Genomic DNA, 230685 nt, shown 5'->3' on the forward strand with positions numbered 1-230685 from the left:
CGATAAAGGCTTCTATTATGCAAGGACAGAATGGAGGCAAAGCTATATGGATGCTTCAATTGGAAATGTACCATTGATCTGATCTTTTAATTAATCTATGATGGGCTTAGGCCAGAACTGATGATAGAGCTGAATGTGTATTTTTATGTGTAGTTATTGAAATTATAAGAACGGACAAAATATTGCCATCACCTGCTGACTAATGTACTTTCATTGAGAAAAGCAGTCATCTTTGGCATTTGTTCCCCTGTGGAAATTTTGCTCTCGTCAGCAATGCCTTCTGGTTGTACCTCTAGTATAGGATTGTCAACTCCAGGTTAGGAAATTTCTGGAGATTTGAGGTTGAAGCAAGGCGGGGGGGGGGGGGAGTACAGCAGGGCAGAGTTTGGGAAAAGCAGCCATTTTCTCCAAGGAAATAGATTTCTGTTGCTTGAAGGTCAATTGTAATTCAAACCCAATTTGGACGTTGGTAACCCAAGTCTACAGTGTTCCCTGTAACAGTCTGATTTGGGCCTTTTTCAGTGGCAGCCCATGCCTGTGGAACTAGAAAAAAGAGGATATGTGTTCAGGTTATATTTGATACTGTTTTAAATAAATATTTAATATTCATATCAAAGAAAATGATACAGAAGGCTATACATCATCCAAAAATTTCATAATCCAATATGCAATGAATCATATCCAGTTTTTAACCAATCTATTATTTTGATTGCTGTTTCTCTCTTTTAATAAATTAGTTTTATTAATAACACAGTGATCCAAACTCGTCTATTCTATTCTATCATTGAGGGAAAGGTTTCTATTAGGAAGTGATCCCGATTCTTGCAGCTACTACTAAGGCTTTGACTGGTTCTATTGCACAAATGTCCAATAGGGCATACAGAAAATGAGGGGGGGACATCTAGACTGACTCCCTGGGAAGGCATCCTTCTAGAGGAGTATTAGAACAATAACAAAGTGACAGGGAAGAAACCCTGAAAAGCACCTTATGATAAACTATGTAGCATTGTGTGATCTAGCTTGTAGGGAAAAGATTCAGAGAAACATCCCCCCAAAAATATGCTAAGTGAAATAAATAAAATTATTTATAATAAAAGGTTTACTATAAAAAACAGGGATAAAAGGAAATGGGTGGTTGGGTTAAAAAAGGGAGGGAAATGGGGCAAAACAAAATGTGGGGAACCACAGAAGAACACAGCACATAGAATCCCAAAATAAAAACCAATCCAGTCAAATTAACTTAGTAAAGCACATTGTATCTAGGCTGTACCAGGGATGTCTGAGCATGTTGTGACCAATGAAGACCCTTTATTGGAGGGCTGAAGGGGCAGTGGAGCTGAGAGAACTAAAGATACCTCGGTATCATCTTTGGTGAAATGGGCTCAACTCTTCAAGGGCTGGAGAACCAATAGGGGCACAGAGCGGCATATGATTGGCACCTTCCAAGGGCAGGCTTGTTCTATGGCCAGGTTCATTGCCACATTGTGGGGGTGAGGGAAGGTCTCCACTTGCAGAATAGAAAAACACAGACATGTGCATCCACAAGAGAGAAAGAGCTCCTTGGTGGGCACTGACAGCTCCCTCAGGGGTCACCAAAGAGCCTTCTCAGCAGGGGCCAGAGTCTGCCACAAGCACGAGCCCTGGCCAAAGGCTCATACCATCCCAACCACTCTCACCTGTGGGCAGTGGTGGGATTCAAATAATTTAACAACCAGTTCCAGTGGTGGGATTCAAATAATTTAACAACTGTGCCTCATCACATGCTCTAAATCCACCCAGCAGGGTCCTGTCAGATAGCATTCTATGCTACTCGCCCTACCTGCTGAGTTGTGGGGTAATCTGGCTGGGATTTTTGTAGGGCCATGGGGGTTGCACCATAAATTGGCATTCTGAACTCCTTGGGGCCTCATGGGCATGGCCATGACAGTGGGTAGGGCATTTTTTTTTACTTTAATGATCTGTGCCACCATTTTCCTCAGCATAATTTTGTGCCTCCCAGAAATGCCACTGTGTAAAATCTACTATCAGAGGTCTGAGGCTCTCAGACCTCACATTGCCTGTATCTGACTATGACTGCCAGCACAATAAAGAATTGAGAAAGGTTACTTTGGCCTGGACTTTGCTAGTTCGTTACAATCAGGATAGTCCAATGTGGAATGGAAATGTGTGGTTTATTTAATGTAAATCTCAGGGGTCCAAGATCCAGATGCTCTAGAGCCGGGGTGGCAAACCTATGGCACTCCAGGTGTTCATGGACTACAATCCCCATCAGCCCCTGCCAGCATGGCCAATTGCTGGCAGGGGCTGATGGGAATTGTAGTCCATGAACATCTGGAATGCCATAGGTTCGCCACCACTGCTCTAGAGTCTAGACAACACTCTTGAGCCTCAATAAGATTTTAGAGTTTGTGTCACAGAAAGCTCTTTAAGTTGGGGAAGGCTTCAATCTTTGCTGAGTGGAGTGGTAGGATGCATGCCACTAGCTTTTGTAGATTAGAGCCTACTTTGTCAGTTGTGAAGTATGGTGCAGTCCTTGGTGTGTGAGTGTAAAGTGGCGCCAAGCCGACCCCAGTAAGAAACTTTCAGGCAAGTGAGAAGCAGAGGTGGTTCGCCATTGCTTTCCTCTGCAAAGCTCTCTGTGGTAGTCTCTCGTCCAGGTACCGAAATTGCTTAGTTTCCAAGATCTGATGAGATCAGGCTGTACCATGCAGCTTTCCCTCCCAGTGCAATCCTAAGCAGAGTTATATCCTTCTAAGACCTTTGACTGATAGGCACCTAAATTTCAGTACAGAAGGAAGAGAAAAAAAGAGACTAAAAGGTGGTACAAACTAAGCCAGTAATTTCAAGAATGTATCAGGTTGATAGATCTGAATTAGTCTAGCACATTAATGATTAAATCCACAGCTGTGCTTGAAAGCTCTAGAAAATCAGCCAGGGGAACCTCTGGTCTAGCTGCTATACTCTTTCCTGGTATAATGGATGCAAAAGATTCCATTCCAGAGCTTGTAGCTTCTGGCTGGTGAATTTTTAAACCTCTGATATAAGCCACAGGAACCAGAAGAAGAACAGCAGAAAACTGTAGAAACTTCTGGACCCAAGACAGGGGTGGCGTTTACAAGACCAGCAGAATGGGGCAGTCACTGTCAGCCTAATGGCCTAATCTGCTTTATGTTGGAGAATAGGTAAGGCCTGAGCCGTGAAATAATTAATTAATTAATTAAATTAAAAACCCTAAGGATGGAACATCAATTAAAAAATTCAAAGCACTACAAAGCATACTGTGATTTTAAAGTATCTCAACCAATTGCTTTAAAAAATGAGTATAGGATTCTTATTTGTATGATTGATTCGAACTGCTTCATTGATATACAGAAGCATTTCCCTAATAAACCAAGAGGTTAGCACTATTGTTTTCAGTGCAGCTGACCCTTGGCTTTGCTGTAAAACCAGGATCATTAGAAATGGTCCATTGGTTATATTGGAGCATTTCTAATGAACCGGAGGGTCAGCTCTATGGAAATAATGTAAAATATCAGGATTCATGATGAAAAACTCCATTGAAATGCATGAAACGTTCCTAATAAATCCAGATTTTAGTAGAGCTCAACTCCAAGTCCATTAAAACATTATGAAAAAATAGTCACTGAGCATGCATCTTAAGTACTTCTTCCTACGTTAATCTCTCATTTATTTTAAAATGTGCTGTAAAAATAGCAAAAGGCAGTCATGAAAATTTGTTGAAGTTTGCTCATTTGTTCACAAAAGCAGCAGATCATTTGGAATTCTATCCCTTCTATTCCTAACCCTAAAATCTGGCATTATAGAAGCAAATTTTAAGGAAATATTTTCTTTGCTGGGTATCATGGTCTATACTAAAAGTGGATTTATATAGTCCATAAACCTCGATGGTGTAAGCATCTACTTTGAATACTCCATTGTCACAGTCAGTATCTTGAGCTAATTGGACAGTGGATTAGATTTGCATGGGGATGTTTGGAGACTCATTTCGTCAGAAAGAATACTAACACAACTTGTTGGAATAGAAATCGGCCGCAGCCCAAAATTTATTTAACACATAACCAAGAAACCTTGAAGCTGGGCGAGCATACCAGAGCACATCCTGGCCCCCAGGTAGCAAACCGCTTTCGCTGAACCTGGTTATAGGGCAGTCTGCTGACCCTTTAGGCCTCTTCGGACAGAACTCCCTGTCCGGCCACATCCCCTCGAGGGAACGTGAAATATAGTGAAGTTACCAGGTTACAAGGACGCAAATCTAATTTGTGACAATCTTCCCTGTCAAGGCAGCGCAGCTCTCAGCTAGCCTCCAGGCTTGTATTTCGAGAGCTCTATCGCCACTAATGACCTCAAGGCATGAGGCTCCTCGGCGTGGGAAGGTCCGGCATGCAAGCTTCTTGCCTTCCCCTAAATAGGATGCCTCTTACGTCCTACCGCATTAATCGAGCTGTCAATCTAACAGCTCTCGCCCCAGCTTCAGAAGCCTGTTCAGAAAGTCCTTACCAGCTCAGCGCGTGCAGCAAAGTCACTGCAATGAGATATAGAACGGATTTCGGCTAGGCCTTAATGCGGGCAGCGAAGCTTTACTCCAGTAGAGCATGATGGACATGACGTGCAATCCAGATGTCCTGGCCCTAATCTGATAAGTGGACTCCGGCTGGCGTTCTATGCTGGTAGAGTATGAGACAAATCAACATGGGGAATAACATATCCTCCCATGCTCCAAAGTACCGTACGGAGCCATGATCCGACAACCTTTTGATTCGACTTCGTTAACTTCCGGTCGGAGTTTAATGCATGCCTTCCAAGTCCTCCTCGCGACCAGCAAGCTAACGACTGTGAACAGCTTGGATTTCGGCATCCGGCGCACGGTTAAACCGTAAAGTCTTCCCTCATGCATGCGTTCTGCAACGCTATTCCCTTGAAAGTCGGAATCGCCATTTTCCCCCAGTTGAAGAACTATTATGGCCTTGAAGCCAAACTGAAGCAATCGAAGTTCCGCGAACCTCGAAGAGCAGAGAAGACCACCGCATGCTCCTCGCCTTCGTTTCAGCGAGTGAATCGTCCAGGGAGGTGTCAAGTTCATCTGCTGCGTTGTCCCCAGCCCGACTTCTTTCTCGGAACGCCCAGCCCAGTAAATGAATGCTGTGGCCAACCATCCAAACAAGGCAGGTAACGAGAAAAATAACGGAACTATAAAGGAAGATAAACAAAGTTACGCTGAAGGAAAGGAAATGCCGGATATAAACACTATAAGCTTAAAGATCTCCAGCGGCCTAAAGCCTGAATTCCTCAAGCAGATTGTCCCTCTTGAGATACCGTGGTTTCTGCCCTAATCCGAAAGGAGTGGGAACCGAACTGAATCCGTTTGGAGTCCTAAAAATTGTAAACACAGCCAGAATTATCGCGTGAATTGAAATCTGGACACTGATGCTCCATCGCTGTGGATAAACAGGGGACTCCTGCCCTGCAGGGCTTTACTGGCTAAAAAACGCAGCTATCCCAGCTTATCGGACAGGGTGCTCCCTGGCGGAAGGGGGCCATCGTCACTCTCGCTCCTCGACGCCGCTGGTCAGTCTTTGACCCCGCCAACCATATGAGTAAGTTCCCATCGGCCATGGACACATCAGCCCTTTGCAGAGCCTTTAGGTTAGCCAATGATGTGGTGGACGGGGCCACCAGCCTCACCATTAATCGAAAGGCCCCATAGTTGGCAGTCAAGGTTGCCTGGAACAGTGTAGACCGCTAGGCAGAGTCAGCCACCGATTCTGCATGGCGGCAAGTAAAGCTCCCGGTATTCCCTTTGGTGATGGGACGCTTCACTATCTGGCGGTCTGGGGGAAGCGCGCCACATCTCGGCCATCACCGCTCTTCTAGCTTCGAAGCTACGGGAGTGGCCTCAGCGATCCCTGGTGGCCTGGCTGAAAAAGGAAATGGCCGCTAAAATGGACCTTTTAATCATCCTGGCAGCCAAATTGATTAGTCCCCGTCAAGTAATCCAAATGACCGGAGCACTAAAACCCATAGCAAACCCTGGCCTAACAGGCTCACCGGCTGAAGCCGCAAAAGCAAAGAAGGTGCTCAGGGCCCCTTCATATCGCCACAGACGGGTAGCTGGAGCCAGTGACCGCAAGACACCTTCGGCTATTGACTGCCTCCTGAAGATTTCACAGATACCGGACACACCTCCTCCTCGAAAGCGGCTGGCTTCGGGAGCTAGTGAGATGAAAAGCCGCCATCCTGACTACTGACAGAAAGCCGCCAGCTATACGGTTAGTTATACCTGGCAATTAAAACAGCTTTAAAGCGAGATGTTGATATTAATCAGGCAAACCATTACAAATTCCTTTACTTCAGTCATGCATCACCCGCTCTGACCGGCTGGATCAGCCGATCACCACCCTCGACCACAGCCTGGTTGTCACACCAGAACTTAACTGCATGTATCGTAAAACAAATCCTTCCAGATGTGGAACCGCCGCCACCAGAGGGAACAACTCCAGGAAAGCTCAGCATGTCCCCTCAAAATCTCGGGTCTGAGACCACGCTGGTGGCCACTCCCCTGCACACCCACCGGGCCCCTGAAATAAATACCAAAGCCTATCGAGCCAGCTGCATCGATGTGAACTTGAAAACTATCCTGCAGCTCCCAAGGAACTTGCCAAAAGGAAACTCCGTTATAACGCTCCAGAAAACGTAACCATACCCCTAAGTCTTGGCGAAGACCAGAAGTAACCCTGACGTGATGATGGGGAACTGAATAGCCCGCCAAGGACCTTGCGAGGCGGAAACAAAAAGCCCTTCCCGGGGAGACAACCCTGCAGGCAAAGTTAAGGTGCCCAAGCAGGGACTGTATTTCCCGCAACCTGCATTTCTTTTTTGCACAGGTGTCTGCGATCAGTGCACGTAATGTTGTCAGCTTGTCGAGGGGCAGGGAAGATGTTCCTGCCACCGTGTCCAATTGAATTCCTAAGTAGGTTAAACAAGACACAGGCCCTTCAGTCTTGTCGGCCGCCAAAGGAACCCCAAGCTCCGCCGCCAAGACCTGAAATGCTGACAACATCATCGCACATTCGTCAGAGCCAGCTGCACCTACAAACAAAAAATCATCCAGATAATGAGTGACTTTCGCTGATGGCATGCGATCCTTGATTGCCCATTCCAAAAAGGTGCTAAATTTTTCAAAGGCTGCACAAGCTATAGAGCAACCCATGGGCATGCATTTATCGACATACCAATGTCCTTCAAATTGAAAACCTAACAGTTCGAAGTCCTTGGGGTGTATGGGCAGCAGACGAAAGGCTGACTGTATGTCACATTTTGCCATCATCGAGGCAGTTCCCACCTCCCGGATGAGACTCACTGCTTCATCCACAGTGGCATACCGAACAGAGCAGATGCCTGGGTCGATGAAGTCGTTCACCGACCCCCCTGCGGGGTAGGACAAATGTTGTATCATCCTATACTCCCCGGGGGCCTTTTTGGGTACTACCCCAATGGGGGAAACCCGGAGGTTGGGTAACGGAGGCTGTGCAAAGGGACCTGCAATTCTGCCCGCCAAGCATTCTTTTGCAATTTTGGCAGCCACTACCGCAGGCAATTCCCTGGCTGATTTTAAGTTGGGAGCTGAGGTTGCCACCCTACACCCTAAAAATGGGATGTGAAAACCAAATTGAAATCCCTCCTTTAAGTACAATGCGTCTTCCCGACACGGATACCTGTCCAGCCATTGGCATAAAGGTTGCACACGCACCGGGGAAGGGGCGAGACTCTGCAGAACCTCCGGGACTTCAGGCCTTCTGGACGGGGAATGATCCTCCCTGGCCGCCACCGTCCTTCTTAGAGTTGCCGGAGCCAGGGTTCCGGCCACGTCGAAAGGGAGGCCGAGCCAGTTGCGGGCATTGTACTCTGGTGTGGGCCCCAAAGCAACGGGAACAGCTGTGCTCGAACCTACATTTATCCCTCTTACAGGAGCCTTGGTTAAAGGCCCAGCAAGCTAAGCGGGGCGGGTCCCGCTGACTAAACCCTTTTTTCCTCGGCCCATCAGCCCCAGTTGACACAGTAGCACCAGATGACGCAGTTTTAATTACATTTGTCATCCACGTCTGATCGTGTATTAGATCCCACCTGCGTCCCGGACGATGTGAGGCACTCTTGCGGAATGCCTCATCGTACTTGATAGCAGCCGCATCCCCTGATAGGGATCGTGCCCTCAAAACATTAGCCCAGTGAGCAGACAGATGCCAAGCCCTTAGTGGGTAAGCAGCTCCTATCAGAGCCATATATTCAGCGAACCCTTTCAGCCAGTTGTCGAAGGAACGCTCAGCTCTTTCTGGGCGTTCTCTTCTCTTCTTAGCTGACCGGGAACCTGTCTCTTCTGGATCCTCTTCCGGCCGCAGAACCGTGAAGATATCTACATAGTACCCATCCAGGGCATGTTCTCTTAACTTCCTCGGCAAATGGGAGCCTGGGGGGTCCCCAGGGTCCCATGCCGAGCAAAAGGCTGAAGCCCCTAAGTTCCCGTCACCGTCCTCCACTGCCAGCTCCCCTTTTCTCCTCTGAGTAATCCAGAGGGGAAGAGCTGGCACCTTCTCCCCTCTTTCCCAGTAATCTCCAGCTGCTTGGGCGGAATCCTCATCTGTAGACTCACCAGACGAGGATGAGCTAGGAGACCGCCGAGAAGATCTAGCGCGACGAGAGGCCTTTTTTCCCCTCCGTCTGGTTTTGGCTCTGGCCCCGGCAGACTGGCTGGCAGAGCCTGCTGCAGCTTCAACACTGCCCGTTGGTCCAGGCAGAGTACAATCCCCAGTCGTCGGCTCTGGACCACGAACTATTGGGACAGCGGGTCCCGAAGGAACCCACGCTCCGGGGGGTGCCTGGCAACCCAAGCTCTGATGGACCTGAGTCCCCCCAAAATTGGTGGCAGAGGAACCCAAGCTCTGTTGGACCTGCGTTCCCCTAAACTGACTACCAGAAGAACTTTGAACTTGAGAAGGCCAAAAATAAGGGGGCTGGTTCCCCATGAAACCTCCTGGCCATTGCCCAACACCAGGGGAGGGGTTGAATTGGCCTGGCCATCCCATACCAGGGTTAACATTCATGCCCATATACGGAGAATATGGATAAGTATATGGCATAAAAACAGAGTTTCCAGATATGGGCAGCCCACTTTGGCCATGAGGAGGCATGAGCACAGAGGGACTATTCATCCCGGTCCGAATAGAGGGAGGCCGAGACGGGCCTGGAGTTCCCGGCCCAGGCTGCCCCAGCACCTCTATGCCGGACCCCTGCTCCAATCTTACGGCCTCTGGCCGGATTACTGTAGGTGCTCCAGGCATGGCAGGCGCCCCTGCGCTGGAAGAGGAGGGGATTGCACCTGTTGGAGTAAAAGAAACGGCCAACTCCCTGTCAGGGTGTGGCATGGCTGACTCAAATTCCGGAAGGGGGGGAGGAGTGGGCCCCACCTGCCCCTGTTCTGAAGGCCTGAGTGGCATGGTTTGGCCACCCTTCCTTGCTCTCTTCTTTGTGCCTTTAGGCTTCAATGCCATGGCCCTGACTAACTCCACCAATAAAATTGCTTTTGTTAATTCAAACCGCTCTCTGCCCTTGTTTGCTGTTTGTCCCTTTTTATATATATATATCTATGACTATATATATGTATATTCCAGTTTGACACAAGTGCAGAGTTCTTGCAGCATTAAAGTGCCTAAAAGAAATCACACCCGCGATTGGACTTTGTAGCAGCCTGTAAAGCAGCCCAAAAGTTTTCCAAAAATGGCCGCTGCCTTGCGGGGCCTTAAGCTATCTGAAGAATATCAAAGAAAATGGCTGCTCCTTCCAGTCCCTCCCACCAGGAAGGGGACAAAATGGCCGCCGCACTGCCTCGTGCGATGCTGGCCTAAAGATTGTCCCTATGAGCTCACCAAACTGCCGGTCAGCAGGCAGCCCCCAGAGTAGTCCCAAGGGAAGGACAATGTCGCCCGACCCCCTCGTTCTTAAAACAGATGCCCAGGTCCCTCCGGGAGCGTTTTCTAATTAACGCCGGGAGACTCACGAGCAGCAAAAGGAAGGCAAAACTGGCCGCCGCGCTTCTCGCGCGCGGGCAACCTCAGGGGGGGGGGAGGCCGCGCCTTGAAAGGCAATGCCGCGGGCTCGCCTAGCGGCCGAAGCCCTTGATATCCCTGCAAGCCTCACGGCCGGGCAGCCAAACGGCCGCACGATCGTCGGGCGGACGGACGGGCTCCGATGAAAGCCCTCCGATGAAAGCCCTGCGCCGCCCAATATCTCCCCCGCCTGCCTGAGAAGCCGAAGGAAGATCGCCCAGTCACACGCACGCACCGCCGCACCAGCCAAAGGCCGGCGCAGCAGCCGCGCGCCCTACAAACGCCTGTCCCGGTGAGTGGGGAGGGGGTGAAAAGCCCTACGAGTCTCGGCGAGGCCGATCCTCCTCTCACAAGGCCGCAAGGAAGCTCCGAAAACAGTCTCCCTTAAAACGATCTGGCCTTGAAAGAGGCCCAACCCCCGCCGACGCAGCCTTTTAAGGCTGCCAGAGGCCCCTGTCACGTGCCGGCACCCGGCCACGTGACCGCCTCATCCGGCCGGCGGGAGGAGGTAGAAGCCTCCAATCGTCCCTCCCCCCTTGCAACGGCGCCTCCAGGCTGAAGCCTGGGGCGCGATTTACCTTCATGTCCTGCTAAAGGAAGCCTTTACTAAGACCCTGCCAAATGTTTCCAAAGGGAACATTTTACAGTAAAAGGAAGGATGGTGTGTTTATATGTGGAAAGGTCCACATTTTTGTGCGCTTTTTTTGCACCTGGTTGCTATTCTGTCAGTGCAATTTTGTGTTTACAAATATTATATTGTTGGCAATGTGATTTTAAACTGTCAGGGACAGATTTGCCAGCACGACTGTAACAAAAAAGCAGTCAGATTGAACTCCATGACTTCATTAAGACAATTCCAAAGGAAGGCATGCACCTGACCTCATTCGCTCTTTGTGAGAGTCAGGAAGGCCTGCTGCACTGTGACTATTTTCACCTTTGCTGGCAGCCCTGCTACCATCATCAAAAGATCTATGATTCATAGGTAAGTGTTTTTCTTTGTGAAAAATTATTCCTACTTTTAAAATTGTGACACGGATATTGTTTGAATTAAAACATTAGTGGTTGCTGTTGCCCACTGCATACACGCCGTGCTAATGTTTCAAATGGTATCTACATGACCCACCGAATTCCTTCATCCCAAGATTTCCCTTATCCTGGGTGAATTTTTCAATAGTAACATCGCCCTTACCTGCTGTAGATCCATACAGATACTGTAAACCCATACCCACACAGACCCATACACTGAATTCTAAGACATCATACAGGGGGATAGCCTGTTGCTGCAGCACAACGCTGCTGGTAAGCATAGAACCTTGTTCTTATTTCAAGAAGAAGAAGAAGAAGAAGAAGAAGAAGAGGAGGAGGAGGAGGAGGAGGAGGAGGAGGAGTTTGGATTTATATCCCCCCTTTCTCTCCTGTAGGAGACTCAAAGGGGCTAACAATCTCCTTGCCCTTCCCCCCTCACAACAAACATCCTGTGAGGTGGGTGGGGCTGAGAGAGCTCCGAAAAGCTGCGACTAGCCCAAGGTCACCCAGCTGGTGTGTGTGGGAGTACACAGGCTAATCTGAATTCCCCAGATAAGCCTCCACAGCTCAAGCGGCAGAGCGGGGAATCAAACCCAGTTCCTCCAGATTAGAATGCACCTGCTCTTAACCACTACGCCACTGCTGCTCCTATTTTCTTAAGAGAGTAAATGCTGCGTTTTCACTTTCGGGTAGTTTTGGGTTTGACTGTGCCGTGGTCTCATCAAGCTGAAGTCCTACTGAGGAGATCTCATCTGGAAGCAAACAGTGTGACCTTGACCCATGGGGCTATTGTAGAGATCACAGCGATTTGGAGAACTATGCATACCTCCTGGGTTCCTTAGAAAAAGACAGGGATTTTTTGAAAATGTAATAAACAAATTTCATGCCCACCATATTGGGCATAACTGGCCTTCCATTGGTTTACTGTTGCAGTTTCTTTGGGGCTTTTCTTTTTTGTTTTTCATAAACTGACTGTCATAATAACAAAAGCCATGGATATTAGCAGAGTTGCCAAAAAAAAAAAGCCCCCATAGTAATGTCTCCTGAATAACAGATTTAAATAAGAATTCAAACATAATGTGTTAGTCAATACCCATTGGAAATCCATTTCTTCTTAAGAAGAGAGAAAGCTTTCATTTTATATTGAACCTCATAGGAACTGGATTTCACAAAGTAAAAAGTAAAGTTGATCTTAATGGAATGTCAACTCCTTGTCCAAGCATGGAGTTTCAAAATGAGATCCATTCTAACTATTTCTTGTTTGGAAAAATCTACCTTAGTGCTGCACGTTAAGACACTGAGAATACTATGCTGAATTCTTTTGAACCTTCTTGCCTATAGCAGAACTCTGCTTCATTTTCTACCATCCAGAATTTTTTAGAAGGGCCATAGATGGATGAGGTTCACGAGAATTCAACATGGAAGATGTTTATGGTCCATTATATCCTTTCTTTTAAAAGCAGATTTTAATAATCTATGTTAAGTTTGACTTAACTCTTTATAACTATATTATTGTAACTATTATATTTTTAACAAATGTTTGCCTATCTACCTTGATTGCTAAATAGAAATAGAAATTACTACAGCAATGAGGATAACCAATACATATCAATTTACAGCAGAAACCTCATCCATTCTATTCATTTAATTTGGACATGTACACCCCCTTGAATACATGAAAAAATAAAGCTACAACAGGAACGATGAGACTGAACTGAAATAACTGAAAGGGAAGATAATCACCTTGACCAGGAAGCACCCTACTGATGAAATAAAATAGTAGAAAATACCATACGTTGAACTAGAATTTGCCCACTGAAATGATTTTTAATTTATCTCCATTGATAGCAGAATGGGAATTTCAACTCTAGTTTCACTTTTTTCTGATTGCTCTAATTGGTGGTGGTGGAAAGTGCTGTCAAGTTGCAGATCTTGTGGGGTTTTCAAGGCGAAAGGCATTCAGAGATGGCATGCCTTTGCCTGCCTCTGCGTGGCATCCCTGGAGGTCAGGCTAGCCTGGGCCATCCAGATCAAGGCTTCAGATTAGAAATGCCCATTTAGATGAAGAATAAGAAGAGTTTGGATTTAAACACCAGCAAACCCCCCCCCCCCCCGGTTTTGTCATGTAAGGAGACTCAAACAGGCTTACAGACTCCTTTCCCTTCCTTTCCCCACAACAGACACTTTGTGAGGTAGGTGGGGCTGAGACAGTTCCAAAGAACTGCGACTAGCCCAAGGTCACCCAGCAGGAATGTAGGAGTGGGGAGCCAAATTTGGTTCACCAGATAAGACTCCGCCACTTATGTGGAGGAGTGGGGAATCAAACCTGGTTCTCCAGATTAGAGTCCACCTCTTCTTAACCATTGGACCCCACTGGCACTGGCTCTCTGAAAATGATGCAACTACCAATATCCACTTCAGAAATTCAACAGTTCCAAATTCAACTCATGAAGAAGGGTCCAGAGCAAATGAATTATCCCAAAAGACCAGGAGCTGGTGTGTTACTGCTCTCAACCATTTCTTCCCAGCAAGGAAAACTGGTTGATGATTGATCACATCATTTTTTCTGTAGGCATTTTAAAAGTAATAAATGGATAACTGCCTCTTTGAATGGGCAAGAGATGGCGCCATCAGTTAATGATTGATCAATGATGGACATCAAGAGCTCCTTAATATGGTCTTTACATGATTTTAGAAGCCCAGATAAGCAAGAATTCAGGGAATAAGTAGTGTCTTTCATAGATACCAAGATCCTGTCAAGATCCCTCCCAATAACTGGGTCAAAAAAGATTCATTAGTAGACTAAAGCATTAGGCAGAAGAAATCCTTAATCTTTGCCTTGTCCTGATGAGGAACAGCCTGAATGCTGATGTCACCAAGAACAATCAGTCTAGGTGTCTCCAGTATCACATCCAGAGAATCTCTGCCAACTCAGAAAGAGGTCTCACTGGGGAACTGGACAGACAGAAAATAAGCAGAATGCTCAATCAATCCTTCCTCCCTAACTTAATGAGCATAAAATTTAGGCTATGGTTTGTACTGAGGATTTGCAGAAGTTTAAGGATTCACAAGCCTCCATCTCCCAATTCCTGAACCTTCAATGATTCCCTCCCCCTCACACACCACATTCAACATGCTAGAATCCAGGGCTACAGTCATAATGTTTAGGGTTTTTATTTGTTTATTTACATTTTTATAGTGTGCTTTTTTTGCTGAGACTGAAGTCAGATAACACATTGTACATAAAGTACAATTAACAGACTGGGACATCCAATGAATGGTGAAATAGGTTTGGCCTTCAGAAATCTGAAAACCTAACAGAAATCTAAACCTGATCTGAACCTAACAGAAATCTAAACCTTCAACAAAACATAAACATCTCACTGTAATTATGCTCTAAGTAGTTTCTATACATTAAATAGTGTAGAAACTACCTAGTCAGAGCATATTTACAGTGAGAGGCAATACAGTAGTATAGGCCATAATCCCTATCCCTTTGCCAATGCAAACCCATTTCATTACAGTACAATACAGTCTGATTTACATGTCCATAGAGTTTGAGGTGGATGCATAGAGTGTCACTCCCAACATGATGGTGTCCATTCTGGTTACACTGGAAGTGACATCATCTTGCTGAGGATGCCAAGAGATCCCTTCCCCCAGTGAAGTCCCTCCTTCTTCCATCTCCCACTGGTTGCCCACACTATGCCTGACATCCCTAACCCGCCTCCCTTCAAGATAAGTAGACATGGCGCCCTGGGATCGGCAAAAACGCCAAATCCCCAGGGAGCCATTCGCGACAGGCGGTGCAGCTGCTTCAAGCAGCCGCGCCGCCCTCTCTCAGCGGTCAGCTGTTTTTTCCTCGACCTCGCTTTGGGAAGCTGCAGGTTTTCGGAAAATCCGCGGCTTGGAGCAGCAGCTCCAAGGGTGCCCCTCCCCCATCTCCACTTCTACTCACCTGTCCTATGGCCCTCCCGCACGTCGCCGGGGCCCCCTCTGCCCCCCAGACTCCTCCGGAGCGGTCGCGCAGGGCAGGGGGCGTGTCCCCTGGCCTCGGCGACGTGCCAGAGGGCCGCAGGACAGGAGGGTCACCCTGACGACGGCGCAGCTCTGCGCCGTCGTCCCAGCCGGTTCTGGGACTGTTCATGCAAACGGTCCCAGAGGGGTCGGGTTGGCGTGGAATACGCCGACCCGACCCCTTCCGCCTTCGTGCGGAAACGGCCTAATGCTCTATACTTCACCATGGGGTGGGGGAGGGGCAAAAGGACAGGAGCTTTGCTAATAAGATTGACTATCCATACCTAATATATAATATTTCTGGGTCCACAGGAAAGATTTTACAGAATGAGTAGATTAAAACACATTCAATATAAACAAATATTATATCATCTCAAGGTTATTAAAGCCAATGGGGTAGGAAGGGAGTAACTGTTCAGGATTCCACTATGAAACTTCCTGGACAGCAATCTCTAAGTCTTACTGTAGAAGTAAAGTCATGTGATCAAAATCATATGCGATTTGGGTTCAACACTCCTGAAGGACTGCCTACTCCCTTATGAACTTGTCTGACCATTATAGTCATCTTTGGAAGCTTCTTTGGGTCAGTTGGGTGGTAACCCAGTAGAGGACCTTCTTGGCCAAGATACCAAAGCTCTGAAACTCTCTGTTCTATTCTGTTCCATCTTCCAAGAGTGGGCAAACACCATTTTGTTTCATTTGGCATTCCCTCAATAATCCTTTCTTCCTAACCAATGTTTTGTTGTTTTTCTGATTTGCATGTTTCTTAATTCTGCTTTTTAAATTGTTCTAAAGATGTTTGTTTGGCGATTGCGATTTTAGTGATTTGAGCTGTGAGGTAATGATGTGTGTTTTAAGTTGTTAGCCACCTTAAGGCAGGATATAAATTTTGTAAATAAATAAGACAATAAACGAGGGAAGTCTTCAAAGTTTCAGTTTGCTCACACTGCTAAATATAAGGAAACGTCTCTATATTATGAATTCCATTGCTATACATTATGTATGTGTGTGTAAAATTATATTAATAGAATTCTATCTCAACAGATTTAATTCTTAAATGCTATACATACTTGTTTAATCTCTCATTTTGAAAGTAGAAAAGGTTAGATTATAACATCAGTTTAGCTCTCTTTGAAGCAGGTAATAATTAAGTTGATTCACTGTTGCAATTACTGTCAAATCCCCCTTAATTACCAGAGATTTTATAGCAGCTTCATTATATGTCTGCTGTAATGCATTGTGGCCCTAAGGAGAAGGGGTTGCAGGAAATTCTGCATAGCATGTATAATTCTAAGCTGCAGTTAAAGCCTCCTGTGAATGCCTCTGCACTAAATTTATCTTTTTTTTTACATTTTGCCCCATTATTTCAAGTAGTTTAACTGAAGTAACACCACTAAAATATCTACCTAACTTTCTAAGTGAGAATTGATCTTTTCACAGATATTAGAAATAAAAATGGAGAATGAGCAATTGAGCAGTGAGTTATTTCCTTTGAAAGGCTCAAACCAAATAAAAAAATTAGGCACAATACTGATTGAAAATTCAGAAGTCAGTAATCAGTGCCTTTAATCACATCTGTAATAAAAGTATTTCTCTGCCATTCTAATTAGCTTCTCATTCTAGCAGCAATGTTTTAGAAGAATTTCAGCTTTACATATGTATTTGTTTACATGAATACATATAGCATGACTGCTAGCACATTGTGATTAGACTGTTAAACTAAGATTTCCACTTGTTCATGAAACTTGAGTGATGCAGGGCTACTTGCTCACTTTCAGCCTAACTTACCTGACAGGGCTGTTGTGAGGACGAACTACGTATTTCCCTGAGCTTTTGGGAGGAAGGGCATCTTAAAAAATGCTTACCAGTAATTTAATCCAAGGCTAAATAGTGCTTTTCTGCTTGGAAGCTGTTTCCTGTGATTCCGATCAACTGTGGAATTTATTAAATAATATTAAAGGAGTGCCTCTGAACATGTACAAGGTGTGTAATTGGAGTCTCTGAGCTAAAATAGATTTCCTGCCTGTCTCTTAAATGAGTGATAAAGGCTGTCTAGTAATCTCAGGGACTTTATTAAAGGCCACAATCCTGTATACACTTTCACAGCAGCCAGGGGTGGAGCGAGGGGGAACTGCTCCCAGGGCAAGCGTGCACCCTGCGCCTCTGCCACACCCCCGCCTGCCCCCACAATGCCCCCGGAATGCCCATGCCCCAGCACATGCCCAGGGTGTCATGCGCCCCCCCTGTTGGCACTATGCCAATGCCAGCAGCTAGTCTCACTGAACCCAACAGCCCTTGCAGGTTAACCTGCAGGCTATTTACCTATCATGTGAAAAAGACATGCCATCTAACTTACACACCAGTTGAGCTTGATTATGGAAAATAAGTCCAGACTGTTTCAGGACTCTGTTAGTGAAAAGGTTCTTTCAGTACTTTAAAAAAATGTGCACATGTGGTTTACTCTAATCAGGGTTAATGTTCAAACAAATGATAATAATTCTATCCTGGGTACTGGGCAAGAAACATAATGACCTCCTTGGGTGCAATCCATAACATTTCCCCACACATTTTCCTGTACCAGTTCCAACAGATGAGCCCATGCAAACTCCAGCCACAATGAGGGTTGGGAAACAGTTTAGCACAGCTGCTGTGCACCAAATCAGAACAGACCTCTAAACAAAGGCCGTTTCCGCACGGCCAAAAGCAGCGACGCGATGACGTCGCAAATTGCGACGCCTCCGAAAAAAAGCGTTCGCACAGTATTGTAGGCGAACTGGCGCCGGCTGTCGCGCGTGAGCCCTCAAGCGCAGATAAATGCGTCGGTTCGCGACGGAAGCGCCGGGAAAGCTGCTGCATGACCTCACCTTCATCATGGCCGCTGGAGCAGTTCATCCCTCCCACGAATGGCCGCTCGGCTACTGCGGGAGATCAGCTTTGGCAGTATTTCGCCGCTTGAGGATCTTGCTCCGTATGGGCATGCAGTTCGTTTCAGACGAAAGTGCGGCGGGCCGATGCGCCACATGGGGAAAAAGAGTGGTTTAAAGCAGTTTGCTGAATACGGGCGCTTTCGCTGCCGGTTTAGCTAAGTGCTGCTGACAAGGCGCGAATGCGCAAGACTTCGCTGCGCTGCAAGGCGAACGCTCTCGCTATGGCGTGTTCTTTTCCGCTGCCACTGACGCTCATATTTCAGCTCGGGCCTGCAAGTATGAAAACGGCCAAAGAGTTTGTTCCTGTTCTTATCTGGAATCATTGTGATCATGTAGGGCTACTGGGCCATGCACTTTCCCAATTTCAAATATGGTTGAGGTTTGGGCGAATGCAACACTGTTGTTGATCAAGCCTATATTTTCCAGTCCAGTCGTTCTACAGATTTTTTTTTTGTTGTGGTTGGAACGTCCTACATCATTCAACAGTGTTCCAATTGCAGCCTTGTTTGTTCACCACGTGTTCCAACTGAACCTATTTTCCCCCTTTTTGAAATTATTTTTCTAAATGGTTAATTACTCAGATGCAGAGGCATTAATTAGCTCTCCTTTCATTTGTTTCTAGAATTTAAGTCTCTCTAAATTGTTATCAACCATGTACCTAGAAGTAAATCCCATTACATTCTGTGTGACTTACTGATAAATACACTGATGAGATCTGAAGAGCTGGGAAAAACACATCCAATAAAGTGCATGCCTGAACATTAAGGCACTATCTAGTGCACAGTCTCCTATTTCAAGTGCTAAATTCATTTTAAATTATTTAGTATTCATAATAATAATTAAGTACTGCCAAGTTGCAATCAATGCATGGCGATCTTTCATTCTCAAGGCAAAATATGGTTCTCAAGGCAAAAGATGAATAAAGTTGGTTTGCCATTGCGTTCCTCCACATAACAACTGCTGTCTTGCTTGGTGGACTACCATCCAAAGAACTAAGCATAGCTGGCTCTGCTTCGCGAACAAGCTCAGGCTAGTCTGGAGTATACAGCCCGCTTTTGTATTCACATGACATGTTTTTTCATAGCACATATTTAAAAACAACAAACGTGCTTAAGCTTTGCAGTGAGCATAGGGGTCTTACAAAAACACAAAGGTGATTCTATTATCAATTGCAACTTCTACAACTCACATGTCACAACTTCTTTCCACAGGAAAAGTCTTTACAAATCAGGGAGGGTAAAGTGAGCTTGCAAAGTTCAGAACTGGGGAGTGAATAATGTCCTCCCTTGTAATGAAGGAATTTACTTCCCAGCATTCATTAGATCCAGGAAGGGCTTTCGTGTCAGAGATTCCCTTGGCAGCTATGTTAACAGTAAAGGAGCTGGCTTTGTATTGCAGTGTAGTTATTAAATTTCTCCAGAGACCATGACTCATTAATCAAATATTCATACATCTCTGTAAATACATGCTAAATAGAGAGTAGCTGAAGAGCCGAGCATCCCAACACAAGCACTCTTTCATGTAGTGCTGACAAAAATCCAGAGAACAAGAGGTCATGTTGTGCATTTCAAATGCTCCATGTACTCTGATTCCTAAAAACAGAGCACAAGAGATCTTACTGATGGTAGTGCTACAGTTACAACAATTAACATTACTCTTGTATTGCTTCATACATCTTTCCTTTTAAAAATGGAGGGGGGGGGTGGATAGTGAATCAGTTCTTCTGTTCTTTGTTTAGAATCAGACAAGTAACTTTTTCCCAGATGGAAGGAGAAATCAAGGCCATGCTCCTATTTGTATAAAAATTCGTATTACCATGAAAAACAACTTTTTCCTGCTTAAGCAGTGCAGTCCTGACAACTTTACGTAAGTGAAAAGAAACAGGCTCAGTTACTTCCTGCAGATCTACCTTGGTTCTCCATCTAATATTGAACAAGTAAAGGTTTTTTTGCCGTCATGTTGGGTGTGGAATTGACTAGAACGAGGGTTGCCAATCTCCAGTTGAGACTTGCAGAGCTCCCAGAATTAAAACCGATCTCCAGGCAACAATGGTCAGTTCTTCTGGAGTAAACAGCGGCTTCAAAGAATGGACTCCACGGCATCACATCTCTGCCAAGCACCATCCCCAGCCTCTATCCCCAGATCTCCAGGAATTTCCCAACTTGGAGTTGACAGTCCTTACTGGAACACATTTCACATGGAACAATAAACCCAGTCTGCCTACTGGCACCACTTTGGACATCACCAGTTTAGCATATGGATTATCCAAAATTTCCCAGGTCAGGAAATTCTCCTTATCACAGAATATTACAGATTAAGAACTCAGATTCAAAGGTGACACTTTCAAGTTCAGAAATTGAAAGATTATATTAATCATTGATAAAGAACTACACTCATGTGTTTCAAACCACTGGAGTACCTATGGCTTTCTTCTAATAATCGTTTTTGTTTGTTAATTTGTTTTTTAAGGGGAAGTGGGCTGAATTCACTATTGCCAGTGAAATACTCCTGGTCTTTGGAACATTCCATTTCATTTTTAAATTTTAGAAGGATATGAGTCACACGCACAGGCAGAATTTTGTTTTTTACATGGCATTTTATGAGATCCCAGCCCCTTTAGGTACCTCCTACTTTCAGTTCAGTATAGCATCTTTGAAATGGCATATGTAGGCCAGTGTGCTGTGCTGTAAAAGTTCCAGAGAATTCTTTTGAATATGACATTACAACAGCCATAGCAATAACAAGGTGCAGGTGCATGCATGGTTAACTCAATAGAGGAGGTCCATCCATAGACATATTGGCAACTCACAATTTTCTGTTCCATCTCCACTTGTCCAACTCCCACTGTATATCAAAAATGTATGCATAAACCAGTATTTGGAAAACAAAGGAATAAACTAGGCTCACAATTAGGCTTGAGTTTTGGCATTCAAAGGATGATGTTCTTTAGCCACATAAAGCAACCCCCCCCCCCCCTATTATTGTTAGGTTGGCTCTTACTCAATGCTAGGCCCTGGTTACCTGAAAGGGGCCTCTGTGCTCTATGCTATTTCCCTTCTGTCTGCTTGATACTTAGATAACAGAGGCATCTCTGGCCATTTCGACCAGATGGCTAGCTATCTCCCGTCTGGCCTTGGGCATTGCTTCATACACATTCACTTTCCCACACTTTTCCCACTTTCATATTACGTGGGAAGGGGGCAGGTTGGATTCAGAGAGGTTATACTGTGGGGTTTTGAATGCTGGATCAGAACTGGCTTCTGCAAAGCCAGGCACATGATGTTCAATTCAATAAAGGCTCCCGATTCATTAAATCCAGGGCTGGTGAGTGGATTCATAGGTCTGACAATTATGACCTTAGGGAACTCCACCCTACCAGATTATACAGTTAGAATTAAATATAGCATAAACTGATAAACCTGATGTGGCCAGGTTTGAGCACATTTTGCAACAGCTTGGATTATTGGTAGACAGAAAGTGATATGGTTAGAATCTTTATTCAACAAAAGACTGCCATTACTAAATGTTGTGAAATTCAGGATTAAACTTTGAGTGTTCCTTAACACAGGCAATACAGCCCCTTAGGTGGTACTCTACAAAATATGCGTGGCCTTCAGAACCTCTGTAGGCAAATGAGGGGGCACTGAATATTTCTGCTGCCTCTTTTTTTCTATTAGCAATGGCTTCTAGCAGTTAGTGAAGAAGAGCTGTTTTACACTGCTCATCCTGCTCAAAGGATAGAATTCAGGATTTCTCCCCAAGACAAGACAAGCAAACAAGAATCAAGTCAATCAATTTGCCTAACCGGTTTCCATTTCTGTGACTTTCCAAAATTGGTAACTCTGCCATAAAACAGCTGGTTGATAGCCATCATGCATAAAAATCTACTTGAATGAATACCTGAGAGCCATACATCATAGACATGTATGTGAAATGTCAGACCCCTTCCTTGTGTTAAAAGAGGATGAAATGGAACATGGCATACACGTTATTCAGCTTGGAAGTCAATAAGCGTAGAAAAGTATAACTCTTCTCAGGACCACACTACTGGATTGTTCATGACCATAACTGTGGTCCTGGCAACACAGAGATGATAATTACTAGGTACTCCTTGCTGCTAAAATAAAGACAGGCACTGTCTCATACTTTTTTCCTTCTGAGGTTTCTATGAGGAAGGACTACATAGAATGTAAGAGATGCACTTTGGCTGTGGTCCAGTCTTCAACCCAGTGCAGGCAGACCGATTATGCAGGTGGTAGGCAGGAACCTGAGTAGACTCCAGATGTTCATGAGATTCAGGTTCTATGACAGCCCCTGCCAGCATGGCCAATTAGCCATTCTGGCAGGGGCTGATGGGAATTGTGTCTATGAACATCTGGAGTGCCATAGGTTCGCCACCATGGCACTAGGGGGATAACTGAGAGATCTCCTCTGGAGTTTAGGCTCCTACAGTTAAGGTACATTATCACCCACCACAACGAAAATGACCTGGTCATTTTATCCCTATCTGATTCTAGACACCATAAATGATAAAAGTGTGCAAGCACTGACCTAGGGGATGACATTACATCACTCCTTCTATTGTGTTTACAGAGTGGTTTGCCTTTGCCTTTCCCAGTCATCAACACTTTACACCTAGAAAGCTAGGTACATACCATGGAAAGTAACTAAAGCTGGGTGTTGGTTTGTAAGATGCCTTTAAGAAATAGGCCCCTGCTGGGGGTGTGATAACTAATGAGAGGATGGTTTGTGTTTGAAAGAAGCAGCAGCAACAACAGTAATGACACAAATTAATTGCACAGGTTTCAGGGAGATAATGCAGCACAGGTAACGAGAATCACCATGTAATTAATGTTGTTTCAAATTAAAGTCCCCTGTAGTTACTGAAAAACATTAATTTATAGTAACTTAGTAATTTAACTTGTCACCACTGTAACACAGAACTTTAGGGATAAGGACAACCTCTGAATATGCTAGAACAAACTAGAAGACAGACTGAACAGTGATCTTATCCTTAACAGATAATTCTGTGTTAGTGAAACTGATACCCTAAGTGTCACAATGGTTTTCATACAAAAAGAAAGACCAGATTAAATATTCACACAAAAATATAATGTTCACACAAAACAGGGTCTCATCTGTGTTATATGAGCAATTATTCCAAAATGGAAGCTTAATATCCACCACTGGATCGTGGATACCATTTGGGGTGTTGGCGTGCATGCAGATACAACAGAATTAATAGCACTTGCGGCTCAGATTCAAATTGTGTGTGGTGGCTATGTGTGTACCTGTCTGTGCCACATGATCACTTAAATGAAAAGGGGATATACAGGCCTGAGATCATATGATGGATACATCCTACAAATATGTGAAATTAATTACAATACCTTGAATATTTCAACAAATGTCACTTCTTCGTTTTTACCAGGACCTGTAAATGACAAACGTTTTTGCCACAAAATCTCAAAACTGGCCTTAATCTCTTAACTTGCTTTATGAAAGATAATAACATAAGAGTTATTTTTGCCCAAGGGTTTTACCTAATCTTCATAGGATTGTTGCTCTGGCCCCGACTATTCTGGTTGCTCTTTTTTTGTACTTTTAAAAGTACCCTTTTCAGACACTGTTAACATGTTTTACATAGTAATACCTGAGGCACGCAGGTAATTCATGAAAAAATATTCCATTATATTTTTCATATACCGATACACAAATTTAAAATAAAGTATTTCAACCCATTTGTTTTAGAAAGTCAAAAGTAACTGAACAATCAAATGTAACTGAACAATTAGTTGAATCCAGCACAAAAAGGAGACACTCAAGAAAAAGATAACAGTATCAGCTTGTGCCTGGTCAAACTGTTTGTAACACCACTTGCTTTTCCGCTTGTGCAAGATATTGTGCAAGCAATGTAAGGGTTTCAGTAAGAAAATCCAGCAACTTCTTCAGGGCAGGGGAAAAGACTGTTGAATGCCAGTAGGTGAGTGTGTGTGTGTTTGCACATGCATGCACAATTGGGTATTTGAGCAAAGTAAGATGGGAGCAGGAACTGCTGCACAAGATATCATGCAATTTCTTCTGGAAGCAGAACAACATGAAACTAGTTTCCTTATTCTATTTACATATTTCTGGATTCAGCCAGTTCAATTAGTATTTTAAATTTCTTACAAAATCCCACTTTCCACTTAATAGGTTTTCAGGCACAATTTCAGGTAGGCTGCTTTGCTGTCTCCATAAACTGTCCTTTTCTATCTTCATGGTTTTGTGAAAAGCAGGAATACAGAATGTTTATTATTCAGATTGACAGTAGCAATTGAGTAAGTTCACATTGATCAACAAACAGAACAAATAACCAGGTCACTTTACACAGCTTGCTACTTTAAGGGGCAGAATAAAGTCAGTCTTATGGGGAAAATACATCTTTTTAAGGAAGACATGTACATCCAATATTTTCACCTTTTTATTAAAGCAATAGTTATCTTTTCCGTACTGTTCAGGTGCTGCTTGTTGTTTCTGCTGTTAGACATTTACATATTAGTAATACAATGAAAATTTGATTATTGGCATTTCTAAATGAAAAGGAACTATTAATATCACAAAGCTGTGGACTCTCAACCATGTAGTGATGTAGGTTGATTTTAAAACTACACTGTTAATAATATAGACATCCAAATTATATTTGGAGGCAGAAAACAAAACTCAGCTCACACCTAATAATTGTTTTTGTCCATTATAACTGGTTGCAGTTTAATATTAATAACATACCTTTTAAGATTGTGGGGGGAGGGGGGGAAGCCAATACATTATTACTTCCTCCTATTAAAGTTCAACTACAATCTTAATGAGTAGTCATTATAAGATCATACTGCTAAGCAGCATCATAACTCGCTACTTCGCTTACATAATTGCATCAGCATTGCCATTAAAAATACTACTGATACAGATGCATCCCTGAGCAAAATGCATTTTGAGCTTGGCATTTAATGATTATATTATTAAACAATATCAGGGCTCAGGCAGAAAAATGAGCTAAACACTAATTTTCTTTTCATTCACAGCCCCTTGCTTCAAATTATACTGAAATTACAAATAAGAAGGTATCCTCAGCACTTGCTCTCAACTGAATTGGTTGTATATGGCAGATGTGCTGAACGAGTTACATTGGACCACTTCTTGTGGGCCCTCAAGGTTGACTGATGGCCGGCTGGATTAAAGTTCCCTATGACATTTACAGAAACGATTTACTACACACCTTCCCAAATGATCAAAAATTAACCTAAATGAAATTAATCAACAGTTGTGTGTTCAGACTGTTGTCAAGAACTGAAATGAACCTGGAATTGCTAGAAGCTACACAGAACAGTGCAAAGCAGTTAGCAAGCCTGGCACACTTTACCATACCTGGATTGGTACAATAACATGGGTCTTTGCCAAAAAGTTTCATAATATTAATCTACCAAAGAAAATAATTAATTTTATACGTTTACAAAGCGTTCTTCAAGTCTACAGTCACATAACAAACTTTAAAACTTCAAAAAAAAATACCATGTTCAGTGTTGTTTGTCCATGTTTGTTCAAAGGGTAAATGTTCTCCTGGAAAGCTGCCAATACTCTAGTTTAAAACATCCTCACAACAAGACAAAATCTTCACTACTAAAATGTTTCAGTTTTTTATTTTCATCCTCAGAGAAAAAGGTTCTCTCTTCCCGGACTGGACTCATCACAAAATCATAGTCTCTAGAATGTCCATTTACAAAGGTAAACAACGGATATTTCTCCTTAGAACAGGATTTCAGAATCTACAGTAAAAGACAATATCAGAAAGAAAACGCTGATTGGGAGACTTGAATTGCTGTAATCTTGTGAACAGAGGATTCATTTTTAACATTAAATGGAAAATGTTGCACGTCAGATACATGAATCATCCAAAGGCACCTCTTTTCAGGCTTCCAGTGCACTTCTCAGTACTGCAACTCAGACTTCTACCCAGAAGAGAGGTGCTTATGCACCTCTGACATGTTCCACCCTCACATTTCTGCACAGTGACAACATGCAGTTTACTACTTCACACATTGCACCAGAAGCATTCCTACATACTATCTAACTCGTTCTTCATAACCCCGATAGCCAATTGAGTTTTCAATGTGGGACTCACTATCTGACATACTCTTAGCAGCATTAGATTGAGCCTTTTTATCGTTTGGCTACTGGATCAATTCAACCCACATCAATAACAGAAGTTCACAGTATTCTGATGGCTGTTTGGTAGCCTGTGAAATTAGCTGGCAAGCCTACTCCTCCTGCTAATTGACAGGTGTCTTGCAAAATGACAGCCACCACCATTGATCAGTAAAAAATGGTTTACCACTTCCTCATGAGTTTGATACATTCTTTTCAGTTGTAGATGATTATATACATGGAAGTTTGCAAGGACAATAGATATGACTGTAGCAGTTGCTGTGCTACACTTGATCTAAAGGCAGTAGACCCAGGGCACAAGACTGAGAAATGTGGTTATATCAACTTTTCTTCTTTTCAAGTGTAGATTACTCAAGAGCTAGTATACCAAAATGTGATTTGAAATATGTGCAGGGTGCTGAAAGTTCGAATAAGAGCCCTGCTTAACTGTTGTCTGATTGGGAGCTTTCTGCAGACACTTTTCATAAAGTTTCAGTTCTTTTTCCCTACCAACCATGAGAGCTAAAAATTTCAGACTGGATCAAATAGTCTGCTTGCAGAGCTTGGTCCACAGAATACAACTTCCCCCACCTTCCCCATCTTGCTGTAATTTCTACCCTATACCCTAAAATGCTACCTTTGTGTTCAAAAACCCCCAGGAACAGCACCAAGTTTACATGAGAATTGACAAAAACTGCCAGCCCTTACACCTGTGAAATAAACTGCAGGCTCCAACCTGTTTCTAAAAATGAAACTGATACCACACTGTACACAACTGCCACCATTTCACAGGATATGAAATTCTTTTCACTATTTTCTGTTTTAAAATTATTATAAATCTAAACAGAACAGAGGAGAGAGAAAAAGATTCATAATAATTATATTAGAAAAAAGGAAATTGCACATATGATATTATATACAATAATTTCTAAACAGACAATTAGATAGCTCTTATTGCAAAAATTGAATGACATAATAAACATGAAATAATGCTTATCATAAAAATCTAGGAGAGCCGGATATGGTTAGGTGTCACCCGCATATTGGTGACACCCCAGCCTAGAACTCCAAATCAGCTGGGTGAGAGGGCACAGATAGTTATTAAAGAGTCTTGGGAAGAGGATCATCCTCTACACACCAAAGGGTATCATGTTGAGATCCTCTCCACAAGTCCTCTGTCCCTAATCCTGGAGAAATGAGATCAACAATTGGAGAGCTGTCCCGCATATCCCTATACTTATGAGGCAGTGGGTCAGTAGATCATGATCGACCTTGTCAAACACGACTGACAGATCTAACAAGATCTAACAACAGCAATGCTGACCCACCTCAATCCAGCTGCCTCTGGAGCTCATCCATGAGGCCAACTAGCATGGACTTGGTCCTATAGCCAAATTGGAAGCCAGACTGAAATGGGTCCAAGACCAATGCATTCTTCGGGAAGATGAGCAACTGCTCAGCAACCACTCTCTCAACTACCTCACCCAAAAATGGAAGATTCGATGCTGGATTCTAGTTGGCTACATCCAAAGGGTCTAGCCTGGTCCACATTGCATTCACTCAAGAGTTCTTAAAGAGCTCAAGCATGAAATTGCTGATCTTCTCACTTTAATATGCAACTTATCCCTGAAATCAGCCTCCATCCCTGAAGACTGGAAGATGGCCAATGTCACACCAATCTTTAAGAAAGGATCTAGGAAGAACCCAGGAAATTACAGGCCAGTCAGTTTGACATCTGTTCCTGGTAAATTACTAGAATCTATAATTAAAGATAAAATTATAAAACATGTAGAAAAGCAAGACCTGCTGAGGAAGAGTCAGCATGGCTTTTGCAGAGGCAAGTCCTGTCTTACAAACTTACTAGAGTTCTTTGAGGGTGTAAACAGGCATGTGGATAAGGGGGAACCAGTGGACATTGTCTACTTGGATTTCCAAAAGGCTTTTGACAAAGTTCCTCACCAGAGACCATTGAGAAAACTCAGCAATCAAGGAATAAGAGGGGAAGTCCTCCTATGGATTAAAAACTGGTTGAGAAACAGGAAGCAAAGGGTGAGTGTAAATGGGAAGTTCTCACAATGGAGAGATGTAGAAAGTGGTGTCCCCAAGGATCCATTTTGGGACCAGTGCTCTTTAACCCCTGGAAGTAGGTGTGGGCTAAGAAATGGCAAATGCAGTTCAATGTAACAAAATGTAAAGTGATGCACATAAGGGCAAAGAATCCAAACTTCACATACACAGGGGTCAGTGCTATCAGTCACAGACCAGGAAAGGGATTTGGGTATCTTAATTAATCCAAACGTCACATACACAGGGGTCAGTGCTTTGGGTGTCTTAATTGATAGTTCCATGGGAATGTCAACTCAATGCATGGCAGCTGTGAAAAAGGCAAACTCTATGCTGGGGATCATTAGGAAAGGAATTGAGAATAAAACTGCAAAGATTGTCATGCCTCTATGAGAGAAAAGCAAGCAAGGCAGTGGTGCATCAAGACTTGGGAGTACTGTATAATTGTGTCCAGTTCTGGTCAGCCACATCTCAAAAAAAGGATATCGAAGAGATAGAAAAGTGCAGAGAAGGGCAACGAGGATGATTGAGGGACTGGAGCAGTCTTCCCATGAGGAAAGGCTGGCATGCTTGGGACTCCTTTTTTTTTAGTTTGGAGAGGAGACGTCTGAGGGGGGATATGATTGAAGTCTATAAAATTATGCATGGGGTAGAAAATGTTGACAGAGAGAACTTTTTCTCTCTTTCTCACAATACTAGAACCAGGGGGCATCCATTGAAAATGCTGGGAGGAATAATTAGGACTAATAAAAGGAAACATTTCTTAACGCAACACATGATTGGTTTTTGGAATATGCTGCCACTGGAGGTGGTGATGGCCACTAACCTGGATAGCTTTAAAAGGGATTGATTTATGGAGGAGAAGTCGATCTATGGCTACCAATCTTGATCCTCATTGTTCTGAGATTGCAAATGCCTTAGCAGACCAGGTGCTCGGGAGCAGCAGCAGCAGAAGGCCATTGCTTTCTCCTCCTGCATGTGAGCTCCCAAAGGCACCTGGTGGGGCACTGCGAGTAGCAGAGTGCTGGACTAGATGGACGCTGGTCTGATCCAGCAGGCTTGTTCTTATATGGTCTAAAGATGTTTTTTTCAAAAATGGTTTCACTATTGCTTCCTTCAAGTTACTCAGGAAAGCACACAAACTCAGGAACAGATTGATAATGTCCCACAGGGGGGTCCAACCCTCCCCCCTTCCGCAAGCTTTAATCAGCCAGGACAGTCTCAGTCCAGGAGGCAAGTGGGTGGCTTCACAGCAAGCAGAATCCTGTCAATGTTGGATCAGCAAGCAGGCTGAATTGTTCCATTGTAAGATCAGAAGATAATCAAGGGGCCTTCAGTTCTCTTACTATATGAACATTGGTGGGGAGGTCATGGCAGACAGACAAAACTTTATCTGCAAAGCAGCTTGCAAAAGCCTCACAGCCAAGGTGCCTGAAATTGCAGGTTAATTTTACCGTAATACCCTCTGTTTGCATATTAGGGACAAGTTCTGTCAGTGGTCTCCGTTTTCCAGAGCTACCATGGACTACTCCCAGTCAGTCTCCCCTGCCAGCATTGGCCAATTTGCCATGCTGGCAGGGGCTGATGGGAATTGTAGTCCATGAACATCTGGAGAGCCACAGGTTGCAGACCCCTGCTCTAAACAATTGAGCCAGGAATGAGCTGACAGACACAATACAGGATGCATAGTAATTCTTCTTTCCACGCTTCACTGCCTTCTTATGGGATCTCATAGCCATTCTGCAAGATGCACTTGTAGATTGGTTGCAAGTGTGCCACCAAACTCACTCCAGTCACCTAAACTCCTGCATCTTCAACCTGAGCCCCTCAGAATACCAAGGGTTCAGTTTGGAACAGAGGTGAAGAAGATGTTGAGGGATGATCTCATCGATGGCTTCAGAGAGACTGTGATGCCAGTCATCTATCAGCTCATCCAATGAGTCAGTGAAGGGTATTGGATCCAGCAGAGCCTTCTGGAACCCAACTGGATCCATGAGTCTCCATGGACAAGCACAACTAAGTCTAAAACCAGTATTCCCTATCACAGATGAAAGGCTAGTTTCCAGTGCTATGAGTCTCCAAAAGGATGCATTTGGAACGATTCTTGTGAAAATGAAACACAGCAGACAGAATAAACTTTGTCTTTAGGAAAATCACATTCGATGACCACTGTATTCTGCAGACTTTTCCCTTGTATGACCATGGGAACTAATGTTTAATGGCTGAGTATGAACAACAGATCAGGAAGGTCCTCAAGTCTAAACTCATCCATGTACCATATGGTCTTAGGTAAGCCACTCCCCTCAGCCTCAGTACCTCCACCAAGCATTATATCAGCACTAAGTATTACTACTACTACTACTATATCTGCAGCAGAATCCACATTCTGTTTCATTGGGAAATGTGTATTGCAGCTAAAGTCCCCAATTTTCCTAAATTATTTAAAATTATGAAACTATATTAAAAATATTACTTAAGCTGGGATGGACACCAATTCATTAGATATTCTTGGTCCTGTTATAAGTGGCAGCTACCGGTATCACTCAGATTTATACAATGTATGTCTTCTGCCTGTATGACATCAGAGAGATGCCATTCCTAGATAAAAGTTAGATGCTTATAATGCTTTCAAGAAAGGTAAATCTTTAGTTTGAATTGGTTAAAAAAGAAAAGATGGGGGAAAACAAAAACAAAGAAGGGGAAATGAAGGATGAAGAAAATGAGTAGAGCTGCTATTCAGTTTCCATGCATTAAACGTTACTGTTTCATTTCTCTTTCCTTTATCCAGTTTAGATTAAGCGCCATAAACTAACCTGTTTACTTGGATCTAGCAGGCATTTTCTTAGTGATTTTAAATGGTGCTAAAACATAGTAATAATATTTTATCTGTAAATTTAACAAATACACACTTATGCTAACAAGTAATAATGCACAATTTAGTTTGATTTAATATTACCATTTAAAATCATCCCCAAAGAATTGATTGACTTTTAAGCACTCTTCTGGAGGTTGTGCCTGGAAAGGGGACTTTTTCTACAGAAATATTTTTGTTTAAATGCTGCCACCTACTGGGGATAATCCGTCGGTTGGTTGATTGGTGCACACCTAACATACTAAAAACAGTACATCTGCTCTCATACAATTTAATTTCGATACACTTAGATAAGATCTTTTACTTTAGTGTAAGCTAAATAAAAACTGGCCAGTCACTTTCATTTCCTACATAAACATTTAGTTACAGCTTGGTGACAAATGAAAGAGGCAATTTTCTCCAATAATATATGTATTTGCATATTTGCAGCATAAACTGTGTTTCTTTTGTTATCAAGCTAGCAACTTAAAATGTTTTTTTCTCTATACATATTTTACCATTTATTTGATGGAATGAGAAAAAACTGCAGAGCAACTGGCATATTTGGCCCAAACCAAAACAGGTATTAAAGGTTAGCGTGGTCTCTCTTCATAAAAAGGTTATGCCAAAAGGTTGTTTCCTGTTTCACTATGCAGATGCTTACCTTGGTTATTTCTTCAGAAGCCTTCTCAAAGTCTTGCACATTTTGACAATATAAACCTATTGTGCAGCTAGGATCCATTTTCTTAAAAGACATCTTTTTGGGAGAAGGACAGTGAAATGACTAAAGTTTGCAAGAAACAAACAAAACAGGCAATTAATAGACAAACACATCCATATCTTGCCTTTCTTTATTCCTTTTAACAGACAATGTAATCAAAGGTTCCAAGTCAATTCAAAAAACTATTTTGGGTGATAAAATCTATTTCGCCAAAGTCAGCAACTAAAAGTATTACTTTCAAATCAATCCTAAAAACAAAGTAAAAAAGCTAGTATAATAAATCTATAGATCCTCATAGTTTCAGTCAATCCTAAGTAAATAGTTATAATCAGATATTCAAATGACCCTAAGGTAACATAATACTGGCATTGTGAGGACCTGCTTAATATGTTGGTGGGTCAGAGTCAAAGTAAGCTTTCCACAAGGAGAAAAAGAGTGGAAATGCAGTTTTAATTCAACAGCCACTCACTACTCCTAAGAAACCCATCCCAACAGAGCAACGTTTTGGGAGCTCAGTGGAAGGGGGGTGGGGTTTGGGGAAAAAAAGTTCCTTACAAAGAAGATAGCCAGAGTTTTTACTCAATTATTTCATCATCATAATTCTAAGCAATGTTTTCTTTTCCTGAGCTAGCAATGAAGCTAGATATTTCTGGTGCAATACATTCAATGACTACCTTTCCCCTCTATAGGAACAAAAAGGACAGGTGAGGGTTTTAAGACCCAGCTCCTTCTTTGGAAGCAGCAGCCAATATCAAAGATTCCCTGGCAAAGCAAGCTCTCTTCCCCACGCCACCTTATTGCTTGGCAATTTTTTAAAAGCTTTTGAAAATGACATATTATTCATTTTGTACTATGCAACATTGACGTGTGGATACCTTTCCATGTAACAAAGATTGACTATAACAGCAACATTTATTAGCCATTAAGCGGCTCACAGCAGTTTATAAAAAAATAAGTAAAACAATTAAAGCAATAGAGACATTAAAATGTTGGTAAAGCAGAAAGAATATGGTAAAAACAGAATTACACATTTTGTGAACAATAAAAAGATATATACAAACAGAAGAGAGAACCATTAAGCCATTCCTCTTTCTTTAAAAGGGCCCTTATAAAGCACACTAAAAACACCCAGGCAAATAAAATTATTGTCACCCAGCACATAAAGATAACAAGCTAGGCACTAGGTAGCCTCTACTAGGAGAATACACTTGATCTGACTTGCTAAAGCTCTGTGCCATGCATTTCACCTGGCAATTGTGGCTGGTGTACAGGCTTACATTGCAGGCAGTAAGTGGCCCTGTAAGTTAAGAACTTGAAACAGTAAAAACTAGTATTTGCTATTCTACCCAGGAACAAATTGGTAGCCCCCACAGATTTCTTTTAGAATATTCACATTAAGTTAGTTGCAAAAAAATGTGAATACCTGTTAAGAATCATCTAGCATCTTGTTTTGCTAACCCGCATATTATTTTATATGGAAACTAATCACCAGACCATGTATTTCTTAAAATCATCTCTTAATATTTTATTGCATTACATGGGATGCCAGGTGAGCCTGTAGTTACTCATAGCTTTTTAACTGCACAATTCTGGCTCCGTGCCTATTAGTGGAAATCAGCACATTATTGCAAGGATCTCTGTACCTTCAGTAACTAGACTGGGAACTAGCCCGAGTCATAGCCAGCCCAGGACTCAGAGGCCTTACCTGGGGTGCTGGGGAGGGCTCCAGAGGCCATGACACTTGACAACCATGGCTTTGCCATGCCAACAAAGCAGGGCAGCATGGTGGGGAGCTCCAGAGGCTGCGCTGTAAATGCCACCCTGCCACACTACCCAACAAATGCAACCCTGACAAGCCAGTAGTGTGGAGAAATGTGGCAGAGGTCTCAGCCAGCACTGGCAGAGCACCATGGGTGGCAAGGTCTGGAGGCAGAGGGAGCACCAGTACAGCACTGCCCTGACATCTCCTGACAGCCACAGAAGTTGCCAGAAGAGCACAAAGAGAGAAAGGCAGCAAAGGTGAAGATCCTGGGCAGGAAGTGAACGGGGGGAGGGGCAAAGGAGAGAGCATGGGGTGGGCCATGGCCTGCCAGTAGTCAATGACTGGGCCCAGGGGAGAGCCCAGCCTCCCCTGGAGAGAAAAGGGAAGGGATGGCGCATGAATAGAATTTATTATTACGGCCTTTCGGCCAGCCATGGAAGGGATGGAGAATGGACCGGAATTCCAGGATGGGGACTGGGAAGGCTGCAAAGTTAGAAGGGTGGAACAATCCATTCATAAGGGCAGAAACAGGGATTGTCAAGCACAAGGTGGGCTGGGAGTGTTCCTAGAGAGCTAGGGAACCTTGCAGCTGGGGGAAGCAAGGAGGCCGATGCACCCTCCAGCTCCCATTCTGAGGTCAGCGATGCCAAGGAGGAAAGCATCAAGAGGCCAACTCCTGCTGCAGAGGGCGAGGCACCAGACTCTCGCACAAGGACAGAGTATTGTTCACATGGCAAGACATGCTGCCCCAACACGCACATACTTGACCAAACTCTCATACAACAGAATTGTTAGATATTTAAAGCCTGAAAAACCTTACATGTAAGTACTATTTATGCAGTGGTTGAGAAATATTCATGGTCTGGTATTTCTGTGGTGGAAGCCTCACTTAAGCCAGGCTTTAGCTCCCTCAAGGAAAAAATTAAATGCACAAAGTAGATCTTTGGATATACATTCCATTGCAAGTAAAACTATCAACATCCAACAAAAAGTATTTTAAGTGGATTCATTTCATTTTTCTAACACCAAGAAAAACAAAAGAAGATCTAAATAATTAGAGTTTGGCTCATACATGAAGCAAATACTGCTCATTCTTTATCCATCCTACCTCAAGGGGGAAATCCTTTACGCTGACATCTACAAAAGACTGGCAATAATGAGGATCCATGTAAATCAAACTGTCATCTACAAGGACAAAACAAAAGACAAGTAATTCAAAAAACATCTTATTATTACACAGCTTACAATCCAATTTCTATGCAGAACAGTTGGGGGAGGGAGGGGAGAAGCCCCTAGCAAGTAACTGCCTGCCAAGCTGATATTCATTGACTGAAGCATACATTTTTGCAGGACAGATTAACTTTTGCATAATCAAATATGCTTGTAGAAGCAGAATTTTGATAAAGTGATGAAACTGTCATTTAATTTTTGGAGATAAAATTACTTTTACAAACATGCAATTATATTCCTGGAGTTTGCATATGAAAAATGCATTGCACTTCCTCATCATGACAGGAAGAACGTATTTGCTTGTCATTTGGTCATCAACTTGCACCACTTAAAACTACTAAAGTGTAAATATATAACTAAGAACTGCCAGGTTGAAAACAGCAAAAGGCTCTCAGAGGTTGATGAAACAGATAAATGATGCCTTGTTTGCGCAACAAAGAAAATTAAATGTACGTTTTACAGAATCCAATTACCATATGGGGCTAGTGAAAAATGACTGGACTTCAGAGAGTCTGATAAATTAATAAAGTACTCATTTTACTATTTTAATCATTCTATTTCCTACTGATCTTATATTAACTCCCAAATTTGATGGGGGTGGGGGAAGAAGGAGGGAGATCGTGCACTGAAAGAGACATACCTTATTAAAACACTAACCTTGAAATCCAGCAAAGTAGTATGACTGCTTAGGTTTGCCTCCAATAATACCGATGCAGTACTCAAGACTCAAAATTCCCTGTCATCACAATAATAAATAATTCAGATTTAAGACTCCATAGGAAATAACTGCAAGACTACAGACCTTTATGGACCAAGTTGAGAACTGTAAATGCTACATTCATGGGTTTCTTGATCACAGTCACTGAGGAAAAGTGGGAGGACATTCTTGACTCAAAAACAGCTTTCAGGTGTACTTCACTCAAAGAACAATGTAAGTTTGCTGGTGCCGGGATCGATGAACTTAACAATACTATCCTGAGTTTCCATTAACTTTTTGAAGAAAGGGGATGTTCATATATATTGCATATGGGTCACAAATCTAACATTTGTTTTTGATTTCTTGATGTTCCTTTTCTTGCCCTTTGTTTTCTGCTGTTATCTCACACAGGGAAAAGTATGCAAGTATATTGTTTTTGCAATTGTTATACTGCTACCTTACACCAACCTATTAATTGCTATTTGCTTATGAAGCACTAGCAGCTTCTTACAGACAGCATATGCTCTCTGTTTTATGGGCACTGAACATAACACAATTGTTACAAAAATTTCAATGTTAAAAACAGTAATGCTGGCATTTCAGTTGGAATATTTCACTACTTCCAAGTAACAAGTTCCGATAAACAACTGGAATTGAAAAAGGAAATAGTATTAGAGATTGCATGATGCATGATTACTAAAGATTCAAGTGTAACCAGGGGACATTAATTTTAAACTAGATTTTTTCCAAAAGAGAGAACACAATGAGATTTAAAATACCTATGTAGGTACCATAAACTGTACCATCATTGGTTCTGGTGGGTTTTCCGGGCTGTGTGGCCGTGGTCCTAACATTTCGCCTGCATCTGTGGCTGGCATCTTCAGAGGTGTATCACAGAGGGAAGTCTGTTACACACTGTGTCCAGAGAGAAGGGAATGTTTGGGGTATATATTGTCCATGACCCAGGGTGAGGAACCAATCAGTAAGTGTTTGGGTGCAACTTGTTATGAAAAATATGTGGTTGATAGTATTGTATTGCGGGTGGGGCTTATCAGTCCAGGGAGTGATTCACCTTTTCATGCCCTGCAGCAGCAGCAGTATTGGTGAATGCAAATCTTGTGTTTGGGTGGAGTCCATTGTTCATGAATTTAGCATGCCCTTGGGGTTTGCTTTTGGTGTTTTTAAGTACTGGTAGCCAAGCTTTGTTAATTCTCAGAGTCTCTTCTTGGTGTTTGTGAATTTCAATGGCCTCCCTGTGCAGTCTGACAAAGTAACCTTCTTAATTGTCCATTCAGACTCTTGAACTCTTGAACAGTGTAATACCAAATAACAGAAACATGCCGTTAGAAGGGACCTCCAGGGTCCCTTGCCAATCTGGCATGGAGGAAAATTGCTTCCTGACCCCAAAGTGGTGATCAGCATTACTCTGGCCATGTAAGAAAGGGCCTCTAGAGCCAACACTGACGCAACCTTTTCTCCCCTCAGTCTCATGATCTGCCTAAGTCCATTGCTGTCAGATGGCCATCTAGCTGATGCTTAAAACTTTCAAGGAAGGAGAGCCGATCACCTGAGGAAACCTGTTCCACTAAGGAACTGTTCTGTCAGGAAGCTCTTCCTAATGTTTCGCCAAAAACATGTTTGATTTCATTTCAACCTTTTGTTTCTGGTCTGACCTTCTCTGGCAACATGTGAAAACAACTCTGCACCATCCTCTATGTGATAGCCCTTCAAGTCTATATACCAAGCCTTTCAAATACATACCAAGGGTCAACAATGCTTAAAATGATAGCATCTTTAAAATGTGTTGAATGTTTCTACAGTATATGCAGGAATTACATTTCTCTAAACCCCATTACCATAACTACAAAGAAGCTATATAGTGAGAAAATGACAACATGGGTATAAAAAATAGCAACATTTTTTTTTAAAAACAAGCAATATACTGAGGCATGATCCCAAAAGTAACCACCAGTGACACTCCAACAGAAAAGGGGCAGGCTTTGTTAAGCAGCTGATTAGTGTCATTTATGTGTCATTTATGTTTCAAAAACAAAGTCACATGGGGAATCTGTAAAGAAAACACCATTACAGGTGAAGCAAGATCAATCCTTATCATCTGGAATTACTGCCTTACTGCCTCAGAGACCTCACTGGCAGCCACTTGGGACAGGAATAGTTACAACTGCTTTAACACCGAGTATCAGTATTCAGATATAATGGCAGAAATTTCAAATTTCTGAAGTCAAATTTTATGATCTACATCTGTAAAGTCATAAATACATTTAATATATTAATAGAGTGAAGATTACATTCTTTAAGTGTCCTTTGCTACGACCGAGTATAACTTTCTGAAAAGTGACTGAACTTATTTCATACCTTCACAAACTCTAGATATTCCATGTTGGTTCTTTCACCACCAAGTCTAACAGGAATTAATATAATCACAGCTTTGGTATCTGTTTTTTGAGGATCCACAAAAGAGCACTGTTTATCAATAACATCAGACTTGTAAACTTGAAAGACAGACAAGAATAATCAAAATTATTGCCAGCAGAAGTGCATCAAACACAAACTGAACAATATCAATGAAAGATAAATCATCTGTTAATTTTAAGTAAAGTACATAAAATTTGTTAAGATCATGCTCTACTGATTCCTATGCCTTCCTGCTGCAGACAGCAAGTTGCTCATGTCTGCATATGCAATGCATTTATTTGTCTGAGGTTAGCATGGCACACAGAGATCCTGAAACCCATGAAGGCATTATCTGTGACCACAGGCATTACCAATAACTGCAGGCCTGCAGGACAATAGTTGCACTGTCATCAAGTGGACAAACAAGGTGTTAGTTCCTTGATTTGCAAGACCAGGAACATTCCATGCACAGCTGTGGCACTGTGGGATGTGGTCCACTTATGTGATGCTTTCAAAGGATGAATTACAGACCTGGGCTGATTGACAAAACAGTTCCATTGAGCCAATCATGCCTCAATCTATGCTTCTTGCACTCACTAGACCATCATGCATCAAAGCAAGAAGCTGACCTATGGCCAACTGCAGAGATACCTGGGAGCAGAATAATACTCAGCCATGAAGTTAAACTATATTGCATTCTCTCTTTATCAAGTGTCCTTGTTATATACTAACAAAGCAGTAATATCTAGGACTGTCTGAAAGCAACAGATGATCAACACAATTTATGTTGCCATTTATATAAAAACAGATTCAATGATACAGCTTTATTGTCTGATATATGTGGAATATTTTATGTAAAGTGACCATATACATTACTATTCAAAGGCAAAAATAATTTTTCCATAATTTTTCTACATAAATGGATAATATTTTCTTAATGAGTATACCTTTAATTACTAAATCTTTTGAACAAAAAATTAATGCATCACAAAATGGTTTGTGTTTGGAAGCCGAGAATAAAGAATCTAAGGCATTTAGTCATGTAGATAGTACAAAAGCAAAACTCACACTGGGCAAATTAGAGATTAAAAGACATCCATGATGATCTTTTAGATATATTTCCCAAATATTATACAAATAAAGTCCATGCAGTTCCTCTGATAAATAATATTTGCTATATTCCAGGTTATGATCTATACAGCATTATCAGTGTAGTCTGGCACTCAGCATAAAATGACAAAAAAGGCACATTTTGGCCTCGTTGGTCTAACAATTTAAAATGAATCCCTCATCACCATTTTTAAAAATTTTCTTAGCTACAAAACTTTAGCTTATGTGCTTTGAAGAGGAGTCCAGAATGCTGTACTTTTTAATCTTACCTACTTACCTGTGCAGTCTTGAGCAACATACACGGTAATTCCTTGTAACTCAGGGTCCCTTGATTCCTCAACAGCTTTTCTGTACATAAACAAAACAGCAGTATTTTAGGTTAAACATTGCATAGAACTGTAGCTCTCTAGGACACAGTAGTCAAGTGAGTCATTGTAAAGCAATGGGCTATCCAAGAAACAGGGTTTGAAAAGCACAACTTCAACATCTCTGTCAAAATGTTGAACAAGAAAAGCTACCATAAGCAGCAGAACGGATTAACAAATTTACTCTCAAGTAGGAAAATAACCAAACTATTAAATTTGAAAGGTTAGCTAACACCATCAATTAAACAGCCTTTATTTTATTAACAAGAGAGACATATCAAAAAAAGTATGAGTGTGAGCAAGAGAGAATGAACAGTTTTATAGAACACATTTGCACATTGTAAACAAACATGCCATGTGTCCCAGAACATGCTGTCAATGATAACGACGGGCAAAATAGATACATGCACATCCACAGAAATGTAACCTATGCAGAAATTGTATTGTAGGAAGAAGGCATTAACCTAAGACTTAGACACAAACCAACAATGAACTTTTAATCAGAGGCTGCTATCTTTTAATGAACAGTCTGATGAATGAACAGTCTGATGAATCATAAACAATGTTTATAAAGCTATATTTTTAGATACTGTAAAAGAATAGCTAGATTGTTTTGAGGACTATATTCACTTCCATGTTTGTAACAGGAATTTGTTAGTATTGGAGAATGAGGAGAGGAAGGATATAATATTAAAAACCAGCAAGAGTCAAGTTGTTGATTAAATCTCTTCACAAAAACATGTAAAGTGAGTCTCCGTATCCTGAAATCAACCCTCTGTTCCGAATAAAAAAGCAAAATTGTACAAAAATGTTCACAAATTTCACATGATAATTTCAGTAATAGTTTCAATTATGTACTACTAGATAACATAAATAACCTTCACCTCTCAAACAGTATATTATTTCCCTGAAGTCCCATTCAAGGTGAATATTCTTGCTATACAAGTCCCACACAAATCCTGCATCTATATAAATGTAAAAAAAATTACATCTGCACTTTGGCCTCTTGTGCTTAGAAGGCTTAATGATTCAATTTATGACCATATTGGGACCCACCTAGAACATAAGACTGTAAAAATAAAAAATCAATGGTGTCCAAAGAAATGGCATATAAAGGCACACTGTTCAGGGAAATCTGACTTTGAGTTTCTTTTTTAAAAAAATCTAGACTGAATGTCACAGACCCTTTACTTTTACTATGATGTAATTATAATATTAATAGTCCCATACACTTATACTTTCACAAGAATTTGATGCGTGCAAAGAAATGCTGAAAACATCAATTTTAAACTCTGACAGTTCATTACACTATCAGTACATTACAGCCCCCAGGTTACTGTATTAAAAAAGGCCTATAATGTTATGCATGTTTCAAGGTTAAAAGAGTTGTTAGTTTTTAGAACATTTTATTAGGTCTAGAATGGATCTTCACACATTTACTGCCCAGAGTGGCCAATATCTAAAAAATAAAGAAACTTGAGTACAACTTACACAGTAGATCTCTCCTGCTATTGTCTGCTTGTACAACACACACTAATGACAAGGATATACTAACAGCATAAGAACAGCCTTGATGGATCAGAGCAATGGACTATCTAGTCCACTATCTAGACTCACATAGTGACCAATCAGTTATTCTGGAGGGCCAACAATGCATTCAGGCTAAGGTCTACACCTGATGTTGTCGCCTGGCACTGGTGAATGAGGATTCTGTTTAGTCACCATGGCTAGTAACCACTGGTAGATTTATTCTCTATTAATCTATCTTTAAAAGTACCCTTTTAAAGCTGTCTATGCCAGTGACCATCACTACATCCACTGGGGATGGGTTCCAGATTTTAATTACTCATTGAGTAAAGAAGTATTTCCTTTTGTCCACCTTGAATCTACTGCCCCTCAATTTCATTTGATGCCCTTGAGTTCTAATATTTTGGGAAAGGGAGAAAAAGTTGTCTCTATCCACCTTTTATAAACCTCCATAATGTTACCCCTCCCACTTTAGCTGAAAAGTCCCAGACCCTCCAGCCTTTCCTCATAGGAAGAAACCCTTTAAACATCTTGATTGCTCTCTTCTGTACTTTTTCCAGCTCAGCAATGTCCATTTTGAAATATGATGTCCGGAATTACACATTATAGACCAAATCAGGCTGCATCATCTACACAACGGCAATATAATATCGGCTGTTTTAGTTTCAACCCTTTTCCTTTTTAAAAGATTTTTTCCTGTTTTTTTCCTTCAAAAAAATCAGAAAGAAGAAAACAACCCTTAAGATAAAGATATGTACCGTATATACTCGTGTATAAGTTGACCCGCATATAAGTCAAGGCACCTAATTTTACCACAAAAAACTGGGAAAACTTATTGACTCACGTATAAGTTGAGGGTGGGAAATGCAGCAGCTACTGGTAAATTTCACAAATAAAAATAGATACCAATACAATTACATTAATTGAGGCATCAGTAGGTTAAATGTTTTTGAATATTTATTTCAAAGAAAAACAGTAAACTAGCTCTGTAAGTGGAAAAGAGGGTCAACAAAACCAATATGGTCTCAACAATAACTTTAAAAGTACAAAAACCTTAGCTCAACCAGCAACCAAGCTAAAATACAAGAGTTAAAATCCTTCAAAACTGGATTTTTGGTCAGGGGAGAAATGTTTATGTTAGCAGTACCAACATTTCAGAGTATCTTTAGGAGACCCTCCTGATGATACCACCCAGGTTTGGTGAAGTTTGGTTCAGGGGGTCCAAAGTTATGGACTCCCAAAGGGAGTGCCCCATCCCCTATTGTTTTCAATGGGAGCTAATAGTAGATGGGGCTACATTTTGAGGGTCCATAACTTTGAACTCCCTAAACCAAACATCACCAAACCTGGCTGGTATCAGCAAGAGATTATCCTGATGATACCACCCAGGTTTGGTGAAGTTTGGTTCAAGGGGTCCAAAGTTATGGACCCTCAAAATGTAGCCCCATCTACTATTAGCTCCCATTGAAAACAATAGGGGATGGGGCACTCCCTTTGGGGGTCCATAACTTTGGACCCCCTGAACCAAACTTTACCAAACTTGGGTGGTATCATCAGGAGAGTCTCTTGAAAAATCCCTGAAATTTTGGTGCCACTAGCCTAAAAACTACGTCTCCTGGCGGCCGACAAAATAAAAACCCTAAAATATTTTTTAAAATTCACCTGACTCGCGTATTCGACTTATATGCGAGTATATACGGTATATAAGATAAAAACAAGGTTTCTATAAATGGATTCCAAATATCTAAAAACAAGTCCATTTGCAATCACCATCTATAAACCATATATTCAAATATCGACAGAGTTCCAAGATCCTCAGCCCACTGATTTACCAGGGATAAGCTTTTATCTTTTCAGTGCTGTAATATAAAACTTTTAGCTGTAGGGCATGGAGGGTCCATTTTTGCTGACCATCAGTTAGCCTCCAAGAGACAGACAAAAGTGATATGAATAATAACTTCTTCCCAGTAAAACTAAATGACTGGACATGCCCTAGAAATATGTCTAAGGCATGCATCTATGATTCACAATGTCAACGATTAGACACTTCCCCATTCCTTTGCGAAAGAATTGTTGTGGTACACTGATTATCTTGAACATAATCCTTTTTCTAATCTCCACCACAGTTTGCCTTTTTCACTGGAGCAATGCATTTGGTTGATGTTTTCACTGAGCCATCACTACAACCCCAAGATCTCTTTCCCTCTTACTCTCATCAAGTTCAGGTTCCATTTGTGCATACAAAGTTGGTAATGGGGGGTGGGGGGGGTGGGGTGACTGTGAAAGGTTACATAGTTACTTTGTAATTAACTTCAAACTTCAAGACAGCCCTAAAATGCCATTCTGATAAAATGGTGAAGGTTACCTTAGTGCTTTTTACCTTAAAAGATGTGCTACAACAGCTGGCCCATACCAATCTCCTGCTATTTTTCCAGATTTGTTTCCATATTCTATCAGCCGATGCAAGCCAAAATTTGCACATGGGGAATCACCAAACCAAGAGATTATTTTTCGGTGGCAGTGTTCATCTGTCATTTCTCTGTGCCCCCAAACCTCTTTAGGAACTTTTTTTTGATGGATCACCAGATTCTTGCATTCTCTCTCCCTTGTAAATGATGCTTCAAGTGATGAAGTGAACTTTTTTACTGTATGGCTGGTCCATGATTCAGCATCTAAATTGTCAGAGATCAATGCATCTGGCCAGGTCCAGTCTGTAACAGCATTTTCAAACATATTACACATCTCTTTCTGCTCAGAGGTTTCTCTCATGATGAAAATATAAATGCAAAGAATCATACTTTAAAATAATCCATAACTAGCACTGGTTAAAGTTGAAGTTTAAAAAAAGTAAAAGTTTATAAGTTTCTCAGCTAAATACTTCCATCTAAGCCAATTTGTGTTAGAAAGTGTACTACAGATAATCTGGATCAGAAATTGTGCATTAATGATTTTATAGCAAAGCAATTACTGCCGGAAACATTCTTTTACTGGAAACAGAATCTATGAATTATGCCAATTAAGCATTACTTTTACCAAGTAATTTGGCAATTATCACCTAGTTAGAATTTAAATGGGCGTTTCTCCATAACTTATGTGGCTGTAATGCACTACAACTACTGCCACATTTTTAGAAGAATGCAGAAGAAACATCTTGTGATTCTTCCAAAGTACTCCAGCCCAAAAGCTAAATAAATCTGACCCACAGACAAACTTGGGAACTTGCCTCTGCTTAGAAAGTGAACAATAAGTCCTTGCGCTAGAAGCATCTGACCAGTCCTCAGGGTACAACCCCAGCCACAGTCTGTTGTTAATGCTGAGCCCTTGATTTGAGGAAATTCTTCTCTGTATGTCAGCCATATTCTAGAAATAAAGTCTTTGCGGAACTCCTCAACATTTCTAGATACTATTTCATCATTAATATCGTAACTTGATCCATTTGGAGACAGTTCACTTGGCTCTACAAGGAAGCATAACAACTTATTATTACAGCTAATTAGGATAATATTTGCTGTAAAATACATGGAAAACACAACAATACTTTGCACCAAGAAAAACCAAGACTAAGTCCTATGAAGAAAGATTGAAGGAGCTATGTATGCTTAGCTTAAAGAGAAGATAACTGAGAGCTGATATCGTAGCCATCTTCATATATCTGGAGGGTTTTAATGTGGAGGATGGTGCAGAGTTGTTTTCTAGGGTTGGCAATTTGGATAAAATGAATCACCTATTCAGCCAAATAGCGGCGTATTCGGGCCATATTCAGCCTGAATATATTATGCCTGAACACAAGCAGATCTGAATAGAGAGTATTCGGATGGGCTTGTATGTATTTGGGGGCATTTGGGGATCATTTAAATGATCCTCGAATGCTGCCGCTTCCCCCCTTCCCCACCAAGTGCCTGCAAGCCATGGATCCTTAAAAGATTCCCGGCATGCAGGCACTTTCCGGGAAAAGGAGGGTAGAGTCCACACACCCCTTTTGCCAGCAAGTGCGTGCATGCTACGGATCTTTAAAGATCCCCGGTGTGCAGGCGCTTGCCAGGGAAGGTGAATGAACTCTTTCTCAAACCAAAGAGAGTCCACCCCCTTCCCCCTCCAACAAGGGAGGCTTGGGGTTGGGGTTTCTCTCTCTTTCTCCCAAGGGTTTCTCTCACATTGGCATGGCACAGAAGCGAGATAAGCGCTTGGGAGAAACAGAGAGGAGAACTTGAAAGGGAGAGAATGGGAGGTGGATTCTTTAGGTTTTTTTCTTTCCTTAAACATTGTTTGAAGGGAGTTTAAGTGGCTTGAACTCCCTTTAAACAATGTTTAAAGAAAGAAAAAACCCTAAAGAATCCACACACACCCCGAGAATCCCACCAATACTTACCTTGGGTTGCCTGTCAGGGGCGCATGTTTTAATCTGGAGGCACCAAAATTGCAGGGCATCTTCAGTAAATTCTCCTGATGATACCACCCATGTTTGGAGAAGTTTAGTTCAGGGGTGCAATTTTATGGACCCTCAAAGGGTAGCCCCCATCTCCTGTTGGCTCCCACTGGAAACAATGAGGGATGGGGGCACCCCATTTGGGGGTCCATAACTGTGGAATAAGCCCAAATCTGAATTTTACTGAATATTTTTGGTACTGCTCAACCCTATTGTTTTCTATTGCCCTAGAACAGGGGCACTGAACTAATTCGTTTCAAAAGCCAGACATGACATAAATGTGACTTAGTGAAACAGGCTTCCTCAGGAGGCTGTGGACTCTCCTGATTTGAACTTCAGGCTGATTCTGTGAACTTAAGCAGATCATGATAGTGAGCAGGAAGGGTTGTGTCAGTGCTCAGCTTTCAAGGCCCTTTTTTAGATGCCCAGGGTAACGCTGATCAACACTTTGGAGTCAGGAAGCAATTTTCCTCCATGCCAGATTAGCCAGGGGTACCAGAGGGGTTTTTTTTTTGTCTTTCTCTGAGCGTAGAGCAAGGGTTACTGGGGCAGGGAAAGTAAGGCAGCTGTGGATTTCTTGTGCCGTGCAGGGGTTAGACTAGATGAACCTTGGGTTTCTCTTCAGTTCTAATATTTCTATGAATTATTTTTTAAAATTGAGGAATCTGCAATGTTGTGAACAAAACATTAGCTTCAATCCAGACTAAATGGGCAATTTCCATTGATTCCCTCCTACTACTGCATGTACCCCTTCCCATCATTCCCTCAGAATCCCCAGTCTCCCAGGAAAGCTCCGTTAGCTAGGAGAAGCAGGAAAGTTACATACCACTGTGGGAAAATTTAATCTAAACCCAATACACTGCCCGGAGTAGGAATGCATAGGTATTTGCTACATGAAAACAAAATAATGCTAGTAACTATCAATTGGAAAGTAGTGCACTTTTGGTAGCATAAATTAAGGCACTGACATTTTGTATAAAATCCTACTTACAGAAAACAAACTTACGAGCTGGAACAGCCAGACTTTGGGATTCTATTAACTCACAAAACAGAATGTAAGTTTTATTTCCCTTCTCCAAGTGTAATATATATTAGAGACTATCATCCTGAATTATGACATTCTTTCCCCAATTTGTTTTGTAATGCAAAAACATTATGCCAGGAGGCATTTATGTCCTACTGGTACAAGTCCTGCCTGCAGGCAGAGGCATCTGACAGAGTATTATAAGATCTTGCTCCTTCACATCCCAACAATATTCCAAGCTGTTGTGGGAATGCAAAGTTATCTGCACTTCTCGATTGCCCCACCCCCATTCCTGTCGAATTCCTAGACTGAGGGGTGGGTTGTATAGGGAAACATGAGGCATGCACAGGCTTCCCATTTCCTGACCTGATTCAGTGCCTATGAGAGTGGGAAAAACTGGACTTTTATGCCACCTACCATCAGTCTTGAAGTGGTAACATTTTCCCAGCAAAAAGACAGGAGAATTTCTGCTAAAGTAAGTTTTTGTTTTTAACACCCAGCCTAAAAAGACAGAAAAAGACATAAAAATCAACTGGAGATCTTTCAGAAACCTGGCTAAATGTATTAACAAAATTTTAAAGAAAATAAAAAGTGAAAGTGAAACAAATTCACTGCTATAAAAAATGCAGACATGAATTAAGTTCTTTCTGCATTAAAGCTACTGAATATTTTTGGTATATCTATAACAGTGGTGGCGAACCTATGGCACGGGTGCCAGAGGTGGCACTCAGAGCCTTCTCTGTGGGCACGTGCAAACAGAGTCCCCCCACACACACACATTTAGGCTGGCCTGGGGTGCTGGGCTCGATTATTAGCATTAAACCTAAGACCTAGTTTGGGGGAAGCAGTGTAGGTAACCCTGTTAAACCACACTGATTTTCATGCGAAGAACTAAAGCGCGATCCTTTACCTGGGAGTAAGCTCGGTTGCTGGCAATGGGGCTTGCTTCTGAGTAAACCCTCCTAGGGTTGTGATTCACCCATTGGAAGAGTTGCACGGTTGCTTCAAAGCAAAGCCACCGACTACCACCAAGCTTACTCCCGAGTACCGCACGCCTTGGAGCCAACCGTTTTTTCTAAACTAAAACCTCAGTGTTCAGGTTAAATTGCTGTGTTGGCACTTTGCGATAAATAAGTGGATTTGGAGTTGCAACTTGGGCACTCGGTCTCGAAAAGGTTCGCCATCACTGATCTATAACGAAGACATTTTGTAATTTCAAGGTACCATAACTATGCAATTAAAACATCAGGGAAAAAATAATTTGTTTCATTTCCAGCAAGAATAACAGCAATGCAATAGAGCGTAGACAGTGAAAAACCATTCTGAAGAAACACTGGAAAATGCTTTTAAAAACTAATAGTAACAAAAGTTCAAAAACATGCTGGGAACATTACTCTAATAAAAAAAAATTCTCCAATTTTTTACCCATTAAGAACTGACTACCCATTAAGAACTTTTTTACTCATTAAGTTACTGGTTTCCTTTAAAACATAATATGATAATCCTGAATATAACTTTTTAAAAATCTTCTCAAAAGTACCTCACCTTCCCGTTGCTAGAAGTTCCTCCCATCCTAAATCTCATGAAATGAGCATTGCCACATATACCTATGCAGCATTCCCAGCATTTAGAGTGGCACTAGTGTCCCAGCAGACAAACTGACCACCAGTGTAAACAATCCCATAGATCGTGGAAGGGAAAAAGTGACATGACCCTAGTGGAGTGAAGACTTTTTTTTCAAGGAACATTTTTCAGCTGATGTACACATAATGCTGCCAATCTTTCAATGATGGCTACAGCAGCCTCCATGACTAGCCAGCCTCTCTGGTTGCGAAAGCATAAGAATATTTGCTGATATCTCACTGTACACATCTTCCTATGAGCTAAAGTCCTCAAACTAAATTATGGTCTGACTATACAGCTGGATATTTAAGCAAGGTTATGACCACAAACAATTATTAGCATTAACATCAGCAGCGTACTAGGTTTACACTGTCCCTTAAAAAAAATCAGGATTGAACTTCCCTTTTCTGCATAAATTCCCTCCCTTCCCTCATCACCATGGGGTGGCATTACATCTGCACTGGCAATAATCGTTTTAGCAAACTATCTTCTATCATTCAGAACAATATGCAAATGGATTTCAATGGCCAAGTTAGGTTGTTTCATTAATTTCTCATTAAGCAATGCTATTTCATATTTCACTTACTGTATTTCATATTGTGCCATGCAGACATAAATTTTGATTTTATTTTCTCTACTTCATCTGTCCCTGTGGCCTCCATATTCACATCCAAGAGGAACAGCCATTACGGTCTTGAAAGACACTAACTTCTGTTACTGCAAAAGGAAAGGAATTAGCACATCTATGAGCACACAGGGCATACCCAAGCATGCTTGTGCTATTAAATAGTTAAACCTATTGTGACCAGGAAGAGCAATAAAATCCCAGAGTCCTCCACTGGCAGGCAGAAACACAATTGTAAGTTCTATGAATAAGTAATAAAAACATTTGATTCCAAACACACAACAGTAAAATTATCGTGCAAAACTAAATAAAATATAATATCCTCCAACTGCTCTACATTCCACAGGAAACTCTCTTGCGTACATTGACTAGATTGGTGTACATCTGAGAATACCTAAACACTAATTGGAAAGTAGAGAAAAATATTTAATTTGCTGTAAAAGGGACAGCTTTATATTAAGTCTACTCTGTTCAGAAGCAGGACTCAAGCCTCATAAATATTAATGCTCTATTAAGAGTGTTGGGTTCTCTCCCAACCCAAAATGTGTTAAGTGGAAGAATCTGTGATGCATACAAAAGGGGAATTTGCTGAAGGACAAAAATAAAATCATTAGTAAAATTAAGCCTTCTGTTAAACATTGGATTGTTCTGAAACAACAGTTACTTGCAGTAAACAGCTAAATTACAATATAATTTATTTTTAAAAGAATGTATTGCAACATTTCCAATTATCGTATGAAGAACTTTAGTGTTAATTTCCCTTTGTATTTCTGTAAATATTTTCCAGGAGAAACTCAGCAAACCCTGCAAAAAGGAGTCTCTCTATAGACTTTATTTTGTTAAGAAATATAAACCCAACTGACACCTGTTAGGAAAACTACACTGTACCAAAAGGTCAAAAATTGACTAGGGCCACTAGGTAAGAAATTGCTGTATAACCAAAATACAAACACATTTATTACAAATTAAAATCATCACATCATAGCAGAAGGTCCATAATAGCCTGCTTTATGTGCATAAAATCACAATGACAAAATACAAAGGAATCCTATATCACACTTTATGACCTAAAATCAGACTCACTTTGGCCCACTGGCCTTCCTCAGTGGTCGAAAGTGATAATACAATGTATTTGCTACCTGAGTAGTCAAAAGTGATAGTACAATGTATTTGCTTACCCATTTCGGCACCCTTATCATACTGCATTGTGTATTTGTACATCTTCAGACAGAAAGGGGCCGGGGGGGGGGGGGGGGAGGACAGCACAGTATCAAAGATGATGGTTTCCGTTTCCTAAGGAATGATATCTTAACCTGAATTTCTTCTCATTTCTGTGCACTTTATTACAATAATTTTCCATAATTTACCTCATGAGGTAAAGTTATATTATATCTCAGCAATCAGCTCTAGCTGTAAAAATTAGCAACATCTGTATTAACTTCATAGTGTTTAAAGGGCTTCTGTTAGCTTAATGCAATATTTTTCAAAGACATGGGGAATTATTATTGTTACCGCCCAAGAAAATGGCCAAAACATTTTCTTGAGTCAAGTTACATGACTACACTGGCTCCATGTCAAGACGCAGAGACCAGTGTGGTTCAGCAGCCTCCGGTCATAACCAAAGGAAACAGCCATCTGATAACGCCACCCAGATTCTCTGATTGGACCTTCTCCGCTCTCCTTTCAGCACCATTGTGAAATCTCGCAGGAAGACGCTTGACAGCGGGATTTTGTGATCCCATTCACAAAAGATGTAATTGTATCTTCCTTTTGTATTGTTGTCTCCTTATTGGTGTTCGGTGAGGGACTTGCCCCCTTACCTGCCCCCTTTACCTGCCCCATTGATGTTTGTGTATAAAAGTTCTTGCGCTTGTTTGCAAGGCGCGATTCTCCTGCCTGAGCTGTGACCCTCACCTCCAAATAAAATCCTTTGCTTTGAAGAACGCCGGCTTCCTGTGCCTCATTACGTTGCTGAGCTGAAATCAATTATTGTTACCCAAGAAACAGCGGTAACATTATTACACCTGTTTCACGACACCTAAAAAGTTTTATTTATTCAATTTAGTCATAGAAAAGTGTCCAATAACAGACCTAACTGATAACTTTTCAATAACAATGCCAACATAGTTAGGAGTTTTAACCTGCATTGTTTTGCCAATAAACTTGCAAGCAGGAAATGCATTCAACTTTCTTGCTATAATCAGGCAGATTGTTTTATTGAGGGAAGTTGTCTATTTCCATTTTATTATGACAGTGGGTAAGGCTTTTTATATGAAAAAAAATAAACGTGCAATTTTTAAAAACCAGCCTGCCTGCATATTCTTATGGATCAAATGGAGTGAGATTAAGTTTAACAGTCGATCTGCGGGTTACAAACTGTGCATTCTTATGGTTCAATAAAGATAGTCCAGCTTCAAAATAGAAGAAAGTGACAGGAGGGAAGAGACACGTGAAATGAGGCAATGCTCTTGATGCTCAGGCTACAAGTTCTAGTATTCCCTGAATAATTTTCACTATGCTATGCCTTGGTTTCATAAAGCACTCATTGTGACTCTCTAACTCTTCAGTGAATGAATTATCCTTTTAACAACTCTTAAAAGGATGCCAGACCCAGCTCTTAACCTGGTCTGTGAGAACAGCCATAATATAATTACTACACCTATTATTAATTCTGACGTACTTTCTTTCCAAATGCAGTACGCTTTGTCACATTGAACTGGGCAGGTATGCAGTTTACCAGGGTATGTAGAAACTTCAGCCACAACCATTTGGGTCAAGTTTGTATTTTGCCCATTTAAGCATCTACCCACAAAACACATATAATGAAAACATTTTCATTTCCTGGCTTTTCTCATGAGCAACAAGGGGAAAAGAAAGTTGGTGAATAGGAGTTTCCCTTAGGGAATTGAGAGAATGAATTTAAAAGGGACATTTTGAATGAATGGGTCAAATGGGAAGGCCCCAATGACAAAACCATAGGAGTGAAGTAGATTTAATGCTGCCATCCTCATACATATGTTAATTCAAAGTATTTGTGAAGAGGTCATGAAGTGATGGAGAATGCAGGGTTAAAGTGCTCTGGTCTATTCACTGTGGCTTAGAAAATATTCTTTGGATTGCACTACTAATAGCACATTGACCTCAGCCTGCAGGACAGGTGGTGAAATGAAATGACATTCACAACTTTTAGAAACATACAAAAAACAGCTAATGTCAGGACAGCTTCACAGAGCTTGGCACACATTTGAGTGGTTTTATTTAGAAAACGAAAGAAAAAAATCCCACTAAGAATCATTAACTGACCAAACTTAATGAATTTACACGGTTACAGACTGAAACAGTTTATCTGGATTATAGCACTGTTGGATGTTATACAAAAACTGTCATCTTCCCACATCCAGATTCCACAGTTATAAAAGCCCACTTTGCTTTCCAGGAAACAAGATTTGTCAAGCACATTTTGAGTCATCACTGTGTTTTTTCAAATCCTGACAGGTTGGCTGAATTTATGGCCTTAACATCAACCTCTTATTCCTGAGGCAGACTGGGAATGGAAAATGATCACACACACAAAACCCTTTCTGACTATGTCACCAAAGGAAGATGGGCTGGCTAAGAGTGAGGGCTGCTGGGAGAGTGGGGTGGCAGGAATGCCCCTGAACTGGAAGGGAGCACACCTAGGCCACCCCTTGCGGCCTAAATGGCTTGTCTACCCGTATTTATCTTGTTTTAAAAGTCAGAGTCCATTTGCACTAATTTTTTTCCCCAGTTGTTTTTTAGGATTGCCATTTGTCAACCTCCTGGTGACTCCTTGACTTCTCCCATGACTACAACTAATTTGCATTTTACAGTGGGGGGAGGGGGGATAGCAGTTTAGGAGCAGGCTCTGCGATATACTATAGATTGACGCGAAAGCTTTCTCAGTTTTCTTCCTCTATACGCACTACACCCAAATCTACATGAACTGGCAACCCTAAATCTGTTTTGGAAACTCGATGAACTCTAGGAAAAAAGTGCCCGTTTATTTCAAACTACCTTGTTCTCAAACACTCCCATTTTAAAGATCAGTCCTTCCTTACAAACAAAATTGCATTTTTAATAAAATGGTCCAGTACCCCCACTCCGCAAATATTACAATCCACGCAAGGGACCATAAGGGACCCATAATAAGCTGTTATTCCATTATCAGCTCATTAAAAACAGATTCCCAAAAACTAAGAAACGAATGTGGCCCATCCTGCACCGAATCTAGACTTCCCAACGCGCCCCCTCCTGGAATTTGCACTCACCTGGGACATCGGAACAACGATGGGGGCGGGGAAGGAAGGCCCTCTAACCCTTATTCTCTCGTTCCGATAACGACTCATTTGGCCTCCTCCGGTTGCCGTAATTGCTCATAGGCAACGTTAAACATCCCCCATGGACACTGCTTCCGGCCCGGGAGAGGAAACGAAATCTGCCTACGCACCTATCAGTACTAATGGACGGGGAAATACAAGATCGCGCTCCGTCCCCCGCCCCCCAACTGCCGTGGGTCTACAAGTCCCAGAATGCACGGCTTGGTAGAGTTGATTTTCCAGCAATAGGATATATGCATTCTGGGAAATGTAGTCCCTGAAGTGTATTGAAGTTGATTTGAGTTATGCAGAGAAAATCTTATTTCTCAGTTCACAGACCACTTCAACAAATTTTAGAACAAAAGTTACAGAAAGTAGAACTGAATGAACAGGTGTGTGTATACCAGTTTTTGTGGGGGTTGGCGGGCAGTGTCATCGACTCGCAGCTGACTTCTGACAACCCGCCATGGGGTTTTCAAGACAAGAGACCTTACGAGGTGATTTGCCATTAACTGCGCTGCAAAGCAACCCTGATATTCTTTGACGGCCCCCCATCCAAATACTAACTAAGGCCAACCCTACTTAGCTTCTGTTATCTGACAAGTTGGGGCTAGCCCAGACAACCCACACATACATAAACGTACTAAAATATATACATACAGAATATGCATACTAATTAAATTAATTCAATATGATCTGGAAACAGATACTCAAAACCAGACTGTAATAATTTGCTGCCCTCCATTACAACGACTACAAAATGCTATAGGAAAATTACATTATATTTTATAGTAGCAAAATATTTTCTTATATTTTATAACGCTGGCTTTAGTTGTGGCACTTAGGCTCATTCCGCACATGCAGAATAATGCACTTTCAAACTGCTTTCAGTGCTCTTTGAAGCTGTGCGGAATGGCAAAATCCACTTGCAAACAGTAGTGAAAGTGGTTTGAAAACACATTATTTTGCGTGTGCGGAAGGGGCCTTAGTTTGGTACTTCATCCCATTCTATACATTGCATTCTATACAAAGTGGATAGAATTAGAGTAGCTTGGGTACACTCCAGAGCCCTATGCATTCACTGAATGCATGGGGAGGGAAAGCAGGAACGAGATGCTGCCCCTGCTTCTCCATCTCTGCACAATCACTGGCTGTATGCAAAGGCAACCTGTGGAGGAAGGAGCCACACAAACTCTCCCTCCCCCTGATCAGTGATATTAGGAAAGCTGCATCACTGATCATGGGAAGAAAGCATACACACTGCCACTTTGTCTGTGCAGTAACACCCTGCGGATGACCAGGCGCATGTGTGGAGGCATGGATAGGTCCAGCATGCTCACTTCTACTCTCCCTCCCCACATATTCAGTGAACATGTGGGGTGAAGTGCTGTTATCTGTACCAGGTTAGTATGAAAAGAGGCAAAGTTGATTTTCAAATGTATATATTTAAGGCAATTATTGACACTGTGTTTAGGATAGAGTTGTCAACTCTGGTTAGGGAAATCCCTGGATATTGGGGTGGAGCGTTGGGAAGGTGGAGTTTGAGGAGGGAGGGAGCTTAGTGTGGTATGATGTTATAAGATCCACCCTTCCAAAGTGGCCATTTTCACCATGGGGAACTATCCCTGTAGTATGGAGATGAGTTGCAATTCTGGGAAATCTCCAAGCCCCACCTGGAGTTTGTCAACCAGAGTTTGGGTACTTCAGCCTCTTCCCATAGCTTTGAAAGCCATAGGAGTTTCCCACCTTTTTAAGCCTGTAGACACTTCTTGCATTTTGAACAGAGAGTACCAACCCAACTCCTGGTTTTTTTAAATAACTCATCTGCTCTGTACACTTTTCAGTTATATATGCTTCCTCTTCAACATTTCCGGCAAAAGCTCTGTTTAACAGGATGCCTTTTAATCTGCACGGTCAATGAGAAGCTCTTCTAGGCACAAGTTCCACTTAGTCCCACCCATTTTCTAAAAGCACTCGGTGAGTACCATGTTGGAGATTCCTGCATTAAATCATGCCAATTTGTTGAGGTGTTTGGAGGCAAAAGTTGGTGATAGGTGAGTTGAACTAGATTCAAATGACTTCTCACAGCCTCTTCCCTCGATATGGGACTTTTGGAAACTGGTTATCATCAGCATGGAACCTATTCTGTGGGATTCCAAAGGGTGCAGTTCTATCCCACAAACTTTTCAATCTCTATGTAAAGCGCTTAGATAAATCATTCGTAGTTCTGGACTTGGTTGTCATCAATACCCTAATGATACTTAGCTGTATATATCCACATCCAGATCTCCTGGTGAAGCTGTACAAATCCTGAATTGTTGCCTGGCTGCTGAGGTAAATTAGCTAAGAGTGAACAAATTGAAACTAAACACTGAAAAGATAGAGGTAATGCTGGTTAGGAGGGCACAGATCTTGAAATACATTGTGCTCCCATTTCTGGTGGAGTTCAGCTTACCCTTGGTGGCTCAGTTAAAAGTCTGAGATCTCCAGACCCAGCCTGGAGTTTGCCAACCATAGTTTGGGCTCAACAACAAGTGCCTTGGGGGGGGGCGGTCCGCTGGCTGAAGGAGCAGCCTGGAGAGTCTGGGCAGAGGTGTTGTTATTACAAACCAATTACCTACCCAATCCAAAGGGCACAATTCTATCCCCCCATACTTTTCAATCTCTATGTTAGGGTGTTAGAACTTGGTGACATCAATATGTGATGATACTCAGCCCTATATATCCTCATCCAAATCTTCTGGTGATGTAGTAGAGGTCCTGAGTTGTTTCTGGTGGTAAATTAACTAAATGTGAACAAATAGAAACTAAATACTGTAAAGACAGAGGTAATGCTGGTTGGTAAGGTGGAGATCTTAAAAGGTGGAGATATCGTACTGACCTTTCTTGACTTAGTTAAAAGTCTTTGGTAACACCGGATCTAATGTTATTGCTGGAGAATAGCTGCAAAAGCAAAGGAAAAAAAACAATAGTCCTTGCCCCCACTTTCTTCCAGCTCAGCATAATCCATAAGATAGCCCCTTCCCTTGATATGGCAGACCTGGTCACCTTGATCCACACACAGTCATGGCAAGAATAGACTACAGTAATGCACCTCAAAATCAGTCTCCCCTCAAAATCAATTCCATTTGGAGCAGATTGCTGTGACTTGGCTGTTATTGGGAGCTAGACAGAACATGCTTATTACTTTCCTTCTGCCATCATTCCATTGGCTGCCCATTAGTTACTGGGCGTAGTTTAAGGCATTGTCACATATAAAGCTATTAATTACCATGGCCCTGAAAATCTGTGGGACAGCTTCTTCCTCTACGCTCTGTCATGACAGCATTGCTCATTGGTACAGGGTCTTCTGCAAGTGCCAACCTGAAAATGGGGAAAAATCAACAGCTGTCCACATACATGCTTTCCCAATTGTGGCTCCTACCTTGTGGAATGGCCTGCTTGATGTTAGAATTATAGAGTTGGAAGAAACCACAAGGGCCATCTAGTCCAACCCTCTGTAATGCAGGAACACACAATCAAAGCACTTCCATCAGATGGCCATCCCATCTCTGTTTAGAAACCTCCAAAGAAGAAGGCAACATATTCCACTATCAAACAGCCCTTACTGTCAGGAGGTTCTTGCTAGTATTTAAGTGGAATCTCTTTTCTCGTAAGAGGTCAGGAAGGCTCCCACTCTCTTGGCTTTCTGCAAACTAGACAAAATTTGTTGGAAGGAATGGACTGTGTAATGTTGCTTAATTCTATGCCATGTTCAGGATAAAGATGACAAAAGATTTGTGAATTCATCTGCCATTTCCTGAACCGTCTTTATTGTAGAATTCTCCACTTGGGTCCTAGTGCCTACCTACATCTGTCCCCAAGGCACTAGGACCCAAGCAGAACATTCTAGAACAAAGATAGTTTTACTAAATATATTCAGAGTAAAGTTGCTCAGATTTGTATGGAGCTGAACTCCACGGTTTTGAATGAATTCCCAGAGAACTGTCTGGTCAGGTTTTATGGGATCAGTTTCAATTGTTGCGACCCAAGGATGTGGACAAGTTGCTTGAAAGGTGTGTTCCTTTGATTCTTGCCCATCATGGCTAATTAAATCTAGCCGGGGAGGATTGACTGGGTGGGTCCTGGAGGTGATGCATGCCTCCTTAGGGAGTGGGGAGATGCTTTGTGCCTTAAAAAAGGAAGTGGTTGTCCCCCTCCCGAAGAGGTCATATTTGGATCCAGAAGATCTCAACAATTATCACTCGGTAGACAATATCTTGGGGGGGGGGGAAGTCATGGAGTGGGTGGTGGCGTCACAGTTGCAGGAACACTTGGAGGATACTGATTTTCTAAATCCATGTCAGTTTGCATTCAGGCAGGGTTCGGGACTGAGACAGCCTTGGTTGCCCTGATCATTGACCTCTTCAGGGAAAGGGACAGAGTTCAGTTGTCCCTGTTGGTGCTTCTAGATCTTTCAATGGCCTTTGATACCATCGACCGTGGTATCCTTCTGGAATGGCTGTTTCTCTCAATTTCATCTACTTCAGGTGAGGCTGCCCAAGTGCTGGACTGCCTGGTGGCTGTCAATAAATTGAAATGTAATCCTGATAAGATGGAAGTGCTCTGTATGCCAAATTCCCAAGTTTGGAAAATGCTGGAAGGGGTGAGAAAGAGCTATTTATCTATTGTATCATTTTTTGACTGGAGACATGCTGCTTTATTCCTCTTCTAATGCAAATGTTTGGAAGGAATTAGCAGCCAGTATGCTGATACTTGTCAGCAACAGCAACAGCCTGTATATAAGCAATCAAGATCTTTGCACACTGACCAGTAGAAAATATTATTAATGCTGGCTTTCAAGAGTGAGGTGGAAAGTAAAATATATTTAGAAGGTGAACTTTATTTTAAAAAATTAAAGCAAGAAAAAAGATACACACTTTTCTAATTTTATGCAAGATTTTGTCCAGTTCTTGGCTCTCTTTTTCTTCGTGTCTCCAAGTCACTGCCAGCAATGGAATGAGAATTCAGAAGTATGGCTCTCAGATTCAGTCAAATTACCTGTCAGCACTAGAGAGACAAGATTTGTTGTTCACATGAATTTTAGTAGATAGTGTTATTTGAAGCACAGGAGAAGGAGGGGGGACAGCTCTATACCTTTCATATACTTATTCCGTTTCTCCTTCACTTCTTTGGTTAATGTTCCATGCACTGAAAAAATCTGAGTCAGTCAGTCTGTGATATCTGTTGGTCTTCCTTACAAGGTCATGTATACATTTCTACTAACCTCACCCATCTGTTATGATTTAAGTTCAGTGGCATAGATGTAGTAGCTTGTTATTTAGCTGCTGGTATGCTGGAAAATGTAACTAGAAAGCTTTTCTTTTGTTTCTTTATCTTCCTGCCTTCTTGTTTGTTTTTTGATGTGAAAGTTTTTTCAGCTTCCAACTGGATATACAGAAAAAATTCTTGAATGTACAGGGTAAATTGGAAAATAAATATATATATTTATTCTAAAATTTAAATGCCTAGATGCTTTCTTACAAATATCATACCATATATTCGATAAGAATTATGAGACCATTTATCCCTTTCTGTACTTCATATTACTCTATTTGCTAAAATTAACTGTATTTTATTAAATGGAAAAATATTGTTAAACACAAATATTGTAAAAAATATTGTTAAAAAACCACACACTGAGTGTGCTTTGTATTATAATAGACAATCCAGCATTTTCCAGTATATGTATCAGGAACATACTGTTATCAGATTATCTGCTCATGAGTGTTACTCATTAACCTCAAGTTTTATTAAGATATGCTGTATTTAAAACCAATTAACACTCTTGTTTGGGGATTTGAAACCAGGAGGAAAGGCAATGTTTCAATGTCACATAATATTCTAAACAATCAGAAGTTGGTTGGTGGGCAGGAGTATAGCCTGAACTAAGTGTGAATCCAAGATCAGAGATGCATCAGGCCTGGCAGGTTATTCTGTACTTGTCAGTTCATGGAACAAGCAGTTAGCATACGCAGGAAGCCAATGAAAGATCTTAAGTGAAAACAGACATTCACAATGTGATGTTTGGCTTGATCCCTTCCCCTCTGTTTATTGGCCCTAAACAAAACTATATGTCTATTTCCACCCTTAGAAGTCAGGGACATATGATGAAGAGCAAAATGGGAATCCAGCAAGTTGGATAAAATAAGAGAGAACAAAATTCAGTAATTAAGTACTGGGCCTGGAGATCATATTTTGTGACTTCTCCTTAATCCTAGATGTGTAGAAACTGCTTGTGATTACTCAAAATGAAGGGAAAGTCACTGCATATGCTTGTGGAACATTTCACAGTGCTGAGCTCTAAGAATACATTGTTGGGGTTTTGCATGCCCTAATTAGCCAGTTGAAAAAGCACACCAAAACTTTCTGTTGAAAAAGATAACTTGATTCCATTACATTATTTCCATAGTGGAGAAAAATGGAAACAAGAAGACTGTAATTTCAGAAGGTTGCTGTGTTGGTTGGCATTAGCATAATAGGTATAATAGGTATAAAGGTAGATAATGTGTTTTGTAAAAGGGAAGGCAGCCCAAGCTCATCAAATCTTGAAAGCTAAGCAGGATCTGTACTGGGGAGGCCTCCAAGGAAGACTCTGCAGAGGAAGGCAATGCAAACTACCTCTGCTTAATAACTTACACTGAAAGCTCCTTGCTGGAGTTGCGTAAGTCAGCTGTTACTTGATGGCACTTTATACACACACGTTTAGTCTTGGCACAGGGGTGTTATCTAAGGAAATGGAACATCAGGAATAAAATGGGTAGAAAATGCTTTGATATGTTCGCAAAACATCATATCTGGTCTGTCTTCATTTAGCCTACTTTTTCAGCATCTTAAAGGACATGGTGAGTTAGGCTCATTCCAGCAAGCCACAGCAGCATTAATAGTGTGGTTGTGCTGGTGTTAGGACTCTGGATTTACATGTAGTGTTTAGTACATGCAATATACACTTTATGAATGCTTAGTACACGCAATATTTACTTTAGTTCATGCGAGATATAATTCATACCGGACCTGTATTTACAACCTCAAAATATTAAACACTGGAAACTACTGATCTCAGTTGTCAGACGTGGGACATAGATATAGCCTAAGAACTGGGGAATACAAGCTGAAGTAAAACTGTTTTTTATAGTTGGTGCCCAGTGCAATGCTTATTCATATGTGCTTCGTAAATACAAATTATTGCATGATAAATACAAATTATTGAGTCATCATGGTGTAGAATGACATAGTTGTTCAAGGTTTATTTATTATAGCAGAACTACGTACTGAAATTATATCCATCTGCATGAAAGTAAAAATATAAAACCAAACAAAAATGTCTCTGCAGTTCAAAGACTTCCATACTTCAAAAATTTATGACCTTGTGGAATACTGCTGAACTTTTAACACAAAGACAAATCAGAACAGAGGTGAAATTATAGAGTCAGGCAGGATATGACAAAGCAAGGATGAGCTTTAGTCACTCCGTGGCTTGAAGAGAGTCATTTTGACTCCTAGCCCCGCGGTGACTCCTAGCCCCGCGTCAATGCGGTTGGCCTCGACCCGGGCCAGGGCCTTTACGGCCCTGGCCCCTGCCTGGTGGAATGCTTTACCTCCATCAGTCCGGGCCCTGCGGGACCTTGGCGAGTTCCGCAGGGCCTGTAAGACAGAATTATTCCACCGGGCTTTCGGAGAGGCTGGCCGCGGTTTTACTGCCCCCCATTGAGATCCTGCCGTTTTTCATTTCCATCCTTGTCATCTTGGTTGGGCCTGCTGCGATTCCATCTGGGCCCACCTGTTCCTCCCTTCCTTTTCCTTTTTTCTTTTATTTTCCTTCTTTATTTTTTCCTTGCTTTTAGCCTTAGGCGGGGCGCCTGTTTGAACTGTTTTAAGCTGTTTGAATTCCTTGGATTGTTTAAATTATATGTATTTGCTGCCGGAGTTTTAATGTTTAATACTATTATTATTATGTTATTGAGTTGCTGTTGATAACAGCCATGTTGTTGAGCCGCCTCGAGCCCTTCGGGGAAGAGGCGGCCTAGAAATCTAAAATATAAATAAATAAATAAATAAATAAATTTTATTTCCATCAATCAAAGAGCTACATTTACTTTCATCCCTGGCATGAGGCCTGTGACTCAGGTAGGCTCTCAGCTTATCTATACCTCCAGTGTCACTGAGCTGAGCAATATTTCAAAGCAAGATTTTCATGTGAGCAGAACATTCAAATTTTGAATTACCAATAATGTGCATACATAATAGCTGTTTATAGATACAAAAATGCATCCAAATCTGATGGTCAAACATCCACGCAAAAAAGTACTATAGAAATGTAGTATTTCTTAAGTGAATTTCACATAGCAATAGCAAATATGAACATAGACTGACAATAGATTTTTCTTGTTTTCTAGTAAAGCTGAGCTTAGGGGGGAACAGGAACAGAGGCCTAGTTTGAAGATGGCTATATCAAGAGGTAAATGGAAATGAAAAGCGAAGCTCCGAGCCAGATGACAAATAGCAAGAGGAGTTGGGGATATATGAGTGTTGGGGGGGGGGGAGTGTCTCGTGGCTCTTGCCGTTGTAACACAAAACCTTCTCTAGAATGAAGAACATGTTAAAATTTGTTCCACTAATCAGTCTAGAAAGTAGTCCCTCCCGGACTTAAACCCACCAAATAAGAAATGTTTAGAAAATAAACCAAATTAAGTTAGGAATCTTTCAGTTTCAGCCACTGGGAAGGGCGGGGGGCATATCTTTATATTGGCTGCCAGAGTTAGCTGGGATCCTTTCCCCCACTTCCTCTGTAGGAGGGGCATGCAAACGAAAACTCTCCCAAGAACTCCAGAGGGACACTCCCTATTTTTTTCAGCAGAATCACAGTTTGCGGTCTATTTTAGATCCAATATTGCAAGGGAGCTGAGAGGCGTGTCCACATAAGCATTCGCACTCTTTCCTGGGACCTGGGGTCTGAGCCGGGATAAATCTCATCCCAACCCCCCATCAGTGAAAATTTGGAGCCTCCAAACTGGACAGTAACTCTGCAGGCAACTCCCCGCCCAGCGCGCCAGCTTTTGTCCGGGCCGTATATGTGCTAGAAGAGACTCATTCTCTTCCCTTAGATTGGAAAGCGAACGGTTCTGTGGCTGGTGGGTAAGCGCAAGCTCTTTCTTGGCGTGCCTCTCACGAGAATTACGGTACCCATTCCTGATTCCTTTGACTGTCTCCGGCGGCAGCGGCGACGGCGAGAAAATCGCTTTTTTGCTTGTAGATCCCGAGCAGCCATGGCCGAGCGCCGCGCCTTCGCCCAGAAGATCAGCAGGTAAAAGGGCCTATGCTGAGCAGGGAGGAGGTGCTGGTGACACTGTAGCCTCTGGGGAGGGGGAAGAGCTTGAACTTCGGGCTAGTGGGCGAGCCACGCTAGGGGCCTAGCAGTGACTGAACAATGCGGGGTTGTGTGATTGTGCTGGAGCCTGGTGGGGGAAGGGGCGAGGGGTGCTTTCAAATAGGAACTTGTGATCTTGCATGCGTCTGGGGATTGTATTTCGGGGTGTCGCATGGTCCTGATCCAAGACATATCCATAACCTCTGCCTGTCTGGCATATTTCACTGTAGGGTTGGCTAAGGCTTGGTGGGAGGGCACCCCCGTTTATTGGTTTGCATAAGAGGCATTATGTGCTTCATGACCCCAATCTTCAGGCACCTTCGGTGTGCATAGGATCCCCTGCTCTTCAGCTAGGGGGCGGGGTGCATTGTGGGCTTGGTTCTATAGCTGGTAGAATGTGTGGGAGTGTCGTCCCGCTGTGCGGGTCTTTGTGACACATTGGACTCTCGATGGGAAGGGTGCGGTGCCTGGGCTGATTGTCTTGAATTTTGTCAGGCTGCATGCATGTGCATCAGATCGTTTTGAAATCATGGCCTTCATACTGTGTCTGCTTATGGACCCTTGAGTTAAGGCTGCACTGTGCTTTTAAAAAGCTTATTTATTTGAAGAACTGTGTACGGGTCTTAACACGCAAGGCCCTTTTTGTGCTACATTGTGCTTTGTGTGAGTGGATTGGTGCTTGCACTGTGTGTTTACTCCTCCATCTGTGATTTGTTTTAAGTACAATTCTAAACTGAACGGTGCTTGCATTGGTGATATTCTCTCTCTCTCCGAGGCTAATTATACTGTGTTCCCTACTCCCCCAGAGCTGTGATGCTTTGGGTTATAATACAGTACAGTAGTGTGTATGTTATACACTGACCTTTGAGATGAAGAAGGCATAATTATCCTGTCTTTTGTGCCACATGAGATTCTTCTTGGTCCATGGAATGGAGTGAGCTGCATAACACAGCCTGCATGTTGAGGGGGACTTCCAGACCCTTCTGAAATTCTGTGCTGTCTTACATGGGCGTTCCAGTGGTCAAGTTGTTCCTTAGGCACAGGACATTTGTGATGTCACTCCCTCTAGGTTCTTGTTTTGCAGCAGTTTGGAGGGATGCCTCTTGAGATGGAGGGAATGTCTAGGCTACAAGGATGAGGTCTGCCATCTGTATTATGTATACTCTTTCTTTTTAATGTTATAATTTGAGAAGGAAGTACTTCCATTCTTTGAAACTTAAGAACATTCCTGCAAACATTTATTCAGTGGAAATGTGCACTTTTTCATGGGAATTTTGATAAATTTCTGTTTACAAAGCTACATTTTGCAACATCCTCCAAGATTTGTATTTACTGTTCCTCAATGACATGAAAATTTAATAATTTGGCAATATTCAGTTATGCTTTCCACTTTACTAGTTGTTTCAAGGTTTTGCTTGTCTTGGAGATTGTTAGAGTTTCTGTGTATCAGAGATGTGCTTCTTCAGAGTTTCTGTGTATTTTTTTACTTCATGTATTAATTAATTCATTTACTTCATTTATACCTCAACTTGTTCCCAATGGTGACCACCTCTCCTCTATTTTATCTTCACAATAATCTGTGAAGTAAGTAAGGCAGAGAGTGTGTAACTGACCCAAGCTTCCCTGGCAGAGTGGGGATTAGAACCTGAGTCTCTCAGATCCTAGTCTGACATTTCAACCCTACGCCACACTAGAGGTGTAGCAAGGGGGAAAAGCACCCGGTGCACTGGTGCGTCCTCTGCCCCGCCCCAGAATGCCCCCGTCCCACCATGCCACACCCTCAGAACGCCCTCACCACGCCCCCATAGGGGTGTGCACCCGGTGCATCACGCCCCGTCCCCTTGGAGCTATGCCTCTGCACCACACTGTACATTCTGTACTAACTGAAGCTTCTGTACAGTCTTTAAGGGAAACCCTCAGTAGAGAACATTGCAGTGATCTAATTTGGATGTTATCAGGTAATGCACCAAAGTGACAAGATCTTTTCTGCCCAGCAAGGGCCACAACTGGTTCACAAGCTGAAGCTGATGACAGCCATCCCTGGCTATTGCTGCCCCATTTTTCCACAAGAAGGTCCACGTGTAGCAGCACCGCCAAGCTACATACCTACTTTAGGGGAAAATGAAACATATCCAGAACAGGAGGTGTCCCAGTTCCTATGTCATACATTCCCCCCACAAGTAGCACAGAAGAGATATTGCCAGCTTCTCACCTTTTCTTCTGAACTAAAATAAAATTGGTCTTAACAGATAGTGAGAGGAAATTGGCAGGTAATTAACATGCAGTGCAATGCTAAGGCAAGTTACACCCTTCCTATGGTTGTCAACTTCAGTGAACTTTCAAGGGCTTAATTTTGCTTAGGATTCCACAGTTGCCATCTTATTTGCTATCAGCTGGACCAGCATAGTCCCAAAATAATCTCACATCTTGTAAAACACTTTTTGTACCCAGGAATGATGCCACACATATATTACTTTTGTGGGGAAAGAAAAACATAATGTTTTAGGAATATTTAGAGGATGTAGATACCACATGTGTTTAGAATGCTAAATCTAATTTGTGTTGATGGGCTTTCACTATATCAGCAGGAAGGGATATAATTTTCAGGTAAATGCAGAGCAAACAATTTGAAATCGCACAACGCACTCCCGTTTTTCTTCTGTACAAGCAATTGAAGTTGTAAAATAAGAAAAGTTCTTAGGGCACAACACAATGGGAAATTTTCCTCTGGAGCTCCTATTCATTTCATTTGGGCTATCACAGCAGGTCTTCCTAGTAGACTGGCTCCTTAATGTTAATCTAGTCCAATTCCCTCTCCTGAAGTAAAATATCTTGCACTGATATATAAGCCCAACCTTTTTCTTGAAAAGTATTTTTTTATGATTGTTCTGTAATGTTAATAATTTTACAAACACTTTTTTCGTGCATAGTATGATCCTCATTATAACATTCACAGTGCAATCCCATGAACAGTTATTCCAGTCAAAACCCATTGGAATGAATGGGTTTAGACTGGAGTAACTTGCTTTAGGATTACACTATCGTAGCCTTAAACTGAAAGCAGGAATGGGATGGAAAGTCAAGTAGAGAAATCCCCAGCTGCATTGGTAGAAATGCTAAAATAAGAATCATATGTACCCTTTGGCCCTTCCTTATGATTATAATGTGTCAGTGCTATGTCTTATTTCCTAGCAAACTGGCATTCATTCTTGTTTTTTAAATGGTAGATTCTAGTTGCTGGCTGCACATTAAAAAGTTATTCTACAGTTATATCTGATTAGAATCAATGGTACTGTGAGTTTCAATAACCAGATGGCAAGCTGCAAGCACATACTGCGTTGCTCAGTTACACAGATCTGTAAAAGAAAAGTAGAAAATCCTGGTACTAGACTGACATCTTTCAGTTATGCATCATATTGAAATGTATTGGTTTATGACTGGTTAAGCCATACTTTTTTTTTCTAAACTCTTTTCACATAGAGGTACATCACATTTGGAAAACAAATGAAACATTTTTTTCTTCTTGTTAATAATATGTTAATATTTCAGAGCTGTGTTTAAATGGCTCCCAGCAAACCATTGATTTCTTGGGCTGTCTTCATGGAATGGGTAGCTGCTATGACTGAACAGTTCAACTGCTCCACAAAATGCCTTGGACATAATTTGAAACAGCAGCATTCTGGATCACAGAAACAAAGCCTATGCACGCACACTTCGTACATATATAGAACTAGCAGGGCACCCGTGCTTCACTATGCATACTTCATCACAGGCTCTCTATGATTTTCGGGATGACATTCAACATACTTCTTTACAGCCTTTTTGTGAACTTTGGAGTGACATGCAGCATATTTCCTCACAGCCTGTCTGTGGACTGATGGGTTTGTTTTCGCATTATTTTGCAGCAGCTTCCTGTAGTTGTCTTTTTCTAATGCAATGTGTTATTCCTCTCTTTCACCTGGTGGGCTCCAAAAGACATCATTTGGAAGCAGCCATTGTATTTTCGGGATGCAGAAAGGAAGTTTTCTGCCATTGGATGCTGATGAGTGAGAAAGCTGTGAAGAGGTTCAGGGTCGGGTTGAAGGGCAGGGAGCTGGACTGTATCGCCACTGCAGCACATTCCTGGGGACTCATCCTGCCACTTCGGAGCACGACACCAAGCACAGGTGATCGGAGGCTGAGAGCAATAAACTTGTCTCCACAGTAATCAATCTGATGTCCATATGCAAAACCTAGGTGTACAGTAACTCTGTACCAAGTAATATTTTTTTATATCAGATGGTTACTTGTGGCATTTCCCCTAGCCTCCCGGTGTCCTCAGGCGAGTGTACTGTCCCTCCTTCCCTGACCTAGGGGTTGGATTCCCCAGACGGTGTTTCGTCCCCTTGGCCCAGAGAGCCAAGAAACAACCTCACCCACAGGGCGCCTGCGTGAGTATACCTCCTGGCCTTCTCCACACAGCCAACGCCCCCCTCTTAGCAGGTCTCTCCGTCTTCCTTCCCCTGGCTGACTTGAGAGTTTGCACCCTCCTTCTCTCTCTCCCTTGTTGCTTCACAGGGAGAGGAGTTTCCCAGGGTTTGGCTCTCCCCTGTTGCCTCACAGGGAGAGGTGTTTCCAGCCTGTGTGAAAGACTCCCATCCTGTTACTGCACAGAGATGGGAACAGCCTAAACCGTGCTCTAGGTTCTGGTAGGGGATCTGGGCTCCAGGGTCCTCTTACCTCCTTCCCACTTCCCACCATTGATCTGTCCCTTTCCCTTGTCTGTTCACACCACCACCCACATTTCCTGCTGCTGCGGCAGCTCTTGACTCTCCCTTTCCCACTTCCTTATATCCCTTCTGCCCTCTCATTTCTGTCCCTCGTCCCAACTGCTTCCCCAGCCCATCTCCCACATCCACTTCAGCTGTGGGCAGGCGGGCCCTGCCTGGTCTAAGCTGCTTTCCCAGCCCATCTCCCACATCCGGCTCAGCTGTGGGCGGGTGGGTCCTGCTGGGCCTAAAACTCCTCTCTTCCTTGCCTTCCTCTTTGAACAAGGTCTCTGAGGCCTCCACCGTCCCTGCAAGAGGCTCCTCTGCAGCCTTCCCATCTCCCGTGGTGCCAGTCTGTGCGTGACCCAGCGGGGCAAGTCCGGGCGCTGCGGCCGAGCCTGGACATTTTGGGAGAAAAATCCGCCAATGGCGGAGTTCTTTCTGCTGCTTTTTTCCACTTTTCCACTTTCTGGCTTCTGGTTTGGTTTAATGGCATGTAGAGCCCCATCCGGCTTCCTCCCAGCCTTTTGCTGGTTTACTCTGGCAGTAGGGAATCTTAACTTATGCAGCCTTGGTGGTGGGAAGACTGTTTTGTTTCTCAAGCCTCCCTCTGCCACTGGGAAGCCTCTCTGGGAATGGCTGGGCGGCTCAGTGACGGTTCCGCTGCCGCCCACCTTGCTGCTTGGATGGGTCTGCCCGATTGTGATTCAATATTGTTGGTTTCATAAGCTACTTTGCGTTCTGCTTCACAGGAGAAAAGTGGGATAAAATATTTACATAAATAAATAGAGCCATATTTTATTCATGCTTTCCCCTGATGTTCTTTGAAATCTGATTTTTCATCTTTTGGTGACATTAAAAGTCACTTTTCTATCCCGGCAACAACTAATATACCATCTCAGAGGTTTGATCTTTCTGTGGCCTGTTCACTGCCAGAAATGTATAGGTATGTATTGCAAGAAAGAGCAGCCACCGTCTGCAAGTGTTTTTAAGAAACACCGCTTTCCCTGCTGCTGTAAGATTGTCTTGTACCTTAGATTCTGCCTTCAGGGAGTTCCCTGGCCAACTTAATTCTGGTCTTCAGTATTAAGTATTAATTTGAGTAACTCTAGGGAAAATAATATGGTATTCTCAGAATTAATATCAAATACTGAATTAGAGCTACCTTATTCAGTTGTTGGGAATAAGGGCTTTTCTGCGTGGATTTTTCCCATCAGTTCTGATCCCATTCTACTTTGGCTTATCCCCCAATTTCTCCACACATTTTTGCACTTCCTGCTTTCACTTCTGTTTTTTATTTTGTTACTCCCCAGATTTTTTTCTGGTTCTTTTGAAACCTCATTTACCCCAATATGGAAGCTGATTTTGAGTCGGCTTTCCCCCGTGTGTGTTGTGTTTTTGTCAGTTTTCTTTGTTCAACCCACTCCCACCCGCCTCCAGCCCACTTTTCAATGATTGGACTATCATCACCATTCCCTTTCCCCTGCACCTGTAGAAGAGTGATTTCAGTTTTTATTTTTCCTAAAATATTGATATATCAATGTAATATTGTAAAGATAGTTTAAGCAGATTCTCTGAATTCCAAGCTTTCATTTTTTTAAAAGACTAAGCCTCTAGTCTTTTACCTCATCGAGGTATGCCTTTTCCCTTATATCTCTGTGAGGAAAGGGTCTAGAGACTTTTTGAAAAAAAAAAAGAAGAAAGCTTGGAATTCAGAGAGCCTGCTTAAATTATCATTATAATACTGCTTTTGAAAGATACAAAGGGGGTGGTTAATGTGATGCTGCTGATAATGCCAGCGATGATGACAACACCCTCCCTTGAGAATCCTCATTATTTAAGGCACATGTGGAAGAAAATAAACTGACTGCATAACTGTGAAAATCACAGTAAGGGCAGATGTATGGAAGAACTGTTCTAAAATTCCAGTACTTGTGTATTGATGGCTAAGAAAATCAGGAATAAATTGAGTCTATAGAAGGGATCTAAGGCAAAGCAGGACAAGTATTTTTACATATATCATTTTAACATCAGCAATTTTTGCAACACTTTTGTATTTGTCAGGTTTATATTCTAGTTTCTAAAACCACATCCCAAAGAATTTGGAAATGTAATGAGATTTTAAAAGATAATAGTTCATTGGGTTTCCAGAACGCAGATATATTGTTGGTCAGCCAACGCAAACATCTTTTTGCCGTGATTGGCAAATAGATGGAACTTAAAGTAGGTGCTCTAGGTTGATATTTGAGTCTGATAGCCTAGTGGACCAAATACTACCAAATTTGTCATCAGGAGCACCATCATTAAGCTGAGGCATGAGGGCTGGAAGAACACCTAGATGGTGTGTTTCTTGGTTAATTGCTCATAAATTCCTAAATAACTTTTAGGTATAGATACTTTTGTAGCTCATGACCCTCACTGTGTCCTTAAGCCTTGGTTAAGCTTATAGCCTTCCATTAGGAACAGATGCAATTCAGGTGAAAAGTTAGCCTTACAGCAAAACTTATAAAGGCACTGACAAGTAGAAATCCATCCATTCCTATGTAGAATTACCACCTCGTTTTAGCTGGTTTCCTATGCGGCTTTAGAGTGTGTATGACAGTACTGCAACAGGAAGGGGTGCAGTGTGGAAAGCAAAGTCTTTTGCTGCCTTGTCTGCCATGCAGCTTTTCAAAGCCAGACAGACACTGGGAAAAATTAGCTTTCTTGTGTTGTGAGGCTGTCAGACCTCCATCTATCACTAACGCTGATCAACAGATGCTGTAACTGCTCCCACAGTGTCTGGGCTCTCATAACAGAGGATGTCTTTTGCTTTGACGCATTTGTCATCAGTACATCCCACATTGCTGAAAAAATTAATCTGCCCCCAGCCTATGCCACTGGAGCATCAATAAGAGTAACAGGGTAGGCCTCAGCATTACCTTCTCAAACCTGGTTACTCTTGGTATGCAGGAAAGGGGAAAGGCAACATCTTCTGGGATAATAACCGGCCGACACTAGCAGTCAATAAAATGAGGGAGTCAACTGGCAGACAGCATTGGGGAGGTGTGGCTGGATGACAAAAAGATAGCTTAGCAAAATATAAGGCATTCAGAGGAATGTGAAAGCTAGGGAATGTCTGTTTTCCTCCAATTCATTATGGTGCCATGGAATGGGGCTTCTTTCAGACTTTTCTTCTGAAAGATTGAATGCTAATCCTTTTCGGTTTTTTTGGGGGGAGCTAGTCTCCAGATAAAGCCGTCTCACTAATAGTTCCATCGTGTATCTTTTTCTTAGTGTTGTGGTTTGTTACTCTGTGTGGGGTTGTGTGTGTGGAGGGTGGATCTGAATTTGGAATCTTAGGGTTAAATTCTACCAAGTGTTCTGCTAACAATAGTTCATTTCTGTGGTTTAAGGGAATCTTCTGGTACTGTAAGACACACCATCCCTCCCACAGAAGGCTCCTTGGCTTTCAGGAACAGGTTGCCAATTGCATAATGCTTTCATAGGACCCAACCCATTGTCACTGACCAGTCAATTTTTCCCCAGTGTTTCCCTATGGTAGATCTTTAATTATTGTCTACTGCTTGCCCATATCCCTAATCTTTCCTATTGAGCTATAAGGCAGGTCAAAATGAGTTGCTTGCTGTGTAAAGAAACACTACAGAAAAAAGTGAACGTTGCTTTTTATTTCCAGTGTGGCAACACACTGAGAGCTTATTTGTACAGTATACCTGTTCTCCATTCAACCATAGGCCTTTCTGTGGTCAAGTTTCAGTGTAAGCCAGATGACCTAATGGGCTAGATACTATATCTTCTCCATCTGAACAAGTCATTACAAGCTTGGTACCTCTTTCTTCACTGGCTTTTTTGATGATCTTGCGTGGAAACGGTTGTCAATTCCAAGTATTGAGGCTTTTAAATCCCTTTTGAAACACCTGATGATAATCCAGAGACGTACTGGGGGAAATGGCACCTGGTGACAAGCCGCTGAGCCCCCCCAGCCTCCGTGCAGGCTGAGCCCCACCCCAGCCTCTGTGCAGGCCAGCAAGGCCTGGGGAGGCCTGCATGGAGGGCAGGGCTCGGGGGGGCAGGCAGCCCAGGCGGGTGCCCGCCTCCGAGGCCCACCCCCTCCATGCAGGTGGGGGGGCTCAGTGCCGTGTGGCTGGGGCACACATCTTTTGGTCATGTGGGGTGGGATGCCCGGTGTCCCCCACATGACCAAAAGGCATGCCCCCGGGAACATGGGGTGACCTCTGTGATAATCCTTTGACTAGCCTAGGCCTCATTTTGTCCTCACCTTGCTGAAGTCAATAGTGAAACATTTTCATAGTCAGAACTGTGGGCCAAAATATATTTATTTAGGGCAGGCTTTAAATACCCTGGCTGTAGTTTATATGGATTCACATGTTATTGCTTTTGTGTGAGCATTGATAAAAAAAAAGCTGTTACCTTGCCAGTGCACCAGATTAGAGTAGTGACACCTTGAGAACCAATGTGGGGAGTGAGGGAGGGGTGGCATGCAAGGGAGGGGAGGGGAAAGGGCCCGGCATCTGGACATGGCCCACCCACCGTAGCGGAGGGAGGGAAGGAGTGCCATGCAAGGGAAGAGGAGTGAAGGAGGGGAGTGAGTGAGGAGTGGTATACAAAGGAGGGGAGGGAGGGGGCCCGGCATCTGGACATGGCCCACCCTAGTGGATGAAGGGGGAGGGAGTGGGAGTGGTGGCATGCAAGGGGAGGGGAGGGAGGGAGGGAAAGGGAGATCTCCAACGCTCCACCAAGTCCAGCCGCAGCCGTTGCCAACGCTGTTCTAGTGGGGTAGGTGAACTGGGAGGACTGCGTGCTAGGGGGGCTGAGGGTGAACTCTGGGACTGTACTGAGGGTGACTCCTGGGACTGACCTGATGATTCTAGCTCTTTAAGGCCATCAGAGGCCGTTGTGCCAGCAGCTGATTCATCTTCCTCTGATGAATCACTCCTTTCAGTTCTCAACTCCTGGGTCACTCCTTCGTTGGAAAAGTCAACAGAACGGTGTGACGGGCTATCGCCCTCACTGTCAGACACAGAGGGGAAACAGACCCTGACAGGTCCCATCCAAGATGCCCTCAGTCGCCTCCAGGAAAACGATCCATTGGTCACTTACCGTGAAGGCCTCTTAGCCATCCCTGATTCTTATTCAGTCGCCAATCCCAGTATGCAACTTAGTTCTTACCAAAACTACCATAGGTTATCATTTCAATGTCACAGTTATTATTGATGTTGCCGTTATTCTTGTCCTTGTTACTTCCTGTTTTCTTTCCTTGTTGGAAGAGTTTTTGTTTACTACTTTGTCATTCATTTACGGTGCCACCAGATGGACACCCAAGCCTTTCACAGGAAGTAGCAAGTTTTAGTTCCTGCCTCCCTGAGAAAGGGTTAGGAAATCACCCATCCAAGATGTTCTTGTCGCCCGCCAGGAGAAGGCCCCTTCACTGTAAGTGACCAATGGACTTTTCTGAAATTTTTCACAAGGTACTGAAATTTCCAAATCTGGTTTCTCTCAAGTGGAAACTGAAATTTGGATTTGACTACTCATGTTACAATGGAGGAGGGGCGGGGGAAAGATCCAAAATAAAATAGCTACTAAAATAAAATAATTGTGAGATGGGGTCCTAATTAATTTTTGTTAACATGAAAATAAAGGAGAACTCCCTTAGAGCTCTGTGCACCTTTCCTTTTTCCCCCCATAGATTTTTAAAAATATGTTCTTTTGCTTTTTCTCTTTTAATAAAAGTATATTAGATAGAATAAAAGTTAGGGAATGCTGAGAATGTCCTAGGAGCCCATTGATAATTTGCTGTGTTGACGTTTTTAAAAATGGATTGGATGCATCCATATTTTTTTATTTGTAAAAAGGAGGCAGGAGCCCCCTTTGAACCACCAAAACATTTTCTACAGCAGGAGGGGCATTATGTAGCTTGCATGTATTGGCTAGTTTGATTCTGCTCGCCTTTGTATCTTGGCATTTATTTGGGGAAAACAAATATATCCAACTATTCATGTTTACTTCCTGAACTCAAACTCTGACGTGCAATCTCCTTGGCGAGATGTAACATCATGCCATCTTCCCTGAGATCTGGTAGGGAGATGAAAATACCACACCTTGAAAGCCTTTGCATTTGTAACATGAATTGTGACGAGTCAGTTCATCATATCCTACGCCAGTGATGGTGAACCTTTTCGAGACCAAGTGCCCAAATTGCAACCCAAAACCCACTTATTTATCGCAAAGTGCCAACGCAGCAATTTAACCTAAATAACCCCCTCGAGCAGGGGCCAGCCTGCTGTAGCCTCCAGAAAGTTCCACATGTGCCACTCTGTGCCTCTCTACCATCTCTGCCACCTTGCCTCCCCCGCCCCTCCGGACAGCAGCCACCTGGAGCACAGGCACCAGGTCTGCCAGCCGAGTCCTCCCTGCTCACTGAGGTGCATGCACATCAAGTCCAGTGGCCCAGGCCAGCCTAGATGTGTGTGTGGGGGGGATGATTTCCCCCCCACATGACAAACTCTGTGTGCGTGTGCCGACAGAGAGGGCTCTGAGTGCCACCTCTGGCACCCGTGCCATAGGTTCGCCACCACTGTCCTACACCATTGTCCTTTATATAATGCAGCTGGGGGAAGTTCCTGGCACCTCTGTTGATTGACAACAGCATTCTCACAGACCAACAGAAAACCCTAATTCCTTCTGGACTTTGGCTCAAGAGAAGTCTTAGAGTTGACTGCCAGGTTCCTCTGTATTGTAATTGTATGGCACTCTTAATGTAACCTTTGAAACATTTTATTCAGTTTTTAAATTATCATTTTAGGGGACTTTTTAAGTATAGATCCCTATTTTGCTATATGCTCTTTTATACATTTGTATTTTTAAAGTATGTCTTATTGTTGTTATCTGAATGCCATTAAAGGTTTCAGTTCATGAAGCTTGCATATACAAAATCTCATGTGGAATGGGAATCGTAGTACAAATGGGGTAAAATTGAGTGAAAAGTAGACTGGATCCACTCCAGAATGTTAACAAAGAATAACTACAGTGGAGTTTGATTTGCCTGTTTTTTTGCATTTTTACATTCAACCCATATGTAGACATCTGAAATCAATCAGTTGATGTATTACAGATGTAGCTCAATTACAGGACTGATATAACATACCTGTCTTTCTAATTATCTCTATAACCATTGCTTAGTAAAAGAACTTGATTTTTTCAGAACTGTGGCAGCTGAAGTTAGGAAGCAGATTTCAGGACAATACGGGGGATCTCCACAACTTCTGAAGAACCTTAACATTGGAGGCAGTGTATCTCATCACACAACTGTAAGTACATTTTATCAGTATAAGCAATACATAGGTTCAGGTCATAGGCTGCCTAATCTGTATTTAATAACAAGTATGCGAAGGCTACATTTCTTCAGAGTGAGCTCATTTAAGGATTTTTCCATTTTATGTTCGGTTGGTTAATACACAAGTACAAAATGCACAAGTTTGTATGAAGGGTATGAATTCTGGTGTTTGTGCCTTTAGAGCAAGTGAAATTGGCAGATTGGTTAGGATTTGGCTCCTTGTCCAAGTATTATAAAAAGGTATAACTGTACCTTTCCAAATTGTGAAGCGAGAATCCGCTGTATAGGTAGTGTTTATGTTTGAGAAAGTAGCCTGCATATATGCAGTGTTAATAATACAAAGGTGACTTGATTGTGTGCACACCTGTCCAAATTTTAGGTTTGCAGTATGTCTGAGAACAGTATAATGATTTATTTTGGGACTTGAATATGTTCAGTAAGTTTGAACCTGGCTGCCAGGGTTGGGGTTTACTGAAGTAATAAAATGAGCCAGTTATGTAAGATGATAGACCTTGAAAACATCATGAATAGTCCCTTCAATTGTTCCCCAGTGCTACGCAGAACATCCCAGATGCTGTGCAGAACTGAGCCACCTGGGATAGTTCTCTCTGTCGGGCAGCTCCTGATCTGTGCTGCACCAATCCAGTGGCTGCGCGGCTGTACACCCATGCAGTTTACCAGGAACATTGGACACCATGCATAATACCAACCTCCAAACTTTTTAGCAATAGTGGTGGCTTTAAGATGCTGGAAACCACTTCTGATTTTAGGGTCTTTTGGTTATTCTGAATTTAAAAGGTAAAGTCAAGCCATTAATTATTCAGCCTCCTCTGTATAGTACAGTTGATGAAATAAGATTACTTACCAGTTTTATATAAAATCTTTGTAAGTCCATCATTCCCTCAACTGCTGGGACCCCAGGTTTTCAGCTGTTGAAGAGAAAGCCTTGGGAATAATTATTTCAGAAACATTCACATACACAAAGAAGGTATATTCAGAATAGTGGAGCCTGTTTCTGGAATGATGGTTTGATCTGTTTACTACCTTGGTTCCTTTAAGTATACTTACAGTTGCTTATACTTACCGGTACTCAAAAATTTACAGGAAATGAAAACATGTCTTGGTCAAGAGAGATTGTGCTTTCTCTTACTCTCAAGTGAAATGTAAAAATATTGAAAACAGTGGGACTGAACTCATCCCAGGCTGTTAGAGGTTGTAGGTCACATACTGAGTACTCGTATAAATATTCACACTGAACCTCAGTGGGATTGCTGAAGTTTAAGTATGGTGACTTGCAGCTAGTTTCTAGTCCACACTGAATACTTTAATGACTGGGAATAGTATTGTATATTCATGTTTGGTTCATGCTGTCTGTGAGAGGGCAGTAAGTTGAACGAATTATCTAACTATGCAGTGATGTGGTAGACTGCAAATCACTTGACAGGCAATGTAAAAGTCAGGTGGAAATTAAATAAAAGCTAGCACATTTGGTAAATCTTGTTTAATTTAAGTATGAAAAGGTCAATGACTCTTACTCTTTTTTTCATTTCTGAGACATTTCTTTGAACGTTTGCCATTGCCCAGTGGGGCACTAGAATTAGAGCAAGATTTATCAAGAGGAGTGGTAAAATTTCATCCGGCCATCTTGTGGTATTGTCTTGAAAAAGTATCCTATGCACACAGTTCTACACTGAGAGAGAAGAATCAGTTTGACCAGAGAAGACATCATGGCCAGCTAAATCCAGCCCTGTAAGCTAATTGCAGCTATTGGACATCTTTGCATTGAGGATGCAGATCTAGTTTATCAGTCACAGATTAATACTTAAAACCTCCGTTTGAATAGGATTTAAAAGACCATTGGTGGTGATTGCCAGGAAGAAGACTGACTGGATAACTTTCCCTGATAAAGGTTGCTGTTTGTATTAATCTAAATGTACTCACCATGTACATTTCAGGTTGGGGTCTAATTCAAACACAAAGAAATTTGCTAGTTATCTGATTGTATGTTTGAAATATGTTGTCATGGTAATTTTTTTCGTATTTTCCTTTGTGCATTAAATCTTGCAGTCTTTTAGGAGTTGATGCAGTCACAGGGAAATTGTACTGCAATCTTTTCTGGCTTGCAGGCATTTTTGGAATTCCGACACAGGATGGTAGACGCAATCATAGAATGGCTGCCAAAGGAGGTGGAGCCAGCCACAAAATGACTGCTGTGGGAGGTTGTGCATAACTTGAACAGTTATACTTAAACATTTCAACCGACAACTTTGCTTAATAGGAGGCCTTAAACATATTGTTCAAATATATATTGCATACATACCACATAATTATACTTATTGAACTAGCTAAGAAACTCTCATCTGTCAATGTATTTCATTTTCTAGGCATCTGCATTTTGCAGAAGGAAAAGCAAAAAATGGTTCTTTTCCTGGCTATCCCCTTTGTACAAGTCCTTCTTTCACCTCCAGGTCACCTCCAGGCTGGACTATTGTAACTCGCTTTACGCGGGCCTTCCCTTGCGGCTGATCCAGAAATTGAAGCTGGTCCAGAATGCAGCGGCCTATCTTCTCATGGGTGGTTCAGTTAGAGATCATATTACCCCCGTGTTGTTCCGCCTGCACTGGCTCCCAGTGGAGTTCCGGTTTATCTTCAAGGTGTTGGTATTGACCTTTAAGGCCCTTTACTTACCTGCGAGACTGCCTTACCCCATATGTCCCGAGTCGCTCTCTCCATTTGGCAGAGGCGAATTTACTAGTGGTCCCTTGTCCCTCTATGATGCGGCTAGCCTCCAACCGAGCCAGGGCTTTTACAGCCCTGGCCCCTGCCTGGTGGAATGCTCTTCCTCCAGCTGTTAGGGCCCTGCGGGACCTTGGGGAGTTCCGCAGGGCCTGTAAAACCTAGCTGTTCCACCGGGCTTTTGGGGAGGCTGGCCGCTGAGTCTGCCCCTCTCTGTTGCCCTATGTGTCATCGGCCTATCTGAAAATCTGCCAGTCCCCTCCCGGGGTTTTACCAGACGTCATCCACCTAATTTATTAATTATGGAAGGTTATTGCTGCTACTGTTTTTATTGTATTTATTGTTTTAATTGGGATTATTTTATTGTTTTAGTTGCAATGTCTGGTTGCCAGAAACCACCCTGAGCCCTTCAGGGGTAGGGCGGTCTAATAAATTGAATAAATAACAACAACAACAACAAACTAGCTGAGGTCATCCCAGTGGTAATCGGCATGCTAGGCGCCATCCCAAAAACACTAGGGCAGCACTTGAAACATCTTCAAATTGACAAAATTAACCTCTGTCAAATTCAGAAGGCAGCGCTGCTGGGATCTGCACGAATACTACGCCGATACATTACAACTTCCTAGGCCTCTGGGTGAGGCTCGAATTGTAATGAAGGCCAACAACCAGCTAAAGATCTGGCAGCTGTGAAATCTATAATAATAATAATAATAATAATAATAATAATAATAATAATAATAATAATAATAATAATAATAATAATAATAATAATAATGAACCTAGGAGCTCTCCCCAGCCCTTCATCATCAACAGTCATTGTTGCAAGTAATAGTGCAGATTCAAAATACCTGGGTTCTCAGATACCCAGGTATTTTGAACCTGCACTATTACTTGTAACAATTACAGTTGGTCCTGAAGTGTACAGTAAAAGAGAGATTCTGGGCAAATTTTGATAGGAACATAAATTATTTTTGAAGTGTGAACAAAATTGGATGTAGTGATGAAATTACTGACTTCCCCCTGAATTATAATGATACATTAAGGCTGGAAAGATCTGATGACTTCAACAAAAGCTCCATTTAGGTTTATTAAGCCTTTTAGCCATGCAGCCCGATTGTGTTTAAGTCAGAATGTATTTATTTGATTTAATATCCTGCCCTCCCCAGTGAAAGCTATTTGTATAAGCCATGTACTTTACATAAAGCCATGGTTTGCCTTATGCCTTGAACATTAACACTTAAAAAACCCCACCTGGCTATGACCACTAAAAATGCTTGGTGGGCACCAGGAAAGGTGTTAGTACCATGGGCTCTATATTGGAGACCCCTGCTATACTGCATATATGCTTGTTGCTTGAATCTGCTTTAAGATTAGCCTGTTGAAGGAATTGTCATACTGTTATTAACATGAATATTATGTGAATTCCTCTATGTCTTTTTGTTAGGTAGACAAATCTGCATTTTAGACCTTTCTCTACACAAGATAAGGTTTTGCTACTTCACTGAACTACAGCATAAACTTTGGTGGATTCTGCATGGGCCAAAATCACCATTGTCGGCCCGGTAAAAACACCATTTGAAGGGGGAACTTTCCACAGTTGCCACCTCCAAATTGAGGCAGCGCCACTCTCCCCCCCCAAAACAGTGTTTTCTTGACTTGCTAAATGAGTGAGTCTATTGAAAAACAGTGGCATCTACCTGGTGCCAAGTTAACAGCACCAGGTGGATGCTGCTGTTTTCCAGCATTCCGCTTAAAAAAAACCTTACCTCCTCATCCCTGCGTAGCTCCATCAGGACGAAGGGACACCTCCCTACCCTCCGACCCCCAGGATGTTCCAGGACCACAGGGGCGTGCGCCCTCGTCCTGTAGGAACTATGCAGGAACAAGGAGGTAAGTTTTTTTTAAAACGGCGTGCCCCATGCAGAGGCACTGCCGTGAACCGCAACAACTCCAGGGCTGCCTGCACACACTAGTGCGAATGGCCCCAGGCTGGTGTCATGTATACCTGTCCCCGCCTCTCCTGTGGCCCATGCAAAATCCGCCTTAGTGTAACATTAGAGGTTTTGTAATCATCATAGTAACAGTTGCTATAATTTGGTAGCAAGCCCCAGTCCAATATTGCTGCTTGGCATTGGTGAGCAGATAAATGTCAAGCAACAAGGCTAAATTATCCATAAAAGAGTGGGATCATTCAGTGCTTTGGCTCTCTTTGCTTGCAAGGAGAGGTAATGTGGTATAGTGAGTGTTAGACTAATATCTGGGAGAACTGGGTTTGAATCCCTACTTGTGCCATGGAAGCTTGCTGGGTGACATTGCACCAGTTGCATTCTGTCAGCCTAACCTACCTCACAGGGTTGTTGTGAGGATAAAATGGAGGACAGAATAATAATGAAATATTGCTTTGCATCCCCGTTGGGGAAAATGGCAGGGTTCAAATGAATTAATTAAATAAATAAAGATTGCCAAGCTATAAAAAGGCCTGTTCTGTTTTGTGCTTGATAAACAGAAAGCAGCAGTTAAAACATTTTCCAGTAGGAAGCTAAATCTTATCACTTCCTGATGTTTGCACACTGAATTATTATTTAAAAGCATACCTGAACTGGTTGGTTAAAAAGTTGGCAGCCTTATTTGTGAATGAGTTGGACAGATGGACTGTGCTGAACATTTTGATAGACAAAGCAGTTCCTCAAAATGTAGCATAATTTCCCATTCATAATCACTGGGTAAAGTGCAAAAGGGAATGGAGAACATGTGCATGTGATGAATAAGCTGTAGTCTAGAAACTCTTCAGGACAGGAAAGACAGCAAAATGCTTTCAGTATTTCCATTTTTGCCAAATGCAAAGCCATAGAGAAGGAACTACATTAAGACAACAACTTACAAGTTCCTCATTTTCTCTATTTTTCATAAGTGGTTGTATGTTTCTATCCTTGCTTGCTAGGAAATATTCAACAGCTGAAAAAAAGTTGACAACCCTATTAAGAAATTCTGTCCTTTTTTTTGCCCTCAAGTCACCCCTGACTTATGGTGACACCATAGGGTTTTCAAGGCAAGAGACTTTCAGAGGTGGTTTCCCATTGCCAGCCTCTGTGTTAACCTCATATTTCTTGCAAGTCTCCCATCCAAATAATCGCTGAGGTCAAGGCTGAGAGTGTGTGACTGACCCGAGGTCACCTAGCAAGCTTCTATGGCAGATCCTAGTTTGACACCACTTCTGTGATTTTAATCCTGTTGACTGTCTTGATGCTATTCCAATTGAAAGGTTATAATTTATGTTTGGGGAAGGGGGTAATTAAGAAGTAGTAAAGATGTTTTGGTGTAAACTGGGGGACACTTAATTTTTGAAGTAAAATTACTTGGTGCAAGCATAAATTGTAAATAAAACGAGAACTTTCATTTCCGCTTTCAAGATCTTTTCCTCACAATCCTTTCGGTTTTAAAAAATGGCAGGAGCAGCAATTTTTAAAATATGAACAAGCTAGAAAAGAATACTGTTTTTGGTTGCTGGTAAGAAGACTACTTGAAATCATGTTAACACTTGATTCCATAGTAAAGTGATGTAATTTTTCCAGATGAAGACTGTGGTTGGTTTTCCCTGGGTCTGAGCTATGCCATGTCAGACTGAAAATGGAACCCCATATAACAGAATGCTCTAATGTGAATTTAGGTGTCAGGGTATAAGATTCTTGCCTGGTGAGTTCTCTACAGAACATGAGACATATGATCACTGGCTCATGCCTGGACATTAAGCTGTTATTAAAGTGGCAGACCTGTTTGGTGCTATTACCAAATAACAGTTCCTTACACTATGTAGAAAAATGAAGGCCCAGAATTTTCTTTTCTATCCCAGGGCTTTGAAAAAGCTTTCCCAAAATTTTTAAAAAAAGGAACTTGGAGTAGATCTGAAAAGAAAACTTCAGATAAATATTTTCTCTTTTGGAATGAATGAAATTGAAGACAATCAAATTGTATAGTATGGAGATGTTTAAGTAGGACAATCTGCAGCATAATTTTTTATAGATATTCTAGACTAGAGGTCTGAAAAAATGGTATTTTTTGGATTTGAGTCCTGAAAAAAAATAGTATCCCCAAATTCCATACCAATATGGTGTTCAGATTTGTTTTTTTCCCCAGGAATCCGAATTTATTTGGTCCATTATTCCCTAAGGAGAAACCTTCTGGGTAGCTGGGTCAGATATTTTTGAAGGCACAGACACCAAAATTGAAGCAGAGCAGCTTGGGCCTGTAATTTAAATAACCCCAAATTACAAGTAGATTGGACCAAGGCTTCCAATTCTCTGCCCCAAGGGTGTCCCAAACCATTCTCCATTATTTCTATGGAGGAAAAAAAAGGAAACGGAAAAAAGACTTCAAAGCTGCTTCTAGATAAACGCCATGCCTGCAAGCATAAATCACTGGTCAAATAATGCCTCCCATGAACTGTTGTCAAACCATAGAATCTCTGAAATAGAAGCTGAAGATGGGAGGAGGGGCTCTTTTGCAAGCCCAACAAATAGCAATGTACAGAATGCCCAGGATAACCCAAGGGTACCCAATGTCAAATCAGAGAATCCCTGAGAAAAAAAACTGAAGGAGACATTTTTGGAAGCCCAGCAGAATGAGAGAGTGCACAGCAGAACCCAGTGCCTCCGTAGCAGTACAAGATCAACTGGACTAATTTCAAACTAGAAAAGAAAAAATCCAAGTACTACAGTGAGCAATACTGTAAAAAGTTCCAAGGAACACAAAGCAACTCTTCCAAAGGGAAAAAGCCCCTCTTGAAACTGACAAAGAAATCTGAAACTGGCAGAAACTGCATCCATAGAACTCCTGTGAGATGCAAAAAGACGGGGTGGGGGACAGGCCTTGGGAGCCTGCAAGCACTGTTTCCTGATGCTCCTGGTAAATTCTGAATATTTCCAGGATTTTTTGGGACAATTCTTTCAGTTTCCTGACAAATCCCAGATGTATTTTGGAAGTCCTGAATATACCCCTAAAAGACCAATAAGATATTTGAGTATTTTTTTTTTGGCTGAAGAGCATCCAAATGCACACTCCTACTCCTAGACGTGTCTGTATACTAATAGCAAAGTAGGCAAAATCTGAGCATATTTAAATTCAGTGATTAGAGCTGTTAATAAGCAAGACTGATATTTCTATAAATCTAAAAAGGGCTCCACATTTGCAAAAAAATGTGAAATCTAATGCACTCGTTTAAAAAAAAAATCCAAAAATGATAAAAGGAATGGATTCTCTCAATGGCCACTGCTAGGCAACCACAGATTCCGGACTTATTTTGGTATTCCAGCATGTCCTATTGTGACTATGTTTCTGTCCAAATAATGCTTTTTGTTTGTTGATTTCAAAAGTTGTGTTCTCACACAGTTTGGGGGTGGGCAGTATATGGGCAGTATATAAATTTAATTAATTCAATAATAATAATGCACCATGCTTTATACCCACGCAGTGATACTGATAGATTACTGACATATGACTGGTTCTATATTTCTTCCATGGAATAGTTAAAGCATATAGGTAATTCTGAGAACAAAGAATGTGGATTGGGTTTGCTCTGTTAGTTGCTTTGCTCTGTTGATTTAGTTGCTGAACATTTGGTCCTGCCTAGACAAAATAGCTTGTGCATCAAATTTCAAAACACTTTAAAAATGAAATGGCACCAGGAAATACAACAGTGTTGGACATGTGGAATAACAGATAGACATGCTTGTCTAACACATTGCTGTAGTACTAGATGATACTGCAGGGATGCAAGTAAGAGAGCAAATAGAAACAAGCTTTGTGGGTTGAAAGAGGCACTAAAATATAGCAAAATACTATGTTTGACATCCCGAGAAGGACAAAGTCGATAGGAAGCGGAGTTTTATTTTCAAAGCAAGTAAGAGGACATAACTGTGAAGAATAACAGAGCCTTAAAGACAAAACGCTTGAGTGTCCTTGTAACAGTCAAGTTATAAACATTTGAAACAGAGCTTTGAAAGCATTGACAACCTTTAACTCCATACCTGTGCATGTGTTTCGCTTGAATTGGCTGAAGGATAATAGTTTATATAAACCCAGTCAATCAAGTTGGTATCTCAGTTTAGTTAAGGGTTATGTGAGCATTTGTTTTGGAGTAACATATGTATATGTTCAGGATATTCCATTATAATACATGTACTACTGGAGAAAGCAAAGCATTTTTTGTTGAGGTAGGCATCATTTGTGACTCTTTGTTCTAGCTGTGATTAACAGGCTATTTCTCAATAACAGTTACAAAAATCACAGAAGCACTGAACTTGATCCTAAAGTGACAAATTTCCACTACAAGGAAAGATGAACATAATGTTGTTTGGGACTTGTCATATGATGTTAAACTGCACCAATGTGACCTCTAGTTTTTAAATGCTAAGTTAACTGCCTGCAGAGCAAGTACACACCTCTCTTCTTTGGAGGCATTTTTGGACTGATGTTTCATAGTGGATGTTACTCTACCACCTGAGGCAAAAAAAAAAAGATCCAGGGGTATCACAGAAGTTGTTGTCAACCCCAGACATGCCTGGAGTTCATAAGAACACAATAAGAGCCATGTTGGATCAACTGGTGGCAGTGACATAGCACCAATGGGATGGGGATGGGGGTTGCAATGCCCCGGGAGTGTTGTGGCAGGGCTTTCCGGGGGGCATTCCTGGGTAGGGTGGGGGCAGGCAGCACCGCGGCAGGGGTGCAGTTCCCCCTTGCTCTGCCCCTGACTGGTGGTCCCTCTTGTCCAGCATACTATATCAGCCTGTGGCCAACAAGTTGCCTTGGAGAGCCAGCAGACGAGCCACAGAGGCTGAGGCCTTCTCCTAATGTTGTCTTCTAACAGTGACATTCAGGTATTTACTGCCTCTAGATGCAGATGTTCCTTTTAGTCACCATGTCTATTAATCATGGATGTATTTATCCTCCATGGATCAAAAATGGGATTATGCAGATTCAGTTCTGGGGCATCATAATCTGCATTCTTCCCCCAGTCACTGAGAAGTTTTGTTTATTATTTCAGGTTTAAGATGAAGAAAAATGTATCCCTTCCATTAGACAATTTCCTTAATTGGTTCACTGGATGAGCTAGGACTTGCTCTTTAATTTTTCTCCCAAGCTGCCAGGGTTCTGTGGCAGCAAGGTGGGATCATGCATATGCAGTTTCCTTTTGCTCCTTTTTGAGAGAGCAATAAGGTAATGTCATCTTTTTCTGCAGAAATCTCCTTTTTATTTTTTTGCCATCAAATCATCACTGGCTTATGGCATCCCATAGAGTTTTCAAGGCAAAAGACATTCAGAGGTGGTTTGCCATTGTCTGCCTCTGCGTCTCAATCCTGGTATTCCTTGGAGGTCTCCCATCTGTGTACTAATCAGGATCAAGCTTCTCTTCATAGTCAGCCTGCTTTCATTATCAGCAATTGATAAGTAAAACTGAAAATGATGGATGTCGTTCTGCTTCAATCCAAAAACAGAAACCATGAAGTACCTTATTAAAACCAAGCAAACTAATACTGTGCAAGCTTTGAGCTTTCCAGATGTTTGATATGATTGAAAGGAAAGGTGACATATGGACCTTCTTAAAAAACAAGGGAAAATCAGGAGGGAGGGCAATTTTTTTAAAAAAATCTTACCACTTCTTTTTTCCATCCTGTGTAGAATGGCCATGAAACATAAATAGATTAGGTGGTGCTGGGTGGAGCTGGTTATCAGGTTACACTTTCGGCTTTCTGGAAAGAAGACAGGATGATGACACTCTCCTGTTTGCACATACTTAAAAATCCCTGGTTGGTCAAATGTCTTTTTATAAGACCCAGGTCTGGAAAGAGACGTGGAATGGAAGAAAAACATTATGACATTGGCTCTTCCTCAGAACTGCTTGACAGGAAGTCATGCTCATTTGAGAATATGATCATACTGGCTGTGATTACTGTAAATAAATTAAAAGTGTAGCTACAGATTTGAAGCGACACTGCGTCTTGACCTGTGCCCCCAAATCTTGACTCTGTAAGGGCAACTTAAACTTTACATATTATATGGCCCTCTGTAGCAGCTAATGATTCTCGTCAGTACTCCAGCTTTAAATTCAGAGGGTAGTTCTTTCCCATAATCACTTCTTATTTGCCTGTGGGAGATCTATATTGTTTATGCTATTTAGACAGAACTGTATTAGGTGCTGCAGTAATTTTCTGTACCCTGTGATATCTCTTGTGATCCAGGCTGTTAATTTAAATTATCCACTTGGGCCTATTTCTCTCACAGAATGCCAGTCTGCTAATTTTGCAGCACTGTTTGAGAGGCAAGATCTGACCAAAGGTTTTGTTTTACATTTGAAATTGATTTGGAAAGTAACAGAGGTGCTGCCTTGAGGCAAGTAAGCAGTATTGAGTTTTTCATGGCTCAGTTATGCCTGTTAGAAATGCTGTCTCCTGAGTCACCTTGATGCCTTTTCCAAGGCTTGTGGTATAAGGGAAAGTTGTTTACAGGGTCATTCTAAGCAGAATTACACCTATCTAAATCCACTGAAGCTGATGGCCTTAAAAAGGTATAATTGTATTTAGAATTATACTATTAGTGTCAGAAGTAAAGTTTCATACTAGTGCATTGAACTGCTACATAAAAATGCACTACAAATAGGCTGACAAAATAAATGGAAGACTTTTATTGGCTTTGTTCTATCAGACAGGAACTTCACACATTGATTTATCTGAATGGATATAGGGTTTGGGACAGCCTGGTTCTGTGAAGGTCTGGTATGGTGGATTTAGTAATTATGCTGGCTGATTTGCAAAGGCTTCATTCCTATGGGTATTTTCCCTGTAGAATTGGGACTGTTGGCTTCAGTTCTACTGGCCAGAAACATTAATAGAGGATCTCAGGATTATTCATAAAATGCCCGCTCAAATTCCTCCATACCCCTTTTTCAGCTTGGATCATTATGTTATGATGTGAGGAGTGCTGAAATCTAAATAGAGAGTACTGCTAAAAATACAGTAGATGTAGACTTCCTGGAGCATTGTTCCCTCATGGATCATGAAGAATATGAGTTAGCATGTAGATAGCACCTTAGTGTATTCGAAACACTTTGCATACATTATTTCAGTATTGTTATCATCACTGTTTTGTTATTTCATGGGGTGTGATGCTAGCTAAAATAGGATTGGGAGAACTCTGTGGACTATTCTCAGCTCCTCAGACAGATGATGGGATGAAGATGTAATAGATAGATTTCTCTGATTGACCAGCTCAATAATCTCTTAAATACAAATGAGTATTGTAATCCATGTACTAACTCTAAGGGCATGACCATTTAGGTCTTACTGTGGGACTGGATGAATTAATTCAAAGCTGGATTCTCCTCAGATGATTCCAGCAGGATGTATGAGCAACCTGGTCTTTGTTGATGACATTCAGTCAGTGCACTTTTGTGGCAGTGGCTTTGATTGTGCAGTCTCTATGATTAGCTGGTCGCTGTCTGCCTTGTCTAAAATCATTTCCCGCACAGCAGCTCCCATCAGTTATTTCTAAGGATCAAATACATAACATATAATGGAATTTATATTACTTTGTGTTGCCTTTTTTGCCTGGAAGAAAGTCCACTTTTGGAAATGTAGGGAATAGTACTTCTACTAACATTTTGCTTTTTTCTTGATCAGTTATGATCAGTTCTTGATCAGTTATCTTACTTATCTTGGTTTTATTTTAGGTGCCTCTTACTGAGCCTGTGGACCCAGTGGATTTGGAAGATTACCTTCTTACACATCCACTTGCAATGGATTCTGGACCTTTGAGGGACTTGCTTGAATTTCCTTCAGATGATATTGAAGTTATCTACAGTCCCCGAGAATGCAGAACGCTTGTGTCAGCTGTACCTGAAGAGAGGTAAGGAATAAAAATCCCTGTTATCTTGATCCTCTATGACAGTGGTGGCGAACCTTTGGCACTCCAGATGTTATGGACTACAATTCCAATTGGCCATGCTGGCAGGGGCTGATGGGAATTGTAGTTCATAACATCTGGCGTGCCAAAGGTTTGCCACCAAGGCTCTATAAACACATAAGAGTATGCATATAGGCTGATGATCCAAGTGGCAGTGTTAATGGAGCTGGACCTAACTTTTCCTCCTAGGTGATACCTTTTATGTCTGAGAGAGAAACTCATCCTATATGGTGGTAGTGGTGGTAAGTGCCATCAAGTCGGAGCCCATGTATGGCGATCTCATAGGGTTTTCAAGGCAAGAAACATTCAGAGGTGATTTGCTGTTGCCTCCCTCTGTGTACAACCCTGGTATTCCTTGGTTGGTTTCTCCAAGATCGGATGAGATCGGGCTAGCTTAGGTCATCCAGGTCAGGGCTACAAGTTTACAGTATTTTTTTTATTGTTTTATTACCCCAACATTCTTTGTTTAAGTAAATATTTGAATTGTGTGGCTGTTTGTTAGGGTAGTACAATGGTTAAAAGGAGTTGTGATTAGAGAGGACCTTGCTTAAATCTAGCCTTTGCCAAAAACTCACAAGATGGGCTTAAGTGAATTATTTTTTTCTCTTTTTAAAAATATTTTTATTGTATAGTTTGAAATAAACATTCTGTTTACATCTTTCTGATATAATTTCCAAACAATACATTTTCCCTTTTTTCCTCCCACCCTCCCCTAATATTATGTTTTACTTTTCTTTAACCAAATAGCAGTAAGTTCATTCGTTGTTGTCTTCTTATCCATATGTCTTCTTTGACTCTCGTCTCCTTCATCCAATTCTCATAACTTGTCCATATCTTCATTATTTCATTCTGTTTTTCTTGCCATGTTTTATTCTTCGATAATATTTAAAAAATGTCTAATGTCACTTGTTCCCATATATATTCCAACCATTTCTGAATCATCCATTTTTTCTTATCTTTCCATCCAAACGCTATCACTGCATGTATTGCTCTAATCAACATTTTATATATATTTCTATATTGTATATCTATTTTTTCATCATCAATTATTCCCATAAATAATAGATCATTTCTTAATTCCACTTTATTTTTCACCAATTTCTCTATCCATAGCAATGCCTTTTCCCAGAATCTTTTTACTTCTTTGCATTCAATCCACATATGGCTATAATGTGCATCTTGGTCCCCACAATGCCAACATTTTGGGGATAAACCCTTAACCATATGTGCAAGTTGTTTGGGAGTTCTATACCATTTTAAAATCTACTTTCTTTCCAACTCCATATATTTTTCAATTTTTATTTTTTTCATGCTAGCCATTATTCTTCCAATTTTTTCATCATTCAGAGTGCCATCCTTCTCCCATTTTTGTTTCAGAGCTCTTATCATAACTTCCTTATCATCAATCATCAAATTATATATTTGACCTAAAACTTTCCCGTCCCTTTTTTCGTAGATTTCCAAGCAATTTGCCATTATACATTCACCTTTAATTCTCGACACCTTTATTTTTTCCCATATTCCTCTCACAACCAACCAGTTCTCTGTACCACCTATCTCTATATGAATTATTTTTTCTCAACATCCCCATGTACAAAATGCACCCTGGGGTCACTAGCCTTCAGGATGCTGTTTACATAATTGCCAGTGCTATCCTAAGCAGAACACCCTTCTACACTAACCGACATACTTAAAAGGGCGTAATTCAATGTTGGTTTGCACTGTCTATCTTTCAAACATTGAATGGTGGTGCCATGCTACAAAAATGCTTTCACTCACTGAATTGCTTTCTATGCTTATTGTAATTAAGATATATACCATAATACAGAGACAAATGAATTTCTCTCTTATGTTCTTTAACAACCTGTAAATTAGAGTAAGGGGCAAACAAAAATGCATGTGTGCTTGCAAAATGCAAGCTATCTTTATTAGGATAATGTAAAAACATAGTTTAACAGTTTTGAAAAGATTAAAAATCAGTTTTTTTTAATTTGGAGAAAAATGTTCTGTATAATTTTTTTTCACAATAGTGAAATGGACCCTCATGTAAGGGACTGTGTAAGAAAATACACAGAAGACTGGGCCATCGTGAACAGAAAGTAAGTCATATGTTTCTATATCTGAGAGGAAAGAAACCTTTGAGATGAGTGGGAGGCTATGGCAATTCTATTCTATTCTATTCTATTCTATTCTATTTTCAGATGCATATATTAATATTCAGAATGATTGTAGAACTGTGTTGCTTTGTTACTGGGTGTAATTTTTTGACTCTGCCATCGAGGATAACTTCTGAGAAGAGGAGGCTACCCTCTTGACAGTGTTTATTTTCCCCATCTCTCTCTTTTTTTGTGGGGAGGGGGGTCAGGAAGCAGTTTAGGTAAATAAGCTTGCCTTATACAGATACAAAAGATCACTTGCAATTTAAATAATTTATGGAATGTTGTTGGAATGATTCCTATGGCCTGGGTGTGCAAAACAGAGTTGCTGTGACTCTGCATCTTAAAGGCAGACAGTAACTATATCACGTTTTATAAAGCAAGGCGAATAGAGGCAGAGAAAAAAACACCAAATAATGTGATAAATATTTTTTTAAAAATAGTGTTTAAAAGATTTAAAGAAACTAGTCAGCACATAGGGATTTCAGTTTTTCAACAAATTCTTCAGCATTCCATCTTTTCAATACTTAATTCTTGCGTCTGGTTTCTACTATGTATTTTCTCAGGGATTTTTTATTTAGTTAGTTCACTGCACTTCTGTAATATTACATTATGGAGTGCGGATGGTGACTGCAATAGAACATTGCTGTTTTCAATAGCAACTTGATTTTCATGTCATGTCTAGTTCTAACTTTTGAGACTGTGCTGGTCAATAGCATAGTTATTCAGTATTAGTATTAAAATATAGCTAGATTCAAGTCCAGTAGCATCTTACAGACCAACAAGATTTTTGTGATACAAACTTTCACGAGTCACTGTTTCCTTTGTCAGATAATGTGCATACAGGACTTGAATGTAGCTGTTCTATGAAAGACCGGCATGGCTGCCTTCTGAAACTATCATCAAGCAATGTCTGCCAACCTTTTTTGAGCCATCTATTCCATTCAACAGCTTTGTATTCAGTTCACATCAGTTCCATCTTTTTTATTGTTATTGTTATTATTTCCAGTGTGACAGAAGATCAACTGTCAGCTTATCTGAAAGCCGTAAATCCGGAGAGTTCCCAAGACAGTGATGGCGAACCTTTTTGAGACCGAGTGCCCAAATTGCAACCCAAACCCCACTTATTTATTGCAAAGTGCCAACCCGGCAATTTAACTTGAATGCTGAGGTTTTAGTTTAGAAAAAACCAGTTGGCTCCCTCTTCCTCCGCTCCACCTGCTCGAGCAGGGGCCAGCCTGCTCTAGCCTCCAGCAAGTCCCATGTGCACCGCTCTGTGCCTCTCTAGCATCTCTGCCTCCTGCGCCCCTCCCCAGGCAGCAGCCCCCTGGAGTGCAGGCACCAGGCCCGCCAGCCGAGTCCTCCCTGCTCACCGCGGTGTGCGCATGTTGTGCTCAGTGGCCCAGGTCAGTCTAGATGTGTGTGTGTGGGGAGGTGATTTTCCGCCCCCCACATGATGAACTCTGTGTGTGCATGCCCACAGAGAGGGCTCCGAGTGCCACCTCTGGCACCTGTGCCATAGGTTTGCCATCACTGTCCCAAGACTTCTTTAGGGCGGCATAAAAATGCAATAATAAATAAAAATAAATAAAATAATAAATTAGTAGTTTAAATGAATGACACTCTTTGGCCCTTTCTGCACGGGCCAATTAAATCGGGATAACACCAGTAAAAAACCCGGGTTGTGGGACAACTTCACACAGATCCCGATCCTAATGCAGATCTGCTTTGTGTGTCCACTCCTCCCGAGTTTTTGTTTTAACTCACTTTGCAGCCGCGGCCAAACAAACGGTCATGGCTCTGAGGTGCATTATGCGGCTGAGTTGTTTTTTTCCCCTCCTCCCAGCTCCCATCTGTGGAGCCACGCAGGCACTGCTGGCTCCAGCAGATTCTGTGTGGCTGCATTGGAGGGAGGTTAGTTTTTTTTTTAATTACCAAAAAAAACCATGTCCATGTGAAGGGGTGCCCTTAGTCTGATGCTCTGGCTGTCCACAGGACCCGGGGCTATTCTGGGTTCGTTTATCCTGGCTGTAACCCACTCAGAATTTGCAGTGCAGAAAGGGCCTTTATTTTGCAGGCAAAATGAAAGCAAAGAGAGTTGCTGCTTCTCAATTAATATTTAAGATCATTTGTCAAAGGAATACATTTATAGTGCCATCCTAAGAACACTTTCCTGGGAGCAAGCCCCACTGTGCAGGCTTAAGTAGGGTTCTGAGGAGACCTATTCAGAATTGTACTTTTGACTTCTGTGAAAGGGGCAGCACTAGCAACTCTAGTCTGGACAGCAATATATGTTGGGAAGGTTGTCCCACGGCATCCATCCTGAATCATGTGCGGCTGAAACAAATGAAATTTTATTTTGGAGTATACAATACTCCTTCCTTTCATGTTAGACCATTAATTGTTGTTACATAGTTGGGATTTTGGGCACGCTTCTTTTATTCTCAGGGATCACATTGAATTAAATCTTACGAATCACCAGTGCCTTAAGTTTTTGGAAGCCTCGTCTCCTCCCTTTTCTCCCAGCATACCTCTGTGATCTCTGAAAAGCTGATGCTGTGGACAAAATGTCAAAGAACACGCAATGTGACATTGAGAGGCTGCAGTAGGAAGGGAGAATCTACTACCTGTATTTACACAAGAAAGAGAGGGTTTGTTTTATATGATTAAAATAATGTATTTTGACATGCATTCTTAGATAAACCTAAAAGAAGAGGCATGGCAGGCTGATACAGCTGTGAATTCCAAAGCATTGTTCCAGGAACTTCTTTTACTGGTGCAAAGAATGCAGTGTCCTCCTTAGGATACTTTGGGATGTAGAAATCCTTGCTTGGTCTTGTGAAACAGTCAGGGATAAGTGCACCCCACTTCTATAATCTAGTTTCTCTGTGAAAGAAATATAAATTCTTCCTTGAGAGTAATATATGCACATTTATATAATTTAAAGATTTTCTAATTAAAGAAGTCATTAGTATGCTGCTAGCAGTTCTCCAAGCAAACACACTTGACATGATCCTAAGACTCATATGGACAGAATCCTTCTCTTCTCTTCACTGAAGAGCTGTTCCATGCATTCAGTGGAGTTTCCTATTTTCATATGCAAATAATTCTAATAGCAGAGGATATTGAATACTGTGCATGCAGAATTTTTCATATTCATTAGAACCACTATTCTGCAGTCACAGAATATGAAAAAGGACTAAATTTCAACTAGATATGACAATATTTGTAAAACATGATCTTGCAAGCAGCACTAGTCAGATTGCTTTCTTATGGAAAATCTCTAGTAGATTAGTGATTCAGCGTAGACAATGTACTGATATTCTATTATATTCATTGACATGATTATATTCTTCAGGGATTTTAGTGATAATTAAGTGGTTACTCTTGAGGGTATCTTTGGTTATGTGGATTCTGGCTAGCAGCACCAGTTCCTCTTAAAAGAGGGGAAGGTAATAGCCTTAATAGTCAGCTTAGTCTATTATCGAGGTAAACTTCATTGCAATCAATTAGACTTGCTTCCAATTAAAGAAGGCAAGGGCGGTAGTTTAGAGTCAAAATTGCAATTGCAATTCAGTGAATCAGAACATTAAGATAATGTTGTTCAGAGTAACAAGCATTTTAGTGAGTTGATTAAGTTTTTAATTGTTAGTATTTTGGCTTATTTTTGTGAAGGAACGTTGCTTTACTATATTTTGTTCTGAATAGATATCACAAACTGGGAACAGGATTTAATCCCAACACATTAGACAAGCAGAAGGAAAGACAGAAAGGCCTACCGAAGCAGATCTTCGAGTCTGATGAAGCTCCAGATGGTAGCAGTTATCAGGATGAACAAGTAGGGTGCCTTATGAGGCTGCCATTTTATGTTTACTTTGTTAAATTCAGAAGAAGCTATCACATTGCTTTCATTTAATTTTCTTGATCTCAGGATGATCTTAAACGACGGTCCATGTCAATAGATGATACGCCACGTGGTAGCTGGGCTTGCAGTATTTTTGACTTGAAAAATTCCCTCCCAGATGCACTGCTTTCAAATCTTTTGGATCGAACCCCAAATGAAGAAATTGACCATCAAAATGATGATCAGAGGAAATCCAACAGACACAAGGAACTTTTTGGATTGCATCCAGCCCCGGAGGAGGTATGGTTACAGTATCTGAGAGTTCTTCAGACTAGCATGTCCCTTGATCATCAGTACTCACAAGCACACACAGAGAGGTTCCCTGTTGTCTTTGGAGTTGATACTTTGGTAGTAAATTACTGGGCACTTGCCCTTTGCAGTGTGTTGAATATTAAGGAAGTGTAAACAGAAGAAGGAAGTAGACTGGAAAGCTCTAAATGAGATCTTTAATTTTTGAGTCTTTTACAGCCTCATCCAAAGGGGAGGGGTACAAATGGTTCTTTGGAGCTGGTGCAACCTTGTGCCAGTGCATATGCCCACCTGCATGCCAACAAAGTGGGCAACCTGGGAGGCAGGCATTCTGCTCTGCACTGGACACCAGCACAGGGGATGGGGGAGCAGGCACTCCCACCTGGTTTTTGGGCTGTGGGTGCTTTAGCCAGTGCCACAGACTTATGCCACCCCAGAGTTCTCTGGAGACAGTGGGGTGGTCCCACGGCCTCAAGCTCTGGATGGGGCTGTAAGTTACCCACTTTTTCAAGCTCTTCTCCACAACCATGAGGACTTGAAAGCTTTTATGACAGCTAAAATTTCCTGAATCCCCTGTCAATCTTTGTAAGACTCAATTTTTTATGTATGTTGTCCATGGTGCAAATAATTAAACACCTTGGTTTAATCAGTGAATCATAATATAATAATATGTGGAAAATAAAAAAAGAAGTCAGTTTAGCCAAAGAGTTTATTTAAAGTTTAAAACAGGCACAAAGTTAAGGGTGTAATCCTAAAATCTCATTCCTGAGAGTAAGCCAGAGCTACCAGGGGGCTGAGGGTGTGCGTTGCACCAGGTGCACGCCTGGTCGGGGGTATGGGGCATAAAAAATAAAAAAAATTTTCAGGCCATAAAAAATTCAGGCTCATTTGTGTTTTTTCACTTTTTGTCCTACAGGGGGTGCATTTTTAGGCTAGCAGCACCAACATTTCAGGGATGTTTTTGGGAGACTCTCCTGATGATACCACCCAAGTTAGGTGAGGTTTGGTTCAGGGGGTCCAAAGTTATGGACTGTCAAAGGGGGTGCCTCCATCCCCCATTGTTTTTAATGGGAGCTTATAGGAGATGGGGGCTACATCTTTGAGGGTCCATAACTTTGGACCCCCTGAACCAAACTTTACCAAACCTGAGTGGTATCATCAGAAGAGTCTCCTAAAGATACCCTAAAGTTTGGTGCTGCTAGCTTAACAACTGCACAGCAGGCACCCCCCAGATTTCCCCAGATTCTCCTTTTAAATCCACTCCCTTCAGCATGGATTTAAAGGGAGAATTTGAGGTTCCCAGTTTAAATATTGAAAGTGATGCTGTTTCAGGGTGGGGGAGAATCCACCCCAAAACAGCATCACTTTCAATGTTGTTTAAACTGGAGACCCCAGATTCTCCTTTTAAGGTGGATTTAAAAGGAGAATCTGGGCTCCCTAGTTTAAACACCATTGAAAGTGATGTTGTTTGGGGGTGGATTCTAGCATCACAGCGGCTGCCCATGGGGGTGGGGGCACAAAACTCAGATTTTGCACTGGGCTCCATTTTTCCTAGCTATGCCTCTGGAATAAGCCTTGTTGAATACAGTGGAGCTTAAATCTCAGTAGACCTGCAGCACATAATCATTGTTTTATTTCCATGAGATTATTGCTGAAATTGACTAAAGTATATATGATTAAAGCAGAAATGTTGACATTTGGACATTACTTTTCATGGCATTTGTTTTACAGACTTTCAGTCCTTTATTATGTAGCCACCCAAAATTAAATCTCTTCGCTGTTACAGTTGCAGAAAATGCTCTGAAGCCCTGATTAAATTGTTATAATGTCTTAGAAGAAGGGATCTTTTAGAAGGGGGGATCTTTTTTACCTACAGCCATTTCATAACATCCTTTGTAGAAACATTGCATGTGTTTATCCTGTGCCTTTACCTGATTGCAGGAGGAGCCAATAGAAAGGCTGAGTATCCCTGAAATCCCCAAAGAGCACTTTGGACAGAGGCTTCTTGTGAAGTGTTTGTCACTAAAGTAAGTATTAGTTTAACCAGTAAAGAGGTATTTAGTGCTTTTTTGATTGGTATTCATATACCTATACATTCTGAGTTCCAGAAGGCCATTTAGTATATTAATGGGAGGACATATTGTACTCTTTAGGTCATGTCTGCATAGACTCTTTTGGATCACAAGTTCACCGCTTGGGAATAACTCCTGGTCAGGGTAGAGCACTTTAGCTATTTTATCTTACTGTTTCTCCAGAAAAGGGAAGCGTATGTAGTTCTACCTTCCTATTTATCCTCACAACTCTGTCAGGTATGTTTGGCAGAGAGAAGGTGACTGACTCGAAGTGACCCAGTGAGCATCATGACCGAGTAGGGTTTTGAATTCAGATCTCTCTGATAGTAACACTCTTACTATGGTTGTGCACTGGCTCCATGCTCATGCTACTGGAGGATTTGTCAGTAAATATTTGGGGCAAGCTGGCCTTACGTTTTGCAGCTTGAGGTCTTAATACCTTAAAAGCTGGATCAATGGCCTTGGCGAAGACATGCATTTCACACATAATACTGCTTTTCAAAAACATGATATTCATTCCATGATGGGAATTAGTTCATTGAAGGCAAAGCACTGTGTGTGCCTTTGTTCCTAACAAAAGCATGATTGTTTCTTTTTGGGTACATTTTGCCATGAGATGTGCTGCATTCTGTTTTTATTCCACAAAGGAATATTGGTTACTGTGTCCCCCCCCCCCCCACCCCACCCCCTGAAAAACTTTCAGCCTTTTACAGGGGCGTAACGAGGCAGCCCTGGACAAACTGTAGCCCTGGGCAAAACCTGAGTTGGATCCTCAGGCTGACCACTCCACCACTCCACCAATTGTTTTTGCACCAGGACATTGGTGCCTGCAGGGGGTGCATTGTTAGACATATCAGCAATCTCATAATTTCAGCATATCATCAGGGAGACTGTCCTTATAGCATACTCCCCAAGTTTGGTGAGGTTTTGGTTCAAGGAGTCCAAAGTTATGGACTCCCAAAGGGGGTGCCCCTATCCCCCATTGTTTCCAATGGGAGCTAATAGGAGATGGGGGCTACAGTTTTGAGGGTCCATAACTTTGGCCCCCCTGAACCAAACTGCACCAAACCTGGGGGGTATCATTAGGGTAGTCTCCTGATGAGACCCTGAAAGTTTTGAGACTGTGCCTTCAGAAATGTCCCCCCCGCCCAGCCTGCAACCCCCATGGACAGCAATACAGAAAACTCAATGCAGAACAAAGATTGTCGAAGGCTTTCACGGCCGGAATCACTTGGGTGCTGTGTGGTTTCCGGGCTGTATGGCCGTGTTCTAGCAGCATTCTCTCCTGACGTTTCGCCTGCATCTGTGGCTGGCATCTTCAGAGGATCATCCTCTGAAGATGCCAGCCACAGATGCAGGCGAAACGTCAGGAGAGAATGCTGCTAGAACACGGCCATACAGCCCGGAAACCACACAGCACCCAAGAACAAAGATTCTTGGGCAAATTTCTGGGATGTTCCTGCAGGGGGCGCATTTTTGGATGTATCGGCACCAAAATGTCAGGGTCTCATCAGGAGACTGCCCTAATGATACCCCCCAGGTTTGGTGCAGTTTGGTTCAGGGGGGCCAAAGTTATGGACCCTCAAAACTGTAGTCCCCATCTCCTATTAGCTCCCATTGGAAACAATGGGGGATAGGGGCACCCCCTTTGGGAGTCCATATCTTTGGACTCCCTGAACCAAACCTCACCAAATTTGGGGGGTAGCATAAGGACAGTCTCCTGATGATACGCTGACAATTTGGTGCCGCTAGCCTAAAAACTGCGCCCCCTGCAGGCCAAAACTGGAAAACCACTAAAATACCCAAAAACGAACTCAGCATTTTGATGCCCCCCACAAGGTGATGCCCTGGGCAGCTGCCCACCTTGCCCAATGGGCATTACGCCAGTGGCCTTTTAGGATAAAGATTTGCAACTTAGGATAAAGATTTGCAACAAAAATCCAAACTTCACATACACGCTACAGGGGTCAGTGCTATCAGTCACAGACCAGGAAAGGGATTTAGGCGTCTTAGTTGATAGTTCCTTGGGAATGTCAACTCAATGCATGGCAGCTGTAAAAAAGGCAAACTCTATGCTGGGGATCATTAGAAAAGGAATTAATAATAAAACTGCAAAGATTGTCATGCCCTTATGTAAAGCAGTGGTGCGACCGCACTTGGAGTACTGTGTCCAGTTCTGGTCGCCGCATCTCAAAAAGGATATTGAGGAGATAGAAAAAGTGCAGAGAAGGGCAACAAGGATGATTGAGGGACTGGAGCACCTTCCATATGAGGAGAGGCTGCAGCGTTTGGGACTCTTTAGTTTGGAGAGGAGGCGGCTGAGGGGGGATATGATTGAAGTCTATAAAATTATGCATGGGGTAGAAAATGTTGACAGAGAAATTTTTCTCTCTTTCTCACAATACTAGAACCAGGGGGCATTCATTGAAAATGCTGGGGGGAAGAATTAGAACTAATAAAAGGAAACACTTCTTCACGCAACGTGTGATTGGTGTTTGGAATATGCTGCCACAGGAGGTGGTGATGGCCACTAACCTGGATAGCTTTAAAAGGGGCTTGGACAGATTTATGGAGGAGAAGTCGATTTATGGCTACCAATCTTGATCCTCCTTGATCTGAGATTGCAAATGCCTTAGCAGACCAGGTGATCGGGAGCAACAGCCGCAGAAGGCCATTGCGTTCACATCCTACATGTGAGCTCCCAAAGGCACCTGGTGGGCCACTGCGAGTAGCAGAAAGCTGGACTAGATGGACTCTGGTCTGATCCAGCTGGCTTGTTCTTATGTTCTTATGTTCAAATTAAACAACCGGCAGGTAAGTCAAAACTGAGGCTTGAAAACCATGGCTGTGTCCCTTTAAGACTTGAGACTTCAGTTAACCACCTTTCACTGGGGATAACAGAAACCTGTTAAACAAGTTTAATGAAGTGGAGCTCCTGAATGTAGGGTTACCTGTAGCTGGTTTATTGCCTATAACTCTTCTCTAATAACACGAGGTAAAATTTTACTGGCATTCCCTTAGAGAAATAAAGCACAAAACTGATTTTCCACATGGCTGTATTCATCTTCTGTGTCCTCAGTTAGGTCAACCCTTCTTGTTAGGAAACTCCAGTTAGACTAGAATGCCTCTTGTAACTGAGATATATGTTAAACTTCTCCTAGAGGGAGGCCACTTTAAGCCCCAGCACTAATACAGATGATTTTGTGGCCTTTTCTTTTACAAGGTTCTTTAAGACCATGCACTAAGATACAGTGATAGCAGATCTGTTCCGAAATGTATATAGATATGAATTGCTTCAGTTAATTGAGACTGTTCTCTTACAGAACTCTCTTTACATTAGATCTAAGGAAATCAGGTTTACATTAATGTTCTTTGTGTTCACCTATATATATATTATTGTGCTGTTTAAAAAAAAAAGAAAAAACCCTCAGAATTGTGTCCAGTGCTGAAAATTACAAGGCACAGTACTTTGAACAGATAGATTTGCAGAAGTAGGGTACAATTATGTTTAGTAACTAAAATCTATACCAATTAGGAGTCAAGGTTCTATTCCTAATCATGCACACCACTAGCAATTTTTGTTACTACTTTGATTGCTTGCTGAAAAATTTGACCTGGTTTTGAACAGTGTGAACAGTGTGACCAAACTAGTGGACAGTGCATCACATAAAATATGACTGCTTAAAGAAAATCAAACATAAAAAGCTCAAGAACAAGCTAATAGCAAGATATAACAGAGGCATGTATGTCACAGATTTTGGAGTCTTCTGTGAACATCAACAGAACAATATATTGGAACACAGTAAGAACAGCCATTTGTGGACAGCAGAAGGCATACAGAATTATTTATGTTGTTCTGCCCTGCACCACAATATGCCTGCAGTGGGGTCAAAATCTATAAAGTAACCTTGGCACACCATCAGACTTCTCAGGGATATAGGGAATTGCAGGCTACTAATCCACATAGAAAGAATAATATTAATGGAGAGCATTATCATGGCTGGTACCATGACTCAGCAGTACTTGTGTAGGCAGTAAAGTGTAAAAAGTAATTTATTTAAAGGTGTAAGTTACATGGTATTTGAAATAAAATGTGAGATCAGTGGCATCTTAAACACTAAATATTCACTGGACTCCTGTTTTATTTTGCTGCTACAAAATAACATGACCACCCATTTGGAATCTTCATTGTGATCTTTGAAGAAAGGACATTTCTGAAAATAATAAAAGGCAAAAAAAAAGCAGACAACACAAAAGTCCCTGCATGGCTTGGCTTGGTGTTTTGCCAAGATGAGACTCAAATGTACTTGCTTTCAAACATTTTTGTAGTTTCATGCCATTTCCAAGGATTTGATATTGAGAGGAGCAGAGAGGTTCTACCCTGTTTCTCTGAAAATAAGACATCCCCTGAGAATAAGACGTAGTAGAGGTTTTGCTGAAGTGCTAAATATAAAACATCCCCCGAAAGTAAGACGTAGCAAAATTTTTGTTTGGAAGTATGCCCGTTGAACAGAACACCAGAGCATGCAGCTGTGGAGCGGAAAAATAAGACATCCCCTGAAAATAAGACATAGCGCATCTTGGGGAGCAAAAATTAATATAAGACACTGTCTTATTTTCGGAAAAACATGGAATAGAGAAGCAAGGAAAGCCAAGAATGCAAACCCTGCTCCTACTGAGAATCTTTTCAGATCAAATAGAATTAACCCTGGTTCTGCTAAGATAGCCTAATTGTTGTATCTCATGTGGATTGAAAGTGAGTCATGGTAGAGTTGACAGACAAGACTTTTTGGTCAAAAAAAAAGACTGTGTTGGAGCGGACTGAAAATAGTCAGGAGTGATGGAAAGGTTTCTTTACCCTTTGATATGAACTGAAAACTAATCATGGAGAGGACAGTAAGCAAAACAGGTTTCAGCTCTTATACAGATGTGACCTCATGTAGTTACATCATGTGATCTCAAATACATGTCTGGCATTCTGTGGGAAACAGGCATTCTGTGGGAAACATGCATGCATACCTTAGAGCCGATAGGCTGCTGATGGTGGGATTCTTTTGGCCTTCAAAATATGGAGCTAGTTAAGTTGACCAAAAGTTAGACTCCCAAAAGCCAAGTTGCCACCCATCCTCCTCCGGATTAGCCCATGATTCTTGCTAGTATCACTAGAAATTACTTTCTTAAGTAATTCAGTTAGTTGTTTTAGGAGTTTCTGGCACCATGTCATCTAAATAATATTATGCTATACTTTGAAACAACACTATAGTTTGTTTTTCTACTTCAAAAATCATGTTTCAGATACTACTAGGTCATAACAGCCAGTAAATTTTAGAAAGAGCACAAACCATGACATTCATCATTTTCTCTCTGGAAAGGGGTAGATCAGTGTGCTACACGACAAATGCTTGTGTACACTGGAAGGTTTAATGAGCAGCTGAAGGAAGTGGATGTTAAAGCAGTACATATTTGATTGGTAGGGATCATAAAGGCAGACATACAAAAGCATATATACTTTTCTACTTAAGTACAAATGCATGTGGACTCCCTTGCTGCTGTACTGCTTGCTAAAGTTCCAAATTTTCAAATATAAATACAGATAAAAATATATCCAGCAGCAGAGATGCAACAGCAAATTGTTATATCCTAAATTACCCGATTAAGCAATAGTAAAAACTGGAAAAAATATAAAAGAGTTGAAAAAAGAAGCCATTGAAATTTTAATAAACAAATTCCTTAAGTCCAGAAGTGAGCATTATTCAAGAAGAAACAATAAAAAACAGGAGTACCTGTTCTGGAGAGGCAGCAGTAGAATGAATGTATGTATCACGTATTACAAGCAACAATCTGTATTTCAGATTGCTTCTCATTCTTCAAAAAAGAATTCTCATTCTCATTCCCCCTCCCTCACTCCCCTTCCCTTGCATGCCACCCCTCCCTTCCCTCCCTCCGCTAGGGTGGATGGGCCATGTCCAGATGCCGGCCCCCTCCCTCCCCTCCCTTGCATGCCACCCCTTCCCCTCCCTCCCCTCCCTCCATTAGGGTGGGTGGGCCTAGTCTCAGCTAAAGACTTTCTGTAAATCCTGATATTCAGACTTTGTAACACCCAGCTCTTCAATAGAGTATCATCACCACATACAATCATGCCACAGTACCTGGGCTAAACTGGCCACTTGAAACCTGTATATTGTGATTTAAACTGTAAATAATGTAACCTTGACAATATTATTGTCTTGTTTCTGTCTCTTATCAGAATTAGCTTTTGAAAGATCAATAGTTTCTGGTTTTGAACTTTCAGATTTATCTTTGTGTCTTTCAGAACACAGACTGTCCTTGTTGTTTTACCTTTTTAAACTTTTTTTTGGCATGGTCATGGTGGTGCATGTATTTCCAACTGCACAAAACACATCAATATATCAGTGGAAGGATTTGAGAGTTATTTAATGTTTATGGTGTATAGGAGTTGTAATTAGGTTGGTCAATACCTTAAATATCTGTATGCCCAAAAGTATCTGTATGCCCAAATAAACCTGAATACCAGATTCGGTATGCTCGAATATATTCAGATATCCGAATATTTTCAGATCTGTTTGATTTTTTTTAGTATATTTTGATGTTTTTTGTGTTTTGGCCTGCAGGGGGGCGGGCATTTTTAAAGCTAGCAACACCAATATTTCAGGGTCTCATCCGGAGATTGTTTTGATGATGTCACCCGAGTTTGGTGATGTTTGGTTCAGGTGGGCCAAAGTTATGGACCCCCAAAGAGAGTTCACCATCTCCCATTGTTTCCAATGGGAGCTAACAGGAGATGAGGGCTGCCTCTTTGAGGTTCCATAACTTTGGCCTTCTTGAACCAAATTTCACCAAGCTCAGGTGGTTTCGTCAGGACAGTCTCTGGATGAGACCCTGAAATCCTGGTGCCACTAGCTTTAAAAATGTGACCCCTGAAGGCCAAAATGTTAAAAATATAAAAAATACAAAAAAAGCCCAAATATGAGGCATTCAGATTGGCTCGTACAGTTAGGATATATTCAGGTCTATTTTGGCCCAGATATGCCCAATTCGCCCAGATTTGGGCCGAATCCAGGATTTGGTGCATCCAAATCTCCAAGCCTAGTTGTACTTATTTAATCCTTTGGATTGCTTTACCAGGCTGCAATCCTAAGAATGCTTTCCTGCGAGTAAATCCAACTGAATAACATGGAACTAATTTCTAAGGCCCTTTCTGCACGGGTCATTTACAGCGTTGCAGCAGCGCTGTCCTGTGCGGCCCCGAGCGGCGTGAAGGCACCGCTTTCCACCTCCCTTCCCGAGGGAAGTCTTTGAAAAGCGCTGCCTTCCCATCGACGCGGTGCGAACTGCACCACACCAAAGGCGCTGCTTTCCTGTCCCCCCCCCCACTCACCTCGTCCTCCAGTGTCGTCGGTTTGGAGGGCTGCTGAGACCCGCCCATGCTGCCCTCCGACCCCTGGAGGACAAGGTGAGTGGGGGGGGAAGCAGGAGGACGAGGTGAGTGGGGGGGAAGCAGAAGAGTGGGGGGGAAGCAGGAGGACGAGGTGAGTGGGGGAGAAGCAGAAGAGTGGGGGGGAAGCAGAAGAGGCGGCTCCGTGCGGAGCCGCCTCTTCTGTGCTGGCCTCTGCGGGGGCCGCTCGCACGCTCCCGTGCGAACGGCCCCCTCCCCTCCACCGGCATATTTTCTTTGTAATAGGAGCCCCATGGCGCAGAGTGGTAAGCTGCAGTACTGCAGTCAAAGCTCTACTAATGACTTGAGTTTATTCCGTTGGAAGCTGGTTTTAGGTAGTCGGCTCAAGGTTGACTCTGCCTGTCATGCTTCTGAGGGCAGTAAAATGAGTCCCAGTTTGCTGGGGGTAAAGTGTAGATGACTGGGGAAGGCAATGGCAAACTCCACATAAACATATAAAAATTGTCGCCTAGTAAATGTCATGATGTGACATCACCCCACGAGTCAGTTACAACCCAGTGCCTGCACAGGAGACAACCATTACCTGTAATTTCTAAATAGATCAACCCAGGATTGCTCCCTCAGTAGAGCTGTTAGAAAATATTGACTGGGCAGTTTAAAATGTGTCAAGAAATCAGTTTTGTTCAGTTTTTTTTAATTAGAAAACTCTGAAAAGAAGCCCTTTGGGTATGGATGGAGAACAGAATACAGAGAAAAACCAGCATTTTCCCCAATTTTTTTCTGGCCTGTGACATTCCTGATAGGGTGTCCTTGGTTGCACAGGCAAAAAGAGGGGTGAGGAGCAGACAGTCACGCAGAATAAATGATAAGCTGGCGATGGCAGTAGGGAGACAATAAAGTTGCTTGGTTCTAGGAGACACCCTGTCTGGCACAAGGAGAAGTAGTGGCTAAAGCTCCATACATTCTCAGTTTTAAGCCCTTCTTGTTGTCTAGAGGTCCTGACGAGCAGATATTTTAATTAAAAACTATAAAATGCAGCCATGATCCTGGTATTACACCCTTAAGACTTGGTTAGAGTAGGGAGCACTTGAATGCAATTAAACTATATAAAGTGAGGCCTCCTGAGAATTGTCCTACTTCTGGGGCTGCTACATTTTTATTTTCTCTGCTGTGCCTTTAGTTCAGCAGGTATCAGCACACTTTTTTTAGCCAACATGCTACCCCCCCCCCTTCCATGCACATCAACATCTGCCTCTCTAAGGATACTTAGCCTTTCGGTGTCTTGTTCTCCAAACCTCTACTCTTCTGGGGTGGGTGGGAGGATGTCTGTCAGCCAGGACTAGAAAATAGAATACATGCTGCCAAATGGCACTTTGTTCTCTGTTTTAGTGATGAGTACAAATTAGATGCTCTGTTTTCGAAAAATAAGTTGCCAAATGCCAAGCACCTCTTCAGTCTGCTCTTCTCAATCTGAGCTGTGTACCAGAGACCACCCTTCAGCCTACAGATCTGTGTGCCTCACTCATCACATGATGGGGTAGGCCACAGGAAGCTGCTTGAGAGCTGACTGGCTATAGGCCTGGTTGCCTCAGATCATCCTTGCTTCCCTCCTTCTACCCAGGCACAAATAGCACTTCCAGCCCAAAACTTGTCGTTTTGTTTGTCAAACCACAGTGGCAGAACTTTTCAAAGAACAGTAACATCTTAGATCTACTCACACCTTATAGCAGCCTATAAAATGTTTAGGCGACACAATTTAAGAAACATGATCCCACTGCTATTCCCTCATTGTAGTGTTACTTCAAGGATCACAGATACTTGTTACCATTTTGTTGTAATAAGTTTTTGTTGTAAGTTTTTAATTGCAATTTGATGTTTTCAATTAGATGTATAATTTTTAAATTCTCCCTCCCTTTAAAGGTTTGAAATTGAAATAGAGCCAATTTTTGCAAGTTTAGCATTGTATGACGCTAAAGAAAAGAAAAAGGTGAGTTATTTATAACATCTATGTATTTATTTACAAGGCCTGGACTACAGTGTCTCTGTGGCTAACTTTTATAAGAGTGCTGTGTTCTGTTTTCAGTTCCAAAACTTAAGAATCACATCAGTGTATTAGGAAGTAGCACAAAATGATCTGCCACAGAAATAAGAGAATTTGAAGGCAAAAATATTTAATCTGGGCATGTCCTGCCTTGTAAAGATAAAATTGTATGTATAAAACCGAGTGCACTGCACAAATGTGGGACCATTTAGGGAATCTTTAGCCTTGGCAGAAAAGAGAGAATTTTCTTCACTTGTGTGTTTGTTTGTTTTTCACCTATAAAACATGGTTTCAGAATTTCAGCTCTTTGACTAACAGGAAATGATTTACTCAGACAAAATAGAATTAAAAGAACACCTGCCTGTTCTGACTGGTTATGTCATGGAACCTGATGCAAATACATTCCCATTGTGACACCTTTTATAACTTCTTGAATATTTCAGATTTTTCTGTGAAATATATTTTAAATGTAATTCAATCTCTCAAATATGTTTCTTGTTGCTAAAATGAGAAAAGTCGTACATGCTGTGTTTTATTCATCTGAGAAGTTAGAGTGTTTTATTGTTAAATCTAGAGGTACCCAGTGCCCCTGGTGGTGTATAATGGGAGTTCCTAGAGTTTGCTTTTTATCACTTAATGGGTACATGGACTATCACTTTGTTTCATCCCTGATATAGGAATTCTGCATTTGTTCTGCATTTATAATCTAGCCCAATTTTATCCCTCCTCCATTCTGCTGCAGAATGCTGTAGTTTTGTAATGGCCACAATCATGTCCTGGGAAGGGAGGAGAAAGGAAGTTATCTGCTTTAGCAAGAATGGCTGTTGCAAGGGGTAGTTGAGTTAAGTAGGACAATGAGCTTTCTGGTCCTCTGATCAGGAAAGAGGTGATGCCTTCCCTTCCCATTGCCTTTCCCTCCTGCCCTAGCCAGACTCTACAGCTATGGCTGCTAGTGTACTCATCATTCTACCACTTCCTGCCAAGCGGGTTTAGGTGGCTTCTGCAGTTGCAGGAAACAATGGAGTGCTGGCAGTACATGTAATTAGCCATGTCTAGCCAGATGCTAGATGTGGAACAATTGACAGAAACTATCACTGTATTTTCTTGTATAAATAAGGGAGAGAAAAGTAATGGGAATGGGTAGGATGGTATAATAAAGATTCTTGGGGCGGGGGGGGGGGCATGTGACCGCCTATGGCAATTTACAAATCTTGGGTCAGGATTCATATTTGGGGGACTAATGGGGACATCTGGGATAGTAGGCAGCCCCATCTTGTGACTTGCAAAAGCTTGCAAGAGCCTCCAGAGGAAAGTTGTTTGTTAATAGTAAATCTGCTTAGATTTCTCTAGCATACTCAGACCCTTAAAAAACAGTACAAAGTGAATAGGAATCAAACCTAACCTTAAGTGGTTAGATCAGTGGTACTCATTCTACAGCTTGTAAAGAGCCAAATTCATAATTACTATTAACCAGAAGAGCCACATAACCACTGTATGTCCTGAGTGCTACCCCACCAAACATACAATATAATAATATAAGAAATAACTATTAATAGTAACTATAACCTTTTTAAGTTACTGGATTAGTTCTGAGCATGAAAGGTTGTTTCTTCCCACTACTGTTGAACCTTTGCACTTGTGCATTTGGAGCGAGAGGAAAGGCCTTCTGCTCTACTTTTTTGCTTTATCCTCAGAATGAGGAACAAGAGTCCCGGGGAGAGCCAGTGGATGATAGAGAAAGGGAAGTAAAACCACCACTACCCACCTTGGCCAGCTTCTCTGTTCCTGGGTAGCTGCAGTGGAGGTGGTACAACTGGACTGTCTCTTCTCTGCAGCCACCTTGCAGCTTGCACCTTGCAGTGCCAGGATGAAAATGTAGAGGCTGAAAACAATGGTTGGGGTTGGGGGTGGGGGAATGGAGTTGTTGGAGAGAATGGACCATTTTCCTCCATTCCTGCCATAAGGCCTACAGTTTACTTTGCTTACCTTGCCTCCAGTCCCTACAGCAGCAGTTATTTTTAAGGTGAGAATCATCTGCCCATTATGAATGTCCTTGCATATATTTCTGGAATTTGAGGTAGTTGCCATACTGGAGAACAGATCTCAGATGAGCCCCACATGGCACATCAAAGAGCCACAAGTTGATAATGTATGAATTGTTGAAGGCTTACAGTGTGTAACAGACTTCCCTCTGTGATACACCTCTGAAGATGCCAGCCAAAGATGCAGGCGAAACGTTAGGAACAAGATCCACCAGACCTCGGCCACACAGCCCGGAAAACCCTCCAGAACCAGTTGATAATGTATGTTTGGAGTAGGGTTGCCAATTCCAGATGAGTAAGTTCCTGAAGATTTGGGGGTGGATCATAGGAAGGGCAGGGTTTGGGGAGGGGAGAGACCTCTGTGAGGTATAATGCTATAGAGTTCAGCCATTTTCTCCAAGGGAAGTCATCTCTGGTAATTAGTTGTGAATCTAGGAGATCTCCAGCAAAACCTGCAGGGTGGCAACTCTGGTTTGGAGGGAGTTAGTAGATTAAACACCATTAATGTATGCTTCCATCAATATGGATCTTCTCCATATTTTCCCAGCTTGCTAAAGATAGCACAGTGTTAAGACAGCATGGAATTAAGATGGTGAGAGGGTCATGTAGTTGTATATTTCACTGGGCATGTTGATTTGGTTTGACAAATGGAATTGTGTGGACAAAAAACCATGTGTCAACCATATTTGTTTGACTAACCATTCAGAGAATGTAAGCCTTAGCACTTAGCTGAATAGCTTGCTATGATCTCTTCTTCTGGTGACTGATAGCATCAACAGTTGAAGTGGGAGAAGGAATATGGGGTTCCTTATCTGCATTAGATAGAATTATTCCATTACCAAGATGTCCATTTTATATGGTTTGTTTCCTCTTGGTGGCATCAAAGTACTGCAAATGGTTATCTGCTTGCAGAATGGTACTTTCCTTCTTCCCACCCCATCACTGCAGCCCATTTTGCAATCCCCAGCACTGTATCTGGGGTTCAGGAGACTCCCAAGAACAGCCCTGGTCACAGTGTGTGTGGGTGGGGAGGAGGGAAGCAGTTTCCTGTTCCTCTGTGCCCTTCTGCTAGAGGAAAATAAGTGTTAGATCCAAATCATTCTGTGCCACATGCAACTTAAATCCCAAAGAGCAATCTGGAAAATACAGATTAGTATTCCTTGTTTGTATGTACCTGAAAACAGAAAAGGCAACTCATATTGGTGCAGGGGTGTTGTGGGGTTTCGGGGCTGTATGGTCATGTTCCAGTAGCATTTTCTCCTGACTTTTCACCTGCATCTGTGGCTGGCATCTTCAGAGGATCGCCAGTGGTTACGACAATGAAAGATTTCAACAATACATATTGGTGCACTTTAGTTGATTTCTGAGGAAGCTATTTACTGCCATTTCTGCCAATTGATTCCAGTCCTGAACCAAACAGGACTGGAATTATAGGTATGCATGGTGGCAAGTAAAATGAGCTGCTATAACATTTTCAAATCATGTGTTTAATTAGTTATTCAGAAATTTGGCACCTGTATAAATCTGCCTCTGATATATTCTTTCAGATTTCAGAAAACTTCTACTTTGATTTAAACTCAGAACAAATGAAAAGCATGTTGCGTCCTCATATACCACCTGCTGCCATAACAACATTAGCCCGATCTGCTATCTTTTCTATTACTTATCCTTCTCAAGATGTTTTTCTGGTAATAAAGGTAAGAGATGTTCGTGTGTGTGTGTGCGCGTGTGCGTGTTAAGTGTTGTCAAGCCACGTCCAACTCATGACTCCCCTATGAATTAATTTTCTCTGGCATATCCCATCATTAGCAGCCTTGCTCAGGTCTTACAGCCTGAGAGCTGTGGTTTCCTCTTTGAACCAATCCATCTCATGTTGGGTCTTCCTCTTTTCCTGATTCCTTCAACTTTTCCTAGCATTATTAACTAACTTAACAAGCAAAGAAAAATAAAGTAAAAATGTACATTTTGTGCCTAATTAAAATCAGCATGACAATTGTGTTGTTCACAATCACCATGTACACTGACCTTTGCTGTATCAGCTGAATGCATAAACATTTTAAGTCCAAATTCAGTATTATTATTATTGCCTGGCATAACATGCTCCTAAATTTTCTTTGCTTATGAAGGAATCTATTGATCTAGCCATTTGTTTGGTGCTTCTGAGGTTCATCTTGAGCAAAAATTTAGACATGAAGATAACATATCGTACAAAATCAAGTTTCAGTTTGGTCTAGGTGGTATCTGAATACCCTTACTCTTGGCTAACTTGAACCAGGCATTATCCTAGGAAAGGAGGACGTTCCCACTTCAAAAAGTTGAGTTTTTGAGTTCTATAAAGTGGACCTGGAAATTTTGATGACATTACCCAAAGACAGTGTGTTCCATAGACATCTTGGGCATATGCATATGGCTTTAGCTCCATGGAAGTGGCCTCAATCAGATGGTGACTATCTACGCTTGAAGGGCATACTTTTACTTTGCCGTTTTTTGCCAGGGCTGTGATGTTGGGTAAACTCTAAAAGTAGCTGTGGTGATGTCTAAGCAGCTATATCATAACAGAGTTTCTTAGAAGTAGTTTCCTATTGTCCTGGGAAATATGTTAAGATTATGATTCACATTTCATTGTCCCATATGACCCAAGCAAGCTCATTGACAGTAGCATTAAGAGGAGACTTGGTTGTCAAATTTTGCTCGTATCCCAATGCCTAGTTTCTGAAGCAAAAATTTGCATGTGTATGTATATTTCATTCACAGTACTTAATATTACAAAATAAGAGCAGAAGATTGACATCTTGCAACTGAGATCAGTATCTATCTAAAAGAGTTCATGGTTGTACATTAGCACTTGTAAACTCTATGAGATGAGCCTAGCTACCAGGCATTTGTTTGAAATTGTACTCCATGAGAAGGAAAAGGACAGGAGCAAAATAAATAAGCTGGAAAAAACAGCTTGTGGTATTGGCTCAGAAGGGGAGGTTACATATATTTTTCCTCTTAAGCAGTAATGTGGAATTGAATAAAATTTTGGTAATGTAAATGCTCTGCTTCAAAAAATTAAACATGCCAGTGATATGCATGGCTAACTACCCAACAAATGGTGATGTCAGATTTGTCTGCACCATTTGCCTTTCTGAAGTAAAAGGAAATGGAATTCAAGCCAGCCTTCTCCCTACCCCAAGTGGGATAAGAAAGGTTTGGGGATAAGAAAGGTTTGGCTAAAATTACCCAGATCTCCCTGCACCAGAGGAGAACAGGACTGTAAAAGCTGTTGACAAGCTGTTGGATGCTGTTACTCAGATCTGGGGGCTGGATTGAAAACACTACCAGCAAATAATCTGGAAAAGCAGAACGTCCCCTCTTTCCCTGTTTTTTTTTTTTTTTTTTTTTTTTGCTGTTTCATGACCTCTGAAAGTGTGCTCCTGGGGATTAAGGGACCCTTACAGACACTGTGCAGGAGAAAGTCGTAGGGGGGAAATTGGTGAAGAACACCCTTCCCTTTTCTGCCAACAGATACATCTATTGAATGGCATTCTGGATCCAACCCTATGCTAGTTGCTATTATCAATGGATACAGAGACATAGTCATCACACATTTTATATATTTCACAATCTGGCAGTGTACACATATACACAAACTTGTTTATTTCTGCACATCATTTTGGTGGAATTATAACATCTGAAGATATGAATACTCTTAAGTTCTAGGGAAAAGGAAGTGGTTTAACTGTCAAGATACCCTCTTCCTTAGCACATTTGTGTGTGTGTAAAGTGCCATCAAGTCACAACTGATTTCAGCAACTCCGTAGGGTTTTTAGGGCAAGAAATGTTCAGAGGTGGTTTGCCTTTGCCTGCCTCTGCATGATGACTCCAGTGTTCCTGGTGGGCTCCCATCCAAGTAGTAAGCATGACTGATCCTGCTTACCTCTTGAGATCTGACAAGATAAGGCTAGCTTGGGCCATGCTACCATCCTAAGTACCATCCTAAGCACACTCATCCTAAGCCCATTGACTTAATGGATTTAGACGGGTATAACTCTAAGGGTGGCACTGTTACTTCCTTCATGAACCAGTGACATTTTTGAGCGACTAAACTGTTTGAGGAGAGCTTTCTTTTCCCCCTTTTTCAGCATATATTTTAGACTTTTTATGCCTTTTAAACCCCCACAATGTCCAGATATCTGGCTTGGCTCCAAACAAGTTTCCTTTTTGAGTTTTCTCAGTGGCATCTGACTTTAGTTTGTATGAGAGATCTTTTCAAAGGTGAACAAGAAACTGGTTGGGTAAAAAGACATGCTTTATCTCTTGTCTTTTCAAAGTAAAATGTTTTCTTATAAAGAAAGTCCACTAAAGAAAATGTTTTCTTTCATTATCTTTCACACTCTTATTAAAGAAGAAATAACAAAAAATTCTGTATATTATTGACTGACACTTTCCCTCTTCTTAAATCCATACTTCATAAACCTCTGGGAGAGTCTTACTATAATGTAAATGAGTATTTTCTGAAAATCAAACATTGTACAGCTTGGAAAGATGACACACGTACATCCCTTTGTGTCTAAAGGGCCTGTCATTGGAAAACGCAATTAAAACTATAAATGGACAAGCAGGGGACCCACAAGAACATGAAAGGGTCATTAATTTTTCTTGCATTTTCCTGCCTCACTTTCCCTTCCCTGGTGGTTCCCACAGCTTCCTTCCTTTTCCTGCTTCCTTCTCTCTTCCCTAATACCTGGCCAAACTATCTTTATCTGCCTCCCTGTGTTCAACTTTACTTCTTTCACTCTTCCTGGGAGAAGATGGCTGCCAGGGAAAGGGTAAAGAATCGTTTCCAGGACTGTTTTGGTCTCCAAGTCCCACCTGGCTTTGCTTTACAAAAACAAAGGATTAAAAAGATCGGCAGTATTGTGACATTCTTCTCTTAAAGCTGCAGGCACTTATTTCTATTATTTTGGGAGTTTTAATACCCCAAAGAGTGTGCGTTAGGTTACAGATTTTCCTCAAATCTGGGACTTCCTTCATGTTTGCAGAGAAATCCCACCTATCTGTCGCTACCTCTGTTTTGCATATCTATTTCTATATCTATTAATTCACACTCTATTGCTTGGTTCAAAATAAGATATATGATTTTATAGATCATTAATGTCAAATAGTAAGAAATGAAGAAAGGTAAATAAAAATCTGGGAGAGTTATGAATGTTTTGGCCTGTGGTTATGGCTTTCTGTCCTTCCCTTCCCCTTTTCAATCTTTCTTCTAGTTTGTATAGTATAAATAAAACTGTTCATTTGTTTTAAAACAAGTTTTCTATACAGGAACATACTCAAAGTGCTGTTCAAGTAATAAAATCAGTCAACAGTAACTTGCATCAGAATAAAATGGTCATTCCAAAACAAAGTAAAAGCAAAATGCAGCCATCAGCAACTCTTACTTTACTCTGAGTCACTAAAAATGCCCTGTCAAGAAGCCATATTTTTACAAGATGATGGAAAAAATACAATGAGATATCAAGGTGGGGATCAGTTGTTCTGATGAATCAGTGCAATGACTCCAAAAGCTGTATTCTAGGTCACACCGATTTAATCACTATAACAAAACCTTGAAGCCCAGCCTTCCTGCAGACCTTAGTTTAGTCTTGAATCTGTAGTTGAATTGTAGGTAGAAATATGTGATTGGATTCAGAGAACTGTGAGTGGAACCCTACTTGTGGAAGGAATACCTCCTGATCAGGTGGCCTTTAGGAATTGTATAGGCTCAGAGTTTGTGGGGTATTGAGACTTGATTGCGAAATGGCAAAAAAATTGCAGAAGTGTTTTCGGTTCATACAAGGGAATTTTTAAGTCAAGAGATGTGGCTTACAAATGCTTGGCTAAACGTCTCTACCCCTTTTTCTGTCAGTATACTATACACTATAACTAGATTTTTTTTAACGTTGTTGACAAAGTGTTCAGGCTTCATTAGGTAGTTAACTGGGTTTTTTGAAGTGTGTAAACTGCAGGTGTGTCACCTATTACTCACCTCTTTTTATTCCCTTTCCATAGCTGGAAAAGGTACTTCAACAGGGAGATACTGGGGAATGTGCAGAGCCATATATGATTTTAAAAGAAGCAGATGCTGCTAAGGTAATTCTTAAATATTTTTGTGCTAAATGCCGTTCTTAGATCATTGCAGTTGTTAGTGACTATGAAGTATTGACTTCGGATCAACATCTTTGGATCCTTTAGATCAGGGGTAGGGAACCTGCGGCTCGAGAGCCGCATGCGGCTCTTCTGCCGTTGCACTGCGGCTCCACGAGCCGAGCCGCTGGCCCCATCCTTGCCCGCCCTGCAGGCAGCAGGGCGGGTGCACCAACTGCCCACAGCCGGCTGGGCCGCGCCGCGGGCTTCCCCTCTCGCCTGCCCCGTTGGAGCGGGGCGGGCACTTTCCCGGCGGCTGGCGAGGCCGAGCCGCTGGCCCCATCCTTGCCTGCCCTGCAGGCAGCAGGGCGGACGCATCCATGCGCTTCTCAGAATGAGTGGAGTAAAAGGTAAAAAAACCCAATATATACAGTGTTATCTTTATTTTAAATGTCAAAAATTATTTGCGGCTCCAAGTGTTTTCTTTTCCCATGGAAAACGGGTCCAAATGGCTCTTTGAGTGTTAAAGGTTCCCTACCCCTGCTTTAGATCAATATCCTTTTCTGCTGTTCACCTGTGCAGCTTGTTGAGTGACCTTATCTAATTGCAGTTCTCAGCTTGACATTGTTGTGATTGCAAAATTAAGTCCCTGGAATTCACTACTATGGCTAAGTTACTGATTCTGGGTTACTTTCACTCATATGAATTGAAAACAAAGCATTCTGCATGAGCTGAAAAGTATCTTATGCAGGAGGACTGTACTTTGTAATGTAGAACTACTCAGTACAAGCAGGAGAAAAGCATAGGATCAAAGCCACTGTTCTTTCCACTGTTAATATTTCAAAAATGTTTTTATTTTATGAGCATTGGACTTTACTTTTGCAGAACAAGGAAAAACTGGAGAAACTGAAAAGCCAAGCAGAACAATTTTGTCAAAGGCTTGGCAAATATCGAATGCCTTTTGCATGGACAGCCATTCACTTAATGAACATAGTCAGCAGTGCAGGAAGTTTGGAGAGAGACTCGACAGAAGTAGAAATTGCTGCAGGAGGTTGGTATTAAGCATGCTCACAGAAAAATCCAAGGTGGATCTTCTTCTTAGACTGTTAATAACTCTGGAATAGGAGAGAGTTGAAATGACCAGACCGGCACATAGTATAGTGCTCCTAAATTAAAATGTGCCCGAATTTGAAATGCAACTTGTTGCTAGAATCAGCCTTTTAAGAAATCTATATAGAAGGGAATGGAGCACTTAGGCATATATACAAACTAGCCGTAGCCCTGTCTTATCAATGTTTTACTGTTTTTTAATGGTAATAATAACGTGGACAAGAATGATTGTACTTTCACAAAGATTGTACTTTCACAAAGCTCACAAAGAAGGAGTTCCTTACCAAAGAATAAGTTGGCCAGTTGTGGAATAAAAAGATAGCTCTTCTTGTGGATTAGAAACTAGTTAAATGACATCAGCAGAGGATAGAAAGAAATGGACAGGTCTCTCAGTAGGGATAAATAAGCTGTCAGGTTCCACAGGGATCGATGTTGTTACTGGTGCTCTTTAATTTATCTGCAATCAGGGTGAGTAGTAAAGTGACCAGGTTTGCTGATGACAGAAGATTGCTGAGGATGGTGAGAATCAAAGCAGAGTGCAAAGAGATCTTGGGAACATGGTGGATATCTCAATAAAAAGGCAGCAATATCTCTTCATTCGAAAACTAATTAACTTATGAAATTCTCTGCCGTGGGGGTATATTAATAGTTTTTATAGTTAGCTGGGTTTTAAAGGGGATTAAACAAATTCATCGAGGATAGGTTTGTCATTATGTTAGACATAATGACTAAATGGGATCTTCAAGTTTAAAGGCAGAGTACAAATAGCAATGTTTCACTGGAAAGGATACACCCTGCAGTCTATAGCATCTAGTACAAGCTATTTTGAGGGAAGGATTCTATGCTTACTGTGACCCAGTAAGGTTGTCCTTATATTCTGTTGATTGCCACAACATTTAGATTAGTCCTATAACAAAATCTGTGCTTATCTGCTTGTTCTGCTTTTTCATCCCTTCTCCAGGCCTTTGTAATGGGGGTGAAATGAACAGAACAAGCCTGTAATAACAAATAGGTTTATGTTTCAAGGATTTTACTAGTAAACCATCTGTTATTCTCTCTGAAACCAGCCTGCTAAGTCTTTGAGAATGTTACAGACTGATGAGTATTTTCCAAAGGAGTAGATTAATCGTTGTGAACAGCATAGCTCATCTGAAACCACTGTTCCCCATCTTTCAGCCCCCCACCCTTTCCCTAACTGCCAACTCCATCATTTTTTTCTCAATAGAAATACATAAATCTCCACATGATAAAGACTTTTATAATAGGCACAAGGCACTGGGGTATGGTTGCTCTGAAAGGAGCAGAGATATTCAGCTGTGCTAGATAGTTTCCTAACGCCTCAGGAGTGCGATTGTCTTAGCATAACCACCTCTTTTATCTTGCTTTTCCCATAATTTCAAAAAGCAGCAGTTATTTTCACATGTAGTCTTCCTAAAATAAATGTTGTTTGTTTGCGTATGTTTGTGTGTTTTTTAATACATACTTTCTTAAAGAACGCAAAGGATCTTGGTCCGAGAGAAGAAATTCTAGCATCGTTGGTAGGCGTTCTTTGGAAAGAACCACTAGTGGGGATGAGGCCTGCAATCTGACAAACTTCAGACCAGCTACCCTCACAGTGACTAACTTCTTTAAACAGGTATTATATGATCATGCTCACAGTGCCAGTGTGGTATAACTGCCAGTATGCAGGGGTTTTAATGTGAGTTTTAGCTTATTCATTCAGCTCTAGTGGCTCAGTTCTGCTTTCTGCATAGCCACATTCATTAAGACTAATTCAGAGTGCTTTCTGTATAGCTGTAGAAAGCTACTGTTTAGGGGTGACCCTGAAATGTGGAATGTGTTTTCTCATGGACACTTGCCAAAGCCCAAGTCTTTGGGAAATGTAAGATGCAATTGTTTGGAATTATTTTGGTTATGCTGGTATTGTCATGCCCCCACAGAGGCTTTTGTTATTTCCCCATTAAGCTTTAGTTTCCCCATAGTTAGCATGGTTTTAGTTCATTGTTAAGCCCCTGTCCCTTTAAGACATTTCCCAATAGGCAGTTTCCTTTCTTTACCCAGCAATCCCCTGTTTTAGTTCTAGCCAGTCAGAGTGATGTGCTAAGGGTAGTTGGAGACTGGAATATTCGTGATGTACTGATTAGTATATGGTGGTCCATAGAACACAAGTTAAGTTTAACAGCAGTTAGAATTAGACAAAGACTGAAAGAACTAAAAGGAAGCAAGACACAGTGGACTTTCTTGAAAGCAGCCAAGAAAAGACACAAGAGAAGACACAGTAATAAACCTATTGTTGAACTCTTGAGCCTGGCTTGTGTCTCCCCCACTCTGTCCTAGCCAAGTACAGGGCACCAAAAACAGATTCACTTGGGGGGCAGAACAGGTATGCAAGATAAGTTGTTATATTTGTCAAGAGAGATTGATTTCCCAACACTGGTATTTAATACAAGTTTAATTTTTTGTTACGCTACCAACATTCAGGATAGATGTGTTAAAATAAAATAGAAGCCTCTAATCAGGACAGTGAGCTGGGTGCTAGTGGAATTAACTTGGTCAAGGGCAAGGATGCAGTCCTGTTTTAAGGGTGTAATAAGCACATGAATAATATCAGGAGGATAGAGGTGCCAAGTTACTGTTTAGAAGTCCAGGACAGCATTAAATACTATCACCTGATAAATCTTTCAGGGATGACACAGTAGCACCTGCTGAGTCTGTGCAAATCTGGTGTTCCACAAAGCAGACCCATCACTTAGATCAGCACTGGGGGACTGTTGACCTGAAGTGCCTGGGATTAGCATCCTATAGTCCTTGGTTGTTACAAAGAAGCAGATGAGGTGTTTAAAAATTGGAACTTTCATTCTTTCATGTTCAAATTGTATTTTATATTAACAATGGATTGAGATTGTTAATTGATGGATTATTGGAAAGCTGTGGTTCTTTTAGGAACAGTTAAATATTGTACAGCCAAGCAAGATTATTATTCTTTATCCTTTCTCTTAAGTTTCACTACGGATAAAGTGAGTACTTTTGACCTAAAATACTATATTTTAATTCCCAGAATCCCTAAGGATAACACATTGCACTGGAAATATTTAGTAAGTGTATAATATTTAGATGATGGGGAATCAAATTAAAATAATTTTGTGAACAGTTTTTCTACGATAAAAGTAGAACTTTTACTAACAGAAGCTTCTGTGGCAAAGCAGTCTCACACATACTAGTAACAGAAACAGAACTTATTTTAACTGGTAACAACAAAGATTGTTTTCTGCTGTTTTCCACAGTATTAACAAGGTGCTCAAGGATATTACAAAAAAAGGACTTGCATTGTATTAGTATTTTCATCTGGGAATCTGTAAAAGGTTGCTTCAGCGTACCTGCTCATAAAATTTGTCGACATTTTTCAAAGCTGCTTATTACAGGGTAGTCTTGCTGAACTTTCAATGATGTCTTTATGCCTTGTGATCTGATTATTGAAACATAAAGGATTAAAAACTGTTCATAGAGATCTGTCATGTTTTTGTAGACCAGTGGTTCTGATTCCTTTCATACACAGTGGGGGAATAATAACTAAACAAAAGGGAGCCATATGGATAAAATCATGAGGAAGGCAGTCTCTGATCTCTGCTAGTGGAAAAGAAATTACTTGTGTTGGGTTATTTCTCTTGTTGAATTTATAGTTACTCTATAGCTAGGCTTTTAGCTGTATCTTTTTGGCCATTCCTGCTTTCTGGCTTGTTTATAAACCTTTGCTCTACAACAGACTTTTACTCACAAATATCCTGCTGTTCATGAGAAGGTCTCCTTCTGAAGACAGAAAATGATTGCTGGCCATCTCTATAGCCAGTTTCCTCTTTGTACTTGCCCCTCTTTTCTTTCATTGTCTTCTCTATGTTTTTGGGGGGTTTGGCAAGGTGGGCTTTCCTGGAATTCCTCCATCACCTTGAGAGAAGAGTCAGAGTCATATAGTTCATTTCATTTTTCAAAGAGAATACAGTAGTAATTCCTTCTTTTTCCAGGGTTTTTTTTTTTTTGGAAGGGGGGGTGGGGTGGGTCCTAAGGGCTAAGTAGAGCCTATTTAAAAAGCATGCCGGAATCAAATTTACCTTAATAAAATTATAAAAATTTCATAATGGGAGGAGGCTACTCAGATTTGTAATATATCACAAACACATGATTATTTTATTACAGAGGCAGTCAAAATATGAACATATGGGAAGGCAATAAGGAATGTTAGAAGAAAAACGTTTGTTCCAAGTGCATAGTTGAAAATTACTACATGTCTTCATTTTTTTATTTAAATAGGAAGGTGACCGTCTAAGTGATGAAGATCTGTATAAGTTTCTTGCAGATATGAGAAGGCCATCTTCTGTTCTACGGAGGTTGAGACCCATTACAGGTATTCTAGTGATATTCCTGCGGAGGTTGAGTGAGAGCTAAGTGATAATTCAGTGCTGCTTATGCTTCTTGTCACTTTAAGCTACTTCTGTCTTCAACGACTTTAACACCATCGTAGATGAATGTTACTTGGACTGAAGGAATTTGTACGACGCTATGTAGATGAATTTGTCTTAACGTAATTCCAGGTGTAGGACAAATGAACAGTTTGTTTGTATTTTGTCCATAACCTACCAGGATAGAACTGTAAAAAAAGTTTGATTAGATCTTTGCTCTGTTTCTGAAACTCATAATTGGGCCAGCTTCCAATTTTTTTGTATGTGGTCATCTTTTGTTGTTCAGGAGTCACAATTTTGCAACTGTTAAGCATTGTACAGGTTTGCTGAGGTTTATTTACAATACTTTCATGGCCCTGTGGATACATTACTATAAGTTCTGCCAGTGTAGTTTCACTGGTTTCATTTCAATGTTAAGACCGCTGGTTACCTTACTATTTAAAGTGCCAAATTGGGATATGCGGATGGTAATTTTAAGCCGGGGCCATGCATGGAACAGACACTTTTTCTTTTGCGTTATACGGCATTGTTTCATTTCCTCTGAAACACTTCCTTTTTTATGCGCGGCGCAGAACCTTTTTCACGCCATGGCGTAAAGCTGCAATGCCGCGGATACATGAAGATCAATACTAAAGACGCACGGCAGATGAATCAAATCAGTGGGATTCATTCAGCAAGATTTTCTAAAATTAGGTGATTACTGTGGTTTTGTAGTCCAGATTTTAGGAAGCAGAGAAAAGCTAAAGGACAAAATCAGGAGAAGCAGGTGTCAAGAAGTGCTGCCGCCGAGGGAATCTTATAGTTTTAGCTAGCTGCAAAACAGAACGCGGTAAGGCATTTCCAGCCGTAAACGTTCCCCGGCGAGTTCTATCAGAACTTTTCAAGCAGCTGAGAAACTTCTAACTGGAAGGGGTGAACTGTTTCTGTTGGGAGGGGGCAGTTTGCTCCAAGCTGGAAAGGTTCAGCAAGGGCAGCCCTAGGATTGGGTGAAAGGAGTCCCCAGACTATGACCAGCATTTTTCATAATGAATCTTCAATGAAACAACTAGTCATTCCCTTTCCACACACACCCCTTTGTTGCTGCCAGATAGAACTTTGCTTATGGTTTGCAATCTAAGACCTCAAGAATGACTATGCTATGAAGGACTTTTAAAAGTTAGCTTTGGTGTTTTCTGCACGGTCCACATATATCCTGAGATGGGGAGGTGAAATATCCCAGTCTGTGCATGATTTTCGCACGGCTTCCAGTCCTAAATCGGGCCCGCCCCACGAGATTTCCCTTATTCCGGGGTTTTCAAAAATGCTGAATTGGCAGTTCTTTTAAAATATCCCACGCTTATCCCGCTGCCATGCAAACACCGCAGGAGAGGGACTGGTTTATTTTTCCTGCCTTGCTGCCTGCTCTCCCTGCTCCTGCGTCCATCTAGGGTCTCGCTGCAGCCCCCTGTTTCTCTGCCGCCCCCGTTCACCCTGTTCGGCAAACAGTGAGCTGGGCATCGTTCCTGCAGGAGGGTCAGGAAAGCACCTTCCTCATCCCACATTTGTTGTACAAGATTTGGTATATCAAAAATCCACGTCGCAAATCAGGCTCAATTCCTCATTTGGTTTATAAACTCAAATTCATTGTCAACACATTCATTTCATTTGTTTCAACCAGAACTTAAATAACAACTTATTATATTCAGGAACTCAGTTCCAAAGCATACAAGTCCACAATTTATAATAATAAAGTCAAAGTATTCTCCAGATAAAGTTCATCATTTCATTAGTCCATTCAAGAATTATTTGTAATCCAATATAGTCCATTCAGAAAAATTGTGTTGATATTGGCAAAACCCGCTTCGTACGTAATGTGTATTTCGTTATCTTCCTCAGTGCCTCAACCTCATATGTCTTGTATTTGAAGATCTCTTATGGGTAATCTACAAAAACATAATAGAATAGTCTAATTCTTTCATATTTTATATTAAACATCATATTAGCCTATACCAAGCCGTATACTTACCACAGCCTTATGCTATGGAACTGAGTTCTTGAATATAATAAGTTGTTATTTGAGTTCTGGTTGAAACAAATGAAATGAATGTGTTGACAATGACTTTGAGTTTATAAACCTAATAAGGAATTGAGCCTGATTTGCGACGTGGATTTTTGATATATGTTTATGGTAGTTGCATGTCTGATGTTAATGTACAAGATTTGGTGCCTAACAAGTAGATTAAGTGGACACTTCAAAAAATGGACGCCTTTAAAGAAGTGCTTTTGTGATAACTGGAAGACGCCTATTCACTGTGAGAAGGTTGTTTATGTTTGACAGACATTTTTCAAATCCCCCAAATAAATGAGATCGCTTCGAAAAGGATGGCTGGTAGAATTTCAATCCCCATTCTCCAAAACCTTACTGAAAGAGCAAGATTAAAAGAATGTCCAATTCCTAACACAAACACATACAACAAATTCTAATTCCTTTAATTATAGCTAGGATTTTTTCCCCAGAAATTATTCATTGTAATTCTACCATATAATGATACCTGCTTACCTATGAAAAGGTGTTAGTCACTTAATGATCAAAAATTGGAAAAAGACACAACTTTTTAGAAGTTTTCCTGTTTGATCTCTTGAAAGTGATGGTTTTCTGTCTTAGACAAGTGGCTGTTTACAAGCTTGATTATACTAATAATTTCTCTTGTCTTAGCCCAATTGAAAATAGATATTTCTCCAGCTCCAGAGAACCCACATTATTGTCTAACTCCAGAGTTACTGCAAGTAAAACTTTACCCTGATAGCAGAGTTCGCCCAACAAGGGAGATCCTGGAGTTTCCTGCAAGAGATGTTTATATTCCAAACACAACATATAGGTAAGAATAAAAATAGATTTTTAATTTAATGCAAAGGTAGTACACGGTACTTGCCATCATCACTGGAGGAAGTGATTAAGATAGATTACATAACGTAGATGAATTTGTTCAGAAGGAGATTTTTTTAAATTGCTTTAATTACACAATACGTGGTAGTCTTAATTTTTCTTGTTTCATTTATGAGACTTTTCAGTGTCAAGCATATTCACAAGATCACTTTTAGTTAATGTGTTAATTGTTAGGTTGCATTATTCACGCAGTCAGAGGTTAAGCTGTGGTAAAATGTCTTAAATTGACTATATATATAGGAACAGTTGAATTCCACATGTGTGTGTGTGTGTGTGTGTGTGTGTGTGTGTGTGTGTGTGTGTGTGATTGGTTAAATGATGTAGTTTCTTCTCATACTTCTGTCTCCTTTTCTGACCTTTGGTGACCCTGAAGATTGAGGTGATGTGATGCCAGAATTTCTTGGCCGTATTACACACAGTAGATCCTTTACTAAGAGCCATTGGGATAGAGCACGTTTTATACTAAAAGGATCTCTTTTAGAGTTCACATGCTTTCATCAGCATTCCTCCAAAGGTTACTACATAGAACAGTACCCAATACCAAGATAAGGATAGGAAATCAAGGTGAAAAGCAGTTTCCCCCGGGATGGTGTCTATTTATGGAACTGTTGAAATCAATGAAGATCGGAAAGGGCTACATTTCTTTGATATTTAGCAATTTAATACAAAGCACCCCTGACATAATTCTTTACTTCTGATCAGCCTTCTAAAACCTGGCTTTTCTTTTGGGAGCAGGCCAAATTTCTTGTTTCTCAAGGAGAAACTTAATAATCTTCAATGCCAAATAGCAAAGAGAGTTTGGAAGGCAATTCCATGTCTCTTTTCAACCTAACTGTATATTTTTAGGGATAAGGGCAGAAGGATAATAATTGTGGTCAGCCAACCATTGAGGGATGTGCAATAAATCAATGCAAGTAAGAAGTCTTTGCAAGGACACAGTGGTTCCAAATAATATATGTATAATATACTAATGAAATTTTTATAGAAGTCCTTATTGTCTAACAGAGCTACTAACAATTTGGCTTTTCAGGATACAAATGGAAGGCCACTGAAGGGAAATATAATGTTATTACTTTGTTAATGGGGGTAGGTGCAAATCATTAAACCTTGTGTTATTTAGTAAAGGCTGAATGCTCTTAACCTATCCCCAACACTTTTCAAAGTTACCATCAGCATTAAAGGGGCTTGAATATGGAACATTGTTTGGAGTAATCAACAACAATGGTGGTCATTTGATACCTCTTCAACTATAAAGTGAGAAGAAGTGAGGTTCAGAAGACTAAGATAGGAAGAGGGCGGTTGAGCTAAGCAAAGGCAAGTTCTTTTTTAGAGTGTTTAATTCATGTTTGGATAGAATATTGTATGGGGGAATAAATATCCCTGAATGATAAAATACTTATGGATAAGTCTGTGAGTGACTGTTTGGCCCTGAAGGTTAAACATATGATCTGTATTTTCACACATCACATACATCTGACTCGTGGACCTTGGAATTAGCAACATGAGCTGGTCAACATGTTTTGTTTATTAGGGCTGGCCATTTGGTAAAGCTAAAAGGACCCCCCCTCCCCGCCAGCCATTCAAGTGCTGAAAAAGACTAATAGATTTTGGCTTTTGTAGCTGCCGGCACAGGGGGTGGGGGGTGGGTTGTGTGTGACTCAATCCCTCCCCTGCTGTCTGCCAAGTTGATTCTGGCTTCATAGGCAGCAAGGTGGCCAGTAGAGCTGCTGGGTGGAAGATTCTTGATCCCCCCCATGCAACCCCCCTTGCAATGCTGAATACAGGAGTCAGTTCAGCCAATTCCTGCATTCAACTGTGAGAGCTGGTATTTTTTGAGTTTAGCTTTTAAAAAAATGAAAATTTTTGGGAAAGTGAAACCTGAAAAATACTGGAAAAGGTGGTTATCCCTACTGTTTATGAATGTAGCTGAGACATCTGATGTTTGACAGGATATAAAACAAGGTGGACAGTTTGTCTAATAATTGATTCAGCATTGCAGTTTTTATATACTTCAGATGAACTCAGGTGTCTGTTTGTGAAGCTGCTTTGGACCAGCAACAGACCCAGAGTCCTTGTGAAAATGAGTGAGATAAGAATTGTTTATTTTAGCTCAGGCAATGGAAGTGCAAGTTCTTAATGTAGCATTAAGAATAGAATTTTGTTGCAAGTATTTCCAGGCGTTTCAGATGTGCACCGTACTCCTTGTTAAACTAGTACTTTCTGTTGCTTTATCAACACAATAAATTCAATTTCTTTAGAAAATTTAGTAGCACTTTTTTGCAGTCCTTTTCTAATATAAATTAATGCAGCATTGGAGCAATTCATCAAGCAATCCTCCCAGCTTTCCCTCTTCACAATTTCCATTTACTTCAGTGTGGCCCTGAGAATGCCTCATGGAAAGTAATGGATACTTCAGTTGGCCCTGTTTGTATACCTTGCTCAGAATATGATGACAGGAGATTTGTGAATTCATCCACCATTTTCTGGACCATCTTTGTTTTAGAATTCTCAGCTTGGGTCCTAGTGCCTACCAATTTTGTTCCCAAGGCACTAGGACACAAGTGGAGCATTCTAGATCAAAGACAGTCCAGGAAATGGCAAATGAATTCACAGATCTACTATCATCTTTATCATGAACAGAGTATAGTTGACATATTTGTAAGCTTGAACAACTTATATCTTTTTGCCCATTTATTAAGCTATTGCTTTAAAATGTGTCTGTCAATTCAAGCCTTTATTGGCATACATAAATGTGTCTGTCTTATTTGCTCAACCTGGCTTAGAGTAAGGTACACAGATCTTATATGCAGATATATATCTGCCATCTCTCACCTCTCATTGGCAGCTGGGGTCAGTGAGAGATTGTGGGGAGTTGTCGTTGTACCAGTGGCATCCTGAAATTGGCATACTCCTTTTCCAGCAAATGGCTGCCATTCATTTATATAGAAGAAAATAAAGAGAAAACTTTGTAAAAGATTGGGAGGTACTGGCAGAGGTGATTTCTCCTTCCCTGCCATGAGGTTTGAGCATGACTGCAGCCTGTTTACTTTATGTGCAATTTAAGGGAAATTGTTAATCAAATAAATATAATTGGCTGTAACAGTTGTGGAAATGCAAAAAATAAAAAAGCCTGGCTGTGGCCTGGTTGCCATTAAGATTTTATACCACATTAAGATTTTATACCACATGTGCACTCGGGGTTTTGCTCTTCCAGGTGTGTTGGTAGGTGTATTCTGATTGCAATGCAAGTAGAAAAAGGACTTCACTCATCAACCCTCTACCATTTTCGCAAACTAAAATGACCCAAGGGAGCTGCTGTTCGCTGTGTTGAGAAACCTACATATAACAATGGCTACACATATATATTCAAACACAACAAATAGCAAGTCCTGACAGCTGTTTCAGTTTGTCAGAACAACCCAGGGGAAGGCTGAAACACCTCCACACACATCATACTTGTAATAAGAATATAGCCTCTGCTCATGTAGAAGGCATGGAACTCCTGGCATCAGTGGTCCAAAGTTTTTGTTGCAGGTAAAAGAGTTTAGGACTATTAAAATTACCCTTATCATTAGTGTCCTGAAAACAGTGAGATAGTTCCTCTGTAGAAATGAATTGGCCCCTTTCTCTTCTTGGCAACAACTAATGGAATAGATTGGGAAGACCACAGTGCTGTGTTGAGCTAGCGTGACTTGGCCTTTCTGCCACTGCTGTATTCCCTGCCCTGCTTCTTCCTGTCAGCGGTGGCTCTAATTGCCTCCCTATGTTGAAAACAGCTGTCAGGCATTTCTGCTGTTGAAAGAAAATGTACCGTATATACTTGTGTATTTTTCAGCACATTTTTTGTGCTGAAAAAGCCCCACTTGACTTATACACGAGTCAGCTGTATTTTTAAAAATATTTTAGGGTTTTTACTTTGTCGGCCACCAGGGGGCGCAGTTTTTAGGCTAGTGGCACCAAAATTTCAGGATATCATCAGGTGACACTCCTGATGATACCAGCCATGTAATGTTTGGTTTTGGGGGTCCAAAGTTATGGACCCCCAAAGGGGGGGCCCATCCCCCATTGTTACCAAAGGAAGGTAATAGTAGATGGGGCTACCCTTTTGAGGGTCCATAACTTTGGACCCCCTGAACCAAACTTCACTCCACCTGGGTGGTATCATCAGGATAATCTCTTACTGATACCAGCCAGGTTTGGTGATGTTTGGTTCAGGGGGTCCAAAGTTATGGATCCCCAAAGTGGGTGCTCCCATCCCCCATTGTTTCTAATGGAAGCTAATAGTAGATGGGGCTACTCTTTGAGAGTCCATTACTTTGGACCCCCTGAACCAAACTTCACCAAACCTGGGTAGTATCATCAGGAGGGTCTCCTAAAGATACTCTGAAATGTTGGTACTGCTAAGATAAACATTCCTCGTCTGACAGGTTGTGTGAATGTCCCTTCTAAAATGACACCTGCCATGTGCAATTTTAAAAATATGTACACTAAAAATAATGAACTATTCTTTTAAAAAGCAGGATAGTTTTGAGTCACAGTGAACAGGCATGTTCATTCCAGTTTTTATTGTAAGATCCATTGTTTAAAACCCTTCCTTACAAAAAAAGCTAAGGTTTTTGTACTTTTGAAGTTATTGTTGATACCATATTGTTCTTGTTGACCCTCTTTTCCACTTACGGAGCTAGTTTACTGTTTTTCTTTGAAATAAATATTCAAAAACATTTAACCTACTAATGCCTCAATTAATGTAATGTTTTTGGTATCTATTTTTATTTTTGAAATTTACCAGTAGCTGCTGCATTTCCCACCCTCGACTTATACACGAGTCAATAAGTTTTCCCAGTTTTTTGTGGTAAAATTAGGTGCTTCGACTTATATACACGAGTATATATGGTAATTGGGGAAAACTTAAGCCTAGCCTAGTCAGAGGTTCTCCTTCCTTCTGTACAGTAAGTATAATAGTCTTCATGTTCAGCTGACCTTTGATGCTAAGGAAAGCTGACTAATAGTGGCATTCCAGAGCCATCAGGATGCTTGTTAATTATCTGTCCATGTCCTTCTGCATCGTCCTTCCCACCTCTTGGTCACACTGGCCAAGACTCACTAAGCTTTTTAATATGATGAACCAGATAATGTTATGAAGAAATGTTTTGATGTGAATTTTTTCTGCGATTAGAATGAAGTTGTTGGTACTTTATTGAGTAAAATCTACCGTTAAGTAAAGTTGTTCAGTCAAAATTTTCAAACTCTATAGGATGTAACATCAGTTTGGTTGATTTGAGAAGGTAAGATCTTCCTTTGTGAGGCTTCCAATAAAGTCCTCTCTTTCTTCTTTCTAATTTGCCTTTTGAAGTTGGCATGGTATATTTTCCATTCAAGTTTATTTCTTCACATTCATTGTGCCACCAACCACCTGAAAAGAAAATTATAAGTTTCCTGTAATTCCAGTTTGTTGCAATAACAGTAACTTTTATCAAATGGACTGAGGCAGTAGTTCCTGAGGACCATTTAGACAGATATGCATCCCTACAATTCAGATACAGTGTGCCAGTACATTATTTTAGTTCATTTCTAGTGCAATATGATTAAAAGTCTCAAATAATCTTTCTTTTGAGTTTCAGCATAATAATGGTTGAGAAGAAAATAGGTAGAAGAGCTCTGAGTGGTACAGAAATCTGAGTACATGGAGGGTATATTTCATTTGAAATCTCTGCTTGTTAGAACTGTGTGTGGAAAAGCAGGACATTACTGTTTGTTTTCTGTGTTACTGATTAACTGAGACTATTAGCAAAAGTGCGTTACTAAAAATAGTAACCTATTTCTACATCTTAAAGTTTGAGCAGATAGAGAACTAGAAATGTACAGGGAATATTGACAGCTCCAACTGCTTCATCTGCAGGATAGTGAATTTGATGACTATTAGATATCTTGATTTTTATGACAAACTAACTTCTACAGTTCATTTAAGCCATTGTACTGATTATCAAAAAGTTAAAGCATCCCTGTATTCAGAATATACTTACCTGAATAATTTTCTGGACAGTCAGAATTTTCTTCAGTGTTCTTCCCATTATCTTTTATAGAGAATTTAACTTCTTTCTGTTCAGGAAGAGCACTGGGAATATTTCCAGTAACTTTTGCAAGACGGGCAGTGTAATCTGTTTCTGGACCTCCCATTATTAATGTGTACTCAATATAATGTTTGTTAGCTTTCCAGTCTTCCAATTCAGCCCGCAGGATGTAGTGAGCTTGATCTACAATAGAGTGGATCTTATGTAGACCCAACCAAAACTCCCCTGAAAATCCAAGATGCACAAACATAGCAATTAGGATAGGTTGGGGGTAATGTATAATAATTTATATGGATGCATTAATTCTGTTCATTAGGTAGATCTCCTGAGCCTTGGGAACCCTTGAACTTTGCAGATCATTTTTCCTGAAGAGCTTTTTTTTTTTATATCTTTTCAATTATGCACTAATGATCAATAAAACAGAAAATAAAACTAAATTTAAATAGAATGGAAGTTTGGAACTTATCACTGTCTACAAGCGAGGATTCAAGGTATAATTAACAAAAGCATGTCACTGAATCTCTTTGATAAGTGAAGCAAGTGACATATATAAAATTTAATTGCAGTGGAAATGGAGTGTCAGCTACAAGAAAGAAATACACCCGTAATAGGTATTTTGGTAGTGTCATTTACTGTAGCAGCTTTAAATGTAGCATTTTAAGCAGACTGCATGTGATACAACCCTCGTCATGTTTGTTCAGAAATAAGCTGAGTTCAGTGAAACTACTTCTAGGTAACTGTGCATTGAATGGCATTCTTTAGTAGATAGGTTACTGTTGCTTTTTTTTTTTTTGAGCAACATTATTATGTTAAACCACTAACAGTGCAAGCAGTTATGCCATTCTAAGCCATTGACATCACTGGAATTAGAAGAGTGTAACTTTGTTTAGGATTGAACTGTAAATCAGCAATCCTATTTTTCTGCTTTTTGTTTGGTCGATATCCTGGACCAATGGAGCAATTCTAAGTTGTATAAGGAGATCTTAGATAATGTTTATCAAAAATATCTAGAAAGTATTGGATGCTGCATTTATATACATTTTCTTGGAGAATAAACTTTTACTCTTGAATTGCAATGTGTTATTTTAAGCTTTGCTTTTGCTCATGAAGGAAAGTGTTACCAACCTTCTGTCCAAGTCAGACTATTTCCCAAAGACCTATTCCACCTCCCCCCACCCAAAAAACCCTTTTATTAAATGGAATTCTATCTTAACTAATAGTTTTTATCCTAACATGCCACTTCTTTCTCTTCCAGTGTTAGAAGGCAAATTAGTTGATATGGAGGGATGAACATTTGCACTATAGACACATTCTAGAAGAATGCTAATTTTAACGTTTGCAGCAGTATTATAATTACAAAGGACATCATTAAAAGATTTTACATGAGGATTAGTGGTGGGGTGAGGAAATCATAGCACAGAAAACATCTCTTCGATGACCAATCTGAGTAGGCTGTACTGATTTTGATGAACTAAAGGTCTGATTCAGTGTAAGGCCACGTCCTGGGTGCTCATGTGCCTGAGATCTTGAAGAGTGCTTCTTGTCCGAGGAGACAGTATATGACTAATGGATTAACACTCTGGCCCTTTCCGCACGGGCCATATACAGCGTCCCAGGGATGGCAAAAACGCCGTCCCTGGGAGACTGTTCACACAGGATGCGTTGCTGCTTCGGCAGCAGTGCCGTCCTGGCTTTCCCCGGGTGGCGTGAAGCCGCCCCTGAAAAACAGGTTTTGAAAAACAGCATGTTCCCACCGGTGCGGTACGAACTGCACCACTGGGAATACACTGTCTTCCCCGTTGGCTCCGCTCACCATCTTGTGCAGCGTCCCTCTGGAGGGCTGCAGAGACCCACCCACACTGCCCTCCGACCTCTGCAGGTCGCAGGGCTGTGTGGGTGGGTCCCTGCAGCCCTCCAGAGCGACGCTGGATGGGACGGTGAGTGGAGGGGGATGACTGGAGGTGGCTCCATACGGAGCCACCTCTCTGGCTGAGGGGGAAGTGCCGGCCGCTCGCACGCTAGCGTGCAAACGGACCCCAAGCCTCCACCGGCATAAATTATGCCGGTGGAGGCTCGGCTCCACGCATGTGCAGAAAGGGCCACAGACTCAGTAATGTGGAGCTTTGTATTTTCACAGAAGAGAATTATTCTAAAACTATAGAAACAAGTTTCTAGATCTGCCCAGCTATTGAAAGTATGAACTTACAATTATTAATTTGCAAACAATGACATTTGAGATTAGAATGACTTGTAGTTAATTTTTCAGTATTAAAACTGCTATGCTTAATTGCCATTATATGTTGCCCATCACCCAGTGTTGGTCACACATTGTTTCCACTTTGATTCCTGCTCCATCATAGCACATTTGTTTAAGCAGATCGAAACAGCTCTTCAGCGAACTGTGCTGAATGAAATGTTCTTTAACCTCTTCCATGTCCTAAGTAAATGATAACCAATGCAAACAGGGGCGGTTTCTCTTCACCTATTTATCTGGTGACATGATTGGCTAATAATGTCTAGAAACTAGGATTGGTACATATCAAGAGAAAGTTTAGTTCAATAATTTCATACCATTTTATAGTCTATATGAAAGCTGAATGTTGCCTCTGTCACTGCATGGGAATTTCCTCCAGTACATAATTTTCATATGTTATGGAGGCTCTTGAGTATGAATTTGGTCAAACATTTCTTTAACTTCAGAGTCTCAGACACAATGAAGTAGGACAGGTCTGAGGTAGTAGAATGGGCTGTATTAAACTGTTGGTGGGGGTGAAATTTTTGTTGTCCCCATATGTTAAAATTCTTTATAAATAAAAGATCATCATCACCAAGACAGGTTCTGCTCCTAATCCTTTGCAAATCATGCTAGTTTTCCCACAAATTCATATAGAGAAATACTGCCATCTCATTTGGCTGCATATCTAGACTAGGCCTCTGATAGCAAGTGTAAGTCTCAAATGGATTTCTCTTCGCTATTATGGAAATGCCCTAGATGTAATGTAATTCTAATTTAGGTATAGACTGTGTGTGGCCTAATTTGCCTCATAAAGCCAGGATGTGCTTGCTGATAGACCTCCCCTCTCATTGTGATGGGTTCACAGTAGCTGAACATGGAAGTAGACAGAATCTCTCGGCCACTGTTTCACCTTCTAGAAAACAGCTCTAACCTAAGGTCCCTAAGGCAGTCCTGTGCATGCAAAAAAAGGCTTAATAAAAGGTAAACATTTAGGGATACTTTGTGAGGCCACAGCATTTAGATTGCATTTTATCAGCTACACTGGCATATCCATAGGAATTAATACTGATTGGGTTATCTATATATGATTTGTGGATTATATTTTTACTAACTGTACAAAGACAGAAAGGCAGTGCTGTTTTGATCAGTTCTTAATGTGTTGCTATGCTTCACACTCTAATGCTCCTCTCCATGTCAAGGTTAGCCTACACAGGTTTATGAAAAAGATGCTTAAAATTGGCTGAATGTTCCTTTATATATAAGGAGCAAGCATGGTGTAGTTGTTAAGAATGTCAGACTAACTTCTGAAAGATCCAGGTTCAAATCCCCACTCTCCCATGGAAGCTCAGTGGGTTACCTTGCACAAATCACACAGCTTAGCCTGCCTCATAGGGCTGTGGTTAAGATAAAATGTAGGAGGCCTTTTATTGGAAAGAAAGGTGGGGCAAAAATGAAGGAAATAAAGATGTCATAGACCATAATGTACATGCATTGCATATTTTAGCTCAAACTGTTGTTCAGAGGCATTCCTCCCATTGGGCAAAGTGGGCAGTTGCCCAGGGCGCCCCCTTGTGGGGGGCACAAAAACTGTTCGTTTGTGGAATTTTTTGTTTTTTCAGTGTTTTCCTGTTTTTGGCCTGCAGAGGGTGCAGTTTTTAGGCTAGCAGCACCAAAATTTCAAGGATGTTTTGGGAGACTCTTCTGATGCCATCACCCAGGTTTGGTGAGGTTTGGTTCAGGGAGTCCAAAGTTATGGACTCCCAAAGGGGGTGCCCCATCCCCAATTGTTTCCAATTGGATCTAATAGGAGATGGGGCTACACCTTTGAGGGTCAATAACTTTGGACCCCCTTAACCAAACTTCACTAAACCTGGGAGGTATCATCAGGAATGTCTCTTACTGATACCACTCAGGTTTTGTGAAGTTGGTCCAGGGGGTCCAAAGCTATGGACTCCCAAAGAGGGTGTCCCATCACGCATTGTTTCCAACGGGAGCTAACAGAAGAGGGGGGCTACACCTTTGAGGGTCCATAACTTTGGACCCCATGAACCAAACTTCACCAAACCTGGGTGGTATCATTAGGAGAGTCTCCTAAAGATATCCTGACAGATTGGTGCTGCTAGCTTAACAATTGCACCCCTGACAGCAGGCACCCCCCAAATTTCCCCAGATTTTCCTTTTAACCCTCCCCCCCACTTTGGCATGGATTTAAAGGGAGAATCTGAGGTCCCCAGTTTAAACACATTGAAAGGGATGCTGTTTCAGGGTGGGGGAGAATCAACCCCAAAATAGCATCACTTTCAATGTTGTTTAAACTGGGAACCCCAGATTCTCCCTTTAAGGTGGATTTAAAAGGAGAATCTGGGCTCCCTAGTTTAAATACAATTGAAAATTATGCTGTTTGGGGGTGGATTCCAGCATCACTTGTTTAAACTAGGGAGCCCAGATTCTCCTTTTAAATCCACCTTAAAGGGAGAATCTGGGGTTCCCAGTTTAAATAACATTGAAAGTGATGCTGCTTCCCCCAATTGGGGGGACTGGATACAAGATCATAGCAGTAATAAAACATTTTGAAATCATTTTGAAAATGTTTTCAAAAAATTATTTCTGCTGTGTGGCATGGCCCATTGCTGTGTTCAGATTTGTGAGTTGGGGCATGTTCTATAATGTGATGGTGACTTTGAAACGACTTGGTGAAAAAAAATCATTGCTTGGTCACGGTGGGGTAGGGCAGCTGCCCATTGGGGCGGGAGGACAAACTCCAGTTTGCCTAGATACGCCACTGGGCGTAGGTACAAGGGGGCTAGAGGGTGCCCTGGGGGCATCATACTCCGGTTTTGCCCAGGGCTCCAGTTTGTCTAGTTACGCCACTGCTGTTGTTTACATGCTATACTTCACAGTTGCATGGAAGCTTGACATTGGTCAGACTAATCTTATCTCTTTTTCTTGTTAGAGTGACAAGCTTGGTAGATGAAGGGAATGCTGTGAATGTAGCATACCTTGATTTCAGTAGGGCCTTTGACAGAGTCCCCCATGATATTTTTGCATAAAGCTAGTAAAATGTGGGCTAGCTAATGCTACTGTTGAGTGGATTTGTAATTGGTTGACCTACCAAACTGGGTGCTTACCAATGGCTCATCTTCATTCTGGAGAAAAGTGACTAGTGGGTTCCGCAGGGTTCTATCCTGGACCTAGTGCTATTCAATATTTTTTTATCAAGGATTTGGATGAGCGAATTGAGGGGATGCTAATCAAATTTGCAGGTAACACCAAATTAGGAGAGGTAGCTAATAACCCAGAGGACAGAGTCAGAATTCAAAATGACCTTGACAAATTAGATAACTGGGTCAAAACTAACAAAATGAATTTCAATAGGGAGAAATACAAGGTACTACACAGAGACAGAAAAAGTAAAATGCACAGATATAAAATGGGTGATATGTGGCTTGACAACTGTTCATGTGAAAGGGATCTGGGAGTCAGTAGACCACAAGCTGAAAATGAGTCAACAGTATGATGTGGCAGCTAAGAAAGCCAGTGTGATTTTGAGCTGCATCAGTAGGAGTATAATGTCTAGATCAAGGTAAGTAATGGTACCATTCTATTCTGTGACATCAGACCTCACTTGGAATACTGCATCCAGTTCTGGGTACCACAATTCAAGAAGGGTATTGACAAGTTGGAGCATGTCCAGAAGAGGACAACCAAAATGGTAAAAAGTCTGGTATCCATGTCATAGAGACTTAGGGAGCTAGGTATGTTTTGTCTGGAGAAGAGAAGGTTAAGGAGTGACATGATAGTAATATTTAAATATTTGAAGGCTTGTCATGTTGAGCAGGGGTCTTCAAACTATGGCCCTCCAGGTGTGCATGAACTACAATTCCCATCAGCCCTGCCACTTGGACATGCTGACAGGGGCTGATGGGAATTGTAGTCCATGAACATCTGGAGGGCCATAGTTTGAAGACCCCTGATGTTGAGGATGGAGAAACTTGATAATGATAATGCCTCACTTCCTGCTCTATATAGACCATTGAAATCTGGTAGTGGTACAGTAATGGCCCCCTACATTCAACACATTACCATAGCCAAATACCGATGGGCCTTTTCTAGAGCACGGTTTGACGCATTTCCATCATCTATGCTTATAGGCAGATTTGGGAAAACCCCTTGGCATTTGAGGAAATGTGTTTGTAATTCTGGGGATGTTGATTCTATGATACATATCTTGTTACACTGCATGCTGCATAAGGCAGAAAGAGAGCTCTTTATTTTACCTCTGCTTGTGCAACACAGCTTGATAATTGCAAAGGATTCTGACCAAGAGATTAGGAAAATGCTGTTGGAAGACAAGGATGCAACCATCTCCCAGCAGGTAGCAAAGTTCTGTGCATTGGCGTATAAAAAACGCAAGGGCCTACTTAATCAGGGATGAGCTGAAAGCCAAACATTCATGTAAATGGTTAGCTGTAATAATTGTTGTAATTTGCTGTTGTGGGTGTGTGCTGTTGTTTTGTTTTGTCTTTGCTGGCCTTTGGCCGTATTAAACTATCTATCTATCTGCTGCTTCAGAGATCAGGAGATGGAGTAATGGATTCATATGAGAAAAGAGATTCCATCTAAAATTAGGAAGGAATTCCTGATGGTAAGGGCTGTTCAACAGTGAAATACACTGCCTTGGAGTGTGGTGGATTCTGTTTCTTTGGAGGTTTTTAAACAGAGGCTGGATGGCCGTCTGTTGTCCTATGCTTTGATTGTGCGTTCTTGCATGGCAGAGAGTTGGACTGGATGGCCCTTGATGTCTCTTCCAACTATGATTCTGATTCTACATGACCATTGTATCTCAGTTTTGTGATGTACAGATCATATTGATCAGACCTGCAAACACTGATGTTGGTTAAATATGAAGTCTAGCTCCATCCAGAGGAAATGGGGGAAGGACAGTGTGATTTTCATGATCTAGTATTTGTGTATTTTAACATTCATGTAGCTATTCTCAAAGTCCATTATTTGTCTGGTTGGGAAACTGGTTGAGTTTACAGTGCAATCCAACACATAGTTACACCCTACATGTTTATTACCAAGATAGTCACCATGCAATCCTAAGCAGCATTACAGCATTCTATACCCATTGAAATCAATGTTCCTAGAATAATTTAAGATTGGATGGTAAGTCTTTCAACCTAATTTTAAGACTCTTGTACAGATCTGGTCATCTAAGAAGTAGTGTGCCCATGATGATTTTTCTATGTGAAAAGCTATATAAAAGCCATATAATATTAGATTCAATAGATATCTTCATAGTGTACCAACTCGTTTGCTTAGGGATAAAAAATGTAAGGACAGCCCAAAACAGGGAATGTGACACTCTCATTAAACTCTCTAAGATACATCATAGCTTATTTGTAAGCGTTAGTGTATGCACAGGTTTGACGCATGTAGCATGTTAGTAGATTAAATCCACATTCAATCTTCGGGAATATTATGAAGCAAAACATTTACCCTCAAGGTTGCCAAAACCATTGATATAACTCTCCCAGGTTTGGTTGAAATCTAGAGATCCATCAACTCTATTTTGAATTACTGTCCATGAACGTTCTGTGAATACAAAAGAAAAATAAACTTTAAGTACAGCCTGTTTGGCTGTTTTTACAATTCATGTTGGACTTTGCAATAGATATAGTCCACACTCTCTGAATCCCACTGAATCAATTGTACATGCAGTGGGGTAAGGAAGAAGAATGTATAGAATGTAGTTTGCAGTGATGTAGTGGTCTTAGGGTGTGTGTGTGTGTGTGTGTGTGTGTGTGTGTGTGTGAGTGAGAGAGAGAGAGAGAGAGAGAGAGAGAGATGGTGCTCACTAGTACTGAGTAGCAGCACCCTTTTTCAGGGCTGTGCCAAGTCCTGAAGGAGGAATTTTTGGAAATTGGTGCAACCTTATAAGTACACGCCCTTTTTTAAAACAAAAAAACCACACAGAACTTACCTGTTGTCATTTCACAGTATACGTTAAATGTGTTGGATCTGTTTGGCTTAATAGAATAAATGCCACTGAATTGTTCACCTCTGTTGTGAATCCAAGTGCAGTCTGTAGCATTGCCTGAAATTTGTAAGAGTTTAAAATGTACAGCTATATTACTAGAGGTAGAAATTTAAAAAGACTCAGTTAAACTTTTCAGGTTTACCCAAATAACTGAGCACAAGTGGTGCAAGATGTTTGGAATCCTTTTAATGTGAGAGTTAAACTTTTACATTTTGGCAGTTCTAGATTTCACATACTTTTCAGTGCAATCTTATGCAGAGTTTCTCCATTCTTATTTCATTAATTTCAATACACGTAGACTGGAGTAACTGCAAATATTGCCGTATTACATGTGACAATTAACATCAAAATGATTTTGATGTTATAGAAAAGCTTAAATGAGGCCGAGTAAAATAGTATCACTGGTTTTTTTAAAGAATATCTTCCCTTACTGAATATTAACTTTAACTTGAATCGATCTAAAGTTATTAAAAATTCCAAATTTTAACCCAAAGTCTTCCATTATTTAGGAGCCCTTTTCCAATTTTGCAAGAGGTTGATCTAATATTTTAATGTAACTACTTTAAACACTTTCCATATACTGAAGAGCCATCTCTCCTACAAATATGGGTCTTCTTTTAACCAGCATGGCAATTAGCAGTTTGGCATTGTCTGTGAATCTATCTTACGTTTTTATACTGGGCATTCTACAAGCATCTAGGGCAGCTGTTCTGTTTGCCTTTACTATATGTACTTTGTAATCGACTCTGCAGTCTATAAACAGATGATGATGTGTAGAAGGCTGAATTTCTTTCCTCGGTGTATTAAAGGCCCTTTCCGCACAGGCGGATTATGGCGCCCTGGGGACGGCAAAAACACCGTCCCCAGGAAGCCATTCGCACAGGGGGCACAGCTGCTTCACAGCCGCGCCACCCTCGCCCCGCCCGAGCGGCGTGAAGCCGCTGTTTCCCAACCTCGCTTGGGAAGCGAGGTTTATGGGAAACGGCGGCTTGGAGCCGCTGCCGTGCGAACGGCAGCAGCTCCAAGGTGCCCTCTTCCCCTTCCGCCCTCTACCTACCGTGGCCGTCCGGCGTGTCGCCGAGGCCTGGGGACACGCCCCCCCTGCCCTGCGACGCCGGAGCACTTGCACAGGGCAAGGGGGTCGTGTCCCCAGGCATCGGCGACGCGCCGGACGGCCACAGACATGGTAGGTCGGCCGGGCGAACAGCAGCGGCGCCTGCCTTCCCGTTGTTTCTGGGACCGCTCGTGCGAACAGTCAGGGGTGGGATACGTGCGTGGAATGACGCCCGACTCCAACCCCCATCGTTGCCATGCAGAAATGGCCTTTGTTTGTCAAACAGCATTATACAGAAAGCAACTCATCAGCAGAACTGTATTCACTTACTTTTATAATCCTGAATGCTAGCTGTTGTGTTATCATGGGTATTCTTTGCTTCATGAGTCTTCAGAAGAAATGCAGTCTGTATGTCACCTTGAAAACCTGTGTTGTTTATCTGGAAAGAAGGATAATGTACTTTTCCATTTATTATTAAAGGATTGTTCATGTGTAAACACACAGAAGATACAGATCCTTTGCAGGCCACCATTGGAGAAAATGAGCAGTCAACCCTCCTTCCCCTATTGTCATTCATAACCAAAACTCCCATCTCAGCTGGTATTATGGGTGGCATCTGTACAAGTCCTTAGCAGCGTTTATTTTCTGGACTGTTAACTTTTATTAGTTTAGAAAACACTTTTAGATTACCTCCCCACTGTTAAACAAAGAGTCTAAAGATGGCTTCACACATTACTCAAGGTACAAGTTGTCTCAGTGCAATCCTTGGTGAGGGAACCAGCCTCCACATGGGATCTGAGGATCCACTGGACCTACAGCTCTTCTCCAGGCTACAGAGATCAGTTTTCCTAGAGAAAATGGATGCTTTAGAGGGTGGTCTCCATGGCATTGTTTCCCATTGAGGTCCCTGTCCTCCTCAGGCTCCATCCCCAAATCTCCGGGGGGGGGGGGGTGTTTAGGGGAAGCTGGCAACCCTATCCTAAGCAGAATTATGTCTTTCTAAGCCCATTAGTCAACTTTGACTTCCTGACCAATGAACCTTATAATTCATGAGTCTTCAGGCATTCACTTATTGCTTTCACACCTGGTATGTTTAAAATACTGGTATGCTTAAAATACTCTAGATACATTTATATAAATATAATAAGTAAAATAAAATGTAGGGGATTGAAAAAACCTAAACTGCTTCAGCAATTTTAAAGCTGAAACTACAGTTCTAAATACGAAAGCTTATTTTTCCGTCATACAATATCAGAAGCTGCAGTGAAGAGATTTGTTTGCAAATTACTACATAATGGAAATAGTGTATGATTTTTAATATTTCTGTGTCTTCTGAAGGTTGTTTTATTTTATTACCTTCCTTTTCTATTCTACTGTTTCCATTCCCATCCTACTTTACAAGCTCATTCTTCCCCATGCTGTTTTGTTTCTCCTGTTTCTGTATCTTTCCCCTATTGTCATTCATAACCTTCTCTCCAGAATTTCCTGGCACCTTTTAAAAAAAACCCAGAAGAATGTCAAAGGGGATTCAAAGAAGCAGCAACTATACCTTCTCTTCCAGTGGTTGTATTTGCTTTTGTTGTTTGTCATATTGGGCAAGCAGGCCTTGAACGACCGTGTGAAGGTATGAGAGGCTATTGTCCTGCTTCTCCCCAAAGTTCTGCATGGGAAATATAAGTAATTGTACCATATACTGTTGCATTTCTGTTTAAAATCACACTACAGATTTTTCCTGAACTTTGGCTCTTTTGTACAGTGAAAATGCGTTAGCCTTATGATATATTTGCCTTATCCTCTGTCCAAAATATGTGATGGATTAAGAACTAGAACAGAAGGAAAGCCACTGATCGCTGAATAGGATGGGTGTAGAAAGTTTTGATCTTGTAAATCATGTCATATCTGAGCAATGTACATCTCTGCAGGAAATGGCAGCAAGTATCCTGGCTTGTGAGATTTTACCCAAAATCTAGATAGTATTGGTGCTCCCTCGGTGTTGCAAAGGCAACCAGAAAGCCTGCATCCATTAATTTGCATGATTAGGAAAGGTCAGGAATGTTCTGAAATCAACCTGGCCATATAACAGCTGATTATAATGGGCAATCACTGATACACTGTCTCTGTTCTGTGACTGACCCATTTGCTACAAGTTATTTTCTAGTAATAGCCACATGCATTGAAAAATCTTAATTTTATAAATGGAAACCTAATCTTCATTTCTGTTGTCATAAAGTCTAGCAATTAACAAATATTTTCCAACACAGTATAACTTTACATAATATCTTGATAATATCTAATAGACCCGTGTATATTAAAAAGTTCACAAGGTAGGAAACATACAGGTATAAGTGACAGATATTTCTAAAAATCTGAGGAAACCCCATGGTTTGCAGAAAAATGAAGTTTTTGAAAAGGAACAGTGAAAGACAAACAGGCAGAATAGCATATTCACAGACTTCATGGGGGGAGGGATAAAGAACTTTGGATAGCATATAGAGTTGCTGTGGCAACTGAACTGGCTCCTAATGGCAGTGGGGATGGGGTGCAGAAGAGGAGGCTGGCAAAGGTGGAAAAAACATGAAGAAAATTGGAAACAAAAGGAAGTGGAAACGACAGAGAAGAAAGTAAGGGAGGAGAAACTGCAGGAGATAGGAACAGCAGGTGGATGAGTGGCTACAAGAAGAAAAGACTGAATGACTGAGAAAGGGGAGAAAGATATGTCGAGCATGGATGAACAGGAGGAGGAAATAGAAGCAAAGGAAGGGCAGAGAAACAGTGATGGAGCAAGAAGGAGGTAAGCAGGAGCTGGTCAGGAAGGAGTGAAAATTCTCCAATGCAAGTGCTCTCAAATTCTCCTCTTTTATGTCATACTGCAAGATGGTATGTACAGCAGTTTGAAGGAGATTATCTACTATAGTTTCATCCTGCCTTTCCTCCAAGAGTTCTGAGTCCCTACATGATTTTCCCATTCCTCATTTTATCATCAATCGTCTGAGGTAAGCTTGACTGGGAAGGGCCAAAGGGCACCTAGTGATGCTTATCCTGAGGAGGGATATGAACCCAGGTCTGCCAGATCCTTGTCACTACACTGCATTAGCTATCATTCTTTACAGCATCATCTAGCCAATTAATTTGCCCATGGCTGAGCAGAGATTTTACAGTGTATTTCCTGCTCCTGCATATGTCTAATAACTGTTAGCTTTTCCATCTTGCTACAAAAATGCATGGAGAGAGGGGACCCTATGAATATATATGTCCTGGAAAGTAAATGTAAAATTTTCTAGCGCCTAAAATTTAATAGACTAGCAGTACCATCCTAAGCAATCAAACTCTTCTAAGGCCATAACTGTGTTTAGGATTGTACAGTAGGTGCAATTAGACCCCTGAGGAGAGGGCATTTTTCAGCTGAGGTAACCACTACAGAAGAGGCTATCCTTCTGATTAAGAAGCCAGTTAAGAAGGTGGAAGGTCAATGACAAGTAGGCTCATACAGGATTTGGTAATCCTCTTATGGTATCATGTGAGCTAAATGATATTATTCTGTTCCTTAGGATTAGTTTTTGGAAAAACAAAGTCTGAAAACCATTTTTTGCTATTTTTTTTCATAAGGCTTAGTTTTACTTAACACTGTTGCACTTTTTCATAGTAACAATTTCTTATTTCTATAGCTGTTGGTACAGGAAAATAGATATATACCACTGAGGTGATTTTACTTAAATCCACAATGAACACATTATAAACTAATTTACAATGAAGGAACACTTGCTGTTTTCTTCCTACATTTAAACATTTTTATTTTTCAAAATGCATGGTACTAGTAAATTTGTATGCAATCAGCAACAGTATCAGAACAAAATCAGAATTATATCAGAACAAAAATATTTCAGTCTACCTCACTGACTGCCCTACAACTCTTTCAAATCTACTTACTTTAAGTGAAACAATTTCTGCCCGTTCTTGAATTTCTGGCTGGGTGTGAAACAGTTTAGTAAGTTTTTCTTCCAGCCTCCCTACTTTATCTTGAAGTTGAATCCTCTCTTGTGAAAGGATTTCAATCTTAGAATTCAACTCCAGAGAGAGATTCTTTATTTCTTCATTGTTGGCTTGCAGTCTGGAAGTTGTTTTTCTGAGTTGCTTCTCTTCTTCTTTAATCTCATTTGTCTGTTGCAAGAGCTCATAAAAAGATTGGTCAAAAATGTTTAGCTTATGAAAGATGTCATCCATTTGCCTCTTGGTCTTGACAGCGAAGTCTTTAAGGCCGTGCCCAATCTGAAGAAGTCCATTGGCTAGTAACCGCACATCATCTAACATTGCAAACCTTAACTCTGAATCCTGAAGGGATGGTTCCACGGAAGAGTAGTTTCCATCTATTGTAACTGAAATAACTGGAGAAATGGTAAAGAGTAATAGTGCAACTATATTCATTTTTTTTCTGCTGAAAAATGTTCTGATAGTCTTCAAAGCAGATTTTTTTCTCAGTTATTAGCCTTCCTCTGTTACAGTTGTAACAGGTTTTGGTATGCCTGTATGTATAATATATATATATATATATACTTCTGCTTGTTTCTCAAAAGTCAAGTTGAGTTAGTTAATCATTAAACTAGTCATGTACTATTGAATTAATGTAGCCTGTGTCCTCTTCAGGCTGTTTATCAGAAAAAGAACTCTTCTGACTTGATAGTGAATGTTACTTAGAATTAAATAGTTCATAAGTAGGCCAGTCTTCTATGTATAAAGTCTTCTATGTATAAAGTTATTTTTAAAACTCTAATTGGGAGATATGAAAGTTGCCTTAGCAAATTACAGTTACAAGCTTGAAATGAAAAGTCAAAGCTAGAACTTTTAGTATACAGCAGTACTGTAACTTTAGGCAACAGGAGCAAACTTTCTCAAACATTACAATTTTAACATTCCAAGGACCACCATTAGATCTCCAAGTCAATTGATGTCTGTTGTGGAACCACCATCTTCTACATGGCTTGAGAAGTGCTGCTCTAAAGCATTTTTCAGTATTTTCCCACATGTTACAGATCCCATTTCACTTCACAGGAACTGCTCTGCTGAATCAGACCCAGTCTATTTAGTCCCCCATTTGTTTTCCAACAATGGCCATGCATGGTTCTTGCAAGCCTCTGTGTAAGAAAGTTCTTCCAGATCTGTCCATGAGAAGCATCCAGAATGACTCCACATTAGAGTCAGGACAGATTGGTATTTATTCCCCTGGGATCTGTTTTCAAAGCTTTTGGCTTGTTCCAGGAACAAGTGAAGCATCAATAAGGAACACTGTTTCTTAGTATGAGTGAAGTGTCTTTTCCTTATAATTAAGTCAGCCACATACATCTGGGTTTACAATGGAAGAAAAAATCAGTTATAACAGATTTCAGGCATTTCAGAGCTCTCAAGAGCAGAAGAAGAGAGTGAGGGAGTAGATGTTGGGATGGCACAGCTGTTGCTCAGCATTTGATAACGCAAGTGCAGGATCAGTAATGCTTCTACTTTTCAGAGCTCATGAACAAGGCTGTCCCTCCCTTGTCCCTCCCCCTTTCCTGCAAGGAAGTTGCTTGCATCCCACACAGCAACCTGTTCTTGCATATTACACAGCACAGACATCTGTGCAGGCATGGAGGTAGTGGCTCCCTTCTTTATCTATCTTCCACCTACCAAATCAGCCAATCCTATGTGACATATGTGTGCCAGAGAGGGAAAGAACATACTTCCCTTATATGACGCAGGAACTGTTTGTTTGGTTCTGCTGCTCCAAGATATTGTATGCCCCGCTTCTGACCAGAGGAGGTAGCAGCATCGCTCTCCAGTTTTTTCTTTTTGGTCATGGAACTGCTGCTGCTGCTGCTGATGGAGTGAGCACTGAGCAGGCAAGTGAACTGTTGGAACACCACTTGCTACATGGATTATTGTGTTTATTTTCTGTCTACTGCAGAACCTCTCCAGGAGTACAAAAAAAACCCAATTTGGTAAAGTCTGTTTACAATATGAATACAGATGGCTGAAACTGAATTCTTGTACAACAGACCACTATACGTAGTATACATATGGCCATGGAAGCTTGGAAGTATGTGGCTTCAAGTGTGGCCTGAAAGTGATTGTTTCATGTTTTATCTTCCAGTTTTTGTTCTAGAGAACCTCATTGTTTTCAAGTGAAAATGAAACTACATGATTTAAAACAGTGGTTCTCAACCTGGGGGTCGGGACCCCTTTGGGGGTCGAATGACCCTTTCACAGGGGTTGCCTAAGATTCTCTGCATAAGTGTTCTCCATCTGTAAAATAGATAAATGTTAGGGTTGGGGGTCACCACAACATGAAGAACTGTAATAAAGGGTCGCGGCATTAGGAAAGTTGAGAACCACTGATTTAGAAGATATTAAATGTTGCTATATGGCAGCCATGGGCCCTGAGATAAACAGGCCACTTGAAATCTGGTACTCCACCCACAGCAACTGTGTTATGGTCATTGCACATAATAGCTACAGAATTTATCTTTTGGTTCTACTTTTTCATGTTCAGCCCAAACTCCATGGCTTTTTCTTGTTCTTCCTGACAGAAAAAAAAGGATCTCTGGGGCCCCACAGGTGTGGTCTTTAGTGTGGGTTTTAAAAGGTGACACTAGTGTGTGATACCCATGGAGGGCTAGTTTCTAGAGACCAGGTTTTCTTCATGTGCAGAACTCAATTTTTTTTGCATAAATAAAAATTCTGGATCATGGGATTTATTCCCCCAACTCATAAGGTTCCAAGAAAGTGAATATAATTATCTGATATTATTATTATAATTCTCCATTTTTCTCCAAAATGGAGACCCAGTGTGACTTCCAACACATCGTCCTCTCTATTTTATCCTGTGAGATGGGTTAGGCTGAGAGAGAGAGTGTGACTGGTCCAGGATGACCCAAGAGAGCTTCTATAGCAAATTGGGGTTTTTAATCTGGGTTTCCAGATCCTAGTCCAACACTGTAACTGTTACACTGGTTCTTTTTTGAGAGAGAGAAATGAAACGGGGGGGGGGGGGTGTAAAGTCCACCTTTTAAAAATGGGCCAGTATATCTGTGATTCCTTACAAGAACACTGTTCCTAATATATAGATCATGCAGCTTGGCTTTGCAAATATATTTAAATCCCTCTTTTAGGCTACTAATAATACTTAATGAAAGTTTTATGAGCAAAGTACATTTTAAAGTAAATTTTCATATCCATTTTTATTTGAAAAAGCACATTGAGGAGCAAATGTATTCATGCCAGAATGAGGTAATTTAGGAGAGCCACAAAAGAAAAGGAGAAGATCCTTCAGCAGCTGTCTGCAGAAATAATAAAGAGAACATTGATTAAGCAAGATGACCAATGGGGATGAAATTCCAGCGCTTAATTCAGCATGAAGGTCTCCGTTTGAAACAGAAAGAATTGCCTATCTGTTAACTTAAGCTTACTGTATGGTGTGGAAGGCACAAAACTAATGTGACTTTTTAGGCCGGCCTTACATAGTACAATGACATTACCATGGAGGGTCACGTGGGACAAACATTGTGGGGCAGGGGGTTTGGTCATTTGCATAACCCATAGGCTGTGGTATGGGCATGGCATATGCTTAGTTACTAGATAAACTGCAAGTTGTGCAAGAATATTTTTATGGAAATGTTAAAGCTTCAGATTTTTAAAGCTTCAGATTGAGACCATTTCAAAAGTCAAATGGGAACAGAGTTTTGTGAAGCATATCATACTTGGTTCATGAGTCTTGCTCAGTGCTTACAAGATTCTTGCAGGGTTATCAACAGGCCTGGGGGAAAATGTTTTGCCCATTAAAATAGATTAAAATAGGTGTTATTTACTAAGTGATATTACCTCTATGCCATGAAAAGCTTTGGCTGCCCATTTGCCCACATTAAGCCCATTCTAAAGGAAAAATACTTTTTTTTCACCAGGTGTGTTGGCAAGCCTAGCTGTTGTAATGTCACTTGTATCTGCACAATGTTTCACAAATGTGAAGGGAAGAGGGAGAGAAGATCAGTATTGCACATCTTTGGAACAATTAGATGCAAACCTAAGTCCCAGAAATGCTCATCAGATCTAAGTCCCAGAAATGCTCATCAGAGTTCAAATTCTTATGGCAATTATAAGCAATGACCCTGCCCCCATTATTTATTTATTTACTTTATTTACATTTCACTTTTGTCCCAGTGGGAACCTGAAGTGGTTTACAACACTCTCCCCTTCTCCATCTTAACCTTCCATTAGGCCTGCGAGGTAGGTTAAGCTGTGTGTGAGTATGACTGGCCTAAGGTGACCCAGCAAGCTTCCATGGCAGTAGGGATTCAAACATGGGTGCAGTATAGTATCTCTAAACTCCACAGGCATATGAAGCTTTCTTATATTGTATCAGGTCATTGGTCTTTACTGTCTACCCTACAGTAAAACTGTAAACTGAAGACTGTAAAACAGCTCCAGCCATCTAATTAAATGACTAACAATTCAATCCTAAGGAGAGTTACTCCAGTCTAAGCCTATTTGTTTCAGTGCTTAGTTTAGTAAATTAGCTCACAAAGCTTCTGTAGACCAAATAAATAATATACCTCACACGTATATGTATTCTTCTTTATCCATTTAGTCCTCACCGACTCTTGGATACTCTGTAAACCAGTCCCCTCCATACTTCCCTGTTTGCCACAACTTCTTTCAATTGGTTGATGTTCTTGCCCATGTCCCTCTTAATGGTTTCCAACCAACGAGTCATTGGCCTTCCCCGTTTCTGTTTACCACTGACCATTTTGAGTAGCATCTCTTTTTCCAGTGAGATATGTATTACTGGTTTTCAAATGTATGTAGATGCTGTTGTGATTAATAAAATACAAGCTTATTTAAAAATTGCTGCTGAATTCATAGTAGCCTTTTGTCATTCATTTTCTTAATCCATGAAGTCTGGTAGTACAACCATTGTTGTAGGGACCTGTACCTTTTTTTGACATTTTTTCTGACATATCTGAAAAGTTTAGGAACCAGTGATTACCTCCTTTCAAGGTTATTATGAGAGATGCTGGATTAAAGGCTGGATTTGAGTCCAGTAGTATTTTAGAAACCAGCAAGATTTTCAGGGCATAAGCCTTCAAGAGTCAAAGTTGCCTGTATCAGACACAAGTAGGAATACATTCCGTATAAGTCTGTCAGATGGTGGGAGTGGTTTTCCAAAGAAAGGAGTCAGGATGGGTTAAAGATTGTAAGTCAGTTGGCACAGTTTAAAAGATGCACAGATAATACTACTGACTATATTCACTTGCAAAATATTACTTCTTGAATATCCAAGAAGCTCTGCTTTATCCCCATTGTGACTGAATTAGGCAATTTTTGCCCTTCTGCTTACTTTACAGAAACCTTCTATATGTATATCCTCAGACTCTTAACTTTGCCAACCGGCAAGGATCTGCTCGGAATATTACTGTAAAAGTCCAGTTTATGTATGGCGAGGATCCAAGTAATGCAATGCCGGTATGGTGCGTCACTGTGTGTGTGCATGCTTGGTCCCTTTATGTGTTTATACACGTGTCTTTCCTTTGACTTTCATTACTGTGGTTCAAGACTGTGTGTTCTGACAGGGGATGCTATGATATATAGTCCCAGCAGTACTTGCTGTACTTTTATTTATGCAACTACTGCTTTTGGTGGTGCAAAGCCAAAATGGAGCACTGTGCAAGTTACTGATAGCCCTCAGTGTAAATATTAGTACTATTTTGTATCCTTTTATTTTTCACATTTTTTATCAATGTGTGTCTAGTCGTGTGTTCTTGAATTTTATTGCTATTCTTTCACACACAGTGTTTTAGAGAATGTAGGGGACATGAACTACATCTCATGCAATCTGAAAAACTGTCTCTCTATCTAAAACCTTTCTGCCTGTTTTTTCATATGCTCTTTCCAGACCAATTTGTATAATAGTTCCGTAGAGCACAAAATAGAAATAAAAGCCTCAATCTTTATTTTGGTATTACAACATTGAATTATTATATATGCTAGGGGGCCTTACTGATCTACATTCTAAAGAGCATAGGTTAAAATGGCTTCTTTTGTTTACTTTTGCAGGTAATCTTTGGAAAATCCAGTTGTGCAGAATTTTCAAAGGAAGCTTACACAGCTGTTGTGTATCATAACAGGTAAAATGCAGAACATGCTTTAAAAGGATAATCTGACTTCACAGGGCATTATAACCACTAGATTGTACATCATATTAAGGAGTATTGCATTTTTGGCTTTGTTTCTTGATCAGTTTGGTTTTTTCACTACTCATCGAGCCTAGTGCTCCTTATTTTTTGAATGGCAGCACATCTGATATTTTTGAATGGCAGCATATCTGATATTCTTTAACAGGAGGTGGTGGGAGTTGTCTGGACTATTCTGAATGTAGATCAGGTGTTTTGACTCCAACCTATCAAGTTGGGTTCTGAACTGCTGTAGGTTCCAGAAGCTTAGCAAGCTCTGTATTTGGAAGGGAGAGCGCCATGGAAAGCTCTGCAGTGGAAGGCATTGGCAAACCACCTCTGCTTCCCACTTACGTTAAAAGCCCTTGCTCGAATCACCATAAATCAGTGTTGACTTGATGACACTTTACACACACATTATACTCCCTTATTAGTTTTGTAACAGCTAATATGGAATTTAAATGTCTGACATCTCCTTTGATTTTTGAAAAGTTGCCAGATGTGAGTAGCTGCCTTGAATCTTCTTGGAAGAAAGGCACAATAAAAGTGGTTTAAATTCATAACATGCTTTGAAAAATGACAAGTTGTATACTACCATTGCACCCAGCCAAGAGTGGATTTTCCAAATTGGGAGGTTGCAGGCCAGGCCCAGCCTTATAAAGGCTGCCTAGGCCCACCTCCCCACCAACGTCAAGGCACCCAGCGTCACTGCTTGGTGCCCTAGAGCTTGGAAAACCTCGCGAGCACTTGGGAGCTCGCAAGGCCAAGGGAAGGTGGCAGCCAACAAGGAGGCTGTCCCTTCCCCATCAGCAATGGCGGTCACGGTAAGTCGCGCCCGCTTTTTTCTGATGCAAGAGGCTATTCACTGAGTACAGATTCCAGGAGATGTATTCCAACCTTGTGAAAAACTATGGCTTGTTTAAGTTTTGGTTTGTAATAACTTCCAAGTTATCCTACTTGATGTAAGTAGTATGCAAGCCATTTTCACACACACCATTTTCCTGATCTTAAAAAGCCTAGGAAGCTGCTGTTTGCCCCATTGGAACAATGGTAGGCTACACTCACTTTCTCCAGCAGGAAAAATAAACAGTGCAAGGAGGAAAGCTTGACAGCCCTACCAAAAGGGGGCCCCAAATCCACTCTTGGGTGTGGCTCGCTGCCATGCCGGCGGATTCTCCCTCCCCATGGCACACCCCAGTGGAGGGGCAATCTCGCTGGCATGTGGCAGCCACCGTTCCCCTGGCGTTGGAACGTAGTGCCGAACATCAGACCAGCATCCCAAGGCATAGCAAGAGTGGCTGGGGATGTAGCCAGGAGAAGCCCTCCTGGTATTTGCTGGTGTTGTGCTGGCAGGCCACACTCTATTGCTGCCCATAGAGGCTTCTTGGCAGTGGGGAGACTTTTGCACTTTTCAACCCTCCCCGTTTCCCGGGAAGCCTTTTTGGGGGTGGTGGCTGGGGGCGGCCACAACACTGAGGCTGGATGCCCATCTCTTAAATGGGGCTGCTCACCTCCTTTCCTCACATTCCCCATTGCTGGTATGATTCTGGCCCCTATGTGCCTGATAATTACGTTTCAGTTTCTGGAAATTCAAAGCATGTAGTGCACACTGCAAAACCAATAGGATGGTTCTGTATACAGAACCTGGGCGGTTCTATATACAGTGTAAACTATGGTTAGGTTCTCTGAGATTAGGAAACATAGAAACAAGCAAACGTGTTCTGATCATAAAGAAGATTTTTTGTTCATTATTCTCAGTACTTATTTCATTTTCTTTATGTTTGTTATTACAGATGTTCACAATTAACAGATTCAGAATAATAATGCACTCTAGAAAAAGAACAAAAACAGTCAAATGTTTATATAAAACCTGCTAACTTTTGTATCTAAAAATCTTTTTATCATAAAACAGATCTCCTGATTTTCATGAAGAAATCAAGATTAAACTCCCTGCCACACTAACTGATCACCACCACCTGCTTTTCACTTTTTATCATGTCAGTTGCCAGCAAAAACAAAACACTCCACTTGAGACTCCTGTTGGATACACGGTAAAAACACTGACAGAAAGCTTCTTTCTTTCTTTCTTTCTTTCTTTCTTTCTTTCTTTCTTTCTTTCTTTCTTTCTTTCTTTCTTTCTTTCTTTCTTTCTTTCTTTCTTTCTTTCTTTCTTTCTTTCTTTCTTTCTTTCTTTCTTTCAACTCAATTTTGGACCCTATAGAGAAGAGGGGAAGGGATACAGATCAGATTTCATTTTTATGTTAGCTTTATTTCCAGTATTCTAACCCTTCCACAGAAGATTTTGTAATAAACTTTCATGTGGCAGAATCCTAGATCCATCAATACCACTGGGAGTTTAAGCTTAAGTGACAAGCAAATTTACACCATTCTAAGCACATCGGGCTTGGAAGGGTATAACTTCGGATTGTTCCTGCAGCATGAAAATACTCAGCTTTGAAATTGATTATGTTATGGAAGATTGGGCCTTTCTATTCAATGCCAGCTGAATGGTTCCTCTCCTTTCTGTCTTTTGGTACTAGTTTCCCCCTCCCATTTGACCTCATTTTTAAAAGTCATTAAAAAATGGGAGAGGTTTTTGTCTGAGCCATCACTAAGCCCATATGCCCTTCGGGGAAGAGGCGGCCTAGAAATCTAAAATATAAATAAATAAATAAATAAATATGTCCTTGCTTTCAGATCCTTTAGCTTTTATGAAGCTTTGCTCTTGACATCTAGGTTAACCTGTTTTTCACACTTGATGAACTGGAAATGTCTTCTGTATTTAATATGCACAAATAATTTCTACATTTTCTTCCATATTAAAGTGGATACCAATGCTCCAAAATGGACGGCTGAAGACTGGCCAGTTCTGCCTTCCTGTTTCATTGGAGAAGCCACCGCAGGCCTATTCTGTCCTCTCTCCAGAGGTCAGTCAGTCATTACACTATTATAAGAAGATTTATTTAGTAAACACAGATGTCAGGAATAGTGTGGTTGCATATTTTGATAGCAAGCTTTAAAAGAGGTGCATATCACCCAGAAATAATTTTTGCTTTATTTTTTAGAAGAATATTTTCTGTACAGAGAAGCATACCCTCTGTTTTGTTAGTGTAAAGGTACACACACGTAAGTGGTTTTATTGTTTATTGTTTTATTGTCAGGTGCCCCTGCCAGGAATGAAGTGGGTGGATAACCATAAGGGAGTTTTTAATGTAGAAATAGTAGCTGTATCAACCATTCATACACAGGTATGTATTAACACTATCGCCTTCAAGTAGCAAGAGCTGAGCTGATATGAATAGTGAAAATTCTCACGCAGTCTAGTTGTGTATTTTCTTTGGAGAATTTTTATTTAATTACGTTATTTTTGCATATTAGCCCATGCAGATGTTTTAAAAATGACATAGCTAATCATATTTTGTTGGCATTTTTTGTGCATACAGGACCCTTACCTTGACAAATTCTTTGCACTTGTTCATGCCCTTGATGAACACATGTTCCCCGTGCGAATAGGTGACATGAGAATTATGGAAAATAACTTGGAAAATGAATTAAAGAGCAGCATTTCAGCATTAAGTTCATCTCAGCTGGAACCTGTGGTGCGATTTCTCCATCTCCTGCTTGACAAACTGATTCTTTTGGTTGTAAGATCTCCTATTATAGCAGGCCAAATAGGTATTTTATTGACATTTATTTAAAAATTAGAAGTTGAACCATACCTTCTCTGTTGCATTTTATTCATCTTATTTTTAAATTATTGATTATGATTGTGTAACTGCAGGTCAACATTTTTAGTATTCACTCTTTAATTTTAGAAGGAGACAGTACAGATTTTAGGAAATAGATAAATTGACCATTCAGTGCTTTTTTTTTCTTCCACCAAAGCATGATTGAGCTAGCTAACTCAGGGAGCATCCTGAGAACATCACTGTGTGTTGCCAGGTGTGTCACAGATGCTTGGATATGGTAACACGAATAGAGTACAGTTTCGATTGTGATTTTGTCACATGGGATATCAAAACATTGTTTCTCACCTAATTCTGTGTTGAAGCAGATAACCTCAACTTGTTCAGTGTTCATTGTCATGCAAATGATCACAATCTTCATCTATTATACAGATATTTGTCAAGGGAAATTCATGTTAAATGAGGGTTTTTTAAATAACTAGACCTGTTGATCTCTTTGAAATTGGCGTGTTTGGTAGCTGGCACTGACAAATAGCTTGATGCCAAACTTTTTATTTCTTTTTAGTTAATCTGGGTCAAGCATGTTTTGAAGCCATGGCATCTATTATAAACAGACTACATAAAAACCTAGAAGGAAACCAGGACCAGCATGGCAGAAACAACCTGCTCACTTCGTATATTTACTATGTTTTTCGCTTACCAAACACCTCTCCCAATTCACCATCACCAGGTATTTTAACTTTTAAAATGTTACTGCAGGGAGAGACTGGAACAGGAGGGCCAGGTTTGAGGGGTTCATTTGAGGTTTACAAAGATTCAGTGCATGAAGTTTTTTAATAATATGAGGAAAGTAATACAGTGCAGCTTCTGAGAATATATGCTTAGTTTTTTTCCCCTCACCACAGAGAGTGCAACCATTTTCATAGGGAAAGGATATGTGACTATCAGGCAATACTGAATTCCTATGTTAAAAGTGCTACCTTTAAAAGATTAAAATCCCATAATTTGCAGATGTTGGTAAGAAGGGTAATGAATCATAGAGAAAGGATTTGCCAACTGTGTCACTGAAAAAGATGTTGATATGACTGGTACTCCTTAAAGGTAATTTTACTAGTGTGAGTGATGTTTCCTTAATTTGTATTGCAACCATTGGTTTCCATTATGCACCACTGTTTTAGGCCCTGGTGGTTTGGGAGGATCAATGCATTATGCAACAATGGCTCGTTCAGCTGTCAGACCGGCAAGCCTAAACTTGAATCGCTCCAGGAGCCTTAGTAACAGTAATCCAGACATATCTGGAACCCCAACCTCACCCGATGATGAAGTACGGTCAATCATTGGCAGTAAGGTAAGATCGCACTTGAGTTGGTGGGCTGATGGTAAAAACGTGCATCCATTTGTAAAAAACTCTAAAACCTCACTGGGTTCCAGACTCTTACAGATCGGACACCTGTCCATCTCAGTGTTTCCAGTATGTTACCGCTTGTTGTGAGGGATACTCAAATGGCATCCTTAGTAGTTAGCCAGAAATATTAGTAGCAGCCCAATCTGGGCGTCGTGGTGGTGGTGATGGGGCAACTTGCGGGAGCTATGCAGACCAGTGTGTGTGTGTATGTGTGTGCCCGGCTGGCATAAGGGTACCTGGAAGGGCCTGCCACTTTGAAGCTACGTCAGCTTCAGTTGGTATGTTGACAGCAGGAGGCAGGCCCATGGCATTCCTGGGGGTGGAACTGACTTTAGCCAGCTTCCATCAGGCTTTCGCCCTGGGAATGCCCCGCTCCCTGGCCGCAGATTTACGCCACCCAAAAATGTGGCATAAGTCCTTTTTATTCAGTGAGCGATTTTCAGACAGCTGGAGGTTTTCTTTTTCTTTTCTCTTTCCCATGCTGCCTGAAAGCCCTGCGGCAACAGCGTCATCCCTGGCCACCATGCCCTCTGGATTGAGCTGTAGGATACTTAAGGACACTAGCAATGGAAACTGAAGGCTCTTTTCTTGTACAGTTCTGATCTTTAATTCTTCCTTCCAGCTCAAATTATTTTATGAGTCATTTTAAAGGCATTTTACACCCAGTTATGTGAAAAAAATAATTCAGGATTTACTTTTTAAGTTACCAACCTATTTGCTTAAAAAGGCAGAAGAAAAAATTGAAGTACCAAGGAGTTAAAATTTTTTGAGTAATTAAAAAAACCTTTTTCACCACAATGACATATGTTATACTTATTAAACATTTAAGACATTGACATGGAGAGTTAGGAATATTTAAGCATGCATTTGATGATCTTGCTGATTAAAACACCTTGACCTTTTGGGAAATGCCTAAGGGAGTAATGTACACGTGGAATTTACGTAGGATACGATAAAATGTGTAGTCTGGCTAATTTGGTAATAATAATGGACAGAAGCTTTCTTATAGAAACACTTTCTGCTGTAATATTGTTGCACTGCAGAGGTATTCTGAAACTCTGGATCTTCTGGTATCAGTGATTACCTTCAATTTTGCTGTAAAAAGTAACGTTCTCACCTACCAAAATATAATTTTTGACTCTTTGCTTCTCTTCTGAAGCTTGAGATATTTGGTCATATGAACCTAATAATAAAGGAAAGAAATTCTTACTTCACATCGTTCAGAAAGACTAACAGCCTATCTGGGTGTGTGTGTGTGTGTGTGTGAAAGGGCTTGAGGGAATGATGCAGTGTGTGCCTGTATGTTTGCCTTCCCTGGGTCACTTACCCCGGTGGAGGAGGCAGATGCGCTCCACCACAGCAAAACTCAGAAGTCCAGGCCGCAGCAGGACTGTGTTGGCATCCCAGTTGGACACCAGCAAGGAGAGTGGGTAGTGTGGAGTGTTGTGGGAGATAGAGCTTATATTGGACAGTTTCCATCTGGGGTTTTGGGCCGGGAGCACAGTGCCCCAGCCCCCAGACTTACACCACTCTTTGGGTGGCATAAGGCCTGTAAACCCTAATGATGGCTTTTCAGCAGAGAGAGAGAGAGAGAGAGAGAGAGAAAGAGTTTGTTCATTCGTTTGTTCTTTGTTCCCCACACTGCCAGAAAGCCCTTTTGGAGTCCTGTCATTAAAGGCTTTGGATGGAGCTATAAATCCTGCCCTGGTTGGCTAAGCAGCAAGTGTGCCAGAATACATCTGCCACATGGAGAATTTCTTAACCAAGTCACTGAGTATCGCCTCAGTAATTCAGAGTGCAGAGTTCACAAAATCCATGTTGATCTGATCTGAAAGGAGTGTGCTGGCCAGGTCTTTGTGCATTATACAGTATTCAATGAAGTGGCATCTACTATGAAGCCACTAAAGGCTATATTTGTGGCATCCAGATTTGAAGCATTCTTTTGAAGCATCAACATGCATATGACTTCAGCGTCGTAATTGGAAGTTAGTACAGGTTGACTCAAAACAATGGTTGCCATTTGTTTATCATGCTGTGGGAATTGTCCTTGATAAATATTCTTGAACTGGTCTGATAAAAGCTACCTCAAAGAAGATGTTAAAAAAAAATAGGAATTTTCTACTACATTACATTGTCAAGGTTATAGCCTGTTGTTTAATGAGAACCAACTAAAAATTTAGTGAACTGCAGTTTCAGTATAACATTATGTGATTTGTCAGATCAGTTGCCAAACCAAAAATCTTATAAACCAACATACATCACCCTGTATTCCAAAGGGTAAAATACACCCATCTAATAGAACGCAGACTCCAAACCCACGCCTTGATTTGTGCACATGGAAAAATTCTGTGTTGAGAGCTAATAGGAGTCATGCCTCTCCATAGCGTATAAAAAACAACAAAACAAACCTCCTGAAATTTATGTCCAGCTTTGGATTTCTCTGCTGCAAGTATCTCTAAAGTAAATGGATACGGTAAGAAATAAAACATCAAGTTCCCACATTACACACCAAAAAAATCCTTGCCAGATTTTGGGGTGATTTCAGAGTAATTAACCTGTCAGTTGAGCAAAGTATTTTGCTAGCGCATGGAGAAATGGGTGAAGGTGATAAATATATGATGACAGATTACACTGTTTTATTTTTAAAAAGGTTTGGATTTCTTTTATAGTTGTGCTTTTCTCTTGGGGGAAAATGAGATTTCCTAGCAGCCTCCCATTAAAGCACTGGTCATGCAAAATACTTGCTGCATTTATATGTCACGGCAAACCTCTGTTTGTGCGTCATGAACATAAATGGCGCTTCTTTGCCATGTTAACACTTCCCTCCTTATTTCCCTGCTTCCTTAATACTTGGAGCACTCTGAAAAATTTTTGGTTCGATCAATATTCAATTCACCGCAATATCCAAAGTCACACTGGATCTCATTTCAAGCCAGGGTTCCAAACTTTAGTCTAATCCCAGTTTAGAGTACTTGTTTGTGAGGAGTAAGCAAACTCCACTGTTTGGAGATCACAGCACATTTAAACTGAATCAAATCAGGACTTTTTGAATTGTGCCACATACAAAAGGGGAAAGCATGTGAGCACAGCAAACCAATGCCCATAGCAAGCAGAGTTTAGATTTTACATCTGAATGCAGCCAATATGAACAGCTGCTCAGTGGACTTTTAAAAGGCTTGTTTACAAAAAAGCTTGGTACAGAAAATAAACAAACCAAATAAACATAAAATGTCTTTTGTTGAAATCTAGTTTACAGGATTGAATTACTAAAGTTTATTTACTGGGATTTTTAAAAAACCTCCTGGGAGGTCTTTCATGCTTCTTTGTGGTTTATAAAATTCTTTTTGGAATCTTGGGTCATTTATTTATTTTTTGACAAGCAGTGTTCAGAGTTTTTTAGTCATGTAAAATGTGAACGGACGACTGGAACAGTTTAACAAAGTAGGACTCAAGATCATTTTTAGAAGTAATCTGATGTCTTAGATTTTGTGATGATACAGATTTTTGTATATACGTGTGTAATAATTAGGTCTCCAGAATTTATGTGAGGAGATGTGAGTGCAGGTACTGGAATAAATGATAGGAAAAATATGATATCTCAAGAGAAAGGTCGTTGGTTGATAATGCATACTTATGCACTCTGGATTTCTTAAGTAGGTGACCTTTGAGCATGTCTGTGGTGGGGAAACCATAGAAATAACCTTGTAAACTAAATCTCGGGTTTATTTAACCATACTAATTGATGATGCATTTGTGTTGACTATGCACTGGGTTTCTTTGAAGGAATTAATTTCTCTAATTTTCCTATACTATATGGCATGCAACATATAATATTTCTTTCCTTTCCCTACTGTTTATTACATGCCCAGGGCTTAGATCGCTCCAATTCCTGGGTAAATACTGGTGCTCCAAAAGCTGCCCCATGGGGATCCAACCCCAGTCCAAGTGCAGAGACTACACAGGTGGTGTCTACATTAGAGCTTCTTTCGTTCTTTCTTTCTTTTTCTTTCCCAATTAAGTTCACACCATGGTCTGCTTGGCTTGCTTTTATCTGTATTTCAAGAACTTGTGCTTTTCCTCCCACCCTGTCCTTCATTCTGCATGAAAAACCACCAGCCACCAACATTATGTTCCCTGCCATATCTCAGTTGCTTCTGGTTTTGTAAATTTTTTGTTCTTTATATTTGTTTGTAATCTTTATTTATGAAGGTTTAGTATATTAAGCAAAACATATTTCTTGTGGGAACTCATAGTACCAATCCCTTCAAAATATATACTTTTTATATTGATTCACCACTTGGCCATTTTTATCATTATCATAGTTCATTCTGTTCATCATTCAGCAGTTCTCCCTTTGTGATGGGGATGGTTGAATGGAAGACATTAAAACTCAGTAATTTGTCTACCATTAGTTCTTGCTAAATGAAATTTGAGCGCTGAAAAAAAAGAAATGTAAGAAACATTTTTGTTGCAAAGTATGAAATGTATAACAACTTGACATGTTCACCATAGTTACTTGCATGTTAACACTGCATGGTTATTTATTTATTTGTTTGATTTTTTTATGTCACCAAGCCAATGGCTGAAGTCAGTTGAACATGCCTCTCGGCTTTCTGTAAAAAAAAAAAAAAACCCCCCAAAAAACTACTTATGAAATTTCTTCACTCTTATACATACTTGGCTTAAAATAACATTATTCTAGATGAAGTGTGTCACCAGAAATGATTTGATTTTATGGTTCTGTAGAGTATCTGTGTTCTTGTGGATTTTATGTTTTGGGCAATAGCTACATAGCTGGGACAAATGGCGCTGAAACGTTAATATACACTTTTTTCTTAACACTTGCATGCCAACAGAACATAATGATGCTATATAGAAGTTTCATGTTTTGCAACATTAAATGTAGTTATGCAAAAATATTGTGACATTTTAAAGACCACAAATAACCTTGCAGATCTTTTAAACAAAAAGTTCCAAAGTTGGGTATTTGTTGTCATTTTGTTTCAGTGAGATCTGCATATGACTTATAGCTTCAGGCATTTCTTTTGTGGACCTGTACATTGTTGATGTTTGTTGTCCCAGAGCTGCAAATGTCACCTGTGACAAATTTTAATGTGCTGTCATCATGCATTCATTTCCATTTTGTAGGCTACAGATCGAAGTTGTAATCGTATGTCTTCACACACAGAGACGTCAAGTTTCTTACAAACATTAACAGGACGGTTACCAACTAAAAAGGTAGATTTTAGTGAAGACAATTTGATTGTTTCGGGGTGGGCTAGGGAAGTTAAGTCATTATAAACTATTAAGCCATCACACAATATGTCCTGTATTTGTGTCCTGATGTTGAGGGTAGTGAGTCAGCTAGAGGTGTCGTTGCTCCGTTCTTTTATACCAGGGCTGCAAACTCTCATACAATACCCTGGACATGATCTAGAAGTGTGTAAAGGAAATAGAGAGTTGTTTTCTACCATTTTGTTATATTATTGCATTAGCAGAAACCAATTTACCACAGAGGAACATGTGGGTGCTGATGGAGCAAAATGGTAGGATCCAGCCATTTTTTTTTCTTTTTTGGTTCCTCAATACAAAGTATGCACAATATGAGTACATAGGAAAGTGGGCTCTGCAGCAGCTTCTATTTCATGTTTTCATAGACCTGGACTTGGCTTGAACAAACAAGAAACAAACAAAGAAGTAGTGAGAAACAGCATAGTGGGGACTATTAAGTCCTATCTTGCTGGAGACTTGGCAGGATGGGCCTCTCTGTTCTCTCTTATTTTTGAAGAATGAGATATGAGAGCAGGATGGACAAAGAAAAAACTGTCAGGTTCAGTCTCTGCCATTGGACTTCTGCTTTGGGTTGCTTTCTGGGTCTAGTTTTACATTTCAGTACCTCTTAGGGCCACAGATTGCTCTTTAAATTCCCCAGAGGACCAGTTCTTATGTAATTTACTTACTGTATTTTGCCCTGCTTTTCATCCAGAAATTAGCTCCCAATGTGACTTACAGCGATAAGTATAATTAAAACCAGTATAATTAAATCAGATCAAAGTACAGTAAAAAGATGCTATGGGAAGTGGGGGGAGTCTTAGTAAAGTTTTGGCCTAGGAATCATGAAGGGATGCTTAGGTGCTGCCTCTTCCTCAGGCTTTCTTTTTTCTCACAGATTGGGGTTGTAGCTGGGTGCTCTCTGTTTAACGGTTTCTGTTTCCCTATATTGGAATCTTATATTCCTCTGGTAATGTTAGAATGAGAGAGGTTGTGAGAACAAGGTGCTGGAAGTGACAGTTCCCACTGAGAACTAGCCATATTGTCAGTCAGTCACATTTAAACTGCCTTTTTCTGTCCTTTCTAAGGTAGTGTGGGAGCTGTGAGGGAGCAGAACCACACTGCCCTTGTGAAAACTGGCCTGGATATTATTTTTATTTATTTATTTGTTTGATTTATAGGCCGCCTCACCCCCGAAGGGCTCGAGGCGGCTCACAATATGGCTGTTCACAATGACAGCAAATAAATACAAAAATATAACTTAACCCCATTAAAATCTAATAGCAGCAATCTAATAGCAGAATGAATAGAAATTAAAACAACAAAAGTTGTTAAAAACAGGTGCCCGATCCAAAAACCAGAGAGGGATCCAAAAACAGGCGCCCGATCCAAAGGCCAGAGAGGGATTACAGTTTGACCATGACAGCTAAAGGAAAACTCTCAGCAGAAAGCTACATGCAAGCCATTTGATTTGTTTATTTGTAAAAATGTTACCTTTCTAGCCATCCAAGGCAGCTTGTAATCATGATAAAAACAAAACAATAAAACATTTTTAAAATAATATAAAACCTGTGAGGTTGCAAAATAAAACCAGAAACAAAAAAAGGACATAATAAGTATACAGAACGAGAATGTGAAAAGTAGGTTGAAGTTTCAACTACTGCAAAGTCAGACAAACAGGGCCAGACTTCTGTTGGCACCTAAAAGGTGACAGAGGTGAATGTCTCTTGGATGGGTATTCTTCAAATATGATCCCAGAAAAAGTAGGTGCTAGTCTCATGGGAAGGAGGGGAAATCTGGAGAAGGGCTTGTTTGAAATTGTCTCAACTGCAGGACAGATCTGTATTGGAGAAGAAAGGCCTTTAAGTAACCTGCTATGAGCTGCAGTTATCTTTTCTCTATTCTGTCAACTTCGTTATTAAACCCTTTCCAAAAATCCACTTCTACCATTTTTCATTAGCTTTCCATTTTACCTTTTAGTTGTACCACTAAAAGAAGTTTAAATTAATTTAAAAGCTAAACATTTGGATGAAAAAAGTGGAATTGTTAACCCTCTCAGCAGTACTGTAAATCAAGACTTTGTGGAATACTTCTCACACACGCCACACCACTAACGTGTGACATTGCTTCTTAAGTATTTCATCAAAGACATTACCGTTGCTTTTGTGTTCACATGTATTGTTTTGCTTATCATCTTCCTTTTACTGTGTGTATTGGTTGCTATGAGTTTTTTTTGTGGATTTATGTATTGGCAAATAATTAATCAACTGACATCAACTATGGATTTGAATCTTGCTAGCTCTTCCATGAAGAATTGGCCTTGCAGTGGGTTGTCTGCAGTGGGAGTGTACGTGAAGCAGCTCTTCAGCAGGCCTGGTTCTTCTTTGAACTTATGGTAAGAGAAGGGGAAAACACTAAATTGGTGGCATGTCATCCAAGATGTCTTGAGGATATGGGGTATGCATAGAGGAACAGTGATGTGAGTCAGTGGGCTGGAGTGAAGATGCACGAGGAGATGAAATGGACTTCTTTTCTTAAGGCGGCTGAGCTTGCAGACAGAGGAATTATTTTACTCCCCTTTTCCTTTCTCAGTCCTGTACCCGAAGGCACACAGCTGTTTCCACAAACCTGGGAATAATCTTTGGAGAGAAGTATCAGAAGAAAACCAGGGAGTCATGAAAACTCGTGTTCTATGCGTGGAATAGTTGGGTCCAGAACAGTGTGATTAGAGATAACTAAAATGGCAAGGAGGAACAGTTTTCTAGAACTGTTCTTTTTCATGACTGTTAAGGGGCAGAGACTTGAAAGTGTTCATAAATGTTCCTGTAAGCATCCACATTGGCTGCACTGTTGTGGGTGTCATTGTTCAGCATTTCAGCACAGTGCAACAAATCAGGAATTGAATTTCTTGATTAGCTCATGATGCACAATACACTGTTTAGTTAGTGTGTGATTCCTGATTTGACTGGAAGGCAAAGTAGAAAGAAGTCCTATCACAAGGAGAAAAATAGCTCAAAAGAAGCAGTATAGTATGCTGTGAATAGGTGCAGAACCAAAGAAAAATCTCCCAAAAGGAGAGGTCAGAAGGCGTTTGCCCTGAAAATTCAGTGCATCTTTAGTGTGGATGAATCTATAGCTATTGTTATAACTGTGAACTCCGCATGCTGGAAGAGTATCAAATCATAAGACTGACCTTTTTCTTGCAAGTGACTGAAATTGGTAATATATGTTCCCTCCAGGTGAAAAGTATGGTGCATCATTTGTATTTTGCTGACAAACTCGATGCACCAAGGAAGAATCGTTTTCCAGAGCGCTTCATGGATGACATAGCTGCTCTGGTCAGCACAATTGCCAGTGATATAGTCTCCCGGTTTCAGAAGGTAATGGAAGCAATTCAGCTGTACTCCTGTCAAAATTTAATCCCTGATCCTGAAAGATGCTTGCAAAACACAGGACAAGTTGTCGGATCAGGGTCTTAGTATGAAACTGCAATGCTAGTCTATGTTGCAGCACTCCTTTATTTTCCTTTCCTTTGTTTTCCAATGCAGGATACAGAAATGATTGAAAGACTCAACACTAGCTTAGCGTTCTTTCTCAATGATCTGTTGTCTGTCATGGATAGAGGATTTGTCTTTTGCCTTATTAAGGCCTATTACAAGCAGGTACAGTGTACACATAAAAAGGATACGTATGGGGATGAACCATTTGATGCAGATGAAAGCGAACGGGAGGGTGAGGAGAGGGAGAACATTTATCCTTATAACAAAATTCATAAGAATAGTTGGCAGAGGATCAGGCCTGACTTGTAATATGGTAGGTTCTTGATCTGAGTCTGGTTCTATTCTTTGTTTTCAGGAGAGGCCCAGGGTCATTGCTGCTAAAAAGAATTTACCAATTGCTGTGAACAAACGAGTGGGAATAGTTATCACTTTGTATGAGCCTCCAAAGGCTGTTGTGGGGGTGGGGAGCTTTCCAACAAGAAAATAGCTCTGGAATTGTGTGTAAAAGGTTCAATTTATTTGCTAACTCACTTAGGAAATAGCAGGTTTATTGCTTGTTGTTATTTCCTGTAAATTTAATTCAAATGACTTTGGCCTGCCTGATTCTGCTGCCTACAAAACAAGAATGTGTTTAATTTGCATGATAATGTTTCATTGTGGTCTGCTGCTATTAACTTTGCTTGTTCTAAATTCACAAGGTGTCATCCAAGCTTTATTCCATACCAAACCCGAGCACTCTTGTGTCCTTGAGGCTAGACTTCCTTCGGATTGCCTGTAGCCATGAACACTATGTTACCCTGAATTTACCCTGCAGTCTGCTGACACCCCCTGCATCCCCATCACCTTCAGTATCTTCAGCAACATCTCAGGTAGGCAGCAAATCAAAGGGGGGATGGGGGATGTGAAATAAACATTGCTTGGTCTGTGTGGATGAAAATCCAGCAGACACTGGCATCTCATGTAGAATCAAGTTCTTGTCTTAGCACTGCTCTATTTGGCATATCAATTTCCATTGATACTTGCTGCTGAGGCAAACACATGTCCAAAAAAGCTTTAAATTATATGATTGCTGGAAGAGAGGAGCACAAAACCAACACCTTTTTGCACATGGCACCAGTATTCTTATTTCAGAAAATCATCCATGAGTAGGGGATGGCACATTTTTTTGAAAAATTAGTATTTTCTAGGTTCAGGTTTAATAGGCCAGACATTTTTGAAAATTCCCCAAAAATTGATTGCTAATGTCAGCTTTTGGGGGTTTTTTCCAAAATGTTTGGGTTTATTAACCCAAAACATTGCTGCTGTCTCTGAGTTCCGAGAGCCCAGAGTTCAGCTCTACGCCTGCTGGGAGGTAGCTGTATTGGTGTTGGGTCTGAAACAGCCTGAATAATTCCAATTTTTTCAGCATAATTATGGATCCCTTTAACCTGCTGTATTTTTTCAGATGAACCCAACCCCCAACCCCCCAATACCAATAACATTCACCGCCAGCCATGAGTACTAGAAAAGACTCAGTGTGAGGAGGAGTTCCTGAGATATCTGCAGCTGGAAGATGAGATGCATTAAGATAGCATACCTGTTACTTGAGAAAGACCCACTGTGACCTGTCCTAAGGGTACACAAATATAAAGCATATATTGGATGATCCTCATTAATATTCCACTGTCATTTAGAGATTCATTTATTCCTGAAAAGTTGTCAGGTTCATTATGAAATGTAAAGTGCAGTGGTTATTTCTACAACATTGCAATCACAAGACGATTTCAATACACCCTTTTGCGATAATAACAAGGCACCATATGATCTAAGCTTTTTATGGGGTTTTTTGTCCTTTGGGAAAGACTGTTTGTATGCCATAATAGCTGCATAGGGAGGGCTCTCTTTTTCTTTGACGTAGATAGTGTAATAATTCCAGAATGGTAGCTGTGTTAGTCTGTTGCAGAAAAAAATGAGCAGAAGTCCTGTTGAAAACATGAAATATCTAGTTGAATTAATCTAAAAATCAGAAAGAAAACTTTATAAGGATACAATTCTTCCTTTAGAAGTATCTGCCCTATAAAATTCAGTGCAGGAAATTTTAGCTTTAGCTTATACAGATATTAAAAGATATGAATACTGCTGTGACGATGCTGGAATTTTTCTGAGGACTTGCAGTCTTAATGGTTGTTTTTAAGTGCTTTGTACTTAGAGTTACTCCTACAGCCAATGGGTTAAAAAGCAAAAAACTCAATGCTTGTCATCTACAGAGAGTGTCTGTCTCTATCTACTGTAAATGTAAAGACAATATTTTCCTCTGTCACAGAGTTCTGGATTCTCAACGAATGTTCAAGATCAGAAGATTGCAAATATGTTTGAACTGTCTGTGCCTTTCCGCCAGCAGCACTACTTGGCGGGCCTGGTGCTTACTGAGCTGGCTGTCATTTTAGATCCTGATGCAGAAGGGTGAGTTTTTAAATTGTTTCTAGCAAGGTAAAATAATTCAAAGCAGATCTGATGTCTCAAAAACAGAATTCTGCCTGAAACAGGACTGAAATGAAATGTACTGTTAGAAGAGAAAGGAAACATGTTATTTTGCAAGACCCAATCTGTTGATCTTAGCAGAATTTTGTAGCTGTTAATTTGCTACACCCAGATCTCACCCATCAGGGTAACTTTTTTAAGTGCAACATTATGTAGACTGTCACTCAACGATACAGTCTTGCCGAGGTATAGATAGGGAAAATGGAGCCCGGGGCAAAATCTGAGTTTTGCGCCCCCCCCCCCCCATATGGGCGGCCACCCTCCCCCACCAAGACCAAACAACACTTTTTGCACCAGGTCATCTCAAAGTCACCATCACATTATAGAACATGCCCCAACACACAAATCTGAACACACCCAGGGCTCCCTAGTTTAAACAACATTGAAAGTGATGCTATTTTTGAAGGGGGGAATCCACCCTGAAACAGCATCAGATTCTTCTTTTAAATCCACCTTAGCCTAAAAGTTGCGCCCCCTGCTGGCCAACAACATAAAAACAGTAAAAATACAAAAAAAATCAGAAATGTGCCCAAATTTTTCTGTGCCCCCAATGGTGGGTGCCCGGGACATTTGTCCCCGGATGTTCCCATGGTATCTATGCCTCTGCAGTCATGTGCCTGACAGGGGAGGGAGAAAGAGATTTGGGAATTGGTATTTTATTGTGGTTTTAGCTGAATTAAAAAAAATTATTATTGTAAGCCATTTTGTACCGTGAAGAGAGTGGGGGATGCATGGATGAATATGTTAATTCAGGGGAGGTTTTCCTGTTATCTTCTGTAGAATGCTGTCTCATCCACTGTAATGACACTGGGTTGCAGACAGCGTGTGACTATCTTTGGTTAGTGAATGCAGCCTTATCATCTGCATGACCAATACTAAAACAACAACAACACCCCCAAATAAGTTCTTACCCTCAGATTGTTAGAGTAGAGTCTAAACCAGCAAAACAAGTACTTGTCTATTTGCATCTATGTACTTTAATTAGATTTATATTCTAGCATTCCCATCTAACAAGCAGTGAACCATCTCTCACTCTGCCCTGGCTTAAAACACATTCTTCTTCGCCAGGGAGCCACCATGTTGACGCTATGTGAAGAAAAATAACCGCTCAGCAATTTCTAGAACATAAACATCTGGATTATATCCCACATTGTAAAGCTGAATAGTATCATAATCATTCATATGTTGATCATCACACCTGAGGATGAAACGAATTGGCTTGTATTTTTGGTATATGATTGCATCCTCATGTGTCATATGGCATATCACAGCAGTTTTAAAGTTATGTCTTGAAGTAGTCTGCATTGATCCTATTAGTTCAGGATCTTTGCTTCTGATATTCCATAAGTAAGATGATCACAGGCTAGACTCCTTTGCAGTATAAGCTATCCCATTGTTCCTCACATGTGTCCACCAGAAACTCTCCATACAAGACAGTTGAAAGATATTTGTTCATAGATTTCATTGGGGTCAAGGGAAGTATCTGCAAACAGGTGAACTGTTACTGGGAAATTCACACCTCTGGGCACTGTGCATATTCTGTGGCCGTTGCTGAATGCCTGCTTAAGAGATGCAGGATTAATATGAGAAGTTTAGGGGTATGGAGAGAGCCTATTTTAAGTGGTTTGGCCAGGGTACCTATTGTTAACCCCATCTCTACTGGTCTGTGATTCATTTGTCACTTTATTATAAGTTAACTGGTAACAAAATGAGTATATTTTTAAAATGAACAAGAGACTGAACCATGTATTGCTCAGAAGGACTCTAAAAATCAGTCCTAAAGGAACACAACCTGAGGTTGTGTGCCTCTGTGTGTGTGTGTGTGTGTGTGTGTATTTACAAAGTCTTATTTGCTCTAAACCCATTAACTCATCTTCCCATCTCCACTCTGTTTTAACAGTTTGTTTGGATTGCACAAGAAAGTCATCAATATGGTACACAATTTACTATCCAGCCATGACTCCGACCCACGGTACTCTGACCCGCAGGTAAAGGCCAGGGTAGCTACACTATACCTGCCTCTGATTGGAGTGATAATGGAGAGTGTGCCCCAGCTGTATGATTTCACAGGTATTTAGTGTGCTTTCTTCTTCATTAAGAATCTAATGCGATTTGAGTTTTCTAGCTGTCTAATGATATGAGAAAACAAGATATAGTTCAACTGCTGAACCTAATCACATCTTTTCTTTAAGCTGTTCAAAGAAGAGACTTCTTGGGAGTTATATGTAAGCCTGTGTAAGCCCCTTGGAAATAGAATTAGGTAAATGAGTTCCAAAAAATCAATTGTAAATTTATTTCCCCTTCAGAAACTATTCTGAAAGTATTTGATGATAGGTAGTGGGTATGCCCGTGCCTGTGTTTTCACAGCAACAATACAGTCTACATTTAGATGTAATGGTTCTATATTTAGACTGAACAGATAGTCTCCAATCCTTGTGGTGAACATGTTTAAATGATGTTGTGCCATCTTGGACAGCGGGTGCAGTAATTTGAGGAGAAAGCCATGACTATAAACTTGCAGGTTTGCCAGTTTTGGTATGGTCCATCGCAGTGTAAAGGCAGACATTTACTTCTAGTTTAGCAGCAGTTACAGAAGAAGACAATTGAAGTACTAATCTAGTACTGGGAAGGGCTGTGGCTAAGTAGAAGAGCGCAGGCTTTGTGTAATGAAGATCCCAATCCTTAATCTCAAGTAGCAGGAATGGGAAAAATCTTTCTTACCTGTGAATGTAGAAGGGTAGTGTCACTCAGAACCTGAGCTGCATGCAAAAACTGTCTCACTTGGTAAAAGGCAGCCTTATTATACATTTTCATTAAGCCTGCACTGGACAAATGTGCTTCCATCAGTAAGTGCATAATCATGTATTTAAAAACTACTTGAGTTACTTGTATATAAACTGATCTTCAAAACATCTCAGTCCATGTTAGTTTAGTGATAGATTAACTCTCAAATCATGAGGTTATGGCACCAGTTACTAGACAGCATGCAGCAATCTAGGTACTGCTGTAGGTACTGATGCTTATTACATGGTCCAGTATTGCTGAACAGTAGCCTCAGTCGTAAGAAAGGAAGGGACAGCACAGCTTTACAAACATGGAGTTTATATGACAGCCTCTATTAAATAAAACTGGATTATGGGGAATAGTCTGTTGCAATGTATGTTACCAGGATTGACATATCTCTCTACAGAAAGTCACAATCAGCGTGGAAGGCCAAGCTGCACAACAGTGGAAGACTATGAAAGTGAGGGTGGAAGTATGATAAGTCAAACTGTTGCTATGGCTATTGCAGGAACTTCAGTCCCGCAACTTGCCCGGCCCAGCAGTTTTCTCCTTACTTCATCGGTAAGTAAGCTCTCCTCTTTGAGACCATCTGTGAATGAACAAATGCGCTTGCCTTGAAGTGATTCTTTCAGGGCTGCAAGAGTAGGTGGCCATCTCGATCATGAACAGATGCCACTATTTTTTCCAGCAAGCTTCTTGGAAGACAGAGAGTGGGTGGGTGGCTGGAGGTGACAAATAGACAGTGTGGGAACAAGATGACTGTATCTGTTCCTGGGAGATTGGGCTGCACTCTTATGCTGCACGTCAAAATTTAAAGTTCTCTCCCTATTCTGAAAAGAAAGGGTAAAAATGCCTGTACGTTTTAAATTACAGTTTCTGAGGACTAGTATCTGGTCTCTCTGACCAGGTGAAATCCTGCAGGGAACTAAAAATAGCTTTGTTTGATGCAGCCAGTCTTCCAGGACCAATTGGAAAATGTGGCATTGATATTAATCAGTTCTTCCTATATGTTTAGACCGGCAGGCAACATTCAACCTTTTCAGCCGAGTCCAGTCGGAACCTTTTGATTTGTCTCTTGTGGGTCTTGAAGAATGCTGATGAAAGTATTCTGCAGAAATGGTTCACAGATCTGTCTGTGTTGCAGCTCAACCGCTTGCTGGATTTGCTTTATCTCTGTATTTCCTGCTTTGAATACAAGGTAGAGTGATACTAATATAGTTCTAATCTGGGAATTTTCAGTGAAGTGTTCAGAAACATGTGTCACATGCTTAAATGAAAGTGGGACTTCTCATCCTGGTGCCACAATCTTCACACCCTTTATAGTTCTATGAAACTAAATTTCTCATCAGCCAGAGGTCAAACCCTTGGGAGCAGGTGTAGCATAATGTTTAACAGAATAAGCTGTGAGGAGGGGTGTTTCCCATTGTCTGTCCAGAGCTCCCCAGGGAGCCTTACGTAAGTCGGTCTTTCTCTGCAATACAGAGAAAAATATTATTGGCCTACTTTGCAGGGCTGTTGGAAGAATTGCAAGGGAGTTCATGAGAAGCAGAAAAATGTTGTATAAATGTGAAGATGGTGATGACAGTGGCAATGATAATAATCAGCTCACCTGGCTTTGCTAATATTTACTGATGTCTCATTAGCCTTATTGTTCGTAATGCCTGTTGTATGTTTTATCAGAGAAGGTACAATGTGAGGATAGGGAAGACACAGACCTAAGATACAAGTGTATTATAGCATGAAACAGGTTGAACTGCTTTGGCTTTTTCAAAAGAAATACACAATGTTCTGTTTTTGTGGATCTTGAGAATTTTGAGATAGAGATTCCGAGACTCTTGAGAAGTACAGTTGCCAGGACTCCTTATTTGGAGCCATGATAGTTAAACAGGTTTTCATTTGTAGAATGCACACGTCCCACATCCCTCCTGATCACTTTAATTTACACAGGAAGCATAGAGTGTGCTAAAATTGTGCCCTTTTCCTTATGCTTTGCTTTCTTCTCTCCAGAAAATTGGAAAGAGCTGTTTCTCTGCTTCCCACTTACAAGATTCTTTACAGATCAAAAAAAATCTTACTTGTATTTCCTTCGATATTTTTCTTTGCACTTTGTGGATCCTTATTTATTTAGATAGATATTTCAATTTCATGTTACTCTTTCCCCCCTTTTTTTGGTTGAAATGTTCAGGGCAAGAAAGTATTTGAAAGAATGAACAGTCTTACCTTTAAGAAGTCAAAAGATATGAGAGCCAAGCTTGAAGAAGCTATTCTAGGGAGTATTGGGGCAAGACAAGAAATGGTACGGCGAAGCAGAGGACAGCTGGGTAAGTTGACCATTGCCCGGAAGCATAACTGCTTGATGCTGACAGTCATTTCATGCTTCATCAGGGTGAAGATGACTGCAGATTTGGTGCTTCTTGTGTGCTGTAGAGAATCCTTGTTGAACCATCAAATGATGTTTTGGAGAAATTAATATTGAAAGCTTTCCTCCTCCTTTTGTTTGATAGAAAGAAGTCCTTCTGGGAGTGCATTTGGAAGTCAAGAGAACCTGAGATGGAGAAAGGATATGACTCACTGGCGACAGAACACAGAAAAACTTGACAAGTAAATTCTACTTCTTGCAAATATGTTAATAGTGGATTGACTAGGTGACTAATAAAAAGTTCAAAAATAATGCCAAACTGTGGTTTGGAGTGACATGACATAGCCTGATGATGCCATCCGAAGCAGAGTTACCAAGTTTTCTGAAGCCAATGGACTCAGAAGGATATAACTCTGTTTTGGATTGCACTGGCAGCATTGTATAGTCTACTTCTCCCCTATCCTACTGAGTACTCATGCTCCAATTCAGCTAGTTACTTGATGTTTAGCGCAAATCATACTCGCCTTTATGGTTTGTGCTGCCCTTCAAGTGTAGTTCCCAATTCTGATTTAAGGGCAGGAGCATACCACAGTTTGCCGGTTCAGGTGTAATGGCAATCTTTGGTTTGGTCTAAGTAGAAGGAACAAATTTAATTGGAGCGCACCAGTTTTTGCTCCAATTGAAGCTTAGTGTACAGAGATTTCAACTTAAACCAGACAAGGACGAAGCTCAGAAGAAAATGAATTTGAAAAGGTATCCGTCTCACACATACAGGTTGTGTTGTCAAACTGTGTAAGTGAAAACTGTGTAATAGTAAGACTGCTCTAGCATGCTTTAAACTACAGCTAAGATCTTTTACTTTCTTCATTAGAGCATTCTGGGGTGCTCAAAAGCTTGCTCTCTTTTCCTGCCCTAATCCATCATTTTGATTATTTTTCCACATGTGCTGTGTTTTTAGAAGCCACAAACCAGCCAGGTATTGTAGTATTGGTATACTGCTCTTTCTGCTTTGTTTTGTTTCTGGCATTTAGACTTCTGCATACTCTTGTCAACATAGTTCCGGCTTGTGATGCTTGGCAGCAGCTTTGTGTGTGTATGACTGAAATAGTCTCTTTGTTTTATAGTGCCTGCTAGTGCTGGAAATTGGGGAGTATGTTAATTAGGCATAGGAACTGTGGTTTTAGCTTTGCTTGGCATGCTTTCTGTCTTTGAAAAAAGCACTGCGTGCAGTTTGTGGCAAGCTGAGATGCCTTGCAGATATTCTTTGCAAAATGGCACATCTAAAATGCAACGGTGCATTTATCCTGTTTCAGGGTGTCCCCTGCTGATCTGTAGCGTCCTTCATGTCTGCAATACAGTTTGACTTTGGCAGTCACTTTATTCCCTGGTGATCTGGTGATGCCATTAATTGGGATCATTTAAATGTGTCTTTCATTTGGATCATGTAAGATGATGGAGGATTTGTTTTTTGTTTTTTTAAATTCCTGTAGCCAAAATGTGAGGTAGAGACTAGTGTCCGAAATGTCTTCAACAGTCTTCCTTCGCACTTGAGCATGAAGCTTTCTTATATTGTCTCAGCCACTTGTCTATCAAAGTCACCATTGTCTCCAAAGTCTCCAGGGGCTCCGACAGAAGTCTCACATCAGCCACTACCTGATCCTTGTAGCTGGAGATGCCAGGAATTGATCCTGAGACCTTCTGTATGTGAAGCAGATGCTCTCTCACTGAGCCAATATGCTTCCTCTGAAGAATTCTATTTTTAAAGCATATTCTAGTTTACAGTTTTATCCCTGTCTTCCTTTACTCATACACTTGGAACAGTGTACATTTTTTCTTCGCTTCCATTCTATCTTCACTGCAAGGCTTGTCTGAGAGAGAGTGACTGGCCAAGGGTCACCCAGAGTGTTTTGTGATGGAATGGGAATTTGAACCTGGTCCTATTCTAGCACTCTAACCAGTATTCTGTACTAGCTGTCTCAAGGGAAGAGGGAAGAATTAAATGCCTCCCTTCCGAAGCCTTTTCAACACCTGCAAACTCAAAGCAATTACTGTCTTCTAAATGTTTGAATTGCGTCTGAAACAGTGAAAACATATGGGCATTTTCTTAAAGGAAATGGTTCTCCACTGAGTTTGGGACCTCCTACCAGCTTTTATTTGTATCTGACCAGAGGATCTGCAGTGCCAAGAAAAGCAATATTGTGAAGTTTCATTATTTCCCTACAGCAGTTGATCCCAGCCCGATGTCTAGACTCTCTGGAGTAGTGCCAGAAACCTCCCCTGCATTCTCTCAGGCTTGGCACATAGATTCATCCTGTGCATGGATTCTTTCATCAAGCCTTCTCCATTCCTTTCTTCATTGCCTTGCAAGCTCTAATTCAGTCAGAGAGGTGTCTTTCCAGTGTCTGTAATGGGATATAATAGACATTGAAAAGATAGAGAGAATCAAGGGAGCCAAATCTGTGGAGAATCTCAGGGATAAAGAAAACCTTCGTGATCAGCTGCTGCTGATGTTGTCAGTTTCCCTGTGAAGAGAAGAGACAACTAAGATGGGCTGTCATAAAGACACCTAAAAGCATGAATAGCTTGTGATTACTTTGCACAAAGTTAGAGTTATAGAGTGCTCAGTGAAATTAATAGATTACATGTAGGATTCTATCTGTTCTGCCTTAGAAACTGCAGTGGGTGTCGCTTTCTTAACAATCTGGGAAGTGAGAAGATTTTTTGTTACAGCAGTGCCATTTATTACATTGAAGGCATTCATGGTAGGCTTTCATGTTGAAGGCTTTCATGGTAGAATTAACTGGCTGTTGTGGGTTTTCCGGGCTGCCATAAATGCAGGCAAAATGTTAGGAGCAAAAACTACCAGACCATGGCCACATCGTCCGGAAAACCCACAATAGCCATTTATTACACTTTTAAAATCACCATTCCGTAAACTCCATGCAATAACCTTCCAACAACTTTAGTCTCACTTCTCTGAAGGAAAACCTGATACTGGAAAGGGTGTCTTTATTGAGCCTTCTATCATTTAGAGAAATAAAAGGATAACGTTAAAATGAAAGAATTGCCACCCAAATTTTTCCCATATCCATTCATATGTATGGATGGATATATGAATATGTGCCTATGTATGAATATTTGTTTAAAAGAGACTGACTGTGCAGTCAAAGAGTGGGGGGTGGGGACTGAAGCCATATTGGAAATGGTGAAAGAGTTGTGCCGGCGCCCATGCTACCAGCACTGTGCAAAGTGGCCTTTGCTGCAACAGCCTCTGCTGGTAAGAGGGAGGCACTCCTGGGAGCTTTTGACCCTGGAATGGCCCCTATGCTGGCAGCCAACTTAAGCCACCAAAAAGTGTTGCATAGGTCAGTTTTCTCAATGGGATTTTTCAGGCAGCCAGGGTTTTTTATTTCCCCCCATTCCTTTGCTGCCTGAAGCCCCTTTGGAGGTAGCAACTGGTGCATTGCTGCCTGCCATCCCTACAGGGACGTAGATAAGGGGGTTCTTGGGTTCAACCCCCTCATTGCATGTCCTGAAACAAACTTCACCAAACCCGGGTGGTATCATCAGGAGAGTCTGCTAAAGATACCCCTGACAGCAGGCACCCCCCAAATTCCCCCAGATTCTCTTTTTAAATCCACCCCCTTCAGCATGGACTTAAAGTGAGAATCTGAGGTCCCCAGTTCAAACATTGAAAGTGATGCTGTTTCAGGGTGGGGGAGAATCCACCTCAAAACACCATCACTTTCAATGTTATTTTTACTGGGGACCGCAGATTCTCCCTTTAAAATGGATTTAAAAGGAGAATCTGGGCTCCCTAATTTAAACACCATTGAAAGTGATGCTGTTTGGGGGTGGATTCCAGTGTCACAGCAGCCGCCCATAGTGGGGAGGGGATGCGCAAACCTCAGATTTTGCACTGGGCTCCATTTTCCCTAGCTACCCCTCTGCCTGGAGGGGAGAGAGAAGGGACTGCCGGCTGCCAGCTGGGGAGCCCAGCCGGGGGGGGGGGGCAGGTCACAGGAGTCTGCCATCCCTTGCCTCTGAGAGCTGCTTTTTATAAGCACTAAGGCCATGGGCGTGGCTTGGGGAGGCGTGGCCACACCCACAGAGGTGGGTAGGGGCATAGCCTTGCCCCTGAACCCCCCCATAAAAAATCTATATCTACGTCACTGCATCCCTGTCTGCCTTTCTACCAACAGCCCCCTTTGAATGGGGCTGTTTATGTTATCTTGAATTTTAATCCAGAGGATTGGGGACCAGATAAGGTTTATAACATACAATTCTGAACTGGAAAAGCATATTTGCAATTGGAACTCTGAGAAGTATGAGTCATCCAGAGTTCCTCTGCAGGAGCCAACTTTTGGATGTATGTATTTCTGCAAGCTTACCTTTAAAAATATGATTTTTTTTCATGTTAAAAAGAAATCTCAGTTGTACAAAGGGCTGAAAACAAGGCATTTTGTGTTCTTTGTGTAACACATTTTTAACAGACAATAATTGCAGTAATTGGGTGTATCATACCCCTATTCTGCCACTCCACTAAGTAACATTTATTAATGTAGTCACTAAAATATTTCTATCCCACCTTTGGGGGGAGAGTCAAATTGGAAGCCTTCATCCAGTCTAAGAAGTCTACCTCCAACTTAAGTGGCTGTTCCATTGGTTGGATCTGCCCCAGTATAGAAATCTGTAATAATGTAGGGACATGAGAGATTACTTGGGGAGTAATTCAGAAAGGAAATTATCAGGGCCAAGCCAACTTTTTAAGTGATGTTCATCTGTTATTTTTTGAAATTAATGTTGATGGCAAATTGTTTGAATTGTTTAATACCATGCATTCCTAATAAAATGGCTGTGTTTCTACAAATGCTTTTTTCTAGTTTGAATTGATTCGAACAGTAGCATGTGTTGATACACTTTATAAAGATTGCTGTCAGCTTTCAGTTTTTGAAAATGTGTAAATAACTGTCTTTGGGAAGTATATAAAGTATAGGTGGAGCATGGTCAAACATCATTGGGATATCTTTTTTCCTGAGAGATAACATTTCCATTGGTGTCATCCCTGTGAGGTTGGTGAATTTCTGAAATTTATTGACATAGCACCACCCTGTGTTCAGATTGTGAAGCACAGTACTGGGAGGCTTATCCTCATTGACATCGATATGGATAGAATGGAAGCTTTTTTCATTGGAATGCATGTTTCATTTCTTAAACTGTGTTTCTCAGGCATACATAGAGGATTGTCATAAAATTACAAAAGAGAGGAGAGATACAAATCACAAGTGCTGTCACCCAAGAGTTCCTTTAATCATATGTAGGGGTGTGGGCATGCTCAGTCGGAAGTTTGACATTGTTCTTGAAATAGTACATTCCCATTCCACATCACCAGACTGCTTTTCAGGATCACCTTAGATTTCAAAAGTAGTTTACCCTGTGGATATAGAGAGGCTACTTTTGAGAAATGTCTCCATGTAAATGTGCATAACTAGTTGTGAGCTCTTTTGTGTGGGGGTTTATTGCCTAAAACAGTGTGGATATTTACCATTCTCCCTACTTTTAGTATATGTATGGAAAAGATATTCTTGTGATGTTACCCATGACCAAAACATGCTGTTACTAATTGAATGTTCACCTGATGAAAAATCTTCATATTAGAGTATAGACTCTCTCTCTCTCTTTTTTTGTTTTATTATTGAAAGGAAATCTTTTTTTCCCATTCACTTTGCTTTTACCAGATCAAGAGCAGAGATAGAGCATGAGGCACTTATTGATGGCAACTTGGCAACTGAAGCAAATCTAATCATTTTGGATACTTTAGAGATAATCGTCCAGGTGAGGAAGAAAAGAGTGCTTTAAAGGGTGCAATTTCCTTAAGATTGCACTGCTTATAATTTTTAATTTTCTCTATAAAATATACACATCTAGCACCTCGTTCTTACCCATTAGCTTTTTAATTTTTAACCCCTTGGAGATCTAAATGCACCTGTGTCTTGAAGAACGGCTGCAATCCTCTCTGAACTTATGGATAGCATGGGGTTATAACCCTAATAAATAAATAAGTGATCAAATGTTTGATCCAATCATATTTTAATGCCACAAGCTTCAGTCTACTCTCAAAATTCTTCCACAGTAACTAGCACTTGAGAGAAGGCTCTTGGTTAGTGAGATTATTCTATGCAAATCCATTTTGGGACAAGGTTTCACTTGCACCATTTCAGAATTAGCATCCCATTGCTGCTTCCATCGAGGCACGCGGGAGATGAAGGCATGTGCCTGGTAAGGAGTTTTCAAACATTGTGCTTGCCTTATCAAGTATTGCCATGTCAAAGGCTTTTTGGAGGTATTGAGGAGCCACAGTAACCAGCTCTCTTTGGTCATATGGGGAAAAAAGAGGTAACAAAGTTTCTTTCTCACTATCTGCCTATTATGCCACCTGTATAGTGGTTAGGATATGAGGGGATGCCATACTTCTTACTCCTATCATGCCCTCCATTGTATCATCTTTCAGCTTCCCTTTTCTTCCACTCATGGGCTTAGAAAGTTGCCTGACACAAAGCACAGAGACACTACCGCTTTTTCCTGTCACTCCAGCTATAGAAGGTTCCATAATCAAACGATCTGGATATATCCTTTAAGGCCTACTGTCCCTTGCTAACCAAACCCTCTTGGAAGCCACTTCTGCTCTTGACAGTCCAATGGTAACCTTCTTTCTCTTTTTTCCTATTGTCTTTGGTTGCAGACAGTCTCGGTGACTGAATCCAAGGAAAGTATTCTTGGTGGGGTACTGAAGGCTCTGTTGCATAGCATGGCCTGTAATCAGAGTGCACTTTACCTGCAACACTGCTTTGCCACTCAGCGGGCTTTGGTCTCAAAGGTGAGTGCTCCTGGTGGTGTGTCAGGTATGTGTTTGGGGTGGGGGGAATAAAAAGACATACAGTGCAGACCAAAGCATAATTATACCCTTTGACATCCATTGGAATCAGTGACTTTAGAAGGGTGTAACTGTGCTTAGGATTGTACTGATTGTGTCATTTGATCTTTGAGTATCAGCAATGCAAGCAGTACATTTTGGCTAAAACTAAACCTTAACCTGTCTAGATTAACCCCTTAATTCTTTCAGATAGCTACTACTCAGGTTTGGGTGGATGCAGTTGAGAATAAAATACAACTTCTTGCCTTTTCCCTAGTGCTTTCTGCACAACACAAATAAAACATCTTGAGGACATTAAAAGAAGCATTTTGAGGAGGAACTCCATAGTTTTCTTCCCAAGACATCTTCAGGACATTTTATTTCAGCTCAACCCATTGTATTTTGAAAATGTCAAACTAGTGATCTTTTCCCCCAAGGTGGGGTCAAGACATTTCCTACTTGTTGTGTGGAGAGCAGGAAACGTTTTATCTCTCTCACCCAATCTGCAAGGTTCCACTTTCATTTTCTCCTGCCAACCGTTTTCTGATGCTTGAATCCTCCTCACTGCCTGCTATTTGGTGAAGTTTCCCTTGGATGTTTGCTCTGCTGGCATCATGAGTACTCAGTGAATAAATGGACTCAGCTTCTCCTGCCCACTATGACAACATATCATTTCCTCATTTTTTAAAAAATGTTCGGGGAGGCAGCTTTGAAGCTACTAAGACTCAATATGAGAATCCATGCCAATTCTCAAATCAAGCCCCCATAGCTTCGAAGCTACCTCCCTGAAAAATTCAAAAAATGGGGAAATTACATGCTGCCATGATTGGCAGGAGAAGCTGAATCCATTCATGTACTTTATTCACTGAAAAGATACCCACCTGCAATATCAGCAGAGCAAATGTCCCAGCGGAACTTAACCAAATGGTGGGCGGCACGGTGTGTTCAAGTGGCTCCCCCTCAACTGAATGTTGAGTTTGCATGCCACATTCCCTTTTAGCTGCAGTGGTGTAAGAAGTGAGCATCATCATCCTTTCAGTGCAGGGAAACTGTGTCTCCTCACATCCTGCATTTGTCCATGCTATCTGGACAAAAAATGAAGAGGCACTTTTTCCCATGACACCTTAAAATGGTTGTGTAGAAAGGACCCCTCTTAGCAATGTGCCATCTCATGTTCCCAGGGGCTAAACAAATACTTAACACATCTGGAATACAAGTCTTCAAAAGACTATCCAGTGGTAGGAAATCATAGCCAAAACTTTGTGCCCTCAAAATTTGGCTACTTTGGAACTCACCAAATTTTGTACAGTGTTTACCCTGGTCTATTTTAATTGCTGTCCTCTGGAAGGGAGATATTTTGTGTATCCCCCTCTGTTCTATGTCTATGTTCATACCAATTGGAATGTAGACAAAACAGTGGAACTTGTCCATTTTATAAGGATACTGTCCATTTTATAAGGATGTCCATTCCATGTATCTCACTCCTACTCTACCTATTCCCAGGAAGATCTGAAAAATCAGGAAGATCTGAAAAATTCTACACATATCTCCTCCTTCCAGACCACTCCAATGAGACCATTTCTAAAGTAGCCAAATTCTGTGTTAAGACTCTGTCCATAAAAAAGCAGTTCTAAACTTTTGAATATCTTTTACGTATACTTCATTGCTGCACAATAAGGCTATTAGTCTTAATTTCTGTATATAAATTGTACATTTGTGTGTGAACTGTGCTGTTAAATTGTTGACTGAGCTCTTGATCGTAATAAATGTTGATTATGAAGAACATCAGCAGTGTGTATCATATGAATAAAATGCTGTTTGATTTTATTTAAAATTTAATTTCAGTTTTAACCCATCTTACTTTGTGAATTGAAAAGAGGTGTACTTCCCTAATGGCTGCTGACAAACAGCAGCTGGGGTTTTAATTTACTGTAGGGAAAGCATTGGCGGACTAAGGGCAGGTGAAAGTAGTAGTAATTGTAGTGTAAATAATGTAATTTCCATTTGGCATTGGCATGCTCTTTTAGACCCATCTATCTCTGTTTAAGTATGTCTTGTTCTGCCAATACAGTTCCCAGAACTGCTGTTTGAGGAAGAAACCGAGCAATGTGCTGATTTATGCCTACGACTCCTTCGCCATTGTAGCAGTAGTATTAGCACCATACGCTCACACGCCAGTGCCTCTCTGTACCTCCTTATGAGGCAAAACTTTGAGATTGGGAATGTAAGTATATCACTACTGGTACATATCCAAACAGTCAAGTGCTGAATCTTGGAAGGAGGGATGTATTTTAAATTGAGTTAGCTATACAATGGCCAAAGACTTTTGTATCCAGTATTCAAAAAGTATGCTCTAGATATACTTCAGAGGAGAATAATCTGGATTTAAACAACACAACCATAAGTTAGTTATGTGAATGAATGTTTTTAATGGTTTAGAGCATAGCATGGTATAGTGGTTAAGAGCAGGTGCACTCTAATCTGGAGAACCAGGTTTAATTCCCCGCTGCCATTTGAGCTGTGGAGGCTTATCCGATAAACTAGATTAGCTTGTGCACTCCAACACATGCCAGCTGGGTGACCTTGGGCTATTCACAGTTCTTCTGAGCTCTCTCAGCCCCACCCACCTCTCAGGGTGTTTGGTGGGGGTGGGGTGGGAAGGGAAAGGAGATTGTAAGCCCCTTTAAGTCTCCTTACAGAAGAGAAAGGGGGGATATAAATCCAAACTCTTCTTCTTGAGTTTAGCTAATCAAACCCCTTCAGCAAGATTGTTGTATTTGCTGATTTAGGGATATGATGTTCATTGACAAAATGTTGCGGAGAACAGTCCTAAAATGGCGGCATTATTACCTCAATATCAAATCTTCCATTTCAGAACTTTGCCAGAGTGAAAATGCAAGTGACAATGTCACTGTCCTCTTTAGTGGGAACATCTCAGAATTTTAATGAGGAATTTCTGAGGCGTTCCCTGAAGACCATTTTGACCTATGCTGAAGAGGACCTGGAACTGAGGGAGACAACATTTCCTGATCAGGTTAGGAGGAATGCTGTCTATTATAAAAAACTGTGATTGCTTGATTACCATGGTATGAATACAAATGTTCTTTTTACTTTTTGTGTGTGTGATCATAACAAGGCCCACTTGTTATTCTATCAGTGTAATTTTCAGTTCAACAAGTATAAGCCTGACTTCAGACTTTGACTTCAGGCTTTTTGGAAACAATTTATCCAGTCAAATTTGCTGAATGAATGAGATACAATTGACAAATTTCACATTAAATATACTGGAATCCTTATATTGTATTCTTGGGGGCTTCATTTGTAGAGTACACAGTACAAATACCAAAATAATTGATAGATACATGCTTTACACTGCATTTCAGGTACAGGATCTTGTTTTCAATCTCCATATGATCCTGTCTGATACAGTTAAAATGAAAGAACATCAGGAAGATCCAGAGATGTTGATTGACTTGATGTACAGGTTTGGGTTTTACTTGGCTTACTTTACTTGGCTACCTTCTGAGTAAGTGTAAGTAATGAAACATGTACTGAGGTAAGATTTCCTTCTTCTTGTGTTACTAGAATTGCAAAGGGTTACCAGAATTCCCCTGATCTCCGGCTTACCTGGCTGCAGAACATGGCTGGAAAGCACTCTGAGAGGAGCAACCATGCAGAATCAGCTCAGTGTTTGGTCCACTCTGCTGCACTTGTTGCTGAATACTTAAGTATGCTTGAGGATCGAAAATATCTTCCTGTTGGATGTGTTACATTTCAGGTAGTATTTTTTGTTTATCAGACTGAATAACTGAATTTTGTTTTGGCCTTTCCATGAAGCTATGGTGTAAGATTCCAAAAAATAAAAAATTAGGAGAGCTTCTTTAGCTAGTGCTATTTAATTCATGGAAGATACTGCTTCAGTCAGGGGGACAGGAATAATGCATTTCAAGCATGTTAACTAAAAGTTATTTCTTTTATTGATTCCGATCAGTGTAAAAATTAGTTTGCAATTCTGGAAATCCTTACTCATAACAACTGTTTAAGGTGGACTAACTTCAGATTCTTTGTAGTTAATGGGGTTTTAGTGTAGTGGTTGCTTCCCAGAAAGAAATATCTTATAGAAAGGTGTTCTGAATGTTAAAATTCCCACTGATGACATCTTTGTTCATTTATTAGTGTTTTCTTTTAATAATAGTGAACAATAATATATTTAGGACCGCTCACATGTAAAATTACTATGTAATGCAAAAAATAAATAGATTGCTAACTACTCTAATTTGATTCATGTTATGAAATGCTAAGACCAAGGCTAGCATCTGCACTGAACCAAACAACTATACAGTGTCTCAATAGTCAGTTGCACACAGCAAATGTATAAACAGGTTCCAGTTGTTATAAAGGAATCCGTTTTCCTTTTTCCCGTTCACATGTGTGTCACACAGGCAGTGATTGGAGCCCAGGGAAACAATTCAGGTTGCTTTCGTGCAGTTGTGGGATCCAAAAACTTTAATAACAGGTTCCGATGGTGGTGGGATTCAAGCAGTGGCGGCGCCGCACAGACGCACCTTCGGTCCCTATTGGGCAGGGAGGTTGCTTTAGTAACCCCTTCTCGGCACTCAGAAAAAATTAGTAACCACTTCTAGAGAAGTGGTGAGAATTGGTTGGATCCCACCTCTGCTTTCGTGCCTTTGCATGGAGACGCTTTTTTTTGTTATTTCCTGCAACACATGCATACAGAAATTAACCCCTACAGCCATACTGATCATCCCACAATACAGTTGGTTGCACCTGTGTAGCTGCGCATGAGCAACATGCAAGATTTTTAAAAAAGAAAAAGGGACCTCCCCCTGCAACGACAGGGCAATAATGAAAGTATTGCAGGCAGATTCTCCCTGATTGTGGAGGGTGCAGTGGAAGGCAGGGAAATGGCGCCTTCTGACTGGTCATTTTGGTAGGAGTGGCTCCAACTCGGGATTTTGCACAAGGATCTGTTTTAGCGATTTTTGAAAATCCTGGGTTGAAGGAAATAAAACAGGGCAGATTCGTTTTGGGGACAGGACCTGTGTGAATTCCCATACCCCCAAATACGGTTTCTAGTGCATCCTATACCCATTATATTTGCCCTGTGCAGATTTCATCAATATCACCAAAAAGAACCAGTTCTACAGTTGCTCACAAATAGATGTGTCATTTGGCTTACCCACTGAATATTCTGCCAGGATGCATTCCAAATACAGTACAGACTCCTATGCTACTGCAAGCTTAGCTGTCAGTGTGCTCTTGCTGCCATGACATCAGTGTCAGCGCTTAATCCCAGCTCTTCAAAACTTGAGTCAGATGCTCTTAAAATCCATTGCTAGAAGTCCAAGAAAATTGTAGAACTAGTCCTGACAGGAAATATGACATGTGGGAAAGTTCAGATGGGTGGCTCTTGAGAATTATAGAACGCAAGTCTGATACTGAACACAAGCTGCTGCTCCAAGAGAGCTTGCCGCAGCTCCCACCAACCCCATCATCTCCTCTGCAACTTCTGCCCTCATCAAGCCCAGTGCAGCTTCACCCCTGGGCCTACCACATCATTCACTCCCACTGCACACCTACAGTGCTGGTGAGCCCAGCACAGTTCAAGCTCCTCTCAGCAAGCCCACCTTCTGCTGCTTGGACCATCCTGTCTCCTGCTCCCCCATAGCCTACACTCCCTGCAAGCCTGGCTCAATTCCAGTTGCCCCCATTGCCTCTGCTTTCAGTAAACCAGTTTGGCTCCCAGCCTCTACTGCCAGGCCCGCCAAATTTCCTGTCCCCAGCGTGGTGTAGTGGTCAAGAGCAGGTAGATTCTAGTCTGGAGAACCGGGTTTGATTCCCTACTGCTCCACCTGAGTGGCAGAGGCTTATCTAGTGAACCAGATGTGTTTCCGCACTCCTACATTCCTGCTGGGTGACCTTGGGCTAGTCACAGTTCTTCAGAATGTTCTCAGCCCCACCTACCTCACAAGCTGTCTGTTGTGGGAAGATGAAGGTAAAGGAACTTGTAAGCCTCCTTGAGTCTTCTTACAGGAGACAAAGGTGGGATATAAATCCAAACTACTACTCCTCTTCCTTTTCTCCTCCTCCTCCTCCTCCCGTGCTGGCAATCTGGCCTGTGCTGCCTGGTTTGCCACAGCCCCCATCAACTCCACTGCTGCAGCAACCAGAGGAAGTAGGTTAAGGCAACAAATGTATTTTGTGGTAGCTTAAACCTCCCCAATGCACTTGTGTTAGTAGACCCCAAGTACACTGTAGTATGAGGACATTTACTTAAACTAAAGTACTGTGTTCCATTATGACTGTTATGCAGAACTAATTAGTCTCCTGCCAGGCTTTTACTTATCTAGAGGCCACCAGAATACCATTTTATTTTCACTGGTGTCCCACTCCAGAAAAACAAGTTATTCTTTGCTTACTTGTAATTGTATGAACTGTCCCACTGAAAAAAAAATGTGTCCCATGTTGGCATAAATTATTGGAATCGAATCTTTAGCAAACTGAAATCTGCTTTTATTTCATAGAATATTGTCTTATAAAGAGGTGAATGATTTTTTTAAAGTTTAAATTTGTACCCCGCCCTTTCCCAAGGGCCTCAAGGTGGCAACAACATTTTAAAACAAACACAATAAAATCATAATAAATATTTTAAAACAATAATTACATGTTATTAAATAATTATTAAATAATGGTTCAGCTGCCTAGAATTTCAACACTGTTTACGTTGGAAAATGTTTAATATCTGGCTTGTGATTTCCTCAGAACATCTCCTCAAATGTTTTAGAAGAATCTGCAGTTTCTGATGATGTTGTATCGCCAGATGAAGAAGGAATCTGCTCTGGAAAGTATTTTACTGAAGCTGGCCTAATTGGATTGCTGGAGCAAGCTGCAGCTTCTTTCTCCATGGTAGAAGAGTTTAATACCTGCATTTGTATATTTATTAAAATGTATTTAAAATTTTATGGTTGTATAGTTCTACATTGCGATTGTCAAGCCACCAGTTGGAGTAGAAGATCCCTTGTTCTCTTCTACTGTGGGAGACAAAATATGATCAAATCTTTAATCTTTCTCCATTTGTGAGTAATTTGAAGGGAAAACCAGTTTCTCATATCTTTATGTTTTAGTGTGTCTGATAGAATACGTGTGTGTGTGTGTAGTGTAGTGTGGTGGAATACGCACAAGAGTAAAAAATGAGTTGTAGATCTTTCACACAGGATTTTGTTCTAGAATTGCATGGGTGTATATTGCTGCTTTTGTATCTGGGCTAGTTAAGTCTGACAACAGCTTTGTGGAAGCTGCTGTATTATTTTTAAAAATCTCTAATTCCACATGATAGAAGAAAAAACATGTACACTGTTAGCACAGCCTCACAGCTACAAGCATAGGGAACATTACTTCCATTGTGTTTGAACTGATTTTCAGAGCTCAGTGCCTTGCATATGTGTGGTAACATATATATTTCTGTGAGTTCCTCATGTGACTGTGCATATGCTCTTTTGACTGGTGGGGGGGAATGGCTCAGAAGCAGAACTTCTGCTTGGCATGCAGAATGTCCCAAGTTCAATCCCTGTCACCTCCAGTTAAAAGGAACAAGTTGAGAGAGATGTGAAAGACCCTCTGCCTGAGATTCTGCAAGTCTGACAGCACTACAGGTCTGACACCACTGAATTTTATGGATCAGGCTCTGATTCAGTATAAGGCAACTTCATAAGGCCATGTGTGTTCAATGCAAAATATATAATGTGTTCATTCCACCTTAGTGTCAAAGGTTTGCCGCACAAACATTCTTCAATTTTATTATCATAACATTTTAATTATGCATTGTGCTTGCTGTATTTTTTAAAGTTAATCATACTTTTTTTTTAGGCTGGCATGTATGAAGCAGTCAATGAGGTTTACAAAATCCTTATTCCAATTCATGAAGCTAACAGAGATGCCAAGAAACTGTCTGCAATTCATGGTAAACTTCAGGAGGCATTCAGCAAGATCGTTCATCAGGTAATAGTTTGGATTCCTGCTGGCAGTACCAGCAGCAAGAAAATTTTAAAATGTATTCTTGCAGTTCTTCCGCTTGTGTTGTGCCTTCAGTATATATATAGAGAGAGGTGTTGTGCCTACAGAATATATATGGAGAGAGGTGTTGTGCCTACAGTATACACCTTACACAAAACCCTAGTCATAATAGTTTTTCATGTCATTAAAGTATCCTGAAGAAAGAAATCCATAGGACAATAGCTTGAATCCAGTAGTTTCCTTCAGCTGAGCTGGATCCAGTGACACTCCCTTCCATTAAGTCTACCTCCAACAGAATAACTTCCTCTGATATTTCTTCCATTAAAGAAGTAGTTAGTGAAAGGGGATCCATCTTGAAAAAAGGGAGTCACTGGATGCACCCAGTGTTATTTAGTGTAAAGTCAGCAACATTAGAAAATTGTAATCATTAACTGGCCACCCCTTGGCATCCTCTGGCAAATTATACAGCATAAGAAAGTACCACAATAATCCTAATTATTGTTTCCCTCAGGTTTCATTGAGACTTGTCTTCCCTTTAAGGCATCTAGAGCTGCTCAAGTAATAGCAGGGACCTTTTTTCTTAGTGGTGCAAATGATCTTTGCTTGTGCAAACTGCACTCTGCATTGTGAGGATTAATGGCCCTGCCTGCTGTGATTTCTTACTCAGTCTAGTAATCAGAAGCATGATATCTCTGCAGGCCCTCAGTATACCCAGGTTCTACTGCAGTGAAGAGATCATGTTTCATTTCTATTTAGATTTTCAGTCCCACCCCCAGATATTTTCAGTGTCATCACATTTAAATTAATATATCAGGGCAACTATTAGTTTTAACAACTTGCTGGGAAATGAACACAAGGACACGTTAAAAAATAAATTGTAATCTACTAGAAGTTGCAAAGGCTATGGTAACACACATGCACGGTGAACACTGAAATTCATTCCTTAAAAAGTGAATTTATTGTGCAATTTGGGCCAACCATTACATTTTTCTTTTGGGTGCCATCCTAAGCCATTGCAATTTTTTTCTAAATCCATTGAAGTCAGTTTCATTGGAGTGTAACTCTGCTTAGGATTGCATAGTAAACCTCGATTTTGCTAGCTGAAATTCAAATTGCACTGGAGTAATTATAGTGGCTTTGAGAATTCTCATTTGAATTTGGTTTTAAGTACTTTGGCTTTGCCATAGTGCAGGGTTGTGGGTTTTTTCCTGAAGCCAAATGGCAAAGTTAACATGCAGCAGCCAAAAATGCTTGAGGCCATGTCAAGTGAACAGAGTCCTATGTTGGTGGTTGTATTTCAGCCTTTGAGAAGAGAGTACTGATTTTGTTTCTGTGACATACCTTTTTTTTACTTTTTATTACACAGAGTACTGGCTGGGAGGTAGGTAATATTTTAGTTAGTAAAGAACACTAATAGATTGATCTGATGACTCCTGCCAATGCTTGGCCCACATGTGCTAGCTGTGGGCATTTCTGTTGCTGTCTGCTATTGACCTGAATTAATTAACCAAAGAAACATTGGCCAAACTGTTGTGGTCATTTTAGACAACTTAGGTAGTGCATGAATGCCTCTGTATTACACTAATGAGGTTCTTTGGTGAATGAGCCACTTTTTACCATCACTAGTTTGTTTTTATATTCTTTTTCTCATCAATATTGACAAACCATACCATCTCTTCCTATCATATTTTCACCCCCAACACAGGGGTCGATTTAAGTTCTAATTATACTTGAACATAATAAAATGATTCCCGTTAAAAAGGCGTTCATTCTTATTATAACTGTGCCATTTACAAAACAAGCCTCTTCTGCTTTCTTGAAAGAGTTGGTCAATGAAATGAACTCAGTTTAAGGCCCTTGTCTAAAATCCCAAAGTATAATCTTCAGTGAGCAGAGAGTTAGATGCCTTTGCTTTGCTTCTGTGAATTCCAAAAGTTGGATGACTCCAGCAACTTTCTGGTGATCACAACCAAGTTATTTAGTGTTCTGTTTAGTAAAATATAGATTTCATATTGACCACAAATGGTCAATCTAGCAGAAGTACCATGGAAGATCTTTGCTTCCTTATGTGTTATAGGACTGGTGCTCAATAGAGATTATTAAATTCACTGAGTTCCTATGAAAACCCAATACATAGTTAAAAATGTAGGTCCTATTAATTTCAATAGAGCTTTGGTGCATTTTACCTTTTTAAAAATTTGAATCCACTATGCATCAACAAACCTGTGATCTGTCTTTGAAAATAGTAGATGCTTTTCCAGCATGTAACTTCCATGCAAACATGTTTTGAATGGAACTTTTGAGAAAAGAATATATACTTGCACCAGGAATCTTTTGTATTTTTGGTACACATTTTATTTGTCTCTGTTCAGTCCCCTCCACCCCAAGTCCAATACAGTGCTGATGCATTCTTTTCGTTTTCTCTGGCCCATCTTTCTCTATCTTGATCATTCTTATTGTGGCAAATAGCTTTTTCTTATAGTCCTTCAGTTCAGGAGAATAGTTACCTACACAGTTATGATATGAGCTGTCTCCATGGCCCTCTACCATCTATGAGTGTTTAGGAACAAAGTTGAATTTTTGATCCAACATGCATGTTTGCAGCACCCAAGGCCTTGGGAGCACTGTCGTTCTCTGCCTGTCTTGCCAGCTATCCTGATGAGGTGATTGAGGTAGCCCTAATCAGGTAAAGTTGACCTGGCTTAATTTTTTTAAAAAATTGTCTAGAAAATAAAGTAACAATAACTTTAACCTCAAACATAAAACAACTCAGCTGCTTTCTAGTATGTGTCTTAACAAATATAGCATTTTATAACATTCACTCTTCTTATCCAGTAACTGTAAGATAAAGATCATAGCTGTATAATGTGGTTGCAACCAAGAACCAAAACCTCTCGGTACACATAGTTGCTTCCTTAGAGAAATTCCCGCATGGGTCAGCTGAAAATCAAGGGTGTCACTTGCTCAGTTAGAATTGGACCAAAACCCCATTCCCATCTCTCTCAAAAAAAAGAGCATGGGATAAAAACTACTTGAATTACCCCTAATCTGTAACCAGTTAGTGGGCCTGTAAGCAGTTTTTCTGGCCAATGTGTGTGATGCTAAATCGACCCCTGAAGTGTATCCTGTCATCAGTTACAATGTTAACGTCATCTGGTAATGTTTTACTGCATGGTAAACACACATCCATGGTTTATGTTCTTGCCCACTGCTTTGCACCTGTACACTTCCTCTTTCTGAAACATTTTCTCCCCTGTGCGGCTTTTAATGCCGATTGCATGCTTTTTTTACCCATTTCCTATTTTTAAAGTACTTTTTTGTTTATTTGCTGCCAAATGCTGCTTATTTGTTTTGAAGTTTCCCTAATTAAAATACTTTCTGTTTTCTCCTCTATTGCCCTGGTTGCTGATCCTCCTCCCCACTTTTACTATTGTCTGTTGTGGTAAGTTCCTACTAAGTTGTTGGTGGTTGTTTTTGTTTTGTTTTAACTCCATGGCATCCCGCAATAATTTCATTTTACCAAAGACTTATGCCAGCTCAAGGGTTTATGAAATGCCTTGTAGTGCAACTCCAGTTCGATAGTCAGGTTTGCGTGGAGAACTCCCCAAGTAACTGCATAGGTTGATCTGTTGGAAGGTGGATATTTGTGCATAACAGGCACTTTGCCTCAATGGCCCCTTGATCCATTCCAACTTTGATGTTATGAATTCAGCTGTTAGATTCTTGGAGGGAAAAACTTGGGATCATTGACCCTGTGACTGGAATTATGAGATATTTCTTTAGACCAATATTGGAATTTGGGAATATGTTGGCCTGCCTGTTTATGCAAACAGGGCCAAAGTTAGCAGTTATTTTTGCTGCTTTCGGCTAAGTAAATCCAGTTGGCAAAGCTTTTGGTTCGTGTACGGAAGAAACCTCTTGAAATTTTTATACCCAGCAGGTATTTACCATGCATAACAACATATTATGAACCCTTTGTAAGTCATGATGGCTGTTACCCGCTCTGCCAGTTCTGTAATGACTCTACAGCGTTCACCTTAATTCTCTTTGCCTCCCAAGGAACTATTATTTTTTCTCAAAATAATAGATTTAAATGCTTTATAATAACTTCCTTTCTCATAACTGCATTTTAGCACCTCTTAGAAACAAAGACCATGGAATATTAATTTCTTCCTTTTTTGCTTGAAAGTGCTTAGTGGGGTTTTTAATTTAGATGAGAAACCTTTGATCAAAATTTATGGAACTCTTGTGTATTTAGAGAACACCTTGAACAATAACATGATGTCATATGATGTTATTGGCCATCCCACCTTTTGCCTGTTATCAATGGAACTTCATTCTTTGGTTCATGTATTGCACACATTCCAGCATGCTCTAAGTATACCTTTCCCTAAAATCTTTCCTTGGCATTGATCCATCAACACTTCCTTCCCCTTCAAAAATTATATGACAGCTACATCTTTCTCTTAAACAATATCCTGTAATTTGTCTTAGGTGACCACTTTTTAATTACAATAACTGATTTGCATCTTTTTTAAATATACTGTGTTTAATTCATTATACAGCAACAAAAATTCCTTTTGCCATCTTGTGATATTTCTAAAATAATTGACCTTCACTAGTACATATTTTTGTTAATGTTGCCTAAGACAAACAACAGGAATTTCTGGAGGCCCAGAAGCTATTTCTAGCTATGTGAGATATGGCCTTTCCTGTTCCAAAGATACAAGATGATATATTAAATTTATGAAGTAGGACAGTCCTAGTGATTGTGGGGTCTAGTGCGACAGAAGTACTCTTCAAATGAGCTGCCTGACTTGGCTAAAGTGTTGTGTCTGTGCAGTCACCAGCTTGAACAGATAATTAATTGGAAGGTTTACTTTTAATATAACATCAGTGAATACAAATTTGTTTTTTATTCTATTTTTTTCTAGCTTAAAGAGCTAGTCCTAATATCTTATTTTTCTTTTGTGGTTAACATTTCTATGTTCTGGGGGTGGGGGGAGTGTGTATAATGTCCACATAATAACCTGTAAGGATTAAAGATAGATCTTTGTTTTTGTCACATGTATATGTGCTGAAAAATGATAGTGGAGTTTCACTGTGTATGGTTTTCCCATCTATGGCAACAATCACACTTTTTCATACATAGAAGTAATGTGGTTTAGGAAAAGCAACATGTGATGAATAGACCTGTGACTTTAAATACTTCTAACTGTAATTGGAAGTCCTGTTAAGTGGTGTTATAGGGACAAAAGATGTATGGTATTACTGCTTAGTGCAGGGGTTGGTAGGCTGATGTCTGTACCAGATGGCTATATCTTTGATTTACATAAGAGAAATGGGCTCCAGACTTTGTGTCCCTTCTCTGATGAAATGAAGCCTTAATTCGCATGTTTAAAAAAGAATGATAAAGTACAAGTACATTTCTAATGTGACCATTTCCAAGTTCTCAGAGTAGGCAACAGTGGATTCTACAATCCACAAGCAGAGCTTGCAGGATGGAATTTTCCCACCTCCCACTATAATGTCCCTCATCCCCAAATCATTGTTTCTAGTGTTCAGAAGAACTTCAGGAATGGCACTGGTCCAGTACGGAAGAGAAAATATGGCCTCCTCCCAAAATTGCCTCCTCCCAATTGAAATAAATTATAGGATCTAATTCTCTAGTTCAGTAACACCAACAATATGCCGTATTCTTTCATGAATTAAAATTACTCCTTTTTAGCTTAGTCCTAGACATTTAAAACCTGCCCAATAGTTCTTTTCCTTGATGGTTTGTAGACATGAATGCTGCATGGAAGAACAGAAAAGCAGTGGCCAGATGTGCATCTGTTTAATCTTTTTCCTTCCCACCGTTATGTGCTCAAAATTGTGTTCCATTACAATATTTTGCCACCCCTGAGACAAGAGAGATTGAGTTCCATATTTTCCTCTTGCAGGAGAAAAGCAAGTTGGAAAAGGTAGTTTTTGCACTGGAAAATGATCAGAAGGAATATCTAGTGTAGCCTTTAGGGTCACTTCACACATTCTAGGGAAGATTAATTCCTGTTTGTTCCTGGTTTGTTTCCAGAGCAACCAACTTTATGTGAAGGACATATATATTAGAAAGCATTAGAAAGTATACCAAGGAGTTGTTATTAACCACAGTCCCCAAGTTGTTTTTTGTATGTTTTCAAACATGTATTTCTCTTCTACATGTTATAATATTACCTCAGAGAGATGAAAAGGAATTTATTTTTGCTGTGTCATGAGCAGTGGTCTTTGTATCAGTTCTGTAACGTTTACATAGTATCATTTTAAGAAGACCTGGGCTGCTATGGAGAGAAAAGCAATGGCAAACCCGTGCTCATCTCTTGCCTTGAAAACCACATGAAGGGTTGCCATGAGTTGGTTGTGACTTGGCAGCATTTAATTATTATTAAATAAGTATAGTCACAGTGATAATACATATATGTTCTATGCACAAGTTGTATTATATACAGAAATTTCAATATTTCTAAAATTGTGCTTTTAAACTATTCTAATCCATTACGACATGTTTGAGTAGATAACTATCTTAAAAGAAGGAAGAGAAACCTGAAAAATCAGGTTTATTTACTTCCGAAAGGGAAACTGCAAGAACAGATGTACTATAAATGATCAAATGGTAGAACAAGATCACTTGTTCACCGTATTATTTAGCACAATTTCAGTGAAATTTTGAAGACAGAGCTGAAAATAATAAGGCAAACTTTGCCTTTTGGTCATGTTTGTTCAGTATGCAATTCTTCTAAAGTTAGTCATTAAAATTTTTAAACATAGAGAATACAGATCTGCAGAGACTACTCTATAGCTCCATGACAGGGCTGGTATTCCAACCGTGCCTCCTTTAATAGTCATGCCTAGGTCTCTATTTCCACTCTGCCTGTAAATTAAAAACATGAAGGCAAAAATGCATGATATGACTTGGGAAACTACTATCTTGATTAGAAATTTGTAGTTTGAGTAATCTGAAGATCAGCCATTTTTAGTTTGTATGTATCATTTAATTAATTCACTGGTTCAGTGCCCAAACAGGATTCGTGAAGGAATCCAGGAGGACTAGTTAAACTGAATTCTAGCAAGACTGATTTGCTGATTATTGGTAGGACTTATGACCAGAAAGGATCAAAAACACCTATTGTTCCTTTAGTGATTTGGAATGATTCTGGAACCTATTGCTAGACTTGGGAACACAGAACTGCATTAATGATTCTAATTTGGTGTGAAATGGTATACTTGTCTCTCAGAATATGCGAAGAGTTGTGATAATCCCTACACATGAATTCCGCATGGGCCAAAAACAGCAGTGTGAAAATGGTGTAAATCCTTTTACACCATTTTAAACCCTTTTACACCGTTTTCACACCACTGTTTTTGGCCCATGTGGAATCTGCCATAGTTACAGCAGGGCTGAAGTGCCAGCTGGTTTAGAAGGCATAGGCTTGCCACCTGGTGGAAACAGGCTCTGCTGCCAATGATGTAGGCTCTCAGCTGACTTTTTAAAAGTTCAGGAACAACTTGAAGTGCCAAGAATTACTTGCACATTACTTGCACATAACTTAAACTCCCCGATTGTGCTTAATTATGCTTAATTGTGTTTTGTAATCTAGATGAGTATAATGAGAGGGTAGTACAGTAGGAATGCAATAGTTTGGCTTGTTATAGATTATATTGATTGTATTAGTGTTAGTGGGCAGGTTATCCAGATATTTAACATCATACTGGATATAGTTAGTTACCCAGCTAGGCTATAGCTTAGGTTAGTTTAGACTGGCAATAGTTACTAGCAGAGCTGGGCCCACTTTTAGTGGGGAGTTTAGTTTTAGTCTGGCCCTGGGTGGAGGGGAGAGTTGACAGAGTGTATGGGGGCACCAACCCGTTGGGGCTAGGGGATCCCAGATGCTATAGCAGGGGACGGGGAAGGATATATTGGCCGCGGTAGGCGGTGGCCATATGATAGAAGGCATGGGCGACGCAGATATGGCTATGCTTTCGCTCACCTTCTGACCTCCGACCTAATCCCGGAAGTAAATCCATGGTGGTTGGGACTTCAGGGATACCCTTGCTTCGCCTTTGAGGTGTTGGATCAACGCAGCCAGGAGTCCATTAATAATAAGACCAAGGTGCTCCAGGATTTTCTTGGAGCTCCAGCAGGTGGACCTGGCGTGTGTCACCGTAGTGCGTACACCTGGGTGCGCGAAGGTGAGACCGCCGCCTTTGTAGCGAAAGGTCGCTACTACCAGGTTTCCTCGCGATGCCTCCACCAACCTTGGCTATTACACAGTGGGCCGGTGGGGTGGGGTGGCTTTGTTCACCCGTGAATCTATCCCTTTAGGGCAGATCCTCGCCCCGGAGATCGCCGGCATGGAATGCGCGCTTTCGTGCCTCGAAAGTGGATTGGCCAGCTGGAGAGGCTGGCCGTCCTCCTGAGTGTACCGCCACGATTAAGCTTAGCGCATCGAGACGGCAGGCCCTCGTCAGCGGCTGCTGGAGGTGGTGTCAGACTGGGCGCTAGTGCGGTTCCCCAGGGGCTTCTTATAGTCTTGGGGACTTCAACGCCCATGTCGACACCGCCTCATGCACGGCGGCCGCGCGAGCTGAGTATCATCCATGGCGACACTAGGCCTCTCCTTAATAAACTCTGGCCCCACTCATGAGGCCGGGCATATGCTGGATTTGGTCTTCGGGTTGGGAGTAAGCTTGGTCGTATCCTCTGTTCACAGAGTGCCATGGTCCGACCATTATGCCCTGAAGGTTCGGGTGGACACCCCACAACACCCCTGTCTAGGCGACGGGCCGATTTATGCCCGCCCGTGGAGACTTACGGATCCACTTGGTTTCCTGAATGCTCTGCGGGACCCTGAACCCGCTGGCACACTCGATGAGCAGGTAGAGGACTGGAATTCCCGGTTCTCCGATGCCATCGAGGTTGTTGCCCCCCGGCGTCCTCTACGCCCAGCTCTCGGCGTGCTCCCTGGTACACTGGGGAGTTGCGCAATATGAAACGGGTGCTTAGACGTCTAGAGCGAGTGTGGAGGAAATCTCGTGACGAGGCTGCGCGAACATCTTATAGCACGTTTATGAAAGCCTATGAGGTGGCGACGAAGGAGGCGAAGAGGGCTTTCTTCTCCTCCTCTCGCATCCGCTAGCTCCCGCCCAGCACAATTATTCATTTAGGTATAATTCGGTCTCTAACCTCCCTATCGGAGAGGTCCTCAAATTCACAATTGTGCATTAGCTGTGAGGCTATTATGAGAGTTTTTGCGGATAAGGTCGCGCCGCTCCGCCAGGATCTTCCCCCGACGGTGGCTACAATCAGTGGGCTGGAGGCGCCCTTGCCGTCTTCTGGACCTAGTTTGACCCAGTTTTCCTTGCTGCTCTGAAGCCGCTGTTGACAGGACCTTAGCTGCTGTTAGACTAACTACCTGTCCTCTGGATCCGTGCCCATCCTGGCTTGTAAAAACTTGCAGGGTGGAGCTACGACCCCATCTGTTGAGTATCATCAATGGCTCCCTCGGCAAGCGGAGTCTTTCCGGATGGGTTGAAGGAGGCAGTGGTCCGCTTCCACTCTTAAAAAGACCACCGTTAGATCCAAGGGATCTGGCCAATTATCGCCCGTTTCGAATCTTCGCTCCTGGGAAGGTAATTGAGAGAGTGGTGTTGGAGCAGCTTTAAGGAGTTTTCTGGATGACGATCGGCCTTCGACCCTTCCAGTCCGGCTTCCGTGCTGGGCATGGGACCGGAGACTGTTCTCGTCGCCGTCACAGATACACTCCATATTCAGCTTGACCGAGGCGGATCGGCGCTGCTGGTATTGTTAGATCTTACCGCAGCGTTTGATGTAGTGCGACCACGACCTTTGACCCACCGCCTGGTCGCCTCCCGAGTGCGGGGCACTGTCCTTCAGTGGATTGCCTCGTTCGCCGGGGTCGAGTCAGCAAGTGAGGTGCGGGGACCAGGCCTCCCGGAAGTGCCCGCTGATTGCGGTGTACCCCAGAATCTACTATCCCCGCTGCTATTTAATATCTACATGCGACCCCTTGCTCGACTGGTACGGAGTTTTGGGCTGACCTGCCATCAGTACGCTGATGACACTCAGCTCATTCTGTTGATGGAGGGGGAGCAGTCGCCGCCCCTGTGGCTCTCCAGCACTGTTTGGAGGCGGTTGCTGGTTGGTTGTGGCAGAGCAGGTTAAAACTAAACCCATCGAAGACGGAGATCCTCTGGCTTCTTCGGGCGAGGGGGGGGACAGGATTTTCCAGCCACCCGGTGTGGGAGGGGCCACATTGGCGCCGACCCCCCTCCGTCGCGTTAGCCTGGGGGGTCCACCTGGATTTGTCTCTTTCAATGGAGACCCAGGTGGCCCATACAACCCGGCTGCCTTTTCACCTCCGCCAGGCCCGGCGGCTGGCTCCTTGCCTCTCCCAAGCGGACCTAGCCACGGTGATCCATGCAACGGTCACCTCCAGATTAGACTATTGTAACTCGCTCTACGCGGGTCTTCCCTTGCGTCTGACCCGGAGACTAAAACCGGGCCAGCATGCCGCGGCGCGCTTACTCACAGGCAGCGCCATCTACGATCAGTCATTCAGCATCTGTATTAAGCCAGCTGCACTGGCTCCCAGTAGAGGGATCTCGGATCACTTGCTTCAAGGTGCCAGGTGTTGGACTTTTAAGGCCTATTGGCCCTGGGACCCTCAGATCTTCGGTGACCGCATCACCCCATATAGTCCCTGCATCGACTCCTCCGGGCCGGTGGAGGCAAGCACTTTCTAGTGGTCCCTGGCTCCCTCTATGATGGCTCCACGCTGGCCAGCCTTTACTGGCTCTGGCCCCGCCCAGAGTCGAACACCTCTCCTCGGCAGTTCGGCCCCTGCAGGGACTCTACCGTAGTTCCGCTACAGGGCCTGTGTAGGAACGGAGTTGTTGCCACTGGCCTTGAGAGACCTCACAGCCGGGCTGAAATAGGTGCCCCCCCAATTGGCCTTTCATCTTGGCCATTTATCAAATGTGACTCATCACCCTCCTCCACCTTTTTGGGAGGAATTTTAAAATGGGGTTAGTTCGGATCTATCTATTATTACTTTTACTGCTATTGTTATCGCTGTTTTAAAGATTTTATAATTTGTCTATTTATATTTTTTGTTGTACACCGCCCAGAGCCCTCCGGGGATGGGGCGGTATAGAAGCTGTAACAATAAATAAATAAATAAATAAATAAATAAACCCATGCATATTTTGAAGCTTGCCTCTTTCCTCTTGTTCCATCTTTATCAGTGATACAGATGGAAAACTTCCATTTGTTATATTTGTGGATGCCCTGCAACATGGAACTTTTTTTCCTTGGGAGCTTTCCCACCCTCAGTTTCCTGAGTACCTCCTTTCTGTTCAGTCTAGAATAGGAAGCCATAGGCAGCTATGGGTGCCCCCCCCCCCCCCGCGTTAAATATTTTCTAAAATATATCACTGGTCCTGAACTTTCAGGATAAGGTGGGATGTATACATAAATTAAATATATAGAAGAAATATGAAACATGGAGTCCTGTAGCATAACTGTGCCGTGAGAGTAAAGGTGAACATTTGGAGTCTTTTTCTAAATTACGTTTATGACATGTGCATGCAATGTGAATTCTTTTGTTCGTGTTTGAGGGTTATGAACGGAGTCACAAATTTTGTAGCTTTGAATAGCCAGTTTGCTGCCCTCATCTTTCAGTTAACTAGTGGAATATGTTTTCTGCTTTTATTGGTGCATGTCTTCATATGTTGTTGGGTTCACCACTGTCCAAAGGAGAGCAACTTCTTGCAAACCAATGAAGGTGCAGCTGTGTCCAGTTTAGATCTATGTTTCACTCTAGAAGTGGTGTGTACAAAAGATTTTATATGAAGTCAGAGAAGAAAGCTGTTGAAAAGTGAATGTGCCACTTTTAAACCCTAATCTACTCAAAGGTGCAAGAGATATGACTCCCATGGTGGAGTTACATACAGAAACAGAGTAAGCTGAAATTGAATTAATCAAAGATGGAGCTTTTGTTGCTGGGCTGGGAAGACTTGGGAATAGGATGCCAGCTCCCCATTCTTGACAGTGTGCGATTAATGCCATTGTCAATTATCAGGAGTTTGAGTGTAGCTCTGGATGCCTCCCTTGGCAATGGAGCAGGTCACAAATGTCACCAGAGTGGCATTGTTCCATCTTTGCCAGGTCCGGCAACTGGTCCCCTTCCTAACTCACCCTAATGTAGCCCCACTGATCCATGCAATAGTCCCTTTCTGATGAGACTACTGTCACTCGCTCTACACAAGGCTACCCTTGAGACTGCTCCAGAAACTTCAACTGGTCCAGAACGTGGTGGTGCGTGTCCTTACAGGGACCCTATTGAGGGCACATTTCCATCCAGTGCTCCACCAGCTACACTGGATCAGGTTCTAGGCAGTTTGAGACTGTCCCTTTACACCCCCAAGAGCATTACGCTCAGCAAGGAACAACTTACTGGTGGTCCCTGGCCCAAAAACAATCCACCAGTTCATTAGTTTCCAAGGCTTTCCTGCGGTTGGAATCAGCTGGGGTGCTGTAGCTGTGGGAGTTTCGGGCCTGAAGTGTATTTAACGCAGCATCCTTTTCCTGCTAGCTGCTCACCTGGTTGGCCTGCATCTGGCTGGCATCTTGGGGAGGGATCTGGATGATAGTAGGATAGTAGGATAGTATTCCTACTATCAGATCCTCTGAAGATGCCAGCCACAGATGCAGGCGAAACGTCAGGAGAGAATGCTGCTAGAACACGGCCATACAGCCCGGAAACCACACAGCACCCCAATCCACCAGTCCTCAACTAGAGCCAGAGTCCTTTTGGCTCTGGCTCCAACCTGGTGGAACTTTCTACCAACTGAGATCCAGGCCATACAGGATCTGTTGCAATTCCTCAGGGCCTGTAATCAGACCTATGGTTGAGGACAACAATGATTTCCATCTAGCTGGCACCCCTCCCTCCCCTTTTCCCCTCCTTTTATTTAATATTTGAATTTATTTATTATTCCCCTTTTGTCCTTGATTTAGAATTTTCGGTAGTCTCTTCCTTTTTCTTCCTCCTCATATTGTTTTCCAAATAACATATATTCTAGGGTGACATTAGATGTAATAATATTGACATTTTAAATTGTTAATTGTGTAATTTAAGATTGTGATAAAATTGTCGTAGGCCACCCTGAGCCCGACCTGGTTGGAAAATGGTGGGTTAAAAATAAAACAAATTAATAAATACACTCCTGCAACAAAACATTTGCATAGGGATTAATGTGAAATACCTGCAAATGTGACTCTTGAAAACACAGTGGGTTCCAATGGTTTTCACAGTTGTTTGACTGCATGAACAGATGATCTCAGAGATTGTCCTGGAGCCACAGGGAGTGATAATTCAGTTTAAGTTACCAATTAACCCCACTTTTACCTCAGTAAAATGATTTGTACAACTGTGGAGTTGCTATGGCACTCTTCACACTACGTTGCCCACAGTGCTATAAAGGGCGAAACATGAAAAAGGATGACATGATGTCATAGAACTGTGCAGTCTCTTCAGTAACTATGATAAAACTTACTTTTAACCAAGTGATTTTCTCCAGCCTTTGGACTCCAGTCTGGCAAATAACAGCAATATATGCTCTCAGTATCTCAGCATTCTTCTCTGATGATAACAACTTCGATCTGGCTCAAATGTGTGCAGGAATTGGAAATTTTGCTTGGTCAAAAGTCCCACCAGTTTAGCCAGTGCTAAATCTGTAGAGCTCTACTGAAATCAATCAAGCTGCCGCTAGAGAAGCATTCTTGTTGTTGACTTCTCTGCTGCTGTCAGCTAAACTTAGGCCAGTAAACATTCTTCTGTTCCTTGAATGCAGATGTCCATTGAATGATCAAGTTCACCCAATTGCATGACTGAGATTTGCTTTCCCATAATCTCTTAAGTTATGGTTTACTGTTGTTTCCCCCCCCCCCCTTTTTTTTTTTTTTGGTTGCTGTAACTAGTATTGTCGTTCTGGATGTTTTGTTTATTCTTGCATGACATTATGTTTAAAGTCAGGAGACATATAGTCACTATGCAGAAATGAACCCTTGTACTGAAATGTCATTTGCCTCTCTGCATCTAGGATGGTAAGCGAATGTTTGGTACATATTTCCGTGTTGGCTTTTATGGGACAAAATTTGGAGACCTGGATGAGCAAGAGTTTGTTTATAAGGAGCCTGCAATAACAAAACTGGCTGAAATCTCTCATCGATTAGAGGTGAGATTGCCGCATCATACCTGAAGTGTTATCCAGTAGTCCCATAGACTGGGGGTGGGGATGGGGAGGTTTACAGAGCATCTAAGTTTTAACTCAGTTGATTGTGGAGGTTTGCCTAACTTGGTGTAACAAACTATTGCTTGTGTCACTTGTTCCCAAAGCTCAGAGGCTTTCCTAATCTAAGTGCTAGCTCACATATTGTACAGTTCTCTGGCACTTTGAAAATCAGCCTTTGAGGGTTTCTGTACAGCTGTGTCTGATTTTTGATTAGTGCTGGAACTTGGAGTTAAACTCTTTTGATTTCATCGTTCAACAGTTTAGATTATAACCTGAGAATTCGTCTGAGAACTAATTACAGGAGCACTAAAATTATATGTAACTTCTTATAATTGTTATTTTTCTTCACATTTACACATCTGCATGGAAGCTGGTTCTCTGCTCCCATTCACACATACAAACCATCAGTAAGGCCCTCCTGTACAACTATGATGTGTTCATATAAATTCTGCAGTCATCTGAATAACATCCATCACATGTATTTTTCCTGCATTTTTGGTACTCTCTCATCCAGACAGCTTCAGATTAAATGGGAAAGAACCAGATGGTGGGCCTCATCTTCTTGGTTTTATTGTGTTGACATAGACAATGGAGTCATGTGCAACAAAAACATGATGCTTAATCAGTGTAGGAAATTAATCAAAGTCACAGTATTCCCTGTAGTTATTAAAGAACAAATATATCTATCATATTTATCTCATTCTTTTAAACTATGAGATGGGATCATGTGTGAAGATCAGACCATCCTGAGCCATAGAACAAAGGTCCCAGATTCAATTCTTGGTATCTCCAATTAACCCTTTGGTCTCAAGTAACAGATGATGGGGAAAAATATTTCTCGGTCTGAGATCTTGGAGACAGTAATAAGCCAGATAGACCAGTGGTCTGACTAAAGAATAAAGAAGTTTCATATGTTCCCATGATTTGTATAAAATATGCAAACTAAAAGCTGTTGCAGGTATTTATTTCAGTTTGCCTGCTTTATTACAATTCGGTCTTCACTCTTGAACATTGGAGATCTTGTTTAGCCTCTGCTCTCATAGTTCTGAAGAAGCCAGATATTGACAACACATTTAAGCTTATCATCAAAGTTCTACGCACTAGACATTATTTTGTAATGAAAACCCCTGAGGACCAAAATGAGGACAGGGAGGTCTGCTGGGGGAGTGGAGTATTTTTGGACTTCCAGGTTGCTCTTAAATTTATATTTTTCACTGGAGTATTTCAGTGATTGTTTGAAGTGGTATATTTTCAAAGTACACAAATGTTTGAAGCATATCAAACAATTAGCCTTTCATGGAACGTACATGATCATTGCTTGTAACTGGCCATTTTTTATGGCTGGTCAGTTCCCCCCAACTTCTTTATTTTAAAGCACAGATTTTAAAAGCTTTATTTCACAACCGCAGCTGTGTAGGTTTGGGTCTTTCATTTCCCCTGTTTTATAATTAAAAGAGCATACCAAAACCAGACATCGCCAATAAAAACTCTGTTATGGTTCAGTAACATGCAATTACAAAAAAGGGGAAGGGGTTATTTCAGCCAAGGCTGAGGGAATTTTTTGAAACATGCCCTGTGAGGTACCGTTAATGGGTCCATGCAAGATACACAAATAAGACATGAAGATTTGTGGGAATTCTTTATTTTTAAATGAGCAACGTTAAGACTTCCCTGTCTTGAAGTAGCTCCTCCTCTGATTTACAGGTGGTTTTGTTTGTTCAATGGGCAAAGAAATCAGCTCTGATCATTCATAGAGATACTAGACTGGACTGTTCCATGAATGGAATGACTCTTTCTGCCAGTGTAAGGACTTCTATCCTGACACTTTTGGAATGAGCTCCCACTAGCAGGCTGCTATCCACTGGTTTTATCATTTTCATTTTGCTAAGAATGAGCCCTGGCATTAAACACTCATCCCACTGTTGAGCCCTAATTCAAAAAGACCATTATCCAAATAATTAATACTTACTGAGCAAATAAATCCCTTGAGGCTTCACATTAATTTCTGGTTTGTACAGAAATTTATTTATTGTACTGCACATAACAATGTGTGTGACTAGCTGGAGAGGACATTTTTCTTTGCATAAGGAAACAAAATGCCATGATGCAACCCAGTATTCAAATCTGGGCTTCTAGAGTACCTTCCCTCTGCTATAATCTTAGACAATTAGTTCTCCGTTCTGGCACAGCTTGGCCCATAGTCAGAGTTGTTCATATGATTTAACTCAACATGACAACCCTCATTTAAAACCTTGGCTTTTGATTTTATTGTTTTCAGGGATTCTATGGAGAAAGGTTTGGTGAAGATGTTGTTGAAGTAATTAAGGACTCTAACCCTGTCGATAAATGCAAATTGGATGCCAACAAGGTAGGAAACTTAGAACATTTAAGTTGATTTTAGACTGATGAATCTGGTATGGCCTCTTCCAGCTTTCCCTGGAAATAAATGAACGTATAAATTGATGCTGTCCCAAAGAAATGCCTGTGAAGGTGCTCTTTGTACCTGCTTGATGCAGATAATATATTCTAGGCAACGAATTGGAGACTGAGGTTGCTGTTCAGAATTGAGACGTCATTTTCATTGGGTTTTTTTTGTAACATTGTATTAGCTGTACCTCTTAAAAGACATAAAAGAGAAAATTGTAAGTAGATACCTTCCCTCTTGTAATAAAACATTTTGCATTAAGAGACTTTAGCAGTAACATGTCATATGCCTAACCATTCAAAAGTAGCACTGACCTCAGTTCTTCTAAGGGCATGGCGCAGATGGCAATCATGATGTGAGAGGAGTCTTACTAAGTTAGAATTTTGTCTGGACAGTTCTAAATTTTTTGTTACCAAGAGGCAGAAAAAGCTGGATGTGGTAAATATGTCACACCCAGTATGATAAAAATCACTGGCAGTTTTCTCTATCTGTGTTTAGCTCGCCCTCTTGCCCTCTCTCATCTCTCTCTTCTTACTTATCTTTCCTTTCTCTTCCTGCTCCCAGTGCTAAGATAAAGCTAATTATGAACAAGAAATATTTTATTATTTCTGTCCCTTCCAGTGTTTTTTGTCTGTGAAAGGGAAAAATTTCAGGATGGTCGATCATCAGATGATGGAAAAGTTCTTACATGATGATTATAATATGCAACCAAAAAAGTAAGATGAGTGTCAGCATCACTTTTGAATGGTAGATTCATGACACACAGCTTCATTCCAAAGTCTCTCAGGTTACTAATGCAGCCCTAATAAAAAGTCAGCACCTTAGGAACAGCGGCTGCTTTCTACCACTTCTCTAGCCTTTCTGATTAGGTCTTCAATTCTTCCAAAAGTTCCCCATGCCCCTTTGTAGTTCTCTCTTGGACCCTTCCCTCAGTGAAGACCCTGGCTTATTCTGACTGTCACTAATGCACCTCATTGTTTCACTAAAGATTCTAGTTTTACAACAGGAATGGATCCCAGAATGGATGAGGACCATGAACAGTAACTGTTTGGCTTTTGAATAGCACATTCTTATAAGTCCATTTTTTACTTCAGGCCTATATTCAAATAACCTACGTGGAGCCTTACTTTGACACATATGAAATGAAGGACAGGATAACCTATTTTGACAAAAACTACAACTTGCGTCGATTTATGTATTGTACGCCCTTCACCTTGGATGGCAGAGCTCATGGTGAGCTGCATGAGCAGTTTAAGAGGAAGACAATCTTAACAACATCACATGCTTTCCCTTACATTAAAACAAGAATAAATGTCATTCACAAAGAAGAGGTGAGACCTGAGCATCTGCTGCACTGTATGACAGGGAAGTGACAATACTTGGGGGTGGGAAGGTGGGAATTATTAATGTAAAAACAAATTAATTGTTTTGATATATGTGCTTTTAATTTATCTGGAGAAATTTAAAGGCGGAACTTTAGCTTTAATTACAGAATTCATTCACTATTTTTATAATGATGATTTATATAGACATTGATGGATATGACACTTTACTTAGTAACATGGAACAACCCGAAGTAGTCTATGATTGAATTTTTGACAGAGGATAGGATAATATTAGAAGAGTGCAAGGATATGATAATAGGAGGGAATGGGAATGTGAAAATTTGCCCAGTAGAAGAGACTCATAGCTCAGCTTATAATTCAGTTAACAGCACTGCATTTGGGTAGAACATTATGAGTCCATGCCCCCCTCAATGCAAATAGCTTAAAGCAGGAAGCAGCCACTCCTCACGAGCTCTCCCTCAACTGGAAATCTGGTTCAAAAAAGTGTCCATCCTTCACAAAAGGTAATGGGTGTGCCTGGAAAAATCCAGTTCACATTGTCTGTGCACTAGAGGGAAGAGGCTTACACCCTCTTCTACTAAGTTGTTTCAACACTATTGACTGATTATCCGAAATGTGGCATCAAATCTGGTATTGTAACACAACTTATTTTCCTGTGTTAACATATGACGTTCAGCTTAGCTCTTGTGTTTCTGTTCCTGGTGACTGCCATTGTGTCACCACAGTAGGGGTGGGGGATAGTTGTAGGCCATTGTGTCACCACAGTAGCCTTTATAGCACCATGCCTTTATAGCACCAGACAGGCTTAGCAACAGTCAGTGTGCCTGGGAAGCGGGACAGTCAGGCAAAGAGTTTGTCCTGCTTCCTAGACATGGGCCTAGGAACTCTTTACATACACAACTGTGGCTTAAACTGATCTGTGATATTGGCACATTACAGGCATTTATGTGTTTCACAACGCGTGTTGGTTTGGTTGCTGTCCTTCACAGGCCAATGCCCTAGCTGTGTCATCGTCCCTACCTAGCTGTAAGGATCACATAGGAAGTATTTGGAAATGCTTGTCTTTTGCATTTTAGTAGACTGTTTTCAGCCAATAAGAGAATCAACTCTCCTATAGCTTTCACATCATGCTTTTTTATTCTTGTTTTTTGACAAATTAATTTAGGTTCCATTTTTCTGTCGCAGGAGCCTAATGTTTAACTTCTGTATAATAACTCTTAAATTTTTAGAACAAGCCTATGTCTCAATAGCTATGTACATAGCTGTCAAGTGGAAATTGCGTTCCTCTTAAACATAATTTTTTGGTGCTTCAGAAATTTAAATTATTTATTTTATTTTTTTTCAATTCTGACTTATTTCCTTAAACTCAAGGCAGATCACAACTCAGCCACAAGTTGCAAATACGCAAAAATAGGACTCTGTTAACAAATTGATGATGCACAGATGAGGAACCGATAGCCAAATCTACCAAAGTATTTCACCTACCACCAGATAGCCCCTGAATTAGAACTGTCTTACACACAGCCCTGACTCGGATGTCCCAGATTTGCCTGATCTTGTTAGAATTCGGAAGTCAAGGAGGGTTGGCCCTGGTCAGTACTTGGATGGGAGAATACAAAGGAGATCCAGAGTTGCTACGCAAAAGCAGGCAATGGCAAATCTCCTCTTAACGTCTCTCGCCTTAAAAAGGTTGCCTTGAAAGGGTTGCCATAAATTGACTGTGACTTGATGGCACTTTCCACCACCAGCAATTATGGTGTTCTCCGAATCCATATTTACTTTGCTTGCAGTTACTGTAAGGCTCTACTTATGTATTACTTCTGAATATTATCCCCTTAGATAATTTTGACACCAATTGAAGTTGCCATTGAGGACATGCAGAAAAAAACCCAAGAATTGGCTTTTGCAACACATCAAGATCCAGCAGATCCAAAGATGCTCCAAATGGTTCTTCAGGGTTCAGTGGGCACAACAGTGAATCAGGTAAAGTACATATAAATTTGCCCTTGATCACAGAAGTTTAGTTGCAAGAAAGAAAGAAAGAAAGAAAGAAAGAAAGAAAGAAAGAAAGAAAGAAAGAAAGAAAGAAAGAAAGAAAGAAAGAAAGAAAGAAAGAAAGAAAGAAAGAAAGAAAGAAAGAAAGAAAGAAAGAAAGAAAGAAAGAAAGAAAGAAAGAATTCCCAAGTGCTTTTAAAATGGCAGGAAGTCCTCTTGTGGTAATTTGTATCCAACCCAATGTACCTCGGTTTTCGCTGGTAATTGTCCGGCGACACTCAGCGAAAACTGAAACCGGCGAAAACCGAAGCTATGCCGTTTCTATGCGATCTCTTGCGCTTACATAAACGGAGGTAGCAAATTCTCTACATAAAAAGCATAATATGAAATAAAGTGCGTTAACAAATTTAAATGCAAAAAAGAGGTGTAAATTCTCACGTAAACGGCTAGTATTGTGAGCCTGAACCGAGGTGCCTGGCAGCGAAAACCAAGATAGTAAAAATGAAATGGGGCGACCGGCGAAAACTGAAATGGACGAAAACTGAAGGCTACGATTACTGAGGTTCTACTGTATACAGATCACTTTACAAATATCAACATATCTAAATCTCAGCGTGGCCCCATCTGTGGATTCTTAAATTGGGGGCACAGGCAGACAAGACAGATCTTTTTACAAACCTGAGAAAAGTCCTAGGTTTTCAGAAATATCTTAAAATGCAAAAAAAAACCCACCCAAAACAAATACATGGAAGGGTTAATACCTCCCCAAATGATAGAAGGTGCCCTTGTAGCTTTAAGAAATGAGTGCCCCATTGCGAGACAGTATTAGCAGCCTTCCAGCTTTGGTTTCTATCAGTAGCAAGAGGGGGGCTTTATGGGGCTGTTTTGGCCTTTGAGGGAGGACTAATTGTGAAGAAGTTTGCATTTACTTAATAATTGTGTGCATGTTACATAGCTCTTGTCACAGGACCTGAATAAATCTCACTGTCTTCTGTTCAGGGACCACTAGAAGTTGCTCAGGTATTTTTGTCTGAAATACCTAATGATCCAAAACTCTTTCGTCACCATAACAAGCTACGTCTTTGCTTCAAAGACTTCACAAAAAGGTATTGTTTAGTACTCATCTTTCCAATTATGCTAAAATGTGTGCACTTGATGGGCTATAAATACCCATGGGTTTGTGAGTGTCTTGTTTTAGGGTGGGTTTTTTAAGACAATAATTTGAATTAGATGTCCTTGATATTCTTTCTCACTGTTTCACACAAATTGTGTTCATGTATACTTGTAAGTTCCACTGAGTTCTATGTGATTTACTCCCAAGTAAGAATTGATAGGAATTCTGCCTCCTGCTGCTTTTTGAATCAGTTCTACTTAATTTGGAAACATCAAACAGAAATACTTTTCTCACATCTTTCCTGAATCAATGCTATTAAATAATTGGTATTACTGAGCAGCAATGATGTCAGTTTTTCATTAGCTGTGATTCCAATATGTGTGTGAGTCTCTATATGTGCAGGGACATGTACCTGTACGAAGAGGATTGTGAGCATACATGCTCTGACCACTATTTTTTCCATATTAAAGGATTACAGAAAGCCGCTGAACTAATGGTGCTTTGGAATATGCTCCACACTTAATTTACAAAATGTCAAGAGAGTACCATCTATGTGGAATAGTTGTCAATTTGGAAAAAAACATTCCTAGGATTAATTTAATTAAAATGCTATTGAACAACTGTGAGGAGATAAGATTGCCAATGTGTCTAAGGCAATCTATCAGAAAAGCTGAGTTCTTTTTGTTTAAAAGTCAATTTTGGCATTGCATCATGACACTATAGACATAAAAGAATATTCCATTGATTTTGATGGAATGTACTTCCTGAAAAGCACAATTAGGGTTGTAGCCCAGGAATGTTAGCCATAAGCCAATACTGTCATTAGGCTATCTTTGCCCAGTGTTGAAAAGGGTTTTGTTTTCTAGGTGCGAAGATGCTCTGCGGAAGAATAAAAGCCTGATTGGCCCTGACCAAAAAGAATACCAGCGGGAGCTTGAAAGAAATTATCATCGTCTCAAGGAAGCACTTCAGCCCTTGATCAATAGAAAAATCCCCCAACTATACAAGGCTGTCCTTCCTGCCTCTTGCCACAGGTCATTCTAATATATCTTAGCATCTCTTGGTTACAGTTTGAAAAACAACACTTTGCTGGGGTAGAACAGTAGGAAGAGAAAGGTAAATGAATAACTCCTACCAATCTGCAGCAAGATGTTTATAATTTCCTTATTGTGCAGCTACCCTAAAGGTAGGTGGCATTTCCATTCTGTTTTAGATGAATTGCCACACCCAGCAACTGACAGATGGTCCAGATGGTGCCTGTTGAATCCCAGATGCCTATACATGTCACAGGCCCTCAAAAAAAACCAGCCAACATAGGTAGCAATGGAGGCCTTGGGATGATAGTGTGCACCGACACAAGATGTGTTGGCTGTTTAAGCAGCCGCCATTCAGATTTCAGTGCTGCTTCTAGGTTGGGAAGCCCACAGGCACTTCAGGTCAAATTTATGTCAAGAAGGTTAACATGAAATGTGATTTAGCATTTAAAAATTTTGTATACAAGAGATTTGAGAACTACTGAGAGGAGAAAATGAGTGGTGTTTGACTGACGGGGCCACTGATACCACCATTTTCAAGGGATGTTATTCCACTGGACAATTGGACGTGAATCCTGGAAAAAAAATTGCCGGGATCTGTAGGACTGGATGCTGTAGTTATATTCTATAGAAATTCAAATACTGATTTAAGACACTCATTTCAGAAATAAACAGGAGTCTTATGGCATTTTAATGGCTAACAAAATGTTATGCCAGCATCAGTATGGACTAAAGCCTACTTCTTTAGATGCAGCATTTATCAAAAATGTTATATTATAGGATCTACTATGGTAGAATTTGAGAGTAAACCTGCTAAATTTAGCTACAAGTTAATATGAAAAAAATTGCTTCCATGTTCAGAGATTTGTTTTCTGGAAAAAAAATACTTTCTGACTAAAGAGTGTAATAAGAGCACAAAACTGGCTTCTACTGAAATTAGCATCCCTTAAGAGGACTGAATTTTGGCTAGATCATAGCTATTGCTGCTTCTTAGAATGTCTTCTGGTTATTACTGAATAACGAAAGAAATCTACACAGTTATCACGGCTGTCAATGAAGGATTCCAGTCTTCGTTCTGGCAAAATAAGGCACGCTGCACTGACCTTCCATCTGAGGCACATTTCCTTGATTTCGGAGAACTACTGACCATGCACAAGACCTACTCAGTGGACCCTTATAATGGTGACTGCACTCATTTAGGACTTGTTAATTTCATAGACCAAATATACTGTGGCATGCATTAAATGTGAGCCATGGTTTGTCATCCCTGAGCTGTTACACTCCCTCCGTCCTCCTATTGTGCATAGCAATCCAAAGAAAAACTTCCATTTTTAATTATTAGTCTAAATCATAAACTATAGTTTCCTAGCTTCTCTACAAAACCAGAATTTAGCTAATTTGGAATTTTGGTTTGTAGTGGAAAGTGTTTAGATGTGATGACGAAGTATGGTTTACTGTAAAAAGAAAAGTTTAATTAGATTGCCACATAAAGGGAGACTATGCAAACCCGAGAATCCCTTTAAGCTTTATTCATATATTTAAAAAAACATTGGTTGGATTTGTTCTGCTGGTAGGGAAGCCTCTGTTGGAACTCATCTCTTCTACCGGAGCAAGGCTTTTTGTACAGAGGAAGTCATTGCACCAAATACAGGATCCAACCCCATAGTTTGTTTTGTGCAAACTGTTGTCTTGTATAGCAAAATGTTTTTGGAAAACATAACTCTCATCCATCACAATTTGTAAGGTGGTAGCTGATCTCATTGTTCTTTTCCTCCCCAGAGATTCCTTCAGCAGAATGAGCCTTCGCAAAATGGACATCTAAGCAGCTTAAAAACACTTTGTTTTTAAGGTACTGAAAAGAATGTGCAGTGTCACCAACTTCAGAACCTTTTAATGAAGTTTTATTTGAAAATAAAACTTTGGGACTTCATTATGGACACATTGCACACATTTTACTTAAAGAAGCATTAAGTGGCCAAATTTTAATTATGAATTATGTCTTGTTGACCTATCAGTTTAAAAAAGACTACCAATGGCAACGATATTCCAGATATTGGTGAAATTGTGTGAATACAACCGTTTAAAAAGACTTTTTTAAAATATTCAAAGGTACGCTAATGTATCAAGCATTTTTAGCATTCTCTAATGTTAAATTTGTTTCCTTTTTAGTACATGTATTTAATTTATAATAGGAACCTTTACAAATGCATTTTGAACCATTTTTAATGTAGTGTTTATTTTAATGGTACCATTAAATATTTCAATGTTTACACTATTTCATGGTACATCAGATTGTCATATTGATTATTCTTCATATAGAAAAGATTCCAGATATAGGTAAGTGTGAAGGTAATATCTCTTCACTTGGTACATGGAATGTGTCCATTTCAACTTATCATAGTCATAGTAGTCATGTATCATAGTCATAGCTATGTGACTATTGTGTCTCTGTGGCTCAAATTGCTGGGGAATATCTGACTACAGGGGAATATCTGCACTGCAAGGGAAATATCTGACTACATTCAACTTGATCCAGACGAGCTCCTATAGAATGGCCCAGTTTAAGTGAAATTTTGTACCACTACAACCAGTCAGATCCTTTTGACTGCCCAATAGTCAGAACTGAAAGGAACCCCCCCAGTGCAAACATCAATACGTGGATTTGCTGGCTTTTGCAAACTGATGCTTCAGCAAAAGGATGAACTGTGCAAGAAAAGCCAAACATTAACTCGAAGCAATTTGTACCTTATATATCAGCATTCAGTGTTATCTTCTTTTACAAACTGCTGATTGAACACTGTTTTACCAAATATCTACAATGATCCTCCCTCCCCCAGAGAGTAAGTTTTATTGTGGTATACCAATTTATATCAGGCTTCATGGTGTTTCAACAGAAATAGCACTAACAAGGTTATGATTATTGGATATTGCAGATACAGTAAGATGTCCAGGATTTAGGGTACTGAGTCGGCAATAGCTAACATTGCTGCTGTCTCTTTTAACATGACTGATATTATCATTACCAATAGCTTTTGAATTGGGAATGGTGTCAGGGAGGCCAGGAGCAGCTATGAAGCAGCACCTTACAGCTGATAGTTGGTGCCTCTACCCCTTAAAGGACTGGCATTTTCTAGGGGAAACAAGGTCTGTCTTCATAGAAAATGGCACTTTAACATTTAAGGGGTCAAAGTCCTATCAGCTGATGGCTGAAAGACCTGGGGTTTCTGGAGACCAGCAGTACCAGCCATTATTTCCTAGAGGTCAGACCTCCAGAAACTAGGTCTACCAGCCATAAGAAAAGGTCCCAGATGGCCATGGCTTGCAGTGGATCTTTGGCAACACTGGCAGCTCTAGAGTCTTCACTACCCCACCAGCCAGCCTAGCCATCATTCTCCTCCTGTTGGGGTGGACTCCAAGACTGCGGGCATCTGAGACAGAATAAGAATCTGCACCCACCAGTTTCAGGGCAGACTTTGCTACTGCTGGCAATGGAATTGGCAATTCAATAGCTTGCCTTCTAGCCCAGCTACCATTGTCCTAATAGAGGTGGCAGAATCTGCCCCCAAGAAGAGAGCTGCACTGGGCCAGCTGGTGACATAGTTCCAAGTCTTACAATCAGCCAGGCTCAAGATCCACTGGTGGCCTGCTAAGTCTAGAGCCAATTTAGACCTTTTAGTGCCTGGTACATACTGGGTCTAATGGCCTTCAATTGATACTTGGCGCCTCTATTCTTTAAGGGTCCAGGGTAGTCACAACTGGCTTTCTCTACTCTGCCCTTATCTTTTATTTAAATGATGAAGCAAAGAAGGGCATCAGGAGCATTTCCAGTATTTCTCAAACAATTTTTCAGAATGACAGTTAGCTGATATTTACCTAAACTGACAATTCTAGCCCTTCCTGACTTCCCAATACATCCTAACCAATAAATTGCTAATGACAGAATGTTGCGATGACAAACCCTCCACCAATCAACGAGCAGCACTCACGAAATGAGTCCTGCTTGCCCATTTGTGGGTGACATTCCAACAGGCCAGCCACCGTAGTAGAGACCCCTTGGTGCATGCTGTTCCACTTCCCTCCGATTTTTTTTCATTTGTTGGATAACAAGTGGATCTATAGAAAATAGATGCGGCTTTTCAACAGCTCAAGTAATTTCACCAGACAATATTCAATTCATATTGGGCTTGAGTAAGTGTTTATATACAAAGAGCGGGTTGGCTTTTTTTAATAGCAACTACAAATTTATTGTAGAATACAAATACATTTTTAAAAAGCTAATATACAAATAGGCTGATGGAATTACAGCCATTGCTCAAATCTGCAGTTTCTTCAGTAGCCTTCATACAGGTTTTCATTGCTAATGAGTAATCTGCAACATTCTGTATAGAAACTACAAGTGAATTATCCGCATTTTAAAATAATACATAGTGCCATGTACAAAAATTAATTTACATCTATAGCTTTTCCTGCCAAAGATCATTCTGCCTACAAAACAAGTATTTACATGGTTAAAATATCCTCACTCTGCAATTTTTTTATAGAAGAGCAGGTAAGGAGTGGATGTAGTCGATGAAACGGGAGATAATGAGTTTAAAAAGTCCTTTTCCTCAGTAACCTTCACTTCGGAATCATCAAAAAGCAGCCACTTCCCCTCATATTCTTTCAGATTCTGCATTATCTGCACTGCTTTGCTTTCTAGTCCATTAGAAGCCATAGCAGTTTGATTCAAGTGTTCAACCTCCACAATTCCATTAGCATGTTTCCACTCCGCATTCCGGGCTTCGGTGACCAGGTTACCAGAGTGGGGCGTTTTGCTGCTGAGGAAGTCACAGGTAGTCTTGCTTTTTTGTCCTCCAAGAAGTCCCACAGCTTCTATATTCTTTTGGTTTGTTCCTTTATTAAGCCGTGTATTACCACTGACTCTGAAGGAGACCTCGCCATCATTATACTGCTCTGTTACTGTTCTTGCTTCTTGTTCATTCAGTGGCTCGAAGTGAATCATTTCGCATAGTGGATCAGAGATGAAATTCTCCTTGTCTAATTCTAAACTGTCAAGATTTGTAATTTTAACAGAAGCTGTATAGTGCCCGCTGCTGATTGTAATGCCACTGTGCATGACTACAGCAAACAGTCCATAGGTTTCATTGGCTGGCTTTATGCTCCAGTCATCCAAGGACAGCTTGAGAGGTGTCAGTAAAGGAGTATTTATCTTGGAAAGTCCACCATAACAATCACACCTTTGGGAGAAAAGTGGTATGGTTACCCATAAATCTTTACTGAAAAGCAAATAATGTTTAATAACTAAGGCAGATTAAAATGGTTGGGTTCAGCTCAGGAGAAAACTGTTGTTAGATAACACAGACTAATCTAACCAGTGCTGAAACTAAACAATAGCAAATTCATTTTTAATTTTTCTGGTCCATTTATCTAGTAAACAATGTCTGGGAGAAAAACAAATTCTGAATTTCTAAAGAAAGAACAAGATAATATGGAATATGACCAGTGGTGGGATTCAAATAATATAACAACCAGTTTTGGTAGCGGGATTAAAATAATTTAATTTGGTGGTGGGATTAGAATAATTATGGTTTAGTCACAATACTCACTCTAAGCCAGTAGCAGCAAAACACTTCAGGTGAATTGTTATAACTTCAGGCATTTTATCAAATAAAAGGCTACGTTCAGCTTCTGTGTAATGACAACAGTTTTCACAGAAATATTTATCTTCTCCCACAATTCTCTCCACTGAAGCAAACTGTGAAATTGCCCATTTCAGAGTCTTCACTTCTGTTTTAGGCTCTGGAGAAACTTTGAAAGAAACCAGAATTTTTTTATCTGTTAATTTTTTTGTATTAATATTTTAAATACATACATACAAGACAAGATTGCAAAGCAGTGATGTTTTCCTCAGAAAGTATCAATATAGTCAAGAGTGGTATATCTGATGCATTAATACCACAATTCTGAACTTAGCACTACTAATAACAGTGCAAGGAGTATTCTTTACTACATACCCACACAGCAGCCTTCAACTGATATTTCAGGGTTGTGAATAAATCCTTCTTACATTGTATAAGAGGTTTCTTTAAAGGGTAGAAAAGGAATTACCTTCAACGACTGGGCGCTGATCCTACCAGACCACAGTGCATTTACTAGGAGCACAACTTATTTTTGCATTGCAAAGGATACTGTTTTTTGTTTTCATTGCAATGACGTATAAAATGGAATATAAATCAAACTTCAAGCTAGGTAAAATTAGGATACATTATGAGGATAAAGACAAAGCTAAATTACCATAATGCAACAGAGAAATTCTGTTGTCAGAGTCTGGGTACAATTTTGCAAGTTCATAAGAGGGATTTTAGACAGCAATATTGCTTAAATTGCTATACAAGGCTAGTCTGGTCTTGTCAGAGTTCAGAAGCTAAGCAGGGTCACCCCTGGTTATTATTTGGATGGGCAGCCTCCAAGACATACTGGGGTCATGACGTGGCAGCAAGCAGTGGCAAACCACCTCTGAACGTCTCTTGCCTTTAAAACACCACTAAGAGCTGTCGTAAGTTAAATGTGATTTAACAGCAAAGTAATGTGACTTAATGCTAAAAAAGTATCACTACCTTTACCAGGCAATGTCTAGCTTGAAGTCTCCAATAAGAGGGACTAAAAGTATATGACATCTCTAAAATCCTTTACTGCGACTCCACTTACTTTCAGAACTCTCTTCCACTTTTGACAGTTCATCTTTTTGCACAGGCACACTTATATCTTGGAAGTCTTCCCGCCTCTCAGTGAAACGTTCACATTCTAAGCATCGGGTTCGCAATACCAGCTGACCCTGGAACAGCTTCTCTACTAAGTTAAAATTTGCTAGTTCTGTGCCTAAGAAAAAATACATTAGAAGAGATACTAATTGTAAATTATTATTAAAAGGGCATTCAAATTTTATACTATATTTTGCAGGCCATGACAGGCATTTGAAGAGCTTAGTATGCACACCCAAGCACTGGCATGCATTCCCCAGATCTTTCTGAATGGCCCATTCTTACTGCAGCTCCTCTTGCTACATCCAGGACTAATTCTGATGGCCATCACCTTTGAACAGGAGGAGCTGCAGTGGAAATTAAAAGGCTCAAAAATGCCACAGCTTAGTAGAAGACTTTGTTCCAGCTGCAGCTCAGCACATAACTCTTCAGTAGAGTTACTAAATTCCTAGGTTAAGCACACAAGTGAGTTTAAGTCTAAACTTTGATGTTCAACTTACTACTGTGATGCCATGCCATTGCTTTATTTTACTTTCAAGCATCATATCCCCTAAGTAAACATACCTAAAAGGAATACAGGCAGCTTTTCATTTCAGGGAGACACAATACTAGGCAGTGAAAGAACTACCATTCATACTCTCTCTACATGTTGTCTCACAGTTCAGTTCTCTCCAGTTTTAATTTGCCTTTCCTATTAAAGGGGGATTTGTAATTAAATTGTATCTTAAAGCTTAAGAAACTATATTTTAAAAAACTGTTGAGATGTATTAAATTCGTTTCCTGTATTAAATTAGTTCCCTAGCCCTGCCAACTTAAAACATAATTAATCCAACCTTGCAATTTGAACTATCCTGCTGATCCAACAGTCCAATCCAAAGGGAGGGGGGCTGAAAGGGCCAATGGAAACGGTGCATGGCCGCATTCACCCTCCCTCGGGCACTTGCCCCAGGGAAGGGCATAGAAGTGCCAGCAGGCACGTGTCCCACAGCCACAAAACCAGAAGCCCTTGCCACAGTGGGGCAGCACAGGCGTCCTGCTTGGATGGCTGGGGTGTTCCCAGGGGTGGAGCCAACATTAGATGACTTCTTCCCGGGGTGGAGGGCTGGACAGTGTATGTCCTTTCAACCTAGTGGGGCTTTTTGGTGGCGGGCTTGCAAGGCTTTTCCCTACTCATACCACCGGAAAGCCTTTTGGAGGTAGTGGACCGGTGCTGCCTCTGTTCCATGGCCTACCACCAGGGGGTTTGGATGGGGGCTGCAAAAGCAAGTAGCAACCAGCCCTGGTGAAAATGCATCCCAATTTCTTCTCCCATTCAGGATTAGAGGCAATGCTAAGACAAAGCATGTGGGCACTCAACTGCTGTAGTCGACATTCTGCAGCCCATGAGAGCATAGAGCAGTGATGGCAAACCTATGGGACGGGTGCCAGAGGTGGCACTCAGAGCCCTCTCTGTGGGCACATGCGAACAGTTTGTCATGTGGGGGTGTATCTAGGCTGGTCTGGGCCACTGGGCTCGATGTGCGCGCACCTCAGTGAGCAGGGAGGACTCAGTTGGAGGGTCTGGTGCCTGTGCTCCAGGTGGCTGCTGCCCGAGGGGGGTAGAAATGCTAGAGAGGTGCAGAGCGGCGCGCACAGGACTTGCTGGAGGCTACAGCAGGCTGGCCCCTGCTCAAGGAGTGGGGCAGAGGCAGAGGGGCGGAGGCACTGGAGCAGTGCAGGGCAGAGCGGTAGGTGCACGCAGGACCTGCTGGAGGCTGGAGCAGGCTGGCTACTGCTGCTCAAGGGGTTGTGTGTCTTTCCAAACACCAGGGAAACGCTCAGACCCAAGTTTTTTGCTGATCACCTGGGCAGATCAAGCTTAGGGAAGAGGAACCAAGATGCATTTAAGATTTTTTTTAAAGCACACCAAGGTCTTTGCTAGAACTGCTTGTATTTTTCTGTTCCTGTTGCATTTTTGTGTGAAGTCAAGTGCTGTGATGACATGTGAAGAAAAAAACACAGATCAGATGGCTGCTCCACCAATTTAGCTTTCCTGAAGTTATCCCACCCCTTGCACAGCATTCTTGCTTAGGATTGCCTTCCCTGACTGCCTTTTTACTTCTATTTTGTGGTGGGGAGTTTATTGGGTTTCAGAAAGTGAGTTTTACTTCCCTCTCCCCCCACACCCCTCCCCCTTCCCCCGCCAGGTCCCCAGTGTGATAATAGTGTAATGATTCCAGGGAGATTATTAGCATTAAACCTAAGACCTAGTTTTGGGGAAGCAGTGTAAGTAACCCTGTTAAGTGCTGTTAAACCCCACTAATTTTCATGGGAAGAACAAAAGCGCGATTCTTTACCTGGGAGTAAGCTCGCTGGCAATGGGTCTTGCTTCTGAGTAAACCCTCTTAGGGTCGTGATTCACCCATTGGAAGAGTTCCACGGTTGCTTCAAAGCAAAGCAACCAACTACCACCAAGCTTACTCCCGAGTAACGTGTGCCTCAGAGCAAACTGTTTTTTCTAAACTAAAACCTCAGTATTTAGGTTAAATGCCGTGTTGACACTTTACGATAAATAAGTGGGTTTTGGGTTGCCATTTGGGCACTCTGTCTCGAAAAAGTTCACCATCACTGGCATAGAGCCTATCTATTCTATCTATAGTTGGTTTGCTTTCAAGAGTTAAAAAGTCAGAAAGGGTGGTCAGCCTCCATGGCTCAGCCCTTTGGTAAACAAACTGAAGAAACAGTGTATGCCGTAGCGGTTAAGAGCAGGTCACCTTTCCCAGGTGCAGAAGTTGATGGCAAAATGATATCCATAAGTAAGCACCCTCTCCCCCACCAAAAACTCAACTATTTTAATGGCTAACCTGTTTTGTATGGTTTTTCAGTTTCTTTTTCACTTGTATTTGCCACAGGAGAGAAGTCATATTTTTCCTCAGCTTGGTTATCATTTTCATTCTTGAAAGCAACCCCTGTAACTTCACGAGTCTCAATTTCTTTAATCGGATCTTTGAAACCTAGGTTTGTAGATAGCTTTCCCAAACTACAAAATTTAGATAGAATGCTAGGCTGGTTGCTTGAAGATTTTAACCAGTTTAGTTTAAGTCTGGATTTTTTCTGGGTAGGCTTTGTACTTTCATTTTCCATTGGATACTTAATGGTAGCCTCTACTTGATTTTCTGGTTTATCTTCCAATGCTTTTCTCTTCGATCGGGTCTGTCGGTGGTTTTCTTCTACTTCGTTTTTTTCTCTGGAAACTTTGGACTTCTTCTTTTTATTGCCATCTTCCATGTCACTTTTCCTTTTCCCTTTACCCTTAGTTTTATCTTCACAATCCTCAACACCTTGCCAAATTGGAACAGTACCAACTTCCTCAAGAATTACAGGACTATCCGTGTTGTGACTAGTACAATTCTCCAGTTGAACAGCAGATTCTTCCAGTGGCCCATGTTTCAATTCTTCCTTCAAGAGCTGACATGTTTTTTCAATGTGCCCCAATATACACTGTAATACCTCCTGTGCATCATGCTGCAGATGCCCCTCATACATAGGGTTGAGTTCCCTATAAAGAACAATGTATAATGTAACCAAATATATCCAAGCACTTGAAGCATACTCCTAAAATAGCAAATAACTTTTATTGATGTGGAAATGTTGAACAGGGCTCTAGAAAATAACCAAACTTAGTTTGCATTTCTTTTTTAAAAAGCAGTCTAAATTCAATATACCAGTAGATTATTTCTAAGATGTACAGCACGTCACCCTTTTGAAAACTATCATTTTGAACTATGAGATGCAATTTTACAAACAACCTACTACAAGCTGCCACAAATCAAAACATATAATTTGTGTCCTACCTTGTCATTTCCAAATTTGATACCATGAGAGATCAGAGGGGTTCAGACAAAGATCAGACTGCATTATTGCTGAACTGATTTTTCATTGTATTGGAACTTCTTAGAAACAAATTTGAAGGTACAAAATTTCCAGAGGAAGGTTTCTCAACATTTGGGTCAGAAGCAGATAGAGATATTAAAGGCCATTAGACATCATTTATACCTTAGTGTGTTTAGCAGTCTTCTTGGCTGAGTAGCAAGTTCATCTGTGTATCTATCTGGATTGAAGAGAAAACTGGCTTGAAGCTGTTCAACTGAAACAATCAAGGAATGTAAACTGCTGACTAATTCATAGCTTGCAAGATAATCTTCTTTAATGATCCCCTGTAACAGAAAAATACTGTTTACTTGAAAGTAAACTTGATTATCATTATTTAGGTAGTTCTACTGCAATGTTACCAGAATGTCTCAATATATTTTCTTTTTGCATTGAGTTAAGATAGCTCTTAAGATGGTGTCATAAAAGTTGAAATAAATGTACAACAGTAAGTGAAAATGTACAAGGTAAGTGAACAAAAACTCTTAAAACTCTGTCAAAGCAAAATTGCTGCAAAATGGATACATTCATTTTAATTTTCCCTAAAAGCCATGATTAATTTATTTTGAATTTTTGATGAGTTTTCTTATCCAGTGGCAACATGAAGAATTTATTCTCACCTTATCTATTTCCTCCTTCAAACTTTCCTTTTTCTGTGAAATTATATTAAATAGTAGTTTCACTCCAGTTTTGAATCCAGGGCAGAAATAAAGCACCTAAATTAAGAACAAGAAGAATATAAAATGCTGGAAAATGTGACATAGATCTAACAGCACAATCCTGAGTGGTGGGGGACAAAAGGGCTGTGGATGTGATGTAAACCCTGCACTGTTGTAGATACCACTCAATGCAATGTAAGTGGTATCCATACTAGTGCAGGGGCACTTTTGCAACTGCTAGGGAGCCACATGGCTATGTGATGCCTGGCTGCCAACACTGCCACTGTGCCAATGCTCCACTGTGCCAAAGCATGTGCTGGCACCAATGGGGGCGGCACCAACTTTAGTTGACTTCCTGAGGCTTTTCAGACCAAGAATGTTCTCTTTTGTTGGTGGAGACATATTCCAGCAAAAAGAGTGGTGCATAGGGGGCTTACAGCAGTCAGTGTAACTTGCCTGTTTTCTTGCTCCCCGCGCCTCTGCAATTCTCTTTAAAGGGAGGCTCTTATTTCCTCCTGTAGCCCCCTTTAGAAAAGAGCAGTCCAGCTATAATTCTGATAGCTTTTTTATTTTATATATTTGTATAAATAGCAGGCCAACTGTTTAGTTTTGACTGGAGAGCTAGGTTCAAATCCCCACTGAGAATTTAAGCCAAATGTGGCTGACCCAAATATACCAGTCTTTTTATCCCACCTCCTGGGTTGTTATGAGAATAAAAATGGGATAATCCAGTGTACAATTTAAAAAGAGATACATGGCAATCATGGTTGCATCATTATTCATGGTCAGAAGTAAAGCTATGCATATTTCAGTTACAAGGAATTGGAAACAGGAGTAAAGTTTAATGATAAAGATAGTATATTTATGTTTGTATTTTATAGGTCCTATCACTATGCCAGCGAGTGGCAGAACTAATTAAGCTTGTGGTCAGACACAACAGTGTTGAACAGCTACTCTGATAATTGAGACCCAAAAAATAAGGCTGCAAAAATTATCACCGCTACTTCTTTCATGTAGTGTTTTTGTTCCTGGGTTGGCAACTGGACAACCATGCAGCTGCCATCCCGGACCTAGGTGTGACCCAGGGGCTTTTAATTGCTGACCCATTCGAACAGACCAAGGAGTCAACTGGGCTTCAGTTCAGTGCTTCATAGTTACTTCAACACAGTCACAACTTACACAATGATCTGATGTTTCTAAATAAACACATAAGTAAGAAAAATATCCTGCCTGTCTAAACATTTCTACAAAAGGCCCAGGAAATTTTTTTGAGGGGAAAAAAGAAACGAAGAAGTCCTGAAAAGGTAACATTCCAACTTATAATACTTAATAAAACTTACATGTTCTCACAGGCACATTCAGTTACATGCAGCAGTTGAAATTTACCATTATTAGAAAGTGTATTTACATTTTCTTGCACTTAATTTCCCCCCCCCCCCATCTTTGTTTTATTAGTTTTGGACAATAACTTGCTTGAAAGTATCACATCTAAATGCCATGTAATAGACTTGTCAAAGTTCCCACAATTATTTTTACAAAAACTGAATATGGATGCTCTTGTCTGTCACTTACTATAAAGAGGAAAACCTGTTCTTTTCTGCCAGACGTGGTTTGAGTAGGCATAGAAAAACTAGTTGTTTGTGATTTTATTGTAGTTCACATTTTCAGTTTTGTTAGGATTTGCTTTCTGAGCTTAGGTTTTTAATCATAAACTATTTTTAAACAGATAAGCAAGTTGAAAATGTTGAGCACAATCCTACCACTTTGATTCTCTGAATGGTATCAGCAGGATTTCACTACTTATATACTTTGTGCTGCCTTTGAAAACAATCTAGAAATTTCAGTTGATCCAAAATGCAGTGTCCAAGCCATTGTGAGAGGCTGGTTATAGAGTCATCCCTGTGCTGAAAGATCTGCACTGGCTACCCATTTGCTCCCAGGCACAATTCAAAGTGCTGGCTCTAACTTTAAAGTCCTCAACTGTGTGGGGCCAGGATTGTCTCCTCCTGTATTACTCAGCCACCAGGCAAGATCTGCTTCTCAAGCCCTGTTTTCTGTGTCCCTGCCTTTAGAGGTGAGGTACATGGCAGTTAAAAACAGGGCATTATTTGTGGTATCACCTTGGCTCTGGAACAACGCTCCCTTAAGGCTTACCTGCTGCCTAATTTACTGTCTTTTTAGGCTGAAACATATATTTTTACTCAGGCTTATGAGATTTTATAGTTCCAGCTTTTTTAGTGGTTTGCTCTAATCTTAAGTCTGTTTTCTGCTGTGTATGTGCTATGACTTGTTTTTATATTGTCAACTTAGTATTTTAATTGTAAGCTGTCTTAAGTAGGACAGTGGTGAGAGGAATAGAAAGCTCTTAAATAAATCTCAAATGAAAAGAATGGCTTTTCAAAATGCTTGATTTTGGCAAGATTCTAGCCATACTAGATAGATGAGTCACTTTACATAAAATTCCTTAGTATTAGTTTCACTAGAAGACTTTATATTTTGTGCAAAATACCTATTTGTTACACAAAACTACATCAAGGCACAAAGGAAAAGGCACTGGGTTTTTTTAAAAAGTTACTGGTAGTTTAAGCATTTTAGCACTTTCACAATAATTGATTTGGGTAGAAAAGGGTAGTTAAAGGGTAGGAATATTGTTTTCTATAGGCTATTAATGACTCCTACCAATTTGCTCTATCACATTCATACAAAGACAAAGTTAAGTTTTTATCAGTATGATTTTGTGCAATGTGTTTTAGCAAACCATATTTTCTCATGAATTTACCTGAAGAATGCTGTTGAGATAGCAAGTGTTGCCAAGATTGTTGAAGCCAACGAAAGGCAGCATGTCCACCTTCTTCTCACACTGGGCAGGTGAAAGCGACTGTTTTGCAGGAACAACCTGGTCACTATTATTCAAAGGAAATGTTTGGAAGAATTTTAATTCTAAAGTGCAAATGAGCACATGGGGTTTTAAAAACTTTCTTCAGTGAAAAGTGGTAATTTATCCTATTCTAATATTTACTTAGAGGTCACATACAGCCAAGATTCTACAAAAACAGTTTTTAAGATGTTTCTGAAGTAGGCATCATTATTAAATTCCTAGTTATGTTTCTTGTTGACATTAAAGTTGTTTTTATGCAGTGAACATTATAAAATCAGGAATTATTTTGATAGTGATAAACATGTGCATGTTCTCTCAGCACATTTTTGAAAAATTATCTGACAAGACTGTACACATAGGCCCAGCAATTATCTAGCAAGACTGTCTACATAGGCCAAACAGCAGTATATGAGAATTAAGTTAATAGTATACTATATGAACATAATGGGCAGCATAATCCAGAAGGCAAGGTGGCCAGGGATGACATCACTTCAACACCATGCTGCCTCCAAAAGGGTTCCAAGCTGCACAGGAATGCACAACCCCCGCCCACCCCAGACACCTGAAAAAGTCCCATTCAAGGAAAGGACTTACACCACACTTTGTGGTTTAAGTCTGCAGCCAGTGAGGGGATGTTTTCAGGCTGACAGCCCAGTAAAAGCTGACTAAAGCCAGCTCCACCCCTGGGAATGCCCCAGCCCACTCTCAATTGCAGACACCCTCTGTTATGCCAGTGCAGCTCTGGGGGTGGCAGCTTCTTCAGGGTTGGCATCACAGAGATCTGTGGCATTTGCTGGCCACCCTTTTTACCCTTCCTGCCAGCATTGATGCCACTTACACTAGCAGGGTGGGCAACTGAGTCAGCACGAGCCTGTACTGCTTCCAGGACACATTGCCTCCTGGCCACAGATTGTGCTGCAATCATTTTTAAGTGTTCAGCCCTAAACAGCCTGCCTGAATTATCACGGACAATTCAACACTCCATAAAAGGATTTCCTCATACTAAAACTGTTGTGAGGTACAATAGCCAGCTCTTATGCTCATGCACACCTGTACATGACTGAAAGATCAGAAACATTTCTATAAAATATACCTTCAGGAAAGCTCCCCCTTCTTTTTTGAACACAAATGTAATAATGATCCAAAACTGAGTATTCAGTGCCCAAATATCAATTATGAATGCATTACGTGTCACATCCCAATCAATAACAAATATATTGCAAGCAAAATACCCATAATGCACACAGCCATACTAAAAGGTGTATTGTAATTCTTTCAGAAATCAGACTAGAAAATACTGCACTCCATCTGAGAAAAGTACAATTGTACTGGTTTATCAGAACTAATAATATTTTAACAGGTATATTACCTCTTTATATTCTGTATTTTCCAAAGGCCTTCACAGAAAACTACCATAGATTTAAATTGTAAAGCCCAGTCATAAAAAACTGCATAATAAACTCTTACATACATGTCAGAACAGACATATTCTGAAGACTTTTGATCATTTTCTTGAGATTCTGTAAAATCCAGTGCTCTTTTTGTTTCCCGTTTTTGAAAAAACTTCAGTGACAGTCTGCTTTTTTTTGATGGGGTATCTCTTGAAAGTCCACTGCTGTCACACGGTAATACTCCTGGCATTTTTGCACTCTCACAAATACACTGGGAAAGAATTCAGCCTTGAAAGAAAATTGAAGTCTACAATGGTTCCTGTTGAAGTATATAAAATACCAGAACTATGTTTGACAAATGGTAGCATGCATTGTTGTATCTAAGTCGAGAACAAAAGCAACACAGATAAGTGGATTAGCAAAAGGATGTTCATACACCACTACATAAGTATCTCAGATAATTTTTGCCATTTTTTTCTGTGGCTTAGAAGGAATCAGAGATGATAAGAAAGTTTCAGTTTATTTTAGCAAGAGCAGGTACTGTTTGGATGTCAATTACTGATATGAAAAAAAACAATGCAAGAGTCAGGACAGCTAGACTTTTGGCTGTGATTAATATATTTATTTGGGATTATGCTTTACAGATACATTTAAGTAAACTTGCTTAGAATTAATTTCCTATAACAGTTTTAAGGCAATGTCTCTCTTTTGGTAAGGCAGCTCTAAATTAATGTGTAATGTTATTTTTACCTACGTTACTAGAATTAATCAGCACACTTTACCAAAATGGTGTGATAAGGGGAAAACAGTAGACAAAGATAACTCTTCAGAAGGACTCCGGGCACATGAAGAGGATTTTGTAACTTGTGACAAACTCTCCTGTTCTCAATGCAGCAATATGGATAGGAAAGAGTGCTGCACTCCAGCAAGTTCTACGGCACATTCTACTTTTCAGCAACTGCTTTGTCATGATAGGCAGTCCCCCCAACAGAAAAGTTGGTAGCCTTTGCTGATTGCTAGAGCAGCACAATGGACCATAAACATAAAAGAGGGAGATTTCTGTATACCCAGGGAAAACCCTAGACATGCAGACAAACCGAACTTTCATGCTGAAAGACGAAGGATCCCTCCCCCTAAAACAAAATGAGGGCTAAGTATTTGTGACCATCCCACAGCTGCTGTTGAATAGTAACAATAGTAAGCAAGCTTTATATCTGTATTTTGATAAACTGAAGAAACCAAACTAGCGATTACAGTAAACGGTAGGGGTGGGGAGATGATCAAATTGCTTAAACCCACTACTTTCAACAGCAGCAAGGCAATTTCAGGCTTCCTTTTTGATGGGATATAGAAAAGTTGGGTTTTTATACATAATTTTTCTTTTTTTAATTTTTAAAATTATGTCAGCAAAAAGAGAAAAAACAGATACGGTATGAAAAACAAAGAGTCAACCTCTCTTCCAGAAAATTACCAATAATTACCAATACAGTGACATTTAGTAAAGAGATTGGAATACTGAAGAAAAGATCAGAACAGCAGCTTTTCTGATACCTAAATTTCTCTATCTTCAAGAAATCTTACAGCTGCTTACAATCACCTTCCCGTTCCCACACAGACATCTTATGGTAGGTGGCGCTGAAAGAGTTGACAGAACTGTGACTAGCCCAAGGTTACCCAGCAGGCTTCATGTGGAAGAGTGAGGAAACAAACCCAGTTCACCAGATTAGAGTCCACCGCTCTTAACCACTACACCACACTGGCTCTCAATGAATCCGCCAACAGGGAATTTTATCCAAAGCACTGAAAGGGAGAAGCATACAAACCGAATATGACAGGCATAATTCAAATGAGACTCATACACGTTGGTGACTAACAAATCAGAGCATCAGCTTTTAAGAATCAAAACCCACCATGTCAGAAGCAATTTGTTAAGAGCCTTGTGATAGCTGAACATTTTTGTTACTTTGACTACAGCAAACTTACTGCACATGCCTATCCTTGTGGAACTTATACACAATTTAAAACACTCCACAAATGTCGGTAAAAGTTCCCACTACAGGATTTAAATAAGCTCCTAGAGAAATAACCATTTACTTCTCAAATGCTAAGGAATCCAGCAGGGGCCAGCATTTGCCCCACAGTGCTGGGGGTGGAAGCAAGTCAAAACTTTCCCCTTACTTCAGCTCTATAGCTTCCTTTACGACAAGATCTCCCCCAACTCAGATCAGTTTACATTTTGCAATGCCTCATCCCAGCAAGAAGCCGATGGAGGCTCTCCAAGCTATCCCTGCAGGAACTGAGAGAGAAGGGCGGGAAGTTGAATTCCATGCTGCAGTATCCAAAGCAGCAACAGAAGAGCCAGCCTGTGGCTAGCAGTGGCGGCGGGGAGACGAGCCCAGCCTCTTGTCTGAAAGGAGTTTCAGGAGCATCCTGGAGTCTGGTTAACTCGGAGGTTCACGAACGGCGCGGCCGCAACTTCTCACCCGCTACATCTTCTTGTTCTGGCAGTTGGGGGCGGGAGAGGATATCCCAGTAGGCCCCTCTCTCTAGTTGCTATGGCGATTAATCAGGGCGCTCCAGACTGAGTCTCCCCCCGCTATGGGAAATTTGCCGCGTTTCGCACAGAGCCAGGACCCCTCTCTTCAGACCGCTTCTCGCGCCCTCGACTATCAAGCTGCCCTCACAAAAGCCAGCTTGGAAATAAAAGTCCCACAAGTTCAGAATCTACTGAAAAAGAAACTAGGCTCTTCTCCACACATTTGCTATTCCCGCCATTTCTGCTTCACGCTGATAGGACAATTGTAGCCTCCATCCTATTTTTCACATTCAGGCAGTTAGTTTAGACACCCCCAACGGGCCCTTGACAGGCATTCGCATGTCGCGTTAGAGGCCTGATGAAAAGAATCGAGCCTGCTCGACAGTTTAAACCTAGAGGCAAAAAAGTATGGACAATAAAGCCTTAGCCCCGCCCCGTTTAATAGTTTGACCAATCATGATACACTTTGTTAGCCAATCGTTTTCCAGCTTGAGCCGAAGGAATGCCGAACGGTTTTAAAATCAGGGCGGTGTAATGGTTGCTAGGAAAGAGCGTGAACTACGCGGGAAGCTTGCAAGGGAGGGAAATTTCTCGCTGGAAAACTGTGTTCGCGCTACTTGCCTTGCAAATAAGACAAATGTAATTAGGAAGCATCTACAAAACGGTGACTTTTAAAGATTAAGTGCAATGCGAACTTGTTAATAGGGTTGAACTTCAGCAAGTTATAATGTCCGTTAAAATATATCTGTCAACTTTAATTTTAATTAATTATTTACACTGACTTGTGAATATATCCTTTCCTAGAGTAATGGGTGAGTGGGCGATTTCCGTAAGAACCCATATCCTGTCTTTAACCAACAAATCTCCCAGAGCTGTCCTCGCCGAGGGTCAAGGGACATGGGGTTTAAAAGACTATCTTTTCTACTGGAGTCTTCTTCAAGAACTGCCTTCATCACTAAACTGCCATACAACCAGACCTACCTCTCAGGATCTTTGTGAGAATGAAATAGATTAAAGGAGAATGATACAAGTTGCTTTCAGTCCATATTGAGAAAAGTGGTATACAAATGAAATAAATAAAATATATCTGGACTGTGGCACCATGTTCAAGTACCTAAACCAAGCAATAAAATGGCATTTTCCCTTGTCTGCTGCCTCCCATTCTGCCTCATTTTCATCTTCTTCCTAGACTTCATCTGACTTCTACTCTACACTTTTAAATAACTATCCCTTTGCAATACTGGTCTACTAGATATGAAGTGGGAAAGAGAAAATATATTTGCTTTTCAGCCTATTGGCAATGTGGAGACATTTATTTGTTTGCTTTGACATTGTGCTGTGATAGTTTTGCAGCAGAACACAGGCACAGTTCTCAGATTATTTGTTTTTCAAGTATTTTCATCCTTGGGGCTTGAAGAAGGGAAACTATATTTCCACATGCATGGGGTTCCTTTGTGGGCTTATGGAGCTCTCTCTGTTTACATCAGTGACTATACTATGCTGCTCTAACAATCAGACCACTAATTTTACAGTTAATGGGAACAGTGAATGATGATATAACGAGAGGAACTTACAGGACAGATAGGGAAATGTCACCAGAATAAGATACGAAGGAGCACAATATTTTGACTTTATTAAATGGTTTTATATAGAGTTAATATTTGTTACAGAATTATTTTAATATAAGCCGCTTTGGTAGGTTTTCTGAAAGCATTTCTTTAATATAAATTTGTGTAAAAATATATACATTATGTGTTCTGCCCCCAAGTGAATCTGTTTTTGGTGCCCTGTACTTGTCTAGGACAGAGTGGGGAAGACACAAGCCAGGTTCAACAGTTCAACAATAGGTTTATTACTTAAGAGAATCAAGACCCTAACTCCTTCCTTGGGTCTGTCTAAATCAGAGTACTTGCTTGTCTTGAGCAGGTTTGAAGCTGTAGACTGTGTCTTCTCTTGGCTGCTTTCAAGAAAGTCCACTGTGTCTTGCTTCCTTTCAGTTCTTTTAGACCTTGTCTGATTCTAACTGCTGTTAAACTTGACTTGTGCTCTATGGACCACCATATACTAATATGGACGTCATGAATATTCCAGTCTCCAACTACCCTTAGCACCTCACTCTGACTGACTGGGTAGAACTAAAACGGGATTGCTGGGTAAAGAGGGAAACTGCCTATTGGGAAATGTCTTAAAGGGACAGGGGCTAACTAAAATACCCTCCCTTAGAAGACTTAACAATGAACTAAAACCATACTAACTATGGGGAAACTGAAGCTTAATGGGGAAATAACAAAAGCCTCTGTGGGGGCATGACATGTATGATGAAAATCACTGTAGTGTGTTTCAGTGCTAGGGGATATGATAGGATAACTGTGAAAGGAGGGGAAAAAAGAAATTAGGTCAAACAGGATTGACCTGGTAACATCTCCTTGACTTTAACAGTGGCATAACATTGGTAAAAGACAATGCTGAGGAAGAGTTGGGGAAACAAATTAAAAGCTGTCTCCACTAGATGGTGCCCAGGCTGTGTGTGTTTCAGTTAGCTGTACCACAATACTGAAGACAACAAGCCATGGTAATCAGACTTATTGGGCCTAGTACGGGAGCCTGGGCGTTTTGATTCTAAACATACATTTGGGAAATCTCTTTAGTTTTAATAGAAGCTTCATATATTCATATATAGCTTTAGTTAACAATATATCAATCTTCTGGTAGTATTGAGTAAACTAGAGGTAGAGGGATAGTAAAGAAATTGCTGCTGAAGTTCAGAGTAACTATTCTGTTCCTTCCCAAAAGTAAAGATAGTATAGATAGTCTGTTCCTAATTCACTATTTGGAAACATATTTATCTCAGTAGGATTTGCCTGCTGCAGGACACATTAACAGCAGACTCTTGACAGCCTAGACTACCCATTAGCAGTATACAGTAATTAAACTTAATTTTTACCCTGTAGCAGCTTTTTATGTCATCACATATGCTAATATGTAAGGAATCAACATTTTTTTCAAAAAAATGAGTAAGCACACACCTATGTCTATAAGAAAACAACTAGAATCTGTGCTAAGAACACCTCTGGTGCTATGTGTACCAACTGCATGGTACAGGAGTAACTTGACTTTAAAAAGAATGCTAACGTTGCTGTTCTGACAAACTGGATTTTGCAGTGAAATAGTATGTGTTGTTGGTAGAATCTGTGGGAAATAAATGCAGAAGATTCAGTGATGTGGTGAGCTTTGTTGAAAGATTTTTGCTGTGTCTTACTGGCTGCCACATGTGAGAGGCAGTGGTTCTTGGCTGACCAATTGTTGATTTTTAGCTTGCTCACACCACTCACCCAATAATCTGAATAAACAGCCAATGTATCGTCAAAGGCTTTCATGGCCAGAATCAACGGGCTGTTATGGGTTTTCTGGGCTGTGTGGCCATAGTCTGGTCATTTTTGCTTTTAACATTTTGCCTGCATCTATGGCTAGCATCTTGAGAGGCATGTCACAGTAAGATGTGCCTCTTTCCATGGCACATTGTAAAGTGACTGTGTAGTGGAATATATGTTTTGTCCACCTCTCAGGGGGGGTGACATGCATTTGCATGTGTCTAAATGCAGTTCATTTGCTGTTGCATTTGCAAGTGCAACTTTCAGTTGCACTTGCAGTTGTATTGCATGTGTCTAGATAGAGTTCATTTACAGCTGAATGTCTGTGGTTTTTGGTATTGGAATTTTTTAGTACTGGTAGCTAGGTTTTGTTGATTTTCAGATACTCTCCGAAGAGCACTGCAGTTGGCGAATAACAACTTACTGGTGAACTCTGGCCTGAAAGAGTTCCAGCCAGCCTTAGCTAGGTCTTAGGCATTTTTGGCCCTGGCCCTGGCCCCAGTCTGTAGTTCTTTGTACATACTGTGGGATTTGATGTAATTCCGCAGGACCTGCAAGACAGAGTTGTTCCACCAGGCTTACAGTTGAGGTGGGAACAATATAATCAACAACCTCTATGAACTTGTGGCCTCCCTCTCTCCTACTCTCTCTTTCATACCATGGGTGTTTGAGGTGCTGTTTACAGGGCTTGTTTTTCAAGGTGTTCCATGTATAAATTATCTATAATAAGGCTGAGGAGACTTCCCATGGCCAACCCATCTATCTGTTCATAGAAGCTGGTGTCCCATTGGCAGTTTCTGGTTGTTAGGCTGTGTTGAAACAGGGAGTCAAAGAACGTGAAAAAACATTGAAACCTAATCCAAGCAGAAATGGTTATAGCTTTCACTCACTCACTCACTCACTCACTCACTCACTCACTTACATTTGAGAGGCAACAAGTGACCAAGTTATGTCTCCGCTAGATGACAGACAAAAGAGCAGATCAAGTGGGCAGGAAAGAATAAGGACTTTCTTCAGATAGATGTAGAATGAAATAGTGACTTCTTTCTATCCATTATAATTGTTTTTAGAGTTTTAATGTGTCCTGATTTTTTTGTAATGTCTTGTATTATAAATAGGCAATAAGCACATATTTTGAGTTCTCGTTTACGTCTCAGAGCATCACGTAACATGCACACTGTGCTTCTTTGGAAGTTGTCAGCAGTTTTTTTTTCTGACCGAGCAAACTACACATCCATATCAACCTTGCTCCTCCTTGCAGTAGGCATTCACCAAAATCATACATGCACTGTAAAGCAATGGTAAATCTGCCTCGCTACTTGGCTGTCAGTAGGATTTTTAAAGTACAAGGGTATTCAAAACTACCTTTTTCATGCATCAGAAATCTGAAAGGTCTGCATTTAAAATGGCTATTATGCTTTTTACACCTACACAACAATTGTTTTAAGTCTCTTAACCTCAGACTTCAGAGGGGGACTAGACTAGAGAGTCAGAGGGGTCAAGGCACTGGGCATCCTTTCTGTACAGCTCTGACACTATCCCTTGATGTGTATATTGCTAATCTCAGAAAAATTCTTCCTGCTTTCCCACTTTCTTCTCACACACACACTTCTCCATCTTGCCACCAAGAGGGAAGGACACAGGTCTTGTATTTCCCTCCATCCTAGTTAGTTAGACTAGATTAGGATACTATATCTACCCTATTCTATGGAGAAATGGAGTTCCTGTAATAAAGTAAGCATATTAGTTTTGAATTGTAAAAAGAGGATCCATGTAACTTTGTTCTTAGTACACACAGAGACAGATGAGCTTTACTGCACCCAATAGCTTTTGAGCCCTTTACTAAATTTAGAAACAAAAACCAACAGATTTAGTCTTGGATATCATTTTTACAGCGGACTCAGTGTAAGTTGGACAGCAAAAACCGCATGATTGCAGAACTGCATGGCTTTGCTGGCTCACCAGTTTTGCTTATTGTTTGCTCTCACTTCCAAATGGTCTAGTCAGTGGAGTTGAATGCAGCATCACTGTGAAGAGTGGTAGTTATTCAGTATGTCGTAGTCTCTGTTTGGAATCTCAATGTACACTGGAGGTATTCAGGTCAATAAAGGGTGAGAAGCAGAGAAGACGGAGATTGCCATGGGAGGAACCAAATGATCTGCTAGCTAGTCAAAAATCCAGCTCCTGGCTCTTGTTCATGTTCCAGTGTAACTAAAATGCAAGTCCACTTACAGCCCTGTGTGCAAACTGTGTCCTTTAGATCATTTATTGGCAACATGCAGTAAACTTGCCTGCAGAATAATCTGTTACTTGACCCTAAGGTGTTCTGGAATATGTCCGTTTATTCCTTTCAGAAATCAGACAATTGTTGAAGGCCCATGACTTCCCTAGTTGATGTTTTATGCTTTTAAAGAGCTTCCCCCAACTCAGCCTGATTAAATTTTACTTTCATATTCCAATACAAAAGAATAAAAAATGTAAGTCTTCCAGAAAGAAGACAAAATGAACATCTGGGAACATTTGAGATGGAACATGTAAGCTTTCACAGCTTCAGTAGCCATGAATGATGGGGCAGGAAGGATTCTTTGCTCAGGAGATGGCTTTCATGTGGCACAGATTCCTCTGGTTCTGTATGTTGCTCCTTAAAAGCACTTCTGTTTTTTGCAGCTCCTTTTTGTGGACAGGATTTACGTAAGGAAAATGAGATCTACAATAGGGTAGGGACTATAGCTAGTATAAATATTTCATATTAAATATTAAACAGAGACAGGAGATGCTCAAACAATTGTGTTATTTAAAGCTCACCCTGAATGCCAATTTTTTTTACTGAAAATGTATAGACCCTCAGAAATGTAAAATGCTCTGGCATTGATTGAAGCAGTAAATAATTTTAAAAATGAAAAATGCATCAAAGGTTTTTTAAAAAACTGTATGTTGGGTATTCAAGAATTGCATGATAAAATCAGAAAACTCTTTTTAAGATTATGCATGTTGGAAATTATTTTGTGAATACTGTAAACCAAAAGCCGTGGAAGATAGTGACCCTGAAAATATACTGAATTCTGTGCAGGAGAATGCTTTTGACCAGAGGCAAAAAATAGCAGGCAGGGGAT

At 41.0% G+C, this 230685-nt stretch overlaps 4 protein-coding genes across 18 annotated transcripts; 1 reads left to right on the forward strand and 3 right to left on the reverse strand.

Moving 5' to 3' along the window:
- Positions 1–24340: 24340 nt before the first annotated feature.
- On the reverse strand, positions 24341–53235 carry ATG4C (autophagy related 4C cysteine peptidase). Its single transcript, XM_048497529.1, has 11 exons — positions 52999–53235; positions 48671–48801; positions 46879–46962; positions 44235–44468; positions 43392–43722; positions 39397–39467; positions 37971–38107; positions 35555–35633; positions 34776–34852; positions 31849–31968; positions 24341–25890 (listed from the first exon to the last, which is right to left on the reverse strand). The coding sequence occupies exons 2-11, from the start codon at positions 48744–48746 to the stop codon at positions 25720–25722; spliced, it is 1380 nt and encodes a 459-aa protein (XP_048353486.1). The 5' UTR covers positions 48747–48801; positions 52999–53235; the 3' UTR covers positions 24341–25719.
- An 8741-nt stretch (positions 53236–61976) lies between these two features.
- Positions 61977–208342, forward strand: DOCK7 (dedicator of cytokinesis 7). Of its 8 annotated transcripts, none has more exons than XM_048495884.1 (51): positions 61977–62389; positions 74423–74528; positions 87018–87193; positions 89281–89349; positions 93115–93244; positions 93338–93550; positions 95501–95586; positions 104969–105035; positions 108679–108828; positions 113168–113248; positions 114128–114293; positions 115846–115988; positions 118658–118751; positions 121502–121664; positions 146505–146622; positions 147214–147284; positions 149242–149380; positions 150155–150256; positions 150491–150577; positions 150773–151004; positions 151581–151745; positions 152194–152363; positions 156290–156382; positions 157569–157658; positions 159991–160086; positions 160931–161071; positions 161240–161353; positions 161890–162060; positions 163494–163633; positions 165612–165781; positions 166902–167056; positions 167511–167693; positions 168681–168816; positions 169000–169096; positions 169813–169830; positions 174593–174689; positions 175597–175731; positions 177839–177991; positions 178643–178801; positions 179151–179251; positions 179353–179545; positions 182551–182694; positions 183655–183786; positions 185168–185182; positions 197962–198096; positions 200432–200521; positions 201673–201909; positions 203764–203907; positions 204919–205025; positions 205900–206067; positions 207847–208342. In XM_048495884.1, exons 1-51 carry the CDS (start codon positions 62352–62354, stop codon positions 207887–207889), a joined length of 6423 nt encoding a protein of 2140 aa, XP_048351841.1. In that variant the 5' UTR covers positions 61977–62351; the 3' UTR covers positions 207890–208342. The 8 variants fall into 8 exon arrangements, with proteins under 8 accessions (XP_048351841.1, XP_048351843.1, XP_048351842.1 ...); XM_048495885.1 differs by having other exon boundaries at positions 61978–62389; positions 197971–198096; XM_048495886.1 differs by lacking the exon at positions 185168–185182.
- ANGPTL3 (angiopoietin like 3) lies at positions 126911–141629 on the reverse strand. 3 transcript variants are annotated; one of them, XM_048495893.1, is made up of 7 exons: positions 141064–141629; positions 138686–138796; positions 137467–137575; positions 136026–136139; positions 135542–135637; positions 127756–128028; positions 126911–127145 (listed from the first exon to the last, which is right to left on the reverse strand). In XM_048495893.1, exons 1-7 carry the CDS (start codon positions 141556–141558, stop codon positions 126961–126963), a joined length of 1383 nt encoding a protein of 460 aa, XP_048351850.1. In that variant the 5' UTR covers positions 141559–141629; the 3' UTR covers positions 126911–126960. The 3 variants fall into 3 exon arrangements, with proteins under 3 accessions (XP_048351850.1, XP_048351851.1, XP_048351852.1); XM_048495894.1 differs by lacking the exon at positions 138686–138796; XM_048495895.1 differs by lacking the exon at positions 136026–136139.
- Positions 208343–210286: 1944 nt separating the features above from the next.
- Positions 210287–224570, reverse strand: USP1 (ubiquitin specific peptidase 1). Of its 6 annotated transcripts, none has more exons than XM_048497604.1 (9): positions 224149–224570; positions 221746–221953; positions 220176–220299; positions 217358–217453; positions 216864–217024; positions 215672–216366; positions 212776–212946; positions 211674–211875; positions 210287–211304 (listed from the first exon to the last, which is right to left on the reverse strand). In XM_048497604.1, exons 2-9 carry the CDS (start codon positions 221913–221915, stop codon positions 210587–210589), a joined length of 2337 nt encoding a protein of 778 aa, XP_048353561.1. In that variant the 5' UTR covers positions 221916–221953; positions 224149–224570; the 3' UTR covers positions 210287–210586. The 6 variants fall into 6 exon arrangements, with proteins under 6 accessions (XP_048353561.1, XP_048353560.1, XP_048353556.1 ...); XM_048497603.1 differs by having other exon boundaries at positions 223844–224570; XM_048497599.1 differs by having other exon boundaries at positions 221746–221984; positions 224149–224569.
- Positions 224571–230685: the final 6115 nt, after the last annotated feature.

The sequence above is a fragment of the Sphaerodactylus townsendi genome, linkage group LG05 (genome assembly GCF_021028975.2).
Source record: "Sphaerodactylus townsendi isolate TG3544 linkage group LG05, MPM_Stown_v2.3, whole genome shotgun sequence".
NCBI classification, from domain to species: domain Eukaryota; kingdom Metazoa; phylum Chordata; class Lepidosauria; order Squamata; family Sphaerodactylidae; genus Sphaerodactylus; species Sphaerodactylus townsendi.

Bases quoted from the DNA above. Each gene is read 5' to 3' on its own strand.
- ATG4C (XM_048497529.1), bottom strand. From the start codon at position 48,746: ATGGAGGCCACAGGGACAGATGAAGTAGAGAAAATAAAATCAAAATTT. The intron at 35,634-37,970 runs GTATGAAATAAG...TTGTGATGACAG, and splicing joins AATATCTAGAGTTTGTGAAG to GGAATTTTGAGTCTTGAGTA. The intron at 25,891-31,848 runs GTAAGCATCTGC...CTTTTACTGTAG, and splicing joins CTTCTGAAGAAATAACCAAG to ATTCTGAAATCCTGTTCTAA.
- DOCK7 (XM_048495884.1), top strand. From the start codon at position 62,352: ATGGCCGAGCGCCGCGCCTTCGCCCAGAAGATCAGCAG. The intron at 150,257-150,490 runs GTCAGTCAGTCA...TTTTATTGTCAG, and splicing joins ATTCTGTCCTCTCTCCAGAG to GTGCCCCTGCCAGGAATGAA. The intron at 198,097-200,431 runs GTGAGATTGCCG...TATTGTTTTCAG, and splicing joins AAATCTCTCATCGATTAGAG to GGATTCTATGGAGAAAGGTT.
- ANGPTL3 (XM_048495893.1), bottom strand. From the start codon at position 141,558: ATGAATATAGTTGCACTATTACTCTTTACCATTTCTCCAGTTATTTCA. The intron at 138,797-141,063 runs GTAAGTAGATTT...TTTCCCATGCAG, and splicing joins CAGAAATTGTTTCACTTAAA to AACTTTGGGGAGAAGCAGGA. The intron at 128,029-135,541 runs GTAAATGTTTTG...TTGGATTTTCAG, and splicing joins TGGTTTTGGCAACCTTGAGG to GGGAGTTTTGGTTGGGTCTA.
- USP1 (XM_048497604.1), bottom strand. From the start codon at position 221,915: ATGCCAGGAGTATTACCGTGTGACAGCAGTGGACTTTCAAGAGATACC. The intron at 220,300-221,745 runs GTATGTAAGAGT...TTTGAATAATAG, and splicing joins GAATATGTCTGTTCTGACAT to TGACCAGGTTGTTCCTGCAA. The intron at 217,025-217,357 runs GTGAGAATAAAT...TTTCTGTTACAG, and splicing joins TGAAGGAGGAAATAGATAAG to GGGATCATTAAAGAAGATTA.